Raw genomic sequence first — 269,651 nt, 5'->3', positions numbered from 1 at the left:
TACCAATCAATTCATCAAAAGCGTCACTTAAAACAGTCTTTTCATTTACTGTAAGATGACAATCAATTCCGAGTAAACTGTTAAAGAAACAATTTTGAGGCTGACTTATGTATCGAATGAAATTTTACAGTTTTTCATAACGAATCGCTATTCGAGTGAAATTCAGACATTGTTTCTAACGAATTGTAGAATTGAAGAAATTTTTTGAGAAAAGTGGATTTTCTTTTTAAAGATGTTGAGATTGAAAGGCTTGTTACGACTTTTATAAACCGATTCAAAGGCTGAACGTTTCTGGAAGCTTAGAAGAAAATTTTATCTACAATTTCCTTTAGAAATACAGTTTCCAAAAATTTCTAGCTCACATTTTCTTCGCATTTATTCAACAATTTAATCATTTTGACTTGGCAATGAATTTCGGTCAGATTATTTACTGTTGATCCTGAGAAACTAATATTTCAATGTTAAGTTTCCAACTTGAAATGTTTTCCGTTTAAACTTTTGATCAATTGTTATAAGTTGTCATTTCCCACTTTGCCAAGTATTTTATTCAGTAAAGTTTAAGAAGCCAAACTTTTTTCTCGAAAAATTTTGCTCAAGAAAATTCTTTTTACCATTTCAATATTTCAACTGAAATGTTGCTTTGTCAAGTAATGGAATCACATGGAAAAATATTCCGATTCTCATTCTTTACCATTTTGCAGTTCTCATCTGTTTTTGATGAAGAAAAGCTTATAAATTTTAAAAAGTTTCAATGATCTAAAGACTAATTCAAATAACAAAAGATCGATGCCAAGAATATTCAATTTTTTCATTGAAAAATTACTCATGAATCGATCAAATTGATTAATGTTCCATTCAAGGCTCATGATTACAATTAACCAAATGTTTACCTTATTTTGAGCGATGCTTTCTTCACCAACTTTTTTTCTGTTTACCTTTTTTTACTCTTGATAAACAATGATATTGATAATGATATGTGTTGGGTTAAGTGTCATCCAATGATATTATTAATAATAATGACAATGAGGTTTGATGTGAAGAAGCAAAGGAAATTAAATACAAACAAGAAAAAGGTAAAAGTAATCCAGGGAAGAAGAAGAAGAAGAGACTTGAAGATTAAGGGAACAAAAAATATTTGGAAATGAAAGTTGAATACAAGTAGACAAACGAGTAAAGGAACAAGATGATGAACAAGGGAAGAAGAAAAAAATGTCATCACATTCATCATGATGATCATGATCAGGATTATCCGAAAAACTCTCAACCTGATGCTTCAAATGATTATGATAAAGATGATTTTCTCATCATCAACTTGTACTTCAATTAATAAAGTACATCAACAACAGTTTTCCATCGTCGCCCTCATTTCCATTTATTATTACATTCATTTTTTGCTTCTCATTTCTTTCACCAGATTCAGTGATTATCTCAATATTGATTCTTCTTTTTCATTCTCTAAACTCAATTTCCCATTGAAATGATAAACATTGAGATAACAAATTTTCACAGTAAGCTGTTCAAGTTTGTCTGGTGCTTTAAAATTGGATCAATGAGAAATGCTAAGTTGCAAGCTCTATGTACTAAATGATGAATTTTGTCGTCAAGAATGTTTAGATGATTGGAAAGATTGAATATCTTGGCCAATATTGGAATTGTCTTGTTTTATCATCCTAATAAGGTTCAGGGTAAAACGGTCAATGAATAACTTTGAATGACAGCCTATTGTTCGATGTATATAATGTATGACTATTTATGTAATTTCATTCAAATGGAATGTTTATTAGGACCAAATCAATTTCAACATCATCAATAATCATATGCTTTGACAACAGCAAAAAGTTGAAAGTCGCAATTGAATACTTTGAATGAGAAAACTGAATTAAATCTCTGTTTGCTTTGACTTGATGCTAGAAAAAAAACGATCTCAAAGACGAGTGTCTCAAGAAAATCGGTTTAAATTAGGTACGAACAAGAACAAGAAAGTTAAAACAAAAGTGAGAACGAAATACACCTTTGCATTCCTTCAAGCAGGTTTTATCAAAGTTCGCAGAATGCTACGACAGACTTTTTGTTGCATCAATAATATATCATTAAAAAAGTAATGCTTCTGCTATCGAAGTTCGAGACGCGTCTGGCTTTGCGCAAAATCTTTGTGATATTTGCGCTGATTCCATTTTAAGAATGTCATGAAAATTACACTGGAAACTCTCTTACCTGTTTGTCTTCTTGTAGATCTTATTGGCCAAATAAACGCTTCAAGCTCGAAAATCAACATAAGACCAATTATCTTGAAAACGCATATCGGAACCCAATTCCTTTCTCATAATTCCAGCCTTCTTTTAGTTGAGTTTTTTATTGCGGTTGAGGTTATAATGAAATATTAGCAAAATATTTTTTATTGCTTATTTATTTCATTGATTGGCTTTGTTTATTACAGGATCATCTAACTTGGGTCATCAAAGATTGAGTTATTGCTAGTCAAAACAGTTAGTTTCAACTTTCAACAATCATTGCAATAAAGCAAAATGATCTAATCAGATAAGCTTTGATCCCTTTGACCTGATTAGTCAATCTAGACACTAGAAATGTGTTGATGACTAAACGGTGAAAAATGTTTTACAATTGTCACTTTATCAAGATGAATGAAATGCAATTCTAAGTTCAATTTATGTTGATACAAATTATAATCTGATCCATCGCTTTATCTTGAAATATTTCGTAGTCAAACCATTCTGTCTCAAAATAAATTACTTTACTCACTTGTTTTACAAACTGAACGGTGATTTGATCAGTAAGTGTAAATTGATGAAAAAAAGTAAAACTTGCTTCACTTTCTGTTCGCACTTCGTTATATTGCAGAATGAAATGCATTTTTGTCACTTCTAATTATTAATAGCTAATAATCTTAAAACATGCAGTTTCACGGCAACATTATTATCAATATAATTGAAAATTCTTGTTCAACTTTAATTTAATTGCAAATAGCAAATTGAATCGCATTTGATACGCAAAGTAGAAGGAAATTAATCAGATTTGATGAGAAGAAGAAAATTGAAGATATAATACGATCGAATAAAAAAGGAAGAAAAATAAGCAAAAATTATTTTCTCCTTTTGTTTCATCAGACGAAAAGATGAGAAATGAAAATGAATGAGAAAAAAAGGAGTAAAATATCTGATGGAGAAGAGAGTGGAAAAATAACAACAAAAACCCAAAATATAAGGAAAAGAGTCTCGAGTTTTATCTCTCTGTCATTCCAAGTTACTATTAAAATGTCTTGGTGAAACTCATCAATCATCATGAACCATTGGAACCCGGGAAGGAGAAAAAACAGAGAAGAGAAAAGAGCAAATTGTAGTTTCAAATGTTGATCTTTTCATTTATAATAATAATCATTTTCATCCTCAAACTGATCAAGACTATTAAAAAGGCAAAGCAAAGCAGAAGAGCAATGAATACAGTGAAAGAAGTAAAGTAAACTTGAAAACAAAGCGAACCAAATAAAGTTTCAACTTTTCTTCTCAATCAAAGTTTACCTTTAAATTCAGTTGCCTCAATCAATTTCCAGGCTTTCCGAGTTTCATCGAGTTATCGGTTAAAAAGAAAAGTTTACCAAAAGTTAATTTTCCACATTTTGTTCAAACAAAAAGCAAAGTCGAACTAATCATAAATAAAACCAATATTTGACTTGTTATCACTGATATTATCATATTGACTCGAGACGATTAAATGTCATTCCGTTGACTCGAGTCAACCCAAGTGATAACAAATGCGAAGAAAAATATTGATTCAATGACATCATTTGTCTGCAAGATTTTCATCAATCTTTAGCTAAATGAGCGAATCGACTGGGAATGGTTGGGAGTGAATTTTGTGGAAATTTCAATTTCTTTTCATTTCTTTTTTCAAGTTGATGTTAAACTAATTGTGATTGACCATTGTTGGTTGAGTAGAGAAAGATCTTTCATTAGAAATTGTTTTTCTCTGTTGCGGATTATTTTCTCTTCAAACATTATTCCATTCACTTTTTACATGTTTATCAGATTATCTGAGAACGACATTTGACAAGTTGGATAACATTTGAAAACATTTTCTGTCACTTTTCTTTCCTTTCAACAATGAACAACTGACAAGTTTATTTCAATCTTTTATTTGTTTTTTCTACTTCACAATCCAATGTCTCTCTCTCTCCTTTGCTTGTTCAATGTTTAATCTAATTCTAATTCTCATTCAAATGCCATTCATTGGACCATTTATTTTAAATTTGACTTTTATCATCATTTAACCAACTTTAATTAGCTAATTAGAGCATTGGGTTTGCTTCAATTATCATTTATTTACCAGAAAATAGAAGGCAAAGTTATCAAAAATTTCTTCTCATTTAATAACAAATGTTGCCAACTTAAAGTGCTAATCTTTTCCTTTTCAACTTTCAAAGTCGACTTTGGATTAAATTGCCAAAAATAATGATATTACTGAAGAGATTAATTTTTCTCTTTTTTTCTGTTTTCCCAATTTTCCAACTGATACTTTTCAATTTCAACAAATTATTCAACCTTCAACTGCTCTTGAATCAGCCTCTTCAGCCTCCATTGGTTCATGCTTGCTTCTTGCACCAAGCAACGGTCAATTCAATTATTCATTTTTGGAAAAAGAAATGAATATGAAAATGCTTTTTATTTTCATTGGACGTAAGTGTAGTTGAAGGATAAAAGAGTTGAATAATTAAGTGTAAAGTTTTGCTGTTATTAAAGGCACGAAAATGGGAACAAACTAATCAGCTTTCATGGTGAAAATCAATTATTTATCATGAGCCTCAAGGATAATACAAAGTTGAGCTTCAGCCTTTCAGTTAAGGTTTGTGTTGATGATGGAAAGGCTCAAAAAGGTGCAATAAATCATTTCATCAACTTATCAATAATAGTTTATCATTAATGGCACAAAAAGTGTTCATCATTTTCAAGCTTAGTCTTTTCATCAAATGAACACTTGAAGATGCAAATAGCAGCAAAGCAAGTAAACAAGTTCTCAACATTCTCAGAATTTTACAACAAAGTGAATGATATGATCACCTAACGGCGTTTAAATGCTGATAACTTGAGTTAATTTTTGTATCATCTCAACAAGTCATTCAACATCAGAAAATCTTAAAATGATGTTGTCAAATCATGTATTGCTGATGAAAGAAAATTCAAAGATAAAAACATTTTCACAGAATATCATGAAAAGTTCGAGCAAAAATTTTCAATACTTCTTATGATTTCTTCATCTTCATCTAACCATTGAGAATTTGCTGAAACAAACAACTTATTAAGAGCTAACGAGACTCGAGCAGAACAGTTCCTCTCACTTAAGGTAATCCAAGTTCAGAAGTTTCATATTGAAAGAAATTCAGTTATTTCGATTAAACTTCAATGACTGTTAACTGTTTCGATTCACCATTGAGATTGAAGTGCATTACGCAAAGTTGTCATGCATTGTATTCAGCTGAGTTTTGTTTGGCTGAAAATGAAGCTCATCTTTTGGATTGTTGAGTGAAGATAATCTGGAAATCGATAGTCTTTAGCTGTTGGATTGTTACATTGATTTAATCCGCTTAGTTTATCCATTAGATAAATACAACTGATTAATCAAATTATTGTTCATCTTTCAACACAATCTTTAATTACACGTAAATGAGCTGATTAACCCAAAGATCTTGTACTTTACTTCATCAGCTTCATTTGTTTTTCACTGAACATTTGAAAGACGCAATTTTATCAAAACTTGAAATATGCTCAGCAACACATCAACTGATGACAGAATAATCTCACAAAAAACTGATTTCTCACCAATTTTCAGTAGAGATTAAAGTTTTGCATGGAAATTGAGGAAAAAAGAAGATGAATTCATCTTCATTAAGGAATTATCTTGTTAGTTTATTGATTGCAAAGGAAGTTTTACACAAAATTTAATATTGTCTGTGAGTCAATTAAAGGTAGTCTAAGGAATTACAAATGAATGAAACTAGAAAAGGGATTAAAATGAAATGAATTATAGATTAAATTGGATTAAAATGAATGCCTGTTCTTGGATTATCCAAATTTTCCAAAGGATTTACCGTTGATTCCTTTTAAATCATCTCACAGTTGATGGCAAGTTGAGTAAGAACAATGAATATTAAAAGATTGATATTTTTTAATTTTACTCTTGTTCCCTTGCAATCTTATTTTAATGATGATCAACACTAATCTTTTAACCGTTTGTGGGTTGAACAAGTAGGTGGTTGAAGCAAACAAATGAAGTGATGAAATTACTCCAACGAGAGTTCATTGAAAAGACAGGGAATGAAGTTGAAGAAAGAAAAAGGTAAATTAAAATGACATGAGAAGAAAAGACAAGATGAAGAATAAGTAAGATGATGGAAAGTGCTTGGCCTCAGGGAATAACAGTTTTTGTATCGTGTTTCTTGCAAGACTTGTAGGTAACAGTAAACAGGTTGAAAGTGAAAGAATGGAAACATCGAAATAAAAGCTTGAAACTGATGAGCTAAATATTTTTTGTTGCGCGCCTTCCAATTACAGAATCTAATATTTGTGTTGAGAAATTTTGATGAGTCGAAATAAAATTGTCATGAACACTTTTATTCCCACTTTTACTTCTAAACATTCAACATTATCAGCAATATTTTTTCTGCTCATCCAAATGATACCTCAGGCTAGTATATTTTAATTGTCAGGAAACAGTTTATGGAAAAATATATTTCGCTTTCAAGTTCAAAACACTTTACACTGAAAGGATACCTGAGCTTTTGTTTGAGTCCAGAAAAAAAGAGTTTGCCAAGAACTTTCAGATTCGATTGCTCGATTCGGTCTTTTTCGGTGTTGATTCTTAAAACTCCAAAAGTTCAAAACTTTCCGATCGATCTTGTTTACGGTAGAATGGGTTGCGAGTGTTTTCAGCTTATCTCAACTCATGTATTTTTAACATGAGTTTGGTCAAAGTTTTTAAAAAGAAGCTTAGTTAAAGTTCATTTAAGAAAAGATGCCGCATTCAGTTAGACTGAATTAGGTATTAAATTAAAAAACATGGGTTTATATTAAAATGCTGTATCATTAGTCTCTCTATAACACGCCTAATCTATTTTTGCATCTTCCCGAGGACTTTGCTAATAAGTCATTCTTGCTAATAAGTTACCTGTTAGTTGGCTCAGCATTTTTTTGGCTTGTAAATTTAATCATTTTAAACAGCTTTTATAATAAAGCGTAAAAAATTTGATTGCATTATTAATCATCTAGAGACACAAAGTACAGAGATTTACAGGTTTTAAGTCGTAAATCTTTGCATGGAAAAAGTTTCATCAAAAGGCAACTTTTATTTCAACTCTGAGCTTTTCAGTCTATTAAATTTATCGATTCAGCAAGGAAATACAATCATGAAGGGAGAAATTTTTGAAAATTTGAGAAAATTCTTTGGATAAGATTTAAATTTAATCAAACAAAACAATCGATTGTTTACAATTCTTTAGAAGAATTCCATTAGAAGCAGAACCAAGATTATATTAGGGGCCACAATAAGTCCCGGGCTAGGGTGAGACCATAAGGTTTTTTTGAGAACTATCTAATTGGATCTCTTCAAGCATCCATGTAGGCTTCTAATTCAGAAGATAATTGATCTAGTCCATTCAAGTACAAATCACAAGACTTCGAAGCAAAAACAGCTTAGAAACGCTCATTTTGGTTTTCAAGGCCGCTTTCTCTCTTTTCCATCGAAATCTTTTCAAATTTAAGAATCGAGAAAATTCGCTAGGATGTATATTTGAAGAATAGGGCGAGTGGGGAGCAATAATCTAGCCTAAATTTTTTGTTAGAGCGAAGTTTCATTAGTTTCGTCCAAGTCGATCTATGAGTGTTAGTTGACTTATGTGAAACCTCTGTTGTCGAGAGATATACAGCGCAATTTGGTCTTGTAATATAGCTTTCATGGTATCATTAGAAAGATTAAACATTGTAGTCGAGGATTTCACTGTGATTGTTCGATCAGACTCAATGACCTTGTGACAAGGCTGGGGAATTCGTATACAGCCAATTTCCTGTGATCGACCTGCAAAAGGGCTCTAAAAAACATTTTTCGGTTTCGCGAGAAATTTTTTATCGAGTTCATCTATTATTCAAAGCTTAAGCTACCTGTGGTTATCAATAAAAATAAGTTGAAAATTCTCTTCAAGAATCTACAGCCCTTTTTTGCTTAAGAATTATTTTACTAGTCTGTATTCAGCCGGTTTGGTCGTGATCTTTCCCGTATAAAAAATGGGCGAAAAATTTTCAAAACTTCAAAGTCTATTTTATAAACCTATCATAGTTCAGCTTAGCATAGACAATATCGAGATCTGTATGTGACCTCAATGGTACAGTCAGCCCGGGATTTAATGTGGCCCCTAATAATTTATTATTAACCTGCAGTTGGTTCTAGACTAGTTTGACCTGTTAGATCAGGTTTTCGTTGATATCAATACAAAACGAAAACTTCATTAGAAAAGGCGCTATTTAGAAGAGTCATTTCAAGATACAATGAATATCCTACAGTACTTCTCAAAAAGAGATCACAAGCTGCCAGTAAGCAAGAATAAAGTACAAAAAATCATTCTTCACTTTATATGATTTGCATATCAGCATTTTAGCATAAAAAGGTTCTAATAGGTTATGGCCGTACACATTTGAATACAAGAGGCAAGCGATCTGTAAACAGGCAACTTTCCTTTACCATTTGACTTGCTCCCAAGTTGTGAATGAAAAATACTCTGTCACATGAGTTATTTTTTCAAATTTCATTCAATTGAATGCGTCTATTCATTGGCCATATTTTTGTATTTGGTGTAATCAAACGTTATTAATGTTCGCATAATTTTTCATTAAATATCGTTTCACAATATTTTACACAAGAATGTTAACTATCCTTGAAATTCGATATATTTTAAAACGATTCAATTGATCGAACTCGAGCAATTTTTCTTTCTTCGTGATGGCATTATTCACTCTTTCAATTCTAGTACTTCCAGGTTACCTTCAATTATCATTATAATCTTATCATGAGACTTTTATTTCTCTATTCTTTTTCTTCTCATCCAATATTCTCAACTGATTGACTGAGCATTCTCATTGAATTTTATGCTCTTGTTGCTTGTATTGTTGCTGATGATGATGATGATGATGAGGCTGTTGTTGTTGTTTGGACAAAATTGAATGTACAATCGATAAAAAAACAACAACAACATTGTTTAAGAAACAATAGTTTGTCCTACTTTTTGTGTTTCTTGCAATTTACCAACAACTACAACATCATAATAAGGTTCAACTTGTGATATCTCAATGTTGAGATGGTCAAAAGAACAGTAAGAATAAGTAAAAATTTTCGTCTTGCCTTTTCTCTTCATCTTTTTCAGTCTAGGTTTTGTTTAAATTGGACAACACTATCATGTTTAATGGTTATTCACTTGGATGGCTTTTAATTTAAACAGATAATCGTAATTGATTGTTGAATGTGATATTATTATCTATCTGTACAGTAAATTAAGGCAATCAAGTTCAACAAATTGGTCAACTTGACAAGACGAGTTGAATAAACAAAATGGTCAAAGACTTTGAATGAAACAGAAAAAAAACTTAACAAGTAAAGTTGAACAAATGTTGAAAAGTAAAGAGCAAAAATAAATAAATAAACACCTCGAGATGAACCTATTTTTGTTCACAATTGATTACAAGATTAATTATTCAACTGGAAACACCCAATTAGCATTCAACTTTTGCATGATCAACGATATTAATCAAGTCGCGATAAGTATGACTATTTAGAATCTGGAACATATTGAAACTTTCAGAATTGAATTCAGGTTAACACTAAAGAGAAATGATATGAAATTGTTTGTCTCTTTATCTCAGTGTTTTGAGTCACTGTTTCCAGTCAGAACTGATTTTCGATTCATCTCTTTGCTGATTATTTTTCAATGTTTAGTGTTTGAAATAGAGTTCTGGAGTTAATTGAAAATTTTGTAGGGATTGATTTTTCCTTTAATCAATCATAATTTCGATCTAAAAATAATCGTTTCTTTTTCTTAGCATATTATCAACTATTTTTTGCTTTGTTCATCACTTTTCCAATAAACTAGACTCTGTTGCTTGTCATTGTGGTTGGTTAAATTAGACAAGTTCAATTAACCTTAGACCGTCTAACAAGTTTGAGCAGCTGCAAGACTCGATCTGATCACATTTTACTGAGTGACACAGTAAGTGTGTAATTAAATAGCTCATTGTAATGTAATAACTCTCAAAATTGACTTTAGGTTAGATAAGGTTAAATGAGGTTGCATGAGGTTTGCTTTACATTGAACAGTAAATTTTGGCCAACCATAAATATTACCAGTTTTCTTGGTTGTAACTGCGGTTGAAACTACCATTTAAGACACCAACATCAATGAACATTTTGCACACTTACGTATAAACAGTCTTTGTAAATGGCATAAAATAACAGGCCAAAGTTTGATACACACTCATAATCTTAACTTAGCAAGCCTCTTGAACACTGCATTTTTAGTTAATTACAAAATATTTTCATAGTTTTCCAGCATTTCCAATGTAATGCTAAGGCTAACCGCAATGAGACACACAAGATCTTCATCAGTTGAAGTCCTTGTACAATTCACTTTTACTGTTATCACTTTGTTGATATCAAATTTCACCGAAACTTTTCCAAATTCAATTTTATATTGTGAAAAAAGCAAGAAAAAATTTTCCATTAAATTTTTCATCTTATCAAAACGCTAAACATGATATTATCGAAAGTTGAAAGTTGAACTGGAAAAAGAAACAAAAAAAGTTTATTCTAACAATTGAGAAATTCAATAAAAAAAAGAATACCTCTCAACTGTCGACAGATTGAACAACTCATTAGAACTCGTTTGAGATGGAAATTTGATTGTTCTCAATATAACTGTCAGATTTAAATTACAACCATTTTCAGGTTGACATTAGATTTACCTTTTAATGATGGTAAAGGCAACCAAAAAAAATGGTTAAACTTGATAAAGCAAGTTGCTGCAACAGGTGAACAAAATTGCAAGCTTGAATTGAATTATTCCAATGGAAAGAAAATAATCGAATAAAAAGATGAAAGAAAAAAGAAAATGTTGAGCAACATTTTCCCTCATCTTTTCTTTTACTTCTTACATTACCTGTTTATCCTTGATTTTTCTTCTTTGCATCTCACTTTACCATGAATAGAAGCGCATGAAGTCTAAATGTGTTTATCATAATCTGATACCTTCACCATTCAATTCGACTTCAACTTTTCTCCGTCTCTAGTATTCTCATTTTCACCTCATCATTATCTTTCTCATCATCATCTTTCTCATCATCATTATCTATGATTCTTCACATCAATCAATTGAGCCCATTATGGTCACACTAAAGTGGCAATAAGTCTTGCACTAATCCGTTGCCATTTAACCCGAAAAAATGAAAGTGAAAAGAAGAAGAAAAATCTGTTTAAACTTGATTGAACATAATGTAAACCTTAATATTGAATAAAAGACATTTAATAATATTAGTCAATCACAGTGATTCACTCCCAGTGCTTATCACTCCCTGAACCCTTTACTTGATAACAACCAACATTTTCTTTTTTCTTCTTCTTCTTACATTTTCTTTTCATCTTGAAAGGAAATTTGTAATTTCATTCAAGTTCAACAATTTATCTGACCAAACATGACCATCAATCGGTTTCTTTATTATCAATGTTTTGTTTTTGTTTTGTGCGTTTCACTGGATTATTTGTACATGAAGTAAAAAAAGATTTCGTATTATAATTCAAATTGTTATTCAGAAACCAATCCAAATGAATGACCTTTCTAATTTATCTTGATTCCAATGAACCGTAAATCTGGATTGCATGATGAAATGGAATTCATGATGATTCCAATAATGATAGATTTATGTTCATCTCTTTTACTTTCTCTCTCCATGTGCCTGTGTTTGGTCAAACTTGGAAAACTTTGAGAAACTCTTCAATTTCTTTGGTTTTCTCCTTTATACTAGATAAAGATGAAGATTCTGGCAAATCATCTCATCTGATGGAAATGATGAGTAACAAACCTTGAGCCAAAAGTAAAGAAACCCAAGCAAATATAATACAAAATAAATAAATAAATAAATTTGATAAAAAGGTTGGTTCCTTTTTTTCATCAAAAATGAAAAAACTCAACGTCAAATGTTGTCTACACAAATAGAGGCAAGAAGAAAGGTGAAAAAAGTTGAGAAAACATAAAAAATCCAAAAGTTTCAATTCAATCAGTGTTAAAACTATTATCATTTTCAAACTTGGAATTTATTATTTCGTTGTTTATTCATTTGTTTACTATCATTTTCATTCTATTCTCTATTCTTTATTTCTCAACGAATTTTGTTTTTTCTTCTTCTAACTTTTCTTTTCTTTTTCTTTTAAAATCTTTTTCCTTCTATTTCATTTAATATTTTATCCACTTTCAGATCATTCAACATGTTTGCTGAAAGAATAAAATCTTTTCTACTTTTTTGCTTGTTTATTCAATTTGTTGCAAGATACTGCTCATCTGTTGATTAAAATGTGCCAGGATAAAATTGGATTGCAAATAAGAGTTGAACAAATAATGAATCAACAATGAATCCGCAAAATCTCCATGTTTAAAGATTCACAAATGGTTTTCAACAAAGTATTAGAATTGAAATAAATTCAAGCTTACATGAAAGCAAATTAAAGTCATGAACTTTAGACAAAGATAATTCAAAGATCATGCTGTAAATTTTTCAATAGATAGTAACCATTATTAACCAGTTTTGACTTAGATAGACATAGCGAAAGTTTTATTTAGCTATCAATTTCATTTTTCTACTTGACGAACATCTGATTATCTTTATCTTGGAATTATTACTTCGTTAGCTCAGTTAATAGATAACAGTCATAATGGCGCAAAAAAGATGTCTGAATATCCCATTTCACAGATTTCTGAATCAAATGATTCACCGTTTGGCTCAATGTTAACCCTCTGGTGCTACCTTTGAAAAAGTCACAAATATGCTACTCTTTAGACAAAACTATCCGTAACGTTGACATTAGTAAAAAGTGAATGCGAGGCAAAAGTTGTAAGATGGGTGTGGCGTTAGCTAACTTTTGACCAAAATTCTGTTACTTGGGTCCGGGAGGATAGAAGTAAATTTTCCCATACCGCGATTGAACACGTAAAGGGTGTCAAGAAAGTAGGGTCTCAGTTTTCAAAGAGCTTCATTTGTTTTCTCGCGTTGAAATTCAAGAGGTTTTTGCACGAAAATGTTTAGCTAGATTCTGAGCTTCAGTTTGATACAAATTTTTTCACATTTTTGCCTACAACATGAAAAACGTACTACACGTGTAAAACGAACCTTTCTATTCTCGTGTTTGCTATTTTTATGTGAAAAATTGGAAAAATCGCTCAAAAACCGCCGCGCATTTTGTATCTGAGGGAATTTCTAGACGATCAATTAACCGAATGATAATGCGATATGAAAGGACGGGATCTGACGAATATTGTAAGCTGCCAGGAAGGCTGAGAAGGGCTCTAGAACCTAAGACATTGGAAAAAATCGAAAGATTATTGGATTCAAACCCCGAAAATTTTCAACTCGAACTGGAGGTGAGAAGCTCAAAATTCTCATATATCGTTTTCTAAAGGTAAAAAACAGCCAGGTTTTAATCATTTGTTAGGCAAAAGGCTCCTTATTATAGAAAAGATCAGAGTAAAAGGTGTAAAAGTGCAGCAAGAAATTTATACAATGAAATTCTTTCAAACAAGATCATTGTGATGTATGATGAGGCGTATGTTTTTGTAGATCCTGAGCAAATTCCTGGTAAAAAGTTTTATTCGGCTAGAAACAGAGAGTCAGTAACTGATGATGCAAGATCTCACCCCAAAAAAAATTTCTACCAAATATACAGTTTGGCAAGCCATAGATAGCTTAGGTAATGTTTCTGCCCTTACATACTATTAGGGGAGAAAATTATTAAACAATCCTGAGAGATTGTCTTATACCATTTATTATAACATTTTCGAGTTGCAGACGTGCTTTTCTGGCCTGGTTTAGCTAGCGCTCATTATCAAAAAGATGTGCTTAAATATTTAGAAAATGAAAAAATAAATTTCGTAGATAAGAAAAGCGATACTCCAAATTTACCTCAAGCGCGACCAATTGAGAAATTCTGGGCTATTTGTAAATCTGAATATGCCAAACGGTCATCAATGTAAAGACAATGTGATTTTAGAAAAATTTGGAAAAAATAGCGAAATATAGGAAATATAATATAATATAGGAAAAATATTCATTATAACAATTTCTAAAGTTTTCATTTTAACTTTTAATCTGTGCTTCGAAACCGAAACGTATTCTATTGTGAAAACAACTATTTTTCGATTGCAGCAGATGGACTAGTGTTCGTTGGTCTCCAAGAGATTACTAGAGCTTCAGCTAGATCCCACAATAGCCTACAACAAGGAAGACGCTAATTTAAATTAGAATTTTACGATGGTGCAGATATGGCGATTTTCTATACTCGTGGTGCCCCAAAATTCCATGAATTTTCTACTTGCCACAACATGATCCAAGCCATCATTCATAGTGAAGACATTGGATTTATCAATACTCATTGCTCCCCTAACATGGGCAGGGCTACTGTTTTTGACTATTTTACAAATCTTCTCGCGACAACTTGCCAGATTATTATTGGTGATGATATCTTTTCTTGGGATCAAGTTATGAGCAATTTAAATTTGGGACTCTACTTTCTTGACACCCTTTATTTTATTTCCTTTTTGAATTATGTGACCTTCACGTAACAATTCCGTTTAAGCATGGTCGTGATCGACAGCTTGTCCACTGGAATCAGTTGCCTTTTCAATGGTAGTGTTTTTGGTGGCATATTGGTTAAATTGTTGCACTTTAAAGATTAAACGACTAATTGAATCAAGAATAACAAAATAATTAGGGAGCACACAATAATAATATGCTGAAGTGAAGGGAACTGTGTTCAGTTTCTTTGTTTTTGTGGGCCGGAATAATGTTACCCTCAACTAGGTTTTACTTATTTTTTTTTGTTAGAAAGCCTCATTTGAGGCAGTATTAACTTGAACCTTAAGATTATATGTCTGGCCTTGACTAAAAAAATCTTTACTTTAACCTTTATTTGTGTTAAGTTATTTTTCCGTGCGTGAAATAGGCACGAAGCCTTGATCCATTGCGCTAGCAATTGCGGGTCTCCCTAAAGCTCGCAGAAACTTCAATTCGAACACAATATTTTCCAATGGCACTGTTTTTTGTTCATTCTCATCTACAGCTATCTAGGTATTTGCTTTCTTTCCTCGTCAGCATAGAGTGCCATCTTCTTCATCCTCAATCGATGATTTCTCTTTTGCACTATCATTATTTGCACTATTCCTATCACTGCAGTCATTGCAATCACATGTACAATTTCACGAGTTGAGAGAGTGTTGAAAAACTTCATTTAAGTTTCTATTAATAGATGTTTGTGACTGGGCCAATTTATACTACTAACGCCCAGTATACAAAGCAAGAGCATTATCTTAAATATATGAACTCGCAAATTTCCATGCGATGGCGTATTTTGTTGAATCAGATCATATTATCACGTAAAATCTGAACTCTTGCTGTTTTAAAAAGTATAAAAACCTACGTAAATTACATTTATCATGACTATCATTCAGTGAAGTGTAAAAAATCAATTTCCTCTCATTTTGTTTCAATGTTTTACACAACATTTATGATTCAATAATTTTGGTTCGAAATCTCAACTCTCATCAAAAATGATTGACAGTTTTCAACTTTTTTCACCCTTATTCTATTCTCATGTCACTGATAAATTGATGAAAAAAATGAAACTTTCCATCATTGCATATGCATCTAATACATTAACTCAAACATTAAACTGATGAAAAATCGTTACTTTGCTTTTCAAAGTTTTTCAGAAACTCACATTTTCTCCTCATTATGTCATACTTTGACGTACTTTATTTCAATAAAGACTTTCGAAAAGAAATTAAATCTTTAAATCTGATTTTCAGTAGAATAAAATCTAAATGAACTAAGTACTGAAAGTTGAATGTTTGCTGAAACTCGAACCAAAATCGAAATAAAAAGAGCAAAAAATATTGTAATTCCGCTAAAAAACTGAACTGAACTTCAGTAATTATCCAGATGAAAATTTTCTTGAATCACTCAGTCTGTTCACAATCAAGAAACTTTTTTGTTGCTCTTTCTGTTTAGTGACTTTGGATGATGATTCATCTGATTTTTTCATCCTCGAGTCAAGTTTTTTTCATATAGTAATAGAATGAATTTGAAGATAAGACGAATTGAATTCATCGTTGCTAGGATGAGATCAACTGAGAGAGCAACAGAATTTATTTTTTTTACTTTCCCATAAAATTCTATCAGAGCTTTCTTGAAACTGATTTCATATCAAGTATACAGTTTTCAAGAAACAAACCGAATACCTTTCAATGAATATGACGAATCAAAGAGCGTTAACTGTTCTCTAAAAATCAATTTCTTAAACCTTTTAAATCCTAAACATCGAGTGAAAATCGTGATGCGATTATCCCACGCTTATGAATACCAAGTATCATTTACTTTGCCTTACTCTTACCTTCGATTGCCCAAGATCCGAAATCATATCTTCTCATTCAAATTGAAAGTGCACCAAGTAAACTTGTGATTTTTGATCAGTTTTAGAAGTAACAGAATCTCAATTTGAAATGTGATTAAATTGGATTTGATATCGGTTTAACGGAAACGACTTTGCTCATCATGAAGATTGAATTATCTTTACCAATCCTTTTATCGAATCAAAAATATCATCTTTTGATGCATTCCAATTCAATAGAGAAAAATGATTAAATTGAATTTTTCAAAAGTTTTTCCCTAGAATCGAGTTCAAAAATGATTATAAGTTTATTTATCGTTTGTTTCATCATAACCATTCTACAATTCAATTTGAGATCTTGAAACTTTAAAACAAAATAAATATTAAAACCTCAATAAACAAACCTTGAAATATTAAACACATTCCCATAGTTACAATTGCGAAAGTTCAATATGGAGTAAAAGGTTTCGTCTTGAATTGAAGCTATCAAAACTGAAGCGAAGAATATTTTAATGAAAATATTATCAATTGCCAAAAGGAATAGGTCAAGTTGAGGTCAGGGAAACAAGGAAGGCGATACATGTGCATTTGTCCAGAAACTTGCGATGTTTCTCTTTTATTCGTTTTTTGCATTGATTTTGTTTATTTTTTTTGGTCCTTGCATTAGCCTGGGACTGTCAAGCTTTCACTGAGTAAGTTTGAATCAAGTTGCTCGTCAAAATTGGACATTTGAACGCAGAAAATGAGGAAATCTGAAATTGAACCTTTTAAAATGAATCTGGCTGCAATGAAAAAACGAAAGCTGCTGTTGAATGTTTATCTAATAGAAACTGAGTTTCCCTTTGCCTTTGATATGGGCAAGAATGACGATGTCATTTCAATTAACTCTGAAATAAATTTGCTCGGTTAAACATTAAATTAAGTAAAATTATTTATTTTCGTGTTCATATGCATGATGATGATGATTAAATTATCCGAAATTTTGATCAAAATCCATGCAATATTTATTCTTTATCTCACTTTATTCTTTGTCAGACTAATGTTGGATAGACAAATTATTTAACGACTAAATATCGTGAAAAGTTTAACATTCAACTAACATTTGGTAGAACAGGCAGAAATTGAAATAATTTTTTAACCTGAATAATTGAACTGTAATCAGTGGTTTGTAATAAACAAATGAATATCATGAGTTGAAACTAGAGTAAAAATAAATTTCCAAATTGAGTGATTATAAAAGTTGTTATTTAGCCACTATTGATTGTCAATTGCAATCAAATTGTATAACATCAATAAATGAATTGCATTACAGAGGCGATTTCCCCTAAGAAATGGCAGAAAATAATATCAGAGTTATATTAATTAGTCAGTCAATATTGTCAATGGTTGAGTCATGCATGGAAATAGATAGGAAATCTAACTAGAAATCTGATTGCTAATAGCTTTCCTTTTATATCCTCTACTGGTATAACCTTTTCTGGTTACACTTTTTGCATCGTGACTCCCAGCACAATCCAACTCCCAGTGAAATTCACTCCCAACATCCTTTCATTCCCAATTCGTCTCTCAGTGCATCTTCACTCCCAGTTATAATGTCATTCAGTTAATAATGTTTGGTATAAAATATTTATCTACTGTGTTGAACTAGGAAGCTACAACACTCAAGTGATCTGACTATATTTGTATTGCATCTACGTACTTGTATCTTGCTGAGCATAAACAAAGCAAAATGAAAGGTTTAGCTGCTTCGTCGTTCTTCGTTCAGTTCGCATTATTACGCTGATAAACAATATCAACTAATTCGAATCAAGAGCATCACCAGCATTGATGAGCTTAGCACAAATATAAATATTAATTGGCTTAATAACACCAATCAGCTTATTCAAGATATCAGTAGAGTGAAAAAAAGATTAGCATGATAATGATCTAAGCTGAGAGCAACTTTAGCCGAGAACATGAACTTTCAAACCATTACCAGGCATGGAATAAGATAGGAATGTAAGAGCCAGGGTTTTCATCAATGAATGACGATAAACTATAAGATTATTGTATTCCAAGACAATTTCGCTCTCAGCCTTGTTAAAGCTTATCTCTCCCAATTTTACACTCGCAGCATAGTTCTCAGTTTACGTCATTTTAATTCGTTGGATTTCCAATAAAAGTTTTCCAACACCATTTTATGTTCGTTGCAATATCAAATGTTAACTAACCTGTGGGAAGAAATTATGTTACAAATATTTTGAGTCCGAATTTCTCGGAATTGTTTAGGGCTAGAGGGCTGAAATTCTCAGGAAATGAAGATTAACCCTTGGCTAGTACTCTATTTAAATCTGAGGTCAATCTGAGTTTTGGGTCAAAAGTTATTCAGCATGAAGACAAGCAACTTGAAACCAGTGTGCAAAAACTTTTTTGATGTGAATTCTGACAAGCTTTGTCAGAAGCAAATAGTTAAAAAATTTTGTGATTTTGGTGTGAATAGAATGACAGCGAATCGCTGGTATCATTCATTGGTGCAATCCCCTGAAAATTTCTTGATTAACTCGGCCGGAAGACCTCAGATGAAAATTACATCATCAATTCGAAAAAAAGTGCTCAACATTACTGAAAATAAAGTTTTCCCTGGATATCGAGCTGTTGGTAAAAAGTTAAATGTATCAAATCATACAGCAAAGAAAGTTGTGCAAAAAATTGGTGTTAAAGTGAATAAGAGGAAAAAAGTTCCTAAAGTATCTGAAAAGCAAACTTTGACGATAAATGCAAGATTACCGTTACTTCGAAAAGAATTGAATTATCGATGTGTTATTCTTGATGACGAAACCTATTTCGACTTGAATGGTCATGATTTTTATGGTGGTCGATACTATTCATGTACTGATGAAAATCAAGCGCCACAATCGATAAAATTCAGATTCAAGGAAAAGTTTGGTAAAAAACTCATGATTTGGGCAGCGATAAGTGAAATTGGAATTTCAGAAATTTATTTTCATGAATGCTATGGTGCAATGAATTCAGAAATTTACATCAAAGAATGTATTGAAAAAAGATTAGTTCCATTCTTGCACAAACATGGAAAAAAAAGAACGATTTTTTGGCCTGATCTCGCATCATCCCATTATTCAGCCAAAACTTTGCAAAAACTTTCTGACCTTTCAATTCAGGTTGTTCCAAAAGCGTGTAATCCCCCTGCAGTTCCTGAATTGAGACCGATTGAAACTTTCTGGAGTCATTTAAAGGCTAAAGTATATGCAGGGGGATTTGTAGCTCAAAATTCGCAAGAACTAATCAATAGGATTAAAAATCAGATTAAAAAATTTGATTCTGCTTACTTCGTACGCCTCATGAAAAACCTTAAATCTAAAGTAGATGAAGCTAGTTCAAAGGGATTAACTTTTATCCGAGAAAACCTCTAACCTTAAGCTATCTTCACCAAAAAATTCCAATCAATTGAAGCAAAAATTAAAGAAATAATTAACTCACAAAAATTTGTAACATAATTTCTTCCCACAGGTTACAACAATTATCATAATAAACTGTCAATTAAATTTGTATTATTCTAAGGAATACTCTAAGCATTCCCAGCAATTCCTTTATAACCAAAACTCAACTTAAGATAAAAACAATTAATCAGAATAATAGACGAAATAAAAGCTCGCAATGAAATTTTATGGTAAAGAGTTGAGTAAAATTGGATTTACAAGTCGACCACTGAATATAATAAATTGAAAGGAACGAAAAGTTGATTGATTATTTGTTATCCAATTTTATCAAATCTTTTTTTCTCTCTCATTCTTCAATTGTAATCTTAAAAGATTCTTACTTTCATTTTGTATCCATTCTTGAGAACATTTTCATTCTTTGATTCCTCCTTTTTATGGGTAAACTAATTTTCTGTCAATACATTTACTTATCGTTAAACATTGATGTTCCCATCACAAGATAATATGATCACGATAATATCATCTGACATTGAGCTCTATTTATCCCTTCCCTGCAAGAATACTGATCATATTGAAAGGTAAAGGGAATAAGAATAAAAGTGCAATATCAATGCATCAATGCCACTTTTAATAACTCAACGTTTACTTTCATTTCATCACTTTTTCCGTTCCAATAGAACCTCATGAACATTAGAAAGAAAAGTCAACAGTTAATCATCATTAGTCGAAAGGCAATAAGACCAATGTTGACCCAACACATCCAATGAACTGAAACAAAATTTTCTCTCCAACAATTGATAGAATTTCAATTTCAAATACTTTTCCAAAAGAGCAATTTTTGATCGAGAAAATGAACATTTCATGAGAAAGAAATTTTCGATAAAAAATGAAATTATCATGACAAAAGCTGATGGTTTAATGAATAAATGTAATGAAAGAAATTGCAATGAATTTATAATCTCATAAATGTTGGACATTTGATGAAGGTTGAAAGATTTAAAGTTTAATTGTAATCGCATTAAAAAGTGTTGAAGCATTGAACAGAAAATGTTGGACTGGAATTGGATATAAAACAATTGTTACCGATTTTATCGTGTTTGGCAAAAAGGATTAATATGTTTTGCTCGTTTGCTCTATGAAATATAAATGACTTTATTGTTCCCCAGTTAATCAAATTGTCAAATGTAATAATGAATGGTTCGAAATGTGTTGATTCCAAGCTCGTTTATTTTCACTAATTTACTCTTTGCTTCACTCATTAATTCATATTAGGTTGTAAAACATGTTTTTACTGGGTTACCTACAGTGACCATTTGGCTTTGATAGCAAATAGACACACAACTTTGGCTGGAAACTCAGTTGAAATTATTCCCGGTAACTTGGTAACCTAATGATATTAGCTCAACAGATATAAATATGTTTTGTCTTTTGCCCTCTAAGGTTGCCAATTAGCACTGGAAATGTGGCTTCTTTATTTGGTATAAATTTATATTTAACCAGAAAAGGACACAAAAAGATGACTGCAACTGACTAAAGGCTTCATTTGACTTTCAATGACAATCTTTACACACAGCAAGAATGATGAAATTGATGAGAACGTTGAAAAGATTCATTGCCTTGGTAACTGATTAAACTGATTCCCAGTTAGATTGAGATAGAAAATTCAATTACAATCTTCTGCCAAACTGTTATGAAAAGATTGAATAAAGATTATTAAAGTTTACTTTCTTGAGCAACTTCATTAAAATGAGAAAAGCTGAAAATATCGAAAATAAGAAAAGACTAAACAGAAATGATCTAAAAGTTCATTTCGTATTTCAATATTAATCTCATGTTTCGCTTTACAATATCATTATATAAGAAGATTTTATTTTCGATAAAAAATTAAACTTTAATTATAGCAATCAACGAAAATTTTTCATTTCTTCAACTTTTGACTAAACATGTTTGGTTTCGTTTATGCTTTAATTGTGACGATGGAAGCCATGTTTATTGAGAAAATTGGATTTCAATTCAAATCTAATATTTCTAGTTTGACAGATTTACAAAAAGTAAAGTTATAACGATTGAACGAAAAATGATCTTTGCTTTTAAAACGAAAATTTGATTTTCTTAACGATTTTGAACAAGTTAGGTTTCGTTTTGTGGTTTAATTTATATTGATTGAATGTAACTTGAGAATTGGAAAAAATAATTCGTTAGAAATTTCTTTTGTGTTTTATGTAAATTGATTTCGATGTTTATTGTTCTGACGACTGTCAGTTGAACTCAGTTTAGATTTGCCTTGAAGCGAATAAGAGATTCGTTGGGTTGCCATTAGAACTAATTGAAAATGAAATTAATGAATTTTTTGGTTCTCTTTAATAAGTGCCTTCAATTGATGAAAATGCTGTTTGATTGTTGATCTTTAACCTGTTGATTAATATTGATTATCAATCTGTTGATCATTAGAATTGAATTGTTTACAAGTTGTTCATTAAGGTGAACTAGCATGGAATGTAAAAAGAAAATTAATTCCACTTAACTCTTCAATTGATTGAGAGTCTAATAAGTTATCATCATTATTTCTAATTAGTTACTCCATTTGTTTGTTTTCATTTGGCAACTCAATTTGGTTCGTTGGAACTTTTCGTTTTCTCTCTTTTTTTTCTCAGCCTTTTTCCAACTGATTTTCAATTGAATCTCAAGAGTCAATAATGCTTAAAGGATAAAAATGTTGTTGTTTCCTTATTCACCAGAAACATTCAAATGAACACAGAAAAAGGTACAATTGATGTTGATGAAAATCATTTTCCTAATTACCAATTCATTTCTTTACCATCTTTTGCCAAGCCAACTGCTGCTTCAATTTATTTCATCGAAAGTTCAACCTCAGGATAAAACAATTTTCCACGTCTATTATTCTAATCCATGTTGTAATGGAAAACTTGATGACTCGAAAGATTCATCGCTACAATCAGACAACAGTTGGACAGAATCGAGAGTTGAACAAACAGAGAATGCAAAAGTGTAGCGAAATTGAACAATTTTCCAAGATTTTTGACTTTTAATGAGAATCGAAATTGAATTTTTGGAAATCTTTTTTTTTCTTCCCAAGAATTTAATTTAAAAATGGATTTGCTTCAGTGTTGGCATGAGAAAAGTTTTCGATTCAATGATATTCACTCCAGATGTTTACAGTGAAACTCGAGCTTCTTTCGATGTAACTTGCTTGTTGACAATTTCATTTTACCTTTTGCTCAAGGCAAGAATCATTTGCCTCGAGTAACTTCAAAACTCGAGTTTCCAAGTAAATGAGTTTAATCACGACAAGAGATTAAATTCAATAATGATCTATTGACTTTTAATTTGTCAATCATACAAAAGATCAACATCCATGATTGGAAGTTAATTTCTTCACAAACAGATTTAATCATGAAATCGAAAGCAATTCCAGATCAAGATTGATCCAATTTCCAGTTCGAAAGTTGTTCATCATTGCAGATGAAGTTGATGATCTTTGCCATAAAGACATTGACTTTGTAGATGCAAACAGATCTCAGATGAAGGTTCAGATCTAAGCTTATTTCTTGAACTCATTTGCAATTATCATGAACTTTACCTTTAGAGTCATCAGTGTCATCTAGTGTTTGATATAATGAACAAAGGTTGATCCATTAATTGTTTCAAGACCATGAAAAACTTTTGACGAAAGCGACCAGGAAAAGGAGAAAAAGTCGATAAATCTCTTTCCATTGTTATACATTTGGAGCAACAATTATCTCTCAAGTGCATTAAAGTTACTTTTCACTGTCACTGATGCTGTTTTTATGTTGGTCCATTGTTTCAATTCATTGTTTTCCAAGCTCTCATGAGAAATTCATTGAAACATTTCAACAAAACAAATGGTAAAACCAAAGAGTAAACACACAGACGAAGAGAGAGACAAACATCTGCCAAACTAATCATATTTTCAGTTAATTAATTCCCTTCAACGAAAAGCAATAAACACAAAAACTGACAATAAAACAGTTTACATTTCAATTAGAAATTATTTCATCGCTAAATTAGTAAATTTTTTCACAATAAAATGGCTAAAAATAGTGTGAACTTTGTCTGGAAACAAATCGAGCAAAGCAATTAGCGAAAAGACTAAAAATTTCAATTCATTCAACTTTGTCAATTAAAGAACAGAAATTATTTTACTTTCATTTGCAACTTGGAAAAGCAAGGCTGGTTCATTGCAACTGGAAAAAATCACTTAACCAAAGTATTAACCAAACTCTATTTGGGTTAATCATATTGAACAAGAATAAATCTCAATTAGAGCGAAATGCATTATGCAAAATTGAATCAAAGTTATAATAGTTTTTACTCTTTTTTTCTGGTTGAATTTCAAGAGTTTTTTGTTTCCAACTTTGCAGTTGATCAACTCTTGAACTTTGAATTTGCAATGATTCATTAAACGAAAATAAAGAAGCGATAATTGACCATTGAAAATGGATATTAATATTAATAACAGTGTTCAATGGAACAGTTGAAATGTATTTATCTTCAACATTCACAAGTAATAATAATGATGATAATGTTAATGGAAATGGTAACAACTTTTGGGTGAAGAAGAAGGCAATTCAATGAACACCAATTTACAAATATATTTATGTACATTTGCAGTTTGCTTTTTGCTTTGCGCCATTTTTCATGTTTCAATAGACATGTCATGAAAGATGGATTAATCCTGATGAAGATTAAACAATCGACCGAGACAACTTTATTTTCCTCTTTCAGCTTTTCTCTTAATTCACATTCAACTCATGATAAATATCGTTTCCTATTACAAATGTTATCAATATCATTTATTAAATTTGTTCTTCTGTTTATTCTTCTTTGCCTTAAAACTCTGCGCAACTATCACTCAAGCGAACGATGAGTTCTGTAAAAGAAAGTTCAAATGATGGGAAAATATTCGACTTGTAATTTGAATTTGTAACATTTCACAGCGATGTCAAGATGTAAAAGTTATTTTACCTTTTGGCATTGAATGCAAGTTTTATTGGTTTTTACGTTTTTTTGAGCTAACAGACTGAGCGTTGGAATTTGAATGATAAATTCGTCATTCATCGGTTCAGTGTTCATCTTATATGTGATGGTTCGTTCTCAAAAATCATTGTTTTCGTTTGGTTCAAGTTTAGTTCAACTCTTTTAATCATTTTGCTTGAAAGGCGAAGATTGATTATTTTAGCATTTTGCTTCTTCATTCATGGTGCTACAACAATTTGATTTGATGCTCAAGAAACTTAAAGTCATCAATAAGATTTAGTGTAAGATTTCAATAAAGTTTATTCAACCCTTGACAGTACATTTTGGCAATCAATTTGGTTTCAACTTTTGTTACATTGTATTAATTCATTTATATTGTCTCAAGTTTATTGAGACACAAAAAGACTTGAACATGGCTTATAAGCTCTAACTGAAAGTGACCCAAATTGATAACCGTTAAGCCTTTAAGCTGCAACTTTGGTCACAAGAAATGTATATTTCATTATATCCAAACATGAGAAACAAGTAAAAAAGAAAGGCTAAATTCACAATTTGCTGGTAAAACCAGAAACTTTGGTATCGAGAAAGTTTTCAATCAGCACTTTTCTCGTCTTCGCAGCTTTGATTTACACTCAATGTTGTTGTCTTATTGTGTCTCGAACATCTCATCTCTATCTTGCAATAATTCAATCAATTAGATGGAAAGTCACAGCTCGCCAACCATTGCAGACTGAAAGTTAACAAAATTTTAATTTGGACATTTCAAGTCAAGTAAATTCTTATTTAAAACATTATTTGGCTTTGGAGAATAGTTTCAGTGAATATCGGTTCACTTGCTGGGACCATTTCACTAAGGTTTAGGTTTGTTGATGGGATGGATGTTTCAATTCACAAAGTAACTTTTTATAATCAATCTAATGGCGAGAAGAGGAAGTAGGTTGAAGTCGAGACAAAAGACTTTTATTAAATAGCTTCATAACAAACCTTATCGTGTTCATCATGAAACTTCATTTTGTTCACGTTGTCGTTTGATCAATTTACGGATTTCATTTTATCGCTTGTTCGCATACCAAGTCGAGTCATTATGTTTGTCATACTGCAAAACTTCATGTTTTGAGGTAAATAAAATTACATTTAGAGTATATTTTGCTATTGACAATTGATTCGCACCTTGTTTGTGAACAAATAATGATTAATTATAGCTATAGAAAGGAAAAAATAAGTGAAGGTTCGTCACTGGGTGGGCTTGAACCACCAACCTTTTGGTTAACAGCCAAACGCGCTAACCAATTGCGCCACAGTGACTTCGTTAGTTCGATGATTCTATCCAAAAATATGATGCTGATTTGCAGGCAAAATTGCTGACATCTTCATTCAAAGACTACGAAGTCAATGGCTCTAAAACTTTACGAGTTTCTCAGTTTATTTGGAGTTAGCAAACCAATCTTCCAGTTAATTTTCGTTTAAATTCTCACGCAAAACCTGTGATGAAACTAAGGTAATGCAAATAAATTTATGATAGAATGAAGTTATTGTTTTGAACAGGAATCAGGTTAAATAAAATTTATCATTCGTTTCAACTACCAGTTTGCATTCACTTTATGGTAATTCTTTGTAATGTAAAATGTTCTGCTGCTTATTCTCGCATTGCTACTTCAGGTTTTAACCTGCAAAACATATTGATTTGTAGATTGGCTTTCAGGTATATTGACAGTCGCAAGATTAAACGATTGCAAGTTTTTGACTACAAAACTCTTCAAACCATTCTAGTTCCAAACTTGCGTTTTTGCGAGGAAAACTCTTGCCTTGTTAGTTGAAATTCATCTGTTCTGACGTTGAGACTTTAATGTCAGACGAAACGAAAAAAAAATAACAGATTGTTCGTCACTAGGTGGGCTTGAACCACCAACCTTTTGGTTAACAGCCAAACGCGCTAACCAATTGCGCCACAGTGACTTCGTTAGAGCGAAGGTGCTATCCAAAGGTGTCATTCATAAACTCATTAATCTTTTCTGATAAAATCTTTAAACTATTCAAGGTGAAGAACAAGCCACAACAGATAGCACGAAATCGCTGACAAGTGCAATAAATAATACTAAGCAAAGAGTTTCTCTTTTCAACAAACTAATGTGCTAATGAACAATTCTTATTTTGTTCGTGTTACTAATCGACGCTAATAACTTTACTTTATTCACATTATTCCAACTTAGTCATAAGATTTTCTTTGTAAAAGCTTATACAAAAAGTTTCTACGATGTTAGTTTTTCTAACACCAAGAAACTTAACAACTCACATACTTTTAGAACCCCTTGACTTAGCACTCTGTTGAGACGGTGTCAGCTTATTTATGCTTAGAAACAAGTCTGAAGTGTCATGTTCTTCACCTTGAATAGTTTACAGATTTTATCAGAAAAGATTTATGTGTTTATGAATTACACCTTTGGATAGCACCTCTGATCTAACGAAGTCACTGTGGCGCAATTGGTTAGCGCGTTTGGCTGTTAACCAAAAGGTTGGTGGTTCAAGCCCACCTAGTGACGATCAATCAGTTATTTTTTCCTACCTGCCGCTCTAATTAATCATCCAACATCAAAAGCAAACTGAATACACATTCATTTATCATTATTTATTCACAAACAAGGTGCGAATCCGTGTCAAATAGCAAAGCATGCTTAATGTAATCTTATTCCCATCAAAACATGAAGTTAATTCAGTGTCAACATTTTTTGAATTTTATTCAATTCAAAATTTATATTATGAAAAAAGTTTGAACAAACTGTTGAATTAGAAAATTTGCGATGAAAAAGAATTTGAAGTGATGAAGAAAAACTTGTGTCTCTTTACATGATTTGGCTGAAAATAATGTCACCAAACCTGGCAAAAAACTACTTGTCAGGAAGATTAAGATTTGAGAAGAAAGAAAATGATGATAAAGTGAAGACATGAAAAAGGCGTTGAAATGTAACCAAGGGAATGGAATCTGTTTAACATGGAATTTTCAATAACTCAAGAAGTATATTTGATAGAAGAATCTATAATGATGATAATGAAGAGCAAAACTCGAAGAGCAAATCGAGTAAAGACAAATTTCAATGAAAGCGAAAAGTGTTTCCCTTCTCATCCCAATCCATCAGCCCTTCAACCTCTAATCATCTCATTCTGCTCGTCTCAATCGAGACTGAAAACACGAGTAACTCATTGTCTTGAAAAGATGCTGACCATGGTTCAAGTTTTCCTCGCAAATGTCAAGGAAAGGTTCGAGTTTAATGGTTGGATGACTGCATCATAACGAAAATTGATAAAATATTCTGTCTCAAGGTTGGACGATAAGTGAGGAAACAAAAAGAATTGATATTTGCATTCATTGGATTCATTTTTATTCATCTGAAAGACTGTTACATTGATATGCAATAGAATCATTGAGAAATGATTTATAAGCAAAAGGAAAAGTGGAAAGACGAAGAAAAGACAAAAGTAAATCTTTTTGTTTAACCAGTTTGAGCATTGAAAGTTCATTGTTTCCTCGTCAAAAGGAGAGCAAAACAATTTATTACAATTTCCATCGTCAGACAAACTTGCATGATTACAACTTGTCTGCAACTGATCATCATTCTCGCCTTACATGAGTGTGAAGAAAAAGTTTAACCCCAAAAACCATTAAAATAATTCAAAACATTCGTCTTTAAAAAACGATAAAATCGACTTTCCATTTGTGTCAGTTTATTGCATTTCAAGATTGATACTTTTGTCTATTTCTTCATCTTCTTTTGGGTCATCATTTCATCGCTAATCATCTCGAATTGTTGAACCATTTACAATGACAAAACTTTTTCCATGAAATTGTTTCAATACCTTTTCCATTTAATGAACAGTTTGAATCAAACGAAGTTTCACAAGATTCAATTGGTTCAAAAAAAGAAACAAAATTGTTGGTTAACTTTGACTACAACAATCTTCGACTTTTCAATGTAACTTTTGCACAAATTGTTTCACTATTTCATGGTTAAACTGATTACTCTGAGAGTGGAAAAGTTGACAAGTAAATTTCAACATTCTAAGTTGATTATCCTTGATTCACATGAATAATTTAATTTCCATGAATCTTTCCATCTTTACTATCAAATTATCGATTCTCACTTTCAGCCAAATTATTCAATTCATTGGATAATTTCATTCTTTCCATTCTCTATTAGCTAATAATTTCCTTTCATCGACCAAATGAGATCAGCTTTTACTCCATGACCTGACTACATTATAATTGCAAATTGCTTCTAAATGTCGATTCAATGGAACAACAATAACTGATAATCATCTTAACCAAATGAAATGCTCAGTTTCTCATCTTTTCATGTCCAACTTGCATCATCAATCGATCCAATGGAATGGCTTTTCATTGATATTTTTTTCTTGCTTTCATTTTTTTCTCGTTCCTTTTGATCTTTGCAAATCTTGTCGGCAAAAGAAAAAGAAGTTGCTTGATTTTAGTTTTCCAAATGGATTTGTGTTACAAATGAAGTATTACAATGTTTATTGTTGATGACTACTGTTCATGGTTATTGCAAATGTAATGTTGAATCCATTAGTTGCATAAATGGCTGAGCAAAAAAGGCAATCAAGGAAAATGTAAAGGAACAGAGTCGAGTAATCAAAGAGTTGCATTTGCCAGTTTTATCGTCTATTCCATTATTGCTTCAAATTTGATTTCTGAATGTTTAATTGAGTTTATGGTTTGGCTTACTAATGTCTAGATTCATCAATGGGCTAACATCTACTCCCAAATTCATCATGGAATGCTTTTTACATTGTCCATTAAGAATTGACAAAGAACAGTTTAACAATGAAAAATAATAGTTTTATGCGTTTAATCAAATTGACTGATTTTTTACTTTTGTTCATTCATTTATCTTCATTCTTCACTTTTTCGTTTGCTTAAATTCGCGATTTACTAATTTCGTTTTACAACTTTGTCCGCATATCAGAGTCATTTTGTTAGCACAACTTTAAGTTTTAAGGTAAATAAAAATTTCTATTAGTGCGTATTTTGATATATGACAATGGATTCGCACCTTGTTTGTGAATAAATAATGATAAATGGATGTGTATTCAGTTTGCTTTTGATGTTGGATGATTAATTAGAGCGGCAGGTAGGAAAAAATAACTGATTGATCGTCACTAGGTGGGCTTGAACCACCAACCTTTTGGTTAACAGCCAAACGCGCTAACCAATTGCGCCACAGTGACTTCGTTAGTTCGATGATTCTATCCAAAGATGTAATTCATAAACAAACACATAAATCTTTTCTGATAAAATCTGTAAACTATTCAAGGTGAAGAACATGGTACTTCAGATTTGTTTCTAAGCAAAAATGGCTGACATCGGCAATAAAAGTAAAGTGTATATCTTTTCGACAAAGTAACGTGGTAAGAAATATAACTTTACCTGATTCCTAATAGAAACCAATAACTTACTTCTGTTAACATTATTCCGCCCTCTTCGTAAGCTTTTTCTTGAAATGTTTGATCGAAAGTGGCGAAAAATTAGTTTAATAACCCAAACTAGATTGAGCAACTCGCAAACTTTTAGACCCATTGACTTAGTACTCTTTTAAGCAATTTCAGCAATTTTGTGCTCAGTAAATAAATCTGTAGTGCTTCATGCTGCACCTTGAATAGTTTACAGCTTTTATTAGAATAGATTTATGTGTTTATGCATCATACTTTTTATCTAACGAAGTCACTGTGGCGCAATTGGTTAGCGCGTTTGGCTGTTAACCAAAAGGTTGGTGGTTCAAGCCCACCTAGTGACGAACTTCTGTTATTTTTTTAATTTCGTTAGACAGCAAAATCTAAACGTCAGAACAGATGAATTTCAACTAACCAGAAAAGAGTTCTCCTCTAAAACTCGCAAGTTTGGAACGAAAATAGTCTTGAAAAGTTTCCATGTCAACAAACTTCTAATCATTCGATCTTGTCGCTGTAATACCTGGAACCCAATCTGCAAGACAATATGCTTTTCAGTCTAAAGCATTGCTGAGCCAGCAATGTAAGAATAAGGAACATAACATTCAATATAAAAAAGAATAATTCCCTCAAAGTGAATTCAAAATGACTTCAGAATGCACGGAAAATCAAAACTCGATTAGAAACTCTTTTAACATTTGCTTCGCTATTCACTTTATGACCAGATTCATCAAAGCTGCACAAATATGGATTTCACTCTTTCAGTAAACATTGTAAAAGAAGAAAATCTTTTGATTGAACATTTTCGGCTGAGCAAACACGAGTGTTTCCAATGCCAGTCCAAAAGTTATTGTCGTTCGTCACTAGGTGGGCTTGAACCACCAACCTTTTGGTTAACAGCCAAACGCGCTAACCAATTGCGCCACAGTGACTTTCGTTGTGTAAGCAGTTGCTCTAACAATAAAGAAATAAATTGACGTTAATCAACCAGAATTGACAAGTTACTTCCAGAATTACAGATGTTTTCATGGCAGTAAAGCAAATTGAAGTTTCTTTTCTCATTTTGAACTTCATTTCGAAATCAAACAAATATAAAGTCTTGTTCAATGATTTGACAAATTAAATCAACTCAATCGAATCTTTTATTCTCGAAATTACATCAAACTTCAGAGTCAACGAATGACCCAACAATACAGAATTTGATCTTTACATTGATACAGTTTCTTCTAAACTGATCAATTTTCCCTTGAACTCGCCATTCGAGGAATTTCATTCTGAATTGAAAGAAAAAACAGATTAAATTGAAAGCGATTGTAATTTAATTACAAAAGTTTCAAATTAATCCAATTAATCAACTGTAATAATTATTGTCAACATTTACTTTTTCAATTGAAACTTCATGTTACAGCTATAAATCATCACAGAGCAACTTGTAGACGAACAAGAAAAAAAACAAACGAAAAAATTGAAGAGACTTTCAAGAGTAATTCAGTTTACTAGAACTCGATGGAATAGAAAGAAAAGCAAAAAATTGTGGAAAAATGTTCGAATGTTAAACTTCAGACATTCCATTGAATAAATGTTTCCAGATGAGAAGATAAAAGGTGAACTCTGTAAATGAATACATTAATGCAACGTTCATTGGCAGTTATCAATGATTCGTTGAAAGCTGCCGAGAATAGAATTTAATTTAAGAATGAAAAATCCTTTTTACATGTTGCACAATTGAATTCACCTTTACAGGTGGCAAAGCATTCATCATTCCATTGCAACTTTCAATTCTTGGTTTGATTAAAGGTTCACTTTTTGCTTTACCTTTTGCTCGAAGAGAGAAAAGTAAAAGCCTTTATTCGCTGAGCAAGTAAATAGCATCCAAAAGTTTATTGAGAAAGGGTTGAAACTCGAGTAATTGTGGAAAAGGTTGCAAAATTGTTTCTTTTTTTCTCTTTGCTTATTATTCGTTTTTCGATGATATTGACCTTTTCATGTAATAATATTTCAGTCTTTACTAGTTTGACTAACAATAAAAAAGACTGTTCATCCTTTTATGTTTCTCAATCTTCACAATCTTAAATGTTAATGTTTACTTCAGACGGAAACATTAGAGCTGAAAGGAAATCAATTGGAGAAGAATAAGAAAAGATGAAGAGAAAAGTGAAAAGATTTGAAAGAAAATGAGGCAAATCTTGAGAAGAGAAGAAAATGTTTCAGAATTTTATTCACAGTCACATTCTTTATCTTATTTAACTAGCATTTTCATCCATTATTTGTTTATTCTGTTACATGATAAGGAAAAGATGATATTCATTTGAGTATAAAAAGCGATTCAACTTTCAACTGTGAATAACTGTTTTAGTTGAGAGCCATTTACTTCACACCAAACTGTGATATTTTATTATTTATAACCTATGAACATATAAACTTTACATGGTTAAGTCACTTTCGTTTCAATTTCAATTTTCGCTCAACAATTGAGAACTACTTTGAGGCCAACATTTCTTCAAGATATTCAAAGTTCAGCATCAAAACGATACAATTGCTAACATAAAGAAAGTGAATATTCTTCAGAAACAAAGTTATTTGGCAAAATCCATCGAAGAGCTTTGGACTTTGATGAAGGAATGAACGCAATAAATGGACTTTAAAATCAATTTTGGCTGCTCTCTTAACTGTCTTGAAGATTTCTGTGCAATTTCACTCGATTTTACTTGAATCATTAACATAAACTTTTGCAATATCAATAGATAAAAGTGACTTTCGTTCGGTCAAATTTTCATAGACGGAGTTGGACTCTTCAGTAAACGCGAAAAAGTTTAAAAACTTTCGTTTTTCTACAATGGTTTGACTTTAAACATCGATTTATCATTTTCTTGGTTTTGTGTTTTATGCTTTTAAGTGACTATTCATGATGGAAATCGAATTAAAGGTTAACAATTTGCTTTCCTCTGATTCATGAGAATTTCAGACTTTTCTTCTGTTTTCCATTTAAGTATTCTTCAGTTCCTTCTATTGCTTCGGTGGAAACTGAACGACAGTTTGTTTTCCTCTTTTTCCTTTCTTTTCCATTCAAGTTGAGTAGTTGAAAACTAAGAAAAGGAAAAAGTGTTGACAGGAAATTGACTTTTACCGTTTCTTACAAATGGAAAGGTAGAAAATACAAAAAACGAATTGAACATTATTTAATCAAGTGAAACAAGATGGAATGTTAACAATGGAACTTTACAGGATAATTGGATAAAAGTTCAACTTGAACAGTAAACACGAAAAACTCTTGACCCACTGATGACCGGAAGTTTAGAGTGTTTTCCCATTTATTCCCTTCCAACTCTCTGATGAACACAACTGCACTGTTGCTCATTTAAATGATTAAATTGAATGAAACTCATGAAACTGAATTCAACATTTCCTTATTCGCCCAAAAAGCCACTAAATTTTAATATTATAAAGTTGTAACAATTGCAAGTTGATCAAATCAAATGAAATGCAATGATGAAAATCTAAGGATAAATCCATGAGAAGATAATTGAATGAGCTTGCAAAGGATAAAGAAAAATAATTCAAACAAAATCTTGTTTTTCTCATTCAGAGTCTTTTCCATTGGAAATAATAACCATTTATAAAGCCAAATAACTTTGAATTTATGAATACTTTGAATGGATCAGGAATAAACGTTGAAAAAGAAGCAAAGAAAATGTTTTTTTCCAAATTTCTCCTTGTTATAAAGTCGACTTATAAGCTTGATAAACTTGAATTTTCCAGATTTTCCTTTGCAAATGTCTCGAGCGTCAAACTGCCCACGTTATTGTTCACCTTGAAAATGATGAAACTTTGAAATTTGTTTTTGATGAATTCGCAAAGGACATGGAAAGCAATTTTACGAAACATTTACTTCATTTTTACTGTCTTTGGATGGCCATTTGGCCGAGTTACTGTCTTCAGTTTCCATCTGTCTTTTAGCGATTTTTCATTCTCTTGCAATCCGATTAAGAGTTGAGTAAGAAATGGTGCAATAAGGAAACACTTTGAGATATTGAACAGATTAACTATCTTCAACATGAATAATAAGCTGATGAACATGATGATGGCGAGAGTAAATTCAGTAATTTGATTTTCTTTTTCTTCAACTTTTCTCTCCATTGTTTAATTCAGTTGATAACCATTTTTTAGCATCAATTGTTTTGCTTTTCAAGCATTCTATTTACTCTCCAAGTTCATTTTATAAGCCAAACTACAATTGAAATTATTTGTATTCCTTGCTCTTCTACATTTTCAGTAAACTTCATTCTTCTTCATGAAATCATGTTATCATGGCAATAATCATAATGATGAATCAGTCTACAGCATCATTATGTTAACACAAGTTTAATTTAAATAACTTTTAATTCTCAGTGTAAACAGCAATTTCAGTAAATCTACAGTAATTTGTATTCTTAACCAGTCAATATTGATCGGATTTTATCGGAATATTATTCAATCTGTTTGGCAACTTGTTATAACTTTTCAGAAAATCCTTGTACTTTTACATCGTGCAGTACGGAATTGATCATTAACATCGAATTGAGAACATTCACAGTTTTCTTAATCATGTTGTTCTCGGAGTAATATCAAGATGAGAAATGCGCTTCGAGTGCGCAAAAATTAGCACCAGAGTAAAACAACTTATAGTAGAACTCGTGAATTTATCTAGGATTTTCATGGATTTGGAAATGATCAATGGAATGGTTATTCTGCACCTTTTGTCCAATCTCTTGAAAACAGTTTTTCGTCTTTTGCGATCTTTCAATTCTTTCCAATATTCAATTCGCAATAGAAGTTTTGGAAAAGATCGATTTTTGCTGTCTTTTCTTTTCTCAATTTCAATATCAATAAATTTCTATCACAAGAAAATTTTGGATTCTTTATGCACAGCTTTTTGAAACATTTTGCACGTTTTCAATTTTCGGTAGTTTCATAAGGAATTCTGACATTTTGTTTTTTAAAAGTTCTTTTTGTCAGTCAATGTTCAGAAATGAACAGACCAAGACTAGCCAAAGTTCAATGAGTTACTATCGTCAACCTCCAGCATCAAGTTTCACTCAAGCTTATTGTCGCTGGAATCTGAGTTTCATCACTTAAAATAATTGCGTTGAGAGAGATTTACTCAGATTTCGAAAGTTCTTTTTTCTTTTAGTCGACTTTTACAAGGCATAAAAGTATTGATTTTGTTTTGCTTTCAAAGAGATAAATATTGGTTCATCTGGAAATGAAAAGGAAATGAATGATTAAAATTAGTCAGAAGGGATTCAGCATTATCAATTCATCATTCAAGTTCATGTGCACTTCGTGATCTCACTGTAAGGTTATTATTGTACAACTTGGATCATTGCAAGCAATCAGAATTAAATACTTTTATTATTGATGTATATTAATATCAACTTAATCTGATATCGAAAGAGTTATCTGGAGAAAAAATGAAATGGAATCGAAATTCTCCATGGAAATTGTACATTCTATCCGTTCCATTTACAGCCAAGTATATTTGATCCACGCTTTTTTCGAGCTTTCATTTCTCGCACTAAAATTCATCACAAATGGAAACTCGGATTTCAAAGCAAATAAATTGAATTTAAAATTCACTTTTTATATAAAAACTTCAATGTTAACATTGATAAAGCACATTGTAATGTTGACCAAATTGAATACAAGAAGTCACTTGAGAATCAAATTCATTTTCAACTTTTCGTCGAGTTTCAGTTAAATTGAAAATGCTATCAACTTTTTTCTTCGTTTTCAATTCGTCAAATTTTGATGAATCAACAAGAAATAACGCTAAATTGAAATGAATATTACTTTCAGTTCACTTCGAGTTGCCATCTTAACAGATTTACTTCGTCTGAAAAATTATTGAACATTTTTTTCCATGAAATTTACTTTCAATTTTTATCTTCATCTTTTGTTCAATAGGAAAATGCTCGAATTGGTTGGATTTCTCTCTTCACTTCGTTTTTTCATCTTCACTCAACGTAAGTAAATTCAAATCCATCACTTTTTTGATCTGTAACACATTTTATAAGATTTATATTCTTGAAGAGTTTTACTGTATTGGAAAATACTTTGAATCTTTAAGCAAATAAGAGTTGCCTCGAGCTGATAATGATATTGGGATTGCATTGGATTGAAATAATGTAAAACAAACAAGGTCAAGGGATTTTGATATTAATAGAGAGATTCGAGTCGAGAATAACAATGACACTTGATATCAGTTTTCACCATTTTCATTTTATTTTTGGTGATAGAGATGAGAGCCAAATCCTCGTCCTCTGTCATTTTTTTAAAAATTGATAGATGAATCTGGCCCACCATACATCTGCAGATATCGACAGAAAATAGAAAAAAACTTCAAAAGTATTTCGAGGCTGATATATTCATTCGATGAGATATGTTAAAAATTTTTAATCGCTATCGGCAAGAAAGAGAAAAAATATGGAAAAATTTGATTCCTGATTAGATTTTATTCAGCATTCGAGGCGAAAACGTTAACAGTAGAAAAAGCGAAGTAATTGTGCTAAGTGTGACTAACCTTGGAGTGAGTTTGCTGGGAGTGCATTAGCTGGGAGTTAATGCGCTTGGAGTTAAACTCTAGGAGTGACTATTCTGGGAATGAGTGTTTTAGGAGTAGAAATGTGGGTAATGAAAATACTTGGGGCACAATTTATTGAGGCTTATTTAAAGTCAGATGTGCCAGATAACAGGAATAGTTTCTCCAATGGTCTTTAATCTACTTCGAATTTCATTTCTATTTTTTCGTTGTTTATTGACTCATTTTTCTTTTGTGAAATATCAATAAAAAACTCAATTCAGCTATGATAAGTTCAATGCGATTTATTAAACAAGATTGAAAATTATGGATTCGAGTGCCCGGCAAATAGTGAAATAAGCATTATTCGCATTATCATGCACATCACTCGATAAAGTCATGAGCAATTTTTTGGAATAAATGATTTCATCAATATACTGTTTACTCAGTACGCTTCAGAATTACTCGTAAAGAAACGAAACTTTGATAAAAGTTTGAAAATTTTGTTTATTTTGTGAATTTGCAATATTTGATTAAAATCTAACACGACTTAACTAAATCCAATTGAAGCAAAAGAATTTTGTTCACAACTATGAATTATCCAAATGTTGTGATCAAGTTACATGGTAAAATGTAGGCAAAAATAAACTAGAGTAAGCAGCTTTAGTTTTATCAATGAGTGTGGGTTTGGAAACATTTTACTTGATTCTTAATTAAATTAATGTTGGAAACAGCAAACTAGCAAAATGGATTAATTGAAGTCAAATAGTTATAAAAAGCTGGTGGTGTGGCCTGATGAGATGAATGATTTGCATTAATGAGAGAATGAGTTTCACCAATAAAGACTGGGAGGGAAAGTAGCATGGCAAGGAAAAGCAAAATAAACAAATGATGTGAAAGGCAAAAGGCAAACTTGGAGTGTTGGTGAGTCTTATTTGTACCTCAATAAACACACAGACACTTATATCATTTCCAGATTATTGCATTATGACAAAATTGAAACATTTTATTCTCATTAAAGACTCGCAATTCACGATTGAACTCTGAGCTAGGTGCCAAGTCATTAGAGGCATAATTACAGTACTTCAATCATTAGTCTAATTGAGCTGTTCAAGTTCTGTTCCAGTGTTCACTTGAATTGATTGATGAATTTAATTAATTGTTCAACTTGAAACATTGAAAGTTTAATGAAGGTTCGGGCGTTGATCCGTTGACAAAAATGTGGAAATAAACGCGAAAGAATGAAGTTTTAGGCGAAATCGAAGCGAAATCGAAATTATGCTTCTTGAGAAAAGTTTCAGAATTTTTTTTGTGATTATTTCCATCCCGTTGAACAAAATATTTTGAGTCAATTTTTGTCGATATTGAAAGTCCATTTTCTGTGGTTTTTCTGTGCATATTGTCATCATTAGCATGATAATGCCATTTTGTATTGACAGTTCAACATTTCCATTGTCAACAAAAGGAACTTGAAAGGTTAAGAAAAACATTTTCAGTTAATCACACGAGAAAATCGAAGAAATATCATTTTCTATTCTCATAATATTACCATAATTATCGTTTAATGATATGATTGGGAAAAAACTTGCTAGTAATACAAAAGTAAACGTTAAGAATGATAAGTTAAAGATAATTTTATTGAATAAAATATTTTTCCATTCAGTTTACTCGACATGAAGAGAGAGAAAAAATTACCATTCGAATGACAATTATTATGTTAAATTTGAGTTTACATATTCGCCATTCAAACCATCCTAACTTTCATGGTAAAAGGGTTAAAATTCTGTGTAAGTGATAACAAGATTATAAAGTTTTATCCTTTTCCACTTTTACTTTCAACATTCAATTGGAAACCAGAACAAGATCAAAACCAACAAAAAATGCATAAACAGGGAATGAATATTTTCTCATGTAAATCCATCTCGAATCAATATCGACCATTGTTTATTCAATGTTTCATGATTAGCCATTTTGTGTCTAGAAGATGATTAGCTAATACAGAGTTTGGGTAAAGAAAAGGAAAAAAGGCAAAAAATGAGCAAATGTAATGGAAACGCTGGAAAAGATGAATTACATTGGAATTACTTTTGGTTATAACATAATTACCTTTTCATGTGAAATTAATCATTGTGTTCTTGTTAAGACGCCTTTTCATGGAATTCAGATTATCGAATAAAAGAGCTTGGAATCCATTCCAACGAAATTTCATAAATTGTTATAACGATTAAAGAAGAAACGATGAAATGTGAAAAAAGTAAATTATATTTCATCTCTTTTCCAAATTTTCGAGCTTTTCAAATTTTCTTTTTATTGAACAATTTGTGGTGAAAAATGACACAAAACTTCAAGTCGCACAATCTTTCATCGGTAAAATAATGAAAAGAAAAGTTCCATGAAATGTCTTTGAATATTTCATTGAGTTCGGCGGTTCAACTTTTATCAGCAAGACAGTAAAGATAATGCCGAGTAACTATGTTGATATAAGTAAAGATTAATCTCTAAACATGGAACAAATGGTTCATTTGAATTGCGTTGATGGAAGCTTTCTGTTATTAAAGGACGAAATTACGGTGAAATGAAGTAAAAAGGAAAAGTACGATTTGAATAAATCACTTATTTCGTCACATTATTTATTGCCTTTTGTGTCATCAAATTTGCAATGTTTACCATGATCGAGATGAGACTGAATTGCAAGACAATATCTTTTAGATGAGAACATCTTTTAACAGCTTTTTCCATATTATTACATTTCAATTATTCCATCTGAATGTTGCACCAATATTATCATATAATTAATTCTGTTGTCAACATTATGGAATCAATGAATAAATTCATTAACATCAACTTTTGTTGAAGGATAAAAAAAGTACATTTGAATGGTAAAATGATGAACAAAATGCATTCCAATTGACTTGAAATTGTATCCAAATCACGTTCAAAGATTACTTTTCTTGGTTTGACCGAGAATCGGAAAGAATATTGAAAAATGTTTAAACATGAATTGAAATTTAAATGAAACTAAGCTGCTAAATCAGATAATTTACCATGAGAAATTTCATTTCAAAATCTAATTGATCAAAGTCTTTGGCTTGAGCAGTGTGCTCTTCAACACACAATTTTGTTTCATTTATTTCATTTTCATTTAAAAGTTTATTTAATTACAGAAAACTAAAAAATCTCGTTTCCTCATCAAATCTCATCTCACGAGAGAATCCAAATTTTCAAATTGTTCAACCTTCCAAGTCTGTTAATCAATTGCAATAAATCAACTTCACTTTCAACCTTTATTAAGTTCAATTTTTCATTTAGTTTTACATCACCAATCAATTCACGTTTTTCATTGTCAAATCAATTTTAATTAAAAGATAAACAAAAGTTTATAATTGATATTTCATGTTACAAAATGTTGCTCATCTAATCAAGATGAATAAACTAGCAAATTAGTTAATTAGCAATTTCATCTTCAATGAGATTCATTCAAAACGAATAACCTTTCTTGGCTTTTCATTGAATGAGTCTTGAGAAAAAATTATCAAAGTTTTCGTTTAAAAATTGAGTTTAAATTTTTGATCAAAATCTTTATTCAGAAGTGAATCAATTTTACAAATGAATTTAAAGATTGATTCAATCAATCAGTTAATGAAGTTTACAAGATTGATGAGGAAACAATTGACTTTGACTGGAACGTTAATCAATTATGTAAACTTTTGAACAAGCGTTCAAGTAGATTCGATCAGTTGAATGTTTTGATTCCTTTTGGACACAACTAATAAATCATTTAACTTGATCACTTGTTTACGAAAAGTTGTTGTTTCAAATTGATGAATTCACGAGAACCCGAAGATGAAGAAAATTTTTGTTCTAAAATTGACCTTTTCCTCCGATCTTTTTTGATCACGAAACTTTGACTCATGGGTATAGATAATGAATGCAACTCTGAGCGAAATGTTTCTTTTCTGTTGCGATATTCATGGTTCATGATGAACATGTAAACCATGAGATTAGACTAGATGAATAGTAAGATTAAGATATAAAAATCTGTTTTCCTACATTTCTATTATTAATACAAGAGCAACGTTTGACTCTGTAAAAGTTTACCAAGATTGATAGACTATTTAATAGAAAGTTTTGTTTGCTTATAACCGGAGATTTGAATGTGCTTATAAGCTTAGGTGCTTACAATTTCATCTTATTTGTTTTTTGCTTCTTCTTCGTACGGAAAAGTGTAATTGCTTTCTCGTCTCATAATCATATGATAACGTTGAAATGAAAGATGTAATGAACAAAAAACGACTCGACTAATAGACAAACATGAATGGGTTGAGAGGGAAAAGTTAATAGAAATGAATGAATCACTCGAGATTTGGTTAGAGAAAAGTGTATCAAATATCTCAATGTTGTTGCAATCATTTCAAGAAAACCATGAATTTTCTTATTCAATTGTTACCTTCAACAATTAATCATTCAGCTTAAATCATCAATCCATGTGAACTCATTTCATCGTGTGTCAAAATTATTCTCTTTTTTTATCCATCATGGTTACGTTTCAAGAATACTTGTATTTTAATGGAAACTCATTGTCAGTGGAATCAATTTTTTTTGCTTTTTGCTTCTTTCCTTTTTTATACTCCCATTAAAGGTAAATTCAGGTTGAGATTATCAAGTTGTGGCACAATTGGACAAACTGATTTGGTTGAAATTGTTTTTTTGTTGTTATTCTTGTTTATGTTATTTTTTTATACAAGTCATTTTGTGGTCAAAGTGAAAAGGATAAAAATGATGTGAATTGGAAAGAGAGAGAGAGAAAAGTGTAAACAGGGAAAAACAAGGAATGACATTTATGTCATTCCTTGAAATGCTCTAATGAACCTTCATGAATCTTATCTTTAACTTGCAGTTGACTAAATGAATGTTGGTAGACAAACGGATTTACTCCAAGTCAACCTTGTTTCTCATCTCAATCATTTTTATCTCATATCTTTTCAAGAGAAACTTGGATGGACATGAGAAGCTCTTTTTATGAATTAAAGACACACTCCAAGTTGATAGAATTACACATATTTCCGTTCTTGAAGATTGAATGAAAATTTCAATTCCAATGTGCAGCAATTTTTTCTGTCTAGAGCAGTTTAAAATTGCTCCAAACATAGAATCCAACGGTACAATGTTTGTGAATAACGAAATTATGGGTATCCAATGAAAGATTTCTTTATTTGTGAAATATACAGATTACACGATTCATACTCACGTCATTTTTCTACTCTGTAAAAATTGTTTCCGATTTAATCATGTATTCATTTTCTTTCAATTGATTTATTATCAAACGATTTTTGAACAAATTGAAAAGATTTTAGGTTTATCAGCCTGCATAACACATGTTTTAAATTTAAATTCAATAAGTTTTAAATTCAATGTCTGATAAATCACAACCTTTATAAAAACCTGATCTTCTATGGTTCACTCTACGATTTATCGTACGCTCTTACTTTAATGTCGTATGTGTTGCTTGCCTCCAGGAAATTTTGCCGACCGCAAGTAATGAATTCAAACATGGACTTGCTGGAAAACTGGATAAACAAGCTAAGCTATCGCCAACTAAACGAGCAGCATGGAGATTTGACAAAAAAACCAAATCTAACATGTTTTAAAAGAAAAGCTTTCCCTTGGGACTATCCGCGCCTTTAACATTAATAGCGGAGATTTTTTGGTAACGGTCATCAAATGTGAAGACAAAACAATTGGAATAATAAATTGCCACCGCACATGCAAAAGATCCAAGAATGAACTTCTTTATCCAGTAGAGGTCTTTGCTGCAGTCATGCGGCTGCAAACTGGTGGAGAGATGCTCGCGTTATCGAGTGGGACGCAGTTGATACAGTAGTTCTGGCAGGTGATTTAAGTTGGAAAAATGTCTATTATGGGAAATCATTTAACCGCAGATATACACCAGACAATCCAAAGAATAAAATACAAATTCAGTTATGTTATTTATTATGGCTCACAAATTTGATGCCAAATGAACACATGCAAAAACTTAAAAATGCGACAAATTTTATTTACATCATGCTGAATTGGCATTTTTTCTTCAATAATGACTTTAAAGATGAGGTGTCAACACTGTTTGAAACGAAAAGAGTGAAAAAATGTCTCCACGCTCTTTTATACTATCTCTGTCTCCCTAAAAGTCATTTTACCTCACTATGATCGGGAAATAACAGTAAATATTATAATAAGCAAAATTCTTTGCTAAAAATCATTTCATTTTTTGCAAATCAAAGTATCAGTAGCAGAGTAGACACGGTTCAAGCTCAGCACATTTCGTATCTCAAATTCTTCATCATTTTCTCAGTATTTGCCGGAATGCACTCATACTCCTTGTCAGTGGCGTAAAGTTGACAAAATAAAATCACGAGGTTTTCTCCATCCTCATCATCCTCATCATCATTCTCTTCGCGCCAAACCCTCTTCCTAAAAATATCACCCACAGGTGACCTAAGTCTTATTTTGAAAGTTGGCAAGCTAACCTAGCCAACTGCATTGTGATGATTAAGATGTTAATAAAATCGATTAAAAGTGTGCTAGGTTGTGTATCTTCATTGTTACTAACACCATAGTATGGCGTTTGAATATCAAGAATTGACGAAGTTTATTTCTTTCATTTCGTTAATACAATTTATTCATCACACCCCATTTACGATTCATCATTCTGCCAACTTTTCTACTTCAAAATATTGACCAAATCTTGAATTTCACAAACTTTCTTTGTAACCGCGGAAACTTCCCTTCTTTTCACTCCCTTTCCACAGCCCTACATGTCAGTATTCATGTTCATTTATAACTTTAGGACTTTTTTGCGTCGTCAATAAAATACTTCATTTTATTCCCATTTAATTTCATCTGTCTTCACTTGAACTTTTGAATGTCCAGTTTTGACTCGAAAAGTTCAAACATTTACTGAGCAAACATTCATTTCTCGTTCAATTTTAGAATTGTTTTGCAAATATAATAAAAATACAAGACTTCAAGTGGATGGTTCTTTTTAGTGAATTCTTTCCAAATTTAATTTATAAAAGATCTAACAAGTACATTTCATCGAAAATCGAATTGATGTTGGAAAAAAATATCCAATATTCACTATATTTAATATATTATCCCATTTGATGGCAAGAAGGTGCACAGGTTTTCTTAAGCCCAAATTGAACGATACTTAAACACGCATATCTTTTTTCAGCATCAGGCGAGACTTTACAAAAAATAGCGTAAAAAGTTGACAACTTCACAAAATGTACTTCAAGTCTCAGTCACGGGTGGAATAACAGATTTACTTTTAATGATCTTGACAGCTAAACTTAAACTTATTTCATTCTTGAAGCAATAACCGGACACTTTAGAAATTGAAAAATTAAGCGAGTTAGATAACATGTTACCAAGAGAAAACGTACGAACTAATAAAACGAAAATCATTCAAATCATTAAGATTCCAATCACATTTTTGTATGTGAGCCACTTCACTTTGAAACTTTTTGATCTATTATTTGAATATGAAATCACTATCTGAAAAACATGCTTTTATTGAGAGATAAATAAATTGATTTTGCCATCATGTGCCAGCATGGCCATCGTGTCCCGAAGATGACATTTGCATCGACCGATTTGAAACGATAAAAATGAATCGAAAACATGATTAGTTGAATGAAACTTTTACAAAGTTGAGTCAAAATCATTCGAACATAATTCATCATAAAATGAGTTTATAGCTCTAACGAGTTTCCTGTTCAAATTTAAATTATTAATTCAATTTTTTTCTTCACTTTTTTTCATTGATTAACTTTTGGTTGAACTTTGATTTCAACTTCATCTTTTGATTCATTAAATAATAAATAGATAAAAAGGCAACAGAACTCGACGGAAATTGATAATTGATAATTTAGATTCAATGATGTAAAGCTATTAAGTGAATCATGATAACTTATCGATTTTTCAGTGCTTCAATTTTCTTGGTTTCTAAGGTAATCTTACAAATCATTTATTGAAAGTAAAGATGAAAACATTTGAAACCAAAATGAATTGAACATTTGGAACATGAACAGTTTCCAAAGAGCACATTATTACATTAACCTGCTAATTTATCAGCCAATAGCTTACAATGATTGATTCCGCCAACTCGAATCAGTTTCATCTCATTGTTATGATAATCACGTTATCCTTTTCCTTTCCTTCATTCATTCCAATTATAATCAAAATTGTTTTCATTCCATCATACGCTTCTGCTATTTGCTTACCGTTGTTATCTGATCAACTTGATTCCTTGTCAATTGATATTCATTGATGGTCAATTCAATGTGATCTTGATTAACGTGTCTCCACTAATAACCAATTGAATATGAAATCTGATGAGAAGTCGAGCCAAGAATTTAATTGTACCATTTATCATGTCAATGTGCATCGAGTATTAAATGCAGATTGCATTATAAATTGTTGGAAAGAAGAAGAAGACGAAAAAACTCTCGGAGAAAATTATTATCAACCAGGGAGTAATTATTATCAGAATGAATAAGAAAATGATGAAAAGAAAAAGGTTGAATATCATTGCATGTACAACTTGATTGCAACAACTTACATCAGATTTCATTCATAATCTCATGAGAATCCTCATGATATCATCAATGGTTTAATCTTTTGTCTTTCAATGTTTTGCTTTTTGATTCATTGAAGGTAAAGTTTCACTTCAATCTTGTTTTATTGTTGACTTAAAACTGCTTCAAGATAATGTTTAGCATTTCAATTTGTTTTAGTTCAAGATTAATTTGATTATTTTCGTTGTAATCCTGTCTTTTTTTCATTATTGATGTTCCTGTTCAGACTCTTTTCATTTTTTTGCTTCTGTTTCATATTTCAGTTTTATTTGCTATTATGTCCCTTTTCAGTTGAAACTGAACAAGAAAATTCGTTGACAAGTCAAAAAATATCGCAAATCAATTTGGTTAATGTTTTAGAAACATGAATGATGTTGGTCTGAACAGGAATTACATCGCATCCAATAAAGATAAATCAATTTCAACAGATAGAAGAGTCGGTCTTTGTGGAAGAAATTTTTTACTTCTTTCTCAAAACTCTATATTGGAAGCCATTGAAAAAGTGAAATTAAATATGATATTCATTTCAACTTGTCACATCCTACTCACTTTCATGCAAAAGACTCAAATTAAACCCACGTTTCGTTTTTATAATGCAATTGCACTCATTCCGACCAATTCTTTAACTGGAAACTTGATTTAGAAAAGGTTATCATTGAATTATGTAGTATCATAGAATTGGTTTTACACTTGTCCGAAAACTTTGAATCCCGAAAGAATTGATTTATATAATGTACTGACAGATTTCGTATTGATAAATTATTCGTGATGCTAAGTTTTCAATTGTTTTTACTACATTTTATTTTGTTGAATATCAATTGGATTCGTTTGAAATTTTTCAAATTCAATGATTGATTTCAATGTTAAGTATTATTATCAGTTACATGATATAACCTCTCAAAAGTTGACGTAATTGTCGCTGTGATCGTTTACAGATTGTGCTAATGAAAATCCCTGAAAAAGAAAGTGATTCGTCTCTTTGATGTTTCTGTTTTACGTAGCTAAGTACAAAAACCATCAATGGATCATACGCAAAATTACCAGAGTTCTGCATATATTGCAAACCGAGTAATAAAAATTTTGCAGCAAGAAATTCATTTAGGATAATTATTTCCAACACGAGATGTAAAAGGCATAGCAGTTCCGAGTCGAATCAAAGTAATGCCAAACAAAACTTACACATTTTTCTATAGTATAGACGGAAAAATATTTCAAAATACGTTCCCATCGTGGACTAATAAACCTGTCAATAGTTTCACTATTGACTTTGACACCTAGTACCGGGCGTTTTTTTCATTTTACGCCTTCATGCATGCATAACTCACGAACAGTTAGGGCTACAGACTTCAGACTTGCACCATAAGCTTATCTAGGTTGCACAACGATAAGTTTAAGTGCTCAAGGTTATTCAAGGTCAATTCTTTATTTGACCTCTAATTGAAATTGAAAGGTCATTTTCTAAAATCGCAAACCTTTTCTGACCCGATAGTGTTAGTTACACGTTCATTACTTATACCATTGGAAAGATGGAATGAAATTTTCCTGATCAACTGAATGTTAAGGGATCACCCATGTTTCAATGTCAATTAGAGGTCAAATAAAGAATTGACCTTGAATAACCTTGAGCCCTTAAATTTATCTTTGTGCAATCTAGATAAGCTTATGGTTCCCGTCTGAAGTCTGTAGCACTAATCGTTCGTGAGTTATGCATGCATACAGGCGTGAAATGAAATAAAAACGCCCGGTATGATGGAGAACGCGCGTTCCGTCCAACAATTATTTCGTACCTCAGCTGCAGGTGTGTCAAAATTTTGACATTCGATTGGGCTTCCATGCAAACGAAAATTAACGATGGCTAGGATTAAAAACAAAATTGTCACCCTTGAATGGAGTTGCAAGATGAAGCTGTCGATTCGAGTAGATGAACCGAACCTAGCTTTAACTGCAAAAGATGCAGCTTGCTTAATCACATTCATTACATGAAATGGAAAAGCAAGGGGAATATTGGCAATTATGGCTGATGTTCCGGATAACATTTTGATGAGATCAACAAAGAAATGAAACTTAAGTTTTGTCAGCGGGTCAAAATCAAAGAATAAAATAAGAATCTTTTGATATTTCCAAATTTTTTATACCGGGCGTTTTTTTTCATTTTACGCCTTCATGCAGGCATAACTCACGAACGGTTAGTGCTACAGACTTCATACTTGAACCATAAGCTTATCCAGATTGCACAACGATACATTCAAGTGCTCAAGGTTATTCAAGGTCAATTCTTTATTTGACCTCTAATTGACATTGAAAGGTCATTTTCTGAAATCGCAATTTTTTTGACCCGATAGTGTTGGTTACATGTTCATAACTCATACTGGCTGAAGGATATGGGTGATCCCTTAACATTCAGTTGATCAGGAAAAATTCATTCCATCTTTCCAATGGTATAAGTAATGAACGTGTAACTAACACTATCGGGTCAGAAAAGGTTTGCGATTTTAGAAAATGACCTTTCAATTTCAATTAGAGGTCAAATAAAGAATTGACCTTGAATAACCTTGAGCACTTAAACTTATCGTTGTGCAACCTAGATAAGCTTATGGTTCAAGTATGAAGTCTGTAGCACTAACCGTTCGTGAGTTATGCCTGCATGAAGGCGTAAAATGAAAAAAAAACGCCCGGTATGTTTGAACAACACTTATGCACTGTAGCCGACTTTAGGTCCAACATGTCACCGATTCTTTTTCCTTCTTCATACAACTTGATAATCAAATTTTTTTCAGAATCTAAAACCCTTCGATATTTCACTGGCTGAATTTCACTTGAAATATTCATTTCAAACAAAGGTTGCAAAACTATTCAAATTCACTTCAACTATGGTCAAAATAGACTAACCCATTCCTAAATTTAACTTTCCTTTTATTCCTAATCTTAAATTCATTCCGAAAGCAGATTAGGCTAAGCTCAATCGCTAAACAGCTTAACTTTTTCATTTCTAAAGAAAAGGTTTTCTTCCTTGAAACAATATGAATTTAATGCGATTTCACTGTAACAGAGTGTAGTGAAAAATCTGGGACGAATCCTCAGCCTGGATCAGTCGAATTTGTGCAGTCTGGAGCAAACATTGTCCTTTGTTAACAAATTAAGATTATGCATTTCACAGCGTTTCATTTCCTAGTTTATTATTTGTTTCTTCTGTCCTTCTAAACCTTATTCCATTTTTTTGATTGCGGAATCTGGTTGGACTACTAATGCATTTCTCGAATCTTTAGTCGCGTCTGCCTTGGCTGTTTCCTCATATTCGCGTATGTATCGTCTCAAGATGTTTATTTGGGCAATTTTCATGTGTTGAGGAATCCTTTTTCGTGTGAGCGTGATCACAGATAGAAAGGGTTTTATTTAGATTAAGGCTAAGTTCAAGATCAAGGGAAGACAAATTTGTTGACAGCTATTTCAAGAACACGTCGTTTCAAAAGCTTGGATCAGAGACAGAACTATCCAAGCCGTTTGAAAAACGTCAGACAATCAAAATAAAATTGAAAATGGCTGAATCGAGCTGCATAGAAAACAGTGAAAACAATCTATACCATATATAAAGTCAAAACATGAAATTTTTGCGTAAAGATTGTGGCCAAACTAAAAGGATTCTAAAGAAAATTTTTTCACAGTCTGAAAGCCATGATTAAACTACATCCACGAAAAATAGTCTGAACTTCATCGGAATTCAGGTACCTGAGAAATTACCGTTCAAACAGGGTAGGGGAAAAAATGCAGAATCCGTATCTTTTACCATTGACTTTGGGGGAAAAACTTTTTTGGTTGTTCAGGTTGATTTTTGGTTTATTGTTAAATTAAAAGGATATGTAAAACCATTTTTCGAGTAAAGAGTTAAAAATATGTTGTCTCAACTGTTGAAGCAAATTTTATTTTATTTTTTCTCATTGGCAATGGTTTTTCATCAATAATTTGAGTCTTTAAATGTGGATTGGATTTTTTGTATTCAGTGAAAAGAAATTTACGATCAGTCATGATCGGGGCTCAGCTTGTTCATTTAACAATTATTATCTGATCCATGGCTGTATCATAAAGCTAATTATGGCTGATTGAGATAATAAAATGGCTTTGAATAATGCACGAAACTCCCATCTTATCCCAATCTGAATGAATCGAACCATCGTTTGAGCTTATTCAATATCTCTTTTGAAACTTTCATTCAGCATTCTTTCAACAAGCCATGTTACAATCATTGAACCCATTATATCCCAGTCTCTTGTTATCCCTGAAAAGTTAACATCTTTTGCTTCTCTTCATTTAGACTGGTAAATAAAGAGTTGCTTAAGTAAACTTGATAACAGATAAATCAATTAATGAAGTTTCTAAAAAATTATGAGCTGCAGTTGAGCAGAGACGAGAAAAAAGGTGTAATCAATATTCAAATTTACTATTGAAAAGTAGTCGAGAAAAGAGGAAAAAATTTAAATTCCCTTTTATCCGAAGAAAAATTGTAAAACTCATTAAAACGAAAAAGAACAGAAATTCATTTGAGGAAGAAAAAAAGTTTTTTATTCTCGTTTCGCTTCTCTTCTCAACAAAACCTACAGAGTAAAGTGACGAAACCATGAAACTCGTTGTAACATGATAAGTTTGTAGAGTGAAAAAGATCATCATGGGAGTTGCAACGTGAACTTTGTAAAACTCGGAATCGTCAGGTTTTCTTCTCTATTCGTACCCTTCTCATTTAATAAAGATAATAATAACAGATACCAACTCTGGAGTGGTAATAATAATGGTTGTTGTAATGAAAGTCATCATAATGAAAGGTGAAAGTGAAGCTAAGCAAAAGCTTTTTTGTTCATTTCCAAGGTTTTCATTGGAACAAGAAAACAAGGCAGAACAAAAGGAGAGCATCATTTTAATCATGAATGGATAATTGAAACGGTTATCCTGGAGAATTGGTTGTGAACAAGTACAATGGAAAAGGTAACACAAAACATACGCTTACATTATCAGTATAATAATGGTTAATCATAATTAGTTTTGAGCTGTTTGACCATTAGAAGAGCAAAAACTTGGAACCACTTCGGAACAATGTTAACCTTTTTCAACAGACAATTGCTTCATCTTATTCAGTTTCACCAACTTTGCCGTGAAAAAATCTCAATCTCTTTTAGCTAATTTCACATTCACTGAACATACAAGACTATACTTTGATTAAAGTGAATTTGTTAATTTGAGAATCGTTCATGAAATGAAAAGTTACGGAAATTTGAATTTTGAAAAGACTGCAGTTTAAAAAAGTGAACAGAGTTTTGCTTCTGTAAGTATTTTCAGATTACAAAGTTGATCAATCAATCCAAAGATTAGTTGATTTCAATTTGAAAAATTAATGAACTCAATGAAGATCATACTGAAGGAAATTTAAAGTTTAATCTTTTGGAAAATTGAGTTTGGTGAAAAAAGTTCGAACTCTATTTCTCCACTTCGAGAAAAAAATTTCAAGGAAATTGAAATGATCATTGATTATCTTTTCACTTTTTTCAATGAAATCGCTTGACTAAAATTTTTTACCAAAAGTTAAGCGTGAAATGATGGTAAAACAGCTTCTGATCGGACTGTAGAAATGATTTCACTAGGCGAAGTCTAAGAGATCAAATAAACGAATATCCAAATTTTAGGGCGAATGAAACCTCGATTGTGATTGGGACTTGCAAAAGAACAGTTGAATCTTTGGAAATTCAAGAAATGAAATTTCTGAAATGGCTTCACCAATTCTTGAAAATAAAAGATTGAGTAAAAATTAGTCAGCAAAACTAGCCATCATTGATGAATTTCAATTTATTTAAAACGATGAAATATGATGAAATATTTGAAAAGCTGATATAAAATTATCACTTTATTGGTGATATTATTGAAGAAATGGTTTCAATCACTTTCCGTATTGGCTAAATAACTAAGAAATGTAATAATAAAATCTTTATTTCTTAACATGAAGAGCTAAGTTATAGTTGTGAGACCAAAGAAATCATATCATGATTCAGTGTGATTTTCCTTGAGTAAAATTCCATTGGATTTTAACCCGAGTTCATAAGTATTGTTACTTTCGAGGATCATGTTTGTTTTTTTCTCATTTTTCCTTCAATTCTTTGATTCCACTAAAGCCTACTATTACAAGTAAATGAATGGTTCATTGACAGAGTAAAGGAAAACAGCAACTTTTCGATCTTTTATCTTTCGCATTTATCAATCATTTGGAAAAGCTCACAATCAAGAGAAATTTTCATCGGAAATTGACAGTAAAATTTCAGACTAAACTTCAAGTTTCCGGGCATTTCCAAAGTAATATGAACCTTGAAAGATTGAAAACAAACCTTTTCCAAAATCTGTTGCTTTCAAAAGAAAATGGACTAAAAATTTATTCGAAAAAGTTTATAATGTTGAAAGTTTCGATTTGAAAGCTATAACAACCATTTTGAAAGCACATTAAATGTTTTGATGGAAAAATCTGTAATTTTTGAAATTCTTTACCCAAAATTGATGAATCAATTTGGAAATGTCTTTTCATCTGGAAAACTCTGAAAGATTCCTTTTTTTAATCTCGTAAAGCTTATGAAATTTTAATCAAAACTTGAGAGTTGAATTAAAAGTGAAGGAATGAAAGTTGAATATGAAAATGAAACAATGTTGAATGTGCTTATAACCATTAAATTGAACAATGTAAAAGGTGTCAAAATATCAATCCAATAAAGTTAAAATGAAGTAAACACAAATCTTACATTTAATTTTACTAATGCAAAGGAATTGAGAGAAGAAGAAAAGATTTCCTTCTTTTCTCTATTTACTTGCTCAACGAATTGAAATGATGACAGATTTGTTTGTTTGTTACCGTGTTTCTGTCCCCAGCTTCTGAGCAATTGATTCACTCATCTTGTGATACAACAAGACAAAAGTGTCAACCAATCAACTGTCAAAACAATCGTACCAAAAGTACACAAAATGTATCACAACATCTAATAAGGCAAAGTGAAAAGTAGAGGTTCGTTAAGAAAATGAAATGAAAGAAAAGGTTGAAATTTCGAGGAAAACTCGTTGATATTGTTAGAAATACCTTTATTTGTTTTGTGTGATTGTCTTTTTTTTCTTGGCTAATACTTCGTTTCAGTTCAACTTGTGTTTAGTTTATTCATTAACTGGTTTGACAATAATCAAATGAAATGTTCAAACAATTGCGAGAAACAAAGTGAATGGAAACACTGAAACATTGAAAAGATGATCAGCTAAAATGATTTAAAGATGACAAACAGTGGAAAGAAAAAAATGTCAAATAATTTATTCATTAAGTTTCAAGTTAATCAGAGAAAATGTTTTCTTCTCGATAACCTTTATTCTGGTGACAAAACTCTTTCCATGAATGGCAAATTTGAGAAACTCAGAAGAAAAGTTTTCTTACCTTGAAAAGTGAAAAATTCATTAGAATTGATCATTTTTATTGTCGAGATTGACACGTTGGAATATAATTTGATTGAAAATTCAACTCAACATGTTTATTAATTTAGTCAAGATGAGAGAATCTGAAGTTTCCATGGAATGAAACTTTTCTCTTCTTTTCTCAATTTTCTTATTGTGATAATGTTCATGTTCATCCTTTGCTCATGGGAAATGGTTTTGAGGGGAAAATCTTGGTTATTTTACATGAAATGAGAAGATGATTTTTACCTTTTTTCGACTCTTTTTCTCTCTCTCTCTTTACTCGATTCATGTTTAATTCAAATCTTTTGGCCTCTTCAGGGAAAGTAAAAAGTAAAAGGTAATATTGTTCAGTTTCATCTGTTGAATGTTTTATGATGACAAAATGGGCGAGTTTTAATTTTAATAGAAATAAGGTGAAAAAAGGAAAATCCAATTACAGGTTTCGCTGTTTTTTCACCTTCGTTTTTTTCACTCTTCATTTGCAGTGGCAGTGTTAATGAACATGATATTTTTTTGTTGGTTTAGTGTTAACTGTTGATGTGATTTTTCGCTTTTTTTCACTTCTTTTTTACTTCTTCAAAGATTCCAAGTGAACTTGAGCAAAAAGTAAATGTAAACAGTGAAATCTCAATTTGTTGATAACCTAAATAGGATCATTGAATGTCAACAATGTAAAGAGGAAAATGGTTCAATCGACAGAAAATCGAACAGAATTGTGTCTGGAGTCTTTTCATGTTTTCGAGGTCCACTTTATCTTTTAACTGATTTCCAATGAAGCAACCGTCTACTTTTGTAAAACCTTTTCGTGATTCTGTCAAAGTTGGACAAAAATTGATTGGTAGAACATGAAATTTTTCGTAAAAAACAGATCGTTTTCAAGACTCAACTTGCATGCTGAAAATCAAGACTGTTTCAGCGAGCCTAACTCATCAACCATCAATAGATTTGAAAGTCGTAAACAATCGTCGATCATTATTCGTCCAATGTTAGTCAAGAAACGAAATTTGTTTAGTTTCTTTAAAACCCAAATCAACAAAATTAACTCTTGATTTCAGTTGTGAATGGAAAGTTCAACCGACTAAAGAGTTTAGACTTTTTCTGAAGTTTTCAATGAAGTTTCAGAAAATATCTAAAGTCTTTAGTCTGAAGTTTTCGTCGAATTTCAGCAAATTTTAATTCGAGTCAATCCAATGCATTTGCTGCTTTGATGTTGTTGGCGTAAGATATTGATTCTGCTTTGGGCGGAATTTTTATTTTTATTTTTTATTTATAATTTTCAAGTCTAAATCAACAAAATCTAGAAAGAGGAAAGAGAACTGAAAATAGCACAAAATATAAAAAAATGTTCATTTTCTAGTTAAAATATATTTATCTCTTGCCATTATTATTCTTGTCATGTTATTAGTTTTTTTAACTCGACATTATGTTGCTCTCCCTGTAATTCAAAAAGTTGCGTTTAATAGGTTTTTACCTCGAAACATTTTCCATTTTAAAAATTTCTATTACAATAAATAATGGTTATCATTGTTTATTGTTGTTGCAAGTTTTTAAACGTCAATGTCAACATGAGAAGATAAAACAGGGAAAAAGTATAAAATTATCTGAAAAGAGACGAAAAAGAAAACAATTACAATTTAAAAAGGAGAATCAAATTTTTGGTTTTTTTTTGGGTTAAAAGTTTGGATATCATGATGATAATGAAGATGAGGAAGACAAAGAGACATGAAATGCCCTCAAGAACTTTTAATATCGTCACAGTTAGCATTGTTATCAAAACTCTACCATTACAATGATAACAGAAGCCTATGAGGAGAATGAAAAATTTTATATTAAAGTAAAGAAAAGATTATAACTAATGTCATAAGTTATGTTATTCACATTATCTCGACAATTAACTTTACCATGCTAATGGAAAATACGAAGCAATTTAATAAAAGGTTCAACGTTTGTGCACATTTCTAGAAAATTTGACGATATTCCAACGATAATCACTTGACGACGTTTTCGTTGAATGCATGGAATGAAGAGCGAAGGCGATTGAATCTATAAAAATGATTGACTTTACAAAATCGTTAAATGCAAAACCTTTTCATTCAATTTGCTCTTCATTTACACAACTTTCGCTCTGAATTCATCAAAATGATTTGATATTTTCAGAACAAGATATGAAGCTCAATATTGGTAAATTTAAATTTGAATTTTGGGGCTAGAATTGAATGTAATCAATTAAAGCAAACAAAAGCATTTTTCAAGCAAATCCGTTGATCATGGCAGAACTCATTTAGACTTGTGATGTAAATATTGAAATTGATTACTGAGCCATTAAAGCTTGCTTTAAATCATCCAAATTATTTAATATTCATAACTGATCTACTTTTATTCACAAATAATGTCAGCCTAACAAATGAATCTTAAAAAAAAGCTGACTCGCCCTGTATAATGAATATTTGTCTAAATGATAATGCTAATCATAATTTACCATCAACTCTGAAACATTTTACTTGGATTATTATCATAATCATCATTATTTTTCTGTGGTCTTTTGTAAATAACTTAGTAATACAATAAAGAAAGAAAATTAATATTGCTCGTAATTCAGCTCAACTCTATTCAGTGAAATGATGCTTTGAACAATATTTTTCTTCTTTTTTCATCCAATTTCTTAGTGTTTTTTTTCTTCTTCTGCACCTTCTGTTATTTTAATCACAATAATCATAAAAGTGTTAATAAAAAACAAAGATGTAATGAAATAATCATACATTTTGTACATGAATAGCAAGTAATACTAAAAGAATCATATTTTTTTGCTGTTGATCAATAAAATAATACAGAAGTAAAAGCGAACCTTAAGTGTCTTTATTAGGTTAATGACATTCCTTTTCATCTTATTCAAACTTTCAGTGTTATTATCATTATTATTCAATGGAATGAGCTCTTATTGTTTTCCTCAATTCACAAGATTATCTAAATTATTGTAGTTTTGTTTCCTCTCTTGTTATCGCTTTCAATAAAAGCTGCTCAATCACAATGAACAAACATGAAAATTGACAAAAAACAGTCCATTGATTGTCAACACATTTTGTATCCTTGACCTTTCTTGTTTCTCATTGTTGCCATTTTCAATGCATTTTTAGCTTCATCTGGTCAAGAAAAAGCAACTTTTCATGAACAGGAAAAAGAAACATTTTCACCTTTACTTTTCAAGTTACACTTTCACCTCCACAGGTTCAAGTTAATGTGATAAACTACAAATAATTTTTTGTCTCTTTTCATTGTAGGTTGCAACTGGACTACCAAAGGATATTAATTTTCAAGCAACTTGTTGATTCAATGATAAATGGATAGAAAAATGTTGAACTATGAGTTGACCAAGGGACAAGTTGATGATAAAATTGACGAAAATTGAAATATATCTGGAAATGCGATTATAAAGGGCAATATATTCTGAAGCTGATAAACATTTTGTGTAATTTGTTGAAAAATATTGAAATACTTTTGGGTTTAAACCCAAAAGACACCAAACAATGAGCTTGATTAGACTTTATCATCAGTGCCACCATCGATACCATTACTTTTACCATTATTGTTATTGTTGTTGTTAATTGTGTTTAATGTGAAATCATGGCCGATCCAATTGGTAACATACTTGAACCAGGTCTCAATGGTTACAACAATTTGAGTTGGGTAAACAATTGTATGCTTCAGCTTGGGTTAACCTCAATGGCCGATCATCTAATGGGCAACATAAGCCAAGCCTATGACAACTCAGGCTTGCCTTTAACTTCATCTACATCGTCACTTGCTTCTTCGGTTTCCACCTCATCTTCACCGCTCTCCTTGTCTTTTCCTTCTTCGCCCTCTTTAACTACTTCCTCTTACGGGTCATCGTCTCCGTCTTTACCTTCTTCGCTGTCCAACTCTTTAACCTTTAATCCAGCTTCGACCCTCAATTCAACTTCATTAGAATCTTTATATTTAAATTGTACTAATTCAACTTTACCAATTTTCACTGAAGATGCCTTCATTGGTAGTTATTCAGCCTTGGTACTTGAGTTTACCAAAATTTTGTACGGCATTGTTTGCCTGGTTGGACTTTGTGGCAACACTTTGGTCATCTATGTGGTTCTACGCTTCTCCAAGATGCAAACAGTGACCAACATGTACATCTTTAATCTTGCCCTGGCCGATGAAATGTTTCTCATAGGTTTACCCTTTCTGATAGCCACTGTTAAATATAAATCTTGGCCTTTTGGTCGATTAATGTGTCAAATTTACATGATAACAACCTCAATTAACCAATTTACTTCTTCCCTTTTATTGACCGTTATGTCCGCTGATCGTTACATTGCCGTTTGCCATCCAATATCGTCACCACGATATCGAACACCATTTATTGCCAAATTTATTTGCCTCACCGTTTGGACAGTTTCAGCTCTCCTAATGGTTCCCATTTTCATGTACGCCAACGTCCTTTCCCATGAACCAAAGAACACTTTATCCTGTAACATTGTTTTCCCTGAAAATGAATACATGAACGGTCAGAAGGCTTTCACCCTTTACTCTTTTACCCTTGGATTTTTTATACCTTTTATCCTCATCTTTTTATTCTATTTTCTGGTCATCTGTAAATTACGAACCGTTGGACCCAAAAACAAATCAAAGGAAAAAAAACGCTCCCATCGTAAGGTGACCTACTTGGTACTCACAGTGATTACCGTTTACGTTGGCTGTTGGCTTCCCTATTGGATAGGACAGGTTTATATAACCTTTCAAAAGCCCAACGTCCGTCACTCAGATCTTTGTGTATCCATATTGTTACTCGCAGGTTGCCTCTCGTACGCCAATTCAGCGGTAAATCCAATTTTGTACGCTTTTCTGAGTGACAATTTTAAGAAAAGTTTTGCCAAAGCTTTTACTTGTGCTGCAGGTAAAGATGTAAATGCAGCTTTACATGTTGAAAATTCAGTTTTCCCAAAGACAACTCGAGGCTCAACTAAGGGTACAACTGGTGCCGGTCTAGGAGTTGCGGGCAATGCTTGTGTTCCTGGCTGCAGTGGCAGTGGATGTTCAGGTAAACTGAATGGTGACCCAAGCGGAGGTTCGAGAGTAGGAGGAGAGACTGAGATTGCTCATCAGGGAAGCTCATTTGGTTGTAATCTTGGTTCTTCATGCCAAGGTGTTTACGTTGATCATTTATCGGATTCACCGTCAATGAATCTTACCCAGAGACTTTTGGTAACCGGTCAAAGTGTTACTGCAAGTGTCAATGAAAGTGCTCATTCAATGGATATAAATAGTTTTTCACATCAAAATGGTAACAAGTGTATTACAAATTGTTCCCAACAACAGCAACAGCTAATTGATCATGATAGTGAGGCAGTTACTCTTGTTAATCTACTTTACCACCAAAACACTACAGAAACAAACATTATTATGACTGATGATGATGATAGAGTTGGCTTAAATCATGATCAAAATGAGGATAACGATGAAGATGATTATGATGATTATGATGGTGATGATGGAAATAATGTTGAGCTTATTAATCGTAATAAAGATGTTCACGAGTTTATATCATTTACTCCTGAAGCTTCTCAAGGAATTATTAATTTCTCTTGTTGTTCAGATGATGATCCAGTTAATGATAAACCAAGGAAAAATCATCATGGACTGTTTAGTTCGAGTGCATTAAAATCACGATTATGTAATGGCATCCGGTCTAATCGATCATCAACCAGTAATAATAACAGTAATAACCCAAATGATCATCAGCATCACCATCCTCCAGCAGATCCAACTCATCTTTAATAAAACATTGAAGCAACACCATTAACAAAGATATAAACTAAAATAATAACAATTTAATAAATGCTACAACAAAACCAATAAACAATAGCAATCAAGCTAATAATGGAATTAACTGAATTTTCAAATTCAATATTGAATAAGATGAATTATATTCACCTTTGAATACAAAACAAAATACAAATACAAACCAAAACAATTTGTACCTACTTCAACTAGCGACATCTGCTGGTTACATTATAACCTGTTGTTTTTTCTCAATAAAACACCGAAATGGTTAATTAACCAGTAAAAAAGCAGGGTAATTAAACCAAACAAATTGGAATACTAATTGAAAAGATTGTAATAAAATTGCGATAAAAAAGCCCAAACTAACGCATATAAATAAGAAAATATCAAAACTACTTTGTGTTAATATTTCAACTAATCATTCTACTTCTTAATTTATTATTATCTTTATCCATGATTAACTTGACTATTAAATGTATCTATCATCATCATCATCAGCCTTACCTAATGAATCAATGTTAACCAAAATTGAAAATCAACTTCAAAACCCGCCATCATTATTGAGCCATCATTTTGTTTTTGGTACAAACACAGCCAAATCAAACCATTCAATTGACCAAAAGATTCGGATAAATTATGATTTTGTTTCCCTGTTTAATTGTTTATTGAAATAATTGTATCAGTTTAGGGATGGATTGCTTCAGCAAAAAATGTGAATTTGATTCAGTACGAAATCAAATCATTGTTTTTAATAAAAAAAGTTATTCAATTTGTTAGTTGCTGTCCAAACTTTTTCACTCCGCTAAATGCATTTAACGAAATTTTTGATTATCAAAAAGTCAGATTCATGATATTTTTTGATTAGCAGCTCCTGTAAAATGGAGTTGTACAAGCTGATAAATACATAAATGTCGATTGTATAAATTATAACTTTAAAAATTGTGTTCTTTCGTAAAATAATTTTTTACAAGTAATAAATGCCAGTTGTAACCAAAAGGTTGAGATTTTTCAGAATGCAAATGATTAGGTAGATTATGAAGAAAAGGCTCTCATGTTTTGATAAAAAATATTAAAATGGATTGGAGTTGAATGCACATAGCGTTTAGGTATGATAATATTTTTACTCGAAGGCTTTAAAAGTCATCTGTTTGAAATTGGCTCAATGCTTTTAAGGGGGAATCAGTTCTTTTGGTTGAGCCTTTTCGAACTTTAGCCCTGGCCTCTTCTGGCTTTTCTTTACGAACCAAAGGTTTCTTTTCCGGAGCTCGCATCTTCCAAACAACGATTGGTGAACTTATGATTCCACCTCGGGTATATTTTGTTGACGCGACATAAGAAGCTTTAACAGTGAGAACCACTGCATTCATCAAGTTTTTGGCTGCCTGGATGAGGGATGTTGCGCTGTCCAACTGTTGAATAAAGTAAAAATAATTATTAAGAGAAATCTTTTCTTTAAATTTAAATAAAAAGTCTGACTTACCCCTGATACAATTAGATTTCCTGATATGTTTTGAACATCGGCCTTTACTTTTGAGGTAATATTTAATTGTTGACAGTAAAGTTCAATTCTCTTGAGATAAGCAAGTAAATCTTTCTTAGTATCTGATTCAGGACATTGTTCAGCAATTTGACCTGCTAGTTTATCCAATGTTGTTCCTAACTCGGAAATCTCTTTAGCTTTACTGATGACATCCATTGTTGTTTTTAGCGGACCTTTACCTCGAGTGAATTCAGTCATTTCAATCATGATGAAACACATTTTTTTAGCAATAACAACAATGTCATTTCCCTTTTCGTCCCATTTTGCCACTTCTCGATCAAATCTTACTTTTTCGGTCCTAAATGTCTCAAATTGTGCGGCAATCTTTTGTTTTTCTTCTTCAGGTATCATCCTATAGGCTTCTCTTGTATTGGTCAAACCACTGATTTCAGGATATTCATCAAAATCAGTGACAACGCTTGATTTACTTCGAGTCTCACAAGTATTGTCTTCATACTCAATTTCAGTTTCAGAGTCCAAGTCATCAATTACTCGATCAAAGTGAACAGCTCGTCTAATTTCTTTCACTCCATCATAAACCATCCTAGAGGCGTCAATAAACTGGTTATCATCCAATTCTTTTAATCGATTATTGGATAATAATTCAACAGCCTTTTCCACTTTACTGGCAAAAGCAGGCATTATTCTATTTCTCAATTCAAATACAGCATTCATAACTCTTTCAGTATACTCGTTGGGTTCATAATTATCCATTTCAGCAGAGACGACATTACAAACTCGAGCAGCACGTCCTCTTATAGCTCCAGCCATACGATCGAGTTTATCTCCATCATGTTCATTGAGAGCCGAAACACATTCTTTAAAATCTTCTAGAATATGACTTTCGGAAACAGCTAGGAAATCATCAATTGTGGTGATGTCGTCAACAGCTTCAGTTAAAATACGAACTTGAGTTTCCCATAGATTTTTAAAGGCATCCATATTTTCAATAGCAACTTTTGATTTCGGCCGAGCTGCTAAGATTTTGGCAGCATTAATAACTTGAGGGCATAAGTTGTTGATTTGAAGGGCTGCATATCGCACCATACGAACACCTTCTTCGTTATTAGACATGCTACATGCAAGGCTAGCAACCTCCACCAATTTTTTAGCATGTTCATCAAACATTTTTTGGTAAAGCTCAACTTCGGCCTCGTCACCACGTCTAGCTGCTTCATCCAAAACGAGAAGAGGAACATTGGTTTCCAGGAAAGAATCTGATACATGGTCAATGACTGCCTGTCTCAATTGTCGTCGTAAATCTTTAGTTTTAATGGTCATCCGCTCAACCGCTCTTTCCAAGTTTTCAGAAGGCTCTTTCGATCCAACATTGGCGAAATATTCTGATAAAAGATCTTGAAGAGCTTGACGGACAGCATTGCATTCGACAACAATTCTTTCCTTCCTAATATCGCGAGTGCATGAAGAGTCTGCCATCAAAGCTGCACCACTAATGATTCTTTCCAATTGTGCTTCCAGGTCTGGTCGAGTCGTAGATTCATTGTACGTCAATGGTTCCATCATGATTCTTTCATCAAAGTCGTCTAAAGCTGAAGCCATTTCTCCAGGGAAATCATAGGAATCGCCAATGCCTTTGGGTTTATTACCTTTGGCAACATCTCTCACAGTGTTCACAGCTTCACAAACTTGTCTAAATATGAAATCACGATTCTCTTTAGCAGCAGACAGTTCAGGATGACGAACAAACACCTTAGAAGCTGTTAAAAGCATCATACTGTTTTTCTTGAGGACAGCCCTAGCAGCACCAAGATCATCACGCAATTTAGAATCTTTTAGCTCATTTTGTCTTTTAGCAGCATGATAGAATAAATTATTGGCATTCAAGCCAAACTTATTGAAGTTCTCGATCAACTCATCATGACTGTTAGCGTTGGCAACGTTGTTCAAATCACCTTCAACGGCTTCCAAAGATTTTAATAAATTTTTGACGTCTACACTGTCAGCCAGAATTATAAGTTCAGCGACACGAAAAAGTAGATTTCTTGCGTTTTGGACCATTTTGCTCCTTTTAGCTGACGAAAAGGGATCATCTGCAAAATCACGAGAAGCTTCACACATATTTTGTCCAGCCTCACGAACTTTTTCTATGCACTTATTCATCTCTTCTTGTATGTCATCATTTTCACGGGCAATTTCTTCACCAATACTGATGAAATTCTGAATCGATTTTTCAACTGTGGCAACTAAAACTTGTGGTCTCTTTGATCTCCCACCTTTCCTTTTTTCTTGATTGTTCACCAGTGTAGTAACCTAAGATAGATAAAAATATAATGAAATATTAGAAATCTAAAAATAAAAAAAATACTAACAAGACTTAAAAGACTTACCTCAAGAACTAATGGAGCCAAAGCTTCCTCAATTGAACGGGTTTCTATTTTTAATGCCATTTTGAAATTTTTCTAATTGATTGAAATATGGTATCAAATGATTTGAATGAGTAAATTACAAATGTAAAAAATAAACTAATTAACCAGGTAGAAAATAAAAGAGATTCAAAATTTGAGAATGATGGATAGTGAAATATTTGTTTGTTGCTTATTTTCATGAAAATCTCTTGTCAAATGGAAACAGAAAATTAGAGGGAGACACTTGACTAGAGCGATTTTTGAATATATCCAAAGGACAATTTTGATTGTATTTTAATTCAAAACAAACTTTATACATTAAAATGTCAACAGAGGATAAATATGGTCGAATCCAGTTATATAAAAATTTACATCTAACAATAGCCGAAGTTACATTGGTTCTATGTTCTTGATGAAGTAAGCTTAAGTGGTTATTTAGCTGATGATTAATTTTTAATCTACAGATATGTATTTTTATGCTTTCTTTGTAATGTCAATTTAAGTAATCGTCTATTTCTTTCGTGTTCAACTTGTTCCGGAGTCTTTATTTTTCGAATAGGAACTGATTCTTCTAGCGCTTCCTTCATGGGTACGCCTTCTTTTAAACGCACCAGAATACACAAAACTTGGTCCAAAGTTAATATTTTGTTACCTATCATTGATAAGTGTTGGTCTAATGGTAAACGAGCAGTTTTTAACCCTTCTTTTTTACATTTGGCTAAGGAAACAGGCTTAATAACGCGTTTATCAACCAAACCACCGACTATGTAAATAGCCTCATCATCAAATTTGTGTAAATCAACAGATGAATCTGGACAGAGGTAAACCAATTTTTCCTTAGGAAATAGATCTAGGTACGATCTTTCCGTTCGGTGGATGAAACTATTTGTGAAAATAGCGTTGCGATTCCAACCTAAAACTTCATCTAAATACGAATGAGTCTTTTCTTTAGGATTTAAGCCACAAAACCACAGGTCAAACGGATCTTCGGACTCTCGTATTTTTTGATAACCAAAACATAATTGTTTAACCAGGCTTTTCTTTTCTTGAGTATGCATGCAGTTTTCGTAAGAGAAATCAATAATCAGCTTTTGACCAAATTGACTTGCAGCAATGTTTTGAGGAAGAAAAGCTGTATATTCATGTTTTTTACCCAAGTCGATGAAGCAACTGTTTCTCCATTTACCATAAATGGGTTTTCCTGTTTCTTGGTCATAACTAATACCCATTTCCAATTTTATGTCATTATCATGAGCAAATCTCAGTGCTTTCGCTGTTTCAGTCCTGTTTTCAATCTTTCTCAGTCTTGCAGCATTCTTGCGATTCTCTCGGTTGTAGAGAAAGTGAAAATACGAATGTAGCTTTTGTGTAGTTGACATTTCCACCATTTCTTTGACTCTTTCAGTTGGTAGATAGGAAGGACATAAACTTGTATCGTATTTGATGATTTCATACTCTTGTAATATCCACTCCATCTTTTCCAGCTCTTCTTTATTCTTGAGAAAAGGTTTGAAGTCATCAATGGTTTGATGTTCGAATACTTTTGTTGCCAACCATTTTTTCACATATCTGTCATTATTTAGATCTTCAGTGATTTTATCATCGTCATTAGCACTACCATTTGAGAATGATCTTCTCAATTGTACCGACTGGATTGGTGAAAGTGTATTATGCTTTGGAAATAGATTTCTAACAACTTGAGTCCGTCCATGATGAAATAACCAAACTAACGTTCTTGACAACCGCTTCAAAAGAAAGAGAAAATGAACACAAAATCAGATAAGTTATGGAATTAAAATTAAATACAATTAACTCACCATAAGGCCAAATTTACAGATTTACTTTGAGAAATATAAATATAACTGAATCTTCTTATTCTTAAAAAGCATCAAAATCATTAGAAACACATGTTCATCCCTAGATCTTTTCAGATGTTAAGAAACATGTGTAGTTGTGAACCACGTGACATCCAGATAGTAAACAAAGTTTCCCAACCATGTTCAAATGACCGTTTGATCCATCAATTTACGAAATTCACTGGATTATATTATTATATTTTCATGGTTAATTGTTACCCCGATTTTAGACTGTCAGAAAATTTCGACTAATGTTCAACCTTATGTCTTTTTAGAATGAGATTTGATTCATCATTTTGAGCTCTTTGTAAAATTAATAGAATTTTTGTTAACTTTTTTACGTGATTTTACAATTTTGGTGTTATGGAGGTTTCCCAAAAAGTGAACAATATCGATTGCTGGACACCAGTAACTGCTTTAAATGTCCATAAGGACTATCTTTTCGCAGGTAAGCCGTTAAAATTTTCATTCTAATTGATATACCATTGAATTTTTTTACTGTTAAGGATCTGGAAATAAGCTCGAAGTTTGGTCGTTGAAAGAATGGCCCGATAATAGGAAACCCATTTTAGTTAAATGGTTGAATTGTTCGTCATCCATTCACGGAATAAAAACTTCATCTACCGATGATGGACTGATTGTGACAGTTAATGGCAATCGTTTCCTCTCAGTTTTTAACTTAACTAACTCTCATACGCCAAATCGTTTAAAATTAGGTAACTTATGATTTAAAATTATATTTTAACGCTCAATCTGGTATTTCTAATGTCTTAATCTTTTTAATTTACAGATATAATCCAAGAAGCAATTTATTTTAAAGATTGGATCATGACTGTTAGATTGAAACACGACAAAGTTTTTGCAATATTATCATCTAACTCAATCATCATTTTTGACCTGAGAAGCAAGCAAATCACAAGAAAAGTTTCCTCTTCTGTTCAATGTATCCTCTATTCAGCTTTAATAATTTCGATCGACTCCACTGAAAATGCTTTGATTGCCTCTGGGACAGTTTTCAAACAAACCTTGATTTGGTGCTTGATTGGTGAATCAACCAAAATTATTGATACTTTAGAGGGTCACGATGGCGCTATTTTTGCCCTAGAATACGATTATAACTCTAAAAAGCTGTTTACTGCTTCGGATGATCGCAGTATACACATTTGGCAACACAATTGTGCTTTGCTAAATTCATCAGATTCCTGGTCTTCTGGACAATTCACTTTGTGTCATCGTTTATTTTCCCATACTGCAAGAATCTGGTCGTTAATAACTCTAAGTGGTTATTTGTTTAGCTGCGGTGAAAATGATGAAATATGTTTGTGGTCATCAGACTCGGGTAAATTATTATTCAAATCAAATCGTGAAGATGCATCTCTTTGGTGTCTTGCTGCGTCTCGAGAACGACAAGTAATTTATATTGGCTCCAGCGATTCAAGTATCCGTGTCGTGTCATTAAAAGATAAACTTACCAAACCTAATCGTTACCAGTTCAAATTCAATTCAACCTACCCGAAATCAATCAACTACATCAAATTAGATTCATCTCAAATTTCATTGGTGTGTGTCTCCAACGATGGATTTTGCTCAAAATTAATTCACATTGATAATCAAATTACCCAAGGCTCTAAAGTTTATCTTGGCAAAGATTTCGAATCCTATTGTATCACAAGCATCGATGATGGTAACTTTATTTATTGCGCCAGCAAAACAGGTCTTGTTAAGGTACTTGAAGGTTCATCTATGCAGGAACAATATTCATTTCAAGCTCATAATGGAAAAATTTTCACATGTCTTATTGTTGATAAAAATATGCTATTAACATCAGGACCCAAAGGTGAAATCAAATTATGGAGAAATGACCAACTAATAGACTGTTATCAAATACCCCCATCTAGACATCGTTGGATTTCGTGTGCTCTTTATGTTGACAATTGTCTAATTGCTGGAGACGCTAATGGACATTTATCAGTATTTAATGGAGAGAAAACTGAAGCACGGCAATGTTTAGCAAATGTTCACAGTTCTAATGGTGTTAATGATATTAAATTTCGTCCATCATCTGATCTACTCTATTCATGTGGAAGAGAAGGGAAAGTCTATGAATATCTATGGAATGGCTCATCCCTGACTAAACTTCGCCTTTTCCCGTTAAGTATGTAATCATGAATTTCAAAATTGCAATTTATTCCAACAACCTAATTTTATTTACTTTTTATTTCAAGGAACTGACTTTGACTGGATCGAGCGAATATTATTCGATAATTATGGAAATCTATTTTTAATAGGATTCTCATCTACAAACCTCATTGTTTGGCAGCAAAGTGATCAATCAATTCTCTGCACAATTGACTGTGGAGGTGGACATCGCCTATGGAATTTCAACAAAATTGATAATCGGTTCAATTTTTGTTTCACCAAACAATCGGAATTACATTTCGTTTCTCATTCCGTTTCTGCTTACCAAGCTTGTGGACCATTTATTAAACAAGAATTTCATTCTAACAGAATCAATTGTTGTTGCTTGATTGATTACGTCGAACCTGTTGGTTTAATTGTCACTGGAGGTGAAGACAACAACATATTAATAAGTGAATTCAATACAATTACTGGCACTTTGCAAGTCAAAGATTGTTGTAAAGGACACATTTCTGCCGTTCGAGCTGTTTCATCCATACAAAACAAAGATGGCAGTTTATTAATAGTATCTGGTGGTGGTCAATCACAATTAATTGTTTGGTTATTAAGGAAAAGGTTGGATCGACTGATAATCTCTCAAGTAGCCAACAATTTTCTCGATCCTAATGGAAACACAGGGAAACGTAAATCCTGGAAAGATCTTGAAATAACCAATGATCCAAAATCTCGATATTTATCAATCAACATTGATAAATGGCAAGCAAATGAAGACATTTACATGATAACTGTTGCGTGTTCAGATTCAAATTTAAAACTCTTTTCATTAGCTGCCAATGAAATTAATTTTATTGGTGAAGTTGCAGTTTCCAATTACTGCCCATTAGTAGTTAATCGTATTAATGAAACATTTATAACCGGATCAACGGATGGTTATCTTCACCTATGGAATATTAATAACCAATTAATGATTCAAGATTCATCTCTTGAATCCCAAATGAAAGGTTTAAACATTTCCCCGAATCCAACCTTTATCAAGATATATGAGCAATTAGCTCATCAATCGGGAATTAATTGCATAAGTTCAAGACAAATCCATGGTAATTATCCATTCACATTAAATCCTCATCATTTTCACTCTTTTTCAAATAAAATTGTCTCCTCTTTTCACTTTAGATAATGTTTGGTTAATTTTATCCACCGGAGATGATACAATATTAACTGCAACCCTAATCAAATTGGATGGTAACCTTGTTAATCTAATAACTCAAAAGAAATTAAATTATATCCATAGCTCACAAATTTCAGGTAATGCAGAGGAAGAAAAAAAAGAGTTGAAAATAGTTTCAACATCTTTATTCATTTTAATCAATAAGTGTCTGATTCACCTTCAATCTTCTTATTCATTAATATTCTTTTCATTTTTTTCCTTCTTATTTCACCCTTAATCCAGTTGTGTCAATTATCAATGATGTATCACTTATCACATGCTCAATTGACCAGCGACTTAAACTGTGGAACTATTCAATTGATGCTGATTGTAAAGATATAACAATCAATCCTGTTTCATCTCATCTAATCTCTGTGGCTGACATTTCATCGGCAGCAATCCTCACATTCAAGTTAGTCAATTCCTTGCCAGATTTATAATCATCATTCTGTATCTTAATTATCATCTGAAATCATCTTGACTCAGTTCTATATTTTTCACACTCCAAACATATAAAATATTTTGTTACTCTTATGGTGGCAAGAAAGGGATCAGAAGAGCAAATAATTTATTTTCATTCCCTTATTTCAATTCCTTTTGACTAAACTCTTCTTTTCTTTTTGCTTTATAATTTAGATCCAATCACTTTGTTATAATCACCGGAGAAGGAATTCAAATTCTCAAAATATCTGAATAACTAAACGAAGGCTCATGGGAATAAAGGATATAAAATGGTTAATTCTCGAGAAAACAAAAAGAGAGAAAAACTGAGTTCATGAGAAACATTATTTCAACCAGTGTAAGCTATTTTATATGCTTTACTATTAGCTTTAATATTAGCATATAACATAGCTTTTATTCAGCGACTATTGCATACATATTTTTAATAACATTTCCTTGATTACTTTAACAACTTGTATTTCAATGATTAACCTACAACAGATTTACATTTTTGTATTTGTTTGAAATATTTGTGAAAATGAAAGATATTTTTTTGTTGACATCAAAAAGTCTATTTTTTCGTTATGTTGAGATTTGAAAAAATAATATCTCAATGAATTTGGTTCTTGAAATGTCTTAGTTGAAGCACATGATTTGATGACATTGATTCGAGTCAAGCTTTCATACTCTTGACTTGTTCAGCTTTTATCATTACCAAAAGTATAAAGGAAGCAAAGAAAGGTTATAATTTGTAATCAGATGAAGAAATCAAAGAAATGTTGAATTTTGATTTTAGTCATGAAAAAGATGAATAAGCATGGAAAAGAAAAAGAAATGATGAACAGAAGGATCTTGATAAAGATGTAATAGTTATAATAATACTGTTGATGACAAAGAATAACTTTTACACTTTAGAATCAACTTTTTCTGCTTCTCAGGAAAAAAGAGATGTCACATTTACCACCGATGATACTGAATAAGACCAGAATCTTACTTTGTAAACTGATAAGGAGAAAAAAATAGACTCAAATGTGTAGAAGGGAAATGCAGAAAAGACAGAAAATAATGTCTCTTCTCATCTTGTTCATCACCTTTTCCTCTCTTTCATCATTTTCATCTCAAGACACTTTGAATAATCTTTGCTGACTGAAAGCTACAAAGATACATGAGACTTGAAGATTGCATTTTTTGAAGCTTCAAAAATCATCAACTCATCACGCTGTCATCATATACAGGGTTAACCATGAATTATAAATAGAGTCTGGTTATATTGCGACCAAAAGATTGAAATACAAAGTTAAACTAAATTGATTTGATTTCAATTTGCATATATTCGATGCCTTCTCTAACATGTAAATAACTTGAGCCTCTGTAGGTCTCGATATGTACGTTGATCTAATGTGTATAACAGCTTTAAATAGTGATGACTCGATCTCATTACTTAACCTAAGCGCCTAGCAACTCTCAACAATCGTGGTCATTCATTTAGTCATTGGTATACTGATTACACTTTTTGCAAGCTGAGTTTGAGGGACATCCATTGAGACCTAGCATCTTACAATATGGAAGTATATGCTCTTGATCTGGCATTTACAAGTTTCATTTTCCGAAGCTGGAACTTTTTGAAACCTCTACAGCTATGAGATATTTGTGAGCTTTCAGGAAGAGCTGGCCTATGGGACACATAGAAAACAGATGAAATATATTTAGGTAATAAGTTCGGTGTGCACGCTAAAGCTAATCGTTTTGTTTCCCCTTGATTCACTATTGATTCAAGATTCGCCATAAGAATTTTAATTTCTGAATTGATTTTCAAACTTATTCAGTTCCGTCTGTTAGTCAGACTGATACGTATAACTCCACTACAGATTTTGAAATCCATGTCGGCAGAATGAATATGCCTCAATATGTTTCTCTTCTTATTTTTTTCTCTCTGGAAGAATATTTGATTCGACAATCAACAGAGCAATGGTCAAAAACATTTACATAGACCATTAGACAATTAAATAAATCATGTTAACCTCGAACCTTCTCTGACTAACTGTTATTTATTCAACGATTTATTTTTGTTTTCATTCTTTTCATGTTGGCATTAAAAACAGTCTCACCATCTCAAGAACATTCATATACTGTGTGTGCACAGTTTTGTAAATAATTATTATAATTTGAATGCTAGGAAAGCTCATTCAGACAACAATCTTTATTTAATTTAGAATAAGAAGATTGAATCTATAATTCTGATACCAAGGGCAGAGGAAACGGAATAAGCGATTGCTTGTTTAAATGAACACCTGGATCAATATAAAATTTTACAATGTTCTAAATGTTCTAACTGAATCAAGTAATGACTGAACTTTGATATTTCATTTCAAATTCCAGTGCGTGGCTTTCAAGTACTTGTGCCTTGTAAATGATATGCAAGATAACTTTTTATAAGCATAATATTGAATTATTCGAATCAAAATGCTAAAACATTGTTGTCAAAGCTTTGTATTTGCACAGCAAAAACGCAAACATTATCAAGTAAATTTCAGTTTTTCTTGAAGTATAAAAGTTGAAGCAAATTACAAGAAGATATCAATCGATTTTATCGAACACAACAAACAAAATGAATTCAAAACTTTTAACTTTGTGCTTAGTTATAACTGCTTTAACAGCAGTACAGCAAACCAATGCCAATAGTCTATTTGGACTTCCGCACATGAAAATTGGCTTAGGTAATATGCTAAAACCATTCGGAATTGATGGAAACTCTGACTCAAAATCTGCCTCTGCATCTACATCTAAAGCCACTTCAGGACATCATACAGGTGCTCAATCTAGCCCACCATCAGGACCACCTTCACTGGCATCAGGTAACGGATCATCTGGTTCAGGATCATCATCGTCTGCAACATCATCAGATGTAGGCCCAAACAAACCAATAAATTCACATGGTTCAAACCCGTCATCAGGACAAGAATCAGGTTCCTCAAGTAATAGCTCATGGAATTCAGGATCATCTACATCATCATACGCTGACTCTAGCAAGCAATTAAATTCACATGGCTCAACAACGTCATCAGGAGCAGCTTCAGGTTCAGGATCATCTGGCTCAGGTTCATCAGGATCAGCAGCTTCAGGATCAGCAGCATCAAGTTCAGCAGCAGCAGCAGCAGCTTCAGACTCATCATCAGGACCAACAACATCAACATCAACCAGTAACTCACCTAACTCAGCATCATCAGGATCAGGTTCAGGATCATCAGCAGCAGCTTCATCAGGAGCAGCTTCAGGTTCAGGATCATCTGGCTCAGGATCAGGACAAGGATCTGGTTCATCAGGTTCAGGATCATCTGGTTCAGGTTCATCAGGATCAGCAGCTTCAGGATCAGCAGCATCAAGTTCAGCAGCAGCAGCAGCAGCTTCAGATTCATCATCAGGACCAACAACATCAACATCAACCAGTAACTCACCTAACTCAGCATCATCAGGATCAGGTTCAGGATCATCAGCAGCAGCTTCATCAGGAGCAGCTTCAGGTTCAGGATCATCTGGCTCAGGATCAGGACAAGGATCTGGTTCATCAGGTTCAGGATCATCTGGTTCAGGTTCATCAGGATCAGCAGCTTCAGGATCAGCAGCATCAAGTTCAGCAGCAGCAGCAGCAGCTTCAGATTCATCATCAGGACCAACAACATCAACATCAACCAGTAACTCACCTAACTCAGCATCATCAGGATCAGGTTCAGGATCATCAGCAGCAGCTTCATCAGGAGCAGCTTCAGGTTCAGGATCATCTGGCTCAGGATCAGGACAAGGATCTGGTTCATCAGGTTCAGGATCATCTGGTTCAGGTTCATCAGGATCAGCAGCTTCAGGATCAGCAGCATCAAGTTCAGCAGCAGCAGCAGCAGCTTCAGACTCATCATCTGCACCTGCACCAGCATCAAATACTGGATCAGGATTATCATCAGCAGCTTCAAGTTCAGCAGCAGCATCATCAGCAGCAGCTTCAGATTCATCATCAGGACCAACAACATCAACATCAACCAGTAACTCACCTAACTCAGCATCATCAGGATCAGGTTCAGGATCATCAGCAGCAGCTTCATCAGGAGCAGCTTCAGGTTCAGGATCATCTGGCTCAGGATCAGGACAAGGATCTGGTTCATCAGGTTCAGTATCATCTGGTTCAGGTTCATCAGGATCAGCAGCTTCAGGATCAGCAGCATCAAGTTCAGCAGCAGCAGCAGCAGCTTCAGATTCATCATCAGGACCAACAACATCAACATCAACCAGTAACTCACCTAACTCAGCATCATCAGGATCAGGTTCAGGATCATCAGCAGCAGCTTCATCAGGAGCAGCTTCAGGTTCAGGATCATCTGGCTCAGGATCAGGACAAGGATCTGGTTCATCAGGTTCAGGATCATCTGGTTCAGGTTCATCAGGATCAGCAGCTTCAGGATCAGCAGCATCAAGTTCAGCAGCAGCAGCAGCAGCTTCAGATTCATCATCAGGACCAACAACATCAACATCAACCAGTAACTCACCTAACTCAGCATCATCAGGATCAGGTTCAGGATCATCAGCAGCAGCTTCATCAGGAGCAGCTTCAGGTTCAGGATCATCTGGCTCAGGATCAGGACAAGGATCTGGTTCATCAGGTTCAGGATCATCTGGTTCAGGTTCATCAGGATCAGCAGCTTCAGGATCAGCAGCATCAAGTTCAGCAGCAGCAGCAGCAGCTTCAGATTCATCATCAGGACCAACAACATCAACATCAACCAGTAACTCACCTAACTCAGCATCATCAGGATCAGGTTCAGGATCATCAGCAGCAGCTTCATCAGGAGCAGCTTCAGGTTCAGGATCATCTGGCTCAGGATCAGGACAAGGATCTGGTTCATCAGGTTCAGGATCATCTGGTTCAGGTTCATCAGGATCAGCAGCTTCAGGATCAGCAGCATCAAGTTCAGCAGCAGCAGCAGCAGCTTCAGACTCATCATCTGCACCTGCACCAGCATCAAATACTGGATCAGGATCATCATCAGCAGCTTCAAGTTCAGCAGCAGCATCATCAGCAGCAGCTTCAGATTCATCATCAGGACCAACAACATCAACATCAACCAGTAACTCACCTAACTCAGCATCATCAGGATCAGGTTCAGGATCATCAGCAGCAGCTTCATCAGGAGCAGCTTCAGGTTCAGGATCATCTGGCTCAGGATCAGGACAAGGATCTGGTTCATCAGGTTCAGGATCATCTGGTTCAGGTTCATCAGGATCAGCAGCTTCAGGATCAGCAGCATCAAGTTCAGCAGCAGCAGCAGCAGCTTCAGATTCATCATCAGGACCAACAACATCAACATCAACCAGTAACTCACCTAACTCAGCATCATCAGGATCAGGTTCAGGATCATCAGCAGCAGCTTCATCAGGAGCAGCTTCAGGTTCAGGATCATCTGGCTCAGGATCAGGACAAGGATCTGGTTCATCAGGTTCAGGATCATCTGGTTCAGGTTCATCAGGATCAGCAGCTTCAGGATCAGCAGCATCAAGTTCAGCAGCAGCAGCAGCAGCTTCAGATTCATCATCAGGACCAACAACATCAACATCAACCAGTAACTCACCTAACTCAGCATCATCAGGATCAGGTTCAGGATCATCAGCAGCAGCTTCATCAGGAGCAGCTTCAGGTTCAGGATCATCTGGCTCAGGATCAGGACAAGGATCTGGTTCATCAGGTTCAGGATCATCTGGTTCAGGTTCATCAGGATCAGCAGCTTCAGGATCAGCAGCATCAAGTTCAGCAGCAGCAGCAGCAGCTTCAGACTCATCATCTGCACCTGCACCAGCATCAAATACTGGATCAGGATTATCATCAGCAGCTTCAAGTTCAGCAGCAGCATCATCAGCAGCAGCTTCAGATTCATCATCAGGACCAACAACATCAACATCAACCAGTAACTCACCTAACTCAGCATCATCAGGATCAGGTTCAGGATCATCAGCAGCAGCTTCATCAGGAGCAGCTTCAGGTTCAGGATCATCTGGCTCAGGATCAGGACAAGGATCTGGTTCATCAGGTTCAGGATCATCTGGTTCAGGTTCATCAGGATCAGCAGCTTCAGGATCAGCAGCATCAAGTTCAGCAGCAGCAGCAGCAGCTTCAGATTCATCATCAGGACCAACAACATCAACATCAACCAGTAACTCACCTAACTCAGCATCATCAGGATCAGGTTCAGGATCATCAGCAGCAGCTTCATCAGGAGCAGCTTCAGGTTCAGGATCATCTGGCTCAGGATCAGGACAAGGCTCTGGTTCATCAGGTTCAGGATCATCTGGTTCAGGTTCATCAGGATCAGCAGCTTCAGGATCAGCAGCATCAAGTTCAGCAGCAGCAGCAGCAGCTTCAGACTCATCATCTGCACCTGCACCAGCATCAAATACTGGATCAGGATTATCATCAGCAGCTTCAAGTTCAGCAGCAGCATCATCAGCAGCAGCTTCAGATTCATCATCAGGACCAACAACATCAACATCAACCAGTAACTCACCTAACTCAGCATCATCAGGATCAGGTTCAGGATCATCAGCAGCAGCTTCATCAGGAGCAGCTTCAGGTTCAGGATCATCTGGCTCAGGATCAGGACAAGGATCTGGTTCATCAGGTTCAGGATCATCTGGTTCAGGTTCATCAGGATCAGCAGCTTCAGGATCAGCAGCATCAAGTTCAGCAGCAGCAGCAGCAGCTTCAGATTCATCATCAGGACCAACAACATCAACATCAACCAGTAACTCACCTAACTCAGCATCATCAGGATCAGGTTCAGGATCATCAGCAGCAGCTTCATCAGGAGCAGCTTCAGGTTCAGGATCATCTGGCTCAGGATCAGGACAAGGATCTGATTCATCAGGTTCAGGATCATCTGGTTCAGGTTCATCAGGATCAGCAGCTTCAGGATCAGCAGCATCAAGTTCAGCAGCAGCAGCAGCTTCAGATTCATCATCAGGACCAACAACATCAACATCAACCAGTAACTCACCTAACTCAGCATCATCAGGATCAGGTTCAGGATCATCAGCAGCAGCTGCATCAGGAGCAGCTTCAGGTTCAGGATCATCTGGCTCAGGATCAGGACAAGGATCTGGTTCATCAGGTTCAGGATCATCTGGTTCAGGTTCATCAGGATCAGCAGCTTCAGGATCAGCAGCATCAAGTTCAGCAGCAGCAGCAGCAGCTTCAGACTCATCATCTGCACCTGCACCAGCATCAAATACTGGATCAGGATCATCAGCAGCAGCTTCAAGTTCAGCAGCAGCATCATCAGCAGCAGCTTCAGATTCATCATCAGGACCAACAACATCAACATCAACCAGTAACTCACCTAACTCGGCATCATCAGGATCAGGTTCAGGATCATCAGCAGCAGCTTCATCAGGAGCAGCTTCAGGTTCAGGATCATCTGGCTCAGGATCAGGACAAGGATCTGGTTCATCAGGTTCAGGATCATCTGGTTCAAATTCATCAGGATCAGCAGCTTCAGGATCAGCAGCATCAAGTTCAGCAGCAGCAGCAGCAGCTTCAGATTCATCATCAGGACCAACAACATCAACATCAACCAGTAACTCACCTAACTCAGCATCATCAGGATCAGGTTCAGGATCATCAGCAGCAGCTTCATCAGGAGCAGCTTCAGGTTCAGGATCATCTGGCTCAGGATCAGGACAAGGATCTGGTTCATCAGGTTCAGGATCATCTGGTTCAGGTTCATCAGGATCAGCAGCTTCAGAATCAGCAGCATCAAGTTCAGCAGCAGCAGCAGCAGCTTCAGATTCATCATCAGGACCAACAACATCAACATCAACCAGTAACTCACCTAACTCAGCATCATCAGGATCAGGTTCAGGATCATCAGCAGCAGCTTCATCAGGAGCAGCTTCAGGTTCAGGATCATCTGGCTCAGGATCAGGACAAGGATCTGGTTCATCAGGTTCAGGATCATCTGGTTCAGGTTCATCAGGATCAGCAGCTTCAGGATCAGCAGCATCAAGTTCAGCAGCAGCAGCAGCAGCTTCAGACTCATCATCTGCACCTGCACCAGCATCAAATACTGGATCAGGATCATCATCAGCAGCTTCAAGTTCAGCAGCAGCATCATCAGCAGCAGCTTCAGATTCATCATCAGGACCAACAACATCAACATCAACCAGTAACTCACCTAACTCGGCATCATCAGGATCAGGTTCAGGATCATCAGCAGCAGCTTCATCAGGAGCAGCTTCAGGTTCAGGATCATCTGGCTCAGGATCAGGACAAGGATCTGGTTCATCAGGTTCAGGATCATCTGGTTCAAATTCATCAGGATCAGCAGCTTCAGGAGCAGCAGCATCAAGTTCAGCAGCAGCAGCAGCAGCTTCAGATTCATCATCAGGACCAACAACATCAACATCAACCAGTAACTCACCTAACTCAGCATCATCAGGATCAGGTTCAGGATCATCAGCAGCAGCTTCATCAGGAGCATCTTCAGGTTCAGGATCATCTGGCTCAGGATCAGGACAAGGATCTGGTTCATCAGGTTCAGGATCATCTGGTTCAGGTTCATCAGGATCAGCAGCTTCAGAATCAGCAGCATCAAGTTCAGCAGCAGCAGCAGCAGCTTCAGATTCATCATCAGGACCAACAACATCAACATCAACAAGTAACTCACCTAACTCAGCATCATCAGGATCAGGTTCAGGATCATCAGCAGCAGCTTCATCAGGAGCAGCTTCAGGTTCAGGATCATCTGGCTCAGGATCAGGACAAGGATCTGGTTCATCAGGTTCAGGATCATCTGGTTCAGGTTCATCAGGATCAGCAGCTTCAGGATCAGCAGCATCAAGTTCAGCAGCAGCAGCAGCAGCTTCAGACTCATCATCTGCACCTGCACCAGCATCAAATACTGGATCAGGATCATCATCAGCAGCTTCAAGTTCAGCAGCAGCATCATCAGCAGCAGCTTCAGATTCATCATCAGGACCAACAACATCAACATCAACCAGTAACTCACCTAACTCAGCATCATCAGGATCAGGTTCAGGATCATCAGCAGCAGCTTCATCAGGAGCAGCTTCAGGTTCAGGATCATCTGGCTCAGGATCAGGACAAGGATCTGGTTCATCAGGTTCAGGATCATCTGGTTCAGGTTCATCAGGATCAGCAGCTTCAGAATCAGCAGCATCAAGTTCAGCAGCAGCAGCAGCAGCTTCAGATTCATCATCAGGACCAACAACATCAACATCAACCAGTAACTCACCTAACTCAGCATCATCAGGATCAGGTTCAGGATCATCAGCAGCAGCTTCATCAGGAGCAGCTTCAGGTTCAGGATCATCTGGCTCAGGATCAGGACAAGGATCTGGTTCATCAGGTTCAGGATCATCTGGTTCAGGTTCATCAGGATCAGCAGCTTCAGGATCAGCAGCATCAAGTTCAGCAGCAGCAGCAGCAGCTTCAGACTCATCATCTGCACCTGCACCAGCATCAAATACTGGATCAGGATTATCATCAGCAGCTTCAAGTTCAGCAGCAGCATCATCAGCAGCAGCTTCAGATTCATCATCAGGACCAACAACATCAACATCAACCAGTAACTCACCTAACTCGGCATCATCAGGATCAGGTTCAGGATCATCAGCAGCAGCTTCATCAGGAGCAGCTTCAGGTTCAGGATCATCTGGCTCAGGATCAGGACAAGGATCTGGTTCATCAGGTTCAGGATCATCTGGTTCAGGTTCATCAGGATCAGCAGCTTCAGGATCAGCAGCATCAAGTTCAGCAGCAGCAGCAGCAGCTTCAGACTCATCATCTGCACCTGCACCAGCATCAAATACTGGATCAGGATCATCATCAGCAGCTTCAAGTTCAGCAGCAGCATCATCAGCAGCAGCTTCAGATTCATCATCAGGACCAACAACATCAACATCAACCAGTAACTCACCTAACTCAGCATCATCAGGATCAGGTTCAGGATCATCAGCAGCAGCTTCATCAGGAGCAGCTTCAGGTTCAGGACCATCTGGCTCAGGATCAGGACAAGGATCTGGTTCATCAGGTTCAGGATCATCTGGTTCAGGTTCATCAGGATCAGCAGCTTCAGGATCAGCAGCATCAAGTTCAGCAGCAGCAGCAGCAGCTTCAGATTCATCATCAGGACCAACAACATCAACATCAACCAGTAACTCACCTAACTCAGCATCATCAGGATCAGGTTCAGGATCATCAGCAGCAGCTTCATCAGGAGCAGCTTCAGGTTCAGGATCATCTGGCTCAGGATCAGGACAAGGATCTGGTTCATCAGGTTCAGGATCATCTGGTTCAGGTTCATCAGGATCAGCAGCTTCAGGATCAGCAGCATCAAGTTCAGCAGCAGCAGCAGCAGCTTCAGATTCATCATCAGGACCAACAACATCAACATCAACCAGTAACTCACCTAACTCAGCATCATCAGGATCAGGTTCAGGATCATCAGCAGCAGCTTCATCAGGAGCAGCTTCAGGTTCAGGATCATCTGGCTCAGGATCAGGACAAGGATCTGGTTCATCAGGTTCAGGATCATCTGGTTCAGGTTCATCAGGATCAGCAGCTTCAGGATCAGCAGCATCAAGTTCAGCAGCAGCAGCAGCAGCTTCAGACTCATCATCTGCACCTGCACCAGCATCAAATACTGGATCAGGATTATCATCAGCAGCTTCAAGTTCAGCAGCAGCATCATCAGCAGCAGCTTCAGATTCATCATCAGGACCAACAACATCAACATCAACCAGTAACTCACCTAACTCAGCATCATCAGGATCAGGTTCAGGATCATCAGCAGCAGCTTCATCAGGAGCAGCTTCAGGTTCAGGATCATCTGGCTCAGGATCAGGACAAGGATCTGGTTCATCAGGTTCAGGATCATCTGGTTCAGGTTCATCAGGATCAGCAGCTTCAGGATCAGCAGCATCAAGTTCAGCAGCAGCAGCAGCAGCTTCAGATTCATCATCAGGACCAACAACATCAACATCAACCAGTAACTCACCTAACTCAGCATCATCAGGATCAGGTTCAGGATCATCAGCAGCAGCTTCATCAGGAGCAGCTTCAGGTTCAGGATCATCTGGCTCAGGATCAGGACAAGGATCTGGTTCATCAGGTTCAGGATCATCTGGTTCAGGTTCATCAGGATCAGCAGCTTCAGGATCAGCAGCATCAAGTTCAGCAGCAGCAGCAGCAGCTTCAGACTCATCATCTGCACCTGCACCAGCATCAAATACTGGATCAGGATTATCATCAGCAGCTTCAAGTTCAGCAGCAGCATCATCAGCAGCAGCTTCAGATTCATCATCAGGACCAACAACATCAACATCAACCAGTAACTCACCTAACTCAGCATCATCAGGATCAGGTTCAGGATCATCAGCAGCAGCTTCATCAGGAGCAGCTTCAGGTTCAGGATCATCTGGCTCAGGATCAGGACAAGGATCTGGTTCATCAGGTTCAGGATCATCTGGTTCAGGTTCATCAGGATCAGCAGCTTCAGGATCAGCAGCATCAAGTTCAGCAGCAGCAGCAGCAGCTTCAGACTCATCATCTGCACCTGCACCAGCATCAAATACTGGATCAGGATCATCATCAGCAGCTTCAAGTTCAGCAGCAGCATCATCAGCAGCAGCTTCAGATTCATCATCAGGACCAACAACATCAACATCAACCAGTAACTCACCTAACTCAGCATCATCAGGATCAGGTTCAGGATCATCAGCAGCAGCTTCATCAGGAGCAGCTTCAGGTTCAGGATCATCTGGCTCAGGATCAGGACAAGGATCTGGTTCATCAGGTTCAGGATCATCTGGTTCAGGTTCATCAGGATCAGCAGCTTCAGGATCAGCAGCATCAAGTTCAGCAGCAGCAGCAGCAGCTTCAGATTCATCATCTGCACCTGCACCAGCATCAAATACTGGATCAGGATCATCATCAGCAGCTTCAAGTTCAGCAGCAGCATCATCAGCAGCAGCTTCAGATTCATCATCAGGACCAACAACATCAACATCAACCAGTAACTCACCTAACTCAGCATCATCAGGATCAGGTTCAGGATCATCAGCAGCAGCTTCATCAGGAGCAGCTTCAGGTTCAGGATCATCTGGCTCAGGATCAGGACAAGGATCTGGTTCATCAGGTTCAGGATCATCTGGTTCGGGTTCATCAGGATCAGCAGCTTCAGGATCAGCAGCATCAAGTTCAGCAGCAGCAGCAGCAGCTTCAGACTCATCATCTGCACCTGCACCAGCATCAAATACTGGATCAGGATTATCATCAGCAGCTTCAAGTTCAGCAGCAGCATCATCAGCAGCAGCTTCAGATTCATCATCAGGACCAACAACATCAACATCAACCAGTAACTCACCTAACTCAGCATCATCAGGATCAGGTTCAGGATCATCAGCAGCAGCTTCATCAGGAGCAGCTTCAGGTTCAGGATCATCTGGCTCAGGATCAGGACAAGGATTAGGTTCATCAGGTTCAGGATCATCTGGTTCAGGTTCATCAGGATCAGCAGCTTCAGGATCAGCAGCATCAAGTTCAGCAGCAGCAGCAGCAGCTTCAGACTCATCATCTGCACCTGCACCAGCATCAAATACTGGATCAGGATCATCATCAGCAGCTTCAAGTTCAGCAGCAGCATCATCAGCAGCAGCTTCAGATTCATCATCAGGACCAACAACATCAACATCAACCAGTAACTCACCTAACTCAGCATCATCAGGATCAGGTTCAGGATCATCAGCAGCAGCTTCATCAGGAGCAGCTTCAGGTTCAGGATCATCTGGTTTAGGTTCATCAGGATCAGCAGCTTCAGGATCAGCAGCATCAAGTTCAGCAGCAGCAGCAGCAGCTTCAGACTCATCATCTGCACCTGCACCAGCATCAAATACTGGATCAGGATCATCAGCAACTTCAAGTTCAGCAGCAGCATCATCAGCAGCAGCATCATCAGCAGCAGCTTCAGATTCATCATCAGGACCAACAACATCAACATCAACCAGTAACTCACCTAACTCAGCATCATCAGGATCAGGTTCAGGATCATCAGCAGCAGCATCATCAGGATCAGGTTCAGGATCATCAGCAGCAGCTTCATCAGGAGCAGCTTCAGTTTCAGGATTATCTGGCTCAGGATCAGGACAAGGATCTGGTTCATCAGGTTCAGGATCATCTGGTTCAGGTTCATCAGGATCAGCAGCTTCAGGATCAGCAGCATCAAGTTCAGCAGCAGCAGCAGCAGCTTCAGATTCATCATCAGGACCAACAACATCAACATCAACCAGTAACTCACCTAACTCAGCATCATCAGGATCAGGTTCAGGATCATCAGCAGCAGCTTCATCAGGAGCAGATTCAGGTTCAGGATCATCTGGCTCAGGATCAGGACAAGGATCTGGTTCATCAGGTTCAGGATCATCTGGTTCAGGTTCATCAGGATCAGCAGCTTCAGGATCAGCAGCATCAAGTTCAGCAGCAGCAGCAGCAGCTTCAGACTCATCATCTGCACCTGCACCAGCATCAAATACTGGATCAGGATCATCAGCAACTTCAAGTTCAGCAGCAGCATCATCAGCAGCAGCTTCAGATTCATCATCAGGACCAACAACATCAACATCAACCAGTAACTCACCTAACTCAGCATCATCAGGATCAGGTTCAGGATCATCAGCAGCAGCTTCATCAGGATCAGGTTCAGGATCATCAGCAGCAGCTTCATCAGGAGCAGCTTCAGGTTCAGGATCATCTGGCTCAGGATCAGGACAAGGATCTGGTTCATCAGGTTCAGGATCATCTGGTTCAGGTTCATCAGGATCAGCAGCTTCAGGATCAGCAGCATCAAGTTCAGCAGCAGCAGCAGCAGCTTCAGATTCATCATCAGGACCAACAACATCAACATCAACCAGTAACTCACCTAACTCAGCATCATCAGGATCAGGTTCAGGATCATCAGCAGCAGCTTCATCAGGAGCAGCTTCAGGTTCAGGATCATCTGGCTCAGGATCAGGACAAGGATCTGGTTCATCAGGTTCAGGATCATCTGGTTCAGGTTCATCAGGATCAGCAGCTTCAGGATCAGCAGCATCAAGTTCAGCAGCAGCAGCAGCAGCTTCAGACTCATCATCTGCACCTGCACCAGCATCAAATACTGGATCAGGATCATCATCAGCAGCTTCAAGTTCAGCAGCAGCATCATCAGCAGCAGCTTCAGATTCATCATCAGGACCAACAACATCAACATCAACCAGTAACTCACCTAACTCAGCATCATCAGGATCAGGTTCAGGATCATCAGCAGCAGCTTCATCAGGAGCAGCTTCAGGTTCAGGATCATCTGGTTTAGGTTCATCAGGATCAGCAGCTTCAGGATCAGCAGCATCAAGTTCAGCAGCAGCAGCAGCAGCTTCAGACTCATCATCTGCACCTGCACCAGCATCAAATACTGGATCAGGATCATCAGCAACTTCAAGTTCAGCAGCAGCATCATCAGCAGCAGCATCATCAGCAGCAGCTTCAGATTCATCATCAGGACCAACAACATCAACATCAACCAGTAACTCACCTAACTCAGCATCATCAGGATCAGGTTCAGGATCATCAGCAGCAGCATCATCAGGATCAGGTTCAGGATCATCAGCAGCAGCTTCATCAGGAGCAGCTTCAGGTTCAGGATCATCTGGCTCAGGATCAGGACAAGGATCTGGTTCATCAGGTTCAGGATCATCTGGTTCAGGTTCATCAGGATCAGCAGCTTCAGGATCAGCAGCATCAAGTTCAGCAGCAGCAGCAGCAGCTTCAGATTCATCATCAGGACCAACAACATCAACATCAACCAGTAACTCACCTAACTCAGCATCATCAGGATCAGGTTCAGGATCATCAGCAGCAGCTTCATCAGGAGCAGATTCAGGTTCAGGATCATCTGGCTCAGGATCAGGACAAGGATCTGGTTCATCAGGTTCAGGATCATCTGGTTCAGGTTCATCAGGATCAGCAGCTTCAGGATCAGCAGCATCAAGTTCAGCAGCAGCAGCAGCAGCTTCAGACTCATCATCTGCACCTGCACCAGCATCAAATACTGGATCAGGATCATCAGCAACTTCAAGTTCAGCAGCAGCATCATCAGCAGCAGCTTCAGATTCATCATCAGGACCAACAACATCAACATCAACCAGTAACTCACCTAACTCAGCATCATCAGGATCAGGTTCAGGATCATCAGCAGCAGCACCATCAGGATCAGGTTCAGGATCATCAGCAGCAGCTTCATCAGGAGCAGCTTCAGGTTCAGGATCATCTGGCTCAGGATCAGGACAAGGATCTGGTTCATCAGGTTCAGGATCATCTGGTTCAGGTTCATCAGGATCAGCAGCTTCAGGATCAGCAGCATCAAGTTCAGCAGCAGCAGCAGCAGCTTCAGATTCATCATCAGGACCAACAACATCAACATCAACCAGTAACTCACCTAACTCAGCATCATCAGGATCAGGTTCAGGATCATCAGCAGCAGCTTCATCAGGAGCAGCTTCAGGTTCAGGATCATCTGGCTCAGGATCAGGACAAGGATCTGGTTCATCAGGTTCAGGATCATCTGGTTCAGGTTCATCAGGATCAGCAGCTTCAGGATCAGGATCATCTGGCTCAGGATCAGGACAAGGATCTGGTTCATCAGGTTCAGGATCATCTGGTTCAGGTTCATCAGGATCAGCAGCAGCAGCTTCATCAGGAGCAGCTTCAGGTTCAGGATCAGGACAAGGATCTGGTTCATCAGGTTCAGGATCATCTGGTTCAGGTTCATCAGGATCAGCAGCTTCAGGATCAGGATCATCTGGCTCAGGATCAGGACAAGGATCTGGTTCATCAGGTTCAGGATTATCTGGTTCAGGTTCATCAGGATCAGCAGCTTCAGGATCAGCAGCATCAAGTTCAGCAGCAGCAGCAGCAGCTTCAGACTCATCATCTGCACCTGCACCAGCATCAAATACTGGATCAGGATCATCAGCAACTTCAAGTTCAGCAGCAGCATCATCAGCAGCAGCTTCAGATTCATCATCAGGACCAACAACATCAACATCAACCAGTAACTCACCTAACTCAGCATCATCAGGATCAGGTTCAGGATCATCAGCAGCAGCTTCATCAGGAGCAGCTTCAGGTTCAGGATCATCTGGCTCAGGTTCATCAGGAGCAGCTTCAGGTTCAGGATCATTTGGCTCAGGATCAGGACAAGGATCTGGTTCATCAGGTTCAGGATCATCTGGTTCAGGTTCATCAGGATCAGCAGCTTCAGGATCAGCAGCATCAAGTTCAGCAGCAGCAGCAGCAGCTTCAGACTCATCATCTGCACCTGCACCAGCATCAAATACTGGATCAGGATCATCATCAGCAGCTTCAAGTTCAGCAGCAGCATCATCAGCAGCAGCTTCAGATTCATCATCAGGACCAACAACATCAACATCAACCAGTAACTCACCTAACTCAGCATCATCAGAATCAGGTTCAGGATCATCAGCAGCAGCTTCATCAGGAGCAGCTTCAGGTTCAGGATCATCTGGCTCAGGATCAGGACAAGGATCTGGTTCATCAGGTTCATCAGGATCAGCAGCTTCAGGATCAGCAGCATCAAGTTCAGCAGCAGCAGCAGCAGCTTTAGACTCATCATCTGCACCTGCACCAGCATCAAATACTGGATCAGGATCATCAGCAACTTCAAGTTCAGCAGCAGCATCATCAGCAGTAGCTTCAGATTCATCATCAGGACCAACAACATCAACATCAACCAGTAACTCACCTAACTCAGCATCATCAGGATCAGGTTCAGGATCATCAGCAGCAGCACCATCAGGATCAGGTTCAGGATCATCAGCAGCAGCTTCATCAGGAGCAGCTTCAGGTTCAGGATCATCTGGCTCAGGATCAGGACAAGGATCTGGTTCATCAGGTTCAGGATCATCTGGTTCAGGTTCATCAGGATCAGCAGCTTCAGGATCAGCAGCATCAAGTTCAGCAGCAGCAGCAGCAGCTTCAGATTCATCATCAGGACCAACAACATCAACATCAACCAGTAACTCACCTAACTCAGCATCATCAGGATCAGGTTCAGGATCATCAGCAGCAGCTTCATCAGGAGCAGCTTCAGGTTCAGGATCATCTGGCTCAGGATCAGGACAAGGATCTGGTTCATCAGGTTCAGGATCATCTGGTTCAGGTTCATCAGGATCAGCAGCTTCAGGATCAGGATCATCTGGCTCAGGATCAGGACAAGGATCTGGTTCATCAGGTTCAGGATCATCTGGTTCAGGTTCATCAGGATCAGCAGCAGCAGCTTCATCAGGAGCAGCTTCAGGTTCAGGATCATCTGGCTCAGGATCAGGACAAGGATCTGGTTCATCAGGTTCAGGATCATCTGGTTCAGGTTCATCAGGATCAGCAGCTTCAGGATCAGGATCATCTGGCTCAGGATCAGGACAAGGATCTGGTTCATCAGGTTCAGGATTATCTGGTTCAGGTTCATCAGGATCAGCAGCTTCAGGATCAGCAGCATCAAGTTCAGCAGCAGCAGCAGCAGCTTCAGACTCATCATCTGCACCTGCACCAGCATCAAATACTGGATCAGGATCATCAGCAACTTCAAGTTCAGCAGCAGCATCATCAGCAGCAGCTTCAGATTCATCATCAGGACCAACAACATCAACATCAACCAGTAACTCACCTAACTCAGCATCATCAGGATCAGGTTCAGGATCATCAGCAGCAGCTTCATCAGGAGCAGCTTCAGGTTCAGGATCATCTGGCTCAGGTTCATCAGGAGCAGCTTCAGGTTCAGGATCATCTGGCTCAGGATCAGGACAAGGATCTGGTTCATCAGGTTCAGGATCATCTGGTTCAGGTTCATCAGGATCAGCAGCTTCAGGATCAGCAGCATCAAGTTCAGCAGCAGCAGCAGCAGCTTCAGACTCATCATCTGCACCTGCACCAGCATCAAATACTGGATCAGGATCATCATCAGCAGCTTCAAGTTCAGCAGCAGCATCATCAGCAGCAGCTTCAGATTCATCATCAGGACCAACAACATCAACATCAACCAGTAACTCACCTAACTCAGCATCATCAGGATCAGGTTCAGGATCATCAGCAGCAGCTTCATCAGGAGCAGCTTCAGGTTCAGGATCATCTGGTTCAGGTTCATCAGGATCAGCAGCTTCAGGATCAGCAGCATCAAGTTCAGCAGCAGCAGCAGCAGCTTCAGACTCATCATCTGCACCTGCACCAGCATCAAATACTGGATCAGGATCATCAGCAACTTCAAGTTCAGCAGCAGCATCATCAGCAGCAGCTTCAGATTCATCATCAGGACCAACAACATCAACATCAACCAGTAACTCACCTAACTCAGCATCATCAGGATCAGGTTCAGGATCATCAGCAGCAGCATCATCAGGATCAGGTTCAGGATCATCAGCAGCAGCTTCATCAGGAGCAGCTTCAGGTTCAGGATCATCTGGCTCAGGATCAGGACAAGGATCTGGTTCATCAGGTTCAGGATCATCTGGTTCAGGTTCATCAGGATCAGCAGCTTCAGGATCAGCAGCATCAAGTTCAGCAGCAGCAGCAGCAGCTTCAGATTCATCATCAGGACCAACAACATCAACATCAACCAGTAACTCACCTAACTCTGCATCATCAGGATCAGGTTCAGGATCATCAGCAGCAGCTTCATCAGGAGCAGCTTCAGGTTCAGGATCATCTGGCTCAGGATCAGGACAAGGATCTGGTTCATCAGGTTCAGGATCATCTGGTTCAGGTTCATCAGGATCAGCAGCTTCAGGATCAGCAGCATCAAGTTCAGCAGCAGCAGCAGCAGCTTCAGACTCATCATCTGCACCTGCACCAGCATCAAATACTGGATCAGGATCATCAGCAACTTCAAGTTCAGCAGCAGCATCATCAGCAGCAGCTTCAGATTCATCATCAGGACCAACAACATCAACATCAACCAGTAACTCACCTAACTCAGCATCATCAGGATCAGGTTCAGGATCATCAGCAGCAGCTTCATCAGGAGCAGCTTCAGGTTCAGGATCATCTGGCTCAGGATCAGGACAAGGATCTGGTTCATCAGGTTCAGGATCATCTGGTTCAGGTTCATCAGGATCAGCAGCTTCAGGATCAGCAGCATCAAGTTCAGCAGCAGCAGCAGCAGCTTCAGACTCATCATCTGCACCTGCACCAGCATCAAATACTGGATCAGGATCATCATCAGCAGCTTCAAGTTCAGCAGCAGCATCATCAGCAGCAGCTTCAGATTCATCATCAGGACCAACAACATCAACATCAACCAGTAACTCACCTAACTCAGCATCATCAGGATCAGGTTCAGGATCATCAGCAGCAGCTTCATCAGGAGCAGCTTCAGGTTCAGGATCATCTGGCTCAGGATCAGGACAAGGATCTGGTTCATCAGGTTCAGGATCATCTGGTTCAGGTTCATCAGGATCAGCAGCTTCAGGATCTACAGTGCCAGCATATTTGAAGTACACAAATGAATCAGGGAAAACTTGTGTTTGTTATTGAAATCCCGAAAAATCTGTACTTATGTGCTTAGTCAAGTAATAAAGCTATAATTTTACTCAGAATCTGTTTGCAATCGATTTAATTCTACTCGGCTCATCTGACAGTGCGATGTTATAAGCAACTCTATTCATTTGCGGATGTATTAAAGCTGTATTTCTTTTTTTTGTTTTGCTCTTTTTTACGAAATGAATGAAAAACGGATCATGTTACTTAGGAATTCATTAGAAAAAGATAATTTTTTCCACAATTTTATTGATGGTTCGAGCCAACATATCATTGATACATTTTATTTCAATAAAATTGTATCAAACATGTATCTAAAAAGGAATTATCCTTAGTGGCACGATTTTCCACAATTTTTCTGGTTTTAATTGTAGAGAATGAAAACCATTAGTCCCGTAATCTTGCTTTTGATTTCCAAATGAACTCTTTGTTAGATTGAGTGTTTTAAGCAAATTTACCAGTGTATTTAAATCATTCAATCGCAAGTGAAAAATTTAAATATGTACGTATAATACAGTCGTGTTTGAAAGTTAAATCCACTTTTTAAATCAATTGCGCAGATAATTAGCTATTTGATATTATTATCTAAATTAGATATTTTGACTCAAAATGCATGAGTTCACAGTTTGTAATCAGAAATTGATTAATTTATCCATTTGATAATGAAATGCGCAAATTATTCAAAAAGTGGATTCCACTTTGTATATCACGAAAAAGACTATGTATGACCACTTTGCAGTTTTTACCACAATGCCTAATGCATTTTCCTGACGCGAACGCATTTAAAGTTGTTTGATTTTTTTCATCGCAATATAAGTCCGAAAAAAATAGTACTGACACGTAAGCACCTTACCTTGTAAGTCAAGTCGACGTGAGCTCAATTAGAGTGAATCTATGAAGTCTATACAAACGCTATCCGGAAGATGGCAGCGGGTCATTGATTGAGTAGTTCAACACCTTTATTATCATAACAATATAATATATTTGTGATATAATAGTACATTATGTATGTAACATCAACCTGAAAGTTGAAAAATAACTAAAATAGTTTGATTTCCAGCACCTTAATATACTGAAACCATCTTTCTATTTTCATCTTCATTCTTTTCTTCTATATTCTCCTTTTGTCCATGATTTTCGTTGATTATTATGCTGGTGGTGGCTCTTATAAGTATATTTATGATAATTGAAATATGCGCGCTTTCTTTGTTCTTTGTTAATTTTCATATCCAAATAATGCGTTCTAAAAGACACCATTTCATAGTTACTTTACTATTTTGTCATAATAAATACCCAACCCTGTATATCCACAGCTATTCGATGAACAACGGAAATGCCAATCAAATTTTGAAATCTCACAGAACTTTAATTACCCTGTCTAATTTTTCATACTTTTTCAGCTGATAACTGTCAAAAATGTCCTCCTTTCCACCACTACTACTCAGTATTTCAATATCTTGCCTTCACACATGAAAACAGTTATTTCTATCAACTTCACGGCACAAATGTTTCTACATTGATCTTGCTTTTCTTTTTCTTTCTTCAACATTCAATTCATTCATCTTCATCTTGAAATGTTTCTGTTAATTGATACTCAAAGAGATTCACCAAAAACCATGTTAAAGGTAAAATGCATGTCAACACTTTACCTGATTATCAGGTTCATTGAGAAGCCATTATTATTAATCATTAACTACTTTCTATCTCCAGGTTGTTGTCATTGATGAACACTTGTTATGTAAATTAAAATGAACCGCTGAACCTGCCTGGTTTCCCATCAAATTTAGCCCTTCATCTGCCTCATCTCAATGAATCAACTCCAACTATTGACCATCAATTTATTGTATTCATATTGAGCTAATTTGTGAGTTGGAAAGCCAAAACTAATCAATTGAGGGTTTAAATACTCACAGGTGTTGAATAGTTGAATTATCATTAACTAATTTGATTGTGCAAAATAAGCTAAACAAAAAAGCGGTTCAATATAAGAAGCTACTTAATGTAGTCAATTTGGACCATTTTGGCTTTTATTCACATTCAAATTGAACAGCACTAACAATGATATAATCATTTTTCCATTTCATTATCATTTTATATGTTTCATTTATCTTCATTTAATTATAATTCTGTTTCCCTTTTCCTTCTTCCCTGATATTGTTATCACATTAATATTGTATTATTAATATTTTTGGGTATAAAAAAAGCAAACATTTAATTCTGTTGACTGACAGGGAGCAAAAAAGAAATGAAATATTTCCAAGTTTTGGGCTGAATTTCATTGAGAAAAAAAATGTACATGAAATTGACTGTTATTTTCATTAACATATCAAACATTTTCACTTTGATAACTGATTATCCACAACTGTGAATACAATATTGAAACTTTTTCCCTTTACATTTCTCTATCCACTTTTCAACAGTTCAAAATGCATTTTACCCTGCAAAACTGAAAAGAAACAAAACGCTTCCATGAATACCATTTGAACTGTAAGTTTTGTTTCTTCATCAAACTTGCAACAATTTGAAATCAACTTTGATTTCTTTTCCATTAAAATTCACAAATCCATTTCAACCAATTTCAATCGATGAAAAAGGGTGAAAAATTTGCCAACAGAAAAAGAAGCGAAAAATGAGTTTCGAGCAAAAGCATGAATTTTAGCCGGATCAAGTTGAACACAATTTACCATTTGATCATTTGTTATCCCGATAATAACAATAATCATTAGCTGATTACACTGATTCATTTCCATGTTAAATGAACCTTTTTTCCCTCTCAGACTTAAACTCACATAGTTGAACAGAGCGTTAAAATGCTTAACAAGTTGTTACTTTGCCAGTAACCGAAAACCAATAAGAAAGGTAAAGTTAACTGATAGGAATGAGAAGATAATTAACAGATTGTTAATTAAATTTTGTACGCTCAGTAAGAAAGCAAAAAGAAGAAGAATGAAAAGAAGAGAAAAAAAGCTCAAATTCAATGGTAAATGTTTAGTGAAGAGCAAAGGAAAAAAAGTTGGTAAGAAGAAGAAAAATATTGCTCTTGAATAGCATCTTATCCTTTCCCTCATCCTTCTCATCTTCAACTCACTTGTAAGGAAAGGGTTGACTTTGATCAAGACTGAATACTAAAAGGTATTCTTGAGATGCTTCCAAATACATATGCATATAAAAAGTGGTAATTGAATGGATTAGCGAGTCAATCTTTCACTCTCTGCAGATTTTTTTTCCTCTTTTCTCTCTTTTCTTTTTGTCTTCCTCATCATCATCTTTCTCTTTCTCTCTTCCATGTGAATCAAAATAGAGCTGATTTTAATTAAAATTTCCTTTTCCAATTCACTGTCTTCTCAAATTGCCTGTCTCTTCATTTTCTTTGCATCTTTTTTTTTCTTCCTCCCTGTGTTCAAGTGATAACTTGCTTCTTCTTTTTACCTTCAATTTCATTTAGATTTACTCGTTTGGCTTTCCATCATTTGATAACAATTAACAAGGATTATCAATTAATTGTTCAACAATGGTTCTCGTTATTGGTATCCAAGGTTTGTTACAAGTAAAGGAAACAAACCGTTGAAAGCCATTTACCATTGACTTTCAACCAATTCATCAACATTATTGATAAACCTGAATGTTGAAGTAATCGAGTTTGCCCTTACTTGTAAGAACTGTTTAGTTGGATTGAATGGTGAAACATATTGACAGTGAATTGGTTGATGAACAGATTATCATGAAGACTTTTGGATAAAGAGGGTAATCTGATGATGGAGAAAGTTTTCAAGTCTTTTTACGATTGTTAAATGTTTAACCATTTTGTATGTTCACTGTCAGTTATGGTAAACATTAGAAGCTGAGAGAAGCAGAAAAACTGTTCAAACTATTAAGATATCACATTGGATTAAGGTTAAAGTGATATTAAAGAGGAACTTGAAACTGAGGAGAGAAAAAAAGGAAAAAACAAAAATTGAGAAAAGAAGTAAATAAGAAGAGAAACAAAGGAGAAACAAAGCAAATCCATCGCACAATAAGCTAATAGAGTAAATGAAAGTTTCAATGAAAAAACAGGTTTAAATGTATGTAATATATAAATGTATTGTTTCCTCTGATTTCCTCCCAGAAGCTCAGGCTGGAAACAAAAAAAAGACTTCCAAATGTAATAAGTTAAATCACAATTTCATCTCACCTTAAATGGTTCACCCCAACTTGCTAGTATATTTTGTTTTGACTGTGTTGTTGTTGGTTCAACAAATAATGAAGCAAACTGAACCTTTTTCAGCTTCTCTCAAACTCTAATCTAATAACTCAAAATGAGATAACAATTGACAAAAAATGTTGCTTAAAGTCAACCCAAGACATTACTAGAGCTGCTAAGGTAAACCTTGCAGATTAAGATTCATTTTTTGGCCCCTTTTCCAAATGATGGAGTTTATGATCAAGGAAAGTGTATTAAGATTTGGATATCAAAAAGAGTACATTTATCTTGATCAAAGAAGGAAAAGTTTTGTCTCGTTTGCAACAATTAATCATAAGGAATCAAAAGTAATCTTCCAAATCTGTTAGTTTTTCAAGAGAGTTAACTTTCATCACAATTATCACAGATATTTCAGAAAATCCTTCATGATAAAACAGAATATTAAAGCAGAAAGTAAATGACAAAAAGGTTACCAAATCTCTTTCAAGTTCATCTTGAAGTTGAGTAAATCTATCGCCAACAGATTCAAGAAGGTAACCTTCCAACAATTATGTAAATCAACACTATTTGTAAGGAAATGAAAAATCTGCTCAACTGAATGAATCTGAATCAGTCTTTAGCGTGATCGGCTTGTAACAGTAATTACTGGTCCATGGACTCTTTTTGGTTCCGATTATCAAGTCTGCATGTCGATGTCCAATGCTTCGCGTCCAAGAGCTGAATTTATAAGAATTTTGAAGAATTTCTCAAAAATTGATCTTAAACCTAATTGTGCTCAACTCTTGAAAAATTTGAAAATTTAGATAAAATTTCAGGCGAAAAATAAATTTCTAGATCACAATCGTGATTACTCCAAGCGTAATGGACAGAATATAAATTGTCTTGGAATTGTTGAATTGCATAAGAATTAGAAATAGAGCATCCAATTGATCTTATTACTTCAACTCAATATCAACTTTTTATTGACTCTTCTCAGTAGCGTTTACAATCTGGCCACTTGGCCTTTGATTAGATTAATGTTTACAACCGGTAATTCAAGTTGAAAGGTTTTTGCATTGTCAAAGACCATCTCAAGTGAAACGGTTCAATAAAAAAACATTGAAAGGTGAAACAAAGGTTTTCCCTCATTTAACTTAACCGAAAGTTCTGTAAAAAAGTTGATTTGTTCAACAAGACGAAGATTGAAACAAGTTGATGATGATAACAATAAATGGCGAAGAAAAGCTTTCCATAAATATATTTCATTTCCTTCCTTACTTCCCAGTCTGCAATGATTACCAACTAATTAGGCTAAGTGTTTTCATTGTTTCCAAAGTACATATAATATACTAAAATTGTTAACTCACATTGAACGTAACAGTCATTTAGACAAAGTTTTATAAAAGTTTACTGAATCATTCATTCAATTTACCTGTAATCTTGTCAACTTTCCCGAATAGTAAATAATGCATGGGTTCAACTCAAGTTAAACTCACCCTTCAATGTTTTAATCTGATATGATAAATGGAGAGAGAAAACATTTCTTTTTCTCTTTTCATTAAGAAAAAACAAAAATATTATTTATTCATTAACAATTTTCAAAGCTTATTCAGTCAACCTTAAGTCATGATGCTTAATGGATCAATGGATAAGATTTAAATGGACAAATAGTGTTTTCTGAATCTCGAGAGTTGATGAGACAAAATCCAAAGTTGATCAAGTCGAGTTTTGATAACGAATATTTGACTTTTTATTTTGAAAAATTCAGATTCAAAGTTCAAATGCTGGTGAAACTCAGGGAAACTTATCTGGATCAATAATGAAGTAAACTTGTTCAATAGCAATGCACGGAAAAGGATCAAGTTTAAAGTTTTTTCAGCTTTATCATTTTAAGGAAAAAGTTTGTTCATTGAAAGTTTTTTTTCTCGCAAATCTCCAAAGCTATTTAACTGTTCTTCCATCTCTCCTCTCTAATTGTACCATTTTGACCACCATGAAATTATATCAATAATCTCGGAGGAAAATTTGAATTGAGATGCAAAAAAGTTTATTCAGTTATCATGATGAAGTTTCTCGAAAATGACTTTCAATCCTTTACTTGATACTCTTTTTTTGAGTTGCCTTTTCTTTGAGGATAAAAATTACTTTTAATGGGCTACATCATCTTCTGACTATCTTAATTAGTCAATAGGGAAACTTGTTTTATCTCTAATATTATCATTATTATAATTGGCTGGGAAGGAAATTGGTGAAAGGGAATGAACAAAGTTAAACTTGAAATTAACTTTGACCCAAATCAAATTGCTATCAATGTAATTTTCTTGCCCATCTTCTCAAACATTGTAACCCTTCAATTAACTTTCATTCGGAGAAGAACCAATGAATAGGAATAAAAACTGATAACATTGACTCTGGTCAATCATGATTGATCAATGAATAACATTAACATACCAATTGTGGACACAAAATGCGAAAAAGTTCAAGATTGATGAAATTCAACTTTGGAAAAGTCAGACATTTAGACATTTCAATTCAATGGAAGAAATCAAAATCCCAAAATTCGTGCATAGTAGTGGTATTCATTAACAGTGCAAGAGCAGTAGTTTTGCCTACGACAATTTAATCCAAAACTCAGAAATTCTTTCGTTCCAATTTTCATAAAACAATGGAGTTGAAGATATTGATTAAAATGATATCGTCAAAATTACCAATGCCAGCCTCCTACAGGTCTATTTAACTAACATAATAGAATAAATAATAGAATTTGAAAGTAAATAAAATTTCAACCAAAGAGTTTCATCAATATTGTTGTATACCAAAAAAGTTTACGAGTAAACGAAGGGGACTAAGTAACTTAAGGTCAACCTTATCTTTATTTTAAGAAGCTTAAGGAAAGAGGAACCAAGATTAAGGGTTTACAATGGGTTTTTATACAAGTATTTGGTGCTATAGTCACCAACCAATAGGGAAAGAGGCATGAGTCCTCGTTGAGTACAACATCTGCCTGGCCCGTCTTTAAAACTGACCACAGTTTTCTGTTTAATCCATTTGTTTTTCTTTGCCTCGACGAATCAACAATTTGGTTTTTATTTCTTTGCTGAATTCAGTTTTAACATTTGTTTAAGTTCTGAATCGTGGTAAGTTTTCTCACTGAAGTTTCCTACTGAGTTTTGATTAATAATTATGTTTGTATATATATATATTTTGTTTTTTTCAGATGGCACGTACTAAGCAAACTCGATGATCCTTCTGCTAGTTTAGTAACAGCTTCAGGACTACCATTGGCCTTACGTGAGGATGTAAATTTTGGCAATATTGAGGGGAGCATGCTGTCGATTTGGAACCGACCGCTGAAGAGGAAGTCTATGTTAATGAGGAATCTCTAATTCCAATGGACGAAGAAGAAAGTCTAGAAGCCGAGTCAGCACTTGATGAAGTAGACGCTGATGACGACGAACCCAAGAGTGAAGGTGCCGAAGTCTCGCCTGAGGATTGGGCAAAAGAGCCAACGTAAGAAGAATTGGCAAAATTTGTGATGCCCGTAGCTAATTATGATTTCAAATGTGTTGTTGGATCAGGCCACCTGCCTGGGCGAGCTTTTCTAAAAGCTCTAACAAAGTAAGGCACGAGAAAGGTTGCGGTGTGATAGGTGCACCTGGGCACAAATGTGACATTCATTGTCACAATCCGGCAATAGAGTTGAATTGTGTAGGAGCTGGCGTCTACACACCAGATAAAGACAATGATGGTCGGAAGGGAAATAGCCGAGGGAACATCGCCAGACTCAGGCAAACCTCCAAAAAATGAATGTATTAGTGAATAACTTTTTACTTTTGAAATAATAAACGATTTTTCTTCACTTTGATGTTTATTGTTTTCTTTCAATGTTTGCTTTGCACTTAAAATGTTGTTGGGTTGAACTGAAATGATTTATGAAGTTAATTTGACGCATAAGAGTCATTTCAAAGTTGAAAGTTGACACTTTGTTATCTACCATAACAAATAACCTTGATGGGTCAAAAGATGACCAATTAACGAACTGCGGAGTCCTCGTTGTGTTATTCTTTTTGTTTCTTGGCTTTTAAAATGATGAAAGGTGGTGTGCTGTTAGATGTGGTTCATTTGGTATTAAGTTTATGTTTTGAATTGTTTGATCTTTCGCACCATGCAGTCAATTGAAGATTTAAAAGTCTATTATGGAAACTGTGTAAATTCAACTGAGGCAACTTTATTTTTGGATAATGCAGCTTCGGAAGATGATGCACCTATTTGTATTTTCACTGAATGTATTCATCAATCCATCGAACAAGCGGCAGAGAATATACATGTTGTAGACTCCGTGAAACGACATGCAAGTTCTATTAAAGATGTTGCTGATACTTTTGTGATGCACAAGGACTTTCATCAAGTACCTTCTGATGTGGTGTGTTCCGCAACTGTAACTTGGAGCAATATGACCATAGGGATATTTTCTTGTTACTTAACTGTTCGTATGACTTTAAGACTTTGGAGGCTAACCAATGCATTATTCCGGCAAGCTCTACAGGCGAATGGTGTTGATCTAATTTTGATTGTTGGTGATTTTAATGTTTACCATGAATCTTGGTCTACTGAAACTTGAAATAATTATTACAAACGCCAGAGAGGAATACATTTTCATCAATTGATATCAAACGCGGGCCTTATGGTTTTGAACGATTTGAGACGAGGATTCAATCCCACCTGGACGCGAGGTACTACACACACTGTTAATGATAATCCTGCCGAGGTCGCCAAAGTGTGTATACCAAAAAGGTTTACGAGTAAACGAAAGGGGACTAAGTAACTTAAGGTCAACCTTATCTTTATTTTAAGAAGCTTAAAGAAAGAGCAACCAAGATTAAGGTTTACAATGGGTTTTTATACAGGTGAGAGATGTGCGATTATTAAAAAAACGATTATCGATGATGAAGCAATGTTCACAGAAAAAATCGATAAATATCGATATTATCGATAAATCGATTTAATTGAACAAACCCGATATAATACAGTTAATACTTCAAACAAGTGCCAAAAAATTCAAAAACTAACAACAACTTGTAAGACAATCCTTGGTGAAATAAGTGGCAGTGTTAAGAAAAAACAAACTTTTCTCAGCGTTTTTCTCGACTCGATATATCATTGAAATCATCGATATGAAATCGGCTTAAAATTATCGATAAAAATCGATGATTTTGATATAATCGCACATCTCTAATACAGGTATTTGGTGCTATAGTCATCAACCAAAAGGAAAAAAGGCATGAGTTCTCGTTGAGTACAACAATATTTAAAAGTTATTTGAATATCACATAGTTTTTCAGTTTGTATGACATCTCTTGCAAGTCGCTTAAACTTGTCACTAAAAATAGCCGATCTTATCCGTCATTCCGTCAACGCGTTCCGAAGAAAATCATTTAAATTCTGAATGGAACTAAATATTGATTACAAATTAATAACATCTAGACGGCTCAAATGAAGCACCACAAACTCCCACTCACAAGTTCATTAAATTTCGGTTCTTTGCCTTTGACTTCCATTTGACTTGCGATTCAGCCATACCAGCCTTTACCAGTAAAATCCCGTTAACCTTTGAACGGAAACGACTTGAATAACCTCGGCACTTGAATAGTAAAATGAATGCCCTTCAAATCGCATGACGAAAAGTGCAACACATAAGTGGTAAAAGTTATAAATTAAAGTAAAGAAAAGGAAAAATAACAAATTATGACAATTGGTTATGATGAAAGTGAATGTTTAAAGGTGATAAGTGAAGCAGCATAATGGACAATATGGACATTATGATTGTCATGAAGAATGTTGAGGTTGAAGGAATAAGAATTATTAGAATAATAATGGAATCAAAATGAATATAGAAAAGGAAAGAAACGGAAAGAGCAAAAAAAGAATACATTCTTTTGATATTCTATTCACCTTAAGTAGGCTAAAACTAATTTAATGATAACCTTTCATCTGAGCAATTGTTTTGGCTTTACGTTTTTCCATTCCCTTCTTTGATAGCACATGAAATAAAATGGACCGAAATAAGGTGATGATAAAAGAGTAGAGAGAGAAAAAAGAGCAACTAAAAGAAGCAAAATTTCATCTTCCATTGATTCTTTTCTTCTTTTTCTCTTTCTTTTTTTTCTCTCTCCAGTCAACATCTTCTCCATCCTCATCATTGAACACTCAAGACAAGACATTCATTTAGTCTGCCATTTATCAACATTAATATGAGCTTCATAAGTTTCAAGGAATATCACTGATGAGAGAAAGAGAAAAGAACGAAAGAAAATAAAATTATTCTCTTCATTCCATCAGATATAATATTCATTGAACGTGATTCAAATAACTGATTGAAATCAATTGTTTCTCCTTCGCACACCTTATCGCAATACTTGCCTATGAAACAAACATAAAGGCAGCTTATTAATTGAACATTCAGCCAACATGGAAACATTCAACAATCTTTACTTTTCCTTCTAATCGCTCAACCAACCTTTTCACTTTACTTCATCAGTTAATTAATTGAATTATCATTATTATCACGGCCATTATTAACTATTATTATTGAACGTTTTCCTGTTATTCACTCTTTCTATTCAATTGGAATCACAAGTTTCTCCTTTTTTTCACTCAAATTTTGTTCACTTTATTGTTTACAGAATTGCCTTTTCTTTTAATGAAAATCATTTTCTCCTTTTTTCTGAAGCCAAAACATTCTGACAATTTTCACAAGTTTCCCTTTCTTTTTGGCCCTTTATTGAGTTCGGCACATTTTAAAGTTCATTGAATCAAAGTAAATCAGTTGATAATTTGTCCATTTCGCTCCAACTTTTTTCACCATTTCTTCATATTTTCTTTATATTTTCTTCTCTTTTCATTTTTTTTTTGTTTTTTTTATTGCAAGATTAACAGGGAGTTTAGCACAGTTGAAATAGTAATATACAGAATTGCTTGGAATATCATTTTTCATGGGTCAATGAAATGAAATGGAAGGGAATGAAATGAAGAAGAAGAAAAGGAGAAAAAAACAAAATCAGAAGTTTTCATCATTGATATATAATTGAAGTTGATTGCAAGATAACTTATTGTTTCTGATTGTTTCTCAAGTCATTTATCAATTTGAACTTTTTTTTACTTCTTCACCTTTCATCTAAACCTTTAACCCATCTTAAATAATCATTGAAGATGCGATGAAAAAAAGAGAAAAGTTTGGAATCGAAGAAAAAAGATCAACTCAATAACCACTGAACACGATAATCTAGTTCACAATTGAATGGACGATAATGATCAATCAAAATAAAGTTGATGAGTTTAATCGAAAAGGTCAACTTTATAAGTTTTCCGTTTCATTCAAATGAGTTTTGAGCTCAAATTTAGGCCTCAAGTTGGTAAAGGTCGTGGAAAAGTCGAAAGGTTCAATCCATTTGGAGTTTTCATTCCAAGCAATTACTCATTATGATAAAGTTGATAACATTTTTTGTCTTTTTTTTCTTTCGCTTTTTTCTCTCTTTCTTTTATCCATATTCAGATGAAATTGATGACCAAAGGTCGACTCCATTTCATGGTTGAATAGAGACAAACGATTTTCTTGTTTCCAATCAACTAATCTGAAAATAAATTGTTCACCATTTGGTGTTTCATTTTCAACATTTAAACTTTCCAAGTCAAAACACTTTTCGAGACTTTTGAGTTTCCAAAGGAAAGTAATTTTATGCTGAAGAACAAGGAAAATGATTAACCCTTAGTTAAGAGTGAATTGATTTTGTGTACATTTTTCATCATTTTTCTTCCTCTTTCACTCCTTCAGAACCTTTATACACCAAGAAAGATGAACGCAAAATGGGAAATAAAACGAAACCAAAATGCAAAAAAATATATTTACTCCAGTCTCAATCAATCTCAAATTTAGTCGATTTCAGATCAAATGAGTTTCTTCAAAACTAAAGTTACTTTTCTCGATTGCAATCGATTGAAACAAAAAAGTACAAACTATGAGCTTTACTGATATTGGTTGAAATTTTAGAAAAAGAAAAGTGAAAATTTCGAAAAAAAATGTTGATCAAATTTGTACAAATTTGAGCAGTTGATGGTAAAACTGATTACATTTGAATTTTGCCTCAACTCTGAATTTCACTCCCTGTATCCTATAAGTTGGCTATTTGGATACAAACTGGTAAAGAGTTTGCTCAACAAACAAATATATCGTTTTTAATGTTACATATACAACCATTTTGTACAGGAAAGTTTCATTGTTAAGGGTTGCTTCGGTGTATGTATATAAGGCTTTTATAACAAATGTTGACTTGAAAAAGTTTTTCTTCGTTTTTTTTGTTACTTCATTATTGTTACTTGAAATGAACTGAGTTTCACTTTTCTCTTCTATTCAACGGATAATGTTTAACCTGTTCTGGAATACAATTGATTTTACCAACATTGACCATGTTCCTGTTGATCATCCATTAATTGAACCCAATCTTGCAACAAATGATTAACATTGAACCAAAAGTTGAGTAACTATTTGATCAACTTTAACCGTGTCTTAACAATCTTGATCAACCCTCTTCTAATCATGAGAAAGTTTGATTGTTCCAAGTGGCCCAACAGGGTTAATTGTTTCAACTTTTTTCCATTGCAATTGTTTGCTCTTCTTTCGTTACAAGTCACTTTGACTGTAAGCCACAGTTCATGGGATCAATGGTGGGCTTATGATGGTATCTCAGGTTGGTAACAACTTACAGCTTCGGCCTCTTTTTCAGTTACATTTACGATCTACTTTTTGCTCGTGTCAATCATGGAATCAACTTGATCGTCTTCTTTACTCTTCAATATTTACCTCTTTTAAGGTCCAAGCTATTGGGGCATTTTAAACCCTAAATGGTCACATTGTACAAAAGGAAGGAAACAATCGCCCATTGATATAAATCCTGATTCACTTTTATTTGATCCTGGATTAGAGTCGATACAAATCATTAAAGGAGACATTGTAAGTATCTTTCATCTTTCTTTTTTTTATTGTACCTTTCTAATGATCAAAAGCTCAATCCAACTATTAACATTAAAACGATAACAATAGCAATAACATTAACATTTTTAACCTTTTTTGTTTTACTTTGTTTTTTTTGTCAAACCTCTCCATTAATGTCCCATCAAGGGTATAATTGATGGCAACAATTGGTTCAATTGTTGTCTAATAAAGATTAACCATTGAGCTTTAGCTTATTTTGAAGAGCATTTGAAAACTTTTAAAGGATTTCAGCTTCAATATCAAGTTGCCTTTTTTCACGAAAACTTGAAGTAGGCAAAAACGCAAACTTAACACAAAATTTAGTAAATTAGTCAAAATTTTGCAAATCAATCCCAACGAAAAACTCCAGTAGACGCAAAAAGTTTTAGTCTTCAAAAGTGAAAAACGTTAAGTTGTCTTGACGCTCAATGTGTCGCAAATAAAATTACGTTTCTTTTATCTTATTTTCATCAATTTCTAAACGCATTTGCGTTGAAATTTTTATGCCATCTCTTGAATTAGCCATGGATCAAGCTCATGTACAAATACGTGTTCCAAGTATTCACTTTATTTCAAAAATAAAACAAAAAATTGAAATTTTGAAATAATTGATGAAACTATTGTACTCACAAGGCCTTTAAATGTTGATAAATGTCTCATGAAAATATGATTTGCTAAAGATGATATCCACTGTATTCATTGGATTGCTTGATTTTTTCGGCTTTACGCAAAATATGGCCTCTGAACTCAATTATTAAATCAGACCCTTGGAGAGTTGAGTTAATAATATGCTTTCTTCGAGGTTCAAACGGTAGCTTTTTGCTTTACTGTCATTTCAAGTTTATTTCGTGTCTTTTGTGCAAAAAGATTTAGTTTAAAAAGTTGTATTCACATAAAAAATTTTTGATAGCTTTCTTCAAATATCACAACTTTATGAAAACCTTTCAATTCAACGTTGAAATCTGACTTTTTCATCAATTTCTTATTCAATATCTTCAAGCAAGTTGTACAGACTTTAAACCTTATTAACTAGACTATTGATTTAGATGCAATCGCAATTGATTAGTGATATCAAGTAACCATAAGTCTAGCTTTTTCCATGTTAATTTCGCATTGCGATTTCGTTCTATGGTTAATTCAGTCTTGAACAAATTTTCGGTTTTGATTTGATTTTTAGTCTTCGCACAATTGTATTGAAGGATTATTTGGAGGATTAGATTTGATTTGATATTGATAATTTAAATTTTGCGTTTTACATTGAAAAGTTCATTTTACTCTACTCAATCAACTTTGAACTTGACTTTTCCAACTTTCTAATTGACTTATTTTTAGATTAATGGAGATCTAATCAATACTGGACGAGGTTTGAAGCTTGGTGTTGATATAAATTCCTCGATAACAATCACTTCAGGACCTTTATCATATCAATATTCAATTAACCATATGATATTTCATTATGGAACACAAGATGACCGTGGATCTGAACATCGGATTAATGGTGTTTCTTTTCCTGGTGAACTTCAATTATACTTTTACAATTCCCAGCTTTACCATAATTGGACTCAAGCAGCTCAAGAATCAAATGGTTTAGCTGTAATTGCCGTTTTAATTCACATTGCTTCATCTAGTGAAGAGGAAACAACTGCAACTTCATTTAATTCAATAGTTAAATCGATAGAGCACATTAAATATAAAGGTAAGTTTAATTGTTCAAGAGAGCAACAAAATCACTTCAATTTGGTTTAGTTGAGAAGTAACAAAATGAAAATGAGAATTAATTGCATCTGATTCAACTTAAATTGTCTACAGTTTCATCAAATGCCTTTTCCCATTACATTTTGATTCCATCAGAGTTTTTATCAATCTTAAAGATGCAAAATGATAATAATTGTTGAGTGAAAATGATTCAAGTTAATGTTAACAATCGATAGTTAAGAGATTTAGTCAACCTTTTTGCTTCTTTTTTTTGTCTTTTCCCTCGTTTTCCAGTCCAAGCATTTGGACCTTTCAGATTGAGGTTCATTTACAGTCGATTAAGTTATCCATTGGATAGATTTGACTTAATGCTTCTATTTGGTTTCTCCCTTTCATTCAATGTCCATTCAATAGGATAAAAATTACTTGTTTCCCTCATCATTTTCATCATCTTTTTATCTTCATCTTATTTATTTTGCCTCCTTTTACTAACTTACTTACTTACTTAAAAAGCCTCTGTTAATAATAACAATTCAACGTATTGAGAATTGGTGAGATTGAATCAAAAGATTATATCAACAAGAAGGGAAAAGAAGTAAGTTAATCAATTTGGTCAACCTGGTCTTACTCAGGCTGTTATTAGTTTAATATGAAATATTGTTCACGGTCAATGTGAATGATAATGCTGATAATGTTGATGATGAGTATGATGATAGAAGATGATGAAAATGATCGAGTTAGGATGAAAAATTTGATGATATTATGATGGAGATTAAGGCTGTGAAATTGTGCAAAGCAAGAGATGATTTTATCCTTCTTTTTGTTCCTGATGAATTATGATTGTGCGATTAACTTGAGGTTGGATGAGAAGGCTTTAATCGACAATCATATTATAAAAGGTTAATAGATAATGAAAGGTTAACATTACATTTTTATTTGATTGCCTTCAAAGCCCACCATTTATAATGTAAATAGCTTTCAATAGCAAGAGGTGAAGTGAGAAAGAAGCTTCTCTATGTTGCTAATAATGATAATTAGTATCAAGTGATCCGGTTAAATCGTTTATTATCGATGATAACCTCTCCGTTATTATACACTAATTAGTGGAGATGGATAGTTGATCATCCATAATCCAAGAACCAAAATCGACATTTAATCGACCATAATCCAGACATATTATCGAAAGAAAAGCCTTGCTTCACCATATTTCAGTCGTTTTTTGTCTTTGCCATATTTCATCTTGATATAAGTCTGGCAAGCCGAGAATGTAATTTTTCAAGTTGTGTGATAATTTGTTAATTTAAATGACGAAGTTGGCTGTTAATGGCAATTTGATTGTTTACTTCAACCATTGATCCAAAGCTTTACTTGATTAATCTCCACGTATTGGTATTTCCCATCGATAATCAATATAGACTTTACCATCGCAAATCAATATCCTTGGATTACCGTGAAGCATTGATTTCTTTATCCATTATTGTTTCTTTCCTAAGGTACGAGTCATAAACTGGAGTCAATGAGTATCCATAAATTGTTACCAACATTGGACCATTATATTACCTATGAAGGATCTTTAACAGAACCACCGTGTCATGAAACAGTTCAATGGATTGTATTGAATAAACCTCTCTATGCAACTTACCAGCAGCTTTCGTTGATCCGTAATTCCCTTAACATTGATGGTTATGGTGATAATTATAGACCCATTCAGCTGACAAATTATCGCTGTGTCCGAACAAATATACTGAGGGAATTTAATACAACCATAGATGAGGTAAATAATCACTTATTATTAATACACATTAAAAGGAAACAAAAGATAGCTAAATAATCATTTAACGCTATTTTCACAGCATAGAGAAAAGCTTACAACAGTTGCTTATTTGCTGCCTAATAAATAGTGCACTTAATTAAAATAAATTTATTTCCTTCTTTTTTGTTTCTATTTATATTTCAAATTCTTAATCATTCACTTTATATTTAACAGTGTTGATTTATTATAGTAAATCTATTTGATCGAATGATTTTAAGCAATTAAGTCACATTTATTCAAAATCAATTGATAATTTAAATTAAGCGCGTAAAAGATTTTATCTTCTATTTTGCTTATGACAAATATTGTCAATATCCATTCAATATTATCGAATGTCTTGATTTTACTTCTGATTTATAATTTAACTCTTTTTTTTATTTGTTTAGATGTCTCAATCAATGAAAGATAATCACCACGAATTCAACAAGAAACGTATTTGTGGAAACAAAGGTTATGTTACTTATAAAGGTAAGTAAATTAGCGTTTTATTTTGCTCAGTTTCCTATTTGTTATTTGTGCTTATAAATTTTAATATGTTTGTCAAATGTTATTTTTGATGAAATAATCTAGTAGTTAACCTTTAACCATTAACCTTATGGTCCAGCTGTTTGTTTTTTGCTCCATAAATGAAGCAGAAAACAATGTTGACAGTTTCACTTTTAAGGTGAACATTTTGACGATAATGATTATGATGATGCTAAGCTTTTAGGGAAATAAAAATTAAACCTTTCTCTGCATTACAAGTTTTATTAAATGTTTGAAAAGATGAGACAAAAAGTAAAGTGTCAACAAATTGCGATTCATGATTGTACATTTTAAACTTGTACTTTTTGTTGCTTCCATTATTACCAGTGATTAAATGAATCAACGTCAAACTATAATTAAATGAGTTAAATTGTTAGAATGACAGTAACAAATAAAAAAAAGTCCTGCGAAGGTAAGATGTGATAACGATGCTAATAATAAGTGTATATGAAAAAGCTGGTTAGTGAAGTTGTGTCAAGGGAATTATTATCAAAAATTCAGCCAAAGTGAAAAGATGGTGAAGATGAGATGAAAGTGATGAGAGATGATGACAAGTGTACAGAATATTTTGATGAAATATTTGGTCCAAGTAAAGAAGCAAAAGAAAGAGTGGAAAGAAAGAAGCTAAAATGTGATATTACATTGGACAACAGTTTGGCATCTATTATGGCTAATAATATTTGATCAGCAGTTTTAAATTTTTCGACCAAGCTCTTTTTTCATGTTTAATGGTTCATTTTTTCATCATTGAATCAGAATTGTAACTTTGTTGCAAGCCTTTTCCATTTCAAATTTTGATTAATTTTGATTCTGTTTTTATTTTTCCTTAGCTAATATCAAACGAGATTTGGATGGAGACTGATTTTGGGTCCACTGCAAAATGAATGGATAAACATGTGCATTTGATTGTTTCTTCAACTTTATATTCTTTCTTCGACTTGTACAGGATCCATGTCAAAGGTTGAAAAATAATGGATAAACCTCGCTTCCATTGGAACTCTTTACAAGCCCATTCGCAATAGAGATTACTCTTCACTTATTCGATGGTCGATGGCAATCTTCATTATTAGTTGGCCTAATTGACAGTCAAAAGGAACTGTAAAGTTTACTTAGTTTGGCTGACTATTTTTACCTTCAAGATTGGATGAGAAAAACCATGTCTTTCATTAGAAGTGACTAAAAAGTTTTGTGATGTATCATTAATATTAAAAATTATTTAATAAAAAACTTGGATTGTGCCATTCAATCATTTGCATCTAAATACGATACAAAAAACAGCCCCGACTCGCCACGTAACATTTCGCCAGTTTCGTGTTTCTATGAAATGTTTGATTTAACAACAAGTGTTGGTCTGGAAATCATAGAACTTCAGAAATTAAAGCATTCACATTTGAAATTTATAAATAAACTAAAATAAGTTTTCTATTGAATATATATGTTCTAATAGATCGACTGAGAGCTGGACCTGTTATTCAATCACAGAAAACAATATTTTAGCCAATCAAGGGAATCGCTGGGTGAAAATAAAATCCAGGCTTTAATTTCATAATTTACTCGAAAATACTAAATAAAACATGAAAAAAAGTTATTCAAGCAAAGCGATAAAATTTAGTTGATTGTAACAATAAAAAATATTACACAAAGTAAAGTGAATTTTCCCATTTATCAGCGCCATCTAGATGTAATCAAATGGCAACTTAAGGAGCGCAATTTTTTGTTTTCCCTTTTTTGATCTTTGTATCGATACTTGTTTATTTGTGAGTTTCAAGGGAAAATGAACAAATCATGAGTAGCCATAATTACGTAATCAAAAATGATTGGATTGTTAGTAAAAAATAAGCACAATCAGGTAAAATAATCAATTGATTGATTAGAACCTTTGGTAAAAAAACAAGACATTGGTTAACCTTTCGACATGCATAAACTTCTTATGATATTGGGAATGAAAAAGTAGGTGAAATCGATTTGGAAAGATTTAATAAGCAAGACGAAGACGGAGAAAAAAAGACGAAGAAGGGAGGATAAGCTTTGAAATGTATTAGAAATAATAATCATTAAATGTTGATCATCTGAAATATTGATTGATTGAATAAGCGAGAGAGAGAAGCAGCTTATAAAAAAAAGGTTGACTTTGGTTTAACAGTTGTTAATAAAATCTTATAATTTTGAATTTGGTGATAGTATCGATGTTTGATGTTGACTCTTTTGTCATCTCTCCTATCACAATTAAATTAAAAACTACGTAATCAAAAATGATTGGAATGTTTAACTGTGTTTATGTCCCAACAGTATCAATAGAAGCTAAAGAAATCACCCAATCAGACTTGTCGATGGAAAGAGACGCAATGTATAAATTGTCCCTAATGTCAGGAGCATAGTTTCAATGGAATGATGTATTTACCTGGTCCTCAGTCATCCAGTCATCCAGATTGTTGTCATCATCATCATCATCCTCTTTTCCTTTTTTTCTTCTTCACCCTCTTTTTTTACCCTTTCATCACCAAGCCTAATCATGTCTCTACCGGAGGAGAATATTATGTCCCTTATACAAAATCTTCTACTAGAGGGTAATGTTAGTGATCTTCTCGGACCATCGCCAATAAGTAACAACAATAATAGCAACAGTAATGTTAATAATCTTCCGAATTCTCGTGGTTTTCATGGGATCTCAAGTCCATTTCGAAATGATGGTAGCTTACAAGCACCTGGTACCAAATCTAATGTATCCATCGATTCTTTTAACATTGGTTCGTCATCGTCATCTTCATTGTTGTTCCGAAAAGGACTGGCCGAGTCTAAATTTAACTGTGATGGATTATGGAGTACCAGTGATCTGTTGTCGCCCTTATCTGACTGCTCTTACAACTCATTGTTATCTACATCTACCTCTTATACAAAAGGCTTAGAGCCATGTATCAATTCTACTTCCAATACTACCTCCTCGTCAACAGCCTCATGTTTTGATAGCTTAAATCATCACATTCAACGAAATGACCTTGCTTCAACAATTTCGCTAAATAATCTTAATGGTAACAAGTCATCCTATCTATTCCCGCCCCTAGTTAAAGGCAATGGTAATTGTTTATATGACATAGAACCAGGTACGAGTATTTGCCACAGTAATGCTGTTAATGTTTCATCACGAAGACGAACCCTTTCCAGTCACTATACCTCATCATCATCTTCTTCTTCTGTTGATTCGTCTCGTATTCAAGAAGATGAATTTGAATCTCAGATAAACAAGATAGCCAATGAGATTCATTCGACCATCCAGTTACATATGAGTGGCCTACAAGTCCGCCGGGATCAGCTTTTACAGCAATTAGAGAATGTTAAGAGAATTTATTTACAAATTTTCAAACAACAACAGTCATCACCCTCCTCACCCTCTACAGGCTCGTCCTGCTCCTCCGGTAGCCATGTTATAGATGGTAATGGTTTAGGCGGTAATAATATTGGACAAAGACGAATTGGCTTCCAACAAGGTCGAGGATGTTATGACACAAGCACCGAGATTTGCCATCCATTGCCTTTACCAACTGTAACCTTCACAAAACCTGATTCAGCTCTTTACAAAGCAGTCTCTTCTCTAGGTTTTCTTACTACCCCTGCATTTGCTCCCTGTTGCTCAGCTACTGGTGATGGTCTTGAAGTAGCTGTTCCCGGCTTAAACAACAATTTCACCATTGTTACACGCAATTGTTTCAACGAGGAACTTCTTATTGGTCGGGAAAATATTTTTATTAAAATAGTACCATCTAACGGGTCATCTCCCTCCTCCACAACACAAACATCATCCTCTGCTTCATCTCCGTCTTCGTCCAGTTCCTCGTCTCCATTGATTTGTGCCTCAATTTATGGAGGAGGTAGTAATGGTGGAGGTGGTAATAATCATGGTGCAAATACAAATAAGAAAGATCTACTTGGCCTTGATGTTGGCTCAAATTCCTCTAATTCACAATTTGGTTCCAACCTTCACAGCCACCATCTAGGATCTCAATCAACTTCTCTAAGTATACCTTATACTTTACTGGATCATAATAATGGAAAATATACAGTGACATATTTGGTTCCACAATCGCGAACCTTGCCAACTGAATTGAGTATAACTATACTTGTAAATTATATACCTCTTAATGATTCTCCTTTCCATGTACCGGTGCAATTAGAGCAACGATCACGATGGCGATTAGGCTTGACTTTTGGCTCAGAGGGTAATGCAATCGGTCAATTATGTCGACCATGGGGTGTTGCTATTGTTCGCATGCCTCCTTTCATGTTAACACCTCAATATTTGGCGTCAACCTCTGTCAATAATGGCGGAAATGGCACTGGTGATAATGTTTCATCAAACACAAATCATTCTTGTTCATCTTCAAATAATCATTGTAACTCAACAAGTACGGGTAATTCTTGTTCATCAACTAATACGGCTAATCAAGTCTCATCTCAGACTTGCTCAAATCTTACTTCATCAACTACGGGTATGTCTGTTGGAAGTGGCGCTAATGGTAATCACCACCAACAACAGCAACAACAACATCATCAAACACAACAAGGAAATTCACAATACGGGTGTGACAAAATACCTCATTCAACCTCAGTTCATCAGTATTTTTCATCAAATTCCTCTTCACCCTCTCATCTTAACCCACCTTTGCAACAATCAAATCAAAGCACAACACAATTACAGACCAACTCATCGTCTGGTCAAACAACTACGGGTAACTCATATGCCTCATTATTCTCTTCTGATAACTCAAATGGTTTAACCATTGGTGGTAGTTCAACAATTGTTGGTCTCTCATTGCCAACATGCAACTCAAACGCTACTACAGCAAATTCAATTACGGGTATTGAAAAGTCTTCATGTGCGTCATCATCTTCATCTTCAACGGGACCTGGTCCCAACAACACTAATAGTAACCGAAACGGGTCTAAAAGTACAATTAACAAAAATAACAAACACTATTTGATCGCAGTCGCTGATCGTAGTAACAATCGTATTCAATTACTTCACTTTGATGCTGGTACAATGAGCATCAAAGTTCTTCAAGTCTTTGGTTCTGGTCCAGGAACTCGGGCTGGGCTTTTTGATCGGCCTGCGGGTATAACCATTAATACTAGTTTAAATCACATTATAGTCGCGGACAAGGATAACCACAGAATTCAAGTTTTTGATCTTTCCGGCCGTTATCAATTTAAATTTGGTGAAAAGGGAAATCGAGCTGGTCAATTCTGTTATCCATGGGATGTAGATTCCTGTTCGCACACACATCAACTTTTGGTCAGTGATACACGAAATCGTCGAGTCCAACTGTTTACTCCCTACGGACAATATATAACCCATTTCTCCCATCCTTTGGACTCTCCTCGAGGTGTCTCTTTCCTCGGTGACAATCGGATCGTAGTTTCTGATTTTAACAAACATAGACTCTTAATTTTTGACAAATTCCCTTCCAAAGAGGATGCTTCTAAGGTAATTGGTTTTGGCGAAGGAACAGGATGGGGCGAATTCTTGCGTCCGCAAGGAGTATCAATTTTGGGTAATTCTATTTTCTGTGCGGACTCACGTAATAATCGCATCTGCATCTATAATCTGTTTACTCAAGCCTTCGAATATCTTGGACAAGACTTAAACTGTGACAGACCTTCAGGTCTTCATGTAATTGATAATATACTGGTTATCGTTGACTTTGGAAACAATCGACTACAAATTTGTCAACTTTAATGACAGCTTACTTCTAACATCTCATAAAATTATCTGCATTTTGTGAATTATCTTTTAATTTTCTTTTTCTTTTATTTTCTTCACATCTATCTTAAATGTCACCCTTTTGCTTGGTGTTCTCTATTTCCTTCTACCCTCCCTACACCCCTTTCATCTCTTACCTTAACTCTTTTTATTCCACATCTTTCAGATGTGTCCATCCGGGTATCCTTAGAAAGAAGAAGATATTGCTTGCTTTTACATTCTCTTTCATTTCTATCTTAATCTTTGATTTTCTTTACCAATCACCTATTTTCTTTGCTTCCTCATCCTTACACGTCTCTCTATCTTTCCCCTTTCCCTCTGCATGTCTCTCTCACTATAAATATAACTCTATTACCTGTTCACAGTTACCTTTTAGACAACACAAGCATCTAAAAATTTAACAATTTTGCTTTTTCCTTCCATTTTCCCTACACATTAAAATGTTTGCCCTTCTAACCTTAACCCTCAACAAAACCTTCCAGATCTTTAATTACTAGTTATCAAAATGTCTCTTATCTCAATGTCTATTGTTGCTATATGAAAAAAAACACTAAAACAAATAATCAATTTAAGATCAAAAAATACATTGTTAATCTAGTATCTGCAGAGGTGCAGGAAAAAAGACTGAATAAAGTGATTCTATAGCGTATGTATGGTACTATCTTGCCACTTTTATCGTTATTTTATTTTAATTAACAATTTTTGTTTCTTATGTTTCAATGTTTCTCATTTATTTTATTTTCATCCTATTTGGCTCAATCAAAATTGTACCTTTGATTCATTTTTCCATGTAAAAATGCCTGACCAATCTAAAGATATTTGCCAGCAAACTGTCTAATTTTATTTCAAGATCAATCTGGTCGACTTAACCATATATGATTAATGAAATATTAAACTTCTTCACTTAAAACTGTCTATTAGAAAGCAAGACATAATTAAAAGTCTAATATTTCATCTGAATTCAGTTGAGATTAAATTTATCGTTACAGATGAAATTATGATAAGTGAAAAGCTGAACCAGAAGAGTTGATAATTTTAACATCAAGAACTATTCTAGGTATCATTATTTCACTAGAAACAAAAGGATAAAAAAAGTTGGAAGACGAGTTTTATATTTTTTTGGAGCTTAAAAGCATTGAAGGCTTCAAAGCATTGCAATGCAATTGTTTTTATTGTATCACTAAAAAATCTGATTGAAAAACAATTATAGTTAACTTAATTACAAATGAAGTTAATATAAAATTATAAAATGTATTCTACTATGGCAGGTTTATGTTTCATTTTCAGATTGGAAATGGTTCAAGTGTTTACCAGGGTTGAGCGTATGCTGGGGCAGCGTATGATGGAGCGGCTAAGACTTTGGTGTATGCTGGGGCAGCAGCATAGTGTTGGACTGGAGCAGCATAAGCTGGGGCAGCTAAAACTTTGGTGTAAGCGGGGGCAGCGTAGGTTGGGGCGGCCAAGACCTTGCTGTATGCTGGGGCAGCGATGGTTTGAGAATAGGAGAAGGTTGACACTGGAGCGGCGACCTTAGCGTATGTTGGAGCGTAAGCTGGGGCGTAAGCTGGGGCAGCATAAGCAGGGGCAGCTAAGACCTTAGTGTAAGCGGGGGCAGCAGCATAGTGTTGGACTGGAGCAGCGTATGATGGGGCAGCTAAGACTTTGGTGTAAGCGGGGGCAGCAGCGTAACCATAGGTGGCTGGGTAAGCAGCATGATGACCGTAAGCAAGAGCACCGGGGTAAGCGTATCCAGTTGGAGCTAAACCAGCTGAAGCTGAGGCGATGAGGAGTGAAGCGACAACGAAGAAAGTGTTCATTTTGATGTTGATTGGATTGGTTTGTGGAAACACAAAGAAAATTTGTAAAATGAAAAGGTTGATTTGGTTAATCTGGTTGGATTGGAATGAAAGAGCTGAATGATTTTTACAACCAACTGTTGTCCATTTATATACAAAATTTGCTTTAACCAAATTTAATGTACAGTTAAATTGTTTGCCATTCAAAAATGTAATTAATGAGAGACAATATTAATAATTTTGGGTGGAGATTTGGGGAAACAAGTTTAATTTGATTATTTGTTTTTTCCATGTTTAATAGGTTGTACCATTTGTTAACAGATCGTTAACAAATTGATATCGATATTGAACATAAAAGCTTTCACTTTCAATCAGAATAGCCTGAAGCACCCATTGAATTATATACACTTTAAAGGCAAGCTTTACTAATCAAAAGAAAAATAAAATTCAACAAAAGCAGAAAATAAATATTTCAATTGATTAAGGTTGACATGAGAGTTTACCTTAAAAACGATTGTCCATTTCATTAATAAATTTTTTCTTGTTCATTCCATTATCAACAGTCAATTAAGCGTTAATCATCATTAAAATCATTTAGTCTGTCTGTTTGGTCTGCTTATCATTTCATTTTCATTACCAAATATAATATTGAACTTGAAAATGGTAATAATGAGTCTGACTTTGATTTCAATTTTTTGTTCTCTCTCTCTCTTAATACAGTAATTAACATTGATTTACCCTTGTATCAATTGTATTTCATTTGATTCAGATAAAGTTGCCTTAAGCTTAACCTTTTGCTTCCTTTTAAAAAAAGATCATGATATTAGTGATAGATTATAATTTATTGCTAATTGTAATAATTAGTGGATCAACGTGAAAACCTGCAAACAATCAAAGGCAGAACAATTTCATTTCGAATATTCAATTTCCAAATTCAAGGATCAAAAATTTACTTTTCAAACAAATAATGATCACTATAATCATGTCCAATGTAAGCCAAATGTCCACTCTGTTAATACATTTAACAATCCATTTCGAGTTTTAATTGCGATTCTTTTTTTGGCAATTTTCTCCATAATAATACACCTTTTTTTCAGAGTATTGATTAATGTCCATCACAGAAGACAATTTAGTGTTGCCAATTATAATGACCTTTAATGTTAAATTGATTGAGATCAAGGCTTTTCCAAATTCAATTTTTGCATTGATTGGAAAATTGGTTTAAGGTGTAAATTGTGGGAAAACAAAAGGTAAATTATTGATTTTCTGGACATTTTAATTTCTCTTCATTTTCAATATGAATTTGTCAATTTTTACATGGAATATAATTTGGTTAGAAATTTAATTTCTTTTCATTATTAGCAATCTTTAGGCACAGATAATAATAGCAAGTGAAAGTGGATTGGAAAGCTTTTGTACACTTTAACCATTGGAAATGTTGTCTTCACCGGTTTTGGGTAAAGCTCGGGTTTTGGGTTCAACTCTTTTAAAGATACTCTTCAAATACATTTCGTTTGTTTGTTCCGTTAGTTGATTGACTTTGAATCAATTGTGTTTCCACTTTTGAACCATTTTTCACATTCTTCGAGTTGTACTGATTGGTGATTAGCAAATGTGGTGGGGAAGAGTAACTTGATTGGCACCTGTGATGAGGATTACGGGTAATTGATGATGTGTATCTCAATCGATATTCACTTTTTCGCCCTCTCAAAGTTCGAGAAGAAAAGGTTCGGTTAACGGGAAGCGGATAATCTCCATGTCTAAGAGTTCGAACATTTCGCCAACGTTCTATGTGATAGCGAAGAGAGTTGCGAACCTGCCAATTGAAAAGGACAGTTTAACGACTTTCATTTCCAAACATTTCACGATAAACTTGCAATTTATCCCAACAATAGAAACTAAAATAAATTATTTCAAATTTTGTTTTCCAATTTCTTTGTAATTTATTTTTGATCAGAAAAACTGATTTTAATTTCAAGGTTCAATTTAATTGAAATTGATCTTATTAATAGCTATTAATTGTTTTATCATTTTGGCTTATAACTACATTTATATGGCTATTAATAGAATGATAATTGCATGTTTAACGAAAGCGATAATCTTTGGTTTCTTTGTTTCAATGAACTAAATTAACCAGATTACAAGATTGACTGTAATAGTCATGAAATGATCTTACCTCAGCATTAAGGAAACAGTATAAGACGGCAACAGTAAAGCCCTGGAAATGAGGAAAAGGATTCAGAATCTTAGGTTAGTCTGAAGCAAAAACAGAGGCGAAATAATTTACCAAAAATTCATTTGTGAAAAGAATAGAGAAAAGCAAAATTTCGTTCATTTTGAGCAAAAAATTTTAGCCACTGATCAAGAGTTGATTATTAATAGCTTAGAAATAAGATTTTTTTTGGGTTTGGTTGAAGAAAAGGTTCGTTTTTAGGGAAAAGGTCGGCAAGTCTCGATTTTAACTGTTCAATTCGTGATTATTTTCCCATTTAAAGATAAACTGAAGGCTTGCAAATGTGCCTTTATTTTGTTATCATTATACTAATGATTGGCATTATTAATAATAAAGTTACAAAGTAACTGAATTGAGATGTTTGAGACAGACAAAGTACTAAGCTTGACCATGAGAAAAGTTTCAAGTATCCAATTGTCTGAATTATTAGTGAACTTGCCGGCTTTTTCTTCTGAAAAACAAGTCTTGAGAGAAAAAAACCTTTTCTTTCCAAGTTACTCATGATCGATGACCAGTGACTACTGGTTGAAAACATTGGCCAAGAAAATATTTAAATTGAGTAAGATTTACACAAATAGACATTCAAGTTATAATACATTCAATGTGCATTTTTATATTGCATTTATTTACATCTTTATACAACTTTCGTGATCAAGTCTCATGGAAGCTCTTGAAATTGCAATTCAGCTATTAGTGTGAAAAGGTTAAAATTATGTAGATTTTCCTGTAATCCTTGGTAACTCAGGGAACTCATCTCAACTGCGTCAAAATTATCCGAACTAATATCAGAATAATAAGAAACTTGTCTAAACAGGAATTTTTCATCTGTCAAATTGGGTTACTAGGTGAGCTGAAAGGACAATTATTGAGATTATTTCGATTACTTAACCAGTCAAGACTTGAAGGCATTTCAAAATTCAATCTCAATCAGAATCTTTAAATCCTTTAACTGATCAACAATTGGTTTCAAAATAATTGAAATTAGATTCAGAATATTAAACTTCCAGATCGCAAAAAGAATGAAAAATATTCCAAATCGTACAAAATCACAAGCAAACTTAATGGCTTTTCACTTTTCACCATTAATTGTTGAAGGCAATGAGGTGCCTCACTTGGCATTGTTTAACTACAATGGCAACAAAGACATTAGTAAATGTTTAAAAATAACGATTAACATTGACGGGTTAAACAGCCCACTTCTGTAAGTAAATTTATTTAATTGCATATCATAATTTACCATATTTCAATCCTTCAGATAATGTTTATTGTCTTGAAATGAACTTCAAACAGTAACCTTGATGTTACCTTTTTCATGTTAAACCCAAATTGCGCAAAGTAAACCTACAAAGAGTCTTAATACTTTTTGGGTTTATCACAATGAAAATCTTTCCAGGACTGGAAAAGACTTTACAATTGTTATATTTTGATATTTTAATCCAAATTTCCATCTTTAATCTCTAGCTTAATAAACTATTCACAATCAAACGATCTAAATTAAAGTGAATTTCAAGGTTTTTAAAATGAAAAAAAGTATTCAATTTCATCTGAAAATCTCGAGTAAAGTGAAACTTGATTCTAGAAAAATTAGCAACTTTTTTGTTTCTCGATCACAAATCAGTCATTTTACTGACCCAATTGAACAAATAGACACTTTTTTAATCACAAATGTTTGCTTTTCAATTCTTTTCATCCTTTTCTTCCCTTTACATTACCTGAGTTGAATTGAGGGTTGCATGAATATAAGTGTAAACAATTTTGGCATTACCAGAATCAGGAGTTACCAGAAGCAAGATGTAAGCTATACCAAGAAGTGGAGTTAAAACGAGAAGCGCTTTGACAGCTTTTCTGTGAACGAACAAAGAAACTTGATATTAATACATTACAAGTAAAATGAGTAAAGCTTTTCAATTTTATTTTCAAAAATAACTTTGACACTCATTTTTTTTCTCATTATTCATTGGCATTTCCTAGTGATTCTGTAAAGAGTCATTTGCATGTTGGAATCGATAAAAAATTCACTTTTCCAATTTTCTCTCTCAACCCAAACTTTTAAATGATGAACAGACTTTAATTGTGCCTGGAACACGTTTCTTTCTCCATTTGCAAAACTCAAGTTCATCTTGTTCAACGTTACTTGTGCTACCAACTGGTGTTTACCGAGTCAGACTGACTATCCAGGTAAACTTGTAGCCAGTCTAACCTGTTGCCTAAGTGTCTATTTATTTTGCTTGCGTGAGCTGATAATTGGCAGGCAATCAAAAAATATGCAACATCATTCAATTCCTTTCAACCCATTATTATATTTTAGCTTCACTTTCACTGTTCTAGGCTTGCTGGGTAAATTAAACATTTCACTTGATTGTATGACTGACAGTTATCAATCAATTGGTTCAACTCTCTCTCTCACACACACAAATTGATGCCATGAAATAAAATGTTTGCCATTCAAATCTGGTTAAGTGATCGATAAAGTGATCAAGTTGAATAGCTTGTTGAGCTCGCTAGTCTAGCTCAGTCTATTGGTTAGCAGTCTGTTCAGTTCATCACACGATAAATATGAACACATTGAACCTAGATAAGAAACTGTTTATCCGAAGCTCTTGAGTATTTGTTCACCGATATTAATGAAAAGCACAGTGATAATGAACTAAAGCTAATACGATGGATGAAGGTTGAACACATAAGATCATCTCATTTTAACTGAGGTTTATCAATAGTTAATCAAACAATTGCATGAAAGTTTGTCCGAAAAAGAGTAAATGCAAAAAAATTTCCTCTCGAGCCAATATCAGTTCGAATATGCAGAAGAGGACTTTGCGGGTTTGGTAGGACGTAAAAACTGCACCCATTTGTACAGTTAAAAAATAAAAATCGTGAATAATTTGCATAAAAAACTCCTTGCATCAAAGTGTCTTAAGTTTCCAACATTTTTTATTCAAGAGGAAACCTTTGCAACTTTTTATGTTTTTTGAATGATTTACCCAAAAATAAGTCTTAACCCAACATTTTCTGATTCATATTGATGCTAAAAGGTTTTTGTTACAACAAGTCGATTCAATATTAAAACCAGAATAATCGAGAGTAAAATACAAACTGAATGACTCGAACATACAAAATTTATGCTTAACTTGTAGATATGCAACTTCCAGTTGTTTGATCGAACCATGATGAGTTTTAGTCACAAAATTTTCATTCTATGTGAATTTTTGTATTCCTCTTATTTAAAACATTGGAAATATGAAATAATCTTATAAACTCAGATTTTAGTTCAAATGAATGAAATGTATGTAACATTCAAACATTAAGTGTTTAAATTGAGAAAGAGAAATGGTCAAAATTATTCTCCTCTTTCTTTATTCTGTCTACTTCCCTTTCTTATTTCATATTCTTAACAATGGTCAGAAGGGCAAAACTAACTCTTTATTTTAACTAAAGGATTATTGAGGAGAGTTGAATTTATGACTCCAATGTGGTAACTTGAAGATGTCTGGAACTAGTGCTTCGTCAATTGGACGCAGTCCTTATTTAATTATTAGTTTAACTAAATTTAGTTAATTCAATGGGAATAATGTCCGCTAAATGATTATTAATAAATATTATTAAATGGCCTTAAAATGTTACATGTATAATAGTTTTCAGCAATCAATTTTGGCTTTAGTCTTAACAAGCTTAGTAGAATATTTCAGAGTTACTCATCTACTCTTGAAATTGTTTCACCATGAAAACGATGTTGAAAGAAATCTAACCCGAAAATTTGGAGATTTTTTGTAACAAAAACTTGCTTACAGTAGATCTGCCAACCCGAAAATTGATCTAATTCTGCTAAATTGTTCTGCTGCTCCAGCTTAAATCAAGCTTTTACGCTTGATTTTATTTCGCTAATCAAGTTAATTTGACTAACTATCGAATCGTTCTTTTGTTAAATAACTGTTATTTTGTTCTGAATAAGCTAATCAAATAAATTTTGTTTCGTTCCTAACTTTGGTAGATTTAATGTGATTTTTGATTTAGCAATGATTTAGCAACGAAAAGCCTAAAGCCTCGGGATTTTAGTAGAATAGCTAACAGTCAGTGATTACTGCCCTAGTTATCGAGATTAATTCAAGATAAACCTGAACTTTTTCTATTCGTAAATTGGTTAAAGTTATTGTTGCCTTCCAACTCCTTGGAATGGGAATTAATGTTTACAAGATAAAAAGCAAAGAAATTCAATCACTTCATGAACCTATTGATGTCTTGTAATTTTTTGATTGGATCTAGTATTTCACAGAACTCTGATAATCTTTTATTAGATTTTCATTCAGGTTCACCTGAAAATTGATGAATTTGTATCTTGAACCAGCTCTACTAATGCAAAGACAAAAAGGCAACCAAATTTCCAACAAATAGAAATGTCAGTTCATCTTTGCCTAAAAATTTCAATTTCAAAGTATTTATTCAAATTCGCCTTCCAAGTCAAAGGTTATCAAAAATTATAACCTTTTCCAAATAATATTCATGGATTCAACAGTTACAACAAGAGCTCAATAGAAGCTCAAGAAAAGCTGAAATCGCAAACCAAAAACGTAATCTTGATATAAACTGTCATCAAATCTCATAACCTTTCAATGAAACAAAAAGCAAAGTGCAAAAGAGTAATTTTGCAAATCCTTTATATCAACTAAATCCTGTTTTAACAAAATGCAAGTGTCAAATAATTCCTAGGATTTTCTTGTTGTTTTCATTATTAACAATGTTGCTATTCACTTCAACATTGAACAATCAATACTTTGATAACTTGATAACAGATAACATAGAAGTTGGTAAAAAATGCGAAAATAATTTGAACACAATTACCTGTATTGTTGAAATTCTTGAGACGCTTCTGATGCTCTGGTTTTGCTTACAAGAACATAAATGATTACTCCGAGGAAAAACAAGTTTACCTGAAACGAAAAGATTTCCATTATTCGATTGAACCTTTTAACGAAGAAAAAAGTTGAAACGCAAATTTTACTTACCACTAATACGATTGATATTGGACAAATGTATATCAAGTCAATGATATTGATAACTTGCCAGGGACAGTTGAAGCTAAATAAAGATGTAAATGGAAAAGAAAGAAATGAGAAAAAATGAAACTTCTCATGCAACTATCGGTACAATATTTTCGATCAAACCAATTTACTAATTGTTGTAATGATTCCATTAATAGATTCTATTAGCTTTCATCTAACAATGCTATTTACATCTGAAAGGAAGTCAAAGTTTGGTGGAAAAAACTTTTCATTTATTCATGCATTATTCATAATTCGACATTTGCTGGAAAAATGGACATTTCTATTAATTCGTTTACTGTTCTAATGGCTTGATTAATGTCCATGTTTTGGTTAACATTTTAACTGGGAATAATTTAAAAGCGAGTTTTACCTTTTCACTGTTAGAGTTTCTTCATCTTCTTGATTGGGATAAAGGTATTTTATTGGTGCCCAGAGAGTTACCAGAATAACTGGAAAACCTGGGAGTGAAATTCAGTGATAAATGAAAAGAAATGGCGAATTATTCAAGGTTAGCATTTCGTTTGTTTCTCAGAATTGTTTTTTCCTTTTTCCTTGTTTTTCTTTTACTCTTTGGTAAAGTTTTTCAATTGAAGTTTACAATTTTTCACAGTTGAGTTTAAACAACAGTAAATCTTGAAATTGGTAAACCATTTTATTTACAAACTTGTCCAGGGAAACATATTTAATATAATTACAAACTCAACAATCATTTGATAATATGAGTTTAACTGAGCTTCTGCCAATAATGAAACTTTGTCCACTTGAATTTGATATCTTTCATGAAGTAGGCTGAAGACAAAATAATATACATTAAACCCTTTGAAACTTCATTTCTCAAGCTCTGTTCAACATTCAATTATTTTATTGCAAAATGATGAAAACTTCCCAAAACAGATCAAATTCTGTAAACTGATGAAACCACAAAGTGAAACTTGAACAACTCACGTCTGGTCAATAATTGCAGAGAGAAAGCATTTTTAAAAGTTCGATATTGACGGTCGCATTTGAAATAAATCACCCAAAAAACCCGACAAAAACTTTTGGGTTTGCCTAAAGTATCTCAGTTGCTTCAAATTTTTGACAAAAACTTCAGACTATTTATCATTGAAGCAAACGGAAACTCGGTCATTTTTTGAATGAAATTTTGATCAGAATGTAACAGAATTTTTTTGGTGTAAAAATGATTTAATACTTGAGCTTGAATATATGTATGAGAGCATTTGAAAAGTGAAAGAATACAAGTTTTGTGATTGGGAAGGAAAACGAGGAGACTTTGTGACACTTACCCCAACCAATGAGAGCAAACAAGATGAGGTTGATTCTTTCGATTGAAAAAGTGCGAACAACAAGAATGTACAAGTAAAGTCCTTCCAGGAACATCCAGAAGAAACTTGATGCTGTAAAATAAGTTAAAAGTATATACAGGAAACAAATACCATGAAATGAAATCTGTGGAAAAAGATGAAGATGAAAATGGTTTTTTTTCTTCAAATAAATTTATTGTTCTTCACTAATCAAAAGATTTCAAGTCGAGTTGAAAATTAGACAGTAATCCAACATGATGAGAGAAGATGAATGGTGAAAGGAAAGGTTTACTTTTCTTTTCATCATTCATGATGTGATGCTCGGCTAATGCTGGTAAAATTGATGGATCAACACTCGACCAAGGATTGAAGGAAAAAAATAAACTCATCAAATGTCGCTTCAAATGCTTCATCAATTCACATGAAACCTGTTGCACAAGGATTGACTAAATATTTACTCATTTTGATCAGACTATTTGATTGAATCTTTTTTTAAGGTCAATAAAATTAACAATTTCAATGTTAAAAGGTTGAAAAAGTTTAAAAAGTTTCAACTTTAAAATTGCTAATCATTTAAAATATAAATGGAGAATTTTTTCGTTTTTTTTCTCTGAATAAATTTCAAAATAAAATGAAACAATTTCAGTGGAAAGATTGTGTAGGTTTGAGTTTCATGTTTCATTTGATGGAAATGAACACTTATACGTTCTTTCATGTCTAAGTTGACATTAGCTAGAGTTGGATTTACATGATTAAAACCTCGAAATGATACAAATTTGGTTGACTCTCATGAGAACTGTGTTTCAATGTAAATATTGAAATGAATCAATTTGGTTATTTAAAGTGCAAGACAAAAGTTTGCATTTTGTTTCTGCGTTCAATAACACAGTTATTGACAAAATTAATTAAAATAAGTATATTTCAAGCAAATAAAAGCAAAGGTTTACCAAACATTTGAACCTGAGTTTTGATCTCAAAATTTTATAGCAATTGTTTGCAATTGATTTGTTGAGCGTATTAACAGTCAATCCATTGCATGACCCTTGAACTTACACTTTGTGGTCTTGCTTTTTGCTTACCCCATCTTGTGCTTCAATTAGCTGAAAATATTCATATCATATCCAATTCGGTAGCTAACGAACTAACTTTTATTCGTTATTGAAGCAAAAAGCAAAAGCAGACCTTTGTCTTGCACTGTAGTGATTGACAGGGAACTATTCAATCATGATTAGTATTTTGTTTACCTTGTAAGTAGCCAAAGAGCTGTCTTGGAGTGAAGCAGTTGCAATCCAAGTAAGAGCATGAAACATGTAAGATAACATTAGATTGATGTGTATTGTATTCCTGATGCAATGTAAGTCTCTAATAAAGGGTTAAAGGTTTGAAGAAAAGAAAAGGAAAAGTATTGATAAAGTTAATTATTCACAAGAGATGAATTTAAATTTGGTGAATCTTAATTTCTAATAGCAAGTCAAATCTAACCTTGGCTTTGATCAATTCAAACTTTCCAAGTTTTATTTTTACTTTTCCTCAGTTAATTTACATAAAAATCAATAAATTTTCAACCTACATCGGCTTACAATTTAAATGCAATAGTAAACTTTTCTTGTTCATTCTTTCCTCTCTATTAGTATCTGTTTCTCAATTCAATCCTACCAGACTGTATTATTTTAAACTGACGATGTTTTGAACTTGAAAACAAAGATTATTTGCCTTTGTTGTATTGTATTATTCTATCGATGTAAAGTGTCAAAACAGTTTCTATTAGTTTTTCTTTGAAAGCTCAATTCAGAAGCCAAATGTACTGATTCAATAACAAGTGAAGACAAGAAAGCTTCTCTCACAGGTTCGCATGCATTGGATAAACGATCTGTAAACAGTGAATGCACACAACTGTTTAAGAATCATATTTACAACAAGACTTCGAGAGCAAAACAAGTGATGTCAAAGTGAAAAATGGCTCTAATGTGAAGACAATTACATTTCAATTGTCTAATAGGAAAATGTTTCCATTTTGTTTTCATCTTTGACCCATTAAACTGGACATTTACCTCATGGAAATCGCTGAAGTAACATTTAATTCAAGTTGAAACATAATTTCCATACAACTTGGGTTCATCAAGTTCATCACTGAGTTCACCATTTCATAATCAAACCTTTAAATTATGAAACAAAGTCGAGAAAACCAGAATTTGTACTTCTCGTAATTCACTGTAACTCCCTTGATAGATGGATTTTCAAGGATAAAATGTTAGTTCTAACGCGACCAGCTTTCATGTAAAACTAAGTGGGCAACAGTCTGAACTATTGATAGCTTTTCCCTATTATGAAACTCTTCCGATTCAATAACAAATCAAATCAATCAAAATATTCTAATTCTAATTCAAATCTATACCATATATAAAGTCAAAACATGAAATTTTTGCGTAAAGATTGTGGCCAAACTAAAAGGATTCTAAAGAAAAATTTTTCACAACCTGAAAGCCATGATTAAACTACATCCACGAAAAATAGTCAGAACTTTATCGGAATTCAGGTACCTGAGAAATTAGCGTTTAAACAGGGTAGGGGAAAAAATGCAGAATCCGTATCTTTTACCATTGACTTCGGGGGAAAAACTTTTTGGTTGTTCAGGTTGATTGTTGGTTTATTGTTAAATAAGAAGGATATGTAAAACCATTTTTCGAGCAAAGAGTTAGGTAAAATATATGTTGCCTCAACTGTTGAATCAGATTTTATTTTATTTTTTCTCATTGACAATGGTTTTTCATCAATAATTTGAGTCTTTAAATGTGGATTGGATTATTTGTATTCAGTGAAAAGAAATTTACGATCAGTCATGATCGTGACTCAGCTTGTTTACAATAAAAGCAACTTGAATTAAAACATTGCCAAAGCACATCCAAAGCTTGAAAACTGATTGAAATGATGAAAAGTAGCTTAAAATTACTTCACCCAATCTCTCTGATCTACTTTTAAACAGTTTCAAGACTTTCGTCAAGCTTTTAATCAATCAATTAATTAAAGACTGGCATTAATTTATTTCTTTTAGACTTTCTTTTTTAATTTAAAGACTAATTATGCATATGTTCATGCAATCCAAAGTCAACTCAAGAAGGAAAAAATAATTTCAATTAAGTCTGATTACCATTAATAAAATTGTAAAATTGATTGGTAACACTCAACGTTAAACAGCACCTAAGACATGATCGAGCAAAATACTTACTTGAATGTAATCAAAATTGCCAAGGCAATGAATAAAGCTACAATTGATAATCCATAACCAAAATAGTATACGATAGAAGCATCTGATAGGTCAGTAAATTCCTGAATTACAAAGAAAATCAATTTAAACAATTCATCAGTTTACCCGAGTAAAGCACATTGAACAAACATCAGAATGATCATGCAAATTGAATCACACAAATTCTCTTGTTGACCAAGTTGACCTTTAATTCAATTTTGCCCAGCAAATGTATCTTTAATTGACTGGGTCTACACAATTCTGATCAATTTATCGATCATAAATTGTTGCATGGCCAAGTAAACTTACGTTAAAATTTTGTGCAATTTCTTGTTCCAATGCTTTGCACTTGGAGTAATCTGATTTTTCTGCCCAAAAACCATTTGGAAGACACATTCGACTAGCATTTCCTAAGTGTCCAGTAAGTGAAGAGAATTGAAGAGAAGAACAAAAAGACGCAGATTAAGCCATTTCCATATTTCATTATCAACCTCAACATTATCATGATAACTTTTATTGTGATTTAATGCAGTAAATTGTTTGCTTAGCTGTTTAGCTAAACTTTAACCAAAATCAAAGTTAATAAGCAAAACAAGAGCAAAGGTAAACATTGGTATGAAAATCAAGAAACAAGAAACTCCAAAAAGATCAACTACCAAATCGATGAGACAATAAAGTTATCCAGTAAAGCAAACAGATAAACGAATAATGAACATGATAATGTCAAGAATCTCGATGGAAATGAAATTCAATGAAAAACAAAATCCTCTGCAATACTCACGGCTGGTATCATAAGGTACATCGTTCAGTTCGGCAAAACAGGGAATCACAGCAATGTCGTTAACTAAGGTTAAAGGCCAACAAGAGATGCGATCCCATGTTGGTGGACAGTGTATTTTACCATTAACTGAAAACAAGACATTTTTCATTAGAATTTTATTAACCAGAAAAACTCCCAATTCGCACTCCCAGAGAAATTTTTATATTTTCATTTTCTAAACAATCTAAAGTTACATTCCTTGTATATCCAGTTATCAAGTTTTTAGTGTTACATTTTGGTTCATTGTCTAAGCTCGTTTAAACGATGAAAAGAAGAAAAATTTTCTCAATCGATTCGATAATTTAATTAGATTGTTCAAAGTCTGGTAAAAGTTTTACCGGTTTTCCGGTTCAACACTGAATCAGATTAATGGACAATTTCCAACTGAGCAAGTAATGATTCAATTTAACCAGTTCTTCCTCATTTAAGCATTTCACTATTTTCAAGCTCAATTGTTGTAATCGTTTTTTCTGTTGATTTTAAAAATAGATAAAATGTAATAAAATTACGGAAAATTAAGAGTCATGTAACGATGATTCAAATTCAATGTCAATGAAAATTCAACTTATGTCAAAAATATCTTGATTTTCTTTCTTCTTTAATTGCAAATGGAATGCAAAATTAAATTGAATTTTTGTCTTACCTTCGATTGGTGTAGATTCAGTTGAACTGTAAACTATTCCGTTATCATTGGAATTGTTAGTGTAACTGCAATCAACCAGATCGTCATTAATTTTATCCAGAATCTCAGATGCATTGTAATTTACTTCATTGGTTTCCATTGAATGGAAATTGCCTTTATAATTGTTGATAGCACAGGTTAAAAGTGTTCAATTTACATTGATCTTTAGTCACTTGTTGAACAGTTGATTTATTGGTTGCTGTTTGGAGGTTAAATGACAGTAAATTATGGGCTGAGTAAGTCAATGAATAAATTTGCTCGTTTGAAGTCAACTGATGCATTCATTGTTTCAATTTTCATTTCAAGATCCATTTATGGTTTGTTTTTGGGTTAATTTAATGAAACTTGCTTTTATAAGACAAAAAGTGTTATTTGATTGAAATTAAAGGCTGAATAATTTTCTTAGCAAATAATGTTGAAGCATTAGAGTAACTTTGGTGAATGAACTGATCGCATTCACACAATTTGTACAATTGAATGCGCAAGGCAAATATTGATCAACTTGTAACAAAATGATGAACACTTTTAGACTCTTCTGGTTTATACTGATTTATATCAACTCAAACACTCGACTAATTTCGTGCTAAATTTATTGTAATTAAAGCGTTTAATTAAGAGATTTTGTTTAACCAAAGGCGAATTGAATATCAAAATAAACTGATCAAGTTTAATGCTTGTATTGGCAGCTTATTTGTGGACAGAGTTACAAGATTTTTTGACATCTCTGGTTAGTGATTGATGAAAGGAATGGTTATATTGATAGTTGCGATGCAATTGGCAAAATATGTGTTAATTTATTGAGAGTTTGCGTTTATAACTTGTTCAATGTTAATTTAATCTGAAATTTTTGTGTAAAACTTGGGATTCGATAAATTCAAATTGAATTGTGTTCATCGAATTTTGATTCACTTGTGTCTTGAGAATGTCAACTTAAATAACTTAACCTCAACTTGATTAATATTGTTGATTATACAGGTAATTCAGGCTGGTAATTGAAGATATTGAAAGTCTCATCTCAGATCTGACAGATCTCTGAGTCTATGCTCATCCCTGAAGAAACCTTTCACATCCTTGAAGACATAACTGAAGTTAGCTTAATTTGCTTGGATTACGATGGATTGATATTTATTGTCAATTTTATTTCTGAATATTAGAAAAGTTTTCATCCAAAGTTATCTCTAATCATTCCATTCAGGCTATCAGTATGCGTGTTAAACACGAAATTCAGCCTAATTGAGAGTAACCAGAATAATTTTGGTCACGCTTAAGTTGAAAGTTTGTCTCTAGATGGAGTCTCTAGTTTTGCCATTTTTGTACAAATTTTGGGTCAATAACGAAAAATTTTGAACAAATTTAATGCAAGTTAGATTCAAGTCTGAGTTAAAACTTTGATCACTTTTGTACCGTTACGAAAGCAGATTTTCACATGAAACCTATTTTACTGGTGGTGCTTTTAATGATCAACCAGAAATGTACTTATTTTGACAAATAGAACTTCACTTTTCCTGAAAATATTAATAGATTAGGTTTTGAGTTAAACCGACCGCATTTTGTGACCATAAGAGTTAGAGAGTTTAAACTTGCTATTTAACTATAACAGTTATTGGTACACATCATGTATTAAATAACTTTTTCAATACAACACCAGTTCTCTTTATTTTGGCCATTTACTTTAAAACTTTGAGGTTCGATATTTCGAGTATGGCATCACCTACAGTCTTCATTCTTTCACCGATTTACTTCTTTACTAATCACTAACTTAATTCAATCAAATAACTTTTCATTAACTCATTCTGGTAACGATTTATGAGCTTTAAATGGACGAGAAACAACTTATTAAACAAACTAAACTCATATTAATGCATATCTTGGTAAATAAACCAATTTTCTGGTTAAACCTGCAAATGAAAGGCAAAGAATGCTGCAAAAACCTCGATCTTTTGAGTAAAGAGCTGAGACTTCGTAGCTTTGTAGGTAAATGAAAACTAAATCCATTGGTACAATTAAAGAATTCATCCGATGGACAGTTTTCAAGAAAATCGAGGTCAAAGTTTAAACTTCGATCGCCTTTTGTACAGAAGTGTGACCAAAATTTTTGATGAAACTCATTTTGCTGTAGTAACTTTTGATAGTTAACCAGAAAATGGACTTATTTGGAGAATTAACATTTTCTGTTTCCTTTAAAACAGATCAGTTCGATTTTTAGTTAAACCGACAGCATTCTGTGACCATAAGAGTTACTTGGATGAAACTTATTTTCGATCTATAAAAATTGTTTGTAAACATTATGGCCTGAATAACTTTCTCAATTCCTCTTCAGTTCTCTTGATTTTGGCCATTAACCCGAAAACTTTGAGTCTCGATATTTCGAGAATGGCATCACCTACAGTCATCATTCTTTAATCAATCATTAGATTACATTATGGACTATAACAGCATATGATTGAATATCGAATAAAATTTGAGCCTATTCATTTAATAATGAATACCCTTTTAACGTATAAGATTTGTGTTTTATAACCATTGAACATTATAAATCAAGTTTCAAATCTTAATACGGTGCTATGACTTTTTTTACGGGACAGAGAATAATTCAATGTTTCAATATTTCATAGGCCATAATGCAATTCAATGTTTGATCAAAGAATGAGGATTGTAGATGATAGCGATACCGAAATATTGAGGCTCAAAGTTTTCGGGTTAATGGCCAAAATCAAGAGAACTGAAGATGAATTGAGAAAATTATTATGGCCAAGATGTTTACAAACAATTTTTATAGATCGATAATAAGTTCCATCCATGTAACTCTTATGGTCACAGAATGCTGTCGGTTTAATTAAAAATCGAACTGATCTGCTTTGAAGGAAACAGAGAATATTAATTCTCAAAATAAGAACATTTTCTGTTTGGTCTTTAAAAGATACATGAGTTATATGAGTTTCCTCAAAAAACCTTCTTCAATAGCTGAACAAAAGGCGATCGAAGTTTCAACTTTGACCTCGATTTTCTTGAAAACTGTCCATCGGATGAATTCTTTAATTGTACCAATAGATTTAGTTTTCATGTACCTACAAACCTACGAAGTCTCAACTCTTTACTCAAAAGATCGAGGTTTTTGCAGCATTCTTTGCCTTTCATTTGCAGGTTTAACCAGAAAATTGGTTTATTTACCAAGATATGCATTAATATGAGTTTAGTTTGTTGAATAAGTTGTTTCTCGTCCATTTAAAGCTCAGAAATCGTTACCAGAATGAGCTAATGAAAAGTTATTTGATTGAATTAAATTATTGATTAGCAAAGAAGTAAATCGGTGAAAGAATGAAGACTGTAGGTGATGCCATACTCGAAATATCGAACCTCAAAGTTTTAATGTCAATGGCCAAAATAAAGAGAACTGTTGTTGTATTGAAAAAGTTATGTAATCCATGATGTGTACCAATAATTGCTATCGACAAATATTCAGTTTCAACTCTCTAACTCTTATGGTCACAAAATGCGGTCGGTTTAACTCAAAATCGAACTTATGTGGTTTACAAAAAAGAAAAGTTCTATTTCTCAAAGTAAGTACATTTTATGGTTGAATATCAAAAGTTAAATCAGTAAAATAAGTTTCAGGCAAAAATCTACTTCCATAATTGTATGGAAAGCGATCGAAATTTCAACTTTGACATCGATCTTCTCGAAAACTAACGATCAGAGAATCTTTTATCTTCCATTTTTCAATTTACCCAGAAGGAGGTTCATAACTATTAATGTAAGGCTATCAATATTTTAATGATTGGACGAGAAGAAGCCGGTGGTTATCCATATCAAACAAATGAATAACCACGAAGTTGGTAACTTTAATTCATCTTCCATTTTCAATTTTTAGTTTTATTCATTCAAAATTCTGAAGCAGTAACTCATAAATTTTCTTTTAGTTGAAAGCAAGTCAATAAATTTTAAGAAACATTATTTTGATATTAACTTATTACTTGCTGAAAAGCATTGATTTTATTGCATTCGATTTACAATTAATAACAAGTATAAAAAATATTTGAATATGATTATGATGAGGGAACGGGAAGACTAAGAAAGGGGAAATTAGCGATGCAAAATGAGCCAGTTTTGAATCGATTGCATCAAATGAGCTTCAAATTTTTACAATCGCCCATTTCGTTGCTTTACCTTTCCATTCCAATAATATTTATGAAAATGCAATTTTTTTGGCTTAAAATAGATTAATTTTTTTCATCTCATTTCATAATGAATATTGAATTAAAATCATTTTCTAAAAATTTAGATCAGTAATGATCTTCTTCAGCGTAGTGAACCTTTGCTGGTCGATATGATTGATGTTCCTTGTAAGTTGGAAGTGGTTGATAGGTTGGCACTGGCTTGTAGTTGTGTGCTGGAGTGTAAGGTTCTTTAACATATTGAGGTTTGTAGCTTGATGGACGGTACTGGACTGCACCATATGAAGGTCCATATGTACCAGTGTAATGACTGGTTGGGTAATAATGTGATTTAGGGTAGCTGGCTGGTTTGTATGAGTCGACTGGGTAATGTTCAACAGTCTTTGGTTCATATGCTGGTCGGTAACTTGGAGACTTGTATTCAGCATGTTGTGGTTTGTATTCTGGTTTGTAGGCTGGTCGGTATTCTGGTTGGTATTCGGGTTTGTATTCAGGCTTGTACTCAGGCTTGTATTCGGGTTTGTAGTCAGGTTTGTATTCTGGCTTATATTCTGGCTTGTAGTCAGGTTTGTAGTCAGGCTTGTAATGAGCTGGAAGTCCCTTTGGTGGCTCGTTAACTTCAAGACTAACACCAGCAGGTTGCTTCTTAACTACTCCAGGCTCATTAGTCTTGATAGTTGCTCTGAAACCGTATTCATCAGCAACATAATCGACAACCCGGTATACTCCATAAGCATCGGTGTATCTGAAAAATGAAAAAATTAATTGATTAATTTTATGCTTGATTAATATAAACTTTAATTTCCAGTCATTGACATTTTACAGTCAGCGTCAATTTATAATTAAGGAGCAACTTACCCGTATGAACCCTTTTTGTTTCCATAATCATCTCCTTTCTCTTCTGTAAATTTGAAAAGGGAAAACATTAAAAATTATTTATATTGAGCTTTTAAATTTTTATGAATTCAATTTTCACATTAGACTAACCTTGATGTCGGACATTTCCATATCCGTCATCAACTTGGTATCCGTAGTTGTAAGGCTGCTTGTACTCTGAGTTATATTCGGGTTTATGTTCTGGCTTGTAAGCAGGTTTATATTCTGGTTTGTATTCTGGTTTATACTCTGGTTTATATTCTGGCTTGTAAGCGGGCTTGTATTCTGGTTTGTATTCTGGTTTGTATTCGGGTTTGTATTCGGGTTTGTACTCTGGCTTGTACTCTGGCTTGTACTCTGGTTTATATGCTGGTCTGTATTCGGGTTGATATTCGGGTTGATAGTCTGGCTTATAGTCTGGTTTGTAGTCTGGTTTGTAGTCGTGCTTGTATGGTCTTGGAGCATAAGTTTTTGGGAGATCAACATCATGGGAGTATTCATGAGAGTATCCAAAAGCTTCTGGTTCACGAGCTTTGTATGGCTTGTAAGTTGCTGGTTTATAAGGATCTGATCGAGGATAAGTTGGCTCGTATTTGGGTGAATATGCATGTGGTGAAGGTGGATGATAAGGAGCTGGTGGTGGCCCGTAATCAGCCAAAGTCATTCCCAATAAGGGTAAAACCAGTAAAATCTATGGACAATGCAAAGAAAATGGAAGAAGAAAATATGAGACCATTTGGGTTACAAGTTGATGAAAGTAAACTTATAAATCTACAAAAATCGAAGATCAATCACAACAAAAGTGAAGCACTCAAATGAACTAGCAGTCCAATTGAAATAACAGAGGAGATCCAAGCACACTATCCATGGTATTCCGTATTGATTGAATCACATCTTTCAACCGTTTCTTAAACTTCAATTTACACAATTTATAAACTCAGCAAACCAATAAAATTACTTACTTTAAACATGGTTAATTTGAAGAAAACTAAATTTGCACGAAAAAAATATAACTTCAACTTTTCCAGCCAATGAACAATTTACAAATGACTTAACATCAACTTCGATTCCTCTTTTTTTATATAAAATACAGAAGAGCCGAAAAAGGCCGAACTATAAAACGATTTTACCAAATGTCCAATATTATGCATAATATTAAAATTATAATAAAAGCGAGTAAAGAAAGAGAAAGAAAAGAAAAACAAAATTTACCGTAAAAAACTGGGCTGACCAATTGATATTACATATTGATAGAAAAGAGAGAAAGAGAAAAAAGAAAGAGAAGAAAAGTGGGCGCGATTTTTGATTCCCAAATGTAGCTATCGATTGAACTGAACAAGGAACAGATTAAGTATCTTTCTTTATGTTAATCAGTCGATTATGATTAAACTCTCTCCATGTTGAACATAATCTTCTTCGTTCTCCTCCTTCTTTCTATACCCAACCAATATATCGACTTCAGCATCACTTTCACTCAGGCCTTAAACCAGATTTTAATTTATCATTATTTTTCATTCCCTCTTCTCTCTCTCTCTTTTCCCCTTACTCACTCATTTTCATCATCAAAATCAAATTAATCAAAACTCAATTGCAGCACTTGAACAACCGCTATTAAGCCTGTCCAAGCGCTGACCCAGTCGATATTGATCAATATATATATATTTTTCCTGACCTTGCAACAATTTATTTTATCTCAAATTATGAATTTACATTAACACTTTAATATTATCACAATAAAGACCATATCAAATGAATAGGAGACTAAATTGACTTTTGGACAATGTTATTATTGTTAATTTGTATTGTAATTAACTGTTACTTTCAACAAGTTAACGACTTTTCCTTTGTTCAACAAGATTCAACTTAATGATGTTAATTTGTCTTATATCAAATGATATTGTTAAACATTACATTAGCCATTTTAATCAACATTTTATCATTTAATAACATCAATATTAAACCAGCAAATTGGTCATTTTCAATTCTCATATCAACCAAGTTGATCGTCTTTGCTTATGAATAAACCTTTTCCATCCTCAAACGCATTATCAATATCTCAATATTTTACATTCAATTTGATATTAATTTTAACACTTTTATTGATATAATTTCAATAAATGACAACCTTGAATGCAACAATTAAATCCAATCATTTATTAGCCTTGATTTGAATCATTTATTTTTAAAATACAAAAAACCAAAAGTGACACAAATTGACTCTTGAAACGACTGTAATTTACCGATAAACTAACCATTAAAGGGTCGATATTTTTACTCAATTATTTTCAGTTTTTCCTTTGTTTTGACCATCGATCGATCATCGATGGACTCAGGCAAAAGTCGTGATTGAAAGCCTCCAGGTAAATCGGTAATCAACAGTAACATTAATAACAAACATTCGTAATTAAATTGCAAAAGTTAAAAACAAAAGATGAGAAAAAAAAACAAAACAAAAAGTACCAAAAATCGCATTTAAAGTTTGCATTTTCCCACCAGAAGAGTCGAGACAGATAATCGTAAAATTGAACTCAATTTAAATCGTAATAATCAAACAATATTGATTAATCATGAATAATCAAGAGCAACAACAAAACCCATTTTATTGGAGATATTGAAAAATGATATTGAAAACAAATGAAAGTGTCGTTAATCAATAATCTAACCCAAGGATAAATCAGATTATGAGAAAAAAAAGGAAACAATTTTTCCTCTTTTTTTAATTCAATTCAAGACCAATTATTAAATTGTTAATTATTGAATTGAACCTTCAATTCAACTCTGTAAAGGTACAAATTGAACTGAATTGATTGTCCGAAAAGTGAAAGTCCAATTTGCATTTGATTGAAGTAAAGACAGCATTTAAATTACATTTTTACCATAAAAAACAAATTTACCAATCTTGACCTTTTTTGCCAACTCTGTAATACAATCAAGGTTGAGATGTTGATCAGTCAACCTTTGACTTGGACAATGAGGTCAGCAAGGGCCTTCAGGGTTCTACCTCTAGATATGAGTTTACTGTTGTAATTACAATCAAATGTTAATCAAAATCTTTGATGGAAAAATTTTCTTCTTTTCTCTCTCTCATTTACGATTCTTACCAATGAAGGAAACTGGCCAATTCCGTTGATATCCAATACATGATCGGACTTCAACTTTTCCTCATCTCCTCCCGTTCATCAATTAAGATCATCTTCATTAACATTTTCTGGTCTCAACAATTTGCTCCAATTGAACCGTCTAAAATGAAGCCTCCAATTGAGATCAATTTTACCGAGAGTTGACAGCAAATGGTTATCATTATTTTAAATCATTTGACGTTTCAAACACTTTTTCCAATTTTTTTCATCAAATCAGTAAAATTGTGAATAAATTGAATTGAAATCAATTTATGCTCATCTTTACCCGAAATTTGGGTTACCCATTGATTAGACAATTTAATTAAACTCATCAGTTTACCATGTAAATCAATCCAACTGTGAGGTAACCAGAAAAGGTTTATGTGTTTATAATTGAAACCAATTACCAACTGTTGATCAATTGATTATTGATCAATTCATTTCTTTTCTTCACCTTCTTTTGATTAAAATAAGATAAAAGTTATTCGCTTTATTGATTAATTGTGTTGATTGATGGGATCGATAGTGAAATTTCAATAATAATGTTGTTCAAGTGTTTACCTTTAAATCAATGTTTTACATAATCATATAAAAATGATGTGATAATCAGTTTTGAGTTGAAAAAAAACGATTAAAATCATTTGTAGGTTGAGTTAATGTAAAGATTTTCAAGTTTGAAATTAAATTGTTCAATTTGCTTCCGTCTTTTAACAATAACTTGATCATCAATCAACCATCAATACAACAATAAACATTCATTAATCAAACAAGTCTTGTTGGTAAATCAAAGGATTCTTTTAATTACCATTGATACATTTTGCTTGTGAGTTGAATACAAATTAGATTATTCATTGAGACTAATCTAATCACTTGTTAACACTTGTTTAAGCAAATGTTGTCTTTTTTTTACGATTTCAATGGTTAATCTTGAAATGAAAGATTAACTGATTAACTGTGAAATGGTAATTAAGAGCAGTAATCAAAAAAGGTAAACTCAAAAAAAGGTTCAATAGCGAAAAGCATAAATCCAAATACGATAAATTAACCTTAACAATTAACTGTTAATAAAAGCTTCATTCATCACCTCAATATTAACTTTAACCTTTTCATTTCTTAAAATTGAAACTCAATTCAACTTTGCTTATTAACTGATTGTATTATTAAACACTTGATCTTGTTAACTGTGTATTAACATTTAATTTCAATTGTAATATTTGATTCAACTTTCCCGTGTGATTTACTGGTTAATCTGTAACGGTTAACTGTAACACTTTAATCTTGAGCTAATCTTAAAAAATAATGATAACTGTTTCAGGTTAAATTGTAATCTCATTGATTGTTATTGTCTTTTGGTTAACATTTTCCTGGTTCAAATGTTAAATATTTAACCACAGAGATTAATCAACAATTAACTCTAATTACGTTGATTGATCATTTTTACATTTGTTTGTTTATTGCTTTTTATGTTGTTTGGTTAACCAATTTTTCTGGTCATTCAGCTGTTTTGTTTTCTGGTTTACAATTTGTTTTTTGTTTCAAATGTTTCATATCTGATTAGATTGATCAATAATTAGTTGTAAATGTAAACAGTTAGGGATAATTATTGCTTTTCATAATCAAGGTTTGATTGGACCTTTAATGTTGCCACGAATTTACAATTTTAACAAATTCAGTGCAATTAGCCGACGGCTAATGAGTACTTTATATTGCTCAGAAAACAAACTTGATCATCCATCGTGAAGATTCAACGTTTGCTGATAATTTTTCATTTCTTTCTTTCTTTCTTTTTTTTCTGGGTCGAAAGTTGAACAATTTTTAATTGTAATTAACAACACACCTTGTTTAACTAAGGTCTTGCTAATCAATTTGCTAAACATTGGCCCAACAACATTGATATTTTGTTTCAGTGTGTCCGCTCATTATTTTTGACATTGATTATTGTGCTTTGTGTTTTCAATGGAAATTAGTTTCACTTTTTTACATTAATTGGGTAAAAAGATACCAGAAAATTGTAACCAAATTACTTTAGGTGCCATTTGATGAAGGATGCTAGTTAAGCAAGGAAATTTTGTTTCCTATTCATGGCTGGTTCCTTCAGGATTGAGATTTTATTTTATTTGGAAAATTGTTATTAATTTTATTAGATTTAATTATTAGGGAAATTGATTTAATCATTTGTTGGCTATTTTTGGGTTTCTTTTTTGGATTTCGCGCCAGCCAGAGGGCGTATTGAAAAAGCTCATATTAGATGAAATTTTTGACACCAAAGGAAATAGTTTTTGGTTTGTTCGGTTAGATTGTCAACTGAGAATTCATTTTTTTATTTTTTAATTGTTACTGTTCCATTATAATGGCTACTAATGTATCTTCTGGTTTCAGGAAAATCGACATTGATTCTTTCAATGATGATGTGTTTAAAGAGGATGATCAAGTGGTTTCCCAATCATCAGGAACTTCATTAGATGACAAGGAGATTTTACAATTGTGCTCTGCTGGTAAACATTATGAAGCCATTAAATCTATATTTGATCTTCAACCTCAATCCTCTGGTGATTCTGCTATCAAAGAGTTGGCATTCAATTTAATCATGCAAGTTTTCTTGGCTGTTAAGACGGGAGATATTGATAGGATTGTGGACAAACTTGACACCGACCAGATTGATCTGTTAATGAAATATGTTTACAAAGGTTTTGAAAGCCCACAAGAAGGATCTTCATCCAATTTATTGGTCTGGCATGATAAAATATTTCGTAAAAGTGGTCACGGTGCCATTGTTAGGGTGTTGACGGATAAAAAGAAAGTTTAACGACCATTTTTATTTCCTCAAAGTTAGTGCACAAATATTTAGTACTATACATAAACACCTTATTTAGTGCACAAACCTTTTTTTTCTACTGTTTTCTCTGATCATTTATTTCCTTGCTTCCCTGAAATCGAGTCAATTGTTGAGCAATAAACGTTATTTTAATATATAAATAAGGTGAAACTTTCATTCAACCATCATGTTATCTCCTTCATTGATACACAAATCCGTGAAACTTCTTTACATGGGCATTTTGATTTTATTATGAGACTCTATGAGTCATAATACGAGTGAATGTTGAAAATATTTCTGATTGGAAGTATTGATAAAATATGAATAACCGATTGTATTGATATCGATTGAAGAAGGCTTGGTAATTTTATTCTGAATGTGAAAATAATTATCCAGATCATTTTGATTTATTTTATAAACGCAAGTTAGTTCAACAGATGATCTGCATATAAAAAGAAGTAATTTCTGTTTCTTTACATGTTTGACAGTAAAGAAAATATTTACGTAGTTTATAAATATTACGGTGGAAAAAAGAAGAATATAAACATTTAATAATGATTTTCAAGGAAAGAAACATAATCGGTCAATTTTTCTAACTGCTCTTGATTAGACGAAAAGACATTTTCTTCGTCGTGAAGGACCTTCTTGGATATTATAAAACCAAATGGAGCATCGATCTTCCATCCTGCTGATTCACCCAGTTTTATAATCTCTTCTTCTGTTGTACATCCAGTCATCTGCATGGCATCACTCAGACTGATTGCTGTATAACCTTTACTTATTAAATGTATAATACGGGATTGCTGTTCTTTCCTCAGATGGCTCATGATTGAAGTTAAATGAGATGGCCATGTTTTTGAATCAATTTGACTGTAAATAGCAGCATAATCACCTTGAATTAGACTTTTACCAATGTCCCATATTGCTTTAAGAGAATCAGATGAGTCTTTAATTGTTTGGGGTATCCTTTTCCAAAGAAATTTGGCATTAAAAGTATCATTATTGGCTAGATAAATGGCGAGAAGATTTTCATAGTCAGCTGCTTCGATATCCTTAGTTTCCAACTCCTTCTGTTCCAATTCTTCCATAACCACATCAAATTTTAAATCACATGTCATTGAAACATCGGCCATTATTCGTGTAACACGATAAATTAGAGCTTGATTAAATTGGTAGATAAAAAACAAAGTTGAACGCAAATAGAATCAACAAACTACACACACTAGATTAGTTAACATTAAAGCCATTTGAAAAAAACAAACCATACCTATGTAATTATAAGAAATAGCAAGAGATGTCAGCATTAGAAAATGTTCAAAAAGCTGATTTTATTTCAATTTTTGTATACTTTTCATCCAATCTAATTAAATGTCAACTTTAATTAAACCAAAATGAGAATAACTAATTTTTCCGTTTTCATGGCTTACAAATCAAGGTAAGATTTCGGATTCCTTTCTTTCAGTTTCCATTCCGCTCTTATTCATCGGTAAATTCATATTGATGCGCAGCTATTATTTCAATCTTCTGAGCGCAATAACAGTGATTATCATGCTACATCTAGGAGATGGAGAATAATGTTGAATATAAAGGATGATGAAAATGATGAGGAGTAGGAGAAGAAAAGAGAAAGATGCTGTAGAATCCATGCTTTGATAGATTTTGATTTTGTTTTGAGCTGTTGTAGTCAGCTAGTGACTCTTTATTAGCCTCCACTTGTCTTTCAACCTGTCTTTTTCCCAATTTTGATTTCATCAAAGTTAGTTTTATAAAAATGGTTTAATAATTACTTCTCTGAAATTTTAGAGTGAAATAGTTTGTTCTTCATGATAATTTGCCATCAAAATTTAATCTCATTTCATCGTCAAATTTCATTTGAATTCTCAATGGGACATCTTTGTTTACTCTTGTGAATGTTTTGTTTACATCAAAAATTCTCATTCTCAAAACATATTTTTAAATTTGATGACAATCATCTTTACTCACTAATGTTTTATTTTTATTTACATCTGTCTCACCTATTATTTCAGCCAAATTTTCGTCTTCCAGCTATATCAAAGCTAATTTATATTGGATGATGTAGACGCTATAGATATCCACCAGATTGACCAGCAATGGTTACCAAGTCTTTCAATTTGGATAAACAGATGTAACTATTTCAAGAAAACCAACTAGCCACATCTTTGGTGCCTTTACTTTCAAGCAAAGTCAATTTACTCATTATCCAAAAGTCTTTCAAAAATATTACTCAATTAATCGACAAATCCAAGTCTTCCAAGTTGATTGAAAATTATCTCATTGGTAGTCACCATTTAAGGCTATCATTCCATATAAATATTAGCAAATCGCAATAATATCATTAGAATAGAATTGATTTTCTAAGCCATTTAAACCAGTCTTTCAATTAGATCAAAATATTATAATAAGTCTTTCAATCAATTCGATAATCACAAATTTCATAAACCATGTGTTCTCAAGCTTGCCTCCAAGAGATGGAGAAGTTTTGGAAAGATTCAATTCGATCCTTGCTGGTGGCTGCATTATCATCTCAACATCATGGTAAATGTCCAGTATCCGAAGTCTCGGACGAACCAAATCAAGCCACTTCGAGCTCTACAATAGCATCACCTTCATCATCAACACCCTCTTCCAGTCTTTCAACTAACACATCTGTGAATATAACTCCTGGTGGATCGAAACACGAATCATCAACATTCTCATTATCACCATTGTCAACCACATCCCAAATTTCCATGAACAACTCAACTTCTTTAACTCCGATGGTAGAGATGACAGCCTCTCTTTTGAGTGATATCATCTCTAATCTGTCAGTTTTAAAGTCAAATCGATCGAGTCAACAACAAAATCAAGCACAATCCAATACAAAAGGAAAGGTTAAACGGAAGCGAAGACGCAAAAGATATACTCTTGCTCAAAAACAGCGATTCCTTCAGCAAAGCGTTTGGAGCTCAACAGAAAACAATGATGGTCAATTGAGAGTTCAAAGTGTTCTCAGGTAAGATTTTTTGTTCACTTATCATTAATCCAAGAGCACCGTGTTAAGTAGGCTGTCAACTAGTTCCTGAAACGTTCTCATTGAACCTGCTTTTTGCCTTTTAAGTACAAGCTTTCCATTTCTTTTAAAAAACTCGCAAAAAACTAAAATAAGCTTTTGATATTTAAACAAGCTTTTTATCAAGTCTGTCACCCAATACAAAGAAATATAATGTAAAGAGTCATTTTAATTTATTGCTTGATTCCTATTTGATTCAATTCACCCACTCTTCAGTTTCAACAACTTTTCATATTTTTCATTCCAATCGTAAAATGAATAAGTCAATCGCCATAAAATACAAAAGATGGATTTGATTAGCTCCACTTAATCGGCAGAATCTTTTCATCTTAGCTTCATGAAGCTGGATTAAATTAATTCCTCCAATAAATTTGTGATTGATTGAATTGCTAGCAAAAAAAGACAAAAGTAATCACTTATTATGTCTCGATTTTTAAATTAGCATATAACAGCATTGAATTGTAGCCTTAACAGCGGTGAGCTATCTATTCTAGATCAACCTGAATTCAAAATGATTATTGGAAATGAATAAAAAATTTCCGCCAATTATACTATGAATGTCACATAAAAATATTGGTAATGATTCTGATTCAGTTCATCTCGATCAACATCCCTGTTTTACAAATATCACAACAAATTGACTACACTTTTGCATACATGTAATAACATTTAGTGACATGTCGCTTCACGCAATCTCTCGTTTTCCCTCTATCTTTCACGATTCTCTGCCTTTATCTTTCCCTGTCATCATCTTTTCTTCCCTTTATATCTTCTCTTTCTTTCTAATATTTCTATTTTTTAGGTTCGATCGATGGGGTAGAACTATCTTGTTACCTTATCAACCATTTTCCCCTTACCATTGGCCATTTCATTATACTATTCAGTTTATTTTACTCTATGCGCAAATTATTTTCAATTTTTGCTTTCGACCATTAGCATGACCATCGAATTTAATATTAAATGAAATTTTTCAATGATAACAGTGTTATTGCTTCACTCCATTGAGCTTCATTGTTGTTCCGAATAAATTTGCTCGTTCAAAGTAAATATCAATTTCTTATTCTGTCATTTCTATTTTCCCTCTTCTCTATGTCTTCCTATTTTGGTTCATCTCCTATGTATTTACATGAATCTTTCTAGTTGACCAGTTTTAAACCTTCACGTGTATAAAATGTATTGAAATTGAAATTCTGTGATTTATCTAGCTTTTATTTAAACTATTATTCGTTTTATTATCTTTATTAATGTGTTTTTCATCTCTTTTTGTTACAGTTTTCAAGAAACACATAAAATGTCAATGTTAAACCAAGAAGAAAATCTTAAATTAAGGAACAATTCGATCAACAAACAGTTCACTCCTAGAATTGGCTATCTAAGTATTGATGGCGAGTTAAAGGAAGATTCGGATGTTGGACAAATGACTGATCCATTGTGTAAAAATTCATTGCCATCAACCACTCATGGATCTAAAATGCAATCAACTGAGCCATGGTCTAGTATCAGTGTTAATGATGCCGATATTCACAATGATGATGGTAATGGAAGTTTTGACAAATCAAGTGCAAAATTAGAGGAGAAAAGCCTTCGGATGGAACAAATAGGATCCATCAAGAGACGACTATCTTCCGATGAATATTTGGATGGCAATAATCCTGATCATTTTGTTAGGAATAATTATAACAGCGATAAGGACGAGTCAAGTCAACTGAATAAGGAGAAGAAAAGAAATGAAAAATTATGTGTTAACCACGATAAATCTAGTCCATTAGAAACTGCTAAACTTGAATCTCATGTAAAGCATTCAAATATATTAGCTTCATTTGCGCCATCAAAATCTTTGTCTTCCTCATCATTGAGTCCTAAAAATGGCTATTTGAGCGAAGGTTCAGATAAGGAGCTGATAAGGGATGATTCAAGGAAAACTGACAATAAATTAAAGGTTGGTTGTCGATAAATTATTTCATTTATTCACAAGTCATTTGATTTTCCGACTAAATTATTTCACCTTTTCAAATTTAGCAAACAAAAAATCATGGGCTTTCGAGATGGGATGATTCATCTTCAAAGGATTCAAATAAACATTCTTATCTTGTAAGCGGCTCAAAAAATGTCAATACTAAAGACAAGGTTGATGTAATTCAATCTTCAAATGGAATTGCAAAAAGACTCATCCAAGAAAAATCAATCAGTATTAATCTCCAATCCATTGATTCTAAGAGATTCAGCTCTTCTGAAAACGATCACATTTCCAGAGATACTGGACTACAAAGAAATGACAATAAATCTTGTGGTAATATCTCAATATCTTAATTTTGTTTGATTAACCTGATCATAATTTGTTTTACTTTTTTACAAATTTAGACCAATCTGAGAGAAGAAAGCGTAGCCACTCTAAAGCCTCCAAAAGTGCAATATCTCCCAATCGAAGCTACAAAAGTAGAAGAGACGAAGTACGAAATTGCGGCAAAGACAGAAAAATTTCCGCTGGTAGAAGTGAAGATAGAAAACAAGACTCAAGTCGAAGTCAAAGCAGGAGTAGAAGCAGGAGCAAGAGTAGCAGTCGAAGTCGCAGTCGAAGTCGAAATCGAAGTCAACACCGAGAAAGAAGTCGAGAAAGAAGAAGAACTGAAAGAAAGCATCGCCATGGTCCAAGCTCTTCCGGGTATCGTGGCAATAAGGATAAAACAAAGGATAAAATATCGAGCCGTAGTAGGAGTAAAAGCCAAACCAAGCGAAGTAGCTCACGCAATAAAAGAGATAAATCATCAAATGGTCGATCTCACCATCGATCTCGCAAACATTCCAGGTAAGCTTATCAGCACTCAACTCAGATTAATTAAAATGTCAAACACTAATATTTATTTTCAATCTTTTCTTAAGTCACAGACGCCGAGGTCACTCAAGTCACAGCTCTTCAGCATATTCCACATCTTCAAGATCATCATCTGCGTCTTCTTTTTCTAGATCTTCATCCTCATCAGATTCTTCACGTTTCTCAAGCTTAATCTCTCGAAGCTCTCGTGGTTCTAAATCACGATCAAAATCTCGAAGCCCTTCAATTCGACGACGAGGTGGTTCACCCAATTTTCTTGAAAGACGTCGTATAACAAGGTATTTTGGATTAGAAAATATATTTAACTTTAAATTTAGATTTATGTCATTCAATTCTAACCTTTTTTTCTCCATTTTTTAAGCTTTAGAGTATTTTAAGTTACAATTTTTTTGTTTTCTTTTCTCATTTGGTAAGATTTATTTTTATTTTCATGTTTTATTTTCCTTTTTATAACATTATTTGTCTCATTTCTCGTAATCTTTACGAAACCAATTTACTTCATTCAATAATGTATTTCAATATCTATTTATAATGGCTAACTTTATTTACCTTCTTCTTACATCTTACTCATGCTCACTCTAATCTGTTGAATCACATTCCTTACACAATAGTGCGGACATTTAAATGAAAAGGTGCAGGTTCAAATGTCGTTATTATGTTGATTGTCCCAACTAACTCATTCTAACCTTCATCGTTCCCTTGTCTGTCTCTCTTAAAATCGACATCTTTTCATTTTCGCTTTCATTATTTATAATCAAAAAGCTAATCATTTTTCTCATTTTTATTTCAGCGCTCGTAAACGACCGACTCCTTACCATAGGGATTCGCCATCCCCTGATAGCTCATCATCCGAGTCGCCAATAACCAAATGCAAACGGACGCTTTCCCAAAGATCTTGCTCTTCATCTTCATCAACATCTTCACCATGCTATTATTACCTGCGTAAATCTCGATCACCTTCTCTTTAGTCTCTCCAGGACGATAATTCATTTTGGAATTTCATTTTGTTTTATTTCTAGTCTTTAAGTTATTAGATTGATACGTTATTATTTTAATTTACTTTGCTAATCAAACCGAGACACTTTATTTGCTCATTCATTTCTAAGTCATGTTTTCTCGAAGTCTTATCATTTTTTGTTTTACCCGTTTTTGTGGGACGAGAATTTAACAATACTAATGTAATCTTGAATTAAAAGCAAACTCAATAATAAGCAATCATTATTTATTCAAGCAGCTCAAATATTATCAAAGGTTGCAATGACTATCTCTAAGATCATAATTTAAAATATTTACATGTTTTTGGAGGTTGCACCAGCAGAATTAATTTTTTGTATAAATAACTGATTCAATGTATCATTGGTTTGATTTACCCGAGTTTACAATGATTTTGATGATATTTTAATTTCTGGAGGAGTTTTAGCAGTGACTCCTATTGAAGCAACTAAAGAGGCAAGCAAGATGAACCAGTTAGCTGAAGTAGTCGAGACAGCTAATCTCAAACCTCGTGGAGGGTTTAGTTACTGGAATCAAGAAATCATGTGTAAAAATATAGCCTTTATCTTTTCCAGTTACACTGAAAATTGAAAGCAACCAAAGGTACATATCAAGATACTCTGATACAAAAATTCATTTACCATAAAATGTACACATGGTCAATGCTTTGTACCAAAGACAACCTTGACAAGACATCAACATTCACCGACAAAATTATCAACTAATGAAAAGCATATGTTTCATGAATGGTGGATTAAAGACGCCGTAATAGTTACCTTCGAGTTTTTTCTGGTTATGTCAAGTAACTCCCCCATGTTGCCTGGTTAATTACGTGATTGGTAGTTCACTTGATCAGCAATCTCAATTAATCTCTCTTATTGGTAACTATCTTCTCCTGGTTTACCAATTTTCCTGGTTAGTTAGCTGGTTATCGTCTTATTATTTCAATTTGTTCAACAAAAAAAGAGTTGCAATCAGATCTGATGACTATCGTAAGACACTCAGAATTATTATAATTAACCAATGTAGCATCTATTGATTTTGAAAGTCAAGGTGAATTTGTTTCATCGGAGCAATATTGCAAAATTGTCTAGCGATAAAACTTAAGATCACTCATCTTCGTTCTTCTCCAAATTATAAAAACGAGAAAAAACTTGCAAAGGTTAGTTGCTCAGTGACTTACTTACAACTCAGGTTAAATAGTTATCAATATCATTATGATTTACCAGCTATTCAATACTCGTAATCATGCCTCAACATATGTTCAGGGTCGACTTTCACCTCCATCAGAGTTGATTGATACAATTTTGACTTATCTTCGCTCAGGTTGTAAACCAAATGAAAATGATCTCTGGCCATTAGCTGTTGATGTTGGTTCTGGTTCTGGTCAATCAACTTTTCTGTTGAAAAATCATTTTACAAATATTCTTGGAGTTGACATCAGTGAGGCTCAAATAGATGAAGCTAGCAGGCGAAATGAATGTTCAAATATATCATTTAAGGTAAGTATTCAAAAAAATCAGTGCTTCAAGTATTAAGTTATAATAATTCATTGAATATCTTCTCTCTGTAGGTTGCACGAGCTGAAACTATTCCAGTTGAAGATGAATCAGTATCATTAATTATAGCTGCTCAGTGTCTTCATTGGTTCGAGTTGCCATTGTTTTACAAGGAAGTTAATCGCATTCTTATTCATGGAGGAGTTTTTGCTGCTTTCGGTTACACCGTTTCACCAATCACAACATCCAACTGTGAAAAGTCAAATGCTTTAGCTGCCATAGTTGAAGAGGCTTACAGTGATTTGGGTAAAATGGGTTACTGGAAAGAGCCAATAATCAAACATCATCGTTCCAAATATGCTGATTTACCATTACCATTTAAAGATACTTTAAGGATTGGTGACATTAAATGTCCAGTTTCATACTCAGGAGAGAGATTTCTGAATTATATAAAATCATGGGCTTCTTTCAATGGATTGGCCAAAGACAGCCAAGAGAAAGCTCATAAATTTGTTGAAAATATTATTGATCGGATGAAAAAAGTACTAGCTACGGATGATGTCTACTCAGCCCAAATTGATGTTACTTTCGAGTTTTTCTTGGTTATGTCAAGAAAGACAGACTAATGCATTTAAACTCTATTCAAATACTCTTAAATTGTTGGTTAAATTATTAATTTACTCTTGCATTTCAAAAACTTGTTTCGTTTAAAATCATTTATTCAGTGTGCTTTTGAATATGGTGTCTTTGGTACACATTTTGGTGTATTTGTTTTAAAGGGTTGATTTGTTGAAGATTCACAGCTGAACATCAGAAACAGATGCTGAAAGCAGGTTGAAGTGATAAAAGAGTCGAGTTGATTTGTGAGCCTAGATTAATGAGCCTAGTAAACACTTAAATGAGCAATTAAAGCTAAATTGAAAAATGATTGATGTTCTGATAAATGTCGGGATACATGATAGAGATTTTACTGAACAACAAAACGAGTTATAGCATTTGAGCATGTCTGAGATTTGTCGTTATAACCTTACGGTAAAATAGTAAATCATGAGTATTTCAAGTTTATTTTGATATTTGATTGTAGTTTACAACACATCATGACAAACCAGCAATTTAGTTCACGTAATCATGCTGCAACATATGTTCAGGGTCGACTTTCACCTCCATCAGAGCTGATTGATACAGTTTTGGATTATCTTCGTGAAGGTTGTAAACCAAATGAAAATGGTCTTTGGCCAATTGCTGTTGATGTCGGTGCCGGTTCTGGTCAGTCAACTTTCCTTTTAAAAGATCATTTCACCAATATTCTTGGAGTTGACATCAGTGAAGCTCAAATCGATGAAGCAAGCAAACGCAATCAATTTCCAAATATCTCATTTAAGGTAAGAGTTAACTCCAAATAGACCTTATTTTGTTTACCTAAATGTTTACTCATTTTTCACAGGTTTCACCAGCAGAATCAATTCCAGTTGAAGATAATTCTGCTTTATTTTTAGGCTTGGTTGGTTACAATTCTAGTGAGCTTAGATGGCGCTCACTATACAATGATTATTTTAGTATTATAAGAGATTCAGAATGCAAGGGATTTTTGGTTTGATGTGTTACCTGAAAAGGTAAAAAAGAATTGAAAGGAGGATAGGAGTAGGGATGTGTTGATTTGATAGGAGTAGTTGAATTAGGGGAAGATTTTGTTTTTGAGTTATCGTTCATCGTCTATTATGAAGCTTATTGTCCCATAAATTTCTTGTAAAAATTTTTTACAGAGATTTGGGTATAAGATTATCAATTTTCGTAGACTGATTTTTCGATAGTTAGCCATTCTCAGTGGGAAGGCTCTTTGTCTTTCTAAATATTTACAATTGAATATGAAGTGTACATTGTCTGGTTCATTATGATCGCATACACATTTTTTGTTGACAGTTAAAAAATTGTAGTACCCTGTGATGATTCTGGCTTGGTTCGTGAGTTTATCATATCCAGTATTGCTGATGTCATGGAGTATTTCATAGGAGTTTAGTTGTTTATATTTGGGTTCTTGCAACTTTTCTTTTATCCTTTGTTTTATTTTCAGTGTTATCCATTTCTTGTTGTTGAGGTCATCCATGGATGGCATAAGTTGTGGCTTGTACATTTTAATCCATTTCATTATTATTCCGTCTTGTTTGTTTATTAATTGGTAGTGGATATACAGTAGGCCAGTTCTCAGCAGCTTTGAATCCAGAGGTTTGTTGCTGGTGATGATGTATGCTGGAAGTCGTCTTTCGTGTTTCCTTAGTCCAATGTAGGAATCAATGAGAGTTTGAAGTTTTTTGTTGATATTACCTGAAAAGCTATAATTTTGTATTAGTGCCATAAGCATTGGAGCATAAGTCATTGCTTTGGACTCAAATATGGCTGAGTTAATCATTCTAACTACTTTTACTGGGAGAGTTCTCATTATTTTTATGGGTGGTTTTAGTTGATTAATCTTGTTGCTGAACTGTTTCAGGACCTCTTCAGAGTCAATGAATAAATCTTCTCCTCTGGAGAGGTTGACACAGATGCCTAGTACTGTTGATTTGTCTACTAGAGATATTGATTCATTCCACTCTTGGAGGATGAACTTATCACTAGTAATGATTTTTGTTTTTTCCGGAGCTATGATTAGTTTTGTTGATTTCAGATTGAGATTGATTGTATTAAGGATATTATCTACTATGTATTTCAGAGTTTTTCCATCAATGGATGCTTTGAAACCTATCAGAATGTCATCAGCGTATACACTGATGCTAAAGTCTATCTCAAAGTTTATGATTTTAAGATTTTTGTTACTGTCTATTATCATTAGTGGAGGAATTTTTAGATCAGCTATACTGTTTATACTCTCATTGATTCCTATTATGAACAGGAAAGGACCCAAGATTGATCCTTGGGGAACTCCAAGTATTTGCCTTTTTAGTTTCCATCCATTGTTGTCCATCAGCATACTATAACGTCCAGATAAATAGCTGATTATCGTTTTGATCAGGCCAATGTTTGCTCCATATCTTGAGCAGTTTCTCAGGATTGGTTCATGGTGGATTTCGTCAAATGCCTTTTGAATATCAGTTTGGATGACGAAGTTTGATATTTCCTGGCATGATATACACGTTTCAGGTTCAAATATGTTCAGAAGTTGATCCAGTGCTGTAATTATGCCTTTGTTTGTTAGATACGCATGTTGATGTTTGAATCTTTCCATTGGTATTGTTTCAATTATTCTTCTACATATTATCTTTTCAAGTGCTTTGATTAGGAAAGATTGCATTTGAATCATCCTGGTTCTGATTCCATCACTTTTGGGGATGATCACAACTTTTGTAATCTTCCAGGCAGCTGGGAAGAAATTAAGTTTGGTGCATGCTGTGATGATGTTTGTTATTACTTCGGAATTGTCTTGGAATATCTTGATTGTTTCAAGCTTCGTTAGGGTATCTGGACCAGGACTGCTTGCATTTAAACTTTTTAAGGTTTTCAAAAGGATTTCTTTTTCCGTTGCCAGTTCTTCCTCAGATAATAGGAAACAGTGATTTGTTGTGTCTGTTGATAGTTTTATATCCTCAAGATTCAAGTTGTATTGTTTTTTACAGATGCTTGAATTTAGGTTGAATTCTTCGGTCGTTTCAGATGGAAGATTTAAAAGCGTGAAGCTCTTTATTTCTCTCCAAAGTCTTTTACTGTCTTTGATTGTGAATTTTTTTAGCAGTTTTTCATCTATAGCTTTCTTTAGTTTCTTTTTGATTTTATAGATTTTTTGCTGGTTTCTGTCAGTTTTTGCTTTCTTGTATTTCTTGACTGCTTTGACCAATTTACGTTTAATTCTTGGCTGTCTCCATATCTTACTTGGATCATACTTTTTGATTTCTTCAGTTAGCTTGATTTGAGCTGTTGTCATTTTGTTGAATAGATTAAAGGTGATTTTGTCAATGATCATCGGATTTAGTGTTGATGGTAATTTAATGTCATTTAAGAGATTTTTGATGATGTCAAAGTATTTGATTCTGTTTAATACTTTTTTCTTTTCCAATGGACAGTTTGTGTTTGGTAAGTTTCTGTTGATTTCATTGATGTTAATGTAAAATGTTGAGTGATCTGTTTCATTTGGTTTGATGATTACTTCAGCTGTTATTTCACTTGAGATCAGAACAGCGTCAATGTGTGTGGTGATTGCGCCACTAATGTAGGTGTATAGATGACTTTTTGGTGTGTAAGGTAGTTTCAGATTTAGGTCTCTGATTAGTTGAGATATTTGCTCAGCTTTGGGAGTGTGTTTGATAGTTGTAGGAGTCCATATATCAACTTGACAATTGAAATCTCCCTGGAAGATGCATGGAATGTTGAGATATCTCTTCCTTATCAGTGTGATTTGCTTGATGATGCTGGAGATTCTATCTTTTTTCAGTGTGGGATGAATATATACATTGAAGATTAGTGTATTTTTACCATCTATCTTTTGAAGAGTAGCTATTATTGATTCATCAATTTTATGAATCGCTTTAATCGAATGTCTCCAGGTTATTGTTGCTGTCTCTCCATTTGTGATACATATTATATTGTTTTCATTTATGGCTGCGATTGCTTGAGAATTTGCCTCTTGAATGCATATTGTCATTTGTGGTTTAATTTGACTAATTAGTTCAGTAGTTTTCCAGATCGATTTGTGGCAATTCCGAGCAATAATCTTCAGCTTCATCATATTCAAAGTCTATTATTTCTTTGAGCTTTGAGATCGCGTGATTAAAGGATGAGCAGTTATTGGATCTGGGTCTATGTTTGATGTCTTTTTGACCAGTGTTCTTGCAGAGGAGACATTCGTTTATTGAAGGCTTTCCAGGATCACATTCTTTTGTAATATGCTTTTCATGGCATTTTCCACATTGTGATTCATTTGAGCAATATTTCGATGTGTGTCCAAAGCGATGACATTTACCACAAATTCTAACATTAAAATTGTCTTTAAATGGAACGGATTCGAGACCAATGTACACTTTTCCTCTTTGTCCTATGGTTTCTCTCGCCTCTCTTGTCATCCGGAAAACAATGAACTTTTTCTTGTAATTGGACCTAGTATTAATAACTTGGCTTATTACCACTTTGACTTCTTGGTCTTCAATTCTATTCCTTGTTTTGAATTCTTGTATGTTTTCCTCAATAATTTCTGCTTGTTCAGCATCCACCACACATGAGATTTGAGGAGATAGAGGAACCAGTGAATTGATCTTTATTTTGCTGCCAATGTTACTTGCTCGTAGCTTGTCTTTGACTTGTCTTAGTGTTTCATCGTCTTTTACCACAATCCTTGTACCTTTATTACTGATGGTGAAACTTTCGCAGTTCACTTTTGATTCAAGAACAGCTTGCTTGATTTCAGATCCAACATCAATTGGGTTGGCTTCCTTATCAACAGGATTGATTATTATGGCTTTGTTGGTTCTTTTATCCTTTCTCCTTCGACTCTGCTTGCTTGGTTGATTTATCTTTTTCTCGATGTTGTCAATCTTTTCAGCCAGTATTGCAGAATTGTCTACTTTCTCCTCAATCGAGATCAGCTTTTCCAATATGGCGTCAGATGTACCAGCACTTTCTTTAATTGATTGAATCTCTTTAATCAGTCTGTTGTCAAGTTTGGCTTGATTTATAATTGTCGCAATGACAGTCACTTCAGTTAGAATGTGTTGTATTGCACCTTTGGTTGCTTTAACCAGAAGATTGTTAACAAGGCTATGTAAGTTGGCAACACGTTTTGACAGGTCAGTAACATGCTTGTCCGACATGTCAAGATCAGCTGATAACACGTTGGATTCACCCATTGACATGTTTGAATTTTCATTTTCACTATTTGGAGACATTTTATTGAAGGGATTTTCACTTGTGATATATCGTTGGATAACTGACAGTTTAATTAACAAGATTTAATGTTGGTTTGGTTTTAATTTGGGAAAATTAATTAGTTAATTAGGAATAAATTAAGAGATAATTTTTGGGGTTCTGCTTCTGCGACTCCTCCCTACCATCTCCCTACCATCCATTCTGTTTCATTAGTTACTGCCTCTCAATGTGTCCATTGGTTTGATTTACCCAAATTTTACCAGGAGTTGGATCGTATGTTAGTTCCAGGAGGAGTTTTTGCTGCCATTTTTTACACAGCTGCTCCTATCAAAACAACTGAAGACGCAAAGATGAATCAATTGGCTGAAGTGGTTGAAAAAGCCTTTGATGATTTGACTGACATGGGACTCTGGGATCAAAGAGTTATCGATTTATATCACTCTTATTATACTGGCTTGCCATCGCCATTCAATACAAACGTCAAACATGATTTCATTTGTCCTATTTCCTACTCTTGTGAAAATTACCTCAATTATATCAAATCTTGGTCAGGTTATAATAAATTAGCTGAAAAAGATCCAGAAAAGGCAAAACTTTTCATAGACAATATTATTGAAAAATTGAAGTCTATACTTGGTACTGAAGATGTTTTGCCTGTGCAAATTCAAGTTGTTTATAAATTCTTTCTAGCTATGTCAAGAAAATAAGGATAATTTTTGCAAAAGGATTTGTTAAAAATTGTTGAAATTTTCATCTAAATAAATCGTTACCCAAAGAATTCATGATTGCTAATTTTAATTGAAAACTAAACAAAGGTTGATTCTAAAAGAAAACAATTAATCACGATCAAGCAAAATAAGCTTTAATAAACCTCAAAAATTAAAATTTCAATTTGGAAACACGTACCAATGTAATAACAAATAATGGGTTGCAACTAAAAAGACACATTTAAACACGCATTGAAACAAATGGCAAAAACGGGTAAAAATGTATTTCTTTCAAACCTAGACTCTGTTGGTTTGTAGAGACAGAAAAACTGAATCCATTTGTGTGATTTGAAAGTTTTTCTGGTCACTAGTTTTCGTGAAGATCGTTGTCAAAGTTGAAATTTCGCTCGTTTTTACACAATTACGGAAGCAGATTTTTGCATGAAACTTATTTTACTGATGTGACTTTTGATAGTCAACCAGAAAAAGTACTTACTTTGAGAAATAGAACTTTTCTATTTCTGTGAAACATAAAAGTTCGATTTTGAGTTGAACCGACATTATTTTGCAACCATAAGAGTTAGAGAGTTTAAACTTAATATTTGTCGATAGCAGTTATTGGTACACATCATGGATTAAATAACTTTTTCAATTTAACAACAGTTCTCTTTATTTTGGCCATTGACTATAAAACTTTGAGGTTCAAAATTTCGAGAATGGTATCACTTACAATCCTCATTCTTGCACCAATTTGATCTTTCACTAATTAATAATCAAATGCAACTAAAAAACTTTTCATTAGTGCATTCGGGTTGCGATTTTTGGGTTGTAAATGGGCGAGAAACAACTTATTAAACAAACCAAACTCATATTAATGCATATCTTGGTAAATAAACCAATTTTCTGGTTAAACCTGCAAATGAAAGGCAAAAAGTACTGCCAAAGACTCGATCATTAATAAAAAGAGTTGAAACTTCGTAGCTTTGTTGGTACATAAAAACAAAATCCATTGGTACAATTAAAGAATGCATCCGATGGACAGTTTTCAAGAAAATCCAGGTCAAAGTTGAAACTTCGATCGCCTTTTGTACAGAAGTGTGACCAAAATTTTTGATGAAACTAATTTTGCTGTTGTAAATTTGGGTAGTTAACCAGAAAATGTACTTATTTGGAGAATTAACATTTTCTGTTTCCTTTAAAACAGATCAGTTCGATTTTCAGTTAAACCGACAGCATTCTGTGACCATAAGAGGTACATAGATGAAACTTATTATCTGTCTATAAAAATTGTCTGTAAACATCATGACCTGAATACATTTCTCAATTTATCTTCGGCTCTCTTGATTCTGGCCATTAAACCCGAAAACTTTGAGTCTCGATGTTTCGCGAATGGCATCACCTGCAATCATTATTCTTTGATCAATCATTAGGTTACATTATGGGCTATAACAGCATATGATTGAATATCGAATGTAACTTGAGCTCATTCATTTAATAATGAAGATCCTTTTAACGCATAAGATTTGTGTTTAATAACCATTAAACTTTATAAACCAAGTATCAAATCTTAATAAGATGCTATAACTTTTTTCATGGGACAGCGAATATTTCAATATTTCACAGACCATAATGCAATCCAATGTTTGATCAAAGAATGAGGATTGTAGATGATAGCGATACCGAAATACTGAGGCTCAAATTTTTTAGGTCAATGGCCAAATTTAAGAGAACTAGTGATGAATTCAAAAAAGGTTTCGATCATTAATGTGTATCAACAATATTTACACACGGATAATAAGTCTCAGCTTGCTAACTCTTATGGTCACGGAAAGCGATCGGTTTAACTAAAAATCGAACTTGATCTGTTTTACACCAATATAAAATGTTATTCCTCAAAATAAGACCATTTTCTGGTTGACTATCGAAGGTTGAATCAGTAAAATAAGTTTCATGGAAAAATCTGCTTCCATAGCTGAACAAAAGGCGATCGAAGTTTCAACTTTGACCTCGATTTTCTTGAAAACCGTCCATCGGATGAATTCTTTAATTGTACCAATGGATTTAGTTTTCATGTACCTACAAACCTACGAAGTCTCAACTCTTTACTCAGAAGATCGAGGTTTTTGCAGCATTCTTTGCCTTTCATTTGCAAGTTTAACCAGAAAATTGGTTTATTTACCAAGATATGCATTAATATGAGTTTGGTTTGTTTAATAAGTTGTTTCTTGTCCATTTAAAGCTAAGAAATCGTTACCAGAATGAGCTAGTGAAAAGTTATTTGATTGAATTGAATTATAGATTAGCAAAGAAGTAAATTGGTGAAAGAATGAGAACTGTAGGTGATGCCATACTCGAAATATCGAACCTCAAAGTTTTAAAGTCAATGGCCAAAATAAAACGAACTGTTGTTGTATTGAAAAAGTTATTTAATCCATGATGTGTACCAATAACTGCTATAGTTAAATATTAAGTTTAAACCCTCTAACTCTTATGGTTGCAAAATGGTGTCGGTTCAATTCAAAATCGAACTTATGTGTTTATCAGAAAAAGAAACGTTCTATTTCTCAATGTAATTACATTTTCTGGTTGACTATCAAAAGTTAAATCAGTAAAATAAGTTTCATAGAAAAATCTGCTTCTGTAATCATGTAAAAAGCGATCGAAATTTCAACTTTAACATCGATCTTCTCGAAAACTAGTGACCAGAAAAAGTTTTAAATCACACAAATGGATTCAGTTTTTCTGTCTCTACAAACCAACAGAGTCTAGGCTTGAAAGAAATAAATTTTACCATTTGTTTCAATTAGGGTTTATTTGTGTATAAATGTTTTAATTTTGTCATTTTACTAACAACCAGATTATATCTCAATAACAGACTTAAATTCAAAGCTTGTTTTTAGCATTACTTTTTACTCGAGCTAATATTTTTACAGCCTCATCACTAGAATCAGATCTTTAGTACAATTAACTGATTTCCACGAAAAAGGGCTGCAATCAAGTCTGATTAGCAACGCTTATGCTATCAATACACATCTTATTATGATTTATCAACAATTCAATTATCGTAATCATGCCACAGCATAGCGTTGATATTGTTCCTCTTACGTGGAACTTGGACAAATTTTACTTTGTTTCATCCGATCTTTGGTATTAAGCAATTCGATTGAATTAGAATTGTTCGCAATCTTGGAAAAGGCAGAAACAAAGCTGTTTCACTTGATATCTATGCATCTTTCCGTGGAAATATTAACCTTATTGTTCTTGTTCTTGGGAAACATTGGAACAATACGTCATAACCTGAACTTATGTTCAGGGTCGACTTATTATATGCAGTGTGCTTTGATGATTTATCATGTTTATTATTGAATGGTTGATTGATTGGAGATTCACAGATTAACATCAAGATGAGAACAGGATACCAATTTGATAAAGAATCGGACTGATTTATGAGATGAAATTAACGATAAGCCATTAAAGTTGAATTGTCAAATGATTGATGTGCTGATAAAACTTTGAAAGAAACAAGTAACTGATTTTATTGAACAATATGTCGAACTATTTGAGCATGCTTAAGATTTTCCGGTTTCTGTTCAGAAACTATGAATAAGAAAATGCTGAGTATTTCAAGTTTGTGCTGAAGTTTAACTATAATTCACAATTTATCATGGCAAGCCTTCAGTTTGGTTCACGCATTCAGGCTGCAACATATGCTCAGGGTCGAGTTAGACCTCCATCAGAGCTGATTGATACAGTTTTGGATTATCTTCGATCAGGTTGTAAACCAAATGAAAATGGTCTTTGGCCAATTGCTGTTGATGTTGGTGCCGGTTCTGGTCAATCAACTTTCCTGTTAAAAGATCATTTCACCAATATTCTTGGAGTTGACATCAGTGAAGCTCAAATCGATGAAGCAAACAAACGCAATCAATTTCCAAATATCTCATTTAAGGTAAGACCAAACTCTAAATAAACCTTCATTTTGTTTACCTAAATGTTTACTCATTTTCACAGGTTTCACCAGCAGAATCGATTCCAGTTGAAGATAATTCTGTTTCATTAGTAACTGCTTCTCAATGTGTCCATTGGTTTGATTTACCCAAATTTTACCAGGAGTTGGATCGTATGTTAGTTCCTGGAGGAGTTTTTGCTGCCATTTTTTACACAGCTGCTCCTATTAAAACAACTAAAGACGCAAAAATGACTCAAGTATTAATAGCTGAAATGGCTGAAAAAGCTTTTCAAGATTTGGCTGATATGGGACTATGGGATCAACGAGCCATCGATGTACACAATCGTTATTTCACTGAATTGCCATTACCATTCAAGGCAAGCATGAAACATGATTTTATTTGTTCAATTGACTACACTTGTGAAAATTACCTCAATTATATCAAATCTTGGTCAAGTTATAATAAATTAATCGACCAAGATCCAGAGAAGGGAAAACTTTTCATAGACAATATTATTGAAAAGTTGAAGTCTATACTTGGCACTGAAGATGTTTTACCTGTACAAATTCAAGTCGATTTTAATTTTTTTGTAGCTATGTCAAGAAAATGAGAATAATTTGCACGAAATTCGAGTAAAAAATCTATATTTTAATCTCAATAAAGAAATATTACTTCAAGAATTGATAGTTACAAAATTTGATTTGAAACAAAAAAAATCCATATTTAAATATCTTCACGAATTGCTACTTAGTTGCCAAAGATTTGAATTGGAAATCCATTTCAACTCGGACAGTTTGCATTTCTTCAAGTTATTCCCACCAATACAACGATATTCAAAGTTATTCCGATCATCTTTATGAACATTCAATGAGCATTTGAAACATGTATAGCCTTGGTAAATATTATCTGGCATCACTTTGTGACAAGTTTGTCTTTGTGGCAGAGTTAATAACTTTACTGTAGGAAAAAATGATTGCTAGTACCAATCCGACATGGAGATGGATTACCATTACAATGTATCAATGATTCAAGGAGCATTCAGCTTAAGATGTAATTTTTTTTCCAAGTTTAATATGGAAATCCAACAAGATCCAGTTATTTTAACGAGTCCTTCAAACGCATCACCAGGAAAATCATCTTTGCATTGGCCAAATATTAGTTTTTCAATGCACCAAATTGTTCAATGTATTCCCTTTCTGTGGTAATGAAATTGGAAATACAAGTTTCCAAATTATTATGAGATAACTGCAAGGCGATGATGTTGATGAAATGCACATTATCGAGGAAGATAAAAAAATCAGGTTGAATGAATCTGGTAAAGATTGATTTTCACACTTTTAGATAAGTTAACCATTTGAATAATTTTGAAAGTATGAATCTTGAGATTCTAAAATTGCATAAAAACAAAAAAAGTAGAATCCTTGTGAAAAACAAAGCATATTAATTAAATATTTATACACATATAATTAAGTAATCAGACAAACAACACACTTTTTAAGCCAAGAATGTTTAAAAAAATTTTTTGGCGCGTAGACTTAGGATCCGGACTCAAATATCAGATGGTTTTGATATTTTCTGCAACTTTTATTGATATTGTGCTTGTCACAACATCTTTTAACTGAACTTTTCAAAGTTTGTCTTGATAATTGCTTTATTTGTTTAGCTGTGATACTTGCCTCTTATTCCAATGTTATTAAATAGATGTTTTTAAATTATTTTGGATCGTCGAGTTGATTTATAATTTTTACTATATGTACATTGGCTAAGCCTTTTCACCGATATGAAACTTGATCCAGATAAGCCTTTTTTTGACAAGTTAAAGGAAGGTGTTGAATATATTGAAACTAGTGTACGTTCTTTGAAACAAGAATTAGATAATGGATTTCCTTCCTTAGATGGACCGTTAACTGACCAAGACATTGATAAAATTAACCAATTTGATGACTCTGTTAAAAATACTTTTGCTGATGTGTCTATCTTGTTCAACCAGTTGATGAAACATCCATTCAACTTGGACGATTTGGATAGAAACGTTGAAGATCTTAAAACAAAACTGGTCCAATTTGAGAATAATTCTGGATTCAAAGAGTTTGGCTACAAACCGTTTGTCTATGCTTCACCTGAGAAAAGGAAGGCAACCCCTCAATTAGTGAATGGTGATATTGACGAAACTGTTAAACCAACCCTTTCTAACCTATTAAAAGACAAAGAGGTTGATAAATCAAAATTGTTGAGGTCAACTTTTAAAGGTAACCATTTTTCTTGTCATGCTTGGTGGCTTTTTTTCAGTAGGTTTTAAATAATTGCATTCTAATGATCTTTTATTTTTTCTCTTTTAATAGTGACTGGTCGTAAAAATGTTGATAATAAACGCAAAAGTATCATTGAAGCTACTAAAAACCCAACCACCCACGCAAATTTAGGTTCAAATCTGTCGACTCAAGATGTAAAACGATATCCCATGATGCCTCCTTCATTTTTAGCCTCACCCAATGATAGAGAAGATTCTCAAGATGGTGTATCTATCAAATATATAACTGGATGCAAAGCAGCTAATGGACTCAATGATTTGACAGCAAGTTTTACCAGCAGTGTTGCCGATTCTACAGCACCTAACAATAGATATGATGCTTCAACGGTTCTTGTTGAGTTTACCCCTGGATTAACCACCACTAGACCTGTTTCTAAAGGAAAACCTAGAAACAATTTGAGACCGCCTTTAGATTATCGTCCGGGAAAATTTTCAAATCCACGTAATAACTCAGAAGATGTAAAAAATGAAAGCACTCCACCTAACAACAGAACTTTTTTGAAAAAGAACCGGTCAGCCACCCCTGAATCACCTGTCTTCCCTTGGTCTGCTGCAGCTAACAAGATAAAAAACAGTCATAATACCTACCGAATCAGCCCTGAACCCCGAGCAAATTTAAGATCTTTGGAAAAATCAACGCCGGAAGAACCTAAACCACCATCAGGAACATCAGCAATCAAAAAATCTTTACCTGGAACACCAGAAATGCCTTCTATTAGTATTGATACAACTTTACACCAGAAAATATTAACAAAAGCCAAAACTCTTCGAGATAACGTGTTTTGAAAGTTTGAAGACGCACAAATCCCAGATTCATCTCTAATAAAATGTTGTTTTTTATCACCAAAGATTAATATTATTTTAACGTATTTAATACACTCAGCTTGTGAATTATCAACTCATCTTTTCATTGTTTATACTCTTTGATTTTATTAAACGTATTGTTTTTCATTCTGAAAAAATGAACAATCAATATTTTATTGAATTTCAAATAATGGATCCCTTAATTAATTCACAGAATGTAATATCAAAATAACTCGTTTGATTTTATAGTTTTAAATTATTTGATCAAATCATGGATAAAATTTTTCTACTACAAAATAATAGACTTCAGAAAAATTATCTTTCGGAAACTGACTAACATCCTGGTTCCAAAAACCCAATTTCATACCTGGTAGAATCATGATGTACAATCAAAATTGTACTTTGGATATTTTTAAAAATCACTCTAGTCAAGTGTCTCCCTCTATTTTTCTGATTCCATTTGACAACAAAGAGTTAGAGTTGTACTTTTTGTTGAAAATAAACACCAAACTTCACACTATCTGTCAAAAACCAACTTTTGAATCTCTTTAATTTTCTATTATCTATTATTTGATTATCTTCTTTATAATTGGTTTATTTTTATTTTACTCAACATTGCGAAGCATCAATAAAATGGTATTAAAAATAGAAACGCGTTCTATTGAGGAAGCTTTGGCTCCATTAGTTCTTGAGGTAAGTCTGAGTATTTTTTATTTTTAGATTTCTAATATTTCGTTATATTCATCCATCTTAGGTTACTACACTGGTGCAAAATCAGGAAAAAAGGAAAGGTGGCAAATCTCAGAGACCACAAGTTTTAGTTGCCACTGTAGAGAAATCTATTCAAAATTTCATTAGTATTGGTGAAGAAATTGCAGCTGAAAATGCCGATATTCAAGAAGAGATGGCTGCTTCATTAGAAAAAGTTCGTGAGACTGGAAAAAATATGTTTGAAGCATCTCGAGATTTTTCTGATGATCCTTTTTCTTCAGCTAAAAGAAGCAAAATGGTAAGAGCCGCCAGAGATCTACTTTTCCGTGTTGCGGAACTTATCATTCTGGCTGACACTGTCGATGTTAAAAATTTATTACAATCTTTAAAAGCCGTTGAAGGTGATTTGGAAAACGTTTTAAATTCTGACAGTCATGAGGAGTTGTTGGAAAACTTCAATAAGTTTGGCTTGAATGCCAATAATTTGTTCCATCATGCTGCTAAAAGACAGAATGAACTAATAGATTGTAAATTGCGTGATAATCTTGGTGCTGCTAGGGCTGTCCTCAAGAAAAACAGTATGATGCTTCTAACAGCTTCGAAGGTGTTTGTTCGGCATCCTGAACTGTCTGCTGCTAAAGAAAATCGTGATTTAGTATTTAGACAAGTTTGTGAAGCTGTAGCAACTGTGAGAGATGTTGCCAAAGGCAATAAACCCAAAGACGATATACATGATTTTCCTGGAGAAATGGCTTCAGCTTTAAATGAATTCGATGAAAGAGTTATCATGGACCCATTGAGTTACAATGAATATAAGACCAGACCAGACCTGGAAGCACAATTGGAAAGAATAATTAGTGGTGCAGCTTTGATGGCGGACTCTTCATGTACTCGTGAAATTAGGAAACAAAGAATTGTTGTCGAATGCAATGCTGTCCGTCAAGCTCTTCAAGATCTTTTATCAGAATATTTTGCAAATGTTGGATCTAATGAGCCTTGTGAAAACTTGGAGAGAGCGGTTGAGAGAATGAATATTAAAACTAAAGATTTACGACGACAATTGCGACAGGCAGTCATTGGCCATGTAACAGATTCTTTTTTGGAAACCAATGTTCCTCTTCTCGTTTTGGATGAAGCAGCTAGACGTGGTGATGAAGACGAAGTTGAGCTTTATCAAAAAATGTTTGATGAACATTCTAAAAAATTGGTGGAGGTTGCTAGCCTTGCATGTAGCATGTCAGATAACGGAGAAGGTGTTCGTATGGTGCGATATGCAGCCCTTCAAATCAACAACTTATGCCCTCAAGTTATTAATGCTGCCAAAATCTTAGCAGCTCGACCGAAATCAAAAGTTGCTATTGAAAATATGGATGCCTACAAAAATCTATGGGAAACTCAAGTTCGGTTATTAACTGAAGCTGTTGACGACATCACCACAATTGATGATTTCCTATCTGTTTCAGAAAGTCATATTCTAGAATATTTTAAAGAATGTGTTTCAGCTCTCAATGAGCATGATGGAGATAAACTTCATCGTATGGCTGGAGCTATAAGAGGACGTGCTGCTCGAGTTTGTAATGTCGTCTCTGCTGAAATGGATAATTATGAACCGAACGAGTTTACTGAAAGAGTTATGAATTCAGTATATGAATTGAGAAATAGAATAATGCCCGCTTTTGCCAGTAAAGTGGAAAAGGCTATTGAATTATTATCAAATAATCGATTCAAAGAATTGGATGATAACCAATTCATTGACGCCTCTAGGATGGTGTATGATGGAGTGAAAGAAATTCGACGAGCTGTTCATTTTGATCGAGTAATTGATGACTTTGACTCTGAAACTGAAATTGGCTATGAGGATACTAATTGTGAAACTCGAAGCGTTGTCACTGATTTTGATGAATATCCTGAAATCAGTGGTTTAACCAATACAAGAGAAGCTTATAGAATGATAAGTGAAGAAGAAAAACAAAAGATTGCCGCACAATTTGAGACATTTAGGACCGAAAAAGTAAGATTTGATCGAGAAGTGGCAAAATGGGACGAAAAGGGAAATGACATTGTTGTTATTGCTAAAAAAATGTGTTTCATCATGATTGAAATGACTGAATTCACTCGAGGTAAAGGTCCGCTGAAAACAACAATGGATGTCATCAGTAAAGCTAAAGAGATTTCCGAGTTAGGAACAACATTGGATAAACTAGCAGGTCAAATTGCTGAACAATGTCCTGAATCAGATACTAAGAAAGATTTACTTGCTTATCTCAAGAGAATTGAACTTTACTGTCAACAATTAAATATTACCTCAAAAGTAAAGGCCGATGTTCAAAACATATCAGGAAATTTAATTGTATCAGGGGTAAGTCAGACTTTTTATTTAAATTTAAAGAAAAGATTTCTCTTAATAATTATTTTTACTTTATTCAACAGTTGGACAGCGCAACATCCCTCATCCAGGCAGCCAAAAACTTAATGAATGCAGTGGTTCTCACTGTTAAAGCTTCTTACGTCGCGTCAACAAAATATACCCGAGGAATCAGAAGTGCCCCAATCGTTGTTTGGAAGATGCGAGCTCCGGAAAAGAAACCTTTGGTCCGTAAAGAAAAGCCAGAAGAGGCCAGGGCTAAAGTGCGGAAAGGCTCAACCAAAAGAAAAGATTCCCCCTTAAAAGTACTAAGCGAATTCCAAACAGATGACTTTTAATGCCTTTGAGTGAAGATACATATCAGATGTATCATACCTAAACTTAAACCTAAACTGCTGCAGCTAACAAGATAAAAAACAGTCATAATACCTACCGAATCAGCCCTGAACCCCGAGCAAATTTAAGATCTTTGGAAAAATCAACGCCGGAAGAACCTAAACCACCATCAGGAACATCAGCAATCAAAAAATCTTTACCTGGAACACCAGAAATGCCTTCTATTAGTATTGATACAACTTTACACCAGAAAATATTAACAAAAGCCAAAACTCTTCGAGATAACGTGCTTTGAAAGCTTGAAGACGCACAAATCCCAGATTCATCTCTAATAAAATGTTGTTTTTTATCACCAAAGATTAATTATATTTTAACGTATTTAATACACTCATCTTGTGAATTATCAACTCATCTTTTCATTGTTTATAATCTTTGATTTCATTAAACGTATTGTTTTTCATTCTGAAATCTAAAAAAAATGAACAATCAATATTTTATTGAATTTCAAATAATGAACCCCTTAATTAATTCACAGAATGTGTTACCAAAATGACTCGTTTGATTTTATAGTTTTAAATTATTTGTTCAAATCATTGATAAAATTTTTCTACTACAAAATAATAGACTTCAGAAAAATTATCTTTCGGAAACTGACTAACATCCTGGTTCTAAAAAACCCAATTTGATACCTGGTAGAATCATGATGTACATTCAAAAAAATTGAATACCATGTCATAACTAAAAATACTGATTTGGAATAAAAGAGAAGCATTTCATTTCTCTCTTTTGTTAGAGTTCATTAACCATTGAATATTCATGAAAGTAAACTTCAAATTTGGCGGCGCTGCCTTGTGATGAGTTTGACTGTCTCCTTAGTTACGCCTCGGAAACGGAAAATAAGTTTTGAGTTTATGTTGCGGTTTGGTGAATGTTAAGAAACATTAGGATCTTGCTTGATTAGTTATTTTTATTTAGTGTAATTTAATTTAATTAAATAACAATGGTGAGTTTTTAATAATTTCATGCTTTATAATCAGTTTTCTTGATTAGTATTTTGTTTAACTTATGTGGATGTTTGATTATTAATACATTTTTATCTTTTTTACAGTCTCTCATAATCCCAGCTAAGTTTCAACACATTTTGCGTATAATGAATACCAACATTGATGGTCGGCGTAAAGTTATGTTTGCATTAACTTCAATCAAGGGTGTTGGTAGACGATTTTCCAACATTGTTTGCAAAAAAGCTGATGTGGATCTTAACAAACGTGCTGGTGAACTTACCGAAGAGGAAGTAAGTAATTTTGTTGTCTTTAGTTGCTGACATCAATAGTCTTCTCTGGTCCTTGGTTCAAAACTTATCTTGCATTTTGTGTCTTTCTTTAGGTTGAAAAATTGGTTACAATCATGTCCAATCCTAGACAATATAAGATCCCACTTTGGTTCTTGAATAGGCAAAGAGATATTAAGGACGGAAAATACAGTCAGGTTACTTCTAACTCTTTGGAAACCAAGATTCGTGAAGATTTGGAAAGATTGAAGAAGATTAAGGCTCACAGAGGTCTTCGTCACTACTGGGGGTTAGTATTTATCTTGAAACTTCAATTTGAATGTTTTTACATTTATATTAATTTGTTTTCATTTATTTCTTCCAGTTTGAGAGTTCGTGGTCAACACACCAAAACTACTGGCAGAAGAGGACGAACTGTTGGTGTGTCTAAAAAGAAGGGTTAATCTTGAACTTATCATTTATTATTGTCTATTTGATTAAACTCGATTTAATCGTTACATTTGTGCGTTTATTTTTTTCGCGTCATCATTCTATGCTATTAAGAACTATCAAGATCTTGCTACGTTATTTAACCGTTGAACACTGTGGTATGTGTACGAATGTATTCTAGATGATTATTACTTCTGCTGTTTGATAGATTTGCATATGTTTATATTGACGTTAAATGCAAGTGGCAATTATTTAATGAGATTAGACAATTTAAGTTTCGGTTTCGGTGCAATTTTATATGAAAAGAAAAGTTCGAATTTCCAAATTAAGTTATGTTACAAATTTAATAAGCCGCGATTGAGCAAAAATTTGGATTATTCGTCTTCTACATCATCAATATCCAAATCTTCAACGTCTTGAAATAGTGATTCATCAACTTTAACATCAACGCATGCAACTGCTGCTTCACCACCCTCTTCCTCCAAGAATTTAAGATCTGATTCAATTAAGCTCTTATCTTTTTCAAACAGCTCTCTACCGGTCAATTTTTTATTTGATCCTTCTAACTTAACTTGAGTTTTCTCTAAAGCAGCCATTTCTGCGTCAAATTCACGTTTCCAAGCTAAAAATGATTCAACTGTAACTTTCGTTCCTTCAAAGCGTCTCATCTCTTCAGCTTCTGCTTCCAGTCTTTTGCGTTCGGCTTCTTCAATTCGTCTTTTCTTTAGTGAATCACATCTCTTTTGTAACCATTCATTGGCAGTTGAAACTAGAGTAAACACCATGACCATTCCTAAATTGTTAGCGACTTCAATGTCCAACATTTCCATCAACTCATCTCTATCTTGGTCCTCAAAACTTCCACCGAATTCATCGACTTCTATGATTGGACCTTCTTCTGGGTAATTTTCTCCGAGTTCGAAAACTAGCTTAACTTGATCTGTGAACGTATAAGAAAATTAATCAGTTTTGGTTCTATACCTTAAGTTGTGAAACTCAAATGGTTAATGTTTAAATTGTATCACATTACAAAATGTACTGGAGGTGGACACAATAATCCAATGAGCAGTTATTGCATTCGTTGCATGTCTGATTTAACCGGGTCCACAATAATCAGTAAATTTTCATTTTTCAATTGAAAAGCTAAATCCATAAAGATGAACCAACATTACCAATCATGGGCATAGATTTGACTTTCATTTCGTAGGATTCATTTTGAAAGCATATGAACCTGGTTATATTTAGGATAACAGATGTATTTCTAAAGATATTGAATGATATCCAATGGTGTTTTGTATTAAACTTATAAACAGCAACTGTTTGACCGGTAGCAACACTCATTATGGTGATCAATAAGCCCAAGTTATAATGGATAGGGACATCGGAATTGTTGACAGGAAAACAATGTTACTTACATTCCTCATGATCCTCTGATTGGACATTAAGAAAGACACTGAACTTTATTGGAGGTTTATTGGAAATGACTAAATTGTTGATAGGTATGGAATTAAAAAGACAAAAAAATATGAATAGCCAGTAAAAATAAAAATGGTTGCTTTCGTGGCTTAAAATGAAAACTTACCTTCCAATTCATTTGGATATATTGCCTCCAGCGCCTGAAGCTCATCAATTTGATCATCAAGGTAACAACTCATGATAGTTAACACTCAATGTGAATAAATATGTATAAAAAGTAAAAATCAGTCAAATCAACAAAATAAATAAAATATAAAAAAAGATTGAATACAGTTTTGATAGAAGCAAACCATATTGAGCACGTGAGTGACTTGCTACTCTCAACCAGCTGATATTTAAACCGTTCAAGCGCGGTAAATGCTATAGATTTGACATTTTTTTATCGATTTGATTTAATGACATTTACCATAATCTAATTTTTAGGTATAGATTAAGCTGGTGAATAATTGTCTAACTGCCATGTAGCCGATAATTCTAATAGATTTGAATTTCTCAAGAGGTTATTACAATATGTTTTCTACCTAAATCTTTTTATCTGTGAGTATTATTACAATTATTTTTGTTTCAAAAAACCAAAACTACTATTCCTTAAATAATATTTTCCTATTAAAAGCCGTATTCTCTCTCTATCTCTGATCAGATTACTGTTAATTCCAGTTTCTTTGGGTTCTGGGTATGGATTTAAAGTCAAAAACTCGGAGGTAAAAGATGGAAGTAGGAAAAAGTGTAGGATTCAAGAGTCGGGTTTTCACAGTTGAAGATACATTTGAACTTATTTTTCTTGAAAACATAATTGATAACAATTTCAAGTTGGTATTTAAGGATATGATAGAAAGCGATCAGCTTTTTGAAGCGATAAAATAGGAAAGGATAACGAATCTTGAAGATGGAGTGAAAAAAGGACGACCCATGAGCAGTTTTTCATGCTTATTTATTTTTTATTTTCATTTTTTTTATTCTCTTAGAAGTTTTAGTTTTTATCGTTGCTGACTCGTTTCTACGTCGTGTTTTCTTGTTATTTCAATTACTGCTTTTAGCTGATTGTACATTATATTTCTCTAATAGCTAAATTGACTTTAGATGTTCCGGGCTCAGCTTCAAAGTCATCTGAGGTTCCACCATAGTTGCCATTAAACCTTCGTTAAACCTTCAAAGTTCCTTTAAATTCAGCAAAGACGAGGTAAAATGATTTAGACTAAAAATTTTTCTCAAATGTGTGCTTCAGCTTTTAATTTAATTAACCTTTTAGATGATATAATACATTAGACTTTATTACGTTTTTTTGATGATTTTCGAGGAAAGTCTCAATTTTTTTGACTAAATTTTCTTGGCTTTTTGTTGATTTCATAGAATCAGTTATTTTGACTATTTTCTCAACATACGATGGATTTGATAATGTTTGCTCGATGGTTTGTAATACCTTTGTTTCATGAAGCTCATGGAGATTGATTCGAGAACCAATTCCACAATCAACAGCTCTTTGAGCATTATCAAGTTGATCCATGAAGAAAGGAATCACAATCAAAGGTTTTCCAGCATAAATTGTCTCCAGAAATGTATTGTTACCACCATGAGTTATAACCAAATCGACAACTTCCAGGACAGAAATTTGATCGACGTAATTTTCGCCCCACATGTTTGGCCCCAATTCAAGTTGATCTCCTTTAGGACCTTTAGAGACGATAAAACGATGAGGACACTTTGACAAGATTTTAATGAAAGTCTTCATCAAATCTACTTGAGCTGACCCTAGTGATCCAAGTGAGAAATAAATAAATTTCCCTGGCAAAGACTTGAGTGATTCAGGAATAATAAACGGTTCTACATTATCTGGTTTACGAATAGCACAATCCAAACGGACCCATTTATCTGACCTTATTGGACCAACTTCATGATAATCTAAAAGCTCAGGATAGTGATAAATGCCAAGTTGCTCAGGTTCACTGTACCACCAGTTTTCAATCCTTGAATCTTTAATATTAGGGTAAGGTACCTCATAAGATTTCCACCAAGAATACATTTTTTCTCGCAAAACTGACGAAGCTTCACCAAACAAAGCTCTAAATTTTTCCCATTTTTCTGGTTCTTTTTCTTTCACAGAGAAACCTGACCATGCTGGTGGTCCTCCAGGATAAAGGCAAATTGGGTTAGACGAGCGAACCAAGGCACAAGGTAAAGTTGTTCGGTAAAAGGCTGGATAGACTGACATGAAATCACCAATAAACATGTCGAAATTGTCTTCATTTTCCTTTAAAACCTGTTCCAATGCGCGATTCTTAGCATCACAGTGCTCGACGATTGATCCGAAAAAATCTATCTCATCATGGGTCCAATTATTAAAGATGGATAATGCATCACTTCGAAATCTATGCAATAGTCCATTGATCCATTTAACAACTGGGTTTAAATATTTAAAATGATGTTCATCGAAAGGAATAAACTTAAAGTCTCGTCTATCGGCAAGACTTTTGTGCTTAGCATGATTAGAAAAAGTCACTTCGTGTCCATGTGAAGCCAAAATCTCACCGATGGCTAAAGCGCAGTTTATGTGGCCAAATCTGTTATAATTATAATTGTTATATTATTAGTTATTTTGTAAACCAGTTTTTAGACAATAAACTGTCGTTTAGACATTAAACAATACTTACGCATCAATACTTGATATGAGAAAACGGTATTTAGGCTTATTGTTCATTTTCAATTCTGTAATAACTAGAGACTTAGAGACTAGGATAGAAGAAGCGACCCAATTTTTGGATAGAATCACCAAGACTTCACGAATCAAAAAGAGTGATTATCGTCAATTGATGAATTCGTGTTTTATGAGCTATATTAATACTCTCGCTGTGATTTATCAGACAGATATTATGTTTCAAAGTATCAAGTTGTAATTGGATTATTGCCTAACTTAGGAAATTTTCACCACATTACTTACGTAGTATTTTAAGGGACTTTAGCCACTTTAAAGTTATCACGATAATTTGCACGAATAGGATACCAGATAGTTTTTTCCGCTCTTTGGTTACCCCATTTCTGGTTAGATTGACGATTCTCAGTTTATAATTATTCAAATTAAATGACAAAGCAATTTGACGAAGACAGACTTGAGCGAAATGAAACGAAAAACTTTGACCTGAGAGCGACTTTTAAAGTTAAAGAATGTAAATTTTAGATTATTTAAATCACATAAAACATTTTAAGAGGCAATAAGATGTTTGATGACTGTTAGATAAGCGCGCTATTATTCAATCTTATTAAAGCTCTTTTATGTGAACGAAGGTGAATCTTATAATCACCTCTAGATGGAGTTTGATTTGGATTCAAAGTGTTGCTATCAGCTGCCACAGAAACAGTATTACGAAATATTGCGACAGTGTGATTTTTATTATAATATTTTTTATTATAATATGGTTTTATTATTGACTGAATGCAGTAATTATCGGTGAATTTATGAGAGTTTGAAGCTATTTAGTTTGACCTAATTACCTTATTAGTTCACGATCATTATCGGTTAATCGTTAGTTTTAGATCAAACTGGTGTATAAATTGTCCAACTTCTATGTATCAACATCATAGCTGATCCAACAATTCTGATACCTCTGAGTTTTATAAAAAGTTATTTGTGTTTTTTTTTGTTTTCCACTTGAATCTTTTTATCCGTAAGTATTACTTTCTATTTATATTTTTGTTCAAAAACTAAAACTACTTGCACATTAATAGTCGTACTTTCTCTCTGGTTTTACTATTAGATTACTTAATCGAACCTTGGAAATTCAAAAGATTGGATCATTGTTATTGAGTTACATAATATACATGGTATTAGTCCATCATAATAATAGTAAGTAATTTAGAAAAAATGAAGCATATTTTGAAATGATCATAAAAAGAAACAGGTTATTTTTTGTCATGAATGGTCAAAGAAAGTAACTATACAGAGTTTTTTTCATTTATCATTAAATTAATTTAGATATGATTTGGTTGATTGATTGATGCAAAGGGATTCCAAAAAGAAAAATAAAGCAATGGTGAACATGGAAATCTAAAAGAATACTTTCAAATTTAAAATTCTCGAACACATTTTAAATACGATATTTGTTGGAACAGGATTAATTTTCTTGAATAGAGGTTCAAGTTGAAGCAAAGCAAATCAAAATACAATCTTATCTCGGAAGGAAATGGTGAAAATTTAAGTTTCTTTGGATTATGGATATGGATTAAAAGGCAGAAAACTCGGAGGTAAAGGATGGAAGAAGGAAAAGGTGTAGGATTCAAGAGTCGGGTTGACAGTTGAAGATACAATTGATTGTAGATTTTTCTTAAAAATTGAATTGATGACAATCTTAAGTTGGTATTTAAGGATATTTCAGCTGTTTGAAACGAGGAAAATAGGAAAGGGTAAAGAATCTTGAAGATGAAGTGAAAAAAAGGGACAAACCATTAGAAATATGATAGCAAATTGTTGGGGTCAAACAGATGACAACAAAATTGGTATAATAATGAGATAGTAATGATACAGGTGAGGGTTCAATGTTCAGAAAGTATCAGTATAATGCAAATATGGATTTAGTTGGTTGAAATGGATTTTTTTTTGCAAAAAATGTTTTTTTATTCTCTTTAGTTTTTTTTGGTGGTTAATTTCATTGTCTTGACTCTTTGATTGTGTAGTGTTTTTTTGCTTGATTTTGCTTGATTGTTGCGATGATGATGATTGTTGAATGTTTTTGATTTATTTTCTCTCGTTAGTCTTCTTTACTGTTATTAGTTGATTGTTGTTGCTCATCTAGTCTAAAAAGCCAGTACTAACAAGCTTATCCAGGAAAAACTTAAGGTCAGCCAATTCAGTGTCTTTAATTCCAAGAGATTTGAGTAAACTTAAATCACCCGATTCAACTGCCACAAATACTTCTCGAAGATGGTCCAGATCACTTCTCATCAAGTGCAAAGCCTTACCAAAATCTTCCAACGTTTCACTCTCTGTTTGGAAAAAGCATTGACAAGAAAAGAGAAATTAATTCATCATTTCTATTAATTTCACCTCGATTGAGATGCAAGTGCCATTCAATTCCATTTGTGCAAGCGAAACCAGATTGTCTATTTAATTTTACAAATTGAGCTGTCTCAATGTTAACTGAAATTTGGAGCGAAAATAAAACAATCCAATTTCATGTCCAAGTCAAAGGATAATCCATATGGCAAGATTCCAGTGAAACAAGGAGAAAAAAGATCAAGGAAAATGTGATTGCCCAGATGAATTGGAATTTTGAGATTAACTGTTCTCAATTTACCTTGTTTCTCGAGACTCAAGTTTTATACCTAATTTGCCCACCTCCTTCACACCAATGCTATCATCATCATGATCACCATCTAAAACAACATGATCATCATCATTGTGATCAGCCTTTGATCCTACTTCATCTGTGTAAGCCTTGAATCCTGCAAGAAAATTTTCCTTCATTTGGCGAGTTTGTCTTTCACCCTGTATAGTTATAGTCATCACATACACCTCCACACAACCCATCAACATGGACATCATTATGTTTACCAGAATCATCATCAACTATGAAAACAACAACAAATGTCTTGCCTCTTCAATCATGGTAAATCTTTCAACAAGATTTTGAATGATCATTATTCTCGTCTTGTTTATTAACCAAGCAAAGCAAATAGTCATGCTGAGCCTTTTTTTAAACATTAGTCTCCTTTAAAGTCAACTTACTCAGATTCAAGGTAAATATAATTCATCTATCGGGTTTAATCAACAAAAATGAATGAAAAAAAGCTACTCATCACAACCTAAATGCTTCAACTAACAAAGTAAGCAAAGTTGACATTTTCAAAGGCTAATACATCAGGCGTAGGCACATCATTAGTTTAAATGTTAATGTTGCTGTTAAACGATTAATCGATTGAACAATAGATTATCGATGTTATTATATATTTCCATTAGACATTAAATCTAGTGATTAACTTCATTTGATTACAGTAATTGAGTCAAATTAAATAAGGTTGAAATACAATTGTAATAAAGCGCAAAGCTTACAGTCATTGATAATCTATGGTTAGCATGTTTCATTCATTACGATCAACCCATTATGCATTGAAAAAAAAAGTTGAACCTTAATTTTGTTTCTCTTTCATTTCTATTGTTGTAATAATTAGATATATTGATAAGTCACGCTTAAATTGACCCACGGAAAAGTTCATTAAATAACAATGAAAATTAATAACAATAAATAAAAAAGGCAATTAAAAGCGATCACGAAGGACAACAAACAAACAATTGGAACCTACAAGATCAATACTAACAACCATCAACTATTGAGTTATAACCCATTGGATTTTACCTTCCATGACCATTGATCATTCAAGAAAGTCTCCAATTTGAATAAACAATCAAGGAACCAATCTATCGAGTCATAAAATAAGGATTCAAAGTTGACAGATGAAGCAAAAAAGACGATGAACACATGGAAAAATTAAAATTGATATCAACATTACCAACCCATTGGAACCCATTTTCAATTAATAATTTCTGGTCAACAATTCATCATTCTGGTCATTCAAATCAATCATTATCACCTTTAACAACCATTAGTTGATACAAAAAGTGATAGCAACTTGATAACAATTAATGGTTCTAGTGGTATCATTATGTTTCACCAAGAAAACAATTCTTGCATTAACCTTTGAAAATGTAGATGCAAAAAGGTCAATAAGGAACATCTTATTCAATATTACATTATATCACTGTAGATAACATTATTAACAATTCAATTTTGTTTTCAACAAATGCTATTAAAATTTATTTGTCTATCAAAAGAAAAGTAAAAATAACAAAATATTAATATTAACAAGAGTTGCAATTTTGTTGACAAGAAAAATAAAGAAGTTTCAATTTGAATAAAACATGAAAATGCTTAAACAAACCCAAATTCAAGACAAAACATTAAAGCAATACAAAGCCAATGCAAAGCAATTTAATGTTAAATAACAGTTTTGACGGTTTTTCAAAACACTGTTCAATTGTTGACAAAGAATGAACAAAAGATGAAAAATGTTTAATCAATTTTCAAAACCTTAATATTATTAACAATAACAATCCAATAACAGCGTCAATAAAAGGTGTAAAGTGTTGGACAAAAGAGCGTAAAAAAAGAGTAATTAGTCCATCATGCTAAATGGCGTGTAATCATAATGTTTAACAACAATTGATATTTAACTCGATCACAACCAATTAATTAGTCTAAATTTGTATCATCATTCAAGATTGATTAGCCATTGAATGGGAAGAAAAGTTTAATTGAATTAGAATGTTGAATGAAAATGTTTCAACGAGGGAATCTCAAAATAAATGGTAAACAAAAGCAAAACCCATTTCCATTGAAAGTACCCTTCAAGTTATGATGAGCTGAGTTTAAATCAACTTTACCTGATGGATAACAATTTCCGATAGATTAAAGGTTGACATTATTTTGATACTTAAATTGGTTGGAAAACACAAAAAACCCAAAAGTCAACCTTTATTGTATTTCATCGTTTGCTAACCTTTTCAGTTTATTAATTGTACATTAAAAGGTTTACCATAAAGTTTTACATTTTAACGCAATAACTCTTGGTTAACAATTGTGCCTTACAGCTAAAAAGTATGATATTAAAATTTGGTCGACTTCAAGATGGAAAAGTTAAATTTCTCTCTCAATTGAATGATATTAAATTTGATCAAAGACGTAAAAATGTTGTGTTATCCTGAAGGAACCATGAGGTTGTTATGGTTACCTGAATTACGAGTATAATGATAATGATGTTTGAAATGATGGTTAATGAAAGAAGCAGAGAGAAGAAGAAAAAATAAGACAAAAACGCTTTTCTTTATTTCAACCATTTTTTTCACTTAATTTTACTCTATTTAAATTTTAAGCTTTTGATTCTCTTTTTTTCTCATCTCATGGTAATGATGATGATGTGAAAAGTTGTCATGATGAATGAAAGTTGCCTTTTTTGGCTGTAAAAGATGAACTTTTGGCGAAAAATTTTCTCCAAAATTTTCTCTCCTTTCCTTTTTACCTTTGTGATTAAATGGTAAGAAACGGATGAATTTATCTTTTCCTTGTTTCACTAAATTCATTTTCTCAGTCAAACATGGAAAAAGTTTTTACCATTTCTCCTGAATCTCTGTGAGTTACTGTCGATTCAATTTTCTGTTCATTTTTCTTCTTCAGAGTTTAAGGTTTAACCAAAAACAGAAAAATTAACTTTCATTTCATGTCTTTGATCAGCTGAAATCAAAAAGCTCAACCATTTTAATTTGCTTCAATATCTTTGAAAGAAAAGTAAATTTAAACTGAACCTTCGATGGTGAAAATTGACCATTTTTCGTGAATCCATTTAGTGGCATTTAATGGTCAAATTATTCCATTGATTGGTTTGAATTGTGATTAATCTTTCGGCTAATTGAATCTTTTCCTATTCATTCATGTAAAGGTCGCTTCTGTTGATTTAGATGTGATGAACCAGTTTACCAGCCATTGAGTTTAAACTGTTTTTTGATCAACAATTTGACTGCATTTTAATGATGATTATATTCATGATGAAAATTATCATCAAATCTAATTGTGCTTTTTATGCTTCTATTAATGCCTTTATTCTGGATAAATTGATTGAGTTTTTCCGAGAAAATAAAGATTCTGTTGCTGAGTTAATTGAGCTTGTTTTTAATTTATTCAAATTGTCTTTGGTTTTGTTTTACCAATTCATAGTTTATATCGGATAAATTGTTGGATAATCAATTCTCATCATTTTCATCTGCTTTTGAAATGTAAGGTTAGGTGAACTGGATTGGATAATAAACAAGCGTGTTGAAGCAACAATAAAGGATTCAAATGAAAGGTAAATTTGTGTTGCTTTTTGCACCAAATGATGAAGAAAAGGGCAAAAATAAATTGAACTTTTATTGATTGTAACAATAAATTGAACACTAAATTGATGGGATAGAGCACTGAACAGGGTTAATAGAGATGGATTAAGAAGATGATGATTAGGATGAGGTTTGAAGTGAAAAGAGGAAAAAGAAGTAAATTGGAAAAGATTTGCTTATAAGACTTGTGATTGTAAGTTTCAACTAATAAATTGGCAGTCAAGATGAAAGTTCATCTTGATCAGGGATGAAACATGTTGGTGAATGGGTTAAGGAAGATGATGATGAAAGTGAATACTTGAAGGAATAAAAGTAAGAAAGAATGAGATGAATGAAGATGTAATGATGAAGATGATAAGTTGTTCAATAGTTTTTGGTCAATCGATTCAAGAGCTTTTTGTTGTAGTGCAAAAGAAATCCGAGAATTGAATGGAAAATTCATTTTCCTTTTTTTCTGGTTACTTTTATTCAGTAAAAAAAAGGTTAAGGCTCAGGATGAAGATTTAGTTGAACAACAAGAGAAATGGAAAAGCTTTCAAAAAATGAAATCCATTTTTCTCCATCATCATCATTATCATCATCTTGGACTCTTTTTTAGCATCAACAAACTCTTTGGTCAAATATATCACAAGCGATTATCTCTAGTAAGTTAAGACAATTACACTTGGAATCGGTAATAAAGATTATGATCAACTTATAGTGTTGGCGTAATTTTGATCAACCAATTTTGGGTCAACTTTTTTCTCTCCAGTTCATGGGAATGATGGAAATTACATTCGTTTTGGCGACTTTTCTTGGCTCATTATTCAACCTTTCTTTTAGGGTTATATCAATGGAAAACTTTGGACAAATCCAAGTTGTTTAAACACTTTTTTTGTTGCTTTATTAAACATTGAATCGATTTATGTCTAGTCTATGATTGTTCATTCATTTCTCCTTGGAATTGAAAGTTTCAACGAATGCTGAGGGATTGAGAAAACACATTTGAACATTCAAATTTCTAGGAACAAATTAGTTTCTTGTAAAAGAAAAATTTTGTGTTAGGATTTATCATGGTGATTACATTTTCAAAACTCATTTAAGAGTCAAGATTTTCATCTAAACAAATGTTCGTAACCTTCACTATCAATGAGATCATGGTCTTGTCTCATGACCTCGTGTATATGAAAATAAAATTGATTGACTTAAAAGCAAACTAACAGTTCTAATAGACTCTTTTATCGAAATTTTCAATCAATGATATTACTAACAATTTGAAATATTGATATTGCGTGCGTTTTTTTCATTTTACGCCTTCATGCAGGCATAACTCACGAACGGTTAGTGCTAAAGACTTCAGACTTGAACCATAAGCTTACGCAGATTGCACAACGATAAGTTCAAGTGCTCAAGGTTATTCAAGGTCAATTCTTTATTTGACCTCCAATTGACATTGAAAGCTCATTTTCTGAAATCGCAAAATTTTCTGACCTGATAGTGTTAGTTTCACGATCATAACTCATACTGGCTGAAGGATATGGGTGATCCATTAACATTCAGTTGATCAGGAAAAATTCATTCCATCTTTCCAATGGTATGAGTTATGAACATGTAACTAACACTATCAGGTCAACAAAATTTACCGATTTCATAAAATGACCTTTCAAAGTTAATTAGAGGTCAAATAAAGAATTGACCTTGAATAAACTTGAGCACTTGAATTTATCGTTGTGCAATCTGCGTAAGCTTATGGTTCAAGTCTGAAGTCTATAGCACTAACCGTTCGTGAGTTATGAAGGCGTAAAATACAAAAAAACGCCCGGTAGCTTGGTATCTTAAAAGGTCTTGAAAAATGATTGTTGTAGTCGTTTTAATTTATCTTACTTGAAAGATTGAACTTAAAAAATTATCTTTGAACTTCTTTTACATTTATCCTTTGATTACTTTTCAATTGGAAATTATAATCTATTAATAATAGAATAAAGCAACAATTTGATCATCTTTTGATCTTATTAATAAATAAACTTCTCGTTGTTCCAATGATTCAAGCCTTGATCAAGTTGATCAAGTTAATCTTGGATATAAACCTTGTCTCTTTGGTTTGGTAAGGTTAGGCTTCATTTGTTAATCTTCATTTGGTTCATCATTCAAGGTGTCAGTTCTTGTTTTCTTTGTCTCTAATGTTTCTATTAACCCTTAAACCATTCTTAAAAGATCCTTAAATTCTCTTATTCTTATTCTAATTCCTCAATATTGCTTTTTTATTGTCCAGTTCTACAGGTGCATTCACAGCCTCTATGGTCGAGCGTATGAGCCCTGAACAGATAAACGATGTAATGCGCCAAGTTGAGTCTGAATTTGAAGCTGAATTTAAGCAAATCGAAAAAATGTTGAACGATTCTGGATTTAAAGCTGGAAAGACATTATTTGATATCAGTAACATTCATCCCAAATTGAGCGTGTTGTTTGAAGAAGAGAAGACTCAAAAAAACCGTTAGCCACATGTCCACATTGTGTTAAACAATTCCCGGAGTGACGCTCAATACGAGCACATATAGCTTGGCATTTTCAAACTTCGTGTAGCCGTTTTAATTTATCTTACTTGTAACATTGAACTTTAAAAACTATCTTTGTACTTCTTTTACATTTATCCTTTGATTCTTTTTCAATTGAAAATTATAATCTATTAATACTGGAATAAAGGACCATTTGATCATCTTTTTATCCTATTAATACCGTTGTTTTTTATTTTAAGCCTTCATGCAGGCATAACTCACGAACGGTTAGTGCTATAGACTTCAGACTTGAACCATAAGCTTACGCAGATTGCACAACAATAAGTTCAAGTGCTCAAGGTTATTCAAAGTCAACACTTAGTTGTGACGGAGTGACGCTCAATACGAGCACATATTCGAATAGAAAATGACCTTTAAATGCCAATTAGAGGTCAAATAAAGAATTGAATTTCAAGTGCTCAAGGTTATTCAAAGTCAATTGGCATTGAAAGGTCATTTTCTATGAGAATATGTGCTCGTATTGAGCGTCACTCCGTCACAACTAATCGCAGACTTTGAATAACCTTGAGCACTTGAAATTCATGTAACGCAGTATACTTTGTGATGCTGTTATCGTGACCTGCTGTGTCAAAGTGTAGAATGAATATATCCTTATTTTAAATTACGTTAAACATTGCGATAACAATCCACATGCAGGGTAATTTAGCTGAAAAGTGAGGTTAATTTCGGCTGTATTTTGAATACTGGTTGACTTCGTCATAAACACTTGAGGTCGCAAATTATGCAACCACCTTCCAACCAACTTCTGAGCCTTCTTTAACGAGTCCTAAAGATTACCTATTATGACCTGTACCTTTGAATGTGACAAATAAGTTTCGCGAAATTATGTACAAAAAAAATGGTCATTCGTATAACCAGGGGCAGAATAATAGCTGTCGAAACCTTACATTTTAGCTGAATTGCCTTGTTTCACGATTCGAGTATTAAAACTAGTGCCAATGTTTTTCTTACAATGATATTAAACAAACATAATTATATTAATATTATGTCAAGTTCAAATAGTTCTAGTCTAACTTTGACAATTTCATCAAAATGATCAGCCAATATGAATGATGCTAATTTGATCGACTTAGCTTTTATATGAATAAATTATCTGAGTTTCAATATGAATACGGTAAATATGGTTAATTGGTCATATCGTGTTATCAATTGATATCATGTAATGTTAGTGTTAATAACTAAAAGCGAAATAACTATTTCCATTGAACTTACATTTTTCATGAAATAATTGAACAAATTTTTTGATTTTTTCATTGCAATTAACATGATTATATTATTGAAAATATTAATATTACTAGTAATAAAAGAAATTGGACATTTAATATTGAAATATCAAAATGTTCTGTATATTTTCGCATTTAAATATTTCCTTCATTCGATTCAATTAGAAGTTTAATTAAACAATAACCAATTGGTAAATCATTAATTAAAACATGCCTTTAATTAGTTACAGATTACTATTTCACCATTTGGCAAAACAAATTGAATAATATTAATAACTGATTTCGAATTTTCATTTTGTTATTGAAATCTTTCAATTTGCATTGATAATGCAGAATTGATATTAAATTAAAGTTACTAGATTAAATGGATTGCATTAAAGATTAGTTGATTTCGCATTTAAATTGTAAATAAAACCACAAAAAGCTCAAAATAAACTCCAACGTAAAGTAGGTCAGCATTTCAAGGATTCAGTCTAATCAGTCTTTCAGAGATTTGAGTTTGTGCAGGTTTTGTTTTGAAATAAATTTCACTAAAAGTTGAACTAAACAAGCGACTAAACATGTCATCAATTATGAAAATTAGCTTTTCATTAATGCCATAACAAGATAAAAATGTTTATTAAATTTTTTCCAAACAAAAAATGAATAAATAACCAGAAAGTAAACACGAATAAAGTGTTGTGGCCTTATTCATTTCGAGTATAAATTCATAAGATACTCAATCTCGTTAAATTGAGTAGAACCAGTAATCATAAAATGGTGTAAATGCAATCAAACACATTCAGAACTGTTGTTTCTTGAAAAAATTGCAACCTTTAAAACTCGAGCGAAGCAAAGAGATTTTCGAAACACTTCTGAACGATTCTGCCCGATAAACATAAAACTTATTCAATGTTAAAATTCTTGATAAACTTGGATCGACATGGAAATACAGAAAAAAAAGATTCGATCAAGTTAACCTCTGTTCAACTCATAAGTATGTTTTGACCTTAAAGTTAGTATTGATCTATCGGACTCAAAGACGAAGCTCTTAATGATAAATGGAAAGAGATTATATCGAAATCGTTCAATTTCAATCGCCAATGAATTGAACTTAATTTTTCTTGATGAGACAAAATTTTGCACAGACACAATGGAATTGATTTGAGAATAAATTCACGAGTTTTACCTGATAATGCTTCAGCAACTTTTTGCACTCCACCCAAAGGCTCTAAAGCGTCTCGAGCTTTACGACCAAACAGTTTCTCCAAATAATTGGGTCCGTGTTGGGTTAGAAGGGTTTGAAGAAAGTTTGCTGTTTCGTCGATTGGAGGTCTTTTCGCTGTAAAAGTAAAATGAAAGATTTCATTATTTTTGTCTTTTCACCTTCTGTTTCACTTGAAATTAAATCACTTGGGTTAGTCTAAACAGATTGAGAAAATTTGAAATTCGGAAAAAACAATTTTCCAAATTGAAACTTGTTTTCATTTTTGTCATCTTCTCTCGCCATAAGTAATACAAATACTGTAGAGAAACTGGAAAGTTTCAATTTGATAAATAATTTTTATTCCATTGAATTAGTCTGATTGAAATGTTGGTTTTGTGGTGAAATAATCTTGTTTTTGTTGCTCAAAATGATGTTTCAATCAATCAAGTTGCACTTTGAAAGTGAAAATTTATTGCTCCTTCAATATTGAAACTTTTATGACTATTAATTATCAGTAAATCTTGGTTCAAAGTTTTGCGTGAAAATCAAATTCAAACAGAAGACGAATCAATTTTACCTTTTATTCTGAAGCAACATTTTCCAATAAAAAAAACAAGTTTATTCAGTCAATTGAAAATCAGATGGAAATGTTAACAAATACTTCCCCTTCAGCTTGACTGACATTTCGAGTTTTATCAATGAGCAAAGATGTAAAGTAAAAAATCAAAGATGAAAAAGAACTTTGGATTTTTGTTTTTCTTTAAACTGACTGAATAGACATGATACAGTCAGACATGATTCCAAGAATTTCCAAATGTTCTCAATAACTTTACGACTATGTATAAATGTACAACTAAATAAACTCAACTTCATTACAAAAGCGAGTTTCCAGAAAACTTTATCGTTCATTCAAGTTGTAAACTAAACCTTGCCTTTTGAGTCTAAAGGTAAAAGCAAATGTAAAGCATTACGAAATGTGCAATAAAAGTGTTTCCTTTACTGAATGTAAGAAAGTCAAATATTATTGTAACATTCAAAGTTGATTTTCAGTTCGAATCCCTTATAGCTTGTCCATGAATGGACATATTCAATGATTCGATATAAAAGTAAATCATTTAACAGCAAATTATCTTGAAAATTTGAAACGAATGCATTAGAATGATTAAAGTTGAATCGTACGAGTGGGAGTGCTTACAAAGAACCGATAAATAACAATCTTTACAAGATTTTCAAATGAGCAACATGATTGAACAAGTGTTGATAAAATGGAATTCTGAATTAAAGTCGATCAAAGGATTGCTCAGGCTGGAATGAGAAAAATTCAAGAAACTATCGACTTGCAAAAGATGAATGTTTATGAATGAGTCTAATCATTGGGATTTGAATGTTTTTCAGTTTCTCGGTCTGAACTTCGATTCTTCAGGAAACCATGATTGGCACAAAGTTGCCTAGCGAATGAAAAAAGAAAATTTGTCTTTTCTATTTTTTCCGTTTTTTAAAAATTCTCTCTTGCAATTGAATAGTTTATTTGGATTGGAAAGATGTAGGAGTTTTGTTGGAGACAGATTTTGCAATTCCCATGCTTATCCACTGAATTTACAAAATAATCTGACAAAAGCTTAGTCTCTGCAGAATCGCATTTTCTGCTGATACAAAATGGGATTCATTCATGAGTTACCTTCATATTACATTTCTAGACTAAAACAAAGTAATAAAGATTAAGTTAAATTATCTTTTCAAATGTTCATCAGTTTTCCGAAAGTTACGTGAAATTCGTGGATAAAATTCTAAAAATTTGTTCTCCTAGTAATTGTTAATGGCTCGTCAACTTACCTGCTGTACAAAGCCTTGGATCTTCATCGTAATTGTCCTTACAATCAGGTGCTCCGTCACATAAATATTGTATAGAAATGCATACATTTTCTTTCCCTGGACAACGGAATGGCTCGGTTGGTCGGCATCGTTCTGTATCAACTGGACAAGAAGACAGTAAATTAATCATCTTGAATCAATTCTTGAACTCGACTGATAATTGGATAATTTTATGGTTACAAAAAATTCATTTACTGTTGAAAAGCTGGTTCAAGGTTGACATTTAAATATTAAACACAAAGTTGACTAAACAAGACTTGGAAACAATGTCTAGTTTTAGTCGTAAAAAATTATTCATTACAAAATATCAAAATGAAACATTTCTTTGCTTATAATTTGCTTTTTGTATTCTTGTATTGTCTTCAACTTGAACAATGTTCAATGTTGCCAAAGTAAATATTTGATGCAACTTGAAAATCCAGGTTGAAATCCCTTCTACAAGGTCTATTCCAAAATAACCAGAATAGTAATTATTCATTTAACCAAGAAAAATTTTCCTCCATTGCTTATAAAAATTGATCTCGCAAAGCTCATTAATCGTTAAAAGCCCAAAATTATATTCCAATTGAACCTTTGAATTTCATTTCTGTTTCAATCTAATTATTCCTTTCATCAATGACAATCAACTTGAAACTCGTTTGACAATTTGACACTTGAACTGCAATTGAATGGATTCACAAAGAGCATTTCAAGTCTGTTTAACCATTTATGATATCAATGAAAAAGGTTTGAAACGCAAACTTTATTATTACTTCAACATTTTGAGAAAAAAAAGTTTCTCGTTTTTCAGCTGAAAATCCAAAGTTTCTTGTTCTGCTAACAATTTCAAGTTTTCCAATTCTCAAGTGAATTCCTTTCGACTCATCCTTTTCATGGAGAATAATTTGCTCTAGCGATTTTATATCGTGACCAGAATTTCCAATCAACTTTATAGTTTGATAAACTTTTTGCTATTTTCGCGAGCAATTAAAGCTTCTCGATGGCAAGCAATTATCAATCGATAGTGTTGATTGTAATTGAAAGATTGAAATTTTTTGTTCCTTTTTTTCCTTTTCAATTCATTTTCTAATAAACTTTAAATTGCATTAAACCTTGTTCCTTCAGAATAACAGATGAGATCCATTTATATCAATTTTACACTTTTTGTTCTTCTTTTCCTTCTCTTCTCATCTCTATTGAAAGTGAAAATTGATTGACTGCGAACCTTGAAAATGTTCATTTATTATCATAATATTTGTACAACTTTTACACTTCAACTTGTTCACCTCGTTAATGGATAAATATTGTTGTCCAATTTGTTGCTTTTTTGTGTTCAACTTTTCAAATAAATTCAATTTTCTTCATTAACATTACATTGAGCAAATCAAATTAATCATTATTCAATCATTATAGATGATCAGGGGAACAATGGACTGAATAGAACCATTTATCCCATTAGTTGAGAAAAGAGTATTTTTCGAAATTTCCATCAATTCGACTGTTATAAGGAAATGGTCAAATGACAATTCGAAACAACATTCAAGTCTTGACAAGTTGAAACTGATATTAAATTGAAAAGTGAATTCGAAGTGATTCTTTTCGAATGAAAAATCCTTTGAAACAATTCTCGTTTGTCATCATCAGGTTCACTTGTGTGATTATGTTATTTTACACTCCCAGTGAAAAGAGTCGACTCTTGTCGCACTTGAGATATTCATGGAAAAATCAATTTCCATGATATTCTCTGATTCAATAAATATTCATTTTACGCTCTTGATATCGACCGAAGTTAAGGTTAACCAATCGTCATGATTTCTTCAAGATAATCAGATTGACTTCGAATTGAAGGAAGAAAAGAAATGAATTATTGTGTTGATAAATTGAATCAAATGTTAACTTGAACAATTCATTTTTGGATAAATACATTTTTGTTGTTGAATCAAAAGGAAAAGAGCATCAAAAGTTGAACTAACAAGTAAATGCTGCAAGTTATAAACTGTTGATGAATCCACCAGAGATTTTCGAGAGAAGATAAAATTTTCGCATTTCTTTTTTTCTCTCCACTTTTTTTCCATCATTTTCATTTTTATCAACATCATCATCATCAACATTTTCATCTTGATCGTCAGCAACATTTTCCTCTACATTTTTTGCTACTCGGTTGATTCCATTAGAGAACACAAAAAGTTCACCAAAAACAAGAATATCCAAGAATTACCTGTTTCTGTTCCCATGAACTTTTACTCTATTAGTTTCTTTTTCTCTTCAACTTGCTCTTCATTTTTCAGTGAAATGAATAGCTGATTTCATTTGCTTAACTGTTACAATTTTGTGTAAAAAAAGATGTTCAGATAAAACTAATTCCGACACAAATGTTTAGGCAACAAAGTGAAAGTAAAATGAAATGAAAACAAAATGTGAAAATGGTAAATGTTTACAATAATTTACAAAAATCGAGAAAAAAAATTTCTTCATTTTCTTGTTCACCTTATGCTAAATAAATGTAGACATTTAAATGAAAAATTGTATTCAATTATATAAGGGTAAAAAGAAGAAGAGCGAAAAAAGTAAAGAACATGAGAAAATCAAAAACATTGAGATAATCAGGGAATGCAAGGTAAGGAATCCTTTAAGAGAAGTGTAAAACTCCCAAGCGACTGGGAGTGAAAAGTATCAAAAAAGGCTGGAGATGAAAGGAAAGAAGAAAAATAATTCAATTAAATAAAATATTATATTGGATTTGCAATAATAATGAAGATGAAGAAACAGTAATGATGAAAACAAGTGTATTAAGGTAAGAATAGTTGATCCTATTCGGCCATCTAAAATAGCCAGTTAACACGGAAAATGTCCATTATCATTGTTCAATCATGTTTCCAGTTCACGTTATTCACATGAAGTGAGTCCAAATGAGCACCAAATTTTGATCAACTTTCATCTTTCACCTTTGATTAGGGTTATAACCAAATAAAGAAAAGTTTTCACCTAACTTTTGTTCGCCTTGAAATTATCATCAAATATTGATTTACGATTTTCTTGCAGCATTTTTGCGAATTTTTGTGTTTTTCGAATTTTTTCGCTCTTTTTGTTCTTTTCCTTCTTTTCGCTCATTTATCTGGTTTTGGTCATTTTGGTTAATTTCAACTCTACTCCCACTTTACCAGGTGTTTGTTCATTAATTGTATTCTTAGTTTTAGTTTTATTCAGAAGCGAAATAAAAGTAAATTGAAATGTGATTTAATTTTCCGTTGAGAATTGTTGGTTCAGTTTCTTGTTCTGAAATGAGGATAGTTGCTTAGACAAACAGATTTGCCATTCATTTGTGAGAAGCAAAAAAAGGAAGGTTTAACCTTTCATTTGTACCTAATAATCAAGTTAACCAATTCATTTCTGGATGAAATAATTTCACTTGACCCATCAACTTGGTCTTTCTGTGTGTTTGTGAAGCTTATGGTTCAATTAAACTTAATGATGAATAAAACCTAAAAATGGACAGTCAACCTGATCTGGTCTTGGAATCATTAATGAAATCACTTTCGGTTTCAAGTGTTGAGTTTCATCATTTATCAGTTTCATTAGTTAACGAAATTAACAAAAAAAGGTAAACTCTACCAACGAATTTCGTAATTCATTATAATTCATTACTTGTTGATCTGTTAAGAATAATTTCAAGCTCATTCACCAACTATAAATAAACTGATAAAATTTTGTATAATTATTGATGAAAAGTTTTCGCATGAATAATAATGAATGCAAAAAGTTGAAGAAATATTAAAAGTAATTTTATAATGGAACGTGCCATTATAATATTCAGTTTGATTTTATTGTTAATTTTTTTCATGAATATCGATTAACTTTAAATGTTAAAGAGTGAGGATCATTGGCCTGAAGCCCAATGCATGACAATTTGAGGTTGATAAAAGTCGATAATTCCGTTGAATGGATCAACAATTAGAGATTAAATGAGCTTACATCGGATTAGCAGAGTTTCAATTCTAATAATAACTTTCTGTTATCCTTTCCTCACCATTTAGCCCGATATAATCGTCTCATGTTCATACTCTTGAATATGTTTCAAGCAATATGCAATCAATTATATTCTAGATTCACTAGACTTTAGTAAACAGAAAAGCTGACAAGTTCAAGTGAATCTATTAATACTTTGGATTTGCATGAAACATTGGTGCATATGAACTTGTGCTGATCACAACTAAAATAATTTCAGTTTCATTTAGTTCGTTGAGAAAGATGGAAGCATAAATAAAACGAAGAAAAAAGTTGTCCATTTGTTGCAAATTTTATTCCTTTTTCCTTCCGAATACAATTGACCTTTTCCTATTTACAGTTGAAACTCTTGAAAGTCCAGCTTGTCATTATTAGTGAGAATTTGATTTTGTGAACAATTGAAAATTTAATTTTCAATTACGATTGTTACAATTTTCATTGGTAAATGAAACTTGCCAAGGTAATTATGATGGTAAATGAGAGGGTAAACACCGATGTAATGAAGTTGTTGTTTATAGTAAAGAGATTGGCGAAAGTAAAGCCAACATCACTGAGCGCCATTCGAGCAATGAAAATGTCATTCTAAGAGACGAAATTGATAAGTAAAAAGTCAATCATTTCAATGGACTACAATTTTATTTACCCACCTCATGACATGATTGGGCTGTGTTCAATTTGAAGGAAAGTTCATATAAATCTTCCAATCCTTCACGCGATAAGTTGTTCACTGAAACCAGATAGTAAGTCAAAATGATGAAATATAATGTAGCTATTGATATAAATAGTAACCAAATTGAATCAATGCTCATCTTTGGTCCAAGTGACATGACGATGTTTACGATGTTGTAAGTAAAGTATTCAATGTAGTAAAGTGTAATGAACCAACGAAACAATTTTTCAGCACTTTGAGTTGATCGAACCGCATAACTATACTTTTGTCTTAAATCTCTTATTTTACAAAATAAATGACCAAACGATTGGTCAGATGTATCGTGCAAATCGGATATTTGGGAATTGATGTGATTGAAAGCAGCTTTAAGCCAGAAGCAAATGTTGCAAATCATGTTAAGGAAGAATAGAAAGACAAATCTGATGAGCATTTCATGGAAGCAAAGTAAATTGAATACAAATGGATTTACAGTATCAATTGAAATAGCCTTTTGTTGCGTATAGAAAATAATCATGTAAATGATGAATGTCACAATCATAAGGGTCTGGGTGATTCGACGATTTTGTTTGATTGTTCGAACTGCTAATCTGTCCGTTTCAAGGGAAAGCAACTTAATGTGAGAGATGAATTTTCTGAAATGATTCCAATCGAAGGCAAAGAGAAGCATCAAAACTGTAAGCAACACATTGATGGCAACTATCGTAGCATGTGCACAGTCAATTATCATGAGCTTTGTCGTCAATTTGCAGTGGCGAAGAAGGTAAATGTACATGTAAGCGATTCGAAAGGCTGAACTATAAGCAATGGTCAATAAAAGTAAAATTTTGGTTATTTGTCTAAGCAGGTATTTCGACGGCACAATGTATCCATCTAGGATCACTTGATCAGGTTCATTTAAAGCTGTTGGGAATGTCATTTCAACTGTAACTTTCAATGTTTGATCGTCAAATGCGTCTCTCATTTACCAATCAAATGGTTTATCAATCAATGTGATTCCGATTTGGTGAACAAACAGAAATATCTTTTTGTTCAACTCTCGCAGGAAAATTATGTAAACAGAAGTAGACATAATCATTATCGATTTATAGTCATCAATAGTCCATTTTATGAACAATTTATTCAATGAACACTTTTTGCATGATATGAAAATAAGAAAGTTTCTTAATAATGTAACAAAAGTATCGCAAACCAACTATTTAACTATTTATTGTGAGGACAAATTTTGGTTCGATATTCATGATAGTAATGTAACAAGTTACACATTTCGTTAAGTGAAATTTTTCTTTTCGATTCAACAAACTACTTCGATTTTCGAGGCAACCTGACGCTTCGAGTAAGAGTAAGAGAGCAATTAATAATAGCTAATAGTTATTAGCAAATCAATTCAAATTCTTTATAGTTTATCAAAGTGAAGCGACAAAAGAAATACAATGTTATATTAATAATTGTTTTCGAGGACGCCCAGGATTTTTGTCTTTTGTTATGTATTCTGAGGTTTCCATTTGCCAGGTTCAGGGCAACCCTCATCACAAGGAAATTTCCTAGCCTTTTATGTTTGTGTCCTGGAGCACCGAAACACTTTTCTTGCTCATTTATATTTCGTCTATTGTCTCCATCATGTATCTCCATTCTTGGGAGAACGGTAGAGGTCTCTGATGTCATCAGATACGGAAATGTTTGAAATTGTGTTTGCAAACGATTTGGACTAGTTACATCGTTCATATACTGTATCACATTGATAATCCGATGTATTCGTACAGGTTCAATGAAAGCAATTAGTTAAACTATTTTAAACTTTTGATTGTCTAAACATTTACATTGATAAACTATTTCAGTCGATTTGATTGAGTACTTCGATTTCTTTTGACTGTTAGCAGTTTTTATTTTTTGATGTTTCCTTTTATTTCAGTAACAGCTAACTTCAAACCGAGCCTAAAAATTTTAGTTTATTTTCCCATTCAATTGATCAAGTAATTTGGAAATCGATTGCTTTAAAATGAAATTAAACTTGAATAAATTGATAACCAAATCAATTGGCAATTTCGTTGTTTCCATTTCTTCAATTCTAATGGTTAGCATGGAAATTATTCAAAATCAGAATGTAATGAATCAACTATCGTCAAAAGAAAAACCTTTCACCAACCATTCTATTCATTTTAAAGCAATTGATGTTTAACTCCAAGTCAAAAGAAGTCAATTGTTTGAAACTTTAGTTTGGTAAAGTAAATTAACGTAATTGAAACATGATAATGTAACAAAATTTTACACCAGTTTACACCAACTAAATTACATGGGCGTTTGGTGTTCAATGTTGAAATTGAAATGTTGCTCTAGACGGAAATGATGATCAAGGGTTAATCTGTTTACCAAGAAATTTACTCAAATTTTCATTGTAAAGGTTTGCTTTTCCCTGTGTTTATCTTTTCCTTTTTTCTCATGTTTGCCTTCATCAACTCTCACAGCATCTTAATTGGAATCAACCTTGAACTTCCAGTCAATATCATCTCTTGTTTTCCTTTTGTTTTTATTTATCATTTATTTTATTCATTTACTTTGATATAGTTATTTATTTAGTTGAGTTGCCTTTCAGTTAAAAGTGAAAATCCTTTTCCATCAAGAAACAACAGTTAATGGGCAGCCTAAAGACATACACATCCACACACACACAAAAAGTGGATGATAATTATGTTCACTCTAACACTGACCATCATCACTCTCATCAACATCATCAACTGTCAACTTGCAGTTATTTTAGCTTACAATTCACAAGAGATTAACATTAAATTAGCCTTGAGTCGTTGGTTAGTTTCTGTCTTTTCCCATCCATTTGCAATACTATTCATTGTAATACCTTGAAATGTATTTTTTGTCTCTTCACAAGATATAAAAATCTGTTAATTTGATATCACCAGCAATTACCAGAATCGCCATAATAACAACAATAATAATCAACATCAAAAATCGAGCAATAAAACTTGTCCATTGCACAAAGACACTGATCCAAACCAAAGAACGACATAAATTGTTCATTTCAATTCAACAAAAAAAACGATAAAAAATCCCTTAATTTACAATCAAATAAATGTATCAATCCCTGTAATAAAGAATTTCTCAAAATTCTCAAAATTCCCTCTCAATCAACAAGTAAACTTATTCTAATGATAAAATCAATTTGCCGAAATTCTGAAGAAAATAAAAGTTCCAATCTCTCATTAAAAAGTCTCTTTCTATCGAATAAAATGTTGAAGTTAAATGTAGAAATGAAATTTTCCAGAAATAAGCTGACGAATCATTATCAGAATTCAAATGTATCAACTCATTATTGAGTTGATTTTCAGACAACAAACCTTAATATGTTATTAACGATAACAGCGTTATTAGTCAACTTGGCCACAATCATGACATTTTGTGCACAAAACAAGGTTGACTTTGGCAGGAATGCCAGTTGATTGCAAGTTGCTTATTCATTTCTATTTTTTTTCTTTATACAATTCTTTATTCCCTCGATGACGAACCAACCAATTTTACTTTTCCTATTGTACATCATGATGATTATCATGACTATCATCTGTTCATGTCTTCTTCTTCCATTGAGTCAACTTTTTTTCTCTCTCTTTGATTATTCATTATTGGCAAAATCAGATAAAGAGTTGAGATGAAAAACTCGATAAAATGAAAGTTATCAATACTTTATCAACTCCCAGTCGGAGGTTATTATGTGCAACATTAATGGACTTTAATGACAAGTTGTGTTCAATATGAAATGAAATTAGAGTTACATAAAGTTTCCAGGTAAATTCAAATGAATTTGGTTGAGAAGAGGAGAAAAAAACTTTCAATTGAATTATTTAAAGCATTTCTAATTTATTAAGTTTCAAGTTTTTCTCTGTGAATCATGAATAGTTGCTCAAATGAGAATCTTGAGATTCTTGAGAATTTTAGATTTGAATGAAGACGAAGAGGAAAAAAAGAAGCAAAATTCATCATGTAACGTCGAGTGTAATCAAGGTTATGAAAATGAAAAGTTTGGTGAAAAGTTAATCTGAATAAATTGATTTCACCAATCTAAGAATGTTCCACTAAAACTATTATAATAATGATAAAAGTTCAATCCCTTATGAGTTTCATCTCGTTTAGATTCATCAGTTTAATACGGCATTTTGCATTGTATTAACAGGGATTACCTTTCAATGCCTTTTGTTTTACCAAAGCAAATTCACAATTAGCTAATTGATCTTTACTGTCTGTCATTTGATGAAACAATCTGACGAGGGAAACATTGATCAAATTACTTTGCAAGCAAATAACAGTTTCAAATTGATTGACAATTATAGTTTTGTTTTTTACTTTTTACAATTATTTTGCTTGGAAATTACAAACTTTGGTTTCTATTTTCAAATCTTTTTCAGCTCATTATTTCTTATTTAACTTATTTGCAAATTCAAATCTTTTCTGATCGCTCATTATTCGGAAAAGTTGATGATTTACTCCTAAATCGCACCTTGTTATTTCGTGATTAATTTTTGAACACAATTTCCTTCGAATAGATTGTTTGCTAATGAAAGGATGAGATTTCGATATTGATAGTGGAAACTTTCATTGAAGCTGAAAATGTTGAAGAAATATTTTGACTTTAAGTTAGACAGGATATGGAATCGCACCTCTTGGAATTGCATGTTTGGGTCTTTAACGATTTCCCTAAATATCTAAAGATGCTAATGTTTTGCAAGTTTTGTTGTGTCTGCTTATTCTATGTGTAGTTGAATGAAAAGTGATCGTCTTTGGTTGAGTTTGATCAATTGGTTTCCCAACTGTTAGTGAAAAGTGTGCGTTATTGACAATATCAAGTCTAACTTATTAATACTAGTTATTTACTCTAAAAATATGTATATTCACTGATTTAAGAATCGATTTGCACCTTTTTGCTATTAATTATCATAATGAGATGTTCATTATCCTGTCATTCATGTAGATCACTCCATTTACTTGATTAGCATATTTTTCTTTGTTCCTTGTTCCTGGGCTGTGCAGAAGTAAAGAAAGTTGCAAGTTCAATCAAAGGGATTAGAAACTCTTGTTAGGTTAAGCGTTACATGGAATCATAATAAGAATGCAACAGAAAATAAAAGTGCAAAAGACTGAATTTATGAAATTTCAAAGTACGATTTCAATTTTGATCAATTTTTTTGGAAAAATATTGAGTAAAACCAACAAAACATTATAACATCTTGATAATGGAAAATAATACTTGCTTTTGTTGCAAAAAAAGCGACTGAAATGGTAGTAGTTAGAGTCACAAATGCAGCCAACAACAAAGAAAGACCACTTTTGAGCTACTTTGCGCAGCATCGCTTTTGTAATAACAGAAAAGAAAACAAGTTTGAAAGCATCTTAGCTGCTTTGGTGAGGTTGTTAAAGACCCGTGACCTGTACACTCCTAGAGGATGCAGGTTCATGTCCAGCCAAGGCAGTCTAAGGACTAATCGAGAGATCCGGTGATGGGTCATTCGACTTTTTGCTTGAAAACTCTTCAAAAGTGTTTTCATTGTTTCTCTCTCTCTCTAAGAAAATGTTCAAAAAGAGTCTGCCTTTTCATGTGTTAACCTTTTGTTGTATCAAATGCACTCAACCTTCTGAAACACTTGCTCATTAGGTTTAATGTTGATGAGTCTATGATGATGTATATTTGCATGGGATGAAAGATGCAAAACATAATGTTACAAAGTATCGAGAAGCAATAATTCAAAGGTAAACAAGTTTCAATGTAAACATTTTAACGAAACCTGGAATTCGCTGTTGATATTCGTAATTTGAAACAACCCCAGCAGTTGCACCTTGAATCAACAGAAGCTAATTAAACTTCACATTTGTAGCTTAATGTAAATTTCAGCAGCAATATAAATTGTTATCGTTTTCCCATTTTTCAACACTTTAACTCGAAACAAGAAAAAGTTTGTTTACTTTCCTTGAGGTTGAAAAGTGGAAGCCAAAAAATATTAAAATGTTTAGCTAATGTACAGCTATGAATATAAAGTATCATTCAATGTCAAAACAACTGTCATTTGTTGCAATATAAGCCAAGAAAATAAACTCAAGTGAAAGTTCAATTGAAAATGAAACTATTTGGAAAAATATGAAATATTTAAAGCTTAAAAGTTCAACTCGACAATAGCATTACTTCAGTGAACAAAAGGTTTCCCAGACTTGCATAGCCTTGGGTTTACTTGGAAAAACATTTGCATCGAAACCAGAAAACATCAACAAACATTAACACTGAAAATGAATTACGAATCCATTTTTTCGCTAAAAGCTGATTATTTAGGAACTAACATTAAACAATAAAAATATCTTTTAACTTTCAATTAATGGTCCAACTCAAAAGCTAAATCACTGAGAGACAATTCAACCAACAAGCTCTATCTACTATCGAAGCTCAAAGAATTTCGAAAGATGTTTAAATGGAATCTTTTACTCGATTTATTTGCAAAATTATTCATTTTACTTTTCCTGTGAAACAATCAATTTCATGGGAAATTCGTGGAAACTAATTCTAATTCTTAGCGCTTCTAATTCATTGTATTAATCAACTTCTGTTTTTTGCTCTTTTTCCCTTCATTTCGTATTCTTTGCTTAATTTTCCATCTTGATCAATGATCTCAAACATTAATCTGTATTTGTTTTTGCTTGGCTTTTATCTTGCAAAATTGTATTCCAACTGAACAATGGTGAAAATAGTTAGTTGAACTTTACACTAAACAATCTCATGAGCTTCACTTTTATTGCACAAACAAACTTTATCGTTCATCAATCCAATTCATTGTTTGCTAATTTACTTGTTTCGTTTCTCCTTCCAATCATAATGTTGGTAAAGGTTAAAAGAGAAGATCAAGAAACTGAAACGAATGTTTTTTTTCTTCAGGTTAAAGTCTGGAAACATGAGAAAATATTGACACCATTTTGTATCATTTTTTTGTTCTTTCTTAATTTTCTTTGAACAAGCAAAACGAATCATCGATTGTTCAAGTTAATCGGAAGTTTAAGTTTTTTTTCAGTTCTCATTGTTCAAGGCTTTTTGTCACACAATCAAGTGACTCCTTCAAGTTTACATTATTACTCAAAAAAAGACTCCAAGATTGATGCAACACAATAATGGCTTCACTTTTATTCTGATGAAAGGTGGAACAGGAAATTTTACCTTTATCAGAGTTAACATTGTTTCAGAACAACTTCCGGAGGGAAGAATGAAAATAAAAAGAAAGAGTTGACAGTTTGATTGGAATCAAAATGAGAAGGTAAAACGCAAGTAATCAATCAAAGTTGTATCGAGTTGCAGGATAAACGAAGAAAGAAGAAAACGAAAAAAAAACGAAAATCTGATCAACTAAATATCGTCTATTAATAAAGGTCATTAAGTGTTGAATCAATAGCAGGAATGAGTTTAAATGAATTTCAAAAAGAATAAAAAAGAATATAAAATTCGCCTTAAAATCAATAGAGATTTACCTCACTAACTACTGACCTAAATACAAAGTCGACTAAATTTACAATAAAAGTCGAAGTAAAATACGATAATTGGGAACATCATTTACAGTGCTTTGAATAACAATTCAGTTTCTGTGACAAACTTTGATTCAATCAAAATCTGGAAAATGGTATTCCATAAATAATATCAATCATTGTTACTTTTATGAGTTTCGATAGTTTTTTAAAAGCTATTGATGGTTGAATTTTGATTAAAGGTGAAAGATTTTATTTTCAATGATTTAAATGATGAATCGATTTTCCATTGAATAGAGTTATTAAAGATATTGATTTGTTAAGAGTGCAATGAGCCATTGGGAGTTTAACTGATGAACTGCTCCAATTCCCATTCCATGTAATTTATCTTTGGATGAACTTACATCTGTCAACTGGTAAATTTAGTTATAATGAAAAATTAAATAGCTGAATAGTGAATGGAAGAAAATGTTGACCAGAAAAGAATCAAATTTTAAATTTAAATCTAGTTTGAATTTCAGATGAAAAAGGTTCAATTCAATTGGAAAAGAAGAAATTGTTTGTCCAATTGCTGAAAATTTTATACTTGAAGACAAAAAAGTCAAAGATGCTTCCATTAATATTGAAATGGTAAAAAGTTAAGCAAATAACAGAAAATGGAACAAATTGTTGATTCGAAAAGAAGAAGAAAAATTGAAATGCAAACGAAATGCGACTTTATTCAACTAATTTTGATCAACTTATATTCTCAATGATATTAAGTTCAGTTCGATATTCAATGATAAGCCATAAATAGACGGAAATAAAAGAAAAGTAATAAGTCATTAAACATTAACAGAAACGAATAGAATTGTAATTTTGATGGAAAATGCGAAACTCGAAATTTCTACAGTATATTGTTATTTCAATTCTTTACTACAAGTATATTCATAACTAAAACTCGATATTTTCCGAATCTTGCTAGACTCTTATTACATTCAAAAGAAGGTAACGGTTAAATACTTTTTTAAGAAATTTTTGATAATCACATTCATCTTTTACTCTTAGGCCCACCAAGCGACGGCGACCAACTTCCCATACTCAAACGACTTAAAATACTTCAATTTTCTATTGATAACCGTACTTTAGCAATTTATTTTGGTTCCAAGTTGCTGGATTTATGTCCAAATCTTCAAAGTGCCCATATTTACTTGCGATGCAGCCACATTTTTGTTGATGAGTCATTAAAACACGAATCTTTGCGAGATTTAGTCATCGAATTTGTAAGTATCATTCGATTTTAAATGTATACATCTATTTGTGCAATATCTTTGCATTTTAATTCCAGATCAAACCTAATAAGAAAGGTTTATCATAACAAAAGTGTCTGAATTCATTTGTATTAATCTTCTAATTTGTATATGCTTAGTATGTTTTTAGATACAAGGACACTTTCAACTGGCAGGAATGGAAAAAAATGCTAAATAAATATCCAAACCTTAAAAATCTTGCAATTAGAAAATGTATAAGTCTGGTAAATGATCACGTATAGGAAATAGTCCATATTTTACCAAAATTGTTTTTATTTGATGTCCGTGACTGTCCGGCAATCACTCAAAGGGCTGCTGATTATATTCAAAATTATAATAGACTACCGGGCGTTTTTTTCATTTTACGCCTTCATGCAGGCATAACTCACGAACGGTTAGTGCAACAGACTTCAGACTTGAACCATGAGCTTATCTAGATTGCACAACGATAAGTTCAAGTGCTCAAGGCTATTCAAGGTCAATTCTTCATTTGACCTCTAATTGACATTGAAAGGTCATTTTCTGAAATCGCAAAATTTGTGATCCGATAGTGTTAGTTGCATGTTCATAACTCATACTGGCTTAAGGATATGGGTGATCCCTTAACAAGCAGTTGATCAGGAAAAATTCATTCCATCTTTCCAATGGTATGAGTTATGGATATGGAACTTGCGATTTCAGAAAATGACCTTTTAATGTCAATTAGAGGTCAAATAAAGAATTGACCTTGAATAACCTTGAGCACTTGAACTTATCGTTGTGCAATCTAGATAAGCTCATGGTTCAAGTCTGAAGTCTGTTGCACTAACCGTTCGTGAGTTATGCCTGCATGAAGGCGTAAAATGAGCATATACTATATTAATAAGGAAGATCATTGGGAAAATGACCAATCCATACAATTCAATCGAATCTATCGCTGTTATCGAATCTGAAGTTATCTGATCTTATTTTTTGATCAACTTATATTCTCAATGATACTAAGTTCAGTTCGATATTCAATGATAAACCATAAATAGACGAAAATAAAAGAAAAGTAATAAATCATTAAACATTAACAGAAACGAATAGAATTGTAATTTTGATGGAAAATGCGAAACTCGAAATTTCTACAAAATATTGTTCTTTCAATTCTTGAACTTTTCTTAGTTATCCATTAGCGATTGACATGACAATTTTAAAAGTTCAAGCGCCTCTTGTAATTATGACTTTGGCAAGTTCAATGGGTTGAGTTCACTTATCATCAAGATTTTCATCTTTCTCTTTCTATTGCATTAGCCTTTGAGCCTTTTAGGTATTTGTTCCGGTGAAGCAAACTTTTAATGTTGGATTATTCAGTTGATTTGATTCTCCTGGCAAAGAGATTATCAAATGCTCATCTGAATTGGTTATTGAAAAGCAAAACAGAGCAAAGGATAAAGTCGATTAATTTTTGAGTCACTCTGCAGTCGAACCAAATCTTGTGCTTCATTTCAGTTCAATGGACTGTTTCAGTATTTGATTGGCTTCACCATTTTTAGGATCAATTCACTTTCCAACAACACTAAACTCAAACAACTTTCCTGCTTAATTGGTCAAAGTTTAATCCAATTTTCTCGTCCCACACTTTCTAATCAAACTAGAATCGTAACCATTTTTGAAAATTTCAGATAAACTCGATTTCCAAAAGTCATTCCATTCGTTAAGAAACTTTTCTTGGTTCGAAGCAATCAAAGCGTTTCATCAATAATGAACAATATTTAGAATACTTGAAAGTCGAAACATTTTCTATTCAGTTTGTTCCATTTAACGCATTTTTATCATTGAAACAATTTAAGGTTTGAAAGTTTACACTTCGACTTGAGATTGAAATTTCAAGACCAAGTTGGAAGAAAAATCTTCTGTTTTGAATTCGAAAAGTTGTGACAAAAGTCAAAAATGTTGGAAGTCAATGTTGACGTTGAAGTGAATATCATTAGAGACTTGATTCATATTCTTTGCACATTTTTCGTTGCGTTTTGTTTTACTTTTGAAAGCTTCTGCTCAATCCATCAATCGAAATCTAATATCACTTTTATATCACTTTATTCATTAAAAAATTTATCCATTTTACCTTCAACCCAACGTTTTGGTACATTAAATTTTGAACCTTTTCACCTTTACTTTTCTACTTTTCCCACTTTATAAGTGAACAGTTAGTTCAATTGTTAACAACAATGAAACAAATCTTTCGATTGTGATGAAGATGAAGTGCAATAAGTTGACAAATAAAAGGACAAATACCCTATTCTGATCAGAGTTCAATTTAAATTTCCTTTTAAATGTTGATAACTATCATTTTACCTTCCATTTCATTCAGAGTTTTTTCAAACTAATGCAAAGTTTATGCTTGATTCGATTAAACATTGAAATGTGAATACATTATCTCAGAACCTTTGACAGAATACAAAACGAAAAAATCAATTTCCATTTTCCCATACAAATCCCACTTTGAATTAAAGTACCAATTGACTTTTAATTAGCTCATATCGAATTGCATTTTTCGCCTTCTCATTCCAAATAACTTGCATTGCATGTAAAATAGGCTGAAGAAGAAGCAGAAAATTCTGAGGAAAATATTTCGAAAGTTCTGCAAATCTTAAGAGTCTATTGAAAAATTGATAAACTTTTGCTTTGTATCATAACTCAACATTGTAACTCAATAAGCTATAATAAATGCTATAATCTGATACAAAAGTTTACATGAAATGTTATCAGATGAAATATTCTGACAAAATGCTCAAGGGTTTGAAAAGGGTGCAAAACTAACAAGTAATTCAAAGAAAATGAAGTTCAAGTTGAAAACTGTTTGGATTCTTCAGCTTTTCTAAACATTTGAGTTTCGATGAGTTTACTTCCGAGTCAAAGTTCACTCTAAAGATTATAGTTTGTCTTTAATAGAGGAAAATCTTTCATGAACCAACAAATGAAACGAATCGAAACTTTGAAACTTTTTTGCTGGAAAAATACATTTTATTGCAACCTTATGTACATTTTGTAAAGTTAATACAGAATAATCAATTCATGGAAACATTATCAATCAAAAATTGAAGAAATCTGTTTCTTTGAAAACTAAGAAGGCAAGAATTTTAATAAAAATAGATTGCTATAAATATATTTGAAGCTCTTTTCGCTCAACAAAACTTTATCATTGTGATTGGAATATTAAACGAGTTGAAAATACATTTTATTCATTCATCATCATTATTCGTTATATCACCAATAAGAGAATCACCAAAATCTCGAAAGAAAATACAAAAAGATATTCTTTGAGAAAAAAACTTTCTTTGACCGATTCTTTGTAATAATTTTCACTTTAAAATATTCTGGTTAATAAAGAGATAAATTCGATCTAAAATGATAATATTTCATTATAAGCTTTTAAGGATTCAATCAACTTTATTTAAAAGGCTTTAGATGAAAATTATTAAAAATGGAAATCTTGAAAATCTTTTAAAAGAAAAATTATTTTGTTGAACAAATGTTAAAATTATTATATTATACAAAATTTTGATCTTTTTGAGACTTTTTCAGTTTCCATTTGATTCATTTGTTTCAAATTATTGTTGAACACTTTTGACATGAAAGCTAATCTGTTGTGTTTAATCAAATCAATGCTAATTTCAAACCTTTTAATTTGCATTACTTTAACAAACTGTATTCTTGAATCAGTAAGGAAAAGTTGATTCTTCTTTAGCATCATAAATCATTCAGGTTTGCCTGGAAATGCCAAATGAAACATTTTCGCCTTTCTACTTCTTCCATCACTTATTTTGTTTCTCATTAAACCTTCAAGTTATATTCATCATAATCGTCATCATCTTTACCTGTTCCATGCTAGAAACATGTACATTTGGCGAGAATGAGAAAAAAAGTATTTTTTCTTCTGAATATTTTCGCCTTTTCTGTCGAGAAAAAACTTTTCAATTCTCATCAATGTAACAACATTGAATGGCTGTGAGCAACAAGGAAACTTGGTAGACACTTATTACAATTAGTGAATGAACTTTCACTATCAATTAGTGAGAATAATGATTTACTTGATAATATCGAAAAGGTTATCGTTTCGAAGTAAAATCAGTAATTAATTGCAATTCTGATTAATCTTGTTAAGTTTAATTTTCCAACCAAAATCTAATTACTTTATCATGTAACGAATATCGTTCAATTATCACTTTTTCCATCATTAGCTCGCTTCATTATGCAATTGAATTTCCATTGAATTTCGAAACAATTTCAACAATTAACTTGGAATGATGAAAATGAGTCAAATTTTAAAGTTAAAGTTGGAGTTAAAAGGAAAAATTTTGTCATGAAAATATCTAAAAATTTCATTTACCAAATCTTGTCTGTTAATGATGTTTAACTTGCGTGAGAAAATATCAATTTGAAAATTCTGTTAATATTTTCCAAGTCGAAAATGATTCAGCTTTTTCCATCAATTTGATAATCTTTTAACGGAAAACAAATGCTAATGGAAACATGAAAGTTAAAGTCGATTGAAACAATGAAAGTATTATTTGGAGGAAAAGAAGAGTGAAAAATGAAATGAAATGTTCATCTGCATGGTAATAGAGCTCATCTACGATCACTTTTTCATGTTTAAAGTATAATGTTGTTCATTATCATTTGCATGTTCATTGGTTTCAATCCATTTCTTAGCTCAACCAAGCATCATGAGTGTAAAGAGAAAAAAGAAATCAATATTTTTCCATGAAATTTAAAGGCCAAAAAGAGATTACAACTCGAAATAGATTTTTCTTGAACAGTAAATAGATAAAGAATGATTCCATTTTTTTCTCTCTCTCTTCGTTCAACTTTTACTTTTCCAGATATTTCAATTGTGAATAATAATGATTATAAATTAGTTTTATCTGTTACCAGTCAATTCCTGCTGGGAATGAGTAAATAATGAATAATAATATTGAATGATAAAAGGATTTCAACTTTTGCCTGCCATTGTAACAAACACTTAACTTTGCTTCATGAGAAGGGGAAAATGAACATTCCATGAGAAAACAAAGTTGATTAGAGAAGTTCAAGTTGGAGTTACAATTTTTCAAATGAATCTTTTGTTTTCCCATTTTCCATATATCATGTTATAAATGACACTATCTTGCTCATCTGTTGAGATAACCTTCAGTTTAACCCTTTTCCTTTCTTGTTTACTCTTTGTTTTTCTAAATATATTATTATTCCCATTTTTGACTCTCTTTTGTTGGTAACGGTAACAGGGAGTGAAACCTTTGAATAAGATCAACTAGTGTGATAACTTTTACCTCCCTGTCTAAACTTATCTCTTCTGTTGTTTCAAGCATCAAGTGAACAAGTCAAGTAAACAAAATGGAATCAAATTTTTGTAAACCATTCAAGAATCTGTTTGTGTGTGTGTGTTTATGTTAACTTGCTTATATCACTCCAAAGTGGATAATAAATTAACTCCCAGTTGACAGTTATTATTTCCGTTTCTTTTCAAAGGTTCATCAGTTTAATTATTGCTAGTTTTATTAGTAGAAGAGAATAAATTATAATGTTAATCTAATGGGTAAACAGTGCGAACAAGTGTAAAAAAGGTAATTGAATTGTGATTGGAAGGAGCACAATAAAAGCTGTCAATGACGAAGAATAAACTTGCAATTTTTTGACAGCTTTATAACTACGAAATTTTGAAATTAGCTTGGAGTTGCTTTTGAATTGCAGGGAGTTTTTCAAGAATTTTTTTGATAGAATTCGAAATCGTCAGAATTCAAAGGTATACACGATCATCAAACGTTTAGCATTTCGCGTTAACGTATTCTATAGCTCAATAATAATTTTCGTTTGCTGTAAAAGACCACAGGTAGCCATGAAAGTTGGAATCAGTTGAAGAGCCTGTGGCAGCAACCAACTTTAAGTAAACATAAAAAGTTACTGGGAGTTTCTCTTGAGTTGCTGGGAGTTTTAAGCGTATTTCGTTGGCAAAACTCTAGGTTGCCGAAATTCAGAAAAATTAGCTCAAGACTACCACCAATGAAAGTTTTGAGCTTCAGATGAACATATTCTGAGGTTAAATATTGACTTTCGTTTGGTTGCGATAATAATATGATAGTAGATAATAAGATAATAAAATGATGCTCATAGAAGTTGGAATCCACTAAGGAGTGTGTTACATCTTTTTGACTTCATATGCTTTCAAAGTTGAAATGCTTCAGGTGACGAATTCAACCGAATAATCGATATCGATCATTCCCAGTCGAGTAAATTTTTATAATAAGCTTTATTCAGTCAAATTGTTTCATTATGGATTTAATCGGAAATAAAATGGATTTTCACTGATAAATTTTCCTATGGGAATTGCCTTTCAGCATGGGAAAATTATCATCAAAGTCAAACTAATAACGTGATGGAAATTTTTAAAAATGACTTTGAAGGGAGGAATAAAGGTCAAAAGTTTTATCATAGATCATCTCGAAACTCGTCATTTCCTCCTCTTTCTTGTGAAAAGGCTTGCTGTGCTGAGAACTGTCTGGTAGTAAAGAACATAAATCTCAATGCTTTTAAAAAACGAGTGGGAGGGATAAAAATAACTCCCTGTTCTAAGAATTTTACTAATCAAATATTAAAGATAAGGTAATATGAAGAGTTGCAGGAACCAGAATAATGGTCAAATTTGCATTTATTGTGTTGATTATCAAGGTAAATTCAACTCAATCAATTTGAAATAATTTCATTATTCAAGTCTTGGACCCAAAACCAGATCAATTTATTGATTATTTTACGAAGCCATTTGAATGATTTTATCGCAATCAAGTTTCCATCCTTTACAACATTTAACAAGTTACATCCATAATAAATGATGTTATCACTAAAACGTTCACTCCCAGTCAAGACATTGAACCATTAACCTTGAAAGTTTAAGAGTTGAAACGCTTTAGACAGTTTAGTGACTTGATATTTCACTGACTTGTCTTATCATAACTCATTTAGTGTCAGTCTTTACTGCCAAATAGGTTAAAGCATCGAGTACAGAACAGGGAATGAATTTATATCAACCCATCAATCCCAGTCATTCCAAGTCAAGAATTGATAAATAATGTTGATTAAACTCTAATAAGCTCTAATTGGCCAACGAATAAAAATTTTCCTCTTCAATTGCGTCTCATTTTGCAACGAAATAAAACATCCAAAAGCTAAAGATAACTTGGCAAACTGTCCATTTAAACTGATTTGGATGTTGAAACTGTTCTCCCATTCAGGGAAGGCAAAAAATTGTCTCTTCCAAGTTAATAAGATTATAACACTTTTGAGACTGAATAAATTGTATTTGACTTGGATTGTTCATTATACCAAAAGATATTCAAGAGTAAAGAGTAAACTCAACTGGAAAACTCTTTGTTTCTCAACTCACAAAGCAAATTTAATACAAATACAAATGATTCTCTTCATTGGTCAAATGATAATTTAATTTATGTGGACAGTTTTAATCTTGTTGTTATCAACTGACAGCTACCAAAAAAAGGATGACAGGGTAAAGCATAACAAGCCAGGTAACAGGGAGAGAAAAGCCTCAAGATATAAAGGCTGAAAAGGATGATGAAAAGTGATGCAAAAAGAGTTTCGAAAGGTGACAAAAGAAAGAAACAAGAAAAGTTTCGAGTTCTACCAAAAGAAAGAGAAGAAGAAGAAAGGAAAAAGAGGATAAATTCATCACAAGTGGTAATCACAATAACAATAGGTAAAGGTAATAAACTAATAGGTAAAGGAAAAGTTGTAAAGTTAACATTTTCTTCTCATGGGAATCGGTGAATGTCGCAGAATAAATCGTTAGACAGAGATGACGATTATTACCTTTCAAAGTGATATTCTGAACAGAACATTATATTGCAGCAAAAACTTGGGCAATCAGATTTGAAATGAGAAGTGCAATCATGACCAATAAAGTTTCAACCCTTCCAGTTGCTTCATGTTGACCGAATTATCTCTTTCCATTAAAAGGCAAAACCTTACCATGAATTATCTAAACCTGAGCAACACTTGTGACCATTGAGTTTAAGCTTTTTATGATTGAAGTTGAGAAGAGTTACTTTCGTAATGTAATCGCAAGTCCAACTGGTTAGCTGATTGTTTTCCCTGGTCACAATTGATTATCCTGTTAATCATCACTCCTTTCAAAGGTTCAATAAATTGCTTTAATTTCCTGACTCGAATCAATGTTCAAGTTTGTCTCTTGTTTTAAACGGCAAACAGAATGAGAAAGGATTGAAAATGGTTGAGATGAATTAAAATGAATAACAACATTCAATTTGAACCAATAACTATAAATTAGATTGAAATGAAAAAAAAAGTTGTTCCTCACAATGGAATGGACTTGAACAGTTTTATTGTCAATTATATTAACCTTTTCTTTTGCTTGGCGATAATTTAATTGACAACATTGAGACAAAATGAACACTTTCCAGTCTTTTGTCTGCCATTTATTGACTTTTCTTGTAAGAAATATACTTCAACACTCGATATTAATCAATTATCAATCAATTATTGGTTACATTGAAAAACCTTTACCAAGCAACAATTGAAAGACGTCAACCTTTCATTATTTGTTTCCAACTATAAAAATTTTCAATACAAATCAAGATTCGTAGATGAAATTGAAATATCTAAAGATCGATGTGAAAGCTAATGAGGCTTGTTAAGAGGTTTTGTGGTTGGAAAGAGTTTACAGCCTCGATTAATGAGCCTTTTTATTGTTATTTCAATTGGAGTTTCATTAGCTTCGAACTGGAAATGTTTTAAATTTTTCACTTTCCCTGTTTTCGTAAAAGTATTTCACAAAATTGGGATTTTTTTAATCTAAAGTGACTATTTAAGCCAGCTTTTGATTCACTCATTGGAACAGTGACTTAATCATTTGATAAGTTGATCTTTTTCAGTTCAATTATCTGATTCCATTTGTTGATTTTTTGAATAAAAATCCATTTCTTTCTACATTCAGTTATAACAACAAATTTTTTAAGGTCAACCTGTTGAAGGATGGAGTTGAGTTGAATTTGAAAAAAATGACAAATGTTTGGTTATAAGTTGAACTGAAAAGAGAATCATAAAGTGGTCAAGTAAACATCAACAATTTGAGTTTTCTGTTGACACAAGAACCCTTTCAATAGAGTTCACTCATGGATATTATCAATTATCATGATTCTCATCTTGTTGGTTCAACACTGGATGGAAATGGAGTAAAACTTGAAATATTATATAATAATAATAAAAGGTTGAAATGGATAAGAAACAAAATTGAGTTGAAACTAATAATACATTTAATACAAGATGAGGTACAAATGTAAATAATACACTTTGAAAAGGAAAGGGTGGAAAAGAAGAGGAAAGGAAAATGTTATCTTTTTCAGGATGAAAACCAAGAATGATGATGAATCCATGAAAGAAAAGTTGAAATGATAAAGTCTTAACTCATCTTTTTTTGCCCACTTTTATTTATCCCTGTTTTTCAACTCACAATTGCTATCAATCCCATTTTCAATCTTATTGGTCTCCAAAGGCCTTTTTTGTTGTTTATTATCGTTTCAGCTTTTACTATCGTTTACAATATTATTTGGTTTACAAAATGTTTACCATGCAAATATTAGCATACAAATTTCACCTGAAACTCTTTATGAACAAGAAACTCATCAACAATGGAATCCACAGTAAATTGAATTGATTTTAATTCCAACTTGGATTCTTTTCTATTCTTTTTTTTCTTGAATCTGTATTTTTCGCTTCTTTTTACGCCTTTACCTTTTTCTTTTGCATTTTCATTCACCTTTTAGGTTTGATTGTTGATTGTGATTTACCTTTTGCTCCGTTTTATTGTTGTTCAATTTTGTGGTTTCAATTATTAAAATTAACATTTCTTAATGTTTACTTGGGATTTGATATAAAAAAAAGGTTGATTAATGTTGCTGATCAATTTTTGTTTCCACTTTTACTATGCTTTCCAATTATTTTCACAGAGTTTTCACCTTCTTTTCCTGGTTCCTTGTCTGCTTTCTGTACTTTAAATTAATATTTTTCAATTTAACATTCATCAATATTTAATATTTAATCTCGTTTTTACATTAATTATGATTATCATTGAAACTGACATTGGATAGACATGAATATCTGATTTTGTTTACTGTTGTTGTTACCAATTTTACTTGTTTCGTACATTTTCATCCTTATTAACGTTTCTCTGTCAATCTATAATTGGTTTGTTTTTGTGTTTAACATGTTATCTGGTTATTTTTCAGTGTTAAATGGCAGGGTTAACAGGGAAATGTAAATTAGCTAATCAGTCTTGTTAGAGTTGAAATTAATTTAAAATAATTTGGGTTTTGCTTTGTTTGTCTTCAAATTACCCGCTTAACAATCATCAGTGATTAGTTAACAATTGTCATGTGATACTATCAGCTGTGATAAGCGCCAAAATGAGCGTTGGTTTATTTAATGAGTGTTTGTTCAACATTTTCAATTTATTCATAAATTCTTGCAAATTAATGGTTGTATCAATTTTGGCTCAATATTTCAACGTTTTCCATTTTTTACTTCTCAGTTTTATCCAACGGTTCTTTCAAGGGTTTCTTACGGTAAGAAAAGCTTAAGCTTAAACCTAACTTGGTTATATGGTTAATACTTGTGGCTTTGGTTAAGCTGCTTTTGTTTCTGCTCATTTCGACATTTTTTTAACCTCTCAACCTAAATATCTTATTGTTTACAGTTTATTTAAAAATGATGGGCCTGTAGCACTATATCGGATGGATCTAATGGTAAGGTAAACCTTACGTTGAGTAATTTATCCTATTATATTAATTTATTTATTTCATTATTTTTTACTTCCTATTTTTTCTTCAATTATTGCCATTGTGAACAAAGGATGATCAAATTTAGGTCGTGTTTGTTGTTTGATTTTCAAGTCCATCTATTATATATTGTCGACTGCCTGGTTTTTTACTCGATACCAACAGTAATGATGAGTTATTGTCCTGCATTGTTTATTAAATATTGGTATTAAATACTTGCGTGGTTACCTTCATCAAGATTGATAACAAAGTATGGTAAGATAGTCATTTATTATACATTTGTACCGGGTGTGGCAAAAGTCATTCCCAGCATATTTTTCGATTTTTCTCAGTAACTGTGATAGTTATCATCATCAAATTTTTTAGGTCTTTTTCTCGAGCCGTCGGTTGAGGTTTTTAATATTTTCTAGTTAAAAATTCGAATTTTGAAAAATGTCCAATCTTAGCGGCAAAAATCGCACATTTTCTATAAAACAATATTATCTCTACAAAGACGGCATCAAAGCCACTAAACGTAAATGGTTAAGTGCCAAGAAGGCTCAAAAGCACCCTGCAACGAAGCCATAAAGGTTTGGGTAGAAAAACGTCGATTCTCAAATTTTTCATTTTGAGACAATTTTTTGCATTTTTCATGTCAGAACGATCGTCAGTAGAGTTTAGCACTTTGAACATATAGTTAAATGATAACCGAAGGAGAGCTGATTACGACGAAAAAAATCGTTTTGAAATATCTCTATCGGTTCAAAAGTTATGCGCGAAAATATGCTGGGAACGACTTTTGCCACACCCGGTATAATATTTTCTTGCTCTAAAGGTCTCTTTCACTATTCTATACAATAGCTTTCTATGGTTCACATGAAGTTTATTCACAAAAGGTAGGAATCAAATATTTCAAATTTTCTTGCTTTTTTCTTTTCAAGCTCAATATGGAAACTTATGTAATGGTTACACGAGCAAATTTTGTTGTCACAATTTCATTAGTCTAATCTATATTTGTATCCTTTGTGCAGATCTTCTCGTGCAGGATAATTGAAGTCTTTAAAGAGAGTAAACTTTTGCCATTTCAGGAAGAGAAACTATCTTGTTTGGATAAGATGAATAAGAAATTTGTAATTCAATACCAAGAAAAACAAGTAAAAATACTCGTCACAGGGTTATCCTAACACTCTGAGGATCAATATGTTGATAAAAGCGAAGAAGCTGTTGCTTTGTTTGGTCATTATTTTGTCCAGCACAAAGTTATATCCAACTGGTTATGGTTACTTAAGCATGATTCCAAATAATCAACTCATCAATTGAGTCTCAAAGTAGCCACCATGATGAACCCATTTGAATTAACCATCAACATCTCAAGTGGGAGTGAAGTGAAAGGCCCAACCAATTGATAAAAATCAAAAGAAACATTGATAAAGATGAGATGAAAAGAGCCAGGATAAAAATGTGAAAGAAAAGATGGAAAAGATGACCAAGTCTACCAAGAAGATGATAAAACCTGTGCGAGTACAGAGCGTCTAAAAAATGACCAACTAATGTTAGCTTTAGAGTGATTAAACTAATACTTCATTGAGTTGATGTGAAATATAATATTCAAGTGCTTCACCCTTGAAGGTCATCTCAGAAGGAATTGAATTTTTAATGAGGGTTAGGCGACTACACCTTATTCTGATAATTCTTTAGAGTGGATTCTTTGTAATAAATAAACAATTCATCATATTATTTGTCATTTATTAAAGTTAACACTGGTTGGTTATTTTCGAGACGATCTGTAATATTCTAAATGGTAGAAGCAATTGAGACCAATTAGGTGAATCAAGTGAGAACAGCAATTACCGTGATAATACAATTCACGTTCCCTTTCAACCAATACGTGATCAACAGCATTCCATATTAAACAATTATTTCCTCCATTTTTTTCTCCTCATCATCACATTAATATTTATAAAGACTAGACGATGTAACACCAGATATATCATCATCAAAAAATAACCTACAGAAAGTGAATAGATTTAAAGATTGTTCAAAAGGCAACATTGACAATTTACATAGACGACAAGAAAACTTGTAAAATGGACTAATGATATTGATGGTAAAACTTTTTTTGTCTCAATAATAATTGTGATAATATCAATAATGAGACAACCTGGAATTGATGAGCTTCAATAATGTCACCATTGTCCATTACAATATTCACAGTGAATTTATTATTCATATCACGCTTCATTCAACTCTATTCATCGTTTACTTTCACCATTCCTTCAACTCTTCTCAATTCTCTCTTATCTTCTGTTATCATTATGTCTTCAATGCCATTCAATATAATGGCAACATTATTCAGTTGATAGATATATCATAATAATGATCATAATGATACCTTGTTTTTATCTTTGAACAAAAAAAGGTAATATGCACCAGTCTTTTATTGGTTTACATTAGAAACATTATTACCTTATGATAGTTGTTGATCAAATAATCTATTCAATGTAATTTTTACTGATTTTTACTTTTTTACCATCTTTCACCAATAGTTCAATGGATATCGATTGGAAGCTGTGCAATAAATTTAATTAATAAATAATAACCCAAAATGTGAGTTAAATATGGAAAAAATGGCGAAAAGAAAAAGCAATTCAACTGGAAAAGGTAAAATAAATTGTCCTTTTTTCTCTATTAAACTCATTTTGTTCAATATTTTTCTCCTATTCCTCGCACTAGGGCTCTTGAATAGCTACGATATTTGATTAAAAGTTTAGTAACAGCCATTTCCATTCAATCAATCATTTATCGATTCAATTGAAATGTTGATTGTTAAATTATTCATTATTCATAACTTCAATTCATGCTAATAATGATATTTACTCTATTGGTAGAAAAATAACTTTTTGTTCTCTTTTTCTTACCTAGGAATCGGTCTATTATCAATTTAACTTTGACCTTTACATTAATCGATTGGCATTTCTTTCAAACATGGTATCAAGTTGTGCCAAAGCTCATTCAAACTCATGAATGATCAAGAATTGAAGCACAAACGGAACGTTAAAATGTTTCCAAAGCGATACAAGAAAGAAAAATGATGATTCCATTTACCAACATGACAAATGTGGCATTTCTTGATAAATGGAGTTGACAATCTTTTCAGCTTCTGTCCATATTCAACCACAAAGAAGAGGAAAAAAGGCAAATCAAGCTAATCAAAATTTCCATGTATCAACAGATTAAATGATATTAACCAGGAATGATATCCAAAGTGACAAAAACAATCTTTTCTTCATTGAACACAACATGAATGGTTTTATGGCAAAGATTCTGATATTGGTTCTCATCAAAATTCAAAAATGGCAGTGACAAAGAAACAAGACCAAGACCAAAGGAGAAAAACCTTTCAATACTTTACATCGATTAATATTCATATCTATTTCATAATTAATATCACTGGATGGAGGCAAAAGAATATATCTTTGGACAAAAGAAAAATTGGTAATAATTAATAACAATCAGTTTTGTTGAATTAATCATTACCTTTGGTGCAAACATACTCTCAATGCAAGGTTGACTGGATGACCATTGATAAAGTCAATTGGATTGACGATTGAAACTGGTATTTAATGGATAACCACTCGATGTACCATTATGTTGATTGGATGGACTAAATGTAAATTGAATAATGGTTTACAATGAGGAGACACAATTTAGCCGAATGATCAAAATGAATAAATGACAAGTTGAATGTACAACTTGGAAAGCATTTTTATCAAGCAAATATCACAACATGAGGCTTACAAGCAAAGACTATTTTAATACATGATCAACGTCATGACCGTAAATACACATTTCTGTACCATCCTCAAGTCTCTTCATCTTTATCATCATTGTCCATCTTCATTAAGTCCATTGTTATGGATAGTCAAGAAGCAAATTTTGTTTCTCTTTTTTGCCTTCACTTTAACCTTATCAAACTTATTTTTGGTACCTTTTTATATCTTATAAATATAATATTATAATATTTTCAATGGTCAGTGAATGAAACAAAAAGGAAACTCAAATATTCTTTGACTTGAGAGTCAAAAATACTTGATAGCTTTTAGCATTGCTCATGGCATTTGGTGGTCAACTAAGTAACGTCCAAATGAAAACTTTGAATGATGATGAGTTGAAGATGAAAATGTAGAAATGATTGAAGTAAATGGAAAAAGAAGAAAAAAATGAAAGGAAAATGACAATTTCTCCTCGAACCATTTTCCTCATTTTTACCCACTTTTCAACTTTCGATTACTTGAAGCTGAAATTTTCAAACCTCAACACTCGATTTACTTCAAAATTATCATTTAATCATAAAGAAATTTCGTGTTAACAAAATTTCTTGCTTGTTGGTTCATTAATGAGCTGCCAACAATGTCACCATTTTGATTATTATTGACAATAAACTGATAAACTCAGAAAGTTCATTAGAAATGCATTATTTCTTCTCATCAAAATCAACAATTTATATTTCCTTTTCCAGGAAGTAGTGATGAAAAGAATCAACTTTATTCTGTTTTCCGTTTCAATTCAAAATATTAATGTTAACCTTTTCACATTATTTCCAATTTAAGGTAAACTTTGATTCAATTGTTAATGTTTAAACTTGTATTAATTGAATTAATCTTTGCCCTTTAACAGACAAAAATATTGAATTTAGATGAAAGTAAATATTTTTTATAAAAGCTACAAAAATAACAAACAAAATCAACAGGTCACCAAAAGGATAACAAAACTGATGGAAAAACGAGTGAAAGAACTTTTGAAATATTGAAAAAAGAAAAAGAAAATTTTTCGCTCAGAATTGAAATCGATTTCAAACTCCAAATGGGTTCAATACTTTTGCATTTCATTCGTACTTTTGACGTATGTTGGAATGTTGATTAATTTTGAAGACAATCTTTTTGGTTCAATTGATGGATGAAAATGGATGAAGCAAGTAAGGCTGTTTACAGTTTACCTTGTAATCGATGAATGTTTGATCAAATGAATATTGGTCAAGTCTTCATGTTGGGTCATTTGGTTTGAATTGAAGTGGAAGAAAAGATATTGATAGAGAAAATTGGAAAAAATGAGTTTTCCATTTTTCTCTTCTTTTGTATTCATAAGACCATTTAGAGGAAACGATTGATCAAGAAGCATTTGTTTATCATTCATTTGCGCATAAATTTTACGCCAACCCATCGATATTCAGATTGAATCGAGAATTGAATTACTTTATTGGACAGATAGATTTTCTTACTTGTTCTTGTTCTTCCTTTCACCATTGATAACCTGATCATTCACTCTTCTCTTTCCTTCACCTGTATAATTCAATTTGGATCCTTTTAAACAACATTCAAGACTCTTATTGTTATTGACCAGAAGATGCAATGATAAACTGTCAACTTGAATAAAGAGAGGAAAGGAATGAAGGAAAACAAATTTAACAAATGTTCATGGTTGTAGGTTGCAGTTGATAATGAATAAAATGAATGTAATAGAAGGCAAGTTGAAACTTGACTCTTGAATACTAAACAGCTTAAGGGTAGAAGTGGGTGAAGAAGAAGAAAAATATCAACAAAATGGTTTCTTTTCGCAGCAACTTTATAATGCTTTCCATTTTTCCCTCCAAGACACTTTCCATGTGATGAATAAACATATGAATACAAGTTAATAAACAACAAGTACAGTCATTTGCACAAAAGATAACACTATTTCATTAAAATTTCATCAACAGAAAACACTTTTTTTAGACTTTTCAACCTCGCTCTATTACTTTTCAAAACAATCTACAACTAATTTCAGGTACTTTTGTTACAATTCGTGTTCGTGGCAAAGGCACTTGACAAGTCCAAGACAATGTTGAAGTCAATGTCATAAGACAAGGCTGATGAGTGTCAAAAAAGAAACAAAATTGAGGCTCAGGACAGGATCATTCGTACGACTTTTGGGTTTACAAGACTACCGATTGTCTTCCTTTGAAGCCATGATTGAAACAAAGTAACTTTTTTTCTCGAGTTTCTATGGATGTTAAAAGCCATTCATTGATCCAAACGAATCTAGAATTTTATCCTTCATGGACTTGAATTTTTAGTAGCTCACAAGAAGCTTTCCTTTGAGCAAATTAAACAGTTTCCACAATTAACAAGTTGAGTTAAGAAGTGACAGAGAAACATGGAGCAAATTGCTTTACCACAGTTTCTTGACTTTACACATTTCAATGTTGTCCATCTCATCTTTTAATCAAGTCAACTTTTCACAATTAACAGTCTAATTGAATGTTCAATAAAACTTTCCGACTAACTAATTAGACTTGGAAAATGTTAATCAATGTTGATAGGTAAAGTAAATTTACTTCTCAGATGGTAGACTATATTTTACACATTCATTATTATTAACAAACTTGGTGCATCAGTAATGAATAAATGATTGCTTTAGGGTTTATTAAAAGGGTAAACCAGTAAAGGTCAATGAAAACAAAAGCCAACATCGACTAGATTTGAATTTAATGGTTGAATCGAGAGCGCAAATCCAAAGGATAAAACTCAATGTCAATTCAATTTTTACGTTTTTCATCATTTTCGTCGATTATCATAAATCAATGAAGATAAATGTTAACCTCACCAAAACCTTATCAATTTCAACCAGTGTTTTCATTAAACTAACCATAATGATAAAGGGTCAAAACGGTGGTTGGCAAGGAAAAGATGACAAGATATTGATGATGATTCCAAGTAAATAATATTAATAACAATGGCGATGATAATGATGATGAAAAGGGAATGACACGTTAATGCGATAAATGATCAATCATCATTTGATAACTTCCATTTGGAGTCACTTTTGTTTCAAAAAATCAAATTTATACACATTACCAGTTGCTCCATTAATAATGGAAATGACAAAATTGAGTTTCGATGAAACATTTTCCTTCCCTGTCTCTGGGAGTGAAAAGTTATCAAATGGCTAATGAGAGTTTTTTTCATCCAAAAGTTCGAACTGGACAATTGGAATATTGAACGAAAATGGAAAATTATCTTTTTGTAAAAAAAAACTCTTCGACCTTTCATCTAATTAATGGTATGCAAAACATTATCAATCTTGACTATTCTGATGGTCGAAGGAAAGAAGATTGGACAACAAAATATTGCTTGACATGAAAAGGGAATTGTTTCCCTGCAAGAATAATGGAAATGAGATAATTATGAAAATGATAACATTGACAAGTTTTGGTTAGAAAATGAATAAAAATTTGTTCAGTTTCATTCGACATTTGGAATGAGAAAATTTCCATTTTTTCGTTTTCTATTCAACCTTTGAAAAGCATAATTGCATTAAATTTTGCGCTCATTAGATATTAAATTGTTTTCCTTTTCCATCAATTTTAATCAATCATGCAAAGTTTATTGATCAACTTTTACTTTTGTGTAAAGACGATTTGCTTTTCAAATTGCAATCGTTAATGTTTCTTAACCTCAACTCGTTTGATTTCCCAGAAATGAGAGTAAAATTGTAAATGAATTGTTGCTGCTTCTTCTACTAATAGAATTGAAAGAAAAAGAAGAAGAAATCAAAATTCTGTTCAAGTTTACTTTTCTTCTTCTTCTTCTCCACATTTCATGGTAAAAATGTCTTTCAGGTTTAACTCTTCATTTTTTTCTCTCGTCTCTTGCTCAACCTTATAATCAATAATATTATTATATAAAAGTGTGACTCTAGTTTATGATTATTTCTTCAAGTCATGATATCTCCAGTTTACGTGAATGTCAACCTTCATCATGAAATATAACCTCATTTTTATCTTTATCTTCTTCCATCTCTTCACACACTTTTCACTCTCTTTTTTTCTGGGCTTCTCCATGTTTACCTTTTATTTTAGCCAAAGTTATTGAATTATCGTTAGGAATGCAAAAAGCTTTATCATGTCACAAAGCTGCATCATGAATCAAGCAAACAAGTTTCATTCAAATGTAAACCTGTTGATGTTCACTTGAAATCTTGTCCGAAGTGACATTTAATTGAAACATTTTCTTGGAAAAGTTCAAAGTCATTAGTTTAATCGTTGAGCAAAGGTCAATGGAAATTGAAAAATTTTGAAATTTTCCTTTTCGATCATTTTCTGATTCAACCTTTTCTAATGAATTTTGTGATGCACCTTTTCCATTTTTGGTGGAACAAAAAAGTTCTAAAAATATTCTTTTCTTGGAAAATCTTTTTTTAATATTTTAGTTGCATGTTGAGCTTTATAACGATCAATTTGTTAATTGATTGATTCAGTTTAAAGTTCTGTTTCTTATCCAATTATCGATTAAAGATGAGTAAAGATTGCAACTCACCTTCTCTCTTTACGTTTGCTAAATTTCGATGGAAAACATGAGAAAAATCGATAAGATAAGCACCACGGGCCAGGCCAAAGAGTACGAATACGATTACGTTAATATGCGAAGCTCGAAGCAGCATTTTCATTTCCAGTTTACTTGTGTTTATATTGATCGATAATTCAAGTAAAAATGAATAACTTGTTGATTTGAGAAAATTGTTATTCCTTTGAAATATTTTTCTTTGCTCGAGTTTAATGTTGACCAAATTAACTTTCCTTTTGGACACTAAATGTTTTCACTGTGACTATTGATTCACCGAATGAAATGGAAAAGAAATTTTCACAATTGAAAACTGATTCAATTTCACTTTTAAAATTTCAATTGAAGATCAACTTTTTTCAAGTTTTTCTTGTTTTTTCCTGTTAAGGGTTGATGGCTGAGATGCAACTCAACAAAAATGTATCGCACTGTAACAATTAGTGGAATTGAAAGAAAAAGAGAAAAAGTTCTTGATTAACTTTCGACTTGAATCAACAAAAGGGAAAACATTTTAGACTTGTTAATGTCGATAAATTAATCCAGTGACAGAAGAGGCAAAAAACGATACAATTACCTTGATTCACGATTGAACAATGTTAATAGTTTACTCACACTGAAAGAGATAAAAAAGGAGAAGAAAAACAAAGAAAAAAATGTTGATCACAAATAACAACTGAACCTTGTTTCGATTCAATTATTATTTGCTTCTCTTATTTTCCTGTTTTTGTCTTTCTTCTCTGAATTTTATGCAGATTTTGCGTTTCACCAGAGTTTAGACTTTGTCAGTAAAGTTGTGTAAAGATGTTTAATGATTAAGGATGATTGTCGTTGTTGTTGGTTGATATTTTTATTATAAACTCAAATAACTTAATATGTAACTTGCTTGGTCTACAGGTTTTGTTTTCAGTTACTCCTGATTATATAACTTCAACGTTTACTCAGACAAATGTTGAGATAAAGTGTTGTATAGTACAATATTGTGAATGTTTGCCTTTTCCCCCGTTTTTTGTTTCTTTGCCTTTACTCTTGTACTCTTTCCATACAAGTTCAATTTATACTCGTTAACTGTATCAACCAAGTGAGCATGGTTCAGGATGAGCCGATAACAATGCGCATCCCTGTGAACGAATCAAGTCACATTTTCTGTTCTTCTTCCCTTGCACTTCCCCTTTGTAGTTAGTCTTTAAATGAAACCTTTCCCACCTTTAAACGTCACACTTGCTTCTAAGGCAGATCATCCTGGCAAGTCAACTCTTTCTGCTCTTGGTTCATCTACTATCACAATTTGATATGATTTAACTCCATGATCAGTGGCGCCATCTTGTGCTTCTTGGTCCATTGAAACTCTTACAACATGACGAAAGGAAAGAAAACTAACTTTTGAGCAAAAAGTTTGAGACAAGATGCTTTGTAAATCATATATTTTTGATTGGTTTACCGATTTTTTAAATTGAATCATTGACAAATCGGGCGATCATTCAGTTATCACATTTAATTGTTTTTCAAATACTTTTGGCACTTTTTTGCAATAACTTTAACTCCAAGAGTTTGCACAGTATCACTAGCTGTATGATGGCTAACATTTAATTTCCTACGAATCAGTCAGAAGCCTGTAAAATTTTGCCATCAGTCATCTTCATCACTTTTTGCTTGCTGTTTATTTTGCGTCGAACACCTTTTTTGTGGAAAATTTCAGAGTCACCATTAACAAACCATCGGTTGGCCGTCGGTTACCAAACACAAAGTTTTTTAAGCTTTGAGTACGAGATAACTTGTCGAATTGAATGTGATTTTGATGCACTATGCCTCTGAAATTCATATCAGATATTTGATGAGCCCGAACTTATTTCCTGAGAAATTTCATTGTTATAGCAATCCCATTTACGAGTTAATTGGCTTAGTTCAAGTTGTTTCAAACTTTTGTTTGTTCAATAGGTTACTTTGCAAGAAAACTAGAGGTCTCTACCAACTTTAAAAATATTGATATTATTCGAAGAGCCAAATTGAATCGAAACATTGAGTTGATCGTTTTTCTGCATATTTGCGCATGAAACCAACACATCCGGTTACAGAGAAAATGATAATAATAATAAAAGCGATAAAATGATATAGTTTGGACATTGACGTTTAAAAGTGAAAAGTAAAGTAAATTTGTTGAATCGTATTTATCAATTGATGCGAAGTATTTTTTTATTCAAAAAGTGAAAAATTTATCGAACAATACTGCAATGGCAACTCAAGTGCAAAGTCAACTCATTTTCTTAATTCTATGGATCGGTTTGATGGTTGCAATAAAAGGTGCTGACGCGTATGCATGGACAAGGCCGGGATGCCATCGATTAGGTAAGCTGACCAAAAGTTGTCCTTTAAACTGACATGCTTTGACCTTTATTGTTGCGCAGGTCATACAAGACGAGTGACGATAAATGGATGTGTGGAATTTGAAATGACAACAAATGCTTGTCGAGGTTATTGTACATCTTTTGCAATTCCGTCAACAGAAGATTCGCTTTTATTTAATCGTCATCAAGTGATAACTTCCATCGGTGAATGCTGCAACATCATGGAAACAGAAGATGTAAGACTCTTATTTACTCAACTTAATAAAGTGTCAAAAAACTATTTTTCGTGCATTTAGTTTAGTCATGGCTTTCAGGCAGTGTAAAAATTTCCCTTAGAATCCTTTTCGTTTTTCCAACAGATTTCATGACTTTATATCAAGGTTTCAAATAAATTTTGCGGTTAGATATGAAGTTCAAATCAGAATTGACTGAAATCTCAGTAAAATAAAGTAAGCAACTTCGGTATTGATTGACCTTCGTTGCAATCAATTGATGACGTTTTCGTGATCGTTCGAAAATTTATTGCAAAAAATCAAATAAAGTGATTTTGCCCTCCACTCCTAAGTAGAAATTATCTTCGTTGAATTGGTTTTCCAAAAATTGAGACAGATTGATGTTCATAGAGGTGAGATCAGGTACTTAGGATAAATTGGTAAGCATTCAGAATCTGAGGTTAGAAATTTTGTGAAGAGCCGCTAGAAAAGTTGATGAAAAAAGTTGGAGAAAAAATTTTTTTAGCGATTTTTGTATTCTTTCGAAAACTTTGTAGATGCAATAATTTTGTGGATATTTGTCCCATTTTGGTGTTTTTCCACACTGATTAATTAAGGCTAAGTAATGTTTTAACGAAAAAAGATCACGATCAATCTTTTTTTCACAGCGAACCGCAAAACTTAATTGACACCTAATGCTGTATATTGTATACATATGTAGAGTGGTTCAAATTCAAGCGAACGATAAGATTTTAAGATCTTAAGATTTTCAATATTGATATAAAATGAAAAATAAATTTGCTTACAACTGAACGTTGATTTGTTTAAATGTCACTAATTGTCATCTTTTTTCTCCATTTACTTTCATTAATCAGGTTGTAGCTCGAGTGATGTGTCGAGATGGACCGCGAACGATTGTCTTCAAGTCGGCCAAAAGCTGTGGATGTTTCCATTGTAAAAAAGAGTAACAATCTTAATCAAAACTGTCAAGAGACTTTCATTGTTCCTCTTCTCATTAGTCTCATTTGACTCTTGAACTTTTTTTCCCATTTTCGTTTATCTTGTTCATTCTTTTCATTTTCATAGCCTTTGACTAACATTCATCTTGCAATTGTCTTCAAATAATGGTTTACACGGAATAAAGATATCAGCTTTATCCTCCCATCATCATTACCATGATTATTATTTTTGATTACTTTTCTCCTCCTTTTAGTTTCACCTTTTCTTTTTTTCTACAAAACTATCTTTTCTTCATTTCCACTGATCCATTCAAAATATTCACATTTATTTTCTCTTATAATCAACTTGAACTTGTATCATGAAATGCTACCAACATAACCTCTTCCAAAGTGAGCAACAGTCAAATGCGCTGCTCAAAATCGTCAATAAACTTTTCCTTCTTTCATCGAATCTCAAATTTTTCCAATCGTCAAAAATGCAAATATTATTTCCATTTATAGGAGTAAATGAAGTCATCATAATAATGAGTAAAAATACGGACAAAAATAATCTTTCCACTAATCGATTCTATTAATACATTATCATCATGATATGCATAAGAAACATTATAAGGTTTCTTGTTCTTCTTTTGGATAAATATATTTATGTACTAATAATAAATCAAGTGACGGTAAAAATGGCAGCAAAAGGCGAATGTCATTTTTACCTCTTCATGTGACAATAATGATGTTAATGGAAGGTTGAAGGTAATTGTGACAATAATAATCAACTTTAATTTTCACTAATGAATAAAGAAGAACAGACGAACCATTAACTCAATCTAATTAATCCAATGTTGTGTCCAAAATCACAGTTCTAAATGAACAGTTGCATTATTGAATGTTAATTATGCGATGAACATGAAAATTGAATGATAATCGAGAGAAGAACCTTTGACCATGTTAATTGAATAAATTGCTTATTATTTATGAACATTCTAATTAATGTTTAGTCATTAGTTTCCAACCGGAAACAAATTATTCTGCCGATTGCAACAAAAAAAAAGGTTTTGTTTGATTTTCCGCTTTTAAATTGAATCAAAACAATTCCACATTTCATTTTAGTCCAAATTAATTGACATGTGTTTACATCCTAATTAACTTGGCCATTAACTTTTTGCTTCTTCAATGCTTTTCAACTTGATTAACCTTCGCTTAATGGACAAAATTGTTGACCTTTGGGAGGGAAAAAACTCCCAGTCAATGTTGTGATAGTCAAGTTTCAAGGCAGCTTTTAGATTGCAATTTTTTTGTTGAAAATTTTCTTGATGAAGTGATAATGAGCTGTCAACGTGAGATTTTAAATTAATTTTCCAAGCTCAATCAACTTTTATCATGACTATAATTTTCATTAATTGAGTTGAAATTTGGCTTCATTTTCGGTGAAAATTTTCTTTAACCTTTTTTTGTTCAATTCTGTTTCTTTGTATTGTTGACATGAAATTTTAGGTTTTTTCTTTGCCAAATTGACTGGTTCATTGAAACTTATTTTTCTTTAAGATTCAGCTTTAAAAGTTCAGTTTCAACGTGAGCTGCAAGGTAATGTTAACTGTTTCATGCTCAGACTATTTTGATGAACTATTAACATTAACTACTGATAATAATACTATTGGCTACTACTAATTGTAAATGTATTTATTTTATTTGTAAACATTTTTTCTTGTTGACGTTATTAACGAACTTTTGTGTGATGAAATTGATAGTAAATTGTCATTGATTGAGTTTGACGCTTTTTGCTTTCGATGGATCAGAGTTTCTTTTTATTCCCTCATGTTTCACGCCATGCAAATGATTATTCATTTAGTAATTGTTTACTTTTCTTCATTGGATTTTGTCTTCTATATTTAGCTGGTTCATTTGCCGTCAACATTGACCAGTCTATTATCATGATGTATCATGAAATTGGAGGGTAAAAATTTGTATCATTTTCTATTGTAACAAGAGAAATTGTTCTTTAGAGAAATGAGTTTTCATGTTATCAGTTACATGATGATTGACTTTGATCAATAGGTAAAGTCAATTTTGTCCAAGTTATACCTTGATCATTATCATTGGTCAAGCTTCTGTTTGACTTTACCCAAAGTTAATATTGAAATGGCTAATCGAAGAGAAGATAATAAAAGAAAAAATGGAGAAAATTGAAATCGAATCTATTGAACCTTTTCCAATCAAATCGACCATAAAGACTATCGATTTCAGTGGAATCGAACTTTATTTTTGCCTGACAGAAGTTCGTTATTAATTTTAAACGCGATGTTCGTTATTTGTTAATAATTGATTCGCTTTTATTAGTTGCAAACAAGTCTTTATTGTTATTGAATTGGGATGAAGATGAATATGTGATGGATTGTATGAAAGTGGATATTGCATAACATAAGAAGTAAAAGCTGAAAGTTTAAAATAAACGGTAAAATGATACATTTCATGTTATTTGAGAATTGAATGAACAACTTGATTCGTTTATTACATTAGTTTTGTTTCCTACCTTTTGCTCTTCGTTAACTTTAATTAAACAGTAATTTCATCAAACAATTTAAAGCAACTGAAAGAGAGCAAAATTGTAAGCTGAAAATGATAAGCTGAAATTGTCATGGGATTAGAAGAGGTTTTGGAAAAACGAAGAAAAAACTTTTTTCTCTTTTGTTTAGTTGACTCGAGATATGCTGATGATGTTGATACGTTTTCATGTGTTATATCTCGTTGATCGAGGAACGCATAAGATACCTTTCAATGGCATCGAAACCTTCACAACTCGCAATTGATGAATCACAAAATTGACAGCTACAGCTAATTGCGTCTACGTATTTGTAAATCTTTAAGGATTGGTGAACTCCTCTATCACAATATGGTAAAAGGGTTGTTCTTATAGCTTTCCGGTTATGAATACAAACTTTATGATATGATTGTTTGTAGGGAAATTTATAATCTGCAATCTGTGGAAAAGAGAAGAAAAAAGTTCAATTAGAATTTCTGTATTTTTTATTCATCATTATGTAGATTTTGAATTTCACTGATTGAAAGTAAATAGCTTTTTTTCATTGATAAATCAATTGATTTAATGCACCTTTCACATTCATGATTCAATACTTAAAATTCATTGTAGCCAACTTCCTCTAGTTATTTATATTGATGTAAATCATTTGACATGAAATATCTTTCAGAATTCGTTTCTCTAATATAACAGGTGCCTTGAAGCATTCTGTAAATTTTTTATGCAAAACTTTTACTTTTAGTCAATTTTTAGAGTCAGCTTTTTGATCATTTCAGAATTGAATGTTTTGAATATGAATTTAAAGTTAATCTGTAGCTTTAGTTACTCTGTTTAATAAAGTGGTGTTTACATGCAATAAACTTTTTAAATATTAGTAATTACACATAAATTTTTCAGATTGTGGGATATTTTTAGATGCTAATAACTTATGCTAGCCAAAGGACATGAGTGTTTCCATATCGTTTAGTTAATCAATGTGTTTTGAGACAAGCTCGTATATCTTTTGTAGAGTCAGTAACAGAAAATAAATTTTATTTAAAGTGAAGGTCTAGTCTTAGTCTACAAGAGTTTGTAATTGCAGAGTCCAAATTGAGTGGTCATAAAACAAAACACATTCTGCTTGATCAATCGATTTGTTTGACCTTTTGAAAACTCATCAAGTCTTTGTTGAGTTCAGTTGATTTGGGTCCTCGTAGAGGGTAAGTTATGGTAGGTAATTAGGGAGAAAAGTATGGAAAAGCTCTAAATTCACATTCTGACAGCTTTATTTGAGTACTAAATTTTAGTTCTAAGTTTCGGTACCTAGATTTAGTGCTAGTTGCGATACTTAAGCTTAGTAATTGTTTATAGCAAAGGGATTTATAGAAAAAAAGGTTTCAAAAGGTTGGAACTGTTCATCTTTTCAACGGGATAAGTTTTTAACTGAAGCAAACATCAGCCAATCTAAAGATTTTGCTTTCTCAGAAAATAACCTTCACGTGTCAGTTAGAGGGCAAAAAAATGAGTGCCCTTGAATGACCTTGAACGGCTCTTCAACCTGGGAAGCTCTTAGTTCAAGTCTTAGGAATGTAGCCTCCACCTTTCGTGATGATGAACGAGAACAGGCGTACAGGATAAAAAACGATCAGTACCAGTTAGCAAGCAAAAACAAACTAAGAAACTCGAAAAAGATTCTTATCTTCCAAATACTGACCTTCAATCTTCCATGAAATAAAATAGGCAGATTTTTAGCCTGGATGTTTTTTATTGTGATTATGATTCGAAAGATAATTGGCGTTTTAAAAAATAACTGATATGACTGCATGATATTGAAACTTTCTTCTTTTGCGATGTTTAATGAAGTCGATTTTGAATGAAATCTTCAGTCAGCAAGTGTTATTGTTTAGAAACTAACGTCGAAATATTTCGATCACATGCATGAGTGAAATTCGATAGCCTTGACATTGCATGAATTTTTGTGATCTACTAATCTGAGTGCTCTAATGGTCAAGTTTTATGCAATTGATCAGAAATAAGTTAGAGAGTCAGTAAAGAAGTTAAATCTATTGTCGATGATTCTCAGTGAAATCAAATTGTTTTAAAAATATAACCTTTTTTTCAGGAAAAGAAAAGTAAATCTGTTTGATCATCATAATCTCACTTCCGATTGAAATGAAGAAGTTTCAAGTTTCTTTTAGGTTTGAAAAGTGCAGAAAAAGAATGAAATTTTTTATCATTTTAATGACCACTTTGTAAGCTAATAGAAACACATTTCGGTTTCCCTCTTCGGATAATTTAATATTGTAATGCTTTCAGAAATTCAAATTTAATTGGCTGAGTTTCAAGAGAAATATTCATTTTTAACTCAGGTTTGAAAACAATTTCAACAGACAACTTCAAATGAATCCTCCGTTCAACTTTCTTTTTGTTGCAAATCATGAATTCACTCAAAAAGTTGCTTGTGATAATCTCGATCTCTAAACAGATTAATTTTTCCTTTCCCAAAGCAAAGGTTTTCATTTTTTTGCAACAATATCAATTCAATGAGAATGTAAATAGTTTTATTCAGAGTTTATCAATCCAATATTTGTCTCAATTTCAACAATGTTTTCTGTGTGTGTGTTCAAAAAGAGTTTCAATTGAATCTGGAGGAAGAAAATATTTGCTCAAAAGTTGATTTCGGAGTAAATTTTTTTATTCTTTTTCGTTTCAATTTTCACATTCTTTTTTCCCCTAAAAGTCTGGAAAAATATTTTCCTTTTCTTTACATGGCAACTAACTGGAAGCAATGTTCTCCCCATACATTTGTATTCTGAAATATATCAATTTTTTACTTATTATCATCAGTTGAATCATTACAAGATTGACTTGATTTCCATGGTGATTTGAAAAGAAACGTTATTTATTTATTCATCAACTAATGTTACAAAATGAGAAACAACAAGAAGAAGAGGAAAAAAATTGTTTCCAACATAATTTTTAACACTTTTTCCTTTGCTATTTATCCTGTCAATTTCTGCTATTTCTCATTCCCTGATATCAACTTCATCATTTTGCATTCATTTCATCTTCATATATCAAATAAACATCTTTCAAACAAAAATTAACTTGAAAAGGTAACAAAAAACAAGCACAACTTGAAAGGTAACAAGAAACGATAAAAGTGCAATATTCATTCCTGGCTAATATTAATGTTATTCAATACTCTTCAACGTCAACCTCAACTTAATCATTCAAACATTTTCCTTGTTTTAACCTTTTCTTAGACAATATTTTTCATCTTTACCTACATTTCATATTTCCTTTTTTTTCAAACCAACATTAGCATTTAACATCAAGATTCAATGTTGATCCTCTGAACAAATTAATAATGTTAACCAAATTTTGACAATTTACAGGAAAAACAAAAGATTCTTCACTTTTCTTTGTTTCCCAAAAATGTTTCCCAAGACAATTTGTATCATCTCTGCAATTATTCAATAAGTTATCCAAACATTTTCCCTTTGACTTTTCCTCTCAATCAGATTATCAGATTTATTACACTTTTTACGAGTCTAAAAAAGATGATTGCGGTTGTTAAAAGGCCAAGAATGATACTTAATAGGTTTTACAAACTAATCGGATTTAACGATAATCGCTTTCAAGATAATGTAATGTAATCATCTGTTGAAAGTGCAACCTGTAAATGGAAACATTTACCATTAAAATGCCTTTAATTGAAACTAAATCAACTTTTAGAAGAAGAAAAATTGTCGATAAAAACGATTGAATAAAGGAAACGCCAATTTAGGCCAAATATGATTAGTAAAAAAGGTTGATTCAAACAATGAAATAATGTTGTTTGACGAGAATAGAAAATGATGGAAAAAGTTGAAACATTATCGTTACAAAGTTGACTGTTAATTGGCGAACCTCTGAAAATGGTTCAATTGTGTTGATTGTTCCAATCGAATCAAGTTAATGAAAGTAAAATTGAACCAAAAATAGACTAATAGTTTCCTCAGCTAGATGATAATAATAGTTGCAATAATAATAATCTTAACAGTTGTTCTATTAGCAATAACTATAATCTGATTCCCTGTTATCATTCCCAGTACTGGGAGTGAAACAGGGAAATGAATGAATTTAGTTAACACATTTTGTTCGCTTGTTTTGCTTAATCTTATTTTCATCTCTTTTCATTTCTCATCACTCAATCAACATAATTGTTCACAATTCTCAACCTTTTCTCTCTCCTGTTTTCTGTTCCTTCCTCTTGTAAAAACCACAATGAATCTCATTGTAATTCATTATAATAACTTCAAGTCAACTATTCAACTTTGACAAGTGTTAACCTTTACTTTTACAATGATAATTGTTCAACTGAATAATCGTGTTAACGTAATTTATACAGAAATTTTGCCTTCATTGTTGAAATTGGCTCATCCAGATCACCAGGAAAAATATCCAACACTTTTCCTTCCTCTTACCTTTACTTAAAATTGAACCAAATTATCAACTCATTACTGTCTTGTTTGCTCGTTATTCAAATTCAAAGAAGCAACATTTTCTGTCGACTCGACAAATGGATGAGCAAATATTTGAAAATTGTGCTTTTCTTGTTTTTCCTTGTTGCCCTTTTCAGTCGAGTCAACCTTTGATAAAGATTTGAAGCTCATTATTGAGTAGCTTTTGTAAATTGAGTCAATTTGGTGAATTCATTTATTTGATTAAAAGGTGTCTGAATGAAGGCGAAAAGATTGACTGGAGAAAATGTTTTTTTCATTCAGTCTTGTTTTCAACTTTATTCAACAAATTTTGAATGATAAATTTTGCTTTAATCATCATTATCATGGAATTTATTTTTCTTTTTTTCTATTTCTTTTGTTTTCGTTTCGCCATTATTTTTGGCTGTTTAATAGTTGAAATTGGTTTTATTGTTCAATTGAAATTGTGAGCTGATAATGAGATTAATAAACTAAATAATGAGAAAAGGTTTTTTTCGTTTCTTTCAGGTTCTTCAACTGGATGATCAACAAGAGCTTCATTGGTGAGCAAAATCAACAAAATTTACCTCAGTTTGTGATAACTTATTCATTATGGAATCATTCATGATTATAGAATAAAGGAAATGATGGAATGATAATATGATGAGTTTTACATAATCGATATGGAACGTTAATAAAACTGTGAATATCATGAATTGATAAGAGCAGAAAAAAATGTGTGATCAAAAAGGTTACAGAGCAAACAAGAAAATCAAATGATGAAATATTTATCATTGTTCCAATCAAACAGAACAAGATTGAGTTTCCAAGAAATGTCAACGAAAACTTGTTGCAAGTAAAAAAATTTCAAGTTCAGCAGTTGTTGAAACTTGGACGTAAACAAATTTCAAATTTTCTGCACCTATTAAAGGTATTAAATATTCACCAAATTGGTAAAAATTTTTGAAAATTGATTCATTCTGAGCAGAGGAGATCAAAATTTAAAATCTAGAAGATTTGCACATGAAATTGTATTTCTCGTCAAAATCGGAAGGCAATCATTTTTCAAAATTAGAATATTTTTGTTAATTGGACGATTAAAATTTCCATCTTAAAGAAATTCATGATAAGTGAATGAAGATGATTCGAATGAACTTCAGACAATTTTCATTCACCCAAAATGTGATAACAAAGCCAGGGAAAAGCCAGCTAGCCGATGCTGTCAGACCCAAACATGAGTGCAAATGAACTAGTGGCTAGAAAGGCTTCATGCTGTCAATAAGATAAGACCATTCGTTTTAAAATTTGAACTTTTCACGATTTTTATCGAAACGAAGCTGTACTTTTTCATGATAATTCTTAATTTAGTTAATGCGCCACAGCGGTAATATATTTTATATTGTCAGAACCAGTATAATAAAGGTGGTGAAAATTTAATTTACAGAATGCAGAATGGACATGGGCCAGCTCTTCCAACCCAGCATGTAATTCAACGGATAAGTCTGTTTATAATTCTGATGATGAAGAGGATGGGTTCAATGATTCTAACAGCAAAAATGTAAGAGTATCTAAAGATTTAAATCTCTGCAGTAAAAAACCGCTAAGTTTCCATGCAAAAGAACAAAAATATATTCGATGCATATCACTGGAATAAGTAACATGTACGATTGCAGTTATTGTAATGATAGTTGATTCGCTGTAATTAAACGTTGAAACCAAAAATTCAGACAGAAATTTTAGATTGTTTTTGCAGTAAGCAGAAAATAAAAATCTAAAATGATGAGAATTTGTTTAACGAATTCTAAAGATACAAATGACAAAAACTTTGAATCGGCACCAATTTAAGAATAATAGTGAATTAAGTGACTTTGAACACTGAATTATGGACTGTCGAATGTCAAGGTTTCCTTCCAGAATATTTTTTTGCTATTATTTGCCTTTTCATAGTTGCACTTAAAAATGTTAACTTAACATTGAATTTATTGAGTTCATTCTAAAATTGATGTTTTCCAATAGTGGGTCACTCTAATAAGTCAGCTTAGCTCATAACTCTCTAAGCTAGGCTGGCGTTCTAGTTTGCATTCAGTGGAGAAAAGTATTATGAAGTTTTCATCATACATTATATGGATTCATCAATGAAAAGAATGAATTTACTTCAACATTTTATTTTTACTTTTGAAACGAAAACTTACCTCCATTGAATCACATCGTCCCCAACAGGACATTGACGTTACCAAACCCCAGCACTTTCGTCCTAAACCATCGCTTCTAGAGGCATTAAAGGTGAACTCTCGTCTATGACATTCAAGGGTTGACCTTAGATCAATCAATTTAGTCTTTTGTATTCTATTGCTATTAATATTGTTATTGACTTTATTCACTGAAGGAGTTAATGGTGTAAAGGGTGGTTTGGACCTTGAAAATGTTCGGTCAGCGGATAAAAGAGATGACGATGGTGAAGATGGTGAAGGTAAAGATAGCGATGAAACAGCAACAGATGATGATGGAATTGATCTTGAAGATGATGAAGTTGGTGCAAAAACAGAGGGCAAAGTTGACAGCGACGATGTTGATGATTTAGTCGGTGATGAATGTGATGACGATGAAGTTTCAAAAAGTTGCAACACAGTTAAAAGTAAAGGGAAAAATGGTGAGAACATCATTTTTCCCGATTAAACCAAAGTTTGAAGGTTGAATTAATCAGCACAATTAGATGATGTAAATTGTTACACTTTTGTGATTCCTATGGAAATGCCTCTTCTTCAAGATTGTTCACCTGCAAGGAACCGTGAAATTGCACCAAAATTGTTTTCTTTTGTAATCAAATTGTACAATTATGATTGGATATTCTGTCAAACTTGCATCATTATCTAGGTTAACCTGAAAATCTGCAGTTTTTGCCATTCACTGATTACCTCGCCTCTTCACCCAAAATGCCAAATTAAATTCAACTAATTCTAATGATGAGTCGAATCATAATGATGACAATAATGAGGATAATTTTGTTTTTATTTCCACCCCAACTCCCACTCTCTCTCACCCAGTTAGTCTATCCTTTACTTTAAATGTTTCACTTTGCGAATGTTCGATTCTTTTCTACCTTTCAAAGGTCAATCGTTATCAATCCATGATGAAGTGAAACAATGAATTTACAATCGTCTGAAAAAAGAAAAGAAAAAAGTAAGAAAAATTAGTTCGTTTGCCAGCAATTCACTTGGACTTTTTACTGTCAAATCTTGAATCAATGTAAATGTGAACAAGATTATTGTGAATAAACTCATGAGTTATCATGAAAGGAAGGGAAAAAAGGTAAAGAAAAGAGTAAATGAATCAAAGCATTTCTCTTTTCTTTGATTTTCTTTTTGCTCTTCACCTGATAATATCATGGAGAAATGGTGAAACAATAATCAGGGAATAAAGAAGTGCATTTATCAAGATACATTTCTCTTTTTTCTCGAAAAGGAAAAATTCTCAAGAGAAAAATGTTCAGTAAAAAAGTATCTGAATGAGAGACTGCATTAGTTGAATCGTATGGTAATTAGTAAATATTGATATTGATAAATGTAACTGTATTGAAGGTTGCAATTGAAAAGAGAGAAAAAAAAAGATTTTCCTTTTTTTGTGTCTGAAAAGTCAATAGTTTTACTCCATTTGCAAACAGTGAATCCCATTGAATCTCAATTATTGTCAGCTGGTCTTTGCATAAAGACTTTAATTATATTCATAATCAACATTTACTTCTTTTCATTTCAATGAATTTGATTAGTTGCATCAATCTAATGAGAATCATGTTTACCCAACATTTGAGGAATGAATTATTGGTCCAAAAGTATTGAATATTTCATTTTACGGGAAAATAGAGTTTTGACAATTTCTTTACTCTGAAGGGTAAATGTCAAGTTTCAATTTACCTTTCAAATTACCTTTCAATTTAGAAGTTAAATTTGCACTTAATTATTGCTGCTCACCATTTACCATCAATGAACGACTCATTTCCATGTAGATTGGCATTTATAATCCAACCTGAAGGCATTCAAATTGTTTAATCACTCCTTTTTGTTGTTCATTCAAACAACTTTCAATGAATCTTTTTGCAACTTTTTTTACTTTTCAAATTTAATGCCTTTTATCACTCAACTGAACAAGCTTTTAATGTTACACTTGACTTTCAATTGAACATTTATTGAACTTGTTTTAAAAAAACCTTTCAATTTTTCATTAATCTTTTCATTCTTTGAAAAGTATCTTTTTTGGTAACATTTATCAGATTCAGTTTAGTCAATTTGCAATTGATCAGCTATTAAATTTTTACTCCAACTTTTAATCGAATTTTTGATGGAAAATGAAATTATAACATTCCAAGTTTACTGTTTCTTTATTCAACTAATTCCAACGTGAATTGGAATCTCCTGAAACCATTCCAGTTCGATTGAACCATTGACCTTTTTGAAGGTTTTCATTTTGCACACTCATTCACTTTACTTTTACTCCAATCATTGTTACATCTTTTCCTTTCATTGTTTCAGATAAAACTGATAACATTAGCATTATTTTCTGGTTGAAAGTGTTACACAAGAATATTTTGTTCAAATGAAGTCTTACATGGAAATGTTTCAACAAAAGTCTATTGAAAAATGTAAAGAAACATAACTTTTCTTGTAAAACCATCAAATGTACAAATGTAGGTTAAAAGTGGTTAGAGGAAACTTTTTGTTTTGCCTTTTGAGCAAACAAACTTTTCAGTTTCAAGAATTGCCATTTTACTTGTAAACAAAAGCATTTCTTTGGGTGAACCCATTTTTGCTAGTTTACCTGGGAAAATTAGGCAAACCAGCTCTGTAATTAAATGATTTTTAACATTCAATTTGTTTAAATAAACTAAAAGAATTTTGTTTCCCTGTTGAGATTTGTTTCAATTCAGTTGAAAGTTGTAAAACAACACAATCGATCACGCAATGCAATTTACAGTTTCTCAGCCTTTCAACTTGTTGAAGGTTCAATTTGAAACAAAAGGTTAACAAGTGTTCAATACACTTAACTTGATTGGTAAAATCAATTATTCATTAAATTGTAAACGATGAAATGGAGATAAAGAAATAAGAAAAACTTTCAGAGCATTAAACTTGGAAACTCGATAAAACTCGATTGCAATGGTCGCTATATTTGTACATTGCTGCTCATTGGTAATCGATCAAGTTGCTAATTTTCCTTTCATGTGATATCGAAATTTTTGTCGACGAAAAATGAGTTTCATGGAAAAGTCTGCTTCCATAACTCAACGAGAGGCGATCGCAGTTTAACTTTGACTTGGATTTAATCGAAAACTGATCGAGTTTTTACCAGCCCACCTTGCAATGGAAGCGTAATAGCAATTGCAGATTATTACAGATGAAACTGGCTGATTTATCGGCTGAGTCGAGCAGCTTTAGTGCAACTAATATTGATTTTTGGTTCAACTTCAACACAATTAAATTTTTGTCATTGGATCTGAATCATTGCTTAACAAAACCAAAGCTAGCCAAAGTGTCTTTAAATTGGCTGTACTTTCAAGTGATCTAAAGTCAAAGTTTAACTTTTGTTTCGATCTTGACTCTGCGGTCTTTTGCCATTTAACTTTGACAAGTTGATCAGGACGAAATTGGACCTTGCGAAATGTTATTGATTGCAATTTCGTACATTCTATTAATAACTTGAACTTGAAAATTATTAATCTTCTTAGCAATATTTTTAATAAGAGCAACTTTAATCATCCAATGCTCATCATTATTCCCAATACTGTTGTAAACTCATTTTATCACACAAATGATTCAAAATAACCTAATAATGGGAGTTGGTATGAATCAGTAAGTAAATGGTTAAGCCTCTATCAAAGCTTACTGCTCAACTAACCAACTAGTCAGTCGGTTTATAACAGCTTAGTTGGTAAACCAATGAGTGTCGATTGAAGGTAAGAGCAAAGTCAATTTGTTGCTTCATATAAATTGATTTTTAAATGTTGACATCTTGTGTTTAAATCTTTCAATTTAGTTGGTCAGTGATCTCCAAGCAATTGACTAATTTTGCTTAACCATTAGTTACAGTCATTATCTTAACAAGGCAGGCCTCGATGAACAATTGACTTTGATGTACACAAGTTGTTAATCAAACAAGTCAACTGACTCTACATAAGTCACTATCTTTGGGCCTGGAAAACTTGACTACAACCTTTGCTCAAAACCACAAAATTAACAACTTATTAACAGAATTACCTAAACATGAAAACAGGTTCAAAATAAAGCTAAACTTTGCTAATTATTTGAGTAAATAATGTTAGCATGCAAAAAATGAGTTGAACTAATACTTAATCAACTTGAATAAATTGAAAAGCAAAAATGAATCCAATGGATTATGAAGATTATTTTAGTTTTTTATTCGTTTCACTCAAGTTAACAATTAAATGGTTGTCAAATGAAAAGACCAGTCAACATAATTAGATACTGTTTCTCATTAACAGAATCGGTTATAAACTGATTGATTATAAAGCGACAGTTAATCACTAAGAATCATGATTAAACATTCAAGACGAAATATGATTACTAGTAAATGGATCTCTCGAGAGTCAATTTGAATAAACCAAGAAGTGCAACTTATCAAGACAAACAAACCAAACAAAAGCTAAAAACAAATGAAAATTGTTACAGTTAGTGCAAAAGCACCGCTCAATGAATCAACCTTTTCCTCCTCAAATTAAAGTTGAAATTGATTAAAGTTTGATGATCTTTAATCAATGCTCTATCATGATGAATCCGTTAATAGCAGCATATCATTGTTATAGGATGATTCTGATTCTGTGAACGACTATAAATGGTGATAAACAGTTGATGAATATAGAGCTAAATAATGAACATTGAGAGTTTCGAGTTTCTCAAAGTGAATATCATAAACATTTCCAGTAATAAATACATAAATGTTTACCAATTTATATTCATTAGGTAAAGGGAAACATACGAAGGCAAGGGCATCACAAAAGTGCTGTTAATATGAGAAGCTAAAGAAAGGTCAACCTTTTGCTTTTAATTAAACAAATTAACAGAGTTATAATTACCTTGATTTGTTTTCCTTGTAATTTTATATTGGAAAATGTGTTTTAAAGTAAAGTTACATCAACGGTAAACATTTGAAAAGGCAATCTTCACAATTGACTATTTTTTATCCATTTGAGGCTTGACATCAATTACTTTTGTTCAACTGCAATTTAAAGGTAAAATTACAATCAAATTTGCTTTACTTGATCAGATGAATATTGTTGGGTTAAATTGTTGGTTTAAATTTTCAATTACTGTTTGATTCTTGGGCCACAATTAGAGGTGAAATTTGTCTTCTTTTGTTTGCTTTTGTTTTCCCTTTGAGTTGTTTGTTGCTGTGATTGTCTGCGTTTTTAATGAGCACAATTAAATTGTCTTGTTGTGGTTGTTCAATTGTTGACACTAAATTAAAGTTGATTTGAAACTTTGCCTTTCAAGTTGACAAACTTTTACTCCAGTGTTTGGTGTTAATGATAATTTACACTCATTTTTGCCTCTCATTAAATCATTTAAATAATCATGCGTCAATTTTTTCGATCATGAATTTTCACCGTTTCAGTCAAAGAGATTACTCAATTTCAACATAGTTGATACTGATAATGTAAATTTCATCCGATGGTTAACTCATCATCATCTTTACCGGATTGCCTGTTAAAATAAAGAGTCTGCTGCCATCTTGCTTTGTTTGGATTCAATGTTGAACATGACTTTAGTTATTGACTTTCATCTTTAAATGTTTAGATTTGAATGGATACAAATTGGTTTGGCCTTTTGTTTTGCCGAGTCCGATTAAGGATTAATTAATCAATTCTTGCTCATTGAAAAAGTGTTTATTGACAAATGTATATATATTTGGGAGCAACAATGATTTTAACAAACAAATGGGCAAAAGCGATGCATTACTTTTGACCTTTTTTTCATCTTCAAAATTATCTTGTTTTTCTTCCAATTTAAATTGGTCCGATATTGATTTGATTAATTATGTATTAGGATTAATTGTGTACAATGATACAAGTGTTGGGTTTAGGTTGTGAAAGGAAATTTGGGTTTGTTTGAAAAAAATAAGACAAGATGTAATGCACTTGGTCATTTCGTTTTTTCCCTGTTTGTTTTCCTGAGTCGTATTCCTCGCTTTGTTGAACCATTTTCTCTTTTCATTATCGTTTTGTTGTTTTTTTTATTAAAGCTTTGTCATTTTGCGTTTAAATGGAAGTTTGAACTTCGTTGATCACTTGAAACTGCCATAGATTAAGTTGTGAAGGGTCGAAAAGTCTTTGTAAAGAATCTTTTTAGCTAGAAAACGAAAAAAAAGGATTTTCCCAAAAAATTTAAAGAAAAAACTGGGAAATTATTGGGATTTTGACATTAAATTTGACATTAAATTTGACACTGTTAACAGTTTTGGTAGAGTAAAAAAAACGTAAGCTTTGAAAATTTGTAGGTTTTGGTAAAAGGATTCCTGTTCTTAAGGCTGCATATCATTTAGAAGGAGGAAAAGGAATCAAAGGGTGAAGAATCAATAAGTGGATAGATGCTTAAATATCTCCTTCTATACATTAATAAAGTGTAAAACTAAATATAATAGGGATGTCAAAAGAATTGAATATCCATTAATTAGATTTTCTGGTTTGTCTTTGTAAAGAAACTTTGTTGATAGTTAATTGGATATAACTTTGACTGGCTCCAGGAAAATAGCGTGATTTAAGTTTGCGTATAATCTGAGCCAATTTGGTAACATCATCGAGATTATTCTTCCTAGAAAATCCAAGCAGTAGATTCATCCATTGTGATTTATTGTCTAAAAGTAAAAGAGCTAATCCATCGATTTCCTATGAAAAAAATAGAAACAAAAGATTAGCATTTTTTCAGAAAATTTTACATCTTACTTTAGGTGTTTAAAAAGATACTTACATGCTCATATAGTGTCTCAGAAAGAGTATAACAACTGTTGTCTCTAAAATAATTATATACATCACTGGTTGACCAATTGACTGGGTGAAATCGATCATTTAAATCAATAAGAGAAGACAGTGTCTCGGCCTTTTGAGCTTTCCTACCAGGCTTTCTAGTTCTTTTGTTGTCCTTTTCAAGATTGGCATTTGGTTGAGATCTTTGATCAAGTGAATTTTCTGAGCCATTACTAGAAGTACATTCCAACAAATCTTCATATTTACGCTTATTGGATCTAAGAAAAGCTCGATCATAGGTTTTCTCTTCATGCTTTTCTCGGCCAAGATTGGTTGTTTCACGGAAGTTATCCATTGATGCAGTTGGCGATTCTTCACGAAAATCACCATTAGACTTTTCAGAGGGGCACTTTTCTTGTGAATTTTCCTGAGAATTTTCGCGAGAATTTTCATCATCAGGTTTTCTGCTCGATGTAGATGACTTGCGAGTTACGGGTTGAGCAGCTCTACCTGATGGTGAAGTTTTTCCTTGTTTCACTTTTTCTTCTTTGGTTTCTTTAGATTTCTTATTTTTAATTTCTTTGTCTTCTTGATTTTCTTCCGCTTGTTCACCGGGCTCTATGTTTTCAGATGATTCAACCTCTTTGGTACCTGAAGATGATGGTGATCCAGCTGGTTTTATTGGCTCTGTTCCCGTCTTCGTCTTAGCAGCTTTTTGTCGATAGTATATTGCACGTTTGAGTACCTTGTTAGTTTTACGAAGACCTCTACAATGTGATGGACAATCATCACCATCATAGAGATCAGGACCAAAAAGATGATAACAGCATTTGAGATGATTACAGACTATTTTACAATAATCGGCAACATCTTTGTTATTAGTTACCACAAAAATTTCGTCTCGGAATGCTTTCTTTTGCCATTTGGCTTTAAAATTATTTGTGCGGGTTGCCACAATATTGTGTTTACTGAGAAGCTCATCGAAAGCTCTTGAACTCATCTCATTGAGAACTCTGGGAGGTACATAGGCAACCGAAATTATTTTTGCTATAACTTCTTGCATCACCAAAATCACAGGACCAGGGCCAACAAATCGAGGAAGCTCACGAATTTTTGTTTTGCTTAGCAAAGGACCAGTAAAGCATTTATGGTTGAAATATATTCTAGGACAAACGTCTCTAGAACGGGATGGAACTAATTCTGGAGGTATATTGGTTGACTTAGCTTCTAATGATTTGTCAGAAGTCTCTTGATCACCATTAGAGTCATTTCGTTTCTTTGTTGGTTTCTTGTTTTTGGCTGTTAGAAGTTTGGTTAAAGTGTATGAATTGTCCTCACAAAAACCAGACGGAAATAAGTCAGTGGAGTTATAAGGCAAAACAGCAACTAGATCAGATGAAATTTCAACCCAAACTAAAGGCGGAGTAAGTCTGGAAACAATGCCATCACAAATCTGGATAAAAAAATATGTAATAGATTAGAATCGTGATAGAAATGAATGAGTAATACATTAATGATAATGCTTTTGATAACTTACCTTGGTGCGATCATGAGGATGAACAACTTGAAGTTTGTGATTAACTTTGAACTTATGTATCCTTTCGTCTTCCACCAATTTGATTGGAGCTTCGTTAGCTTTATTTTTACTGAGATAATCACTGGAATCATTTGTCGCGTCTTCAAAGTTATATAAGCTGCCACCATGTTCCTCTGCCCAAGAGCTTGGTAGAAGAGTCATATTATCGTCATTCGGGTAACAAGAAACCCATTTTTTGGACTGACTGGATACAATGAGATAATCATCGCCTTTGCTTTGAATGATTACAGGAACCAATTTTCCCAAATCAGAAGGGAATGTCAAGGCTAAATCACTAACTTGGCTGTTCTTAATTGATGATTCTTCCATTATAGGTGGTCGCCTGGCTTTAGCCAGTTTGAGCAAATATTTGACAGTTAAAGTAATTTCATTGTCTTGAGAGGATAAATATTTTGCTATATCCGTAACCCAAGAGTTGTAGAGAAAGACAGATTCATAGGAAATGTCACCTTTTTCTTTAGCATAACCTAAGTGATGAACACGCGGGTGACTGTAGAATATCCAAAATTCAACTGGATTACTTGGTTCAGCGTCAGGCTCTTTCTCGCAGTTATGGGCCCATTTGACTAACAATCGACCACCAACATTTTTCTTGACTTCAGCAAACCAATGTTTATCTGGGTCCAATCGATGTGATATTTCTAACATCACACCAGCTTTGAAAACAGAGGAAGGATTGAGCCCACCAGAAACATACAGACTTAGTGGTTTGTCATCTTCATCCGCTGGCTTTTCTCCTTTAGCATATTTTGAGATAATTTCATCTTTATCCTCATCAGATAGTTGCACCTTTTCTGGAGGTTCTAATGAGTATCCTTGTTTATCTTTCAAATAACCATGAGGGTAACATTTATTTGCTTTGACATCAAACCATGAGTCTGCTGAAGAGCCAGACCATCTAATCGAGAGTAGATTTGAAAAAGCATTTGTGATTTGAGCCGGCCAGAACTTTTTGTCTTCATGTTCTATCTCAATATTCATTCCAGCCTCAAAGCCACTAAGCCAACTTGCTTCGATCTAAATAGAGCAGCGATGTTCAACATGGGAGGTAAAGACATGGCAAGAAAGAAAAAGATAAGTACAGTCAATAATAGGTATTTGTAAAAAATCAACAAGCTAACATGTATTAAGAGAGGTGGAATAGAGGTACCAGTGAAGAACAAGATTCACCCTCGGCGAGTATAGAAGTAAAGGATGAATAGGAATATTTCAAAACAACTTGAAATCAAAAAATGAACATAGAAAAGACAGAGGAAAAGAAAGAAAGGCAAAGATCACCGCAGTGTAATAGAGTAATTGTATTAACAAATAAGTTGAAAACAGTTCTCTACTACAAGAAATGAAAGCTATCAAAAAGTATCTAGATATATTACGGTTTAACAAAGGCTCAGCCATTATTTAAAGATCCTTTAATGTTCGCAATTAAGAGTTAATTTAACCAAATTAATATACTTACGTGCCAGAAAGCATCCTCGGAAACTAAATCTTCATCCAACTCCTCTTCTTCCTCATCTTCCAAAGGTTCTTTTTCAGCTTCATCACTATCATTGGCCATAGTGATATCTTTAAAAGTGAACAAGGAAAGATATAAGCAAATTTAAAAATTGGTCAAAATAGAGATAGAAAATAAAAATATAAAAAATAACAATTAACTAGTAAGGATTAATTAAGTTGAGTCGACAGAATGTTTTCAACAGTTTCAACTTTTATAAAAGCATCATAAGAAGAGGCAAAGTCAGTAAAAGGATAAGGTAATGAAATGCTGCTGCTGTGCTTGTTTCTGAAGCTTGTTAACAGCCTCACTGTTAAAAGGAAAGTAAAGTAGATGAAGAGAAGTGAAAAAAAGAATTACTTACTTGAATTATTATTTTCTTGTGAGGAATCCATTATAATACAACTATTTAACTAATAATAAATAACACTTTAACCCAAAATTGAACTCTTCTCGTACCGTTATCTGTCGATTTTTCAAGTTCATCAAAAAAGCAAAACTAAAAAACGTAAAGATTTTCTGAATGTGAAAAGATGCTGCAGTGACTCTGTAACTCTCTTTCGGGTAATCCCTTGCTCTCTCTTTCTCCCTCTCTCGCTCTCTACTTTCTGCTTTCTCTGTCTATTTACCAACTCCATCTGTCTTTAAAGACTCTCTTTCTCCAAATTTTTCCCTTTATTTTCTTCTTTCATTCTCTTACTTTTTCACCTTTTCCAATTCCTTTTCTTCATCTTCCCTCGTTGTTAATGCCATTTTAGCGCGAAATCGTCCCTCAGTTCATCGTAAATTTATTTGGCCTTAAACATAGCTTCAGTAGTAGACTAATCTGATTAATTTATATCTTTCTTCAGCCCTTTAAACATTACTAATGAATCAATCAGCATTTTTAAATCTGGTAACACTTTATTCAATTGGCTATGTTTAACCTGATTGTTAACCAGAAAAATATGGAAGTCAGAGAAGCATAAGAAAGCATCCATTTTAACGCTCAAACAAATTTCTACCCAATTCAGTATTACATGTAAATAGGCAACAATTAAAGTAGCCATTTTATTAATTTAATCCCATTTTCAATTAATTACCGAATCCATTTATTAATAAAAACTGAAACTCTATAAATAAATAAAAGCCAACTCTTGATGCAATCCAAGGAGACAGTTACATTGTAAATTGATTCTGGTTCAACATTTGAACCCATTTTTTATCAATCTCCACCAAAGAGTAAAGTAAGTCTTGCTTTGGCCTTTACTCTTTCATCTCCACATTTTTAGGCTGATTTACCTGAAATTGGATATTCAGAGGCTTTGTGGACAATAATTAAGATTTGATAGAAGGTTAATTTCATTGTCTATTTATTTAGGTATACTCAGAAAATATGGGAAACAATGTGAATCCAGAAAACCAGTCTTAAGGCTTCGGGTTTTCAAGCCTTGTTGGGTAAAAGGTACAAGGTTAGATATTCAATTGTCTACCAAATGTTTAATCGTTTCTATAGCTAATCACAGCTAATCATCTGGTCAGTGAGATGCAATTTAAATGATGGTTTCAATGATTAAATAATGTCACATTGAATGAACACTTGAAATGAGACAAAAACTAATTGAACTCTGATTTACACTCTTGTTATTCATTTGTTCATCACTTTGTTCTTCCCCAGTCTCACTTGTCAGTCTTATTTCATTGTTTCTCATTTTATTGTTTAGCTTTATTAAATCTCTTCCAACCAATGTACATATTTATTGGTTGTTTGTTGATTACTTTGAATTATTAACACATTTACTAAGGAGTTTAACCAACAGATTAAAGATGGCAGTAAAAGAGCACAAATCGAGCTATTGATGTAATCTGATTGAGCTTGACCTTTTAAAGATTCGAGAAAGATCAAACGGCCTGAAAAATTCACTCATAGATTTTCAGATTTTGATAGCTTTGGTCTTCACTCAATCATTTGGGTCATCTGTGTGCGTCGACCTCTGTATGGGCCAAAAGTATGGCTGAGTGTAGAGACCAGTTGGTTACTGGTAACTGGTTACTTGGGTAGAGGGGAAGAAAGTAACCAAGTATTGACAATATAACCAGTTACTTTAATCGATAACAAACTAACCTGTTACTTGCTGGTTATTTATGGTAAATAAATTGCAGTTGAAGGTTACAGTTAATAATATATTAATAATAATAGCTATTTGATGAACTGTTTCTATGAGATTTTTCACTACCAAGCTGTTCATCTTTCAACTCTTGTTTTCTTTTAGCCTCTTCATGATTTGAAGTCACAAGAAAAGGCCATCTTTCATTGTTTTACTGAAAAACACCCGTTTAAGGTATTTTCCCCCAGTCTCCATCTGAAAATTAAGTTCTTATTATTGCCGGACAAAGTAAGTGTGCAATACTTGAAGTCGGTTACTGCATGGTCAACGGAAAATAACATTAAAAGAGCATAAATAGTTCAAATTTACCTCAAGCTCGTCCTGATGAGAAGTTCTGGTCATTGTGTATGGCTAAATATGCAAAGGACAAGAATACGACCTCAAATTTCGAGCAATTCAAAAACAACTTTTACGAGAATCTCAAAAAAGTAGTTAGTAGTTCTGGACCTAATTTAATGTAAGGTGCTAGGTCAAAATTGTTGAAATTTCAAAAGATGGAGCATTTAGCATTCAAAAAAGATTGAAAATAATATTTATCTTACAAGTACACGAGTATTGAAATTTTCCTTAAAATATCCATTCTAAATTCATTAATCGTCAAAAAATCATAGATAGTGACTGTGAAATTTGCTTTAAATGGGCCGCTAAAAAATTGTCTTAACCGAGTAATTTACATTAATTGTTACAATAGAGCTTCAATGTTTAAATTACATTTAAATCAATTGCATTTTGGTTCAATTCTATGTGAAAATTATAAATAATCAACTACTATTGTTCAGTTAATTCATCATTCAAATGAGATCTTTTTCTATCACCAATTTATCCTTTTGTTCCACTTTGCTATTTGCATTCAAGGTTGGCTATTTGTTATTCCTTGCTTTTCTTCGTTTCAACTGTGGAAATCAGATTCTTTGCGAATTCCTTCGCAGGTTAATATTACTTACCTAATAATAATCATTACAACATCGACTAAAAAATCAAACATGGAATCAAACCTGTCATTGAAATTCTATTTTAGATGATGATTTAAACTGATGAAATTGCTGCGCAAAAATCTCATCAAGCCTTTTATCCTCAATTCAATCACTTAAAACATTGAATGAGTTTAAAAAAGCCGCGTAACAATTGAATTGGTTCAAAATTCACTTAAAGCTAATGCTGATTGAGAAAGTTTGAAGATGAAAATATGAATTTTATTTAATATCAATTTAACCAGCTTAAAGGTTTGTATCTCATTCAGGTGGATCAGTGTATTTAGACTTTTAATTAAAATGAAATTGCTGTTGATACAACTATGGTTTAAATATGTTTAGTATAACCAGTAACTGTGATTATTTGCCAGTTACAGATAATTGGTTACTTTATAAGATAAGATACATTTAATGTTGACTCTAAATTAGCCTATTAACTCAATTCTCACGTATCAATCAAGGTGCAAGATTGATAAGTAAATTGTAGCTGCTCGGGACAATTCGTTGTCTTCAACTGTCAACCTTTTTGTGTTGAATCCATTTCTCCAATGCATGATGTTTAAATTGTCTTCTGATTTATTCTAGTCACACTGAGCGATTGAGAAACAAGTATCCGTCGACATTGTACCAAATCAATGTTTAAGCCAAAAAGTCGCGATAATAGTGGCAAGAACCTTGGACTCTGCAATCGTTGAAAATTACTCGATTTAACTCGACTCTGTCTTGTAGAAAAAAATAGTTTAGCAGTTTGGTTTCCATTACAGTTAACTTTCATCTGTGCTCTCGTCGTTGCCACCGCAATGGCCAATGGTTGGGATAATTGGGGCAAAAATCACTGGGGTGGTTGGTCTTCTTCTTATGGTCCTTCACCATGGAGCAATGATTATGGATACAAATGGTCAAACAAGAAGGCTTCAGTTTTCCATGGCATGTTTTTTTATCAAAATTACCAGAATTTATCAGAAATTATCAGAATCAATGAATGTTAACTCATTTATTGGAAATTTGATTTCTTGGGTTTCCTTCATCTTTTTTTGTCCCGATCCAGTCTGGTTAATCTAGACTTCAAAGGTTTCTTCTTGCATGGGAAAATTACACTTCTGGTTACCGTCAATATAAAAGTATCTATTTTACTGAAAGATTTACGGAAAACAATTTAATTGAACTACCGTATGAGCAGAAATATAACTTTTTACATGTTAGACTTACCTAAAACAAAAGAAACTGACAATAGACTAAAAAATTAGGGAAGACTCAAGTAAATAAAGGTAAAATGTTTATGATTAAAGGATGAAAGACAAAGTGAAAGTAAAAATCAATAGAGATGCAGAAAATCATGTAATGATGACGAGAAAACATTTTTGAATAAAGGATGCAGGGTTGAGCTGGTTCCCATTAATAAAGATTTTAAAAACAGGATTATTTAAACGAAAGCGAATCGAAATTTGATGAGGTCCAATGAAAGTTTTCAAACTGCTTCAATTTTTCATTGAAAATAATTAAGTTTGATCTTGAAAAGCAATGTAGCGAGCTTTAACTATTGTTGATAACAATTAGCTTTCAAAACTTAATAAACCATCATCCATTGTTAATAATGATGACAAGAGAAGACGAAAAGAGAAGATGAAAAGAGAATGAGAAGAAATGCCGTAAAATAAGATCAGTGAACTGCAGATATATGAAAGGTAAAAATATTAAGATCATGAAAATAAATTAAGAATCACAATTAACCTCATCAACAAAACATCCTGATCACTAATGTTAGACAGAAGTAAAAGTTGAAACCAACAGTCAAGAATAAGCTCTCATTGGAGAAGATCATTTAACTCAATCATCTTTCTCTTGTAATTTAGTTTAATTGCTACTGATTATTATAATGTTGAAATGTAATCTGAATGGCCCATCAAATTGTGCAACATAAGTGTTTGAAGTTAGTTGTGCTGAGAAATGTCGTTCTACCAAATATTGCCTCTTCTGTGGACCTTTTTAATGTTTGTTCAATCTCTGGAAATTCCTGTGGCTCACAGTAAATATTACGATGGTGTAAATGATTATTACATGTATGCGAACAACAATGTGCGACGGGCTAACCGACCTCGAAATAGTCGACCAGCAGTTGTGGCAACATTTAGGTTTGAACAGAAACCCACAGCGGGTAAAAAATCGGGTTGGCATGTGTCGGGATGTTATTGTCCAGCAAGTAGCTACTACTGTGATTGCTCCAAGGCAACAACTCGAGTTAATATGATGATAAATCCAAGACGTCCCAAGTCAACAACCAAAGCTCGCACTCAAAATAAACGAGTCGTTAAATATCGGGAAAGAGTTAGAGACAAGAATGGTGTAAAAACAAAACCTCTTTCAATTCGAACTGGTTGTTTCTGCGATTCTCTAGGATGCCGTGGAACAGCCTGCAATAGACTTAATGGATGTGTGTGCAATGATGATAATGGAGTGTGTTGGGGAAACAATTGTCAAACAGCTAAACCAGTCAACACTGAACGCAGTTTAGAGTCACCAGTAATCGAGCTACCAAGCTCGATGGATAAGCCAACTGACGATTTACTCACGCCATTTATCAGTCTGTTGGAGACTAATAATGGTACTTCTGATGAAAGTAAATTGGTGGAAAGTGAAATCGATCGTGAGTCTCGTGATAAAACTGAAGGATGTTATTGTGATGAGACAACATGTAAAGGACCAGATTGTAACAACATGAATGGCTGTTTTTGTGGTTCCGATAGGTGTTGGGGTCGTTCTTGTGGAGGATTATCTTCAGGAACAGAAGAGGATTTAATTTTTCGTCGGAAAAAATTTCCTGGTTTTGAATACGACAACTCTTTAGATAAAGTAACCATGGTAAAATCCAAGTTTGAAAATCTATGGAATAGCAAGAAAAATATGATGCAAACCATGGGAAACAAATTCGGAGGTTTGGTGGGCAATAAAGTCAATATGGTTCAAAGTAAATTGAATGGAATCGCAGGAACAAAAGCTCACTTGATAAGCTCGGTTGGAAATAAATTTACGGATTTAGCTGCTCATAAAGGTAGCATGGCGATACCCAATAAGTTCAACTTTTTTGATGGACCAAGTAAAACAGCTTTAACTATGAATGAAGTTATCGCCAGTGATCCAGGTAACGTGGTCAATAGTAACGCTGATTCAATCGGAGGTTGGAATGATATCAATCTTCTCAGTGGTAAACCATCACAATTATCTGGTGATACTAAAATGAACAAGATATACACCATGAAGATGCCTCAAAGTGATCGAAATTTGAATAATAATATGATGATGGTGTCAAGTAAGGACAAGAATAAATTGATCGATGATATTTCAAGCAAGTTGAATACTTTGTTAGTTACCAAGCCAGCAGATCATGGTTTTGAACATGGCGTTTTAACTGCTAAACCAGTGACTAATATTGATGGTAAAATGGAAACAATGTTGGGCAATAAAGTGGACGTTCTTACTGCCAAAGTGAATAATTTAATAACTGGTGACGCCAAGGGAATGAAACACTTGGTGGGTCAAGTTATTCCAGTGATTAAAGCTTTTCCAATAGACAGCATTGAAGGTGTTCCAGTTCCTCAGATTCAAGGAATGACAATTGGATCAGTTCCTTCGATGCCAGTGGAAACCAAGCCACATAAACCACCTAAACACCACTATGCTCCACAGCCGCAAATACATCACAATCAGCAATTGATGCACCATCAACCCCACCAGAATTTACATCAAAGTTACATGTCATTATCTTCACATCATTCTCATCCTCAAATTCAACAGCAACAGCTTCAGCACCAAAGTCAACAACAAACACAACATCACTTCAATCAAGAACAACCGCAATTTAATAAAATCCACCAAAACCAAGCACAATTCAATCAGATGCAACAAGATAATATGAATTTCAATCAAGTTCAGCACCAATCAGCCAATCATTTATCAATGAATGCTGATGCATCATCGAGCAAGCCAGCCGGTGTTACGACTCCTAATCCAATGTCAAGAATGGCTGCCCAAGGAGCAAATAGTCAACAATTAAATCAGCCAACAGTTATAATACGAGCCCCTGCCAATGGACCTGTACCAGCAGTTACTATAAGAACAATTGAAGCACCTCAATCAAATTCAAATACTAAAGGACAAATCTTTCCCGTCAGCGCAATGATCGAAGCAAATAAAAATAATGGAATGCTTACAATGACACAGGATGATAACCTTAACCGAAAGTTCTAGGTGGAGGGTTATCAGTAACAAGATTGTTATTCATGTTAATGTTATTGTTATTACTGTTGATGTTATTATGAAAATGTGAGAGATGCGAAGTTGAAATTATTGAAGTTAAAATTGGGTGAGACAATTCGCCGTCGTGATTTAACAAACTCATAAGACTCTTCCATCCGTAATTTTTTGGTTGCCATTAAATAAGCCATGCATATTGTTGCTGATCGACTGATTCCAGCTCGACAATGAACCAACACCTTACCATTTGATTGCTTGATTGAATCTGTTGAAATGGAAGAGAGAAGATGAAGAAAAGGTTAGAAAAAAATACGATAAATTGAAAAATCCCGCTGATTCCAATTGGTATTGACAAAGGAAACGCAAATGGATAAATTAAATGGAAACAATGGCAATAATAATTGATTATGTATCAATATATTTCTCTCTAACTTTATCAAGTGTTGATGACAAAATTGACGTAAATTGATAATACTATTAATCATGAGAATAGAAGGAAAAAAAGTATAAGAATTGATCTGAACAAATGAGAAGAAAAAAGTAACTCAAAGAGAGTGGGAGAAGTAATATGAATTAGATTATCAGTGGGATATTATTTCAGTTCAAGACTGAACTAAATGTTATTAAACAATCATTGATTATTCGTGATCAATGTAAGAGTTAATAACTTCAAGTGTAAATACATTGCAATATTGAGTTAAAATTGGAAAATAAATTCAATTCAAAGTCGATTACATTTATTTTTGTGTGAAAAAATTCTGACTTTCAAATAAATATTATGAAGAATGGCAAAGAAATTGTTGATGGTGAGGATTATGGATGCTCAAGCTGATAATGAACATTTTGGTAAGAACCAATGCAAACACAATGTTAAATCAAAAAATGTAAGAAAATTTTGAGGATTAAAAATGGAAAATACATGTAAATACATTTAAATGTATAGCAAATGAAAATCTGAGATCTTGATGTACCTGGAATTTTAGTAGCTATCTTAACAGTCTGTTATTGAACTATTAGTGGATCTATTGAAATGTTTGCATCTTGGTGGTAATCGAACAGGACTTTTGCAAAATCACGTTCGAGTTGATTTAAATTTTTCCTCACCAAGTACTCGAAATCATCACGGATGCCATTATCTCATTTTTGTATTTGCTAGGAAATAGTTCGAACGCTACACTGGCAATGTTACCTTGCATGTAATACGATTTGATAAAAAACGCCTTTTGAGCTTGTGTCAAATCAGTCATTTTCATTTAATTCAGTTTTTTTCCGTAAAATATTAATCAAAAAACTCCCAAAATCATCTTAAATTAAAATTTACGATTAGATTCGATCTCTTAAGGAAGACTGAAAATCATATAATAAGCTGCCCGATGAATAGTGAAAATAAGCTATTCCACAGTAGTCTCATTATCTGGGATCTTTCTGTAATCAATTTTCCTTAAAAAACATAGCACTGTAACACTTATTCTTAGGTACACTTTAATAAATGTAAAATCATACATGGGCACTGTGAAATTTGCTTTGAATAGACCTCTAAAAATTGCATTGACCGAGTACTACAAATTATTTGTTCTAATAGAGCTTCAAAGTCTAAAACACATTTTTATTGTCATTTAGGTTCAATTCAATGTGAAAATTTTAATTAGTCAACTACTATTGTTAAGTTAATTCATCATTCAAATGAGATCTTTTTCTATCACCAATTTATCCTTTTGTTCCACTTTGCTATTTGTATTCAAGGTTGGCTATTTGTTATTACTTGCTTTTCTTCGTTTCAACTGTGGAAATCAGATTCTTTGCAAATTTCTTCGCAGGTTAATATTACTTACCTAATAATAATCATTACAACATCGACTAAAAAATCAAACATGGAATCAAACCTGTCATTGAAGGTCTATTTTAGAAGGATGATGATTGAATGAAATTGCTGCAAAAAATCTCATCAAGTCTTTTATCGTCACTGAATTCACTGAAAACATTAAATGCATTCAAAAAAGCCGCTTACGAATATAATTGGTCCAAAATGTACTTAAAGCTAATACTTACGTATTGAGAAAGTTTGAAGATAGAACATGAACTTTATTCAACATCAATTTAATTAGTACGCATAATGGTTTGTCCTTTATTTCGGTGGATGATGTATTTAGGGTCTAAATTACTGTTGATCCAATGATGGTTGCTCTTCAAATACCAGTACTAGAGGTGTTCCGATATATCAATATACTCGATAAAAATCGATATTACGGCCTCGATATATTTTGATATTTCGTATGATATATCGATAAATACTCGAAAAAAAATTGTTGAAGTTTTTGGTCATTACTCAGGTCAAAAAGTTTGATATGTCGCTATTTTCATTCTTTTTCACATTCATTTCAATTTTCGAAGGAGTTAATTTGATACTTTTAACTTACTAAAGGGTGTAACGGATAAAAAACTATTTTTATCTCAACATTTTTATCTGGGAAGACGAAGATGACAATGATAAAAATCGGAAGAAAGAGAAAAGAAACGTCGCAAATTATTCCCAAAACACATTTTTATCAGTGTCATCTTCGTCTTCCTAGATAAAAATGTTGAGATAAAAGTAGTTTTTTATCCGTTACACCCTTTACTTAGCCTGTTCAATCATATAAAAAACTTATCCAGTCACACCTGACCTAACTTATCTCTTATTTCACTCAAGTTGCATCATTTATGTACAATATTCAATTATTTTATCGATAAATATCGATATATGAATATTCAAATAAAATCGATATCAAAGCAAACGATATGATATTTATCGATGTGGTGCAAATACTCATATCGAACACCTCTACCCTTTACTAATGAATCTGGCTGGGTTCAAGTTGCTTAACACTTTTATCTTATCTTTCAATCTTTAACCAGAAAATTTTAAATGAAAAACCGTTTAAGCAAGTTTAGGTTTGTTGAAATGACGCTCAAAAGCTAAGATATTACATCACATCATTATTTGCACAAGTTTTGGACTTTGTGTCACTCTTCCAAATTAATAAACTATGATCAAAAGAGTAACGTCTTCCTTCGCTCTTTGCCTATGATCAAAGAGTAAAGAAGAAGAGACTGCGATAAATACAAATACCAATAGGTACAATTTGTTGCTATATAATAGCACTGGTGGTGCTAGTAGTAAGAAACTCTTTCTTTTCTCATTCTTTTTTTAATCAAAATTGACCAATTTAATCAATTTAAAAAAATTGATAATTATTTAACATGGAAAGAGAATACAGCAACAAATCTGGATTTGCTTAATCGTAGTCTCTTCTTCTTTACTCTTTGCCTATGATTAAATTTACTACTCAATACGCATGACAGTCTGATAGCAAACTGACAAACTTGTGAGCAAAACTGTTGCTTCATTGTTGCTTCATTATCATCATTTTCATTATTCTAACATTCTTATTGTAAGTTTTCCATAAGTTTCCATCATTTAAATCAGTTCTTATTGTTTTCATCGGTTTTTCATCAGAATTAAACCTTTAAGTAACTGATAAACCAAATAAATCTGTAAGTTTTCATGCTTTTGCTACTCAAAGTTCATCAATATTCAAAAAAAAAGTAAACAATTTCGCGTTGTTCCATCAACTACATCTATTATCATAATAAATATCATGTTCATAACCAACATGAATATAGAGGCAAGTCTACTTCGTAGTCTCCAATACAGCTTCAATAATCAAAGGAATTGTGAAATAACTCTCATGTGCAAGGGTAACACTATTAAGTGTCACCGTCATGTGCTTGCTCTTCATTCCTCACACTTCAGGGATTTATTCAAAGATCAAACTAATTTTCCGCCATTCATTGCTATTTTTAATATGAAATATATTCATCTCAAAGCCATAGTTGAATTCATGTATTTTGGAAAACTTGGGATTAAAGAAAATCCTGAAGAGATGCAGAAAATAATCAAATGTGCTGGTGATCTCGGTTTGACTGCATTGGTCAATTTTATTGATGAATACATAAAAAAAATTCGAAAATCAAGCAGAACCAATTAAATGGGAACAATCTTTCTATTTGTGAGTTAAATGGTGATATTGACTGTTAATGAATACAATTCAATTGCTAAAACTGTAATTCAAATGATAATCACTCAATAAATCTGTAAGTTTTCATGCTTTTGCTACTCAAAGTTCATCACTATGTAAAAAGTAAGAAATTTAAAATATTTTTCATTTATTTTTCAGCTCAATTTTGTGAAGACTTTCAACTTCTTTTTCTTCAAGAAATATGGCGACTTTCTACTTCGATGTAGGTATGTTACAACGATGCCCATATCACCCTCACCATCGATTTGTATTTGGCTGTTTTGACTTTGGCCATTTTGGACTTGGCTGTTTTGGGCCCAAACCTTCATGTTAAATAATGTCTTCGTAGAAATGAAAGAAATATTCGAAAGAGTAAAACCACTTGATTAAAATTTTCGTTTTTATGAGAAACATCTTGCGGATGCTCTTATTCATCTCTCATAATAAAAATTCTTGCATTAAAATATTCCATTAGTTATTTACATCATTTCGTTAATTGTAATTAATATACTAATAACTTCGACAAAAAAAAACCTGTTCCACTGAAAAAGGAATGTTCACTTTATCTTATGCTGCACGCTCCGATATTGGCGACCGATCGTCTGACCTAGTTTAATTGCGTATTAATTTAACTTACTTAAGCTCATTTTCACGTCAATAGTCAAAATTTTCTTATTAATAAAAACTTTAAGTTGACTCGTTACCATCTCAAGTTGAAACTGATTTGGTAAATAAAACATTTCAACTATAATATTCGCATAAACTTGCTGATGAGGCATTAACCGACAAACTTTATTACCTTTATTACCATGTCTAAATTTTGAAATGAACTTTCTTGGAACTATATTATATAAGAACAATATTGATTTAATAGGTCTCAAACGGTTAAATCAAAAGTTGATTAAAGTCTTTCAAAAGGTCTTACCCAATTATCTCTGGGTAAGTTTCTAGCTGCCCCACGACCCACTGAAGTTAGTATCAGTTTCGCTAGCAGGTCTTTATGGCTTGATGGTCTTGATCAAAACTTTGTTGCAGTTGCCTCAATTGTCAGCCCCTTCTATTACAGGGGCTGACCTAAGCTCTAATGGAAGATGTTCTGGCTTAAGATCAACTTCGATAAGCTTGCAAAGGTGTTCAGACACTAGCCAACAGTGTTTTTTGGCCACCGTTGAAGCACAGTAGCGTGTATCCTTATTTGTATGGTAATCACAGCGTCCATGATAATCGTATTTTGAACCATCAAGCATATTAAGAAGATGAGGTTTGATTCTGTATCCTTTCTTTTGGCTCAAAAAGAAAAGAGATCAATACAATCTAGAACTTCAATTCCATCTGTAAAATGCTCTAAACCAGCCTCTTGGGCAATTTTTTTTTGAAGAACCTTCGTTTTGCCAAATTTGGACTGTTTCAGAGAATATAATCTTTACAGCTTTCCCTTCATCAATATATACTTCATTAATTATTGAATTTTTAAAAATATCATGTAAATCACAAACTAAGTCGTTGTATTCCTGTCTTCTTTTTTCCAAATCATATTTTCCAGTGCGAAAGTCCATGGTAAAACCAATAGCTTCACTTGTTAGATCAGATGCTTCTATGCCGTGATTTTTTGCATGTTCTTTAACTATTCTGGTCATACCAGCAGGTGTCTTTCCGGGGTCTGTAAATTTGTTGATACAACATGTTATTCCGTCAGAGATACAGTATTCCAATTTCCATCGGATAATAAGTATCACCATGGACGCATTCATCATTTTTTTCCGCAGCATTCCGAGTGGCACATAATACATTTGTAGCAATGAAGTAAAATTTTTGGTTTATTATTCTTTCATCATCAGCATTCTCGATTAATTTTCCCAAAGAATTTGTAAACTTTTTTCTAGACTGTTCTACTGTAACTATGGCACTTGCACTTGAACATCGAGATTCGGGTCTGGAGATAGGGACATCTGGATCTGGTTTACTCGAACTTGGTTCTACTTTGACTTTACGGTTTGCCATTTCTTTAGCAAATCCTCTCAAAGGATATCTCTCTCCGGCTTTGTATTTTTTGGTAACTGAGGAGGAGAAACAATAAGCTTTTTAAATCACTATCCAATGGTATAAATCCAGGTATTTATGTATTAATAACAATCACTTTTTTGAAGTAAAATCAATTATAAATCAACATTTGATTAAACCAAAGAGTAATGTAGTCTAATTTACTCTTTGAATTAAACACAAATTAAAAAACACAACAGAAGAAAAGTGAAATTTTTTGTTGAAAGAAAAGGCATGGTTGGTACATGTAGTAGAGTTGTTCCAATATATCGATATGAGTCGATAAATATCAATATTTTTCACTTGATATTTATTGATATCTCGTACAATATATCGATTCTATTAGTGTTTTCGTTTGTCAGAAAATCTCGGAACTTTTGTTTGTTTACTCAGCTTTCTTCAGTTACATTTCATTACATATCCATAATTTGAATTAGACAGGATTGACTAAAAATTAGAAAATGAAAATGCATGTAAATGGTGCTTGACTCGCAGGGAACTTCACGAGCTGCCTAAAACCGATTTGAATGAGTGAGGGGACATTAGATAGGGGATGATGAGGGGTAAAAATACAAAGTGAAGGGTTTTTTTCTGTAAACTTGTTGGTTCATGAGATATTTTTTGATATTTTTCAGTAGCATTTTTCACTCAACAATATTTTTTGATTCACCGATATTTATCGATATCATCCATGCAATATATTTTTTATTGATATCTTCTATTGATTCATATCGAACATCACTAACCAGTACAGTGTAAATGTGATTATTTGCCAGTTACTTTATGGTTACAAAACTTAAGCGCCAATATTGAAAACATTTTATCGTTTTTTCCCGCCATCTATTAACTGAAAGAAAAGCTCAACATTTTCTGATTCACTTTTAAATTTGCCTCTTAAAGTAACCAAAAATCAGTGTCTTAGCAACATCAAGTGTAACCAAAAAACCAGATTAACCTCTCGTCGTCAATGCCATTTCTTTAACTGTGCTTTAAAGGTAAGCTTTATTTAAAAGGTGAATCTGAATGAGCGTTAAGATTTGGGTTATTTTCAGCAAAGAAGATGCAGAAAAATCGTTCTGCGCTAAGGCTCTAAAGTAAAACATAGTTCCGCTTCACTCTTCTGTTGAATGAAAAGTTTCAATTTATTATCCAAAAAGTATTTTTGCTAAGGAGTAATAATAAAAAAATGAAACATTTTAGTGGTTGGTGGGTTTGTATGATCATGCAAACTGAGTCTTGCTAAATTTCTCCGATCGACAATTTTCGATTTAATCGAGGTCAAAGTTGAATCTTGGATCGCCTTTTGTTCAATTATGGAAGCAGAAATTGCGTGAAACTCAATTTCCTGACAAAACTTTTGATGGTCAACCAGAAAATGAACTTATTTTGAGTTATAAAATTTTATCTTTTTCAATACAACAGGTCAGTTCGATTGTTCAGTTCAACCTTCCTCTTCTGTGATCGTAAAATTACAAGCTGAAAGTTATTATTCATCGATAAAAATTGTTGATACACATCAACGATTAAACAGTTTTCTTGATTTGGCCACTGGCCTAAAAACTTAGAGTTTCAATATTCTGATAATGGTAGCTCGGTTAGAAGTCATTCGCAAATGCTTCGTAATTAAAGCAAACAAAAGGGACTAATCCACAAGTTAGAGAATACGAAAGGTCGAAATTTTAACACAAAAGTTTAACAATAAGTTGAAAATCAGTACAAAAGAGCTGAAAACAATTACTATGATTTAATGACGAATTTATTGAATTGAATGAAAAAGAAAGTTAATCAACGCGAACCTAACCTAACCTAACCTGAAACAAAGCGATCAAGACCAATGACCAGTCATTAGATTTTGTTATGGACTAAAATAACATGGCTGAATACCTAATCTGAGCTAATTTATCCTTCAAATTTGTGTGTTGAGTAATCAAGAATCAAATCTGACAACATAATGCAATAATTTTTTTCTGTTGGATCTTGAATGATCTGAAATTTCAACATAAGAATGATCTCTGAAAATTAACGAAAAAACTTGAGCATAATTTGCTCTAATTTTTTCACCCAAACCCATTCTGCTTAAATCTTTTTTCTCAATTTTACCAACACCGAGCGCGATAATTGAGTTAAGTAAATGAATTGTGATTGTATTGTCATTCGATACAATTCATTTTTTTCTGAACATTTTTTAATCAACAGTTTGTCAATCACTTTCATCAAGAAAATACATAATTAAAGACTTATAGATGGCACTGAAAATTTATCATTTCATTTAAATCTCAATTATTGCATGTTCAGATTCACACAGCTATTCAATGCCGATAAATGGTGTTTTATTATATCCTGTAATTGGGTGTTGAAGTGAAGACACACAAATAAGATACATTTAATGTTGACTCTAAATTAGCCTATTAACTCAATTCTCACGTATCAATCAAGGTGCAAGATTGATAAGTAAATTGTAGCTGCTCGGGACAATTCGTTTTCTTGAACTGTCAACCTTTTTGTGTTGAATCCATTTCTCCAATGCATGATGTTTAAATTTTCTTCTGATTTATTCTAGTCACATTGAGCGATTGAGAAACAAGTATCCGTCGACATTGTACCAAATCAATGTTTAAGCCAAAAAGTCGCGATAATAGTGGCAAGAACCTTGGACTCTGCAATCGTTGAAAATTACTCGATTTAACTCAACTCTGTCTTGTAGAAAAAAAATAGTTTAGCAAATTGCATTTAAATAATGATTAAAGTAGCTGAAAGTTAACCCAGAAAAGTTAATAGCTCATTGAATGGTCTCCAATACAGGAATTATTAACTGTAATATTAACTGCAGCCATATTGGTAAACTTGATGATTCCTCTAATAATGGTGATTAAAATTTCGATCAACCGAAGGACAACCATTTGGCTTCTGATTAACTTGAAATTGCCACCTTACAAATCTCCTCTTTTCCGTTGACTACCAGGTTGGTGAGTGGACCAGCCACTTGTATTAATAATAGTGGTTTACCGGATGAAAATTAACGCAACCTTCACCGAGAAAAATACATATTATACTGATTAATCAACTGGATCGAAAGATCAGAAATGGAGTAAACAAGAAAAAAATCATGATAACTGTTAATTGGGTAAATAGTGAAAGTTGTTTTGGGGAACACTTATTGCATAAAAGATCAGCTTCTATTGATATAATATGTAACTGTTGCTTAGCTCGAGATTTACCTGATCTTTGTTGATCTCCTAATCTTAAAAACTAATTATAATCATAATTATAAGGAAAAAAAATGGCAAGGGTTAACATTTACAGAATGTTAAGGAAATATTTAGGAGAAGGAGGTGTTTGTAATGGCAGGAGAGAAGGTGATTTTCAAGTAAAGGTAGAACAATGTTGTAAATAAGTGAAAAAATATACTTACATGAAGGAGTTGACGGTGATAATAGTTCGATTGTTTAAATCACTGACACTGAAAATGATCAACTATAAAATGACTTGGTTCAACATCGAAATCAAGTAGAAGTGTTTCGACTCTTGTAAAGACAACAACAAGCAACATTCAATTCAAAGTTAAACTCTTATTCACATCCAACATGTTCTTTGTTAAGGTGAGCTAAGAAATGAACTGTGATAAGTCAATGGTTTATTTTACTTTATTTTATTCTTTGTTTCGTGTGCAAAATTTTCTCTTTCTTTCAAAGTGATTTTCTTTGTGACAATTTATTCTAAATTCAATTTTCTTTTTGGTTTCCATTACAGTTAACTTTCATCTGTGCTCTCGTCGTTGCCACCGCAATGGCCAATGGTTGGGATAATTGGGGCAAAAATCACTGGGGTGGTTGGTCTTCTTCTTATGGTCCTTCACCATGGAGCAATGATTATGGATACAAATGGTCAAACAAGAAGGCTTCAGTTTTCCATCACCGAAAAGGCATGTTTTATTTATAAACATTATTCTGTGATCAATCGCATTGTTTCCCTGTGATATTAATATTACAACTGTTTAACTGCTTTTCATTCCTGACAATTTGGTGCAAATAAGTGTTAAGTGTTACCAGTAAACAAAAAGATTAACTCATTTATTGGAAATTTAAGTGTATAAACGTCAAAATTAGCAGTAAATAAGACATTGAACCCACAACCAGATTGAGTCAGGATTTCCCTCGCTTCTGGAGATTGCCATTTTGTTTATCGTTCATGTCTTTTCATTTCCAACATTTCCAATAGCAATAATGATTAACAGTTGCAATATCGGTGATGGGTCTAAACAGGAAAAGTTGAAATAGAAAAAGATAAATCAGCAAAAGCAAATGAGCGCCAAGACAAAATAGCAATTGATACAAATCTATAAAAAGGTTTAATACAGAAATCCGTTTATACAGAGTGGTGATTTAGTTTAGGCACACAAAGGAGGTTCATTTGAAAAATTTCATTATCGATAGTTTTCCGTAAAATCACGTTCAAAATTGAAAATTGGTTCAATTTTTTGCAGTTATTGGCAAATAAGTCGAAAAAATGGCTGATCATCAGTTTAATTGGTGAAAATGAGTTTCAATTCTTCGATTAATTGTATAAGTGTTAACTTTTTTCTAGTCTTTTTGCTCATTTGCTTTGGCCGTTTAGTCTTTAGCTGCCTTCAACCCAAACCTCTTCACCCAAATATCTTTACAAGACATTTTAAATCTTTGTAAATCAACTTTTAAAATCTAATTTGTCTTTTTCTTCTATTCACCTGACAGGAACTCCAAGCTGGGGATGGGGACATGACAAGTGGGGACACGGATGGGGACACGATGACAAATGGGGATGGTCCGAACCTAAATGGGGCGGTAATGATCATTTCGTCTATGGTGTTAAGGTCCATCACGATGTCCCAAAGAAGTGGGGAGGCTGGGGATGGCATTAAATGAACCACTTTCCAACCTGATACCCTTAACCGAAAGTTCTTGGTGAAAGCAGAAAAACCCAAATATTTATTCTCAATTAGGATTAAGCAGTTATCTACTCAAACCTTCATGTCATTTCGTATTATCTATATTTTTTCACCCAAAGCAAATTGTAATATTTCATTCTAATCTAATGTAAAATAGTCCATCAAAATTAAGTAATAAATTGAGCATTTGTTTTTTACCGAAAAGAAAAAAGATTTACCCATTTACCAATATTATAATATTACAACATTACAATATGTTTTGCTGATAAAAATATTACATTTTACGAGTTAAGGTTAAGGGTCAAGGGAAAAAGAGGAAAATGATGAAAAGGAAGATGATAATGCTGAAGATGATGAAGAGACAGAAGATGACGAGTCAATGGTAGCAATTCCAGGTATAGATGAAGACGAGGATGAAGATGAAGATACCTTTGAAGATGATAGAGAAGATGAGAGGGAAGATGAAAGAGAAGATGATAGAGAAGAGGAAGCGGATATGGGTGAGGAGGAAGAATCAGGAGTCCGAGAGTCTGTTGAAGGTGTTGCTGGAGGGTTATCAGTAACAACATTATTATTCATGTTAATATTATTGTTATTACTGTTGATGTTATTATGAAAATGTGAGAGATGCGAAGGTGGATGGTCAGAGGATGAAGAAGGTGAAGAAGAAGAGGAAGATGATGAAGACGAAGAAAGGCAATTGTTGAAGGAACAATGAGAGCCATTTAAATTGTTGGCTGGGAAAGCAATTAAAGTTGATCTCGGTGGCTCCATGCACTTCTTATTACTAGTTCGCAGTCCATTAACGGTTGGTGAATTAAATAATTTAGCCTCAAATCCTAATAATTGGCCCATGAAGTTAAAATTGGGTGAAACAATTCGCCGTCGTGATTTAACAAACTCATAAGACTCTTCCATCCGTAATTTTTTGGTTGCCATTAAATAAGCCATGCATATTGTTGCTGATCGACTGATTCCAGCTCGACAATGAACCAACACCTTACCATTTGATTGCTTGATTGAATCTGTTGAAATGGAAGAGAGAAGATGAAGAAAAGGTTAGAAAAAATACGATAAATTGAAAAATCCCGCTGATTCCAATTGGTATTGACAAAGGAAACGCAAATGGATAAATTAAATGGAAACAATGGCAATAATAATTGATTATGTATCAATACATTTCTCTCTAACTTTATCAAGTGTTGATGACAAAATTGACGTAAATTGATAATACTATTAATCATGAGAATAGAAGGAAAAAAAGTATAAGAATTGATCTGAACAAATGAGAAGAAAAAAGTAACTCAAAGAGAGTGGGAGAAGTAATATGAATTAGATTATCAGTGGGATATTATTTCAGTTCAAGACTGAACTAAATGTTATTAAACAATCATTGATTATTCGTGATCAATGTAAGAGTTAATAACTTCAAGTGTAAATGCATTGCAATATTGAGTTAAAATTGGAAAATAAAATTCAATTCAAAGTCGATTTATTTTTGTGAGGCAAACAAAAAAAAGCGAAATGACTTTCAAGTAAATATTGTGAAGAATGGCGAGAAAATTGTTGATGATGAGGATTATGGATGCTCAAGATGATAATGATTATTATTGGGAAGATGGAAAATGAAAAAAGAATAGAAATTGCAACTGAAAGTTTCACAAGACACACACACACACACTCACACCACAGGGAAGTAGACAAGAAATGAGATATAAATATATCTCTATAGATACAAGAGAAGGGGTTAAGCTGAAAATAGTATTGGAAAAAAGTAAGACGAAGATGATAAACAAGTGGGTGTTTGATTCTTGTTTTTGCTCTTCTCATGATGATATGAATGGATGATGAGGAATCATCAGTTTCATCTATTGGGTCACAGTCCAAGGGTGAAATATTCATCATGACTAAATACCGCAAGACCGGAAATGATTATCGACCATGAAGAGTGAGAGAAGAGAGAAAGTTGAGAATGAACAAGAGCATGCGAAAGGAAGATGAGACCAAATATGAAAGGAGGAGGAGGAGGATGATGATGATCATGGTGGTGGTGGTGAGGGAGTAAGAGTCACAAGTATACAGTTGGAAGAAAGAGCCAAGAGAAAAGGTAAAAAGACAGAGAATGAAATGTTTTGCTTGAATTGAGTGAGCTTCTGATGGAGACACTTTTGGATCGATAGAGAGGACCTGCTTCATCATCATCATTAACATCAACAACATTTTTCTTCCCTCATCATCATCCTTCTCTTTCTTTCCTTTCTCTTTCTCTGCTCATGCTTTTCTCTCAATGAAAAACCTTTTTTCATTCATAAATTTACTCTTGCTTCTCTATCGATCCATTAACCTTACAGTTTGTACAAACGAGTAAAAAAGCAATGAAAGGCAAAAAACAACAACAAAGTCTTTCTGCTTCATCTTTTACTTTTTCCTTCATCTTTTTACTTCTTCTTTTTTTTCAATGTTCAAGATATTCTTTGATATCAATTTATTCTGTTTTTCTGACCACATTTCACTGCTTCCCCTTAATATGGTTTCACAGGCGAAAGTGAGAGATGAAAGAAACAATCAGATGAAATTCAAGAATCATGTTTATGTATTTACTCTTGTAATGATTATCCTTGTTTGGAAAGAAAAAAATGTCTGAAATGAGAAAAGTAAAAAAACTGGTTCCTTTTTTGAAACTTGATTTTTTTTCTCCAAGAATTCAATTCTGAAAGTTCAATTGAAAAATTCAATTTCAATTGTATTTTCTTTCTCTCTTTATCTACCTATTTTCAAGTTTAACATTTGAATCAATGGGTGTCAAATGTTGATAATTGAAAGTTGATTTTCAATTTAGTTACACTAAGTGACTCTCTGATTCTTGAATAAATGTCAAAATGATTCAAGATTAAGGATTAAGGAACCTTAATAACATGATTAACTGAGAAATGGAGCAATTCAGTAATTTGGTAAATTGTGATAAATGGTAATGAAAGGTGTTAGGGAAAAAGCACAATTTTGAAAGACACTTTTCAACTCTTTTCCAGTTTTCACTCAACATGTTCATATTGATACACTTTACATTGGCATTAAATGTTTACTCAAGTATCTAAGTTTGACAATAAGTTGAGTGATAAAAGATGAAGAACCCAAATTTAGCATCGCTTGTTGTTAATTATTTTGAGTGGCTCAGGTTAAATATAATAACATGAACAATCTCTTTTTTTGTTTCCTTCAGTTTAATCATAAATACCAGTATAATAACATTAGTCGGAAAATATGGTGAAAAGTGTGTGCGTTCAGATGATGAGATGAAGATAAAACAACATCTCATTAAGGCATTTTTTCTTCTTCTCAACACATTATCATGAGTTTCACTTGAAACTATTTTCTCTCTTCTCTCTCTAGATGAATAAGTATAGGCCGGAAGCAGTCATGATGATGATAAATTTGTTATAGGGTCAAAGCTGATTGAATCAGTCAGGATAAAGGTAAAAATCAAGTTGAAATGTTAGTCTGGACAAGTGGTGAAGGTGCAAGTAAAATGTTATTATAAGTTGACTTAATTTAGCCAAATGAATCAATTAAAATGAATTAAGGAAATAATTGATTGATATTGGAAAATAAAAGTTCATTTCCTTCAATACTTTTCATGATTCATTCAAATGATTGTCATTAGATTTTCAAGATTATCTTTCGTCTGTTTTCCTGTTGTTTTTTATCCATTGATCTACATTGTAATTACAGAAGAGCAATCAGAAATGAAATTGACGAAAATTACCTTTTCTTCATTTGACCCAGTTTTTCTTGTTTTACACATTCATTCATCTCTTTCTCATCATCTTATTTCCTTCAACATTTTCATTCACTAATCGATATTTCTTCTTCTTCTTTCAGGTTCATCTTCCATTTTGTTTGTTCAAATTTTTGCTTTGCGCCAAATCAAAATTACAAATGTTGATTGAACAGATTTGTTCAGAGCCAACATCAACAATCATTATCAGTTAAGCGATCATTTTTTTCTCGTTTTTTTTTCACTAAACAGATTCTTCTTTAGGTTTAGATCAAGTTCAACAAGTACATTTATCATTCATCATTTGTTGATGTTAATATTTTAAGTAATAATATATATTAATGGTGTGCTTGTTCATCCTTCAACCATTAACATTGATAATTACGATGAAATAAAAGCGAAACAGAAATGGCTTCTTCTTCTTCAATATTGAATACAATCGTGAAGCAAACATTATTATAGATTAATCATGTAATTAAAAACAAGATGCAAGAGCAAAAGAGATAAATAAACAACATTATTACGGCTATTAAACTGATCATTGATAGTAACATGAGATTCAATGGAGAACATGATGAAACAAAAATTTGAAGCTCAGTTAACTTGATCATTTCAATTGTACAACTAATTTTGATTAACCTGAAAAATATGTGAAAATGATTAGCATTTTAATTTGAATGAAAAATATTTTTAAAAATAAACTGAGTTCAAGTTGAATCATGTTTTCATTACAATTTGCAATTTACTCTTGTTACTCAAAATGAACTTTATCGATTGGTTTATCACAGTTGAACTGAGTAACAGACTTTTTCATTGATAACTTTTGATACACTAAAATAGTTTCAGAACTGGCCTTGACCTGAATAAAGCTTCTATAGTGAGTATACATGATCAACATGATGGTTAACTGAATGACAATAAAGGTGAATGAAGATGGAGAAGAAGATGCAAGAGGAAAGATTTTGTCTCAATTTTTTCGTTCTGCTAATAAAATTAGCATGATCTTGACCTAAATTGTGTTTTTTTACATTGCAATAAAATAGTAAAGCAAAAAATTGAAATGAATGGAAACTGTTGTCAATGAAGATTCACGAAATTTGGCAGAAAATGGAAAACAGAAGGAAATTGTTTCAATGAATTGTCGCTGAAGAGATGTCAAGAGAATTGGATAGAAAAATTGTGTTAAAAGAAAAGTTGAATCAATTTCATTTTCTCATGATTGCTTTGACTAAATCCATAAATAGCTATTCTGTTGATTAGTAATTAAATAACCAGTTAACTTTTGCTTTAATAAAGTGAACCTCCCTTCCTTTTGATATTATTTACACCATAAACATTGAGTTCATGGTAACAACGTTGAATGTATTTATATTCATTATTGTATAAACATAAAAGTATGCACATGACGTGGTTGCCAATGAAAAACCGTTGGCTTTTGCACAGGAACCGTTTATCTGGTTGGTTTCAACTAGATGTTCATGTGAGAAGGGAAAGAGATGAGGAAAAGGCGCAAACAGAGATTTGCTTATAATGAATGGAATCAGCAAAAATGAGTTAATTAGTAAAATAAGTAAACAAAACGATTTGTCCGGTTGTTTGACAACGGATATGATGATAAAAAAAACGACGGAAGATGAAGACCAAAAAGCTATCTAAAAAGGTATTTCCGTGGTTATGCGGTTTCCCGGTAAATCACAGACCAAACCCTAAAAGCACTCTTGAAACACACAGACAAAGTAGGTCAGAAAGAGAGAAAGAAAGAGAGAGAGAGAGTCCGTACTTCCGATTCTCGTCTCTCTCCATATGGTTAAACTTATTGATGACATTGATTTAAGCGGATAAAAAAGGTTGATGAGAAGCCCAAGGAGTTCGCAACCAACACAAACAACAAACATCACGCTATTAGCATTTTATGTGATGACCCTTGGAAGAAGCTCTAAGGGAGAAGAGAAAGAAAGAGCAACGGAAGTGCTAACCTGGTGGTGGACAGGATAACACACGGTTAATAACCATAAATGTTGTACAATCTGTTGGCTAAATCAAGGCAACAGCAAGTATTCAGTGAGTTTACGAAACGATATTTTTAAAGTAATTTCAAATTTGTTGCAATGGTTTTTATATTACTTGTTATTCATGCTGCAATCAACGTGACATTTAGCGTATTATATCACTAATTTATTATCAAAGGAGTGAAAAATTGAGAGAGGATGGTTGGTGGAATGATGAAGCTCGGTGAAATTAGTGGGATAAAGGTATTGGTTGACTCGCCCAACATTGAAAATTGTTTGTCACCCTTTCAACGATTGCTGCTGTTGTTGACATGAACGAGGCAAACAATGTCTGAACAATGTTTGGACTGTTGTTGATGGCCATGTGAATGAACAACAAAAAGGAAAGCTTTCCTTGTCATATAAACATAAGTTGAAGAGGAAGTCAGTGCAATATGGGCGATGTGTTAATAGGTTTTTCCTGTGTGACCATTTTTTTGCTTCTCACTAACTGTTTCAATTTTTAAACATAAATATATTTTTACAAAATGAGTAAACCTTTTAATTGGTTTCAATGCAAGAAGAAGCCAAGTAACAATTAAAGGAAAAAGGAAAAAGTGATTGAACAGAAAAAGCTATTAATATCAGATTATGGTGAAGATTAGGATTAGAGTATTGGAGTGAAATTAAGGGAATCATTAAAATAAATTAATGGTTTCAAGAAAAATGGTCAAAGTAAATATTTTACCCTTTGAGTGAGGAAAAGGGTTAAACGTTTCCGATTTTTGAGAGAGAGAGAGAGAGAGAAAGAGGATGAGAAATGTCTGAGGCAATTTAGAATGAGAAAGATGAGGATGAAGATAGTTAAGAAGATGAAGAGAAGGAGAAACGGAAGATGGATAACGGCTAGATTTTAGCCGGATGAGGATGCCCGAGACTCCCAAGGAAATAACGGTTCTCATGGGCGGAAGAGAAGAAAGAAATGTGATGATGATGAGAGAAAGAGATAGATAGATTGAGGTAGAGAGCGAAGCTGACCACGCGTCGGAAGCGGAAATGTTGATTCTTCACACCGGAAACCATTCGCAATATTTTAACCGACCGTGATTTTTGTCTCTATTTTTTACCAACTCGTCAGTTAAAAAAGTTATTTCAAGTTTATTGTTGAAACCTATTTTCTGTGCTTCTCTTTACTCTCTCTCTCTCTTGGTAATATGTGAGAATGAGTCAAATTTTGGCAAAAAAAAGACTTCGATGGCGAGTCAATTGAGTGTAGGCCAAGTTAATATTAGACCATGGGAACAAGTAAAAAATAAGGAGCACGAATGGGCCAAAGATTGAGCACACATTCACTAAAAGGTACCCATTATTAGCATAAAAAACACAAACGGCTGAAAAAAGAAAGTAATTTGTTTAAAAAAGTTATCGTTAATAACTTTTTTTTTGTTTCAGTCAATGACAATTTCCCAAGTGAAAAGACTTTACAAACGTTCAAAGAATTTGTTTTTTTGCTCAATTTTTGGCTCATCTTTTCATCTCATTTAACATTCAACAATAATTTTCATTGAGAAATGATACAATTCAAGTTTTCTTTGTTTCATGATTTGTCCATAATTAAGACTGAATAGAGTTTAGTATTTTTTTGAAAGAAATAATTTTTTTCTTCTTCTTATTGCCATTATTTGATATAAATTTTGGGGAAAAGAAACTTACCGATAAAATCAATTGCTTCGTCAAACCATAAGCTAATCTCTTCGGAACTTGAATCCTCAACTGGAATACATTTATAGATAAATGTATCTTCAAAATAGTTGGGACAATTTTGAGACACATTCAGTAAAGCCGTGATTCCTAACTTTTCCAAGTTACGTTTACATGAGGCATGATAACCACTCCCAAGATAAAGGTAGGGTAATATTTCTACAGGTTCACCTTGATCACTTTCACGAGTAACTAAATGAATTGAATTATCCATATAAAGTGGACCATAAATGGTGTTTAATGCTTTGGGTGTTCTCGGTGAGTGATTACCCTTATAAAAGCTACCCACGGTGGTTCCATTTTTAACCGTTAACCAGGTTAAATGACCGGCAGACGGACTTTTAATCAGATTAGAGTAGCCTGGTGAGATAAGGTGTCCATTTCGTGTACAAGAGTTGGGATAACGATGTGCAAATTGTTGATATCCTCCTACAATAGAGTGAAATAAATGAAAGCAAAATGAATAATTGTGTTTCAATCATTTAACCAAAATGGTTTTTTTTTTCAATCAAATCTTTAGGTTTGCTAAGAGAGTCAAAGGAACCAAAAAAAACTATTGTAACCTTTACAGTATTTATGTGCCCTTTTCAAGATGAAAAATGGGCAAAAAAAGTGAAGAGAGAAACGCAAAAATTTCTTCTTCTCTCTCTCACTCTACCTTTGTTTAATCATCATCTTATTACTTTTAAGTGTGTGAGTCTTCAACGCCACATGGCTATGAATGTTGAACAAAAAAAACAGCACACCTTAGACTGTAAGAGGCCCAGGAACTTGATGTAATCATGATCATCAAGTAACAAGAATCTTAGGAATCCAGATAAACCAGAAAACAGGTAAATGTATAAATATAAAAAAATAGGAACAGGAGCGTGCCCAAAGAAGATAAAAAAGAGAGGATTTTCATTTTAAGCTAAATCTCTTTTTTTTTACAGGCTTTACTTTGCTTCATTTAACATGTCTTTTAATGATCGGCACTATTGAATAAAAGATACTCTCAATCATTATCATCTCACCATCATCATCATAATGAAAAATGTGGCTCTCTTGCTGAGTGAATGAGAGGGAGAAAGTAGCTCTTCTACTCTATTTTATGAATGAAAATGTTTATTGTTACAATCAAGCTTATTTTCACGATGGTTAGTTACCTTTTAGCTCTTCTCTCTTTTCTTTCTCACTCTTTCAGGTAAATGAGTGAGTGAGTAAAATTGAGTAAGGAAAGAAAGAAGAAGAAGAAGAAGGAAAAAGAGACTTTCCTTCTTCTCTTCAAATTACAACTTCATTCATAAAATCATCCTGCTTCAAACAGGTTTTTGCTTTGTTTTGTTATTTATTTTTTTTTCATTCTTTTCTTTTTTTTCTTAGCACTTTTTCGTGACATGTTTATCTTCAATCAACATCAATATTAACATCATCATAATCCTTCTCCATGAGTGGTCAGAAAAACTATTGGAATTTCAATTTGCCTTGCAGCTTTTTTGCTTCTTTTTTCTTCTCTTCTTCTTCTTTTCATTCATTTCAAACCGTTTCTCATGCATAGTAGTAGTAATAGCAGTAGTAGTAGCAGTAATGGTTGTAGTTATCAATTGAAAGACTCAAGAAACTGCACGGATTATTTAATTGTTTTTAGTGGAGAAAAGAAGATGAGAATTGTTTTCTCTCTCTCCATTAGATGAAAAGTTACATATTTGGAAGAGAAGGAAAAGTGAAAAAATTCATGTCGAGAAAAATGGTAACACAAAAGGAGAAAAAACATGAAACGTTTTTCTTCCTCTTTCCGAGAAGCCGAAGTATAACAATAGTTGAATGTTTTCTTCTCTTCTCTCTTCTCTCTTTCTTTCTCTCTCTCTCTTCCTCTTCTTTCTCTAGATTGTATGATAATCTATCACTCAAACGGTGGTGTTGAAAAAATTTATTCATTGTCAGAATCTTGGAATTGAATGAAATCTTCTTACCTTTAAGGATGTAGATGAACTCAAGACTGGTTTCTTGCTGTAAGCACCTGGCAACAAAGCCACATGTAGATTCACTTGAGTTTAAAATTGAATCCTCATAGAGTATAACTGGGAAAAATTGTCCAGCAATCAATCTTTCACGGACAACAATATCGGTGATAATTGTCTTCAATGGTAATCGACCTCCAGTTCGTCGTCTTTAAACAATAATAAAGACAGATTGGTGATGGTTTGTTGATGAAAATGATGGTAATCAGGTTAATCATAAGGTGATGGTAAATTATGATGAGATAATATCAAGTCAAATGGGTATGCAGATGAGAGAAAAAGAGGTTCAAAAAAGAAAAAGATTGATTTTAAAAGGTGAATCGATTGTGGATTTGGGTAAAGTAAAGTAAGAAATAAGAGATTGAAAAAGGATCAAAAGAGAGGACAAGTTGAAGGTTAATAGATAAATATTTATGGAAAATCTTACCTAAGGATTGGTGGACAATGAACGTTAATAGCGTTTACTATATGAGATTCATTGTGAGCAAGGAAAGGTCGACAATCAATGACCAGCATAACATTTGATTTTGTTTTCAAATATTGTTCCAATACTTCACATGAGATATCAAAAATATTGGTAATAGAATCACTATGCATCACCATATTCTCACTGTCCATCATAAATAATAATAATACTTATCTAACACAGATAAATTTTACAACTGATGATGTTGATGTGATCTTCAATTTTAAGTTACATTTTCGTCTCAAGTTTATTTTGGTTTTGGGTAGCGATTAAAGCGCTACCTACTTAACCTAACAGTTTTCAAAAGCAGCGCCACCAGGTGATACTTATAATAACTGATTACATATGTGTGCTGAAGCTGCCCTCTATGGAACGGTATACCTAACATGTCTACCGATTTTGTCTATTCTTGGTGAACTTGATAATCTTCAATAATATTAACTTTCATCTCAATTAATTCATATTTTGTGAGTTTGATTCCACAGTTTGATTCTTGGTTAACGAGGTAGTGTTTATTGGATGATATGATTAATCTTAGTCTAGGTTTTCAGCTGTTCAAACCTGTTTAGTGATCGGAGGTTCATGATTGCTATGTTGAAGGATTAACGTGTTCATTTACTCAATTTATTTCTTCAATTCATTGTTTTTCATGTTAGTGAAATCTTTAATATTTTAAGTTCATTCATGACTTGGTTGATTTATTTGCAATGTTTTGTCTTATAAAGTCAACTTGACTTTGCCAAGCAATTTACAAAAATATGAAACTTAATTTTTGTATTTCATTTTATTTTTCAGTGATTGTGATCTTGATTTGAACGTCGAAAATAAATTGTTGAAATATAGAGTTTGGTTAATTTTCTTTTCTTTAAAAGTTCAATACACAAGTAAAATCTGGTGGTAATGAGCATGTACAATTGAAAGTTGCCTCTGTGACAAGTTTGCTTCCAATGTCATAATTGACTCCGTCAAAATAACATTTACCCGGAATTGGTGCAGGTCGAATTGGATCAGGAGCCGTACAATAATCTGTACATTGTTTCAGGGTATCAAAAGTATTAATTGAACCACCACAACCAGAATAAGTGAATGGAAGGCATTGATTGGTTGCTGTATCAAAATGATAGCTGGTTACATTTTGTTCACAGTATCCATAATAATGTGCTTGTTTACAATGTTCTCGTCGCATTTCAAGAGATGGTGAAGCTATTCAATTATGGAAAAAGTAAGTAGTTTCATAATTAGTGATCAATTTACAACTTAAAACGACTAATTAGTGTTTAAAAATCTACTTACGACAGTGAAATTGCGAGTAACAACAACCTGATGGAAGGTAAACTGGTAAACAACCGTCATCCAACATTTTGGTATTGAAGTAGCACGTATGTTTGTGACAAGCTGGATTATTCTTAACGTTCATTGGATTGAATTCGGATGTACAAGAACATGTGTAACAATCTGGTAATTCAATTTGTTGTCCCTCCATGTAAGTCTTACCCTCATAGGAGCAAGTAACCATAGGCTTTGGATCAGACAAGTCTCGAGGACAACGTTTTTCTCCACAACACTGGCCAGGTCTAAATGAATAATAGCATGTCTGATTGATTATATCAGCATCAGGTGGACTGAATATCTCAGGACATTCAACATGAGCGCAGGATATTTCCGCTTCCATATTTGCCGTTACCGATCCATGACATCGACATCGATTGCAAGGGTTAGGAACTCTAATGTCTCTATCAATGTCATAACTCTCTCCACCATAATAACACTCTAAATTGAAAAAAGTCAGTGATCAGTTTAAAAAGTGCTTTGATTCATTTATTCATCAATTGAAGTTGTGTGATAACAATTATAACTAGGCTGGAAACTAGGTGAATTGATGTTGATTGATTAAGATATCAGTATTTGATAAAAATCATGTTCTTAGCAAAAAGTATTGATCTATTTTGTAATAAAATGCTTGTCGTTGAATTTGTGAAGAGGGTTTTTGCAATCTAACCGGAAAATTGGGTTAAGTGTTTACAAATTTGTAATGATAAAATTGACATATCATTTCAAATAGTCACCATCGATAAATATCATTTTCATTGATTAAAGAAATATGATACATGTTTTACATCCTAAACTAACTATTTTCTATTTACCTTTCTTTCAGCAAAATCATGGTTATTGGTGAAAAATATAACAGGATGAAATGGAAATGGTAATTTACTCACTGTTTGCTTCTCTCTGAATGGATGGACATTCATACCGTTCAACGCAATTCGGGCATCCAACCCTTAAAATAGGATTACATCCACGAGCAGCATAATGATGAGTGAATTTCAATTCAGGACAGTTCTCACAATTTGCTGGACCTGATAATTATTAGAAAAGATACCTAATTAATACGAGTAAATTGGAAAGAGTAAATTGATAAATAACAACAAACCTGAAATGGACGTTGAAGCAGCAAATGTAAAGAGTAATGGAATGGTCAGCAAGTGTTGATAAATCATTTCGGTGAAAATTTGATCCTAGATGGGACAGCAGTTTGTAACTATTTCACTACCAACTAAACAAGTTAACCAGTTTAAACAGATTGGTAATTGTTTCTAATCCCGAGTGAGACTATGTTAAAACTGTGTTGATGGTAATAACGATCCAAGTGAGAATAAGGAGGAGGAGGAGAATAAGGAGGAGAGACAGGTAAGAGATGTAAGAAGCTGAAAATTGAAATTACCAGATGAAACAAAAAGCTATCTTTCTCCTTAAAAAAAGAGTTTACCTCTCTTTTTTAAAAATATTACTTTCAATTTCTCTTTCGCTTCTTTCTCTCCTTTCTTTTCCCCTCTCCTTTCTTCTCACAGTATTTCCTGTGGCTTGCTTCTCACTTTCATCTGTCTCATAATTTTTGCTCTTTTTGGTGTTTACAGCTTAACAAGAACCGGATATTTGGGCTTTCATTTTGTCAACGGAAAAACCTTGAGATGAGAAAAGGATGAAACATAAGTTATAATGGAAAACAAAAGGATGTTCAATTAAAATACACATACTTGTTATACTCTTTTTCACCTTGTTTGCATCTTTTGTTATCATGTAAACTCTCATTCTTGTGCGATATTTCCATATTTTTGTGTCAATTGTTTCTTTCGCCTTGTCTTCCTTGTCTCGGCCTTACTTCATCAATGCTAATTTTTGCAGAAATTTATTTCCATTATTGACCAACTTTTCAGGGTGACATCAACGCGAATCCAAATTCAGCCTTCACATGTTGGTTAGCTTAGAGATCAAATAAGGCATCAAATGAGCCACAACTGGCACAAATGGCAACATTTGCTGAAAGTTTACTCTCCGCCAACCTAGTCAATTATTGATTAGTCGAATTTAGTTTGATTGATTGATGTTCATAGCTGATCATCTTGACTTACCTTTTTCTTACACTTGTGCAAATCAACTTTTATCACACAATCATCCCTATTGAGGTCAATTGACATACAATTTCAAGGTTAATTAACTAACGAGCTCTCAGAAGCCTGAATGAGGAAAAATTATCCATTTTGTTGAAACTAAAAGGCCAATTATAAAACTGAGAATATAACAAGTTACATCGTACATGGTAAACTTGAGTGAATTGCTCATGAATTATGCAATTTAATGGATTGAAGGATGTAATTCATCTCTCAATATTACAAGAGATGTTTAATTTTCGAATGTAATCAACAAAAAAAAACTTAAACTTGTACTGAATTTCATTCCATTAGAGACACTTCACTAAAGTTCCATTGGTATAATAAGTGCAGGGTAACATAATCTAATAGACCAATCTAATTGAAAGATTATTCTTACGTAGAACAAGATTAAATTTTAAATCAATTGATTGTCAACTAATGTTCACTGTATGATCGTGAAGTAAAGAAATAAACAGATTCTGAAATGATTGAACATCTAAAATTAAAACAGGGTTGGTGAAAACAAAGAGATTCCTCCATTTAGCTGAAGATATTGGTGAAAGCACATAAATAACAATACTAATGTTACAATAAAGCCAAATAATAAAGGTAAAAACAAATAAAATATAAATTAGTTTGCCAAGGAGAAGAGAAACATGAATGACCAAGAAGATGATGATGGTGATGATAATGATGATGGCAAATGATAAAGATAAAGAAAGAGGATGAGTAAAGATGAAATAATAGCACACAATAGTAATGAGAAGGATTCAAAATACATTTATCATAATGGGAAAGCCTCTTAAACCACGTTTGTCATAACACAGTAAATAACATTGAGTATAAAAAGAGATTAACACTTTATATATCATTTTATTTGAATAAATTCTGGAAATTTGTAGTAAAATATTAATTTAAAAGCTAACAATCAACAACAAAAGAAACACCA

At 32.9% G+C, this 269,651-nt stretch overlaps 29 protein-coding genes, 5 long non-coding RNA genes and 6 other non-coding genes across 51 annotated transcripts; 22 read left to right on the top strand and 18 right to left on the bottom strand.

Moving 5' to 3' along the window:
* Positions 1-26,385: 26,385 nt before the first annotated feature.
* On the bottom strand, positions 26,386-26,459 carry TRNAN-GUU (transfer RNA asparagine (anticodon GUU)). The gene has a single exon. It is a non-coding gene; the product is annotated as a tRNA-Asn (tRNA).
* Positions 26,460-27,036: 577 nt separating this feature from the next.
* On the bottom strand, positions 27,037-27,110 carry TRNAN-GUU (transfer RNA asparagine (anticodon GUU)). The gene has a single exon. It is a non-coding gene; the product is annotated as a tRNA-Asn (tRNA).
* A 510-nt stretch (positions 27,111-27,620) lies between these two features.
* On the top strand, positions 27,621-27,694 carry TRNAN-GUU (transfer RNA asparagine (anticodon GUU)). Its single transcript has one exon. It is a non-coding gene; the product is annotated as a tRNA-Asn (tRNA).
* Positions 27,695-30,321: 2,627 nt separating this feature from the next.
* TRNAN-GUU (transfer RNA asparagine (anticodon GUU)) lies at positions 30,322-30,395 on the bottom strand. The gene has a single exon. It is a non-coding gene; the product is annotated as a tRNA-Asn (tRNA).
* A 492-nt stretch (positions 30,396-30,887) lies between these two features.
* TRNAN-GUU (transfer RNA asparagine (anticodon GUU)) lies at positions 30,888-30,961 on the top strand. Its single transcript has one exon. It is a non-coding gene; the product is annotated as a tRNA-Asn (tRNA).
* A 511-nt stretch (positions 30,962-31,472) lies between these two features.
* Positions 31,473-31,546, bottom strand: TRNAN-GUU (transfer RNA asparagine (anticodon GUU)). The gene has a single exon. It is a non-coding gene; the product is annotated as a tRNA-Asn (tRNA).
* A 25,342-nt stretch (positions 31,547-56,888) lies between these two features.
* Positions 56,889-59,857, top strand: LOC107364074 (uncharacterized). The gene has a single exon (XM_025162306.2). It carries the CDS (start codon positions 56,889-56,891, stop codon positions 59,073-59,075), a length of 2,187 nt encoding a protein of 728 aa, XP_025018074.2. The 3' UTR covers positions 59,076-59,857.
* On the bottom strand, positions 59,777-63,162 carry LOC107364064 (catenin alpha). Its single transcript, XM_015931367.3, has 3 exons — positions 62,970-63,162; positions 60,562-62,892; positions 59,777-60,490 (listed from the first exon to the last, which is right to left on the bottom strand). The coding sequence occupies exons 1-3, from the start codon at positions 63,027-63,029 to the stop codon at positions 60,215-60,217; spliced, it is 2,667 nt and encodes an 888-aa protein (XP_015786853.1). The 5' UTR covers positions 63,030-63,162; the 3' UTR covers positions 59,777-60,214.
* Positions 63,163-63,244: 82 nt separating this feature from the next.
* On the bottom strand, positions 63,245-64,913 carry LOC107364088 (tRNA methyltransferase 10 homolog C). Its single transcript, XM_015931396.3, has 2 exons — positions 64,805-64,913; positions 63,245-64,732 (listed from the first exon to the last, which is right to left on the bottom strand). Exons 1-2 carry the CDS (start codon positions 64,805-64,807, stop codon positions 63,446-63,448), a joined length of 1,290 nt encoding a protein of 429 aa, XP_015786882.2. The 5' UTR covers positions 64,808-64,913; the 3' UTR covers positions 63,245-63,445.
* A 27-nt stretch (positions 64,914-64,940) lies between these two features.
* On the top strand, positions 64,941-69,190 carry LOC107364059 (tRNA (34-2'-O)-methyltransferase regulator WDR6). The gene is made up of 7 exons (XM_015931354.3): positions 64,941-65,291; positions 65,350-65,559; positions 65,634-66,998; positions 67,069-68,079; positions 68,156-68,287; positions 68,433-68,601; positions 68,826-69,190. The coding sequence occupies exons 1-7, from the start codon at positions 65,207-65,209 to the stop codon at positions 68,884-68,886; spliced, it is 3,033 nt and encodes a 1,010-aa protein (XP_015786840.2). The 5' UTR covers positions 64,941-65,206; the 3' UTR covers positions 68,887-69,190.
* Positions 69,191-70,556: 1,366 nt separating this feature from the next.
* LOC107360273 (uncharacterized) lies at positions 70,557-88,325 on the top strand. Of its 4 annotated transcripts, none has more exons than XM_089268087.1 (2): positions 70,557-83,011; positions 83,354-88,325. In XM_089268087.1, the coding sequence occupies exons 1-2, from the start codon at positions 71,239-71,241 to the stop codon at positions 88,261-88,263; spliced, it is 16,683 nt and encodes a 5,560-aa protein (XP_089124213.1). In that variant the 5' UTR covers positions 70,557-71,238; the 3' UTR covers positions 88,264-88,325. The 4 variants fall into 4 exon arrangements, with proteins under 4 accessions (XP_089124213.1, XP_089124214.1, XP_089124212.1 ...); XM_089268088.1 differs by having other exon boundaries at positions 70,557-83,032; positions 84,527-88,325; XM_089268086.1 differs by having other exon boundaries at positions 70,557-84,220; positions 84,428-88,325.
* Positions 88,326-97,669: 9,344 nt separating this feature from the next.
* LOC107364131 (carbonic anhydrase-related protein 10) lies at positions 97,670-106,750 on the top strand. Its single transcript, XM_015931454.3, has 6 exons — positions 97,670-101,172; positions 101,296-101,435; positions 102,789-103,152; positions 104,645-104,925; positions 105,351-105,432; positions 106,320-106,750. Exons 1-6 carry the CDS (start codon positions 101,022-101,024, stop codon positions 106,349-106,351), a joined length of 1,050 nt encoding a protein of 349 aa, XP_015786940.1. The 5' UTR covers positions 97,670-101,021; the 3' UTR covers positions 106,352-106,750.
* LOC107364152 (uncharacterized) lies at positions 104,515-104,935 on the bottom strand. The gene is made up of 3 exons (XR_016198850.1): positions 104,794-104,935; positions 104,712-104,722; positions 104,515-104,639 (listed from the first exon to the last, which is right to left on the bottom strand). It is a non-coding gene; the product is annotated as an uncharacterized LOC107364152 (long non-coding RNA).
* An 858-nt stretch (positions 106,751-107,608) lies between the features above and the next one.
* On the top strand, positions 107,609-111,956 carry LOC107371463 (uncharacterized). The gene has a single exon (XM_015939552.3). It carries the CDS (start codon positions 108,002-108,004, stop codon positions 111,218-111,220), a length of 3,219 nt encoding a protein of 1,072 aa, XP_015795038.2. The 5' UTR covers positions 107,609-108,001; the 3' UTR covers positions 111,221-111,956.
* Positions 111,957-112,351: 395 nt separating this feature from the next.
* Positions 112,352-113,151, bottom strand: LOC107364143 (uncharacterized). The gene has a single exon (XM_015931464.2). It carries the CDS (start codon positions 113,059-113,061, stop codon positions 112,552-112,554), a length of 510 nt encoding a protein of 169 aa, XP_015786950.2. The 5' UTR covers positions 113,062-113,151; the 3' UTR covers positions 112,352-112,551.
* Positions 113,152-114,298: 1,147 nt separating this feature from the next.
* On the bottom strand, positions 114,299-126,592 carry LOC107360191 (diuretic hormone receptor-like). The gene is made up of 12 exons (XM_015926812.3): positions 126,324-126,592; positions 125,642-125,767; positions 125,170-125,270; positions 124,843-124,943; positions 122,861-122,978; positions 121,599-121,761; positions 120,683-120,770; positions 120,274-120,346; positions 120,110-120,198; positions 116,986-117,118; positions 115,217-115,258; positions 114,299-114,856 (listed from the first exon to the last, which is right to left on the bottom strand). Exons 1-12 carry the CDS (start codon positions 126,460-126,462, stop codon positions 114,527-114,529), a joined length of 1,503 nt encoding a protein of 500 aa, XP_015782298.1. The 5' UTR covers positions 126,463-126,592; the 3' UTR covers positions 114,299-114,526.
* Positions 126,593-130,316: 3,724 nt separating this feature from the next.
* LOC107369492 (uncharacterized) lies at positions 130,317-132,456 on the bottom strand. Its single transcript, XM_015937457.3, has 4 exons — positions 132,376-132,456; positions 131,525-132,104; positions 131,396-131,438; positions 130,317-131,282 (listed from the first exon to the last, which is right to left on the bottom strand). Exons 1-4 carry the CDS (start codon positions 132,382-132,384, stop codon positions 130,646-130,648), a joined length of 1,269 nt encoding a protein of 422 aa, XP_015792943.2. The 5' UTR covers positions 132,385-132,456; the 3' UTR covers positions 130,317-130,645.
* A 4,314-nt stretch (positions 132,457-136,770) lies between these two features.
* On the top strand, positions 136,771-137,511 carry Arpc5 (Actin-related protein 2/3 complex, subunit 5). The gene has a single exon (XM_015933792.3). It carries the CDS (start codon positions 136,883-136,885, stop codon positions 137,336-137,338), a length of 456 nt encoding a protein of 151 aa, XP_015789278.1. The 5' UTR covers positions 136,771-136,882; the 3' UTR covers positions 137,339-137,511.
* Positions 137,512-137,690: 179 nt separating this feature from the next.
* Positions 137,691-138,595, bottom strand: CSN8 (COP9 signalosome subunit 8). Its single transcript, XM_015933781.3, has one exon. It carries the CDS (start codon positions 138,478-138,480, stop codon positions 137,896-137,898), a length of 585 nt encoding a protein of 194 aa, XP_015789267.1. The 5' UTR covers positions 138,481-138,595; the 3' UTR covers positions 137,691-137,895.
* A 51-nt stretch (positions 138,596-138,646) lies between these two features.
* On the top strand, positions 138,647-144,461 carry LOC107366153 (uncharacterized). Of its 6 annotated transcripts, none has more exons than XM_089267594.1 (8): positions 138,647-138,782; positions 139,375-140,360; positions 141,690-142,356; positions 142,437-142,707; positions 142,779-143,223; positions 143,304-143,528; positions 143,862-143,882; positions 144,041-144,461. In XM_089267594.1, exons 2-7 carry the CDS (start codon positions 139,810-139,812, stop codon positions 143,872-143,874), a joined length of 2,172 nt encoding a protein of 723 aa, XP_089123720.1. In that variant the 5' UTR covers positions 138,647-138,782; positions 139,375-139,809; the 3' UTR covers positions 143,875-143,882; positions 144,041-144,461. The 6 variants fall into 6 exon arrangements, with proteins under 6 accessions (XP_089123720.1, XP_089123719.1, XP_089123718.1 ...); XM_089267593.1 differs by lacking the exon at positions 143,862-143,882 and adding an exon at positions 143,612-143,659; XM_089267592.1 differs by having other exon boundaries at positions 143,298-143,528.
* Positions 144,462-145,415: 954 nt separating this feature from the next.
* Positions 145,416-146,439, top strand: LOC149093941 (putative methyltransferase DDB_G0268948). Its single transcript, XM_015933770.3, has 2 exons — positions 145,416-145,745; positions 145,817-146,439. Exons 1-2 carry the CDS (start codon positions 145,461-145,463, stop codon positions 146,366-146,368), a joined length of 837 nt encoding a protein of 278 aa, XP_015789256.1. The 5' UTR covers positions 145,416-145,460; the 3' UTR covers positions 146,369-146,439.
* Positions 146,440-146,816: 377 nt separating this feature from the next.
* Positions 146,817-152,367, top strand: LOC149093940 (putative methyltransferase DDB_G0268948). Of its 2 annotated transcripts, none has more exons than XM_089267596.1 (3): positions 146,817-147,124; positions 147,187-147,219; positions 151,787-152,367. In XM_089267596.1, the coding sequence occupies exons 1-3, from the start codon at positions 146,840-146,842 to the stop codon at positions 152,294-152,296; spliced, it is 828 nt and encodes a 275-aa protein (XP_089123722.1). In that variant the 5' UTR covers positions 146,817-146,839; the 3' UTR covers positions 152,297-152,367. The 2 variants fall into 2 exon arrangements, with proteins under 2 accessions (XP_089123722.1, XP_089123721.1); XM_089267595.1 differs by having other exon boundaries at positions 147,187-147,226; positions 151,794-152,367.
* A 3,572-nt stretch (positions 152,368-155,939) lies between these two features.
* LOC107360220 (putative methyltransferase DDB_G0268948) lies at positions 155,940-156,926 on the top strand. The gene is made up of 2 exons (XM_015926854.3): positions 155,940-156,245; positions 156,308-156,926. The coding sequence occupies exons 1-2, from the start codon at positions 155,961-155,963 to the stop codon at positions 156,854-156,856; spliced, it is 834 nt and encodes a 277-aa protein (XP_015782340.2). The 5' UTR covers positions 155,940-155,960; the 3' UTR covers positions 156,857-156,926.
* A 936-nt stretch (positions 156,927-157,862) lies between these two features.
* On the top strand, positions 157,863-159,552 carry LOC107367609 (uncharacterized). Its single transcript, XM_015935335.3, has 2 exons — positions 157,863-158,495; positions 158,589-159,552. Exons 1-2 carry the CDS (start codon positions 158,027-158,029, stop codon positions 159,341-159,343), a joined length of 1,224 nt encoding a protein of 407 aa, XP_015790821.2. The 5' UTR covers positions 157,863-158,026; the 3' UTR covers positions 159,344-159,552.
* A 296-nt stretch (positions 159,553-159,848) lies between these two features.
* Positions 159,849-163,301, top strand: LOC107367599 (catenin alpha). Its single transcript, XM_015935329.3, has 3 exons — positions 159,849-160,054; positions 160,116-162,431; positions 162,503-163,301. The coding sequence occupies exons 1-3, from the start codon at positions 159,995-159,997 to the stop codon at positions 162,773-162,775; spliced, it is 2,649 nt and encodes an 882-aa protein (XP_015790815.1). The 5' UTR covers positions 159,849-159,994; the 3' UTR covers positions 162,776-163,301.
* A 410-nt stretch (positions 163,302-163,711) lies between these two features.
* On the top strand, positions 163,712-164,561 carry RpS18 (ribosomal protein S18). The gene is made up of 4 exons (XM_015936976.3): positions 163,712-163,776; positions 163,882-164,067; positions 164,160-164,353; positions 164,429-164,561. The coding sequence occupies exons 1-4, from the start codon at positions 163,774-163,776 to the stop codon at positions 164,505-164,507; spliced, it is 462 nt and encodes a 153-aa protein (XP_015792462.1). The 5' UTR covers positions 163,712-163,773; the 3' UTR covers positions 164,508-164,561.
* A 207-nt stretch (positions 164,562-164,768) lies between these two features.
* Positions 164,769-166,267, bottom strand: LOC107369050 (RWD domain-containing protein 1). The gene is made up of 3 exons (XM_015936967.3): positions 166,076-166,267; positions 165,909-165,977; positions 164,769-165,433 (listed from the first exon to the last, which is right to left on the bottom strand). The coding sequence occupies exons 1-3, from the start codon at positions 166,146-166,148 to the stop codon at positions 164,868-164,870; spliced, it is 708 nt and encodes a 235-aa protein (XP_015792453.1). The 5' UTR covers positions 166,149-166,267; the 3' UTR covers positions 164,769-164,867.
* A 53-nt stretch (positions 166,268-166,320) lies between these two features.
* LOC112539790 (uncharacterized) lies at positions 166,321-167,123 on the top strand. Its single transcript, XR_003083770.2, has 2 exons — positions 166,321-166,506; positions 166,610-167,123. It is a non-coding gene; the product is annotated as an uncharacterized LOC112539790 (long non-coding RNA).
* A 48-nt stretch (positions 167,124-167,171) lies between these two features.
* Positions 167,172-169,154, bottom strand: LOC107367794 (sterol 3-beta-glucosyltransferase-like). 3 transcript variants are annotated; one of them, XM_089266837.1, is made up of 3 exons: positions 168,905-169,154; positions 168,618-168,813; positions 167,172-168,527 (listed from the first exon to the last, which is right to left on the bottom strand). In XM_089266837.1, exons 2-3 carry the CDS (start codon positions 168,662-168,664, stop codon positions 167,207-167,209), a joined length of 1,368 nt encoding a protein of 455 aa, XP_089122963.1. In that variant the 5' UTR covers positions 168,665-168,813; positions 168,905-169,154; the 3' UTR covers positions 167,172-167,206.
* A 187-nt stretch (positions 169,155-169,341) lies between these two features.
* Positions 169,342-172,823, top strand: LOC149093939 (uncharacterized). Its single transcript, XR_016198704.1, has 5 exons — positions 169,342-169,628; positions 169,719-169,807; positions 169,937-171,388; positions 171,454-171,696; positions 172,129-172,823. It is a non-coding gene; the product is annotated as an uncharacterized LOC149093939 (long non-coding RNA).
* Positions 169,844-215,294, bottom strand: LOC107371453 (IDLSRF-like peptide). The gene is made up of 5 exons (XM_089267591.1): positions 214,917-215,294; positions 214,319-214,770; positions 181,681-181,821; positions 179,830-179,982; positions 169,844-170,943 (listed from the first exon to the last, which is right to left on the bottom strand). The coding sequence occupies exons 2-5, from the start codon at positions 214,446-214,448 to the stop codon at positions 170,750-170,752; spliced, it is 618 nt and encodes a 205-aa protein (XP_089123717.1). The 5' UTR covers positions 214,449-214,770; positions 214,917-215,294; the 3' UTR covers positions 169,844-170,749.
* LOC107370407 (uncharacterized) lies at positions 205,594-207,721 on the top strand. The gene is made up of 5 exons (XR_001570628.3): positions 205,594-205,772; positions 205,904-205,952; positions 206,059-206,240; positions 206,826-206,860; positions 206,996-207,721. It is a non-coding gene; the product is annotated as an uncharacterized LOC107370407 (long non-coding RNA).
* Positions 207,879-210,422, top strand: LOC149093938 (uncharacterized). Its single transcript, XR_016198705.1, has 3 exons — positions 207,879-208,383; positions 208,511-208,625; positions 208,887-210,422. It is a non-coding gene; the product is annotated as an uncharacterized LOC149093938 (long non-coding RNA).
* A 1,094-nt stretch (positions 215,295-216,388) lies between the features above and the next one.
* On the top strand, positions 216,389-218,304 carry Gpa2 (Glycoprotein hormone alpha 2). Its single transcript, XM_015926866.3, has 3 exons — positions 216,389-216,685; positions 216,745-216,920; positions 217,772-218,304. The coding sequence occupies exons 1-3, from the start codon at positions 216,571-216,573 to the stop codon at positions 217,862-217,864; spliced, it is 384 nt and encodes a 127-aa protein (XP_015782352.1). The 5' UTR covers positions 216,389-216,570; the 3' UTR covers positions 217,865-218,304.
* Positions 218,305-220,177: 1,873 nt separating this feature from the next.
* Positions 220,178-232,479, bottom strand: Gpb5 (Glycoprotein hormone beta 5). The gene is made up of 3 exons (XM_015926513.3): positions 231,915-232,479; positions 227,023-227,989; positions 220,178-220,827 (listed from the first exon to the last, which is right to left on the bottom strand). Exons 2-3 carry the CDS (start codon positions 227,491-227,493, stop codon positions 220,585-220,587), a joined length of 714 nt encoding a protein of 237 aa, XP_015781999.2. The 5' UTR covers positions 227,494-227,989; positions 231,915-232,479; the 3' UTR covers positions 220,178-220,584.
* A 223-nt stretch (positions 232,480-232,702) lies between these two features.
* Positions 232,703-237,405, bottom strand: LOC107367337 (scm-like with four MBT domains protein 1). The gene is made up of 5 exons (XM_015935032.3): positions 237,255-237,405; positions 236,855-236,961; positions 235,339-236,415; positions 233,806-235,254; positions 232,703-233,723 (listed from the first exon to the last, which is right to left on the bottom strand). The coding sequence occupies exons 1-5, from the start codon at positions 237,283-237,285 to the stop codon at positions 233,505-233,507; spliced, it is 2,883 nt and encodes a 960-aa protein (XP_015790518.1). The 5' UTR covers positions 237,286-237,405; the 3' UTR covers positions 232,703-233,504.
* Positions 237,406-241,767: 4,362 nt separating this feature from the next.
* LOC112539239 (uncharacterized) lies at positions 241,768-244,253 on the top strand. The gene has a single exon (XM_025161589.2). It carries the CDS (start codon positions 241,956-241,958, stop codon positions 244,251-244,253), a length of 2,298 nt encoding a protein of 765 aa, XP_025017357.2. The 5' UTR covers positions 241,768-241,955.
* A 9,619-nt stretch (positions 244,254-253,872) lies between these two features.
* LOC107365687 (uncharacterized) lies at positions 253,873-255,448 on the top strand. The gene is made up of 3 exons (XM_015933246.3): positions 253,873-253,956; positions 254,108-254,279; positions 255,088-255,448. Exons 1-3 carry the CDS (start codon positions 253,942-253,944, stop codon positions 255,252-255,254), a joined length of 354 nt encoding a protein of 117 aa, XP_015788732.1. The 5' UTR covers positions 253,873-253,941; the 3' UTR covers positions 255,255-255,448.
* A 19-nt stretch (positions 255,449-255,467) lies between these two features.
* LOC107365663 (dual specificity protein phosphatase 4) lies at positions 255,468-265,491 on the bottom strand. Its single transcript, XM_015933215.3, has 4 exons — positions 265,233-265,491; positions 264,758-264,954; positions 262,758-263,234; positions 255,468-256,306 (listed from the first exon to the last, which is right to left on the bottom strand). Exons 1-4 carry the CDS (start codon positions 265,424-265,426, stop codon positions 255,576-255,578), a joined length of 1,599 nt encoding a protein of 532 aa, XP_015788701.1. The 5' UTR covers positions 265,427-265,491; the 3' UTR covers positions 255,468-255,575.
* A 545-nt stretch (positions 265,492-266,036) lies between these two features.
* LOC107365673 (uncharacterized) lies at positions 266,037-267,867 on the bottom strand. The gene is made up of 4 exons (XM_015933235.3): positions 267,703-267,867; positions 267,488-267,628; positions 266,565-267,041; positions 266,037-266,474 (listed from the first exon to the last, which is right to left on the bottom strand). The coding sequence occupies exons 1-4, from the start codon at positions 267,767-267,769 to the stop codon at positions 266,137-266,139; spliced, it is 1,023 nt and encodes a 340-aa protein (XP_015788721.2). The 5' UTR covers positions 267,770-267,867; the 3' UTR covers positions 266,037-266,136.
* Positions 267,868-269,651: the final 1,784 nt, after the last annotated feature.

This window comes from Tetranychus urticae, chromosome 2 (genome assembly GCF_039701765.1).
Source record: "Tetranychus urticae isolate SD_2017Ah chromosome 2, NJAU_TeUrti_SD_1.0, whole genome shotgun sequence".
NCBI lineage: Eukaryota > Metazoa > Arthropoda > Arachnida > Trombidiformes > Tetranychidae > Tetranychus > Tetranychus urticae.
The sequence above is the reverse complement of the archived record's forward strand: the minus strand, read 5'-3'. Positions and strand labels throughout refer to the sequence as shown.

Excerpts from the sequence above, each read along its gene's own strand:
- LOC107364074 (XM_025162306.2), top strand. The coding sequence starts at position 56,889 with ATGGCCGATCCAATTGGTAACATACTTGAACCAGGTCTCAATGGTTAC.
- LOC107364064 (XM_015931367.3), bottom strand. The coding sequence starts at position 63,029 with ATGGCATTAAAAATAGAAACCCGTTCAATTGAGGAAGCTTTGGCTCCA. Across the intron at positions 62,893-62,969 it reads TGGCTCCATTAGTTCTTGAG|GTTACTACACTGGTGAACAA; the intron begins GTAAGTCTTTTA and ends TATCTATCTTAG. Across the intron at positions 60,491-60,561 it reads GAAATCTAATTGTATCAGGG|TTGGACAGCGCAACATCCCT; the intron begins GTAAGTCAGACT and ends TTTATTCAACAG.
- LOC107364059 (XM_015931354.3), top strand. The coding sequence starts at position 65,207 with ATGGAGGTTTCCCAAAAAGTGAACAATATCGATTGCTGGACACCAGTA. Across the intron at positions 65,292-65,349 it reads TAAGGACTATCTTTTCGCAG|GATCTGGAAATAAGCTCGAA; the intron begins GTAAGCCGTTAA and ends TTTACTGTTAAG. Across the intron at positions 68,288-68,432 it reads CCATAGCTCACAAATTTCAG|TTGTGTCAATTATCAATGAT; the intron begins GTAATGCAGAGG and ends CCCTTAATCCAG.
- LOC107360273 (XM_089268085.1), top strand. The coding sequence starts at position 71,239 with ATGAATTCAAAACTTTTAACTTTGTGCTTAGTTATAACTGCTTTAACA.
- LOC107364131 (XM_015931454.3), top strand. The coding sequence starts at position 101,022 with ATGAGAAAGTTTGATTGTTCCAAGTGGCCCAACAGGGTTAATTGTTTC. Across the intron at positions 103,153-104,644 it reads AGAGCACATTAAATATAAAG|GTACGAGTCATAAACTGGAG; the intron begins GTAAGTTTAATT and ends TTCTTTCCTAAG. Across the intron at positions 105,433-106,319 it reads AGGTTATGTTACTTATAAAG|CTAATATCAAACGAGATTTG; the intron begins GTAAGTAAATTA and ends ATTTTTCCTTAG.
- LOC107371463 (XM_015939552.3), top strand. The coding sequence starts at position 108,002 with ATGTCTCTACCGGAGGAGAATATTATGTCCCTTATACAAAATCTTCTA.
- LOC107364143 (XM_015931464.2), bottom strand. The coding sequence starts at position 113,061 with ATGAACACTTTCTTCGTTGTCGCTTCACTCCTCATCGCCTCAGCTTCA.
- LOC107360191 (XM_015926812.3), bottom strand. The coding sequence starts at position 126,462 with ATGGAAACCAATGAAGTAAATTACAATGCATCTGAGATTCTGGATAAA. Across the intron at positions 125,768-126,323 it reads TGAATCTACACCAATCGAAG|TTAATGGTAAAATACACTGT; the intron begins GTAAGACAAAAA and ends TCTTGTTTTCAG. Across the intron at positions 121,762-122,860 it reads GCTCTTTGGCTACTTACAAG|ATTTCATTTCATGGTATTTG; the intron begins GTAAACAAAATA and ends CTTTTTCCACAG.
- LOC107369492 (XM_015937457.3), bottom strand. Across the intron at positions 131,439-131,524 it reads TGGAAATGTCCGACATCAAG|AAGAGAAAGGAGATGATTAT; the intron begins GTTAGTCTAATG and ends TCAAATTTACAG. Across the intron at positions 131,283-131,395 it reads AACAAAAAGGGTTCATACGG|ATACACCGATGCTTATGGAG; the intron begins GTAAGTTGCTCC and ends TTCATTTTTCAG.
- Arpc5 (XM_015933792.3), top strand. The coding sequence starts at position 136,883 with ATGGCTACTAATGTATCTTCTGGTTTCAGGAAAATCGACATTGATTCT.
- CSN8 (XM_015933781.3), bottom strand. The coding sequence starts at position 138,480 with ATGGCCGATGTTTCAATGACATGTGATTTAAAATTTGATGTGGTTATG.
- LOC107366153 (XM_015933732.3), top strand. The coding sequence starts at position 139,810 with ATGTGTTCTCAAGCTTGCCTCCAAGAGATGGAGAAGTTTTGGAAAGAT. Across the intron at positions 140,361-141,689 it reads AGAGTTCAAAGTGTTCTCAG|TTTTCAAGAAACACATAAAA; the intron begins GTAAGATTTTTT and ends TTTTTGTTACAG. Across the intron at positions 142,357-142,436 it reads AAACTGACAATAAATTAAAG|CAAACAAAAAATCATGGGCT; the intron begins GTTGGTTGTCGA and ends TTTCAAATTTAG.
- LOC149093941 (XM_015933770.3), top strand. The coding sequence starts at position 145,461 with ATGATTTACCAGCTATTCAATACTCGTAATCATGCCTCAACATATGTT. Across the intron at positions 145,746-145,816 it reads GTTCAAATATATCATTTAAG|GTTGCACGAGCTGAAACTAT; the intron begins GTAAGTATTCAA and ends TTCTCTCTGTAG.
- LOC149093940 (XM_089267596.1), top strand. The coding sequence starts at position 146,840 with ATGACAAACCAGCAATTTAGTTCACGTAATCATGCTGCAACATATGTT. Across the intron at positions 147,125-147,186 it reads TTCCAAATATCTCATTTAAG|GTTTCACCAGCAGAATCAAT; the intron begins GTAAGAGTTAAC and ends CATTTTTCACAG. Across the intron at positions 147,220-151,786 it reads AATCAATTCCAGTTGAAGAT|CATTCTGTTTCATTAGTTAC; the intron begins AATTCTGCTTTA and ends CTCCCTACCATC.
- LOC107360220 (XM_015926854.3), top strand. The coding sequence starts at position 155,961 with ATGGCAAGCCTTCAGTTTGGTTCACGCATTCAGGCTGCAACATATGCT. Across the intron at positions 156,246-156,307 it reads TTCCAAATATCTCATTTAAG|GTTTCACCAGCAGAATCGAT; the intron begins GTAAGACCAAAC and ends TCATTTTCACAG.
- LOC107367609 (XM_015935335.3), top strand. The coding sequence starts at position 158,027 with ATGAAACTTGATCCAGATAAGCCTTTTTTTGACAAGTTAAAGGAAGGT. Across the intron at positions 158,496-158,588 it reads GTTGAGGTCAACTTTTAAAG|TGACTGGTCGTAAAAATGTT; the intron begins GTAACCATTTTT and ends CTCTTTTAATAG.
- LOC107367599 (XM_015935329.3), top strand. The coding sequence starts at position 159,995 with ATGGTATTAAAAATAGAAACGCGTTCTATTGAGGAAGCTTTGGCTCCA. Across the intron at positions 160,055-160,115 it reads TGGCTCCATTAGTTCTTGAG|GTTACTACACTGGTGCAAAA; the intron begins GTAAGTCTGAGT and ends CATCCATCTTAG. Across the intron at positions 162,432-162,502 it reads GAAATTTAATTGTATCAGGG|TTGGACAGCGCAACATCCCT; the intron begins GTAAGTCAGACT and ends TTTATTCAACAG.
- RpS18 (XM_015936976.3), top strand. Across the intron at positions 164,068-164,159 it reads GTGAACTTACCGAAGAGGAA|GTTGAAAAATTGGTTACAAT; the intron begins GTAAGTAATTTT and ends GTCTTTCTTTAG. Across the intron at positions 164,354-164,428 it reads GGTCTTCGTCACTACTGGGG|TTTGAGAGTTCGTGGTCAAC; the intron begins GTTAGTATTTAT and ends TATTTCTTCCAG.
- LOC107369050 (XM_015936967.3), bottom strand. The coding sequence starts at position 166,148 with ATGAGTTGTTACCTTGATGATCAAATTGATGAGCTTCAGGCGCTGGAG. Across the intron at positions 165,978-166,075 it reads ATATCCAAATGAATTGGAAG|TCATTTCCAATAAACCTCCA; the intron begins GTAAGTTTTCAT and ends TCAACAATTTAG. Across the intron at positions 165,434-165,908 it reads ATCAGAGGATCATGAGGAAT|ATCAAGTTAAGCTAGTTTTC; the intron begins GTAAGTAACATT and ends ATACGTTCACAG.
- LOC107367794 (XM_089266837.1), bottom strand. The coding sequence starts at position 168,664 with ATGAACAATAAGCCTAAATACCGTTTTCTCATATCAAGTATTGATGC. Across the intron at positions 168,528-168,617 it reads CTCATATCAAGTATTGATGC|ATTTGGCCACATAAACTGCG; the intron begins GTAAGTATTGTT and ends TAATTATAACAG.
- LOC107371453 (XM_089267591.1), bottom strand. The coding sequence starts at position 214,448 with ATGAAAATGCTGCTTCGAGCTTCGCATATTAACGTAATCGTATTCGTA. Across the intron at positions 181,822-214,318 it reads AGCAAACGTAAAGAGAGAAG|TTGATACAGAACGATGCCGA; the intron begins GTGAGTTGCAAT and ends CTTCTTGTCCAG. Across the intron at positions 170,944-179,829 it reads AGTTGCTGAAGCATTATCAG|AGAGTGAAACGTTGGAAGAT; the intron begins GTAAAACTCGTG and ends TTTTCCAAACAG.
- Gpa2 (XM_015926866.3), top strand. The coding sequence starts at position 216,571 with ATGGCAACTCAAGTGCAAAGTCAACTCATTTTCTTAATTCTATGGATC. Across the intron at positions 216,686-216,744 it reads GCCGGGATGCCATCGATTAG|GTCATACAAGACGAGTGACG; the intron begins GTAAGCTGACCA and ends ATTGTTGCGCAG. Across the intron at positions 216,921-217,771 it reads ACATCATGGAAACAGAAGAT|GTTGTAGCTCGAGTGATGTG; the intron begins GTAAGACTCTTA and ends TTCATTAATCAG.
- Gpb5 (XM_015926513.3), bottom strand. The coding sequence starts at position 227,493 with ATGATGTTCTCACCATTTTTCCCTTTACTTTTAACTGTGTTGCAACTT. Across the intron at positions 220,828-227,022 it reads GACGATGTGATTCAATGGAG|ATTGCAGATTATAAATTTCC; the intron begins GTAAGTTTTCGT and ends TCTTTTCCACAG.
- LOC107367337 (XM_015935032.3), bottom strand. The coding sequence starts at position 237,285 with ATGGATTCCTCACAAGAAAATAATAATTCAA. Across the intron at positions 235,255-235,338 it reads ATCCTCATGATCGCACCAAG|ATTTGTGATGGCATTGTTTC; the intron begins GTAAGTTATCAA and ends TTTTTTATCCAG. Across the intron at positions 233,724-233,805 it reads CTGAGACACTATATGAGCAT|GAAATCGATGGATTAGCTCT; the intron begins GTAAGTATCTTT and ends TTTTTTTCATAG.
- LOC112539239 (XM_025161589.2), top strand. The coding sequence starts at position 241,956 with ATGTCGTTCTACCAAATATTGCCTCTTCTGTGGACCTTTTTAATGTTT.
- LOC107365687 (XM_015933246.3), top strand. Across the intron at positions 254,280-255,087 it reads AGTTTTCCATCACCGAAAAG|GAACTCCAAGCTGGGGATGG; the intron begins GCATGTTTTATT and ends TTCACCTGACAG.
- LOC107365663 (XM_015933215.3), bottom strand. The coding sequence starts at position 265,426 with ATGATGGACAGTGAGAATATGGTGATGCATAGTGATTCTATTACCAAT. Across the intron at positions 263,235-264,757 it reads GTTCATCTACATCCTTAAAG|GAGGATATCAACAATTTGCA; the intron begins GTAAGAAGATTT and ends ACTCTATTGTAG. Across the intron at positions 256,307-262,757 it reads CGAAGCAATTGATTTTATCG|ATTCAATCAAGCAATCAAAT; the intron begins GTAAGTTTCTTT and ends CCATTTCAACAG.
- LOC107365673 (XM_015933235.3), bottom strand. The coding sequence starts at position 267,769 with ATGATTTATCAACACTTGCTGACCATTCCATTACTCTTTACATTTGCT. Across the intron at positions 267,629-267,702 it reads TGCTTCAACGTCCATTTCAG|GTCCAGCAAATTGTGAGAAC; the intron begins GTTTGTTGTTAT and ends AATAATTATCAG. Across the intron at positions 267,042-267,487 it reads CATTCAGAGAGAAGCAAACA|AGTGTTATTATGGTGGAGAG; the intron begins GTGAGTAAATTA and ends TTTTCAATTTAG.